Consider the following 288,358-nt stretch of genomic DNA (forward strand, 5'->3'; position numbering starts at 1 on the left):
CAATTCGTAGAAGTTACGAGTTTAAAAAGTCAGTTCTATGAAAGGCAGCATTCTCCTGATCCCACCCCCATTTTTCCTTCTCTAAAGGCAACCACTTTCAATTGAGTTTTTCTTTTGTTAATCAAAAAATTTTGTTTTTAGAGACAGAGTCTTGCTATGCTGGTCTTAAACTCCTGGGCTCAAGTGATCCTCCTGCCTCAGCCTCCCAGGTAGCTGGGACTACAGGCATGGGCCACCTCAACCAGCTTCAATTGAGTTTTTATGTTTTTTTCAGATAGAGTCTTGCTTTGTCACCCAGGTGGGAGTGCAATGGCACGATCTTGGCTCACTGCACCTCCACCTCCCAGGTTCAAGCCATTCTCCTGCCTCAGCCTCCCAAGTAGCTGGGATTGCAGGCGTGTGCCACCACACCTGGCTAATTTTTGTATTTTTAGTAGAGGTGGGGTTTCATCATGTTGGCCAGGCTGGTCTCAAACTCCTGACCTCAGGTGATCTGCCCACCTTGGCCTCCCAAAGTGCTGGAATTACAGGTGCGAGTCACCATGCCCGGCCAGGTTTCTCTCTCTCTCTGTCTCTGTCTCTCTCTCTCTCTCTATATATATATATATATTTTTTTTGGAGACAGGGTCTTACTCTGTCACCCAGGATGGAGTGCAATGGCACACTCTCAGCTCACTACTGCCTGAAATTCCTGGGCCCAAGGGATCCTCCTGCCTCAGCCTCCCCAGTAGCTGGGAGGCATGCATTACCACACCTGGCTAATTTTGTAATTTTTTGTAGAGATGGAGTCTTGCCATGTTACCCACGCTGGTCTCAAATGCCTGGCTGGGCTCAAGTGATCCTCCCTCCTTGGCCTCCCAAGCTACCACACCTGGCCTCAATATTCTTATTTGGTAGTTTCATTGTACATTATCCTGACTATGTAAATGCTAAGCAGAGTTTAGCTATATAGTAACCTGATTTCCTTTCCTAACAACTTGTTTTCCCTGGAATTAATCATCTGTCATATTTGTTTTGTTTGCTTATCTCCCTTCTCTCAGTTGTCTAAGTCTCTCAAGATGCTCAGACAAGGCCAGGCATGGTGGCTCATGCCTGTATGCCCAGCACTTTGGGAGGCCAAGGCGGGAGGATTGCTTGAGCCCAGGAGTTCAAGACCAACCTGGGCAACATAGTGAGACCTCGTCTCTATTTTTTAAAACAATTAAAAATTAAGATAAATAAAAAATGATTAAAAATTATTAATATTGGCAGGGCACGGTGGCTCACGCCTGTCATCCTAGCACTTTGAGAGGCTGAGGTGGGTAGATCACTTGAGGTCAGGAGATCACCCTGGCCATTAATATATATAATATATATTAATTTAAAATATTATATTTATATATAATATATAATATATTGATTTAAATATATATTTATATATATTTTAAATGTTTAAATATATATATTTTTATATATATATAAAAAATAAATATTTTATCAATTTCAAACTTCTGAAGAAGTCTATCCTGAACTCTTCTGACTGGAAAACTAGTATGTTCCTGGCATAGTACATAGGGTCATCCTGGGAATTCTTTTTGTCTCTTCTTTTGGTTTTCTGTTTTTCATATCCTATGTCTTTCTCTTTTTGTTTATTCCCTCATTTTGGTGGAGCATATTCTCCAGGTGCTTCCTGGAAAAGGGTGCATGGGAAATAATTTATTTTGATCTTGTGTATTTGAAAATGTCTGTTCCACCTAGCCAATGGATTGATAGTTTGGCTAGGTATAGAATTTTAGGAAATGATTATCTTAAGGATTTTAAAGGCATTGTTACATTGTCTTGTAGATTCCAGAATTGCTGTTTAGAAGCATATGCCATTCTGATTCCAGATCCTTTGTATAAAACCTGATATTTTTATCTAGAAGCTTATAGAATTTTGAGGGGGAGCCCATCTGTTCTGAAATTTCCTAAGAGTATCTTTGTTGTAGGGCCATTTTTATCCATTTTGCTGGAGCCATTTCATTCTGGAAACTCATACCATTAAGTCCTATGAAATTTTTTGATTTTTTGTTTGTTTGTTAATTTCCCTCTTTCCTCCATCCCAGTCTTCTCTGATATGTACTTTCTAGAATTACTACTGTTTTGACTGTAGGCCTCAGACTGGTTCTTTAATTTTATGTTTTCTGTTTTTTGTTTTTTAAACGTTTTGCCTTTTTGTGGTACTTTGTAGATTTATACAACTTTATCTTCTTTTATTTTTATTTTTTGTGTGACAGGGTCTCATTCTGTCATCCAGGCTGGAGTTCAGGGGCACAATCTCTGCTCACTGCAACCTCTGCCTTCCTGGTTCAATTGATCATCCTGCCTCAGCCTCCTGAGTAACTGGGATACAGGTGCACACCGTCAAAACTGACTACTTCTTTTTGTATTTTTTTGTAGAGACAGGGTTTTACCAAATTGCCCAGGCTGGTTTTGAACTCCCTGGGCTCAAGCGATACACCCACCTTGGCTTCCCAAAGTGCTAAGATTACAGGCATGAGCTACCATGCCTGGCAAGCTTTTTCTTCTAACTTCTAAAACATTGTGTTTTACATTTCTTCCATCTTTTTTTCCTTCTTCTTTCTTTCTTTTTTTTTGAGAAAGACTCTCACTCTGTCACCCTGGCTGGAGTGCAGTTGTATGATCTCAGCTCACTGCAACCTCCACCTGCCAGGTTCAAGAATTTCTCCTGCCTTGGACTCCTGAGTAGCTGGGACTATGGGGACCCACCACCACACCAGCTAATTTTTTGTATTTTTAGTAGAGATGTGGTTTCACCATGTTGGCCAGGCTGATCTTGAACTCCTGACCTCAAGTGATCCACCTCCCGAAGTGCTGGGATTATAGGCATGAGCCACCATGCCCCGCCTCTTCTATCATTTAAAAAAAAAAAAAAACAACTTGGCTGGGTGCAATGGCTCACGCCTGTAATCCCAGCACTTTGGGAGGCCAAGATGGGCGGATCACAAGGTCAGGAGATTGAGACCATCCTGGCTAACATGGTGAAACTCCATCTCTACTAAAAATACAAAAAATTAGCCAGGTGTGGTGGTGGACTCCTGTAGTCCCAGCTACTTGGGAGGCTGAGGCAGCAGAATGGTGTGAACCCTAGAGGTGGAGCTTGCAGTGAGCTGAGATCGCACCACTGCACTCCAGCCTGGGTGACAGACCGAGACTCCGTCTCAAAACAAACAAAGAAAAAAACCAAACTTTTGGCCGGTTGCAGTGGCTCACACCTGTAATCCCAGCACTTTGGGAGGCTGAGGTGGGCAGATCATGAGGTCAGGGTTCAAGACCAGCCTGGCCAACATGATGAAACCCTGTCTCTACTAAAAATACAAAAATTAGCTGGGTGTGGTGCTACATGACTGTAATCCCAGCTACTCAGGCTGAGACACGAGAATCCCTTGAACCCAGGAGGCGGAGGCTGCAGTGAGCTGAGATCGCACCACTGTACTCCAGCCTGGTGACAGAGCGAGAGTCCGTCTCAAAACACACACCCACACCTTTTTTTAGAGACAGGATCTGACTATGTTGCCCAGGTTAATCCTGAATCCCTGGCCTCAAGTGATCCTCCAGCCTGGCGACACAGCAAGACTCCGTCTATTTCATTTCTTATGAAATGAAATAATGCCTAGGAGTGCAATTCTGGGTCTTAGTTTAGTTGCACGTATAATTTTTAAAGAAACTGCCGTATTTTTCTGGAGTGGCTATACCATTTTATATTCTCACAGGCAATGTATGAGTTTCTCTGTATCCTTGCCAGTATTTGGTATTATCACTATTTTTTATTTTGGCCATAATGATAGGTGTGTTTTGATATGTCATTGTTGTTTAACTTGCATTTCTCTAATTGTTAATGATGTTGAACATCTTTTCATGTGCTAATTTGTGATCTGTATATTCTTTTCTGTGAAATATATTGCAAGTATTCTGCCTATTTTCTAAATAGGTTTATTTTAATGAACTTTTACTTTTAGGATACTTTAGTCTTACAGAAAAACTGTGATGATACTTGATACTACAGAGAATTCCCATATGCCCCTCACCCAGTTTCCCCTATTAACACCTTAACTCAGTGTTGTGCATCGGTCATAATGGATCAATACTGATTCTTACTATCAAAAGGCCATACTTTATTTAGTTTTCTCAGTTTTTACCTAATATCCCTTTTCTCTTCTGAGATTCCATCCAGGATACCTACCTTACATTTGGTCATCATGTCTCATTAGGGGCCTCTTGGCTGTGACACTTGCTTAGGCTTTCCTTGTTTTTGATGACCTTGACAGTTTAGACGAGTACTGGCAAAGTACTTTTTAGGACATCTCTCTATTGGGATTTGTCTGTTTTTCTCATCATTAGATGGGGGCTATGGGTTTTAGGGAGGAAGACCACAGAGGCGACTTACCCTTCTCATCAATCATATCAAGGGCATATGCTATCAACATGACTTGTACTGTTAACATTAACCTTAATCACCTGGCTGAGGTAGTGTTGGTCAGACTTCTTCACTATACTCTTTTTTGTCCATTTTTCACACTATACTCTGGAAGAAAGTCAGTAGACACAGCTGTACACTTAAGGAGTGTGGAACTTATTCTTCATCTTCTTGGGAGTGGAATATCTATGTAAATTATTTGGAATTTCCCTACAAGGAAGATTGGCCTAATCTCTTATTTATTGAGTATGGACTCATGGATATTTATTTTATACTTTGGGTTATGCTCTAATGCTGCCTTATTCATTTTATTGCTCTAATTGTTCCACTTAGGCCACTGGAAGCTCTTTCCATTGATTCCATTATCCTTCTGACACACACCCATTGTTTTGTGTGTGTGGTTTTTTTTTTTTTTTAAGCCCTTCTAAACTTTCTGCTACTATGAGATGCTCCAGGTTCATCCTGTATTTTTCCTGTTCCAGTCCAAGAATCAGTTATTTCTCCAATGAGTCCTGCGTCCTCTAATTGAAGAATGATAGTAGAAACCAAGATTTAGCTCAATTTTTTTTTTTGCCTTTTCATTAATGAGTTTTGAGAGTTCTTTGTTTTCTAGATACTAGACTTTCATCAGATACATAGTTTGCAAAAATTTTATCCCAGTCTGTAGCTTGTCTTTCCATCCTCTTAAGAGGGTCTTTCACAGAGTAAAGTTTTTAAATCCGATGATGTCCAGTTTATCATTTTTTCCTTTAAAGCATGGAGCTTTTGGTGTCAAGTCTCTAAGAACTCATTGCTTACCCCTAGTTGCTAGAGATTTTCTCCTGTGTTTTCCTAAACATTTTACATTTTATATTTCCATTTGCTACATTTACATTTGCTCAGTCTGGCAACCCTAGCTGAGAGGAAACTTTGGCTTGTTGGAAACCTCCCAGGGCTAGAGGAGAGCCACCTTGCTGCACAGCTTAAACTGAAGCTATTACTTGCTCTCAAAATGTGGCCCTCATTTAAGTAAGAGAAATCATAAATATAAATCACTCCTCAAAGCGAAATATCTAAGAGAAATTATTCACGTTGAGGGCAGGAACTTTTCAGTTGTGGCTGTAAAGTAATAAAATGCATTTTCATGACTGGTTTTTGAGCTTCTAAAAACCATTGAGTTTGGGCTGGAAGATAACATCACCCTGGATGTCTCTAATTGGTTTCTTCTAATTCTAACATTCTTACTTCATCAGTAAGTGGTACAGCTGAAAGCTCAAGTCTTCTTGTTTCCTGATTCAAAGCATCTTGCCTCACAGCTGTAGCCTGCATATTCTTGATTAAAGTATAGATTAATTTTCTTAGAGTTCTCCAGAGAGACAGGACTAACAGTGTAGACAGATAGATGACAGGGGATTTATTAGGGAATTAGCTCATATGATTATGGAGGCTGAGAAGTCCCAGGACATGCCATCTGCAAGCTGGAGACCCTGGGATGCCAGTAGCATGGCTCTGTCCAAGTGTGAAAGTCTTGGAACCAGGGAAGCCAATGGTGTAATTCTATCTGAGAACATGTGAGACTGCTGGTGCAAGTCCTGGAGTTCTAATGTCCAAGGTCAGAAGAGTGTCTCAGGCTCCAGGAGAAACAGAGAGGGAGAGAAGAAATTCCCTTTTCTCTTTCTTTTCTCTCTCCTTCCTTCCTTCCTTTTCTTTTCTTTTCTCTTTTTTTTTTTTTTGATGGAGTCTCGCTCTGTCACCCAGGCTGGAGTGCAGTGACTGATCTCGGCTCACTGCAACCTCTGCCTCCTGGGTTCAAGTGATTCTCCTCAGCTTCCTGAGTAGCTAGCATTACAGGCACGTGCCCCCACGCCTGGCTAATTTTTGTATTTTTAGTAGAGACCGGGTTTCATCATGTTGGTCAGGCTGGTCTCGAACTCCTGACCTGGTGATCCATCCACCTCGCCTCCCAAAGTGCTGGGATTACAGGCATGAGTCACCGCGCCTGGCCCTTTTCTCTGTCTTCTTTGTTCTGAGACCCCAGCTGATTGGATGTTGCCTTCCTACATTGATCTTCCCCCACTCAATCCACAGACTCGCATTCCAATCTCCTCCAGAAACACCCTCATGGACACACCTAGAAGTGATGCTTCACCATTTCTATAGGTATTCCTTAATCCAGTCAAGTTGACACCTAAAATTAAGCATCACAAGTCCACCTCTTATCAACTTGGCACCCATATGCATCTCCTTAAGCAATATTTAATCTCAAAGATAATAGCAAGGTATTATTTCTGCCTACCATGACACAACTATCCTATGTACAATCAGAAATGCATTAATCCCATCCCGAGAAGAGAAGGTGAAGTTCTTGGGTGATGTTTACTCTTTTCCTGATATCCCATAACTTAAATACTATGATGTAAAATTAACAATACTTAAATATTGATGTAAAGTCAGTATGTCTTATGTTGTATTATAAAGAAATAAGGAATGAAAACAGATATTGCTCAATATATGCATATGGCTGGGTACAGTGGCTCACACCTGTACTCCCAGCACTTTGGGAGTCTGAGGTGGGAAGATCACTTGAGCCTGGGAGGTCAAGGCTGCAGTGAGCTGTGATCATGCCACTACACTGCAGCCTGGGTGACAGGGAGCTCCTGTCTCAAAAAAAAGTATGTGTGTGTGTGTGTATAAATAAATATACACATGTGACTTTTTTTTGATACAGAGTGATATGGTTTGGCTGTGTACTCACCCAAATCTCATCTTCAATTGTAGTTCCCATAATCCTCATGTGTCATGAGAGGGACCCAGTGGGAGGTAATTGAATCATGGGGGCAGTTACCCCCATGCTGCTGTTCTCGTGATAGTGAGGTCTCATGAGATCTGATGGTTTTGTAAGGGGCTTTTACTCCTTTTGCTTGGCACCTCTTGCTGATGACATGTGAAGAAGGACGTATTTGCTTCCCCTTCTGCCACGATGGGAAGTTTTCTGAGGCCGCAGCCGCTATGCTGAACTGTGAGTCAATTAAACTGCTTTCCTTTATAAATTACCATCTCGGGTATGTCTTTACTAGCAGTATGAGAACAGGCTAGTACACAGGGTCTCACTCTGTCGTCCAGGCTGGAGTGCAGTGGCATGATCTTGGCTCACTACAACCTCCACCTCCCAGGTTCCAGCGATTCTCTTGCCTCAGCCTCCCGAGTAGCTGGGATTACAGGTGTGTACCACCACACCTGGCTAATTTTTGTTCTTATTTTATTATTGTTATTATTATTATTTTTTTTGTAGAGACAGGGTTTCACCATGTTGGCTGGGCTGGTCTCAAATTCCTGGCCTCAAGTGATCCGCTCAGTTTGGCCTCCCAAAGTGTTGGGATTACAGGCATGAGCCACCGCACCTAGCCTGTATGTGACTGTTTCTTAATGAAACAGTCTTTGTTTCTGTAACATGGTTTTAGTTGGTATTTATAACTACTACTGCCCATTTGTAGAATAAGTTAGCTATAAGTACCAGCTAAAACCCTTATTCTGTATTCCCTTTGCCTTCAGCAAGCACCTTAGATGGTTGTTGTGGTTCTTTACCTGGCAGGGCGACCCAAACCTTCATTCCTGAAGAGTCTGGGCCATTTGTAGTCCTGCCTAGATTGGGGTGTTGTAGTTTCCTACGGACCTTAATCTCGGAGCATGGTAATACTGAGAGATGCCCTAAGGCATCTCCCGTATTCCCCACTTACTCTTCCTTACTTTCACTAGGGAGTAATAGGACAATTTCCCCTTGGTAGTCTGGATCAGTCACCCCAGCAACATAGTAATTCCCTTCTTGGCGTTTTGACTCAGATACATGAGGAGCCCAAAGTAGCTGGGTGTCGGTCTGAATTTCCAGGTCAGTGGAATCGTGGCTCCTGGTGGCAGCATTCCTCCCTGCGGAACTAAGACCTGCCAGCAGAGCATAAAGTCTTGGGAATAGGCAGCAAAAATTTTGCTAGTGGGTCACTAGGGATAATGGTAAGTGGTGCCACTCCCATTTCTGCCCCTTGATTCTTGGATGTATGAATCCTGGCTATGGGAGAAACAGTTCCGTATACTGGATGCCGATTCAGAGCACCTATAGGTTGTCCCAGTCCTGCCAAGTATTACCACCTAGCTGGTGCTGTAACTGTGATTTCAAAAGGCCATTTCACCACTCTGTCAAGCCAGCTGCTTCAGGATGGTGGGGAACATGGTAAGACCAGTGAATTCCATGAGCATGAGCCCATTTTCACACTTTCTTGGCTGTGAAGTGAGTCAGAGCACTGCTGGGTCAGAGCACTGCTGTATGGAATACTATGACAGTGGATAAGGCATTCTGTAAATCTAGGGATGATGGTTTTGGCAGAAGCATTATGGGCAGGGAATGCAAATCCTATCCAGTGTCTATTCCAGTAAGAGCAAAACATTGCCCCTTCCCTGATGGAAGCCTTCCAGTGTAATCAGCCTGCCACCAGGTGGCTGTCTGATCACCCCAGGTAATGGTGCCATAATCAGGGGCTCAGTGCTGGTCTCTGTTGCTGTCAGATTGAGCACTCAGAGGTAGCCATAGCCAGGTCAGCCTTGGTGAGTGGGAGTCCATGTTGCTGAGCCATGTAAAACATTTATGCCTGCTACCATGGCCAGTTTCTTCATGAGCAATGACAGGGGTGGCTGGGCAATGACAGGGGTGGCAGGGGCCAGAGGCTGACTAGTATACACAGAATAGGTCATCCTTTCTACTTGGTTATTAAAGTTCTCTTCTGCAGAGGTCACCCTTTGGTGAGCATTCACATGGGACACAAAGTTATCTTCACATCTTCTGTGCCTTCAGAGAGGTCTGTTCACCACTTCACATGCCAATCTCTTCTGGAAACACCCTCAAAGACACATCACAGACACACCCAGAAGTAATGTTTTACCATTTCTCTAGGTATTCCTTAATCTAGTCAAGCTGACACCTAAAATTACATCACAATAGGGACCCCTCTGATTAAATGTTCTAGTCAAATCAGAATCTTGTTGGATTCTGAAAATCTACGTTTTAATCTGTGTTTCTGAATCTATGTTTCACATCATGTTGGATCTGAAAATCTACATTTTAAGAACCTCCTTAGGGCTGGGCGTGGTGGCTCATGCCTGTAATCCCAGCACTTTGGGAGGCCAAAGTGGGAGGATCGCTTGAGCCCAGGAGTTTGAGACCAGTCTGGGCAACATAGTAAGACCGTGTCTCTACAAATAACAAAAAAATTCTCTGGATGTGGTGGTGCACACCTGTGGGTCTCAGCTACTTGGAAGGCTGAGGTGGGAGGATCATCTGAGCCTGGGAGGTCGAAGCTGCAGTGAGCGGTGAAAGTTTGAAAATCGCTGTCAGAGCCCAAAGCCCTGGTCTTGTTATTTTATAGTCAGCATCAGAGACAACTGTGAAGTTTTCTTCACTCTGGATGCCTAGGTGTCAATCTCGGATTGAGGACTTCTGCCTCTAAAAACAATGATTCCAGCTTTAGATATAAGATTCAGTTGTTTATGACCCCTACATTCTTGGTTTTGCTCTTCAGACAACTTACTGGCCATTAGCATTATCTTCTGCACTAGGGAGCATGGGGTCAGCAAGCTACTACCTGAGATCAAATTAAACCCCTGCCTGCACTTTACTGGGACACAGCCACATGTATCAGTTTACATCTCCTCTCTGGTTGCTTTAGTGATGCAACAGGTGAAGTGATTAGTTGTGACAGAGCCTTATGGCCTACAAAACCTAAAGAATTTATCTGGCCCTTTACAGAAAAAAATTTGCTGCCTCTTGCACTAGAACATTGAAAGGGAAAAAGTAGAAATTGTTTTACATTTTACCTGTTAAGGCTTATCTGGTAAAAGGCTGATACACAACCACAGACAATAGCCAGTAACATTAAGTGTGTTTTTATTATTTATTATTATTTTTAAGACAGAGTCTCACTCTGTCACCCAGGCTGGAGTGCAGTGGCGTGATCTCGGCTCACTGCAAGCTCAGCCTCCCAGGTTCATACCATTCTCCTGCCTCAGCCTCTCAAGTAGCTGGGACTACAGGAGCCCACCACCACGCCTAGCTAATTTTTTGTATTTTTATTAGAAACAGGGTTTCACTGTGTTAGCCAGGATGGTTTCGATCTCCTGACCTCGTGATCCACCCACCTCCGCCTCCCAAAGTTTTTACAGGAGTGAGCCACCAAGCCCGGCCGTGGGTTTTTATTTTTAAGGGGCACAGTAAGATATCTTATTTGCCTGAAACTACCTATGTACACAGATTTTTGGGGAACCTAAAATTTATACTATGTGGATCCCAAATACTTGCATCCAGATCATGTGTGGTAACTATTTAAAATGCAGATTCCTGCTGGGCACAGTGGCTCATGCCTGTAATCCCAGCACTCTAGGAGGCCACAGTGTGAGGATCATTTGAGCGTAGAGTTCAAGACCAGACTGGGCAATGTAGTGAGACCCTGTCTGTTAAGAAAAATTTTAAGATTTACCAGGTATGGCTGGGTGTGGTGGATCAGGCCTGTAATCCCAGCATTTTGGGAGGCCAAGGCGGGTGTATCATGAGGTTAGGAGTTTGAGATCAGCCTGGCCAACACAGTGAAACCCCATCTCTACTAAAAATACAAAAATTAGCCAGGCGTTGTGGTGGACACCTGTAGTCCCAACTATTTGGAGGCTGAGGTGGGAGAATCGCTTGAACCTGGGAGGCAGAGGTTGCAGTGAGCCGAGATTGTACCAACTGCACTCTAGCCTGGGCGACAGAGCGAGACTCCATCTCAAAAAATAAAAAAAATTAACCAGGTATGGTGGCACATGCCTGTAGTCCTAGCTACTTAGAGGGCTGAGGTGGGAGGATCACTTGAACCCAGGATCGCTTTGAGCCTAGGAATTCAGTCTATGATTGTACCACTGCATTCCAGCCTGGGCAACAGAATAAGATCCTACCTCAAAAAAAAAAAAAAAAAAAAAAAAGCTGATTTTTGGATTCTACCAAGAATGAGAATTTCTGTTATGTCAGGATATATGATTACTCCCTTTTTTGTAACTACTAATTTATCTAGTACCTGCCTCTGTTATAGCACTGAAGATACAGTTATTTGTTTAATGGTTTGTCTCTACTATTAAGACTGAACTCCTTCAGGGGTAGGTATTGTATTGTTACTTTTGTATTCCAAGCTCCAGGGCAGTTCTCAAAGGGTGGTCTATGGATGCTGGGAGTCTTAGAGACTCTTGCAGGTGTAACAAGTTTGAAACTATTTTTTTTTTTTTTTTGAGGCGGAGTTTTGCTCCTGTTGCCCAGGCTGGAGTGCAATGGTGCGATCTTCGCTCACTGCAACCTCTGCCTCCCGGGTTCAAGCGATTCTCCTGCCTCAGCCTCCCTAGTAGCTGGGATTACAGGCATGCGTGACCACGCCCGGCTAATTTTGTATTTTTAGTAGAGACAGGGTTTCTCCATGTTGTTCAGGCTGGTCTCGAACTCCCGACCTCAGGTGATCCGTGCCTCCCAAAGTGCTGGGATTACAGGCGTGAGCCACCGCGCATGGCCAAAAGTTTTTTTTTTTTTTTTTTTTTTTGAGACAGTGTCTTATTCTGTCACCAGGCTGGAGTGCAGTGGCGATCTTGGCTCACTGCAACCTCCAACTCCCGGGTTCAAGTGATTCTCCTGCCTCAGCCTCCCAAGTAACTGGGATTACAGATGCGTGCTACCATGCCTGGCTAATTTTTGTATTTTTAGTAGAGACAGGGTTTCATCATGTTGGCCAGGATGGTCTCGATCTCCTGACCTCATGATCCACCCGCCTCGGTCTCCCAAAGTGGAAAGTATGTTTTTTTTAGACGGAGTCTTGCTCTGTTGCCCAGGCTGGAGTGGCACAATTTTGGCTCACTGCAACCTCTGCCTCCAAGCAACTCTCCTGCCACAGCCTCCCGAGTTGCTGGGATTATAGGTGCCCCCCACCATGCTCAGCTGATTTTTGTATTTTTAGTAGAGATGGGGTTTCACTATGTTGGCCAGGCTGGTCTTAAACTCCTGTCCTCAAGTATCTGCCTGCCTCGGCCTGCCAGAGTGCTGGGATTACAGGTGTGAGCCACTGCGCATGGCCTGAAACTATTTTCATAGTGATACTAAGATACGATTTGCCCTTTTTGCTGGGTTGACGTTTGTACTATTGATGCAAAAGCAATGCTAAGAGTGTGGACACTGTAGCATAAATTAAGGCAGTAGAAATAAATTTCACTGTCAGTCATTGTATTCTTGACTGCCATGCATTAATAATAATAGTGCCAGTTTCGCTTAAGAATACCCTTCATGAATCAGTAAAAATGATTACTTTTGTTAACTCTTAACTCATTAGTTCACATCTTTTTCACATTCTATATGACAAAATTATGAACAAAACCTGTTGTTTTTGAGACAGAGTCTGGCTCTGTTTCCCAGCCTGGAGTGCAGTGACGTGATTATGGCTCACTGCAACCTCCCCTTCCTGGGCTCAAGCCATTCTCCCATGTCAGCCTTCTGAGTAGTTGGGACTGCAGGTCTGTGCCACCATGCTCAGCTAATTTTTTTTTTTTTTTGAGATGGAGTCTCGCTCTGTCGCCCAGGCTGGAGTGCAGTGGCCGGATCTCAGCTCACTGCAAACTCCGCCTCCCGGGTTTTATGCCATTCTCCTGCCTCAGCCTCCCGAGTAGCTGGGACTACAGGCGCCCGCCACCTGGCCCGGCTAGTTTTTGTATTTTTTAGTAGAGATGGGGTTTCACCGTGTTAGCCAGGATGGTTTCGATCTCCTGACCTCGTGATCCGCCCGTCTCGGCCTCCCAAAGTGCTGGGATTACAGGCTTGAGCCACCGCGCCCGGCCAATTTTTTTTTTTTTTTAAGAGATGGGTTTCGTCATGTTGCTCAGGATGGTCTCAAACTTCTGGACTCATGCAATCCGCCAGCCTCAGCCTCCCAAAGTGCTTGATTACAGGCATGAGCCACTGTGGCCCATACAACCATTTTGTTGCATACCAAAAGTAAGATGGTGGTGTCTTGAAGAAAAAGAACTTGAGTGACTATTTGAATTGGAAGCTGAACTAGATGCTCTTTTTTCATGCAACATCATTTTTATTTGAAAGTACAAGGGACAAACTATGGCTATTTGTATGTAAGTATTTAGCAGAACTTTACTTGAAAACAAAGGAGACTTGCCATTTCAAGGAAGACAATTTATCATTTGTTGCCAATGATAAAATTTGAGCTGTCAAGAAAAAGCAGAATATTGGAAAACTTGTACCTGCTACTCCGAGCTTGACAGCTTCCCAATATTAAAGACTTTTCTGATGAGATCAGTAATTTAAAAAAAAAATGTATAATAAAATATATTAACATTTGGAAGATCTGCATAGCTCAGTGAACTGATATTTCCCAAATGACCAATACATGATGGCTTAAGTCACACATGGGTAAAAAGATCCATTCAACGTGCAGGATAGGCTGTTCTGCCTATGGAGTGGCCATTCTTTTATTCCTTTACTTTCTTAATAAACTTGCTTTCACTTTACTCAAAACAACAAAAATAAACTGCAAGACAGACCAATGGATTTTAATAGTATCAGAATATGAAAAGTTTACTGATATATTTTCAAACTACACATTGCAATCCACTTTTTTTTTTTTTTTGAGACAGCCCTCCAAATTTGAGAACAGCTGGTATAGAGGCTACAACAGGATTTGAAGATAGAGAACCTAAATTAAAGTTCCAGTTCTGTCACTTACCTGACTGATTTTAGGCAAGTTACTTAGGCGCAGGCTCTGAAGTCACACTGTGCGGGTTCGTGATTTTAGCTCCAACCCTTGCTAAATCGTACTGCCTGGGCCTCCCAAAGTGCTGAGATTACAGGCGTGAGCCACCGTGCCCGGCCTTGCAGAAACTATTCTAAGTGTAATAAATTTGAAGGGAAGGTGTTGGGGATATTTGTGTGTGGCTGTTAATTTGTAGAGAGAAAAAAATGTGTTATAAAAATTTGTTTTCTTTTTCTGTTTCTGAAGAAAGAACAAAGCTGAAATAGGCCGGGCAAGGTGGCTCATGCCTGTAATCCCAGCACTTTGGGAGGCCGAGGCGGGCGGATCACGAGGTCAAGAGATCGAGACCATCCTGGCCAACAGGGTGAAACCCCATCGCTACCAAAAATACAAAAATTAGCTAGGCGTGGTGGCGCATGCCTATAATCCCAGCTACTAGGGAGGCTGAGGCAGGAGAATCGCTTGAACGCGGGAGGCGGAGGTTGCGGTGAGCCGAGAGTGAGCCGAGATTGCGCCACTGCACTCCATCCGGGCGACATAGTGAGACTCCGTCAAAAAAAAAAAAAAAAAAAACAACTGAAAAAAAAAATTCCCGAAATCGTTGCCCTATAATCTAGTTAGAAAATAGGAAAACATATATATTTTTAATACCAAAAGGTATTAAAATGAAATACTAAGGAGAGTCGGGCAGGGCCTGTACTCGACCTCATGACTGTGGGAAATTTCTCTTTTTCTTTTTTTGAGATGGAGTCTCCCTCTGTTGCCCAGGCTGGAGTGCAGTGGCTGTGATCTTGGCTCACTGCAACCTCTGCCTCCCGGGTTCAAGAGATCCTCCCACCTCAGCCTCCCAAGCAGCTGGAATTACAGGCGTGAGCCACCACCCCTGGCTAACTGTTATATTTTTAGTAGAGATGGCAGTTCACCATGTTGGCCAGGCTGGTCTTTAACTCCTGGCCTCCCAAAGTGTTGGGATTACAGGCGTGAGCCACTGCGCCCAGCCCCTTTCAACTTTTCACCTCAGTTATGTCTGCCTGTTTGGACAGCAGTATCTCATCTCCAACCTCCCTGGCATCTTTTAAATCCTGTTAAGGTTGCCTCTAAATATACATACATACATACATACATACATACATCCATATATATATTTTTTTTACTGTTTGTTTAGAGACTAGTGGCGCAGTGTTACCCAGGCTGGAGTGCAGTGGCGCCATCTGGGCTCATGCAACCTGCACCAGTGGGCTCCGGCGATCCTCCAGCCTCAGCCTCTTGAGTAGCTCTGACCCAGGCGCCAACACCACATTTTTTAGGGATACCTTTTTGGTAACCTCTAAATCATAATAAATGCACGGAGGAGGGGCCAAAGCCTTTTTTCCTGGCAAAAGCCAGTGACACCCGTTCTCAGCACCCAGAAACAGAGGCAAGGAGCGGGGCGACTGCGCCCTCCGCCCTACTCCGCTGATCCCAGGACCGCGGCGTCCCTGTGTCCGGTGGTCCCCTACACGACCCTGGCGCACTAGTAGGGTCTGCAGCGTATCACGAGGATCAGGTCAACTTTCCCGCCCCATACGTGAGGGGCCGCCTCGAAGCCCTTTCCGCCACGGACACTCGAAACTCTTCCTGGCAGTTAGACCTCAGCCGCCAGCCGCCCGCCGCCCGCCGCCCGGCGCTGCACCTCCCTGCCCGCAGGAGGAGCCACGTCTCGCGCGAATCCCTCCACCTCTCGCGACACTTGCCACCCGTGCCCTGCGGCCCTGCGCGCCCCACCCGCGGTCGCGCGCCGCGCTCCCCGCCGCCTCACCTTTTCGCCCGGCATCCGGGCCCGCTACTCGCCTACTGGGAGCGCCGTGGCGCCTGGTGTTCGGCGCGAGCCCGGCTGGGCCGCAGGTTCCGCCCTGCTCCGCCGCGCCCCGCCCGGGCTGGGGTAAAGGCCGCGGCCGGGCCATGCCGTGTCCCCCTCAGGGAGGGCAGGAGAGCCTGAGGAGTGGCGGGGCCGCCAGGTGAGTCCGCGTCGGGCGGCTGGACCGAGGGAGGCCGGGCTGGGTGCCGGTGGGCGGTGCAGCGCTGCGGGGCCGGGATGCGGAAGCCCCTAGCCTGGGGGAACCCTGGGCACCCTGTGAACCCTGTTTACCCTGTGGTCTGCACTGGCTGTCCTGCTGCTGTCGCGGGACTGCGGGCGGACAACCTGAGCCCGAGCTCCGAGGGCCCGGAGCGGGGCGCCAGGGCCTAGGGTCGCGGGGGCTAGGGGCGCGCCAAGGTGGCTGAGGTAAGTCTGTGCGGGGAAAAGGACAATGGAGCCGAAAGCCGGCGTCTACCGTCCCGCTGGGCCCGCGTGAGATGCGCTCCTGCCCCCTGCCCTACGGGGCAACTTAGAAGTGTCCCTCTGGTGCCTGCGGCGCTGGTCATTGCCGAATGGAAGGAGTGTTGGAGAGGTAGAAACAGCTGGTCAGAGCAGCCTCTGCGGGAGGAGGCTTTTGAGGTCGCTCGTTACCTTTCCTCTGAGATTCTGGCTGTGCGAGTGGGCGTGCGCGTGCGCACCGTGGCCCCGGGCTAGATTTCTTTTCCGAATTTGTGCCACCGCCCATTAATCGACTTCAAGGATCCATCAAAAATGATTGGTTCCTAAGCGAGTAGTTTTATTTTTTTTGTATTTTAAGATTCTGTTAGTTGTGTAATGGTAGGGGCCTGGAGCCCAAAACCTTGGCGTTACTAGCACAGGGCATGACCCAGCTGACTTGGAGTAAATTTTCTGCCTTTAACTACATTTAGATTGGAAATTAGGGTAAAATGTTTTTGTTGCAATCAAGTTTCGAGCATGTGGTCCTGTAATTCTGGGTTTGTTTTATAACTTATGGACTGAGTAAAATTACCCAGTTTTCCGAGAGAATTGGGAACTCCGCGCAATGGTTGATCTAATAGAATTATTTTATTTAAAGCTTCCACCCATCCAGCTGCTAATTTATGTTATTTTTCTTTTAAATTATGTAGATGATGTTGTTGTTGTTGTTGCAGAAATGGCTCCGTAAAATGATTAGTTTTGTGCTTGTGTATGTGTGCGAACAGTTACACAGTTAAAATCATTTTCCTGATAGTTTTCTTTTGTCTTTAGGGAGCGAAATGTCATCAGTGCAGTCACAACAGGAGCAGTTGTCCCAGTCAGATCCATCCCCATCACCAAACTCATGTAGTTCCTTTGAGCTAATAGACATGGATGCTGGCAGCTTGTATGAACCAGTTTCTCCCCATTGGTTTTATTGTAAGATAATAGATTCTAAGGAGACATGGATTCCTTTCAACTCTGAGGATTCACAGCAGCTGGAGGAGGCATATAACTCTGGTAGGTGAAAATTATGACTTGGAATAGACAAAGACTTCCCCCTCTTCAAACTATAGTATAATGGTCCTTATAGTGAGTGCTATGAAAACTAAATTTTAGATTTTTCCAGTTAAATAATTTCTTACAGCATTTTATATAGAACTTCTGCACTAATACCTAGCCAATCAATAATATTCCAGAATTTGGTCTGTATTTTGAAAACAGTATCTATTATTATTTCTGCATAGTTACCCAATAATTTTTTTTTTCCTTAGAGTTGGGGACCTAATTATATTGTCTAGGCTGATCTTGAACTCCTAGGTTCAAGCAATCTTTCTGCCTGGCCTCCCAAAGTGCTGGAATTACAGGCGTGTTACACCCTGTGCCCAGAGCCCCAGTAATATCTTTAATGTTCTAGCTTATGTTTTGTTTTATAAAGAATGTGTAAGGCTGGGTGCAGTGGCTCATACCTGTAATCCCAGCACTTTGCGAGGCCAAGACGGGCAGATCACTTGAGGTCAGGAGTTCGAGATTAGCCTGGCCAGCATGGTGAAACCCCTTCTCTACTAAAAATACAAAAGTTAGCCAGATGGGTGGTCTGTGCCTGTAGTCTCAGCTACCTGGGAGGCTGAGGCAGGAGAATTGCTCAAACCCGGGAGACGGAGGTTGCAGTGAGCCAAGATTGTGCTACTGGACTCCAGCCTGGGTGACAGAGTGAGACTTGTCTCAAAAAAAAGAGAAAAAAGTATGTATAGAGTGGGGTGTCACAGTGCAGAAGAATGAACTCTCTAACTTGTCACTTGACTTTTCTTTTATAAAACAAGAATGATTCTATTTATACTGAATCATCATGATAGTTATTAATTTACCTTATGGTTCCCAAGCAAACTCAGAAAAATCACATTATATACTTTTTTTTTAAGGGGCACTGCTGTCTTTCCTCAGAAAAAGAACAAAACTGTTTGGGTAATATTTTTTTCATGTTTCATTAAAATCAGGAATGGTTTTGACGGTTTGTAAAGTAGGTAGTGAAAAAGATATGAATTAAATTCCATTTTGTTTGGTGTTTAGCCAAGTAGGAACTGTTCATTCATGTGTTTTATAACATTATTTAGAGTATAACTCAGAATTGTATGTTGGGAGATATATTTTGAAATATGTACTTCTTTTCCCCTTTTCAATCCTTGAAAGGAAAAGATTGTAATGGGAGAGTTGTTCCTACTGATGGGGGCAGATATGATGTTCATTTGGGGGAAAGGATGCGGTATGCTGTATACTGGGATGAACTAGCATCGGAAGTGAGACGATGTACATGGTTTTACAAGGGGGACAAAGACAATAAGTATGTTCCCTACTCGGAGAGCTTCAGCCAAGTTTTAGAGGTATTCTTTTGACTCTTTTTTTACTTATTCTTTCCTTCTCTTATTTAATAATCTTTCTTTTGTAATTTATTTTGTGAAATTTCCAGAAAGAGTTTGGTTCTGTCTGTATCACATTATAAAACATGATAAAGCATTTCTATTTGCAAGCAAGTTTCAGGATGAAGTAGTCTTATTTTCAGATTTTTTTTTTTTTTTTTTTTTTGAGATGGAGTCTCACTCTGTTGCCCAGGCTGAAGTGCAATGGTGCGATCTTGGCTCACTGCAACCTCCACCTCCTGGGTTCAAGTGATTCTCCTGCCTCAGCCTCCCAAGTAGCTGGGATTACAGGTGGCCGCCACCATGCCTGGCTAATTTTTTTGTATTTTTATTAAAGATGGGGTTTCACCATGTTGGCTAGGCTGGTCTCAAACTCCTGACCTCAAATGATCTGCTGGCCTAGGCCTCCCAAAGTGCTGGGATTACAGGTGTGAGCCACCGTGCCCGGCCTTTTTCAGATTTTAGAATACAATGGAAATGGCTGTGTTGTTTTAAGGTGTAAAAAAAGAAAACAGTACTCTGGGCCTGGTGGCTCACGCCTGTAATCCCAGCAGTTTGGGAGGCCGAGGCAGGCGGATCACCTGAGGTTGGGAGTTTGAGACCAGCCTGACCAACATGGAGAAACCTAGTCTCTACTAAAAATACAAAATTAGTCGGGCATGGTGGTGCATGCCTGTAATCCCAGCTACTCGGGAGGCTGAGGCAAGAGAATCGCTTGAACCCGGGAGGAGGAGGTTGTGGTGAGCTGAGATCGCACCATTGAACTACAGCCTGGGCAACAAGAGAAAAACTCCATCTCAAAAAAAAAAAAAAAAAAAAAAAAAACTGTTGTGCACCATGGCTCTTGTCTGTAATCCCAGCACTTTGTGAGGCCAAGGCAGGAGGATGACTTGAGCCCAGGAATTTGAGAACAGCCTGGGCAACAAACCGAGACCCCATCACTACAAAAAAAAAATACACACACACACACACACGCAAAGTCTATTATGCTATGGTCACAGGATTGATCTTTTTTAGCTTTTATTTTTCTTGCTCTGAAAACTGAAATTTTTCTTTAAATTGGAGTAGAGCATTAGTATTTGTTTTGTTTTTTTTTTTTTTTTGAGACGGAGTCTCACTGTCGCCTAGGCTGGAGTGCGATGGCGCGATCTTGACTCACTACAACCTCTGCCTCCCAGGTTCAAGCGATTCTCTTGTCTCAGCCTCCTCCTGAGTAGCTGGGACTACAGGCGCCCGCCACCACGCCTGGCTAATTTTTTGTATTTTTAGTAGAGACGGGGGTTTCACTGTGTTAGCCAGGATGGTCTTGACCTCCTGACCTCGTGATCCGCCTGCCTCAGCCTCCCAAAGTGCTGGGATTACAGGCGTGAGCCACCACGCCCGGCCTTTTTCTTGTTTTGTTTGTTAGTTTTCGTTTTTGAGACAGTCTCACTCCGTTGCCCAGGCTGGAGTCCAGTAGCACGATCTTGGCTCACTGAAACTTCTGCCTCCTGGGTTCAAGCACTTTTCCTGCCTCACCCTCCTAAGTAGCTGGGATTACAGGCGCGCCCCACCACACTGGCTAATTTTTTTTTTTTGAGAGGGAGTTCCACTCTTGTGGCCCAGGCTGGAGTGCAGTGGCGCGGTCTCAGCTCACCACAACCTCCGCCTCCTGTGTTTAAGTGATTCTCCTGCCTCAGCCTCCTGAGTAGCTGGGATTACAGGCATGCACCACAATGCCCGGCTAATTTTGTATTTTTAGTAGAGACAGGATTTCTCCATGTTGGTCAGGCTGGTTTCGAACTCCCGACCTGGGATTACAGGTGTGAGCCACTGTGCCTGACTTACACCGGCTAATTTTTGTATTTTTAGTAAAAATGGAGTTTTGCCATGTTAGCCAGGCTGGTCTTGAATACTAGACCTCAGGTGATCCTCCTGCCTTGGCCTCCCAAAGTGTTGGGATTACAGGCATGAGCCACCACGCGTGGTCTAGAACATTAATATTAACAAATATACTAGGCCAGGCGCGGTGGCTTAAGCCTGTAATCCCAGCACTTTGGGAGGCCGAGACGGGAGGATCACGAGGTCAGGAGATCGAGACCATCCTGGCTAACCCGGTGAAACCCCGTCTCTACTAAAAAATACAAAAAATTAGCCGGGCGAGGCGGCGGGCGTCTGTAGTCCCAGCTACTCGGGAGGCTGAGGCGGGAGAATGGCGTGAACCCAGGAGGCGGAGCTTGCAGTGAGCTGAGATCCGGCCACTGCACTCCAGCCTGGGCGACAGAGTGAGACTCCGTCTCAAAAAAAAAAAAACAAATATACTAAAATGTGAACAGTAATTATCTAGTGTAGATGATGGAATTAGGAGTGCGAGGGTGTGTGTGTGTGTGTGTGTGTGTGTGTGTGTGTGTGTGTGTGTGTTTTTTCCCCTTTGTCCTGGTGCTACTATCTGTTGTAATTTCAAAATAGGCTGGGTGCTGTGGCTCATGCTTGTAATCCCAGCACTTTGGGAGGCCAAGGTGGGCAGATCACCTGAGGTCAGGAGTTTGAGACCAGCCTAGCCATTATGGCCAAATCCCATATCTACTAAAAATACAAAAGTTAGCTGGGTGAGGTGGCGGGTGCCTGTAATCCCAGCTACTTGGGAGGCTGAGGCAGGAGAATCGCTTGAACCCAGGAGGCAGAGGTTGCAGTGAGCTGAGATTGCGCCACTGCACCCCAGCCTGGGCAACAGAGTAAGACTCTGTCTCAAACAAAACAAAACAACAACAACAACAAAAAAAGGATTTAAAAATAAATTTGATAAATTGGAGTAGGATATTCTTATTGAAACTCATTAATACAGTAGTATTCTTGTGAATAAGTTCAGTTTTAATAGGAAAGCTACTAGAGAACTCTAATGAAATGTGTTTTCTTTTAAGGAAACTTACATGCTTGCTGTAACTTTGGATGAATGGAAAAAGAAACTGGAATCTCCCAACAGAGAAATTATTATTTTACACAATCCAAAGGTAAAACAAAGCATTTATCTTGTTGGGATAAAAAGTTAATTGCACTGTTAGGGAGAGCTCAATTGGTTTCTTTTGCTAAGCGTTCTGTGTAGGATAACCTTTGTCACATTTTATATTGAATTCACAACTATGAAACTTAAAAACTTATAGCTACTACTGTTACTTACCCAACTCAGCTTATACAAAATAATTTTCTTAGGGAAAAGTATGCCACTGTAGAACAAGAAAATCACTGACATATTATGTGAGCATGTCTTCCATGTAGAAGGGCACTATTGACAGATCCATTAGCCTAATATATTTTCAGGGTTCTCATTTTAAGCTGTACGAGTTGCATATCAAAACTCCAGTTCACATTTGACTGCGTGGTTTGAAAGACATCATTCTACACTTAAAACTGCATTGTATAGAGATGATTGTGTTGTAGAATATTTTTATTTCTCTGATCTGTTCTGTTTAAGCTTATGGTGCATTACCAGCCAGTTGCAGGATCTGATGATTGGGGTTCAGCACCCACGGAGCAGGGTCGACCAAGAACTGTGAAGAGAGGAGTTGAGAACATCTCTGTTGACATTCATTGTGGTAATGTTAACCATTTATTTTTTCTTACCTTATGATGTATTTGTTTACTCCTTAAATTTTGACCTTTTTCTGTGGATTTAGATTACCTCAAGGTTTAAAAATCATCTTTAATCATATGGGTTTATTCCAAGTTGAGATTAGCATCACTTTGTCTAAGAATCTTAATAGATGTAAAAATATCTTTTAAAACTGCTTAGCACATATGGTAGGATGGGTAAAATTTGGCAATACTATTCATGATGTATGTAGCCTGCTCTCTAATGATTCAGAAAAATAAATGTGTGTGTGTGTGTACACACACAAAGAATCATAAAGCAAATGTAATTGTTAAAAAGCTGAATGTCTGTAAAAAGTACGTGGGAGTGTCTGTACTATGCTTTCTAGTTTTCTGTACATTTCTAGTTACTTAAAAATAAAAAGTTTTAAAAACCAGGCTGGGCATGGTAGCTCACACATGTAATCCCAGCACTTGGGGAGGCCAAGGCAGAAGGATCACTTGAGCCCAGGAGTTCGAGACCAGCCTGGGCAATATGGTGAAACCCCATTTCTACAAAAAATACAAAAATTAACTGGGCATGGTAGCACAGGTCTGTAGTCTCAGCTAATTTGGAGGCTGAGACAGGAGGATCACTCGAGCCCAGAAGGTTGAGGCTGGAATGAGTGTTTATCATGCCACTGCACTCCAGCCTAGGTGACAGAGTGAGACTCTGTCTCAAAAAAAAAAAAAAGTTTTTAAAAACTGAAAAAAGGCCAGGTGTGTTGGCTCAGGGCTGTAATCCCAGCACTTTGGGAGGCCGAGGCAGGCGGGTCAGGAGATCGAGATCATCCTGGCTAACCCAGTGAAACCCTGTCTCTACTAAAAATACAAAAAATTAGCCGGGCGTGGTGGTGTACGCCTGTAGTCCCAGCTACTCGGGAGGCTGAGGCAGGAGAATCACTTAAACCCGGGAGGCGGAGGTTGCAGCTAGCTGAGATCACACCACTGCACTTCAGCCTGGGTGACAGAGCGAGACTCGGTCTCAAACAAACAAAAAAAAAACCTGAAAAAAAAAAAAGAACTTTTTTTTTTTTTTTGGCATGAGCCACCGCACCAGCCAAGTTTTCTTTTTCGGAGCTCAGAAACAAAGAAAAAAATCCTGAAAAAAATTTTGCAGATTTATTTCAAGATAAATTAGAAACCAAGTAAAATCAGTGTATTTTTGCTATGTACTTAAAGGACTATTTTATATCTTTTAAATTATCTGTTCATCTTTTAACTTGCTCATATTTATAACCTTTTCATGATGAGTGGTATTAGAATACATGACTAATTATACAGAATAATTTTCTTTTTAATTTCATTTACAGGAGAACCTTTACAAATAGATCACTTGGTTTTTGTAGTCCATGGGATTGGACCAGCTTGTGATCTCCGCTTTCGAAGCATTGTACAGTGTGGTAGGTTTGCAAAGCATGTGAGAAAATATTAATCAGTGCTCTTGTGAGCTGAGATAAAGCCTTGTCTTTGGTCTGTTGTCTTAGCTGCATAAGAGGATTTAGAGAGTTAAAGACAGGTGGCAAGGTAGTAAAGCTTCTCAGCTTAGACCTGAAGTGCTAGGAAATTCCTGGGGCTAATAGTTTATACTCTTAACTATTGTAATAATCTTGAATGAACAAGCAGTTAATCCCTATAAAATTGTTTTATGATGTGACAGTCCTATTTCTAACCATTTCAAATTTACAGGGAACCATAAAGATGATAGAGTTTAATGAATAACAGAAGCATCAATCATTTTTGTAATTCATACTGTGATAAACCTTTGATATTGTAATTGGAGGATTTAAGTCATTAGTATAACTAGATTTTGAAAGGTGTCCTCTAGGCTGGGCGTAGTGGCTCACACCTGTAATCCCAGCACTTTGGGAGGCCGAGGCGGGTCGATCACGAGGTCAGGAGTTCAAGACCAGCCTGGCCAAGATGGCAAAACCCCATCTCTACTAAAAATACAAAAATTAGCCAGGCACGGTGGCAGGCGCCTGTAATCCCAGCTACTCGGGAGGCTGAGGCAACAGAATCGCTTGAACTGGGAGGGTGGAGGTTTCAGTGAGCCAAGATCAGGCCACTGCACTCCAGCTTGGGCAACAGAGTGACACTGTGTCTCAAAAAAAAAAAAAAAAAAAAAAACAGAAAGTGTCTTCTAAAACCTGATAGTATTCAAAGTTTAATTATTCCAATTAGGGTGTCTTATTCTACTGGCTAATGGTTCTAAACATAAACTAGAATTGCATTGTGGAAGGTTGAGATTGATGTGATATGAATTTCAAACAACAGTGTATTTTTTTTTCTTTAAAGTATTGGGTGGTGCTATTTATAAGAACCAGAAAGTTAGGATAGGAATTCAACTGCAAGACTGTTGTTGTATTGTCATGTGATTAAAAAACAAAAAATTGTAACAGTTCCCATGATGCTGACGTTTTGAAGTTAGCCTTCTTTTTTTTCATGTTCCTTTTTTTTTGTTTTTAAATATACTATTTTTTTTCCTGAGACAGAGTTTTGCTCTCTTGCCCAGGCTGGAGTGTAGTGGCGTAATCTCAGCTCACTGCAACCTCTGCCTCCTGGGTTCAAGTGATTATCCTGCCTTAGCCTCCTGAGTAGCTGGGATTACAGGTGCACATCACCATGCCTGGCTAATTTTTGTCTTGTTAGTAGATGGGGTTTCACCATGTTGGCCAGGCTGGTCTCAAACTCCCAGCCTCATACGATCCACCCACCTTGGCCCCCCAAAGTGCTGGGATTACAGGCATGAGCCACTGCTCTTGGCCTGAAGTTAGCCTTCTTTTGATGAAATATTTTGTACGGTAAAAGCAAGTTGTTAGGCCAGGTGTGGTGGCTCACACCTGTAATCCCAGCACTTTGGGAGGCCAAGGCAGGCAGATCACCTAAGGTCAGGAGTTCAAGACCAGCCTGGCCAACAGGGCAAAACCCATCTCTACTAAAAATACAAAAATTAGCTGGGTGTGGTGGTATGCGCCTGTAATCCCAGATCCTCGAGAGGCTGAGGCAGGAGAATTGCTCAAACCGGGTAGGTGGAGGCTGCAGTGAGGTGAGATCTCGGCATTGCACTCTAGCTTGGATTATAGAGCAGTACTCCATCTCAAAAAAAAAAAAAGTTATTAAAGAAACATCTTTTCCTATATGCATTCATAATTTTTCCTGAATACCACTTTATTTTTGACAGAAGTCAGTATGTGTTCTGTGCAAATGTAGTTAGAGTATAATTACATGATTTGTTGCATCCAGATTCTACAGATTTGTTACTTCATTGTTGATGCATAAGTTAATTTTCTTTTCCAGTTAATGATTTTCGCAGTGTTTCCTTGAACTTGCTACAGACACATTTTAAGAAAGCCCAAGAAAATCAGCAGATTGGGAGGGTAGAATTTCTTCCAGTCAATTGGCACAGTCCTTTGCATTCTACTGGTGTGGATGTGTGAGTAATACTTAATACCTTTGAGTTGTTAGCTGTGATAATAATATATTTTCTGATCATTGCTATGCTTGGGGACATTTTTATGCTATAGCTGGCTGAATATTTAAAATTTCTTAGAGATATGCTGTTAAATACTGATCAGTCCTTTGGTTTAATAACCCTGGTTAGGAGTAGAGAGCTGTGTGTATCTTCAGTATGTTTTACTGGCTCACTAGTATTTACTATTACAGCTTCATTGTATCTTTAGCATTAAAGCCAAATGTTGCTATCTTCCCATAGTGTATAACCATTTCCATTTTCAGATGTCAAAAGCCATGCATACCCCAAGATGTACAAAGTATTTTGTTATTCCTTTTGTTATTATATTTAAATAATATTTGTCCAAATTTAGAAAAAAGGGAGGATTTCTCAAACATTGAACTATTAGCATTTATAACTTAGGGAATAATTGGTACAGTGACTTTGAAGTGACGGCTTTCTTAAGGTACAAGCCCATTAGTTTTGTTTGTAAATTTTATGGTAATGACAGAGAAGGTTGCTTAAATTGAGGATATGGGGCTCTTCAGCAAGTAGTGTGTTTCTAATATAGTTCTAGAATAGAACCAGGAGATGCAGGAAGTAGTCAGCATTGTTTCATGAGCTGACCATGCTGGTCTCAGAAATGGCTTTTCTGATTCTGTCTCAGTTCTCAGTACACTATGATTTGGGTATATTCATTTGCCAAACACTTCATTGTGGTGGGGTTCGGATTCTTTAATATTTGAGCAAATGCTAACAGGTTACTAAGGGCATAGCCCTTATAAATTGCAGAAGTAGTTGTATACTTGAATCTTTCTGGGAATTTTAAGAAACCTTTAACTGGTTATTAGATTTTGTCAATGTGGTCTTCCTCTGCCAGATACAAATTCTGTTTGCTTTTGGCACCTGGCACTCACACCTTTTTCTGCTTTTAGAAATTGTGCATTGAGAGAGGGAGCTCTTTATCGTTTGACATGTAATCAAGAAACCTTACTGCTGAGAATTCCAGGAAAAGCCTTTTACATTTTTTGTTTTGTCTTTTTAGAAAACTTTTTTTATTAGAGATAATTTTGTTCACAGAAATTGTATATATGATGAATCCTTGTGTACTGATTACCCAGCCCCAACAAGCCTCAACACATGGCTGGTTCTGCCTCATCTGTATCTTCATACCCTATCTACTGCCCTTTCATGCCATATGGTTTTTATCTTAGACATCCTGTAATTTCATCTGTAAATGTTTCAGTTTGTATCTTTTTTTTTTTTTGGAGTGCAGTGGTGTGATCACAGCTCACTGCAGCCTGGACCTCCTCGGGCTCAGGTTATCCTCACACCCCAGCCTCCCAAGTACTGCTGGGACTACAGGCATTAGGCACCACTCGCAGCTGATTTTTTTCCTTTTTTTTTTTTTTTTTTTGAGATGGATCTTCGCTCTTGTCTAGGCTGGAGTGCAGTGTTGTGATCTCAGCTCACCGCAACCTCTGCCTCCCAGGTTCAAGCAATTCCCAGCCTCAGACTCCCGAGTAGCTGGGATTACAAGCATGCGCCACTACGCCCGGCTAATTTTCTATTTTTGGTAGAGACGAGGTTTCTCCACGTTGGTCAGGCTGGTCTCAAACTCCTGACCTCAGGTGATCTGCCCGTCTTGGCCTCCCAAAGTGCTGGAATTATAGGCGTGAGCCACTGTGCCTAGCCTGATCCAGCTGATTTTTCTATTTTTTGTGGAGTTGGGCTTTTAACATGTTGGCCAAGCTGGTTTTGAACTCCTGGGCTCAAGCAATCTGTCTGCCTTGGCCTCTTAAAGTGCTGGGATTGCAGGTGTGAGCCACAGTGCCTGGCCTGAACAGTATATTTTATTTTTTATTTTATTTTATTTTTGAGATGGAGTGTCGCTCTATCACCCAGGTTGGAGTGCAGTGGCATGATCTCAGCTCACTGCAACCTCTGCCTCCTGGGTTCTAGCAATTCTCCTGCCTCAGCCTCCCAGGTAGCTGGAATTACAGGCATGTGCCACAACGCCCAGCTAATTTTTGTATTTCTTAGTAGAGACAGGGTTTCACTATATTGGCCAGGCCGGTCTCAAACTTCTGACCTCGTGATCTACCCGCCTCAGCCTTCCAAAGTGCTGGGATTACAGGTGTGAGCTACTGCGCCAGCCTGAACAGTATTTTTTTTTTTTTTTTTGAGACGGAGTCTTGCACTGTTGCCTGGACTGGAGTGCAGTGGTGCGATTTCAGCTCACCTCATCTTCCACCTCCTGGGTTCATGTGATTCTCCAACCTCAGCCTTCCAAATAGCTGGGATTACAGGTACACATCACCACACCCCGCTAATTTTTTGTATTTTTAGTAGAGACGGGGTTTCACTCTGTTGGACAGACTGGTCTCAAACTTTGGACCTCGTGATCTGCCCGCCTCAGCCTCCCAAAGTGCTGGGATTACAGGCGTGAGCCACCACACCCGGCCCTGAACAGTGTATTTTAAAGGACTTAAAAAATGTATAACCATAACACTATTATCACACTTAAAAATTTCTTAATGTCATCAAATACCTAGTCAGTGTTCAAATTTCCAGTTGTCTATTATATTTTATATACATATTTTTATATACATTAATTATATATACACATTAATTTTTATGTACATATTTATATAATTACAAACACATTTTAAACTGGGATCCAAATAAGTCCATACATTGCAATTAGTTGATATATCTTTTATTATAAGTCTCTCTTGGGCTGGGCATAGTGGCTTATGCCTGTAATCCCAGCACTTTGGGAGGCCAAAGCAGGTGGATCATCTGAGGTCAGGAGTTTGAGACCAGCCTGGCCAACATGACAAAACCCCGTCACTACTAAAACTACAAAAATTAGCTGGGCATGGTGGCACATGCCTGCAATTGCTATGAGTTCGAGACCAGCTTGGTCAACATGGTGAAACCTTGTCTCTAGTAAAAATACCAAGAAATTAGCCGGGCCTGGTGGCAGGCGCCTGTAATCCCAGCTACTTGGGAGACTGAGGCAGGAGAATCGCTTGAACCTGGGAGGTGGAGGTTACAGTGAGCTGAGATTGTGCCACTGCCCTCCGGCCTGGGCAACAGAACAAGACTCCATCTCAAAAAAAAAAAAAAGTCTCTTAATTTCTTGATTACCACTTACCTCTCTGTCTACATCTATTGTTTTCTTGTAGTTTATGTATGGAAGAAATGGGTTTGACTTGTAGGGTTTCATATTTTCTGAATTTTGCTGATCACATCCCTCTGGCTTCATTACACATGTTCCTTTGTCCTCTTTTTGTTTTTTCGTATAAATCGACAATTGTTTCTTATAAAATGTTTAAGTCTAAGCTTGAAGGCTTAAAATTGGAAGTGGCTATTAAATGTATTTAGGTTTCCTGCTTAAATTATTTTTCCTTTTTTCAGAGATCTGCAGCGAATAACCCTGCCCAGCATTAACCGCCTCAGGCACTTCACCAATGACACAATTCTGGATGTCTTCTTCTACAATAGCCCCACCTACTGTCAGACTATTGTGGACACAGTTGCTTCTGAAATGAACCGAATATACACACTTTTTCTGCAGAGGAACCCTGATTTCAAAGGGGGTGTATCCATTGCTGGTCATAGTTTAGGTAACAAAATGAATTCTGTGTGACCAGAGAAGACTATCACATTTTAAAGACACCTGTTTTTGAAGCACAGTGTCTTTTATCAGTAGGAAATTCAGAGGTCTGGAAGTGGTCTCTCTGATCAAGAAATTTGGAAGGGGTTGGAAGGGTGGTGGTAAATTGGAAAGAAAGACTCCTTGCTGTGTAGATTTGCTTACATATGTAATTGGCTTATGACTTTTTTGTATAACAGACAGCCATTTAGTGCTAATGCTTAGAAATTGTCCCTTCTTCTATTTTACTTATAGGTTCGCTTATATTGTTTGATATCCTAACAAATCAGAAAGATTCTTTGGGGGATATTGACAGTGAAAAGGTAATTTAGATGTTCAGCTAGGTTTTCTTGTAGTTTTCTTTAGTAAGGATTTATAGATTTTAGACTTATTTTTTGTTTTTAGCTGAGTTTAGTTTCATGTCATGACATTACATTTACACTTATTTCCATTTTAACAGACTTTTAATTATCTCTGTCATTCTTGGATTATAGAAGCAAGATAATAATATGCTTCTACAAATAATAATTGTTTAGTCTATCTTATTTTCTTTTGTGAACATGCACTGCTGGTCAAGTGTGGTGGCTCATGCCTGTAATCCCAGCACTTTGGGAGGCTGAGGCTGGTGGATCACCTTAGGTCAGGAGTTCAAGACCAACTTGGCCAACATGGTGAAACCCCATCTGTACTAAAAATACAAAAATTAGCTGGGCATGGTGGTGTGTGCCTGTAATCCCAGCTACTTGGGAGGCTGAGGCAGGAAAATTGCTTGAACCTGGGAGGTGGAGGTTGCAGTGAGCAGAGATCGTGCCACTGCCCTGCAGCCTGGGTGACAGAGTGAGACTCCGTCTCAAAAATATGCACTGCTGAGTTACGGAATCATTGAGCTAAATGAAGTTTGCATATGAACAAATGAATGAATTGGCTACAAATTGATATGATTTATAGAAACTGTTCGAAAGTATTGGGGAACTTGATGTTTAAACATTTTTAGTAAAAATTCCTATAACCATGTATCATCTATAGGATTGATTTGGTACCTATTTCTCCTGTTGGACCATGAGTTCCTCCAGAGCAGAGCTTTTGTCTTAGACTGTTTTATTTCTATTTCTTTTTCTTTTTTTTTTTTTTTTGGAGATAGTCTCGTTCTGTCGCTCAGGCTGGAATGCAATGCAGTGGCACGATCTTGGCTCACTGCAACCTCCGCCTCCAGGGTTCAAATGATTCTCCTGCCTCAGCCTCCCCAGTAGCTGGGATTACAGGCACACGCTACCACACCCTGCTAATTTTTGTATCTTTAGTAGGGTTGGGGTTTCACCATGTTGGTCAGGCTGGTCTTGAACTCCTGACCTTGTGATCTGCCCACCTCGGCCTCCCAAAGTGCTGGGATTACAGGCGTGAGCCACCATGCCCAGTCTAGACTGTTTTATTTCTTAAGCACCATTTTCCTAATTTCTTAAGCACTGAGCTCCCTTAAAATTCAGCAAATGTTTGTTAATGATGATGAATATTTTACTCATTTCTTTAAAAACATGTTTTCAATTGAAGTCGCAAAACCTTGGAACCTCTTAATTTATATCTTGCATAAATGACAGTTTGTTAAAGTTAAGATACATTGCTGTGGAAATCTATGTATTTCTTTACTGCAAAATAGTATAAAGGAAACTAAATGAATTTTGAAAATATGAGCTTTATAATTTAATTTTTAGGATTCGCTAAATATTGTAATGGATCAAGGAGATACACCTACACTAGAGGAAGATTTGAAGAAACTTCAGCTCTCTGAATTCTTTGATATCTTTGAGAAGGAGAAAGTAGATAAGGAAGCTCTGGTAAAAATAATCTTTTAAAACTTTATGCTAAGCCATTTTCAGTATTTTTATTGTTCATCATGTTTACTAAGTGCATACCCTTTAGACACTTTTTAGTCATAAATACTTTATCATTAATGTTCCTTAGCATTATTTATTTGCTTTTTATCATATCAAGTGACCTTTGCCTTGTTCGAAGTTCAAAGTTCAGATGGCCATATTGATATTCATAGAGCAGTGGAGCAGACTAACCAGTACGGCTCATAGAAAACATGAGTGCAAGAACAAACAAATAAATAACCATTAGCTATTCCAACTCTAATTTTCTATTGTACTTTCAAGAACTCTACTGTTATTTGCTTGTTTATTTTTTATTTATTTATTTTTTGAGTTGGAGTCTCACTCTTGCCCAGGCTGGAGTTCAATGGTGTGATCTTCAGCTCACCGCAGCCTCTGTCTCTGGGGTTCAAGCAGTTCTTCTGCCTCAGCCTCCCGAGTAGCTGGGATTACAGGTGCTCGCCACCATGTCTGGCTAATTTTTGTATTTTTAGTAGAGACGGGGTTTCACCATGTTGGCCAAGCTGGTCTGGAATTCCTGACCCCATGATCCACCCACCTTTGCCTCCCAAAGTGCTGGAATTACATGTGTGAGCCACGGTGCCCAGCCAGCTTGTTTATTTGTTTTTTGTTTTTTCCACTTTTGTTTGGCCTTTTTCTGGTTTGTGATACATTCACTCATGTAACAGATATTTAGAAAATGCTTACTATACCAAGTACCGGATAGACTGGTAAATAAGACATATGATCCCTGACCTCATAGTGTTTATAGTTTACTGGGGAAGACACATACTAAATAATCACACACATCATTGCAATTACAATAAGAACTAAGTAGGGAAAGTACACCGTATTGTAAGAATTAACCTGGTCTCAGAAGGTGCAGGAAGGCTTCCCTAATGAGTGACAGTTGGCCAGGTATGGTGGCTCACACCTGTAATCCCAGCACTTTGGGAGGCCGAGGTGGGCGGATCACGAGGTCAGGAGTTCGAGACCAGCCTGGTCAACATGGTGAAACCCTGCGTCTACTAAAAATACCAAGAAATTAGCTGGGCCTGGTGGCAGGCACCTGTAATCCCAGCTACTTGGGAGGCTGAGGCAGGAAAATCGCTTGAACCTAGGAGGTGGAGGTTGCAGTGAGCTGAGATTGTGCCACTGCACTCCAGCCTGAGCGACAGAGCAAGACTCCGTCTCAAAAACAAAAAAAAAAAAGATGAGTGACACTTGAGATCTTGATTGTTAACCTGTTGCGTACTTGTGTGTTTGCTGTATGTTCTCAATGCTTGCATTCATGAGCAGGAGTATAATCCTTCTCAGGCATGTGACATCTAAGTCAGTATAGAAATCAAGGAAGATTTTTATGTCCTGAAGTCCTTACATACCCAACTTCTCTGGGTTTTTTGTTTTTGTTTTTTTTTTTTTTTTACAATAACACAATGTTGTCTGTATTATTGTAACGTTGATATTATAAGTATTGATATTTTCTATTCTTTTTTAGGGTGTTTCATGAATAAAACAGGTCCTTTTTTCTGGAAGTTATTATATGATGTTTTACTACTAGAGAGACAGGCAGCAACAGAGTGCCTAGGTCTTAATCCTCTTAGGGGACAGGATTGATTTTATTTTGTCTAGAAATAAGAAAGACTTGGTTTTCTGTGCATAGGCTTTATGTACAGACCGAGATCTTCAGGAAATGGGAATTCCTTTAGGACCAAGAAAGAAGATATTAAACTATTTCAGTACCAGAAAAAACGCAACGGTATGTGCCTAATACAGCTTGTTGGACCAAGCAATTCTTTGATGTCCATAGTGTATCCTTGTATTTGGCGGGATGTTTATTCTGGGAAGTCAAGCAGTTTTTTGGTAATGGATCTTTGGCTCTTTTTTTTTTTTTTTTTTTGAGACGGAGTCTTGCTCTGTCACTGAGGCTGGAGTGCAGTGGTGTGATGCCAGCTCATTGCAACCTCTGCCTCCCAGGTTCAAGCGATTCTTTTGCCTCAGCCTCCTGAGTAGCTGGGACTACAGGTGCCCGCCACCTGCGCCTGGCCAATCTTTGGCTCTCTTTCTAGAAATTAAACACATTTTCTTTTTTACATCCTTTTTTTTTTCTTTTTCTTTTTTTTCTTTTTTTCTCTTGAAATGAAATCTCGCTCTGTTGCCTGGGGTGGAATACAGTGGGTGATCTCAGCTCACTGCAACCTCCACCTCCTGGGTTCAAGCGATTCTCCTGCTTCATCCTCTTGAGTAGCTGGGATTCCAGGTGCGCACCACCATGCCCAGCTAACTTTTTGTATTTTTAGTAGAGATGGGGTTTAACTATGTTGGCCAGGCTGGTCTTGAACTCCTGACCTCAGGTGACCCACCTGCCTCAGCCTCTCAAAGTGCTGGGATTACAGACATGAATAACCGCTCCTGGCCCGTCTTTTTTTTACGTCCTTAAAAGTGTCATTAGCTTCAGAAGTCTTCTTTCCTCTGGAATTCTCCTTCCATTTATTTATTTATTTTTTTGCTTTTTTTCTTTTCATGAGAGCTTTACCAATATATAATTCACATCACATACCATAAAATTCCCCCTTTTAAAGTTTACAATTTAATGGTTTTTAGTATATTCATAGAGTTTTATAACCATTACCACTATCCAATTTCAGCACATTTCCATTCTCCTTTAGGGAAACCCCATACCTATTTGCTGTCGCTCCTCATTGCTCCCTGCCCCCAGGGAGTCAACCACTAATTAGAGTCAACCACTAGTCTACTTTCTGTTTCTACAGATTTGCTTATTTTGGACATTCCATATAAATGGAATCATACAATATGTGACCTTTTGAGCCATGTGACTGGTTTCTTTCACTTAGCATGATGTTCTCAAGGTTTACCTATGTTGTAACAGTACTTCCACATTCAGTTCTTCTGGTCACTGAATTTCTCTTCCATGTCTTATTAGTTAGTTCTTTTCTTTTCTTTTTTTTTTTTTTTGAGACGGAGTCTCGCTCGTTGCACAATCTTGGCTCACTTGCAACGTCCGCCTCCTGAGTTCAAGTGATTCTCCTGCTTCAGCCTCCCAAGTAGCTGGGATTACAGGTGTGCGACACCACACCCAGCTAATTTTTGTATTTTTAGTATGGGGTTTCACCATGTTGGCCAGGCTGGTCTTAAGCTCCTGACCTCAAGTGATCCGCCCACCTCAGCCTGCCAAAGTGGTGGGGATACAGGCATGAGCCACCATGCCCGGCCAGTAGGTAGTTCTTTTCCAACTTTTTAGCAGGTAGCTCAGTTCTTTTTTTTTTTTTTTTTTTTTTTGAGACAGAGTCTGGCTCTGTCGCCCAAGCTGGGGTGCAGTGGCCAGATCTCAGCTCACTGCAAGCTCTGCCTCCCGGGTTTACGCCATTCTCCTGCCTCAGCCTCCCGAGTAGCTGGAACTACAGGCGCCCACCACCTCGCCCAGCTAGTTTTTTGTATTTTTTAGTAGAGACGGGGTTTCACCGTGTTAGCCAGGATGGTCTCGATCTCCTGGCCTCATGATCCGCCCGTCTCGGCCTCCCAAAGTGCTGGGATTACAGACTTGAGCCACCGCGCCCGGCCTGGCTCAGTTCTTTTTAAAGACTCAGTTCTTGGCCCAGCCCATTGACATCCTACTTGATTACAGAGGCACAGCACTTCATAGAACTCTAGCAGTCCTCAGCATTATCCTCCCACAGTACCCTGCTATTGTTTTCTCTTATGATTGTTGCCTAAAGTTTCAACTGCTGCCGAAATGGCTATGTATGACTTTCATCATTTTAGAGCGTGTAAGAATGTCAGTTAACAATTTAAGGCAATAATTTAATCTTGTTTTCTGAGGAAATCTTCCTAGAATTTTTGGCTGCCATTTCAGAACTTTCCTAAGGGTCCTTTCAAACCAGTAGAAAACTATATAATCCTTTGTCTGTACTTTTACTATATAGTAGCTCCTCATAATTTTTTTTTTTTTTTAATAGAGACTATGTTGCCCAGGTTGGACTTGCACTCATGGGCTTAAACAATCCTCCTACCTACCTCAGGGTCCTGAGTAGCTGGGACTGCAGGTGCGTGCTGCCATGCCCAGCTTCTCCACATAACTATTTTTTATTCTTTAGGGTATTAATAGACCAACCCTGCAGCCTGCTTCAGGGGCAAACATCCCCAAAGAATCTGAGTTCTGCAGTAGCAGTAATACTAGAAATAGTGATTATCTGGATGTTGGCATTGGGCAGGTAACTAATTCTTTTTGATCATTTTACCGCCTGCTATTGGTATGGTAGAAACAGATGTAACTTTTGTTATTAATGAGAGATGCTTTTATTTTCCTCCTTTGAGGTGTCTGTGAAATATCCCCGGCTCATCTATAAACCAGAAATATTCTTTGCCTTTGGATCTCCCATTGGAATGTTCCTTACTGTCCGAGGACTAAAAAGAATTGATCCCAACTACAGATTTCCGACGTGCAAAGGTTTCTTCAATATTTATCACCCTGTAAGCATTGTATAGCTATTGTGGTTTTACCTAAATAACAGGGCTTATTGTTAAAGAACATAGGATTTTCTGTTGTGTTGATTTTTTTTTCCTATTCCATTCTCTAGCAATGGGACAACTTATAATAGTATTGATTTAGAAGTGATGGAACAGAGCTGTACATTTTTTTAAATGAACTTATGATTATTCTTGCTTAAGATATATAGTTCTGGTTGTGCATGGTGGCTCATGCCTGTAATCCCAGCACTTTGGGAGTTCGAGGCAGGAGGATTGCTTGAGCCCAGGAGTTGATTGCTACCTCAGGTATTGATTTTTTTTTTTTTTTTTTTTGAAACAGGGTCTTGCTCTGTCACCCAGGCTGGAGTGCACCTCAGCCATGATTGCACCACTGCACTCCAGCTTGGGTGACAGAGAGACCTCATCTCAAAAAAAAAAAAAAAAGTTACATAGTTTCCAGACTGTACTCAGCAGAGGTAAATGTAGCTCTTGTTTTTTCTATGTAGTTTGATCCTGTGGCCTATAGGATTGAACCAATGGTGGTCCCAGGAGTGGAATTTGAGCCAATGCTGATCCCACATCATAAAGGCAGGAAGCGGATGCACTTAGGTAAGTCTGAGCATAGAACTTGATAATTCTAGACCTTTTGGCCAGTGCAAAGGGCATCATTCACTCTGTTCAGCTGTGTTGGACCCTAAACTCTTTGTAAGTTATTTAATGTTCTTTATTTATATATTTCAGAACTGAGAGAGGGCTTGACCAGAATGAGTATGGACCTTAAGAACAACTTGCTAGGTTCGCTGCGGATGGCCTGGAAGTCTTTTACCAGAGCTCCATACCCTGCCTTACAAGTTTCAGAAGCGGCAGAAGAAACTGAAGCAGAACCTGAATCAACTTCAGAGAAACCTAGTGGTCAGTGACACTGTACACGTTGACCAGCTGCCAGATAAGAGGGATGCCATGGTGTGGTGTTTTTCATAGTTAATTTAATTTAACATTTAATGTCATAGTTAATACTGCATTATTTTGCTTTAGTTTTCAACTTCTAAAGAGCTCTATTCCTGCTTGCATTTAGTATAAACCCAAGGCAAATGACCTAGCTGTCAATGGTATAGGTAATGAGATGTGTTGCGCAAAAGCAGAAAAGGGGATTGGACAAAATTACTGTGACCTGAGAAGGAGCTTGAAGGAGATTGAGAGGAGGAAGATGGGAGAGAGCTCTCTGAACAGAGAGAGAGAACAGTTTACTCTCTGCGGTAAACTTGGAGTATGAGGAGAAGTTAACAGGATAACCCTGAAGGCCAAAGGTTTTAGATTCTTATTATGGTTCTTCCATATCCAGATGTTAACCCAGAAGAGACCTCTGTGGCAGTTAAAGAAGAAGTCCTGCCTATCAATGTGGGGATGCTGAATGGAGGCCAACGCATTGACTATGTGCTACAGGAGAAGCCTATTGAAAGTTTTAATGAGTATTTATTTGCTTTACAAAGCCATCTGTGCTACTGGTAAATGTTGTTTATTTTTGTTTGTTTTGTTTATTTACCTGTTTCATAGATATTTGATAGATGTAGAAAAAGGAGGATAGGCCAGGTGCATTGGCTCAGGCTTATAATCTCAGCACTTCGGGAGGCCAAGGTGGACGATTGCTTGAGTTCAGGAGTTTGAGATGGCCTGGGCAACATAGCAAGACCTCATCTCTACAAAAACTAAATTAGCTGGGCATGGTGGTATGCACTTACAGTCCCAGTTACTTGGGAGGCTGAGGCAAGAGGCTCGCTTGAGCCTAGGAGTTTGAGGCCACAGTGAGCCATGATCACACCACTGCACTCTAGCCTGGGTGACAGAGCAAGACCCTGTTTCAAAAAAGACGACCTGTGTACCTTTGGGATTAAAATGACTTCTCATTTAGACAGCACAAGCACAATCATGTCATTTCATGTCATTTCAAGAATCTGGTTTAAACACACTGTTACTTTATTTTGCAGCTGGGTAGAACATGGATGAGGCTAATGATGCCAACAACCATAAATTCAATTAGCTTCGTGTTAAAAATGTGTCTTCTGGCCATTTAGGTGCACATGAATGAAGTGGAACAAATATTACTGTCATTATAATATGACAGAATTAATTATTATTTTATTTTATTATTTGAGACAGGGTCTTGCTGTGTCACTCAGGCTGGAGTACAGTGGCATGCTCATAGTTCACTGCAGCCTTGACCTCCTGGGCTCAAGTGATCCTCCCACCTCAGTCTCCCTAATAAGTAGGATGACCGTTGTGCACCACCATGCCCAGCTAATTTTTGTAGAGACAGGGTTTCGCCGTGTTGCCCAGGCTGGTCTCAAACTTCAAGCAATCAATCCGTCTCCGCCTCCCAAAGTGCTGGAATTACAGGCATCAGCTACCACGTCTGGGAAGAATTATTATTAAATATAATTGGTTACCTGATGGATTGTAGAATGGATTAATGTGCTTATTGAAATTCAGGCCGGATATGGTGGCTCATGCCTACAATCCCAGCACTTTGGGAGGCTGAGGAAGGAGGATTGCTTGAGGCCAGGAGTTGAAGGCTGCAGTGAGCCATGATGGTGCCACTGCACCCTAGCCTGGGTGACAGAGCGAGACCATGTCTGAAAAAAAGAATAGTATAAAAGAATACAAATTAATCCCTGAAGAAGTTTTTATAAAAATAAAGCAAGGAAAATAAGGTGGGTCAGAGATAAGTGTTTTAAAAATGAAAGCTCAGACCATTTAAAAATGAAAGTGGCCAACATGGTGAAATCCCGTCTCTACCAAAGATACAATTAGCCAGGTGTGGTGGTGCATGCCTGTAGTTCCAGCTACTAGGGAGGCTGAGACAGGAAAATTGCTTGAACCTGGGAGGCAGAGGTTGCAGTGAGGCGAGATCGTGCCACTGCACTCCAGCCTGGGTGACAGAGTGAGACTGCATCTCAAAAAAAAAAAAAAAAAAAGCAAGCTCAAAGGTCCTAAGAAGAATTTTTCTCTTGAATTCTGATAAGGAATTATCTGATGCAATCACTATCATTTGTATGTAATAAATACAGTAGAGGCCATGACATAAAATCAAAGTGCAGTTCATTAAAAGCAATCTTGTAAGGGACTAAAATAATGCTAAGAATGATCTCTGGTGATCTGGCTTGATAGAAAAGAAAGAAGCGTTCTTTTAATATTTTTGTGTGGGCAGCACGTTCATATGGTTTGAAATTCAAAGAAAGAAAAATAATGAAAAGCTTCTTTTTAATTTTGTTCCTTGCAACTAGTTTCTTCCCCATATACAGCTACTGTAAAATATCTTCTAGCCACCATTTTATGCCTCCATAATAAATATATGTATGTGAATATATTCTTTCCCTTCTTTTAAAAATATAAATAGTGTCATATTAAAGACAATGTTCTGTGCCTTGTTTTTTCTACTAGTATATCTTGGCATTTTTTAACCTATTATATGTAGTTTCTTCATTTTTTTTAGCTACATAGTCTTCCATTGTCTAAATACACCATAATTTATTTAAGCTGTCCTCCACTCATGGACTTTCAGCTTTCCTTTTCTTTTGCACACACCTTGTTCGTGTCATTTCACCTACTCATGAGTATATCTGTAATGTAAAATACTTCAAATCGGAATCAATGGCATAAAGGGTATGCACATTTGTAAAATTTGATAAATATTGCCAAATAAGAGGTTGTACCTTTTTATACTTCCAGCAATAATGTATGAAAGTGTGTGTTTCTCCACAGCTTTTCCAACAGTTTTAATAATTTTAAATCTTTGCCAATTTGTTGGGTGAAAAATGTACAATATACTGCACATATTAAAAGAATACACATTTGATGAGTTTTGACATGTATACGCCTGTGAAGCCGTCACTATAATCAACTTAACATATTCATCACTCTCAAAAGTTTCCTTGTGCCTTTTGTAATCCCTTCCTTCTTTTCCTCTCTCCTGATTTCCAGGGAGCCACTGATCTGTCACTGTAGTTTGCTTATGACTTGTATTTGGAATCCTACAGTATATACTTTTGCTCTTTGGCATTTAGCTCTTTTTTTTTTTTTTTGAGACAGAGTCTTGTTCTGTCATCCAGGCTGGAGTGCAGTGACACAATCATGGCTTACTGTTGCCTAGATCTCTGGGCTCAAGGGATCCTCTTAGGCTCAAGGGATCCTCCCATCTCAGCTTCCTGAGAAGTTGGGACTGCAGGCATGTGCCACTGGGCCTAATTTTTTTTTTTTAATTTATTTTCATAGAGATGGGGTCTCACTATGTTACTCCTGCTGGTGTCAAACTCCTGGCCTCAAGCAGTCCTCTTGCTTTGGCCCCCCAAGCTGTTGGGATTATAGACGTAATCCATGTTGTGTGTATCAATAGGTTGTTTCTTTTTATTGCTAAGTAGTATTCCATTATATTGATACATCACAGTTTATCCATTCACCTGTTGATGAATATTTGGATAGTTTCCAGTTTTGGGCTATTAACAAATAAAGCTGCTAGGAACGTTCTATAAGACTTGACCAGCACATATTCTTGGGAAATAGGAATGGAATGGGTGGATGCTACATGGAGGTGTATCTTTGAAAGAAACTGCCGAACTGTTTTGTCACCAGCAGTTTACATCTCCATCAGCAGTGTTTGAGAGTTTTCATTTGCTCTGCATCAGAATTTTTTTTTTTTTTTGTGAGAGAGTCTCCCTCTATTTATCACCCAGGCTGGAGTGCAGTGGTGTGATTATAGCTCACTGCAGCCTCGACCTTGGACTCATGCCATCCTCCCATCTCAGCCTCCCGAGCAGCTGGGAATAGCTAGGACCACAGGTGTGTACCACCATGCCTAGCTCATTTTTAAAATTTTTTTGTGGAAATGGGGTTTTGCCATGCTGCCCAGGCTGGTCTTGAACTCCTGGGCTCCAGTGATCCTCCCACTTGGCTTCCCAAAGTGTTGGGATTACAGGTGTAAGCCACCATATCTGGCCAACAACTTTTTTTTTTTTTTTTTTTTTGAGAAGGAGTCTCACTCTGTTGCCCAGGCTGGACTGCTGTGGTATGATCTTGGCTCACTGCAACCTCTGCCTCCCAGGTTCAAGCGATTCTTGTACCTCAGCTTCCTGAGTAGCTGGGATTACAGGCATGCGCCACCATGCCTAGCTAAAATTTTTGTATTGTTAGTAGAGATGGGGTTTCACCATGTTGGCCAGGCTGGTCTTGAACTCCTGACCTCAGGTGATCCACCTGCACCTGCCTCCCAAAGTGTGGGGATTATAGGCGTGAGCCACTGTGTCTGGTCAAAATTTTTATTTTTATGTAATATAATGTGTTGACATTTGCTTTTTAGTTTCTGGAATTTGTGTCATACTCAGAAAGATCTTCCTTACTTTCTAAAAAAATTCTTACCACAGTTTTTGTTTGTTTGTTTGTTTTTGTTTTTTGAGATGGAGTCTCACCCTGTCGCCCAGGCTGGAGTGCAGTGGTGTGATCTTGGCTCATTGCAACCTCTGCCTCCCAGGTTCAAGTGATTCTCCTGCCTCAGCCTCCCAAGTAGCCAGGATTACAGGTGTGTACCACCACACCTGGCTAATTTTGTCTTTTTAGTAGAGACAGGGTTTCACCATGTTGGTCAGGCTGGTCTCAAACTCAAGCGATCCACCCACCTCGGCCTCCCGAAGTGCTGGGATTATAGGCATGAGCCACCGTACCCAGCCAACACAGTATATTCATATATATATATATATATATGTATTTATTTATTTTTTCTTTTTTTAAGAAACAGGATCTTGCTATATTGCCCAGGCTGGAATGCAGTGGCTTTTCACAGGCATGATCTTAGTGCACTAGGCCCTTGAATTCCTGGGCTCAAGCAATCCTCTTTCCTTGGCCTCCTGAGTAGTTGGGACTGCAGGTGTGCAACACCATGCCTGGCTATTCTAATATTTTATCATCTCATTTTTACATATAAATCTGATTCAGATTCAGGTCCTTTTTTCCCCACATGTCTCAACACTATTAATAGATTTGAGATTCTAACTTAATTAAATTCTTTGTTTTTTTTTCTGAGACAGAGTCTTGCTATGTCGCCCAGGCTGAAGTGCAGTAGTATGATCTTGGCTCACTGCAACCTCTGCCTTCTGGGTTCAAATGATGTTCCTGCCTCAGCTTCTTGAGTAGCTGGGACTATAGGCATGCGCCACCATGCCCAGCTAGTTTTTGTAGTTTTGGTAGAGATGGGGTTTCACTATGTTGGCCAGGCTGGTCTCGAACTCCTGACCTCAGGTGATCCACCTGCCTCAACCTCCCAGAATGTTAGGATTATAGGTGTGAGCCACCGTGCATGGCCACTTAATTAAATTCCTATACATAAATGGGACTATTTCTCAACTTCTTATTTATTGATTTGCTTATTTATGTACCATTTTAATATCTGATAGAGCTAATTCCCACTTGTTGATACAGGAATTTCTTAAGCTGGGGTCTGTGTCTATGAGTTTGTGGGAGATGAGGGAAGTCTATGAATCCAGTGAAATACACATTTATAATTGTGGTTGCAATGTGATCCTTTCTGGGGAGAAATCCATAATTTCATTAGATTCTCAAAAGGATGCATAACTCCATAAATGTTGAACCACAGATCTAGAAGAATTAGAGCCTTATATCCTTAAGGCAGTCCCTCATGAATGTTAATCTTTTTAAATCAAATTTCGTTATGAACTGTGGATGTAAGTAATTGCTTGTGCATACATAGAATAATATCTGGAAAATGCATGAGAAATTGATAACACTGGTTGTCAGAAGATGGGAACTGGTGGTGGTTGAGGAACAAAGGTGGGAGGGAGACTTCATTACTTTATTATATTTTTGGAATTTGGAACCTTATGATTGTATTACCTTTTCCAAAAAGTGCATAATATTTTAAAAATTAAGGTGACCAACTGGATAACTCTTCAGTAGTGTCTCTAGAATGATCTCTGTGGAAAAGGAACAATTCTTGGTTATTTCTTACTGGCCTCTTTGTTTTTTTTTTTTTTTTTTGAGACAGAGTCTCACTCTGTGGCCCAGGCTGAAGTGCAGTGGCTCTCTGCAACCTTTGGCTCACTGCAACCTTCGGCTCACTGCAACCTTCGCCTCCTGGGTTCAAGCAATTCTCCTGCCTCAGCCTCATGAATAGCTGGGACTATAGGCACATGCTGCCATGCCTGGCTAGTTTTTTTTTTTTTTTAGAGGGAATCTCACCTATCGCCCAGGCTAGAGTGCAGTGGCGTGATCTCGGCTCACTGCAACCTCCGCCTCCCACGTTCAAGCGATTTTTCTACCTCAGTCTCCCCAGTAGCTGGGACTACAGGTGCGTACCACCACACCCTGCTAATTTTTGTATTTTTAGTAGAGACGGGGTTTCACCATATTGGCCAGGTTGGTCTCGAACTCCTGGCCTCGTGATCCAACCACCTCGGCCTCCCAAAGTGCTGGGATTACAGGCGTGAGCCACCGTGCCTGGCCCTAGTTTTTGTATTTTTAGTGGAGACAGGGTTTCACCATGTTGGCCAGGCTAGCTCAAACTCCAGACCTGTAGTGACTTGTTCACCTCAGCCTCCCAGAGTGTTAGGATTACAGGCGTGAGCCACCGCACCTGGCCTCTCTTACTAGCTTTTTTATATTACTAGATTTAATGCCAGAGTTCTTTGCTAGGTCACCTTCTAAACCACTGCCAATTACATTACCTCTGAATCTCATTTCTTTGCAAAAGTGAAAAATAAACTTGCAAAATGGTTGTATGGATTAAATGAGATAATATATGTAAAACATTTGGCACAAATGTTAGTTCCTTTTCTCAATATAATTTTTTTCTTTATAGGGAGTCTGAAGACACAGTATTGCTGGTCCTCAAAGAGATCTACCAAACCCAGGGTATCTTCCTTGATCAGCCTTTACAGTAAAAATAACCCATCTATGCCTGCTTAATGTAAGTTTTAAAATGTCATGTATGTAGTGTAATTCTTACATATTAACATGTTATAATGAGCGATGGAGCCTCAAGCTCTTCGTAAATATACTTGCTATTGTCTATCACCAGGATCTAGGCTGCTATTCATTTTTAGAGGGACTGGTAGAAATTTATGGGGAAAAAAACACAGTAGCCCATTTAGAGGAAGATTAGTGTATGTCTGTTTTGCTAGAGATTTTGTCCAATGACACCTGTCATTTTTTAGGATCTAAACTCAGAGTCTTAATGGTTCTGTTACTAAGAATTGCTGTGGCAACAGTTATGATTTTAATTACCAACCACCCATCCTGAGATTTAAATTACTCAGCCTTTTAGATGTGAAATTACAAAGTCTGTATATTCGACTCTGGCATTCTCTGTGGTTGCCTTCCAGTTGTGACTGCAGCTCTTCTCCCACTTTCTTCCCTAGACGGACATTGAGGGATCCTTCCCCAGAAAATCCACCTGTTTGTTGCTGCAATTTTCCTCTCCTCAGCTGCGTCATTTCCTGCATGTTGGCTGCCACTTACTCACCACTGTGGTCTTTGGAAGATAATCTTCCTCTTTGGAAATGAATGGAAAAGCAAAAGGCCTTATTACTTTTAACCACTGGCTTCATATAAACACTTACCATTTTTTCTTCATAGCTGGGGGTGGTTTGTATCTTTAATTCTTTGATGATAGTTTGTAGGCGCCACACTTTATTGATTAGTACTTGACATGGTGTATAGCCTGTTTTGGGTTTGATTTGTTTTGGGTGGCGTAGACATGTTTTTAAGGAACTTACTGCTTATCTTTAGAAAATGTTCTAGTTTGGAAACAGATTCTTGAGATTTAGAAGGCATTTTGGAGTACACTTATCTCTTGTTTGTATTGAACTGAAGGCTAAGTCTCAGTGGATATGAAAAAGACTTTTGGGTGATTTATTTTTTAACCTGCATTTCTTTCTTATGTGTAGTATATGAAGAAAGACTAAAATGTAGCTTTAAAAAGTGTTGTTTACTCTCTTAGAACTGACTGACAGACTTATTGCCAGAAATCACTGATGTTCATTGTTTTTGCAACTGTTTGAGCTGCTGTAATAGTCTAAAGTTGACAAGTTAGTTCATGTTAGATGCATCTTTATAAAGCAAAGATGTTGTATATCCTAGGCCTCCCTTTTATATTTGATATAAGTTATTTGCTAATAGCTTCTATTCTTATGTTGAAAGTAGTTGTAAAAGCTGATGAACCTGAAATTACGTAGCCTGTACAGGCTGCTGAGGTTCTAAATAAAATCTTTTAGTGGTGCCTTTATGGTGAAACAGAATTTGTCACCTGCCATTTCTACTTGGGCTAAGGTAGTATTGTGTATCCTCTTTCCTTCTTAGGCATCCATAATCTGCAAAGCATATTTAAAAGGCTCTTGGCATAGGCAGCATTGGTTGGCAGGTAGGTTTGGCTAGGGGGAAATGTTTAACTTATTCTGAAAGAAAAACTTATTTCTGTAGGGTCCAAGAAACAGCTATTGCAGTCAGTGTCAGCCGAATCTGCAACATATGAAGTGAGGTTTACTTCTAAGAACATAAGTGACTGCACACTAATTTTGTCAAGGCATCTTTTCACTACTTTGCTGTAGATTTTTCTTCTTCATTGGTCAGAGTTTGTCACTGTCTTTGTAGTTCTCTTTATGATAATCCTTTATACTTGCTCTCAGATTCCACAGGCCTCTGTTTATAGAGTGGCAAAGGCAGGCGAGCTGTGGTTTACTGTTTATAAATTTTTTTATAAATGTTATGGTTTCCGAAGCCACTGGCATTTAATATTTACTAAGCCATTCCTTAGACAGCAGTGATCTTTATCCCTTTCTGGAGAGAAAAGGAAAATGAAGGGTAATTACTGTCACCATGGAGACTGTAGAGGTAAGGTTGGGGTATAGGTCAGGCCTGGCCTTTCTTTGTCATCTCCTTATAGCCTAATGCTAAGTATGCCACTAAGTTTCAGATATATGGAATACTTTATTTTTTAAAAAGTATATAAACTCTGAGTTATTGAGAATTAAGTATTCACTGTATATTAAGGGGAAGCTTTTGCCAAGTTGTGGTCTTCAAATTTATGTTTACTCTTCCTATTGGCAGAACAGGCGCTGTTTAAGAGTAAACCAAAGGATAAGCAGAGGGAGTCCCTGTAACCAAAGATGGACAGCATAGCCCTGGATAGCCAGATAAACTACTCTTTGTATTAAGGAATGTTTCTTTCCTAGTGGTGAAGGGTGGGTAACTGTGAAAGAACTTTATATCTTGTCTATTCATGGTATTATAGCTGTATATTCCCAGGATAATAAGCTTGATTGAAATCCTGTATTTAGTCATATATTATTTGCACTGCTTCATTTGTATTATGTGCAATCTCTAGACCAAGCCTATTTTTAAAGTCTGGTATAGCATCATTTTGTACATATTCCCAGCTGCAGAACTAGTATCACTTATCTCAGCAAAAGAGATTGTTTGCATGGAAAGATTAATAGCACTGATTAGATTTCTAATATTTTGCACTTTTGAAATGTTTGTTTTTTACGTGATTATATTTAAAAATTTAGTAAATACTAAAATGGAACCATACTGACTAGTGGCCTACTTTTACCTGGACTCACCCGTCACAAAGTCAAGAAAATCAATACAGTCACGATTTTATCTGCCTTTATGTATTACTAAAACAAAAAAATAAGTTTTGGGCAAAGAACTAATATGTAAATTCTTTCCCGTTGACTGGTATTTTCATTGTCATAGGCAGAATTTAAGTTCAGAATTTAAAGCATGGCAATTATAAGAGACTTTCCTTTGGTATTTGTAAATATTAGCCAGTACTATAGATAACAGCAGTTGAATCACTTATGGCGGATGGGGAATTCAGTGTTTTGCTTTACTAAAGTTCCAGCCCCTTAATGTAATTTAAATATTTTAAAAAGCACACATTTACCATTTTATTTGAATATCAGGTTTACTGAAGGAAAAAGATAGATATATTGAAAATATAGGAAGATACACATAAAAGACAAGGTCATATTTAAAGTACAATCACAATAAAGAGAAAGGGAGCTGTAGGTCCTACAGCATCAGTTCTGATGACATCCTGTAATTGTTCCTTATATCCCATTGTGAAGAAGAGGCAGAAAAAGATTCATCTGTCCTTCAGATGATGATACCTGTCATTTTTCTTTTCTGCCTTAGTCACTTGGCAGTGTTGGTGCATTTGAGCAGATCTTCAGTCATGAATGGAAGGAAGGAAGCTCACGAGCACAGTTATGGTCAAATGAGGTAGAAACAGTCATCTGTTAGTAGTGCTGAAACCACACTCCTGACCATTTTCTTCTTTATTATTGTGTTCACTTAGTAATTCAACAAATTGTTTATACCCACGGTGTTCAAAATGTACAGCAGTACCAGATGGCTGGACTCAGATAAGATGTGCACAAAAGTGATAAATTACCCCAGATTCAACATTTTCCTATTTAAGGCTTGATGGAATTGTCATCAGAGAAGGTAAACAGAATCAAAGTAATTTAGTTGGCCATGTCCTAGATTTTAAGATCTTGAGCTATACAAAATGGAAATTAAGTTTTGATAATTAGCTTCTGAGATAAGATGGGGCTATGTAAAGGCTTCTTTGTGACAAGATCTTTCTAAGAATGGCATTTAAATTAAATGTAAAAACACTGTAGATCTTCGGATATCAATCTGATAGACCAGATTTATAAGGTGTTGGACACCTTTGAAAGATCCTTTTACTAGAATGTATGGCATACAGTAGTAGAAAAGAACCGTAACTCCTCAAGATAGATCTGTGTGAGCAGGGACAAAAGTGTGTAATCATTTGGAGGCAGAATACAGTGTAGCTTATGTCCTCACTTGCACCTTGGAAGAGGAAAAAAAGGCCAGAATTTCTTGTCTTGTGCATGGTCCAGTTAGGAGGGCTAGTTCACCTGTTTTCCATTAAGGTAGATTCAATTTTTTTTTTTTTTTTTTTGAGGAGGGTCTCGCTCTGTTGCCTAGGCTGGAGTGCAGTGGCACGATCTTGGCTCACTGGAACCTCCACCTCCAGGTTCAAGCAATTCTTCTACCTCAGCCTCCCAAGTAGCTGGAATTACAGGCACATTGCCACTCCCGGCTAATTTTTGTATTTTTAGTAGAGACGGGGTTTCATCACGTTGGCCATGCTGGTCTCGAACTCCTGACCTCAGGTGATCCACCCTCCTCGGCCTCCCAAAGTGTTGTGATTACAGGCATGAGCCACCATGCCCAGCCAGATTCAATTTTTAAATATCAAAACAATAAGAATCCCCAGGCTTCTTCTGTGCAGTTGGAAGTGCAAGTTTGTCTTGAAATGGTTTATGGCATTCTGCATCAGTCAAAGGAGGATAATACTGCCGATAGCAGACATAGGCAAATGTCATTCCAATCATGGATCCAACTAGTACATCTGAAGAGAGTGGAAACAATGTCTTCTCTTAATATTAGGCTCCTAAATCCTACTACAAACACATGTAGCGTAGAGGACCTGGCCCTCCAGGATACTCTACGGTGGTGCTTAAAATAACCTCAATTCCAGATTTATGGTTTCTAAATAAAATATTTTTATTCTCAACTTTATCATAGTTACAGGATTATCATTGTCAGGTTGCTCTCTGAACACCAAATCAAAACACATCTTAAGTAAGTATAATAAGCTTTGTTCTGAGTGTACTAAATTAGAATTTTTCTAACTCAGAAGAGTAACAAAGGTCCACTTACTGCTATTTATCTACCCATTTTCACCATTTAAAGGGTCCTAGAGGAAGGAATGAAGTATTTTAAGGGTTGCTTCTTGCCGGGCGCAGTGGCTCACGCCTGTAATCCCAGCACTTTGAGATGACGAGGCAGGCGGATCACGAGGTCAGGAGATCGAGACCAGCCTGGCCAAGTGAAACCCCATCTCTACTAAAAATACAAAAATTAGCCGGGCATGGTGGCACATGCCTGTAATCCCAGCTATTCAGGAGGCTGAGGCAGGAGAATCGCTCAAAAAAAAAAAAAAAAAAAAAAGTTGCTTCTCTTTGCAGAAAACTAGTTTATTTAAAATAGGGTTCCTGAGGACCTGTGGGCAGTACTTCCAACGTTTTTTTGGAATTGTGGTTTTGAAGGTATTCTATAATTTTTTATTTTTTTTAGACAGAGTCTCACTCTGTCACCCAGACTGGAGAGCAGTGGCGTGATCTCAGCTCACTGCAACCTCCACCTCCTGGGTTTAAGCGATTCTCCTGCCACAGCCTTCTGAGTAGCTGGGACTACAAGCATGTGCCACCATGCCTGGCTAATTTTTGTATTTTTATTTATTTATTTTTGAGACAGAGTTTTGCTCTCATTGCCCAGGCTGGAGTGCAGTGGTGCGATGTCAGCTCACTGCAACCTCTACCTCCCAGGTTCAAGCCATTCTCCTGCCTCAGCCTCCCAAGCAGCTGGGATGAAAGGCATGTGCCACCACGCCCAGCTAATTTTGTATTTTTAGTAGAGATAGCATTTCACTCTGTTGGTCAGGCTGGTCTTGAACTCCTGATCTCAGGTAATCCACCCACCTCACCCTCCCAAAGTGCTGGGATTACAGGCGTGAGCCACTGCGCCTGGCCTCAGTTTTTGTATTTTTAGTAGAGACGGGGTTTCAATATGTTGGCCAGGATGGTCTTGAACTCCTGACTTCAGGCGATCCGCCTGCCTCAGCCTCCCAAAGTGCTGGAATTATAGGCGTAGGCCACCACGCCCAGCCAGGTGTTCTACAATTTGGATATTTTACTTACTATAGCATTCAGCTTAAACTTGTTTGGTTTGATTATAATTTTACGTTTTCTTGAATTTTACTTATGTTTTTGAACAAAAGTCCTATGACAATGAACCTAATTTTTAAGAGAGTAAATTGAACTCTGAGGTTTTAAATTTCCTGTAGATGCAGTTTAACTTGAACTTACAATGCTTCAAATAATGGAAAAATTAGGATATCTTTGGTAAACTCTTTTTATCTTATCTTTCCTATAATTTTAAATGTATATTCTTAGTATAGAACCCAGACCATCCATATTCATTATTTTGTTCATTCAGCAGATATTTAGTAACCGTCTCCTCTACGCTAGGTGCTAGGAATAAAATGAGTGAAATATGCAAGCTTCCATGGCTTGAGTACTTTGCTTACCTTGCCAGTGATGCTTGTAGTCACATGTGCGGGACAGTGCAATCACAGCTGCAAAAAGTAGAGGTGACAGAAAGGCACAGAACCTCCAAGATTTCCCACGGCCTTGTGGTGTGAAGCAGTGTAACTTCCCTGCCAGGTAGAAGGAAGCAAAGGCCAGACCAGCAAATGCAACTGGAACAAGAAAAACTTTTAAGTGGTGTGTCTTTTAAAGGAAGCTACCTCATTCATCCCCACATAGGAGGCTAGGAAGCATGAGTATGTTTTTATTTATTTATTTATTTTTGAGACAGAGTCTTGCTCTGTCATCCAGGCTGGAGTGCAGTGGCACCATCTCGGTTCACTGCAACCTCCACCACCCGGGTTCAAGCGATTCTCCTGCCTCAGCCTCCTGAGTAACTGGGACTATTTGCATGTGCCACCACGCACGGCTAATTTTTTTATTTTTAGTAGAGACGGGATTTCACCATGTTGGTTAGCCTGGTTTCGAACTCCTGGCCTCAAGTGACCTGCATGTCTTGGCCTCCCAATTGCTGGGATTACAGGTATGAGCCACCACACGCGGCCATGAGGATGTTTTAATCCTTTTTTGTGTATACTTCTAGTGTAAATCATTGTGAAGGAAAGGGAAACAAAAAGAAAAATGAAGGACTTAGTGCCCCAAAGTTCATGTTTTTTTTGTTTTTTTTTTTTTTTTTTGAGACGGAGTCTGGCTCTGTCGCCCAGGCTGGAGTGCAGTGGCCGGATCTCAGCTCACTGCAAGCTCCGCCTCCCGGGTTTAGGCCATTCTCCTGCCTCAGCCTCCCGAGTAGCTGGGACTACAGGCGCCCGTCACGGCGCCCGGCTAGTTTTTTGTATTTTTTTTAGTAGAGACGGGGTTTCACCGGGTTAGACAGGATGGTCTCGATCTCCTGACCTCATGATCCGCCCGTCTCGGCCTCCCAAAGTGCTGGGATTACAGGCTTGAGCCACCGCGCCCGGCCCAAAGTTCATGTTTTATCAGAGTATAGTTTTCAGAATACTAGCTATATGAATTAACTTGTTGATGCTTTAGTTTCCTCATCTATAAATGGGACTCATAAAAATAATAGTCCCCACCTCACTGGATTATTGTGAGCTATAATTAGGTAAATGAAAATGCTTCCAAGCACCTGACACACATAAACTCTTCGTTAAAGGTATTTTTACTGCTAGTACAAGATTGCAGGATCTAGGCAAATAATATAATAATAATTAACTGTGCAAATCTTATAAAGGTAAATTCTTTCTGTTCTGTAATATTTACCCAGATAGTCAAGGCTCAGACTTGCTAAACTGTGGAGTTACTAAAGAAGGGGCGGGGGGGGGGGGGGGGGGCGGGGTTTCCAAATTCTAGAAACAAGAGTAGTCAGATTTTCCCATCCCTACTAGCCTACTAGCTTTCTAGGTTAAATTCAATGACATGAAAACAAGCATAGGGGTAGAGTCCATATGATAGTCATACAGGAAGAATGTCCGCTGGGGAAGCTCTTTCGGCCCTCATTCACCACGTCCTTATCCCCTGTACACATCAAGTCAGAATGGGCTAGCCCATCAGGGAAGCAGCGGTAGAAGAAATCTGGGCGTGGCCTGGAAGCAAGAAGCATGGTTGGAACGTAAATCATTAACTCCAGAAATTATTTTTCAGTTGTAGCAGACATTAATAATCCTGTTAACTATTGGTCAAACAGTGCCCCAGGCAAAATAAAGTAACTGGATTAGTATAGTCACCACACTAACAGAAAAGTCTTACTTCCAAGGTCAGCATTTAAATTAGGGGAAAACCCCACTCCAGTACATGATTAGTTTCTAGGGCAAACAGCAAATGACACTGCAGCTTCAGGAGGTGCTCGAGAGGACACTGACCGGCTCTGCTGTGGCCGTTGGTGGGAAATGCTGTTCAGGGCAGAAAAGAGCCCAGGTGTCACCTGGAGGACTGAGGTATGGGGAAGGGAGTAAGCGTTGAATGAGAAAAGAAAAATCAGAGTGAAGATAAAGGGAAAAGAATGAGAAAGACGTGTGGTGGACACCACCACTGTCCTGGTGGGTAAGGGCTGAAGCAGACGCTGAGGTGGTTAGCTGTCGTCACTTACCTCCCTACGATCAGCTTTATTGTGTTGGTAAAGACGCCATTCAGAGCCAGGGCAAGGCTGGCAGCTGCAAAGCAAAGCCCTAAGTTAGAAGGATCTGTCTAGGAGGAAAGGCATGGTCATAGCCTCATTAAGAGAGCAGCCGTACTGTTTCTGAGATGGATAGAATCCAACAAGACCTGGGCCCAAAAATAATTAAGGTCTTCAGTGATCACTTTTGTAGTCGAGAACTTTTGTACTAGGCCAAAGACATTTCTGAAGTACAAATAACCCAGCGCATTTAGGCACAGGGCTGCCTGCGGTGTAGCCTGCATAACCAAGTCCCTGCAGTGCTATTTTCCTCTCCCGCGGGGATGGAGTTCCTTTAGGAATGCAGAACTCAGTGGCCTCCACACAGGCTCACCGTGGCTGAACCCCACAACGACTTCCTAGGTTCCCAGCACGAAGACACCGGCCAGAAAGGACTAGTGCTCACCCAGGCAGGCTTGTCTGCTGTCTCTTGTGTCTGCCTTCTTGAGAAATTTGGCCAGGAAGATCAGAGACAGTGGAGAGAGAAATGCAATAACCTGAATTAGAATGTCAGAGGTTAAAAACAATTAAAAAAAAAAAAAAAAGCCACACTCATGGTTAAAGTAGCTCCTACAGGAAAGAGGGACGTGAAACAGCAGGACTCACTAGCGCTAACATAAGGTGTCTGAAAGCGCATAACCGGGAGCCAGGCGGCGCCACCAGCGAACAGCAGCAACTGTGCGGCTCGGGCCCCGGTACCTCAGGCTGAGGCACAGAGCACCCGGGAAAACGTTGTATCAGCCGAAAGAGGCTCGGACAGCCTCCTCTCTCAATCAGGATCTTAAACACTAGAGCCCTAGGAGGCGGAACCCAGCGCATAGCAGCGGAGTGGGTAGTAGGTCCCTACAGAGGCCGTCTCCACGGAGGAAAAAGGACAGGTGCCCGCGGGAAGCCCGGTTTCGGGGAGGGAAGAGGGACGATCTTTCTCCACGCACAAACATCGGCTTGGTGGGGAAATACTCCGCCTCCACGTAGGGGTTCCGGTAGAGCCACATCTCCTCCGGCTGGATGAGTCTCTGGAACGGGGGGAGCAGCTCCGTCACCCTAGAGGGGAACAAAGAAGCGCAGAGCAGGTCGCCTGGCTTCCTCCCTGCTTCCCCACTGCCCGGCCCACCGCCCCCTGCCGCCTGCCTGCCTGGGAAGCGGGGCCGCCCGGACCCGGCCGTGGATCTTACAGGAAGGCAGCGAACAGCGCGAGCCGCACGCCCACTTCGGCCCCAAAGGCCGCCGCCGCCGCCGCCGCTTTCCCCATCCGGCCGCGAGCGCCGAGCGACGCCGCGCTGACGTGGCCGCCTCCGCCGGGAGGGCCGGGCCGGGAACTGCTCACCGCCCCCTCTCCCAGCCGCCCGCGCTCCGGCCGCTGCCCAGGAAGCCGGCCTGGCAGCTGTGCCGAGGGCAAAGGGGACGCAAAGTCAGCGGAGCTGCCCTCCGGTGCGTTCAGCAGGGAGCCAACGCCCCAGTTTCAGCCGAGTAGGTCGGCGTGCGGTCCATGAGCAGCTCCTCTCCACACCCCAACCACACAACCGCGGGGAGCAGCCTTCTCCCGGGACCTCGCCTCTAAACAGAAAACCAAACAGCTCGCTCTCAGATCCTGGTTCCCTAGCAACACAGCCGCATTCTGCAGGAAACTACACTGGCTGAGGTTGGCTAGATTGTGTCATTTAGTCCTCCCACCCAGGATGGCCTCCTGCTCAGAGTGTTGTAGCAAAAAATTACTGGCAAAGAACAAGCCCATATATTTAATTTGGAACATACAGGACAATTTATTGAAGTCAATCTCAAGCAAAATCTGAAATCAGTGGAATGTCATTAAAAACCTTTCCAAATTAATCCTCACGGAAGCAAAAAACACATTGGAATTCCAAAGTATTTGTAAAATAAAAAAGGCAACATCAGTAAATATAATGTACAAAAATTATATGTTCCTACCAGCACACACATCAGTAAAGAAGCTTAAATATTACAGGCAATCCTAAATACACTGTAACTAGTCAACAATAAGCTATCTATATACAGGTTAACCAAGCTTTACACATTTCACACTATGCAATAAAACATGGGCCAATCAACAAAATCCTCAAAATATTATATATCTTGAAGTCTATGTGGCAACATCAAGTCATTATACAGTAATGCCCTAATGGAACACCCCCAGGGAAAATGAACACTAATCCCTTAGTGTCAAGAGCTTCTAGCCAAGTCACAGAAACTCAAAAGAGATTGACTTTAGTGAATATTGATGCTTTGTTATTAAAGACTCAAGTCTCAAGTGATTTAGGCAAAATAACAGTTCACAGGATCTACAAAGTTTATTACAGATAAAGTACAGAAATAACCAATCTACAAAGATCATCATCATAAAGAACACGAGAAAATGAAAACAGAGTCTGTAGGTATCTGTGTTTTGTTGTGCAATATCACTCAAATGGGTACAAATGAATTTCTTGTATCAATTCCAAATATACACATACCCTTGTATATAAAAAATGATATTAGCCAGTTGTAATACTCATTTAGCATCTTGGTTATTAGTGGCAATATGATTTTCTTAACATAGGGCATGTAACAGGACAAATGAGATAAAATGACAACAAAGTAAGTTTTATCCAGTCCATTTCTAAACTGACAAGAATACCTTATCAATACCTTCTATAGGTAATCTGACAGATACTTGAGGGCTGTTTGCACACATTAAGTGTGTTGGCAGGCAGGGAGGGGAGCAGTAAAAGCTTAGGGTGCTTTCTCACTAACTAGCAGATGCAGTAATGCCACATAAGAAAACTTAAAGACTGAATAAATGACTTCCGCATCTATTCTATTTTCCCTTTTTACTTACATGTAAATTACTTTTACAGCCTACTGAAGGACAGGCAATTCTCATCCCCCTCCCACTTCATACATACTTGCCACAAGCATCCAAACTTGCCACTTACGCAATGGACTGACCAAAACAAAACAAAAAACAGAAATGTTTTTTGAAAGACACAGATTACCCACATTTTGCGAGTGTAACGTAAGTGCAATTTTTTTGTTTTTTTCCCTACATAGACATAGTAAAAGGAAAGAAGATGTGCTTGGGGACAGGGTTGACAAAATGACAAAATAAAGAACGTACATAAGAAGTATTTGTAAAAATGCTGGTATCTCATGCAGGAGTCTCTTCCTCAAATGTGTTCAGTCAATCCGAGCTATCTACTGTGAACACTCTCCCATTTGCAAAACTTCACCTTTAATCCACGCTAAAGAGGATAAGAGACTAGGCTACTTATTTTCAAAACGGTTTACAAAACAATGCTTTCTACTTCATAAATGTAAAAAGAAACTGTAAAATAAGGAGAATCTGAAGAGTTTCAAGTACTTAAAAAACCTGAATTCAATGAGGCAGAGGTCTCAATGTTAAAGTGACTACTTCGTACCTGTGGTAAACATTATCCCCCCCCCCTTACCCTATTATAACCCCCTTTCTCCTGGTACCCCACCCCAGGTAAAAGTTGGTGAGATTTCAGTATATACACATTTCCAACTTTTCAGTATTTGTTAATTCATTGCAAAGCTGTCAAATTATAGTATTCCCTAGTCCTTCTGAAAATGGAACCAAGTTCTACTTTTTGTTTTACAAATAACCAGAGACCAATTCTAGGTGGCCCTAGGCCAAAGGAAAGTGTTTCAGTTCATCAATTCATGTCTGCACCAACTTGGACAACTGGGGGTGGCTGGATGCATCAGCCTTGTGAAAAGTAACTTTAGTCTACGCTGCCCAGAAATAAAGCAACTTTCCAATGTCCTTTTTCTCATGTGGAAGTACATAGAATGTCAGCTTCCCAGCCGTGAGGGCTCCATAGCCACTGTTTTCTTATCTTCTAAGAGGACATGGCAGGTGGCAGCCAGCACCTTGACTTTAAGGTGAATGCTAAAGGAAGAGCTTTGTATTTAAAATGAAATGAAAGACAAGCAACAAGTCCTGGGCAGTCCAGAGATTATATTGTCTACAGATGGCCTGGTTGCAAACTGTAGGTCTGGGTTTGAACTATTGGAATACACCATGCAAGAAACTACTCAAAAAGGAAATTCCACTTCATGATCTAGGAAAGTTGTTCAACAGCCTGTCCCATCTGAGGGTCCTTTACATGATACTCAGTATCTCAGTTCTACAACATTATTTACAGACATGTTTTCAAATATTTTGTGTAAATGGCAGAAGGGAGCTGGGGGCAGCCCCCCTGCCTCCATTAAATGTTTTAGCTTTCAGGTATGTTCCTGACTTGTATAGATAATTCCAAATTTTAAATGATTCTCAAACTCAGCCAGTTCTATAGATTAGGCCAGATCATTTTTGAGAATTAACATACAGTGGGAACTTGTTAAAACAAAAATGAAAATAAAACTCACGTCACTCCTGTATCTCTCCCTGATTAAACATTAAAGAGATGAATCACTGCCTCTGGCTGCTTCAGCCTTCCAGGAATGAAGGGCCATCCACTCTGCCCTTCTCACCCAGCCAGGGGCTGCTCTTCCCATTCCTCCCTCACAGCAGTGGCGGTCCAGCCCCTGCCTCCCCTGCACAGTGCCTGGGAAGGTTTCCCAGGATTTCATCTTTAGCTCTTAATGATCCAATTTCTGAAGCTTTAGGCTGATTATCAAAAATCTTATGTTCACTTCTTCCTTCAACAAATTAACATGTGGTTAAAAAAAAATACCACCATTAGCCCATGCTGCTTTAAGTTATTTCATTGTTTGACAAGAATAAAAACCAACCACTTACACTGACCACATATAGATTTAAAAGTTAACAAATATCAACTTCAGACTATGAGTGAACAATGTGTCTTTTGGAATATTTCATTGGTGTAGCACAGGCACAGTGCATGTATACTCATGCACACATAAAGGACAATTTTCTCTTTCTGTATCTATAATCTGCAACTTAAAAATATATAAAATAGGTCAACATTGACGCTATGGAGATGTGAGGAGAGCTCCTTGGCACCGGCATGACTAAAACCGCTTTTTAGACCATTAAAGAACACTCATGGCCAAAGACTTCAGAACTATGGTTAGCACTTTTTTTTTTTTTTTTGAGACCAGGAGTTTCGCTCTGTGGCCCAGGCTGGAGTGCAGTGATACGATTTTGGCTCACTGCAACCTCCACCTCCTGGGTTCAAGTGATTCTTCTGCCTCAGCCTCCTGAGAAACTGGGACTACAGGCATGTGCCACCATGCCCAGCTACTTTTTGTATTTTTAGTAGAGACAGGGTTTCACCATGTTGGTCAGGCTTGTCTCAAACTCCTCACCTCGTGTTCTGCCCACCTCGGCCTCCCAGAGTGCTGGGATTACAGGTGTGAGCCACTGCACCCGGCAGCTATTTTGTTTTCTACTCTGATTTCTGAAATGGTGAAACAATCCTATTAATCATATATTTTTTAATTTCATCAGAGCTCTGTTACAGATATGACACAATGAAGAAGCTGCATAAAAGTACTGAAACCTAAGGTATCTGTAGTATATAGGATGTACCCTGGCTTACCATATAAAAGTCATTAGATAGTAAATAGCACTAAGTCTAAAAGCAAGGAGATAAGATTTCATGTTGGATACTGTTTCAACAAGAACTGTATTTGGAATATTAAAGGAAATCCTTATGTTAGTAAGTTTAAAAAACCAAACATCATATACAAAATAAAATTTTAGTATGATAAAACCTAGGTTTTCTTATTTTTTAAAAGGACATCAAACTCTATAATTGCTCAAGAGCAAAGTTTAGTGTTTTGGTGAGCTGTATTTCATCTTACTTGTAGCAATTATATTTGGTGACATGGATTGCATTTTCCATTTTGCTCTTTTGGGACCATATCTAATCAACAGAAGTATTGGAAGCCCAATGAGTCACCGCAGAATTAATTGCTGGAGTCAGGCAAATGGCAGTTTAGGAGCTTCAGTAAAAGAACTGTAGTGTTGTTTTTTACAAGAGAAAATCCAGTATAATTGCACATTTACATACAAAAAAAAGAGGCACAAAACAGCTTTTCACCCTCTTTCCATAGAAGAGCTCTAAATTGATAAGCAAATGGAACACTCAGTACAGCTGAAGGAATGTGGTAGAGCATCTACCCTCCCTACCTTCATAAGGTTACTAGGTACTTGAGGGAAAATAAATGCTAACCAGGTACCAGCAATTGTAAGCAGTCAAAATTCACAGAGAAAGTTAACGTTCATTCAAGCTAACCCTAGACTTCTACTTAGTACAGTGTTACAACAATGTCTGACATTACTAATTATTTCATACAAGGAATACTGGAATATAGATATTCCTAAGCATTAAAAGCCAAGTGAGTTTGGTGAGCAGACATCTTGGTATACTCGCGTCTATAAGAGTCAAGCGTCACCGTCAACCATTTTTGCTAACACTGACTTTCTTGAGAGTTTTCTCCAAGTGCTTCCTAAGATGAAGTGTGTTTGTGTGGCTCTTATGTACCCTGTAAAAGTAGAAGTTCTTCCCCTTACTCAATGGGAGCAATCTTAAGTACTGGATAATAATAGAAATTCTTTACATGTAACCTGGGGATGCCCCTATAACTTTCACCCCCTAAATTAGGAACTCAACCAAAAAGATCTATTCAAATACAATTCAAACTCACTTGTGTGGTTTTACCAGGAAACATGACTGAATGGTCAGGTGACAAAAAAAATGTTTGAGTAGGAGAGGAAAACAGAGACAAAAAATAAAATGCCTGTAATTCTTTCCAATTTAGACCAGGGTCTACAATAAAATTGGACAGGAAATGGTGCTTATATGATACAACTTTTGGTTTGTGCCTTCATCCCCCTTTAGCTGCCTTTATCAGTGTCAGGAAAATAGGTGTGACCATTCCAACTATGCTTCATATCCACAGAAACGCACTTCATCCAAAATCCAAACCATCCCTGTCAATGGAGAACGTTTCAAAAATCAGTGAGCACATCCATTCCTCTTTTCCCTTCCACCAAGGAAACACACCATATACCTTTCTAGGTAAAGTTACCATAGTACAAAGCCCACCTGGTTTAAGAACACAGAGGTAAAATCCACCGAGGCATTGTTTTTAAGAGGCCAGATTTAATACTTCCATAGAGCCCTTCTCTAAGTCTATGAAAAGCATTCTGAAGGGAAAGAGAAGTGAGCCTACCTACTGCTCAGTAAAGAGGTATATAAAGCTTATCACACCCTTTCCTAGAGGGCTTTCTCAGATTCCTACTTAAAACACACACACACTTCATTAGACTATTGAACTACACTTCTTGAAATTCCTAAAAATGAAAATAAATAAAGGAATGATGGCTACTTTTGCTTTATACAACCAAGGAACACATCTTAGACTTTAAATTTATCTCATTAACACAACTTTCTTTTCTCTTTGTTCTTATTTTAAAAGCAAAAACATTTCTTTTTCAAGCTGCAATGGCATTGAAGCACAATAAAAGGCAAGAAAAGACCAAGGGAATTTAACCCTCCACAAAAGAATCCCCAAACCAACCAAACAAAACAGAAAAACCAGACACCACCAACTGCTTCTGCCTGCATGAACTGGTTTCCCATTTTGGCTTTAATAAGGCAGTTCCGATGGCAAAGGCTGTATGCACTGTAGCAGTCTCTTCTTTTTAAATGCATGATCTATTTGCTTTTTTTCACGTAAATAGAAAGGAGGGGACACCACACATTTATTCTTTTACTTCTTCTCCATGATCCTGTGATTCCCATTTACATTTGATCTTGCTCCAGTATTCTGGTGACACAGGAGCCATGGGGTCATGTTCCGAGCAGCAGAGGCGGCCTTCCAGGGCGGAGGGAACCAGGGCCCCCTTTTCATGATCTTTACAAAATGAATGTGGACAGAACTCACAGAAGGAAACAGCTGCACTGCTGCACTCATCGCACTGATGCCACGGACACTCCCACTTTCCTAATTCGGGGAGAAGGGGAGGAAGAAGAAGTGCCCAAGTTAGTGCCTGTCTTGATTACCCATGAAAAACCCAGGTTCCTTTTTCTCTAATTGGAGATGGAATTCAATTGAATACAACTCCAAATTTCAACCAAACACAGATCTGGGTGTATTATTTAGGACGGATGTGAGCTACTGGCCAAAACCCAACGCCATAGGTACCAACTACCCACCTATGGGAACAGTATACAAGAAGAAACCAATCCTTGATGAACCACAGGGTATCCCAAATGTGTAAGGGAAAAGATTTTTTTGCCAGCATAATTTTTTGCTATTGTTTGCTCTATTCAACATTTCCTATCCCATGGCATGGAATATATTCTGAGTTACACATAGTTGGCAAAGACACAAGTTAGGGAAAGGGTCCTGAAGGTCCAGCTTACCATATGGTGGCTGAGTCAGGTTAAGGCATAGGAGGTGGTATGCTTTGGGACAGTCTTTTTTGTCACACATGACCAGCTCTCCACCATCTCCACATTGAAAACAGTAATCTTCATGCATCTGCTTTGGTTCTGTTTTGATCTTTCGTCTCTTCTGTTTTAACTTAGCATTTTTTGCCTTCTCTTCAGTTGTTGACGCACATGCCGACTGGCAGGAAAGAAAGGATCATCGTTTCAAACATCACAGACAGTGCATGAAGCTGGACACAGATAGGAAAACCCTACAACCTCACATTCATTTAAATTCACCTGTTGTACAATTACCTAAAAACATCAGAAGGCCTTATGCTGCAACAAATACTATAACACAAATAAAGTTTTGTTTTCACTGACTTAAAAATTATTATTATTATTATTTTTTGAGATAGGGTTCTCGCTGTGTTGTCCAGGCCGGAGTGCAGTGGTGCAATCTTGGCTCACTGCAGCCTTGACCTCCTGGGCTCAAGCAATCCTCTTGTCTCAGCCTCCCAAGTAGCTGGGACTACATGCGCATGCCATCATGCCTGGCTAATTTTTGTAATTTTTTTTGTTGAGACAGGGTCTTGCTATACTGCCCAGGCTGGTCTCAAACTTCTGGGCTCAAGTGATCCTCCTGCCTCAGCCTTTCATTGACTTTTTTTGGAGACTGAGTCTCACTCTGTCACCAGGCTGGAGTGCAGTGGGGCGATCTCATCTCACTGCAACCTCTGCCTCCTGGGTTCAAGCAATTCTCCTGCCTCAGTCTCCTGAGTAGCTGGGACGACAGGCGCGTGCTGCCACACATGGCTGATTTTTTGTATTTTAGTAGAGATGGGGTTTCACTGTGTTGCCCAGGCTGGTCTTGAACTCCTGAGCTCAGGCAATCCGCCTGCCTCAGCCTCCCAAAGAGCTAGGATTACAGACATGAGCCATTGCGCCTGGCCTTCATTGACTTTTGAATAGGGTGCTTTTTATTATTTTTATTTAGTTAGTTTTTTGAGACGGAGTCTCACTCTGTCACCCATGCTGGAGTGCAATGGCGTGATCTTGGCTCACTGCAACCTCTGCCTCCTGGTTTCAAGCGATTCTTCTGCCTTAGCCTCCTGAGTAGCTGAGATTACAGGTGTGTGCTACCACACCTGGCTAATTTTTGTATTTTCAGTAGAGATGGGGTTTCACCATGTTGGTCAGGCTGGTCTCGAACTCCTGACCTTATGATCCACCAGCCTCGGCCTCCCAAAGTGCTGGGATTACAGGCGTGAGCCACCGCGCCCAGCCAGGTGCTTTTTATTTTTAATTGCAAGGGTAGTGGTAAATCCAAACTTTAGGCAACCTGTTAATTTTTTTCATTGTGGTATAATTCACATACCACAGAATTCACCATTTTAAAGTGTATAATTCAATGGCCCTTAGTATTTTGTGGATTTTTTAAAAGTTTTAAATTAGCTTTTTGCTAATTTCATATTCAACCTGAAATAAAATACATTCTCAGAACCTAACAGACGTTACCAAAACAAGCTTCCTTGGAAAGTCACAGTCTAAATGTTTGATAAGCCCAGCTGATGACCCACAAACTAATCCAGGTGCCCAACTGCCAGCAGGTTCCTGAGATGGTCACAAACACACAAACAGACTTCTTTTTTTTTTTTTTTTTGAGACGGAGTCTCACTCTGTCACCCAGGCTGGAGTGCAGTGGCGCGATCTCAGCTCACTGCAAGCTCCGCCTTCCGGGTTCATGCCGTTATCCTGCCTCAGCCTCCCAAGTAGCTGGGACTACAGGCGTCCACCACCATACCTAGCTAATTTTTTGTATTTTTAGTAGAGATGGGGTTTCACCATGTTAGCCAGGATGGTCTTGATCTCCTGACCTCGTGATCCACCCACTTCGGCCTCCCAAAGTGCTGGGATTACAGGCGTGAGCCACGGCGCCCGGCCAGACAGACTCCTTAACAGCCCTACTCCTTATCTCCTGTTGGCTGGGGGCGCTCCCCTGCAAGACTGACCTTTGGCCGCACTCCTAGAAAACCACTGCAGTTATCTGCCCCACAGTGGCACTCCGTTCTGCCGTTGCCCAGACAATCTAGGTTATAATTAAATGTTAACTCCATCCCTGAAACACAGGAGAAATAATTATTCAAACTCGAGTCATGGGGAAGAGAAATGCTCTCACAGGCACATTCCCCTGATGAAAAAAGAGACATCATTCTGGCATGAAGGCGTTTCCCTTGCCAGTGTTCTACCTCATTGATAACAGTGATGGTAAAAAAAGAAAAGGAGAAAAACATCCCCACCCATGAACAAGGACAGCAAAACTACACATCCTCAAAAGAAGTCATGTCCTTTTCAAAGCAGTGGTTGAAACCAATGTGACAGCATCTAAGAATCTGCAGGAGAATAGGTTCTAGTTCAGCCTTCTTTTCTATAGCTAAGTCACACTAGTTTCTAAATGAACAATATGACCATGGAATTGTGACAATACTATTTCCAGTAATTACTGCCTTATATTATGATCAAATAAAGATCCAAAATGAAGGTTCACTGCATACACCAAAGATCCAGGGACTCAAACTAGGGACTCCTAAGCTTTCTTCTGGCTGGGCTTAAACAATCCACAATGAGTTCTAGAAACACAGTTTAAATCTGTTTTAGCTACAGCATTTCTCTTCTCACCTATTTTTCTACAAACTAAACAAAGGAGAAACCAAGTTTTGTTCAGATGCTGGATGGGTAAGGAAAAATGAAAACAACAGCTCTGGCTTCAGAGGCTTTTATGTCTAATTTGAAACAGAATGATCTTTCAAAGTGAAAACAACAACAAAAAATACCAGCAACTAAGGAACCAGTTGCTGCTGACACAAGCTAATTACTGTTAATATGTTTTAAAAAGAAAACAACAGCTAAAACATCTGGTTACATTGTACGGACAGCAGCTTACTTGGAGAATTCATTCAGCAGGACTGTGGACACAGAATCCTATCATACCCACTCTTACATAAAAGTTCTCACTAAATTCCTTTCTGAGGTTATAGATTTTTGCCTCTCACTGGCAGCTAACACTCAATTCTAAATATAACCTGCCTTTTATTTGAATACGTTTTCTAAATATAACCTTCCTCTTATTTGAATAAGTTCTTAGGCATCAAGGCTTGAAGAACCATGTCCTGGCTCTATAGGATATTCTTTCTTCCTAGGGAGGAAAGCATGGGGAACGAGTCACTTTTTTACCTGCAGGAATATCACAGAGAGCAAACAGTCCCACTCGAACATCTCCATTCACTGTCCACTTTTGTGTTTCACAGTTGGGATTACAACTGTGGTTCATGAAGCGAGAATAATTTCCTTTGGGGCCGGCATCAATTATACGATCCTTCAGAAAGAAAAGAAAGGTACCTTTTTCATAAATCAAGTCTCTCCCAGAAACATCCAACTCAGTCAAGGATCACAGGCAGCAGCATTTTGCTACCAGCTGGTGTCTGACAACTGACAAATCAGGAAATGTGAGACTGCCTGGGCAATTTACTAAGTTCTTTCCTTTATTTGATGACCTTCAAGTCAAAGTAAAGTAATTAGGATAAAGTGGGATTTAGTTGCTTTTTAAGTTTGCTTCTAGAAACAAACAGACCACGGAATAATGCTATTTAGAAGATTAGTGGGTCAGAGGTTTAGGAATGATATTTTCTGATTAGAGAGCTCAAAGTTCTGATAACTACTCTGGTGTTTTGCTGTCAGCCCCCCTTTTCTGCTCCAAGCAGGAAGCAAAACTGGTATAGGAGGGGATACATGAGAGCTTAGGCCAGAAAGAAGAAAGAAAAATGAGAAACAAAACTTGGAGATCTGTCTGATGGAAGGACTACTGTGTAGGATATATTCTCCAGTGCTTATCTATTTGCTCTGTTTTTAAAGTTCACAATACATTAAAAAGCTGAATATTCAGGTTTCCTGAATTTGAACTCTAATAATCTGGATAAGCTCCACAGAACTGAGCCTCTCAAGTGCTGTCACGATGGCTGGAGGGGCCACTGGCAGGGAGGATAGGGTTGAAGGAGCCAGATCCCAGCAATCATAAAGAATGGCATTTTAACTGATGTTTATGAAACATGTTTATGAAAGTTGTAAAACTTTCAAACAATGACATATCAGTTAAAATACTTTTAAGCTCCATTTCTTACTTTAATGACACTCTGAATCTCAGTTTTAGAGATATGATAGCCTAGAACACAGGAAACATGGGTACTAGTCTTCGTTCTTAAAACTGTAACAAAATAGTCAACAAATCACTTATCATGGCTGGACATCAGCTTCTTGTCCTCTGTAAATGAGAGAACTGACAAAAAAGTTAACTGAGATAATGGATGTAATGTGTATCAAATAGGTCTTACAACTGCAGGGATTAAACTAGCAGTTTTACTGTCATTTTTCTTATGACAGAACTCATTATTTTCCTCTTTTTTTTTTTTTGAGACAGGGTCTTGCTCTGTTGCCCAAGCAGGAATGCAGTGGTGTGATCACAGTTCACTAAAGCCTTGACCTCCTGGGCTCAAGTAATCCTCCCGCCTCAGCCTCCTGAGGAGCTAGGACCACAGGCACGTGCCACCACACCTGGGTAACTTTATTTTTATTTTTTGTAGAGACAGGGGGGTAGAGTCTTCCTGTGTTGCACAAGCCAGTCTCAAACTCCTGAGCTCATGTGATCTGCCCTCCTCAGCCTCCCAAAGTATTGGGATTACAGGCGTGAGCCACTGTGCCCTGCCAAAAAGTTTTAATATACAAAACAATTTGGAGTTTTGGCTACAGTAGAACTTTAGTAACGGTGGCTTATAACTTAGAATCACAGAGTTGATTCTCTCCTTCAGTAATAAAGAAACTGAGGCCCAGGACTTTTTTGACAAAGAACTCAGACTAAAATCCAGATATGCTAACCCTGCTCTTGGTTTTATTTTCACTCACAGTGCTGTCTCACATGACATGTGCAAAGCTTCAGTATCATTCATTTTTGTACTCTGGTATAACTGGCACATTATAGTAGGCAGCACACTAGCTACTGCAAATCATTATGCTCTACCTGAAGAAAAATCAAATTAAAAGAAACTGAGTTCAAATTAAGACTACGAAACAAAAACAAAAACAAATCCCTTTTTCTTACAAAAAAAAAAAGCAATTTTACCTTGGTAACAGTTAACATATAAAAATTAGTTACACTGTTCTCGTGGGCTCGCTTGATTCGCAATCTGCATTCTTCTTCATCAATTAATTCACCGACGTATTCATTTACAAATTCACCCTGGAGATAAATGTGCAATACGTAACTTAAAATCAGTGTATTATATAAAGCATTGCTTAATGACGCATGTATAACCCAAAATAATTAAAGAGAACCCTGAAAATATAACTTCAACCCTAGAAAGAAATGGTTATTTATTCATAGGCATACAGGTGGCATTATTTTTCTGGTATAAGTGCCTCAGAAGGTGACAATCTGCTTGCCTTTTCTTGCTGACAATACTATTTTTATAGTCCAACTGACAACATGTGGTACATCGCTGGGATCTGGGGATAAAGCTAACTTTAGCCTTTGAAGCTATATTATAACAGACTTTTACTAGTTTGTGGCTATGCAGGTTTCGGGGTAAGACCTGGAAGAGATCTGAATCTGAAACAAGTGAGCTCTGTTTTTGTTTTTAAGCTTCTTTTGAAGTAATTACTGACACTCAGAGGAAGTGGCAAAAATAGTACATGGGAAATCTTGAGAACATTCACTCCGTTTCCCCCAATGGTAACAACTGACATAACTACACTATAATATCAAAACCAGAAAACTGACATTGGTATAATCCAGACTTTATTCAGATTTTACCAATTTTACATGCATGCATTTGTGTTTATATATATTTCTATGCAGTTTTAGCAGGCATAGGATCACGTGGTCACCATTGCAATCAAGATACAGAGCTGGTGCCTCACCACAGAGATTCCTTGTGATACTCCTTTATAATCACACCCTTCCTCCATCCTTCCTCCACTCATCCCATCCTAACCCCTGGCAATCACTCATCTGTTCTCTATCTCTAGAATTTTGTCATTTCAAGAATGTTTTGGCTGGGCGCCGTGGTTCATGCCTGTAATCCCAGCACTTTGGGAGGCTGAGGCGGGCGGATCACCTGAGGTCAAGGAGTTCGAGACCAGCCTGGCCAACATGGTGAAAACCCCACCTCTACTAAGAACACAAAAATTGGCCAGGCGTGGTGGCACATGCCTGTAATCCCAGCTACCCAGGAAGCTGAGGCTGGAGAATCGCTGAAACCCAGGAGGCAGAGGCTGCAGTGAGCTGAGATTGCGCCACTGCACTCCAGCCTGGGTGACAGAGTAAGACTCTGTCTCAAACAAAACAAAAACAGAAAAAACAAAAAAAAGGAATGTTTTATAATTGAATGATACAGTACAGAACCTTTTGAGGTTGGCTTTAAAGAAAAAAACTCAGGCAGATTCCCCTGAGATCTACCCAAGGTGCTGAGTATATCAACAGGTTGTTCTTTTTAAATCTCTGAGTAGTGTTTCTGCCATTTGTTTAGCCATTCACCCATAGAGGAACATCTGAATTGTTTCCAGATATTGGCTTTACAAATAAAGCTGCTATGAACATTCTGGTGAAAGTTTTTGTGTGGACATAGATTTTCATCTTCCTGGATAAATGGCCAGGAGTGCGTCTGCTGCACCATATGGTGAGTGTATGTTTCCTTATTAAGGAAACTGCCAAACTATTGTCCAGAGTTGTCTACCGTCATATGCTCCCACCAGCAGTTCATGAGATCCACCTTCTCCACGTCCTGCCTGCATCTGGTATTGCCACTATTTATCATTTTAGCTGTTCTAACAGGCATACAGTGATAAGCTCCTTTTAAAATAAGAGCAAATATTATACATTCAACATTTTGTGTTTATAATTACATAATCATTAACCTTTTCACCTCAAAAGCATTGCTGATTCAGTCTAGGTCAACATTCTCTATAAGGACTTACCAGTCTTACAAATATATTTTAGAGGAAAATAAATATCTTGAAAAACAAAAATGTATTGGCTTATTTTATCAGATTTCTGTCCTATTCTCCCTCCCTCCCTCCACCCCACAAATTTCCACTAGCCCTTCTTATAGCTCTTGGTGTCACAGAACTGTTGGTAGTCACTATCTGAAGAGAAGTATTGCATCACGTTTTCTGATTGTGGAAAATCATTAAGAACATAAGCCAATGGTCTTTAAAATATTTAATCTTTGTCTATTGATAAAAATAGATTATAGTAAGAGAAAAGAAATGAATGGTTAAACTAGAAGGGCCCTAACCTCCCTGACTCTTCCTTTGGTGGCATGTGAGAAGCACCGCTCTGCTTCACGGAGCTGCATGTTTCAGCTGCAGAGCAGTCACTACCAAAGGTGACCGCTGGCTTTTTCCCTCTCCTGTTTTTATCTACTGTATAAGCTATGACACGGAATTCAGTTAGAAAAAGAAAAACAAGCCAGGTGTGGTGGCTCCTGCCTGTAATCCTAGCACTTTGGGAGGCTGAGGCAGGAGGACTGCTTGAGCCAGGAGTTTGAGATCAGCCTGGGCAACACAGTGAGACCCCATTTCTACAAAAAATAAAAAATATCAGCGAGGTGTGGTGGTGCATGGCTGTGGTCCCAACTACTTGGGAGGCTGAGGCAGGAGGATCACTTGAGCCCGAGAGTTCAAGGCTGCAGCGAGATGTGACTGCACCACTGCACTCCAGCCTGGGTGACAGGGCAAGACTCCGTTTCAAGGAAATAAAAACAAAATTGATCTGTAAATGCAGCACCATAAACAGTTAATTTCCTTCACTTTTTCCTTCCAGTCCTTTCTCACAAAGGACATGGGACTGTTCTGCACATTCATCTATTACATACACTGTCAGCCTCAAATGGCTTTTCCTGTATCCAGTTTGGACTTTGTTATCAGCCGATGAACAACATTTTGCACTATGATATGATATCAAAGGGTAGCAGAAGATTGTACTGCCATCTTGGCTGCATTGCAACCTACTGTTACTATACCTAATGATGTTAGGGCAAATTTTCTTTTTGGAGATGGGGTTTCATTCTTGTTGCCCAGGCTGGAGTGCAATGGTGTGATCTCAGGTCACTGCAACCTCCACCTCCTGGGTTCAAGCGATTCTCCTGCCTCAGCCTCCCAAGTAGCTGGGATTACAGGCGTGCATCACCATGCCCAGCGAATTTTATATTTTTAGTAGAGATGGGGTTTCACTATGTTGGTCAGACTGGTCTCGAACTCCTAACCTCAAATGATCCACCTGCCTTGACCTCCCAAAGTGCTGGGATTACAGGTGTGAGGCACTCTGCCCAGCCTACGGCAAATTTTCTTTAGTGGAAACCTACAGAGGAGAATTTCAACCAAATCAGCTCTACTACTTCTTTTTTCACACATTGGGATTCAAGGTAAGATTTCATTTGAAGAAATAGTTTTGTGAATTTAAAAGCTTGATCATGATTTATTATGGTTTACACTTTAATCAGTCTATGAAAATGAGTAAACATAGAAAAATTAAGTGCTGATATCAAATATGACAGCAAGTCTCATAAACTTGATACCACTGTAAAGATGGAAATATTTCAGATGTTCTAAGAGACAGATCTTTAGCCTGAAAGAGTTGCTTACTAGACTTAAAAACCATTAACTGTGAATTCAATTGTGAACAAAAATTGTTAACAAATTCATTAACTTAAAAAATGCTACAGATCTGTCCTTAAAGACTGCAGCAAAAAGGCTGTAATTCAGTATTTAATACCTTAACATTTTTTCTGAGAAAGAAACTACTTCATAACAAGAAGTCCCTAGTTTGGCACACATTTTCAGGAATCTGTTCTGTGGAGAAAGAAGGGGACCTGACTGTGTACATTCCATTTCATATTGGACTTCTTTCCTGTAAATACACCGACTATCTTATTCATGTTGCTATAATGTCTTTCTGATTACACTTTTCAATGATTGTATATTTCTAGCTATTTTGTAAAAGACCAATTGTCTTATATCAGCAAACCCTCAAGTGCTAAAGAGCAGGAAAATCAAGATTGTTCAATAAGTTATCTTACAACACATTTCAGAATAAGTGCAACTACTATTAAAAGGTGTTAACACAATATTAAAGTGGATGGATTTCAGGATGGCCCCATAAACTCCCATGAAATCATAGGCAAAAATGTGGATATATGATATACATGGCACTAAAGTAATATAAAACATTTTGCATTATATGATGACATTTTAGATGTGGTTGGCCTTGGACCAAGCAGCCCAGTCCACATATCCAATACATCAGCAAATCCTGTTGGCTCTACCTTTAAAATGTCAGAAATCCAACCACTTCTCTCCTGGCTCGACTATAACCCCAGTGGTTCCACATCACCATGGTCTTTCTCCTGGGCGACTCTAATGGTCTCCCTTGATCGCTCTTTCCTTCTTATCATATGTTCTCCATACCACAGCCACAATCATCCTTTCGAAACCCAAGTGTGGCAGACAGACTCTCAAGGTGGCCCCTGTGATGCCTGCCTGCTGGTGTTCATGCCATTGTGTCGCCTCCTCCCCTTGTTGCGTGTGAGCAGGACCTGTGATTAGCTTCTAACCAACAGAATATGGCATGGGCGACAGGTGATTCTGTGAGTTTATGACATAAGACTTTAGTGTCCATCTTCGTGTAGTGTCTCTCACCCCCGCTGGCTGTAAGGAAGCAAGTGGCCATGCTGGGAATCCCATGTGGCAAGGAACTGTGGGCAGCCTCTAGAAGCTGAAAGCAGCTCCTGGCCAACGGCAAAACAAACAAACAAACACACACACCCCCCACAAAAACAAAAACAACCGGAGTCTCTCACCCCTACAGCTAGAGAACGGAGTTCTGCCAAACGGAGTTCTGCCAACAACCATGCAAACAGGGAAGCAGATCCTTCCCTAGTCAAGCCACAGAGGAGAACCCAGCCCCAGTTGGCACCTTGACTGCTGCCTGGTGAGGCCCTCAGTAGAGGACCCAGCTAAGGATTGCCTGGACTCCTGACCCATATTAACTGTGAGATAATAAAATGTGTGTTATGTCTTAATTTGCTAACTTTGTGGTAACATTTGTATGTGGCAATAGAAAACTAATACATCAAATCAGATCAAGTCACTCCCTAGTAAAATCCTCCAGATGTTCCCCATCCCATGGCCAATATGGCCAGTAAAGCCCCATCCTATCTAGCTGGTGGCGGCCCTTCTCACTGCAGCTCCTCTCCCTCCTCTCCTGTGGCTCCTCCCCAGGCCCAGAACTTCCTTGCTGTTCCTGGAGCACACTGCAGCCTTTACAGCTGCCTGCCTCCAGTCTGATGTGCTCTTCTCCTGCACACACCTGCATGGCTTTCTACTACACACAGGGCAAACGGCGCCTCCTCAGGCCTTCCTGAGCCAGTCAATTGAAAAGGGCAATCCCTGTCACCAGCTAGCCCCTTTTCCAGCTTTATTTTTATTCACAGCAGTTAGTGGCACTCGACATGTTTATTATCTGTCTCCTCAAGCAGATCCACTAAGGTAAGGGTTTCATGTGTCTTGTTCACTATTGTTTTCCAAGTGCCGAGAATAGTACCTACCACATAGGAAGCAGCTTAATACACTTGTCCCGAATAACTGAATTTCACTTCAAGCAATCTGACCTACAGAAATAGGTGCAGAAAGGTGGATGACCAAGAACATTCATTATGGAATTTAAAAATATTTATCTATTTATTTATTGGGCATAAGTTAAATTAATTATTTACTTACTGGGAAATAGGTTAAATAAATATGGTACATTTTACTATGACTAAAAGGAGACTGTTAAAAAGAATGAAGTAAAATCTATATGTACTGCCACAAATGTATTTATAATATAGTGTGTGAATGGGAAGAAAATGTCAGATATTTATGTTTAGAAAATCCTAAAAAAACCCATATATTTTTATGTTTGTTTATAACTATATAGAAAAAGTTATAAAAGGCTACCTATCAAACTATTAACAACGGTTATCTCTGATGAGATGAAGAATTGAAGGGATGAAGGAAGAATTTCACTCTGCTATCTTTTTTGTATTGTATTGATCGTATTGTATGACTTTTCTTTACTATATTAGATGGTATTTTTAAATTACAAACCTGATTTTTTTTTGTTTGTTTTTTGAGATGGAGTCTCACTCTGTTGCCCAGGCTGGAGTGCAGTGGCCGGATCTCAACTCACTGCAAGCTCTACCTCCCAGGTTCACGCCATTCTCCTGCCTCAGCCTCCTGAGTAGCTGGGACTACAGGCACCCGCCACCACGCCCGGCCAATGTTTTGTATTTTTAGTAGAGATGGGGTTTCACCGTGTTAGCCAGGATGGTCTCAATATCCTGACCTCGTGATCCGCCCTCCTTGGCCTCCCAAGGTGCTGGGATTACAGGCGTGAGCCACTGCGCCTAGCCAATTTTTTTTAAAAGGTAGAAAAATGTCAAGAGTAATTTTAGGTTGGACACAATGGCTCATGCTTACAATCCCAGCACTTTGGGGGGCCAAGACAGGAGAATCACTTGAGTCCAGGAGTTTGAGACCAGCCTGAGCAATGTAGTGAGACCCTACCCAGCTACTTGGAAGACTGAAGTGGGAGGATCTCTTGAGCCCAGGAGTTCAAGGCTTGAGTGAACTATGAACATGCCACTGTACTCCAGCATGGGTAACAGAATGGGGACCCTGTCTTTAAAAGAAAATAAAAGTAAAATAATAAAAAAACAAGTAAAAACTATTTCACATAGAAATTACCAGTGTCCCCTCTCTCCTTTTTATGACTAGCCACTGGACACTCAAAGTTTAAGTACATTTTATCACCACCTTCTTCCTACTACTCTTCTTTGCTCAAGAAGTACCAAACTCTCAACATAGGAAGTTTTAAAATTTTACCATAAATCCCTGTTTATTTTATCCCTAGAACTATTCCCTATTGAAGCATTCCTAAAAAGCCCAGGTTCTGATCTCTTCCACCCCCCACCACCATCCCATGCTACCTTCTTAATGCTCCTTTTGGTCCTGAGGCCCCAGCCTCTCCGCTCTGTTTTGATGATCTCTGCATCAGGGTACAGTCTCTTTGTAAAGCACTGGTTCTGACAACGATCTCCAGCTGGGCACACCTGTGGGTGGCATTCGTACTGCAACATTCTGTTCAGGCACTCTGATTCCAAGCCACAAGGGTTTTCATCAGCTGGCTTGCAGTTACAGCGGGGAATCTCTGACAGGTCAGCAACCTGGATCTGCACCTTTCCTATTACTTTGTTAGCCTAGAAAACAAAATAACAAGCAAGAGGGAGGCAGCAGGTAAGTCATCTGGCAATGTGAACAGGAACATCTAAAATATCCATGCTACTGCCTCGTGGTGCTACTCCAAGAAAGGTTCTTTATCTTTCCTGATGAGTAAGCTGAAATTAATAACCATCTCTTTTAGTTGACAAAAATATCAAAGCCTCATGTGAATTTTCACTTATTTATCCTTGGTATTTCTACTTTCACTAGATGGAAATTTCATAACTGAAAACAAGAGAAAATATGCTTGTTTGGGGGTTCTCTAAAATAAAGGGAGTAAACACCTATATTCTCATTTGGTGGCAGGATAACCTGGTAGAACGAGAACAGCATTTCACATAAGACATGTTGCTACTAGGTATGAGAGGACTTATCAAAGGCCTAATTTTCACAGCACAATAGCTACGTCTCCCATTTGATGCTTCCAACAGGAGCTCTGTTTTACAGAAGACTGTGATAATTAGCAAAAGTTTGCACAAGTCAAAAAGGGTCTTTAACTACTAGAGAGTAATGCATTTCATCTCATCTATTAAATACCAATGCTTTCATAGTAAAGACTTACTTTGCTTCTTATTTTATTTGGCAATCCCAGGCCAGAGATAAAGACTTACTTTGATGTGTTTGTAGGGAGGGGGTTTTCTTGAGTTTTTTTCAATCTCTAGGGCTTCTTTACTCTCTCTTTGTGCTTTCAATTCCTGGAAACGTTTTGCAGCTTCTTCCAGTGCTGCCAATAAGACGATACAAAGTATGTAAATACCAAAACCAAAGGAAAATTGATGGGATAGTAGTTTTACACTGCCTTCCCAATGCTTTGCATCTGGCCTGAGATTTTTCTTTTTAAAATTATTTTCTGGAAGTTACTGTTTACCACCAGGATGGGGTAACAATGAAATAGGATATAACTCATTGAACACTATGCTCTGTGCATGCTGTTGCCTCAGGGAAGAGGCTCTACTTCAATGATCAGAGGTCTCCAAGTGACCCTAACAGCAGCTTTTTGCCTTATACTAGATTTAAATTCATTTTACCCTTACCAGAAAGCCAAACACTGCAAAAGCAACTGTAAGGCTTTTCATGGGAAGTCTTTACTATTTTTCTGTTGCAAAAGAACTTCACTTGATTAAAAAGACTATTCTCAGGCTGGGGTTGGTGGCTTAGAGCTATAATCCCAGCACTTTGGAAGGCTGAGGCGGGCAGATTGCTTGAACCCAGGAATTCAAGACCAGCCTGGACAACATGGTGAAACCCCATCTCTATAAAAAATGCAAAAATTAGCTGGGCATGATGGCAGGCACCTGTAGCCCCAGCTACTCGGGAGGCTGAGGCAAAAGGATAGCTTGAGCCCTGGAGTTGAGGGCTGCAGTGAGCTGTGATCATGCCACTGCATTCCAGCCTGGGCAACAGAGTGAGACCCTGTCTAAAAAAAAAACAAACAAAAAAACAAAGACTATTCCTAGAATAATCTGTGTTTATAGAAAGATCACTGAAGAAATTCCTTTCAAATACACAGCACAGTCTACAATATTGAAATGTATTTCAAACCTGGTTCTAATGTGACTGGAAGCTTATGGACACAGGATCATAATGCCTAGTGAAAATTCTCTAATATCAGAAATATTAGGGAGGTGAGGAGATGTTGAGAAACCGACACCGGAGTTGTAGTTTTGAGTCATTGTAAACATCATCCAGCTTACCTTTTTTGAAGGTCTTGTTAATACTAGTCTGCCCCTCAGCAAAGCTTTTGTCTCCTTCAACATAAGGGAACACTCTGCCCTGGTGTACCCAGTAGTAGTCATGAGAACCAAAGAAGAACACAGGGAAGTCCCCCAAGTCATGTTTAAGGCCCTGGATGTTCAGTGGCACAGACCTGGGGTTGCAGATCTCTGCTGGCCACCATCTGAAAACGAAAGCAATTTTAGATCAAGAAGGCAAAAACAAAACAAAACAAAAAACCACTATTTACAAGGTTGGCAGAAGGGAAAAAAAGTTTTGTATTTTGCAATTTTCATTCAGATTCTAAGAACATAAAATACCGTACATCATTAAAAAAATTAAGTAATTAATGAAATAGTGAACACAGACTAAACAAATTAGGCCCTAATCACCTGATGTACTTTCTTTGAAAAAATATTTCATATTTATAAAATACATATCATGAAAATATGTTCTAAAATATCATAATACTGAACCTACTACCCAATGACATTCTAAACCTAATTTCAATCCTACAAGTCATGTTTCTCCCCAAACTTAATACTGAGATTATCTTTCAAGGTATAACAGTTTATTTCTAGTAGTCAATGGAATCATTTTGAGAATAAACTGATGCTGTAATAAAGAATGACCACTCCCATTCAAATCAGCATTTAGTCTGTAGTCAACCTGGGCAAACACCTCTTGGTCAAATGTACTAGGTTTTATATCACTTTGTATTTCAGAATCTAATTCATCTTAGATCATAATAAACATGGAATAGAGGACAGAATGAAAATATAACTGTTTCAGGCTATGATAATTGAATACTACAGCAGTCACTAAATGAAACCATCTGTGAGAAAATCTGACAGTTTCTAGCAAGCAGACAAATTAAGAATTAAATGATGAAGCTAACAGTCAGAAAATGAGACCAACCTCACAGGCTTTTGTAGTAAATATACATAGACGTAAATTTTTTCAATCTCTTATTTTACATATGCCTAATAAAACAATTTTTTAACACATAACTGTATTACTGAGAAGATAAATGATGACATGATTGCACTCCCCGATTTTATATTGTAGAACTTGATGATAAAGTGTCACCTGAAATGTACTTTGCTGTTCATCTAAGAATTAAAAACATGGTTAAGAATCCATGCTCATATTGTAAACAAAACAAAAACCACTATTTTCTGTGATAGATATTTGGTTCGTTCTCAAAGCAGGCTCTGTTTATTTCTAAACAACTTTAAGGTAAATATGTATACAGTTACTGCCTTCACTAATGTCAGTTAGGAAGAGGCACACGTTCTGCCTGGGTTTGTTCCAGGTCCTCATATTTTCCCCCAAGAAGCAATACATTGGAGTAACTAGTTATTGAAAATAAACAGCTTCATGCAGCCCCACTGGGCCTGATTGGAAAGAAATACATTAAGAATTAATTCATGGATGGAAGTCTTTCCAAAACATACAAGAAGAATCTGACCTAGATACAAAATCTCATTGGACTGTGAACTTAATTGGAGCACTGTTTTGGGTTCTTTAAAATGTAATGTAATTAAAACTTAAGTATTAAAATAAGTCAAAGACATTTTCATATTCATAACTTTTAAAAAACTGAAGTTTATTTGAAGATCTGAAGGCTTCTTACATTGTTTTAGGTATTTCTTATCTAGAAATGTCTTAAATATATTAATTTTTAAACTGTGCACCCTTCTCCACACCAGAAAGATACATATTTTTCAATTATGAAAGCAGTATGCATTTCTTTTAAAAATTAAAACAATGCAGAAATGTATAACAGAAAAGTGAAAATGCCTCTTCTTGTAATCTCATCCTTGACACTATTAACATTAGATGTGTTTCTTTCCAGGTATTAAAAACACATTGTATCGGCCGGGTTGGGTGGCTCAAGCCTGTAATCCCAGCACTTGGGGAGGTTGTGGCAGGCAGATCACTTGAAGTCAGGAGTTCAAGACCAGCCTGCCCAACATGGTGAAACCTCATCTCTAATAAAAACACAAAGATTAGCCAGGCATCATGGCATGCATCTGTAATCCTAGCTACTCGGGAGGCTGAGGCAGGAGAACCGCTTGAACCCGGGAGGCAGAGGCTGCAGTGAGCCAAGATTGTACCACTGCGTTCCAGCCTGGGACAGAGCAAGACTTCGTCTCAAAAAAAAAAAAAAAAAAAAAGAAAGAAAGAAAAAGAAGCAGGGGGAGGTTTGATCTCAATACCCCAGATCTCAGCTAAAAATGAAGTTCTAAAATTTAAATGGTTAAACATGTAACATATGTAATAGAGAGAGAACAGACTGGGCGCAGTGGCTCACACCCATAATCCCAGCACCTTGGGAGGCTGAGGCGGGCAGATCACGAGGTCAAGAGATTGAGACCATCCTGGCCAACATGGTGAAACCCCATCTCTACTAAAAATACAAAAATTAGCTGGGTGTGGTGGTGCGCGCCTATAGTCCCAGCTACTCAGGAGGCTGAGGCAGGACAATCGCTTGAATCCAGGAGGCGGAGGCTGCAGTGAGCCAAGATCACACCACTGCACTCCAGCCTGGCGACAGAGCAAGACTGTCTCAAAAAAATTAATAAAAAAAAAAAAGAGAGAGAGAGAGAACAAACATAGCTCTTGCTAAAAAAATTACAGTATGTTTGAAATTTTCTAGAAATATATTTTACAGCCGGACATGGTGGCTCACACCTGTAATCCCAGCACTTTGGGAGGTTGAGGCGGGCAGATCAGCTGAGGTCAGGAGTTCAAGACCAGCCTGGCCAACATAGTGAAATCCCGTCTGTACTAAAATTACAAAAATTAGCCAGGCGTGGTGTCAGGCGCCTGTAATCCCAGCTACTTGGGAGGCTGAAGCAGGAGAATCGCTTGAACCCAGGAAGTGGGGGTTACAGTGAGCAGAGATCACATCACTACATTCCAGCCTGGGTGACAGAGTGAGACTCCATCTCAAAAAAAAAAAAAAAAAAAAAAAATATATATATATATATATATATATATAAAAAAAAAATATCTAGGATTCTAACTGAAAAGCAGAACTCTATTGTGCTATCTTGAATAGTATCTATTTTCTTAGTAAAATGATAAATTGCCTCAAAATGTAGAGTTTTTTAGTTTTGTTTTTTTTTTTTTTTGAGACAGGGTCTTGCTCTGTTGCCCAGTCTGGAGTGCAGTAGCACAATCATGGCTCACTGCAGCCTCCACCTCCTGGGCTCCAGCAATCCTCCAGAATCAGTCGCCCGAGTAGCTATGATGCTACCACACCTGGCACGCCACTATGCCCAGCTAATTTGTATATATATTTTGTAGAGAGAGGGTTTTGTCACATTGCCCATGCTGGTCTTGAACTCCTCAGCTCAAGCAATCCACCTGCCCCAACCTCCTACAGTGCTAGGATTACAGGCATGAATCACTGTACCTGGCCAAGCTTTAAAACTGTATCACTATATCTGTTCAGCGAAGGCTCGTTGAAAGCCTTAAAGGAGAAAGTGTTATTAAAATAATGGTACTCACATACTTCCTGCTTCATTCCCTTAAGACTAAAGCCTCTTAATGGAATAATCTCTCCTTAAATTCTATAAAGTTTTCTCTTTTCACATGGTTTAGGGCTAAAATGGACAAGATTCAGGGGCAAAGAGCTATTTTGACCAGAATATAAACTTGATTTTATTAGAAATCAGAAATCAACATGTATCTAATTAAGACACAAAGAAAATATCAAATCTGGCTAAGTGTGGTGGCTCATTCCTATAATCCTAGCACTTTGGGAGGCTGAGACAGGAAGATTGCTTGAGCCCAGGAGTTTGAGACCAGCCTAGGCAATATAGTGAGACTCCATATCTCACTATATTTATTCAATTTAAATTAAAAAAATATTTTAAGGCTGAGCATGGTGGCTCACACCTGTAATCCCAGCACTTTGGGAGGCCGAGGCGGGTGGATCACGAGGTCGGGAGATTGAGACCATCCTGACTAACACGGTGAAACCCCGTCTCTACTAAAAATACAAAAAATTAGCCAGGCATGGTGGCGGGTGCCTGTAGTCCCAGCTACTCAGGAGGCTGAGGCAGGAGAATGGTGTGAACCCGGGAGGCGGAGCTTGCAGTGAGCCGAGATCACGCCACTGTACTCCAGCCTGGGCAACAGAGTGAGACTCCGTCTCAAAAAATAATAATAATAATAATAATAATAATTTAAAAGTTTTAAAAAAAATCATCTCCACTGTCCACATAAGACCTTTTATTCCAAAATCTAGTAGTTACATAGCCCATTAGTATAAAACAACTTTCAGGACTTAAAAATTGGTGGGCATGGTGGCTCATGCCTGTAATCCCAGCACTTTGGGAGGCTGAGGTGGGCAGACTGCTTGACTCATGAGTTCGAGACCAGCCTGGGCAACATGGCAAAACATCATCTCTACTAAAAATACAAAAAACTAGCCAGGGTGGTGGTGTGCACCTATAATCCCAGCTACTTGGGGGCTGAGGTGGGAGGATGACTTGAGCCGGCAGGTGCAGTGAGCCGAGATCACACCACTGCACTCCAGCCTTGGTGATAAGCTAAACCTTGTCTCACAAACAATCAACCAACCAATCCCAAAGAAAAAGAAAAAGAAAAAGAAATTCAATAATGAATTAGGAACATAACCTTCCCAACCCCTTAAGAATCCAGCCTCAAAACATGGTTCTTTTCTTTTTTTTTTTTAAGGAAGTAGGTCCATGCTGTCTACCTATCTATCTCCAAGTCCCTCTGCATCCAGAGTATGAAACTGGTCTGCACAATGACTGAATACTTCCTCTTTGTTCTTGGAAAAACTTGCCTGTAATTTCCCAATTTGACCCAAACAATCTGCTTGTAATGTAGTTTCTTGCCAGCTTTACAGTCATTACAATTCCAGCAGCCTTCTGGCATTTCTATGCTCAGGCATTCCGGGTGGAAGGAAGCTGGGCACGATTCACAGCAGAGCAATCTTCCACCTTGAAACAAATAAACAGTCTTAATAACTGAGAAAAGAGGAGAGAGAAAAAGAAAGAAAAAGGAGAAAGTTATCTTTTCAGCACATTAAATCTGATTCAAATTGGGGGAAAATAAAAAAGGGACTGAGTCATATCTACAGTGATGGATTAAAATAGCAAATGAATGTATTTAGCTACTTTTCAGGGTTTCAGTGGCCAGAAACTCAGAGCTTCTGAGTAGTACCAAAAGCATCCATGTACTCTTTACTCCTTTAAACTATGGGCTACTGAGGTATCAGTTTAGAAGCTAAACTCTTAACATATGACCAAATTGAAGCATAAAATCTTTTGACTAAGTAGATTTGAGAGGTTTTTCAAACATGTAAGTAGCAACTTTCTTTTCTCCTTCAGAGGTAAAAAAGAAAGCAAGTCATTGTATTTTAATCCAGTGCCATGGTTAACTAAATTCCTTTACAATATAATTAGCAAGAAAAAAATAGCCAATAGGTTGATCAGTACTTTTTTCTTTCCATAAAAAATACAAAAAGCAAAAGGAACACAGAATCTCAAATTGGTGATTATGTTATCATTACCTTTTGGTGAAGATATACAGGCTATACAGCAGTGGTTTGCAACTTTTTCATCACCAAGGATTCCCTTTTCCCTCCTCATGAACCCACATAATTTCAAGTATTTTATCAACAACCAAAAAACCTCTGTGTGTGTGTGTGTGTGTGTGTGTATTCTCTCTCTATATATACAGAGAATATATTTTGAGACGGGCTCTCACTATCTTGCCCAGGCTGGTCTTGAACTCCTGGCCTCAAGCAATCCTCCTGCCTCAGCCTCCCAAAGCACTGGGATTACAGGCGTGAGCCACCATGCCTGGCCAAAATCTGCATTTTAAAAGTAACAATTTCTCCAATTTTTATTAACCAAAGAAATATATAACTGCTAATCAGAGATTCTGATCCCAATAACAAAACTAGTATTATCACATTAAATTGTTAAATCATAGCCAAATTTAAAAAACTCATGCAGCCTGATTCTGTACAAATGTGTAATTCTGTTAGATTTTCTGAAATATTAAACATAGTTCAAAAATTTTGTTTACATCTCTTCTGACTTCATATTGAGAACCACTGCTTTATAGCATAAAATTAAGTAGTTATCAGTATAGAATGAAGTACCATATGCAAGGGGCTCACTCCAAGTTCCCTGTCAAAACTCTTTCCTTTTAGATACACAAAATACTCTCTGGATTGAGACCAAAATAGGTGTGGCAAACAAAATAGTTGTAAATGCTAAGAAATATGAAATTCTGGGAGGAAATTAGGTATTTCTAATATGTATTTCAATACGTGACAGAGAATGTTGTTAACCACTGAAGATGAAATATAATAAAGACAAATATTTATTGAAAAAAACTGATCTTTTCATTGGAAAATCAGGTCTATAACCCATGAGTGTACCGAGATTTAAAGTCTCATAAGCAAAAGGGTAAGAGCCCTCTATGCAACTTTATCAAATCACATGCTCCAACCTTCTGAGGGCTTGCTACCAATTTTCCAGAAAATCTTGTCTTCCTATAGATTTTCAAACTTCTGATTAACATAAAAACAAAAAGAAAATCCATATACAACCCATGATGAATTAAATTACTATATTTCCTCTGCTTAAAAGCTTTTACTTCAACCATCAAGATTTTTTTTTCTGGGACTACATCTCAATATGGATTAACTGGTTCAGTTTATCAACCTAGAGATCAGATGCCCAAGTGCTCTAAACTTAGGTAGGGAATTCATCTATAAATTTAAAGTAAAATGAGATTATTCATTTTTTTTTCCATCAGAAAGGAATGACCAGTAGGGAGAAAAGTCTGCAAACAGCTTTAGAGGACATGTGATTATTAGCACTGACGTAGAAAAGTCAGGCTGGTCATTTTTAACATTATGGAATAGTTCTTAATTTTAAGTCTTATTTCAGAGGAAATACAGAGCCAGAATCATCGGAGAAAATTGTCATGATAAAGATGATTAAAATACACAAGGGAAATTAAAAAAATATGAATGGTCCACTTTGGTGCTATGCAAGAAAACGGGGATACAAGAGAAGTGAGATATGGTTCAAGTTAAGCAAACAGAGGGCTCAAAATAATTTCAATTCATGTCAAAGTTAATACTGAGTACTGAAAACAAAGTAAGCAACAATTGAATTAATCTAATTTTATATAGGTACCAGCAGGAATATAAAGCATTTCCTAAAATGTCTCAGGCAGAATAATTATGGAGTAAGTCAAACCTATGTTCATTTTTTGTTTTGAAAGCAGCCAGTATTATCAATAAAGTGATATAATCTGACTGGGGAAAACAGACAAAAAAGCCAGTACTCTCTCCAATACTTCTAATATGTTCCAATCGACTTGCTGAGTCGCACTTTCTTTTAGTCATGAGTTGCCACTTCAGATGTCTGACAAAGAGCAAAGATATATCAAACAGGCAACACAAAGAAATTTTTTAAAGCCCATTTCAAATACACCTAGTGTGTGTGTGTGTGTGTGTGTGTGTATATATGGTATATTAGTTATGAATGAAGTTTTCTTTAAAGATTCTGAACTTGGCCCCAGATCATAATGGGAATGTACACAGGAAAAGGCTCTCATCTTTCAAGCTCATTTATTTTTCCCTATGGGATAATTCCCCAAATAATACATCATTGTTAAATCATTTTTATAACAGGTAGGATTATGGAAACTAAACACAATATAAAGTTTTCTTCCATAGGTTAAATTAACTGGGAGAATACAAATATCCATTTAGCTCTTGGTACTGTGTGGATAATTATCCATCAGCAATTCAGCTGGGCTGCCTTCCAGCATCCAGCATTAGGGGTATTCTCCCCCACCAGCTTCCTACCAATGTCTCCTAAGGGAAGGGCAACTACTTTTCATAGCATCTTAACCGAACATTTAAGAGCACAATGACAGAACATATTCTAAAAGCAAACTTTTAAGTATCAGTATCTTAGTTTCCCTCTTTTAACAACCTACCTTATTAGTTGAAAGTTAGTAACAAATTATACCCTATCTTTTCTATTCCAACTTGAATGATAGTTTCACACCAGGAAAAAGAGAAAGAACATTTAGAATATTATTCTATATTTATACTGACCAAAATCCTAGTCTTTCTATTTTAATAACTTGTAAATATGGAATGTGTGAAAATTTATTCAAGGGAAGAATAAGTAAAAATTTGCAATAATGGAATTATTTTAAGCCCTTTTTAATAATTGTGCAGCCATATGAAGACACAATCACAACCACCAAGGCAGAATTTACCAAAAGCAACAGATGGTGCTTGACAGGCATACATTTCCCCCCTACATTGAAAGAGAAAAAAATAGGAAATGCAAAAATAAAAGCAAGAGAAACTATTTTGATTATTACCTTTCTCACATTTCTTTTTGGAAGCTGACGAAGAAGGAATCATAGGTAATTTCATCAACTCAGCACGATTTGATTCATTCAGTAGATAGTGGGACTTATAGGCATATGAACTGAACATGGGGTCTGAATGGTCCTGAACTATCAGCCCTATACGAAACAAACAGAAAGAGATGAGCTGCAATGAAACTACCCATGATTCCATGAGGAAAAAATAAACCAACACCTATTATGTATGCTTCAAAGTTGGGGTGGGGAGGGCGAAAATGAGAATATGAAGAAAAAAGAAAGATCTGACAGAAAGGTTTTCTATAGTTTTCAAAGGGAGTCTGAACTACTCAATTCCTTATCCCTATATATTATAGAAACCTATATTCTGCAGAAGAAAACTTCAAATAATTTGAAGATATAAACACTTGACATCATACAGAAAACCCCTTAGGGAAAACAAAGCTACACTGCTTCATATTTGGATGTACAATGACGACAACCCAAAGAACAAAAGGATATTATATATCATGTAATGAGATTGAAACAAGAATCATTTACATAAGTAGACCCTGATCTACCTTCAATATAACAAGTAGCACTTTAAGGTAGAATGGAAGTCTCTCCTTTTTTCTATTCATATCTTCAGAAACACTCAAAGAAATCCTAACTTTCTCTGCCAGATAGTGAAACTCTTCTCTATCAATATGGTACATGTTTTATTTCACTTTATATTATATTTTATCTTTTTTTGAGACAGAGTCTTGCTCTGTCACCCAGGCTGGAGGGTAGTGGTGTGATCATGGCTCATTGCACCTTTGAATTTCTGGGCTCTAGCAATCCTCTGGCCTCAGCCTCCCGAGTAGCTGGGACTACAGATAAGTACATGCCACCACACCAGGATAATTTTTAAATTTTTTATAGAGATGGGGTCTATAATAGCTTCTGTGCCCAGGCTGGTCTCTAACTTCTGGCCTTAAGTAATCCTCCCATCTTGGCCTTCCAAAATGTTGGGATTACAGGCATGAGCCACTGTGCCAGGTCTGGTACATGATTTTAAAGGAGCCATAATTTCCTGAACTTTACTGAGGTAATGCAAACATTTTCATATTTTCCCTGAGACGATATAAAGGGTTAATAAAATCAATCCTTTTGATCTACCAATTATTGCTATGCTACTTGGAGGAAAACACTAAAGCTACCTGTGGTTCCCTCTTCTTTCCCTTCCCCCTCCCCCAGTTAATTCATGATGTAGCTACAAGCCACTCCTAAACCTAGGCAACTGTGAGACCAGGGGACATTTCTCTATCCTCTATCTTGGCTACTGCATGAATGTATAACGATGTAGGATTTTACAATACAAATTATGGCAGCAGTTTTATTTAGAGATCATTTTGAAGGGGAGGGAAATTACCATTTACTTTTCTCTGTGGGCATTATCTTAATACTCTACACTGAGACAAATTCAAGAAATATCTCTGGCCTAAATAACAGAATGGAACTTGAAATTACTAACAATATGAGAGTCTTCTTTTTGTTTTTTTTTTTGAGACAGGGTCTCACGCTGTTACCCAGGCTGGAGTCCAGTGGCGCGATCACAGCTCACTGCAGCCTCGACCTCCTGGGCTCAAGTGATCCTACCACCTCAACCTCCCAAGTAGCTAGGACTACAGGCGTTTGTCACCATGCCTGGCTACGTTTTTTATTTTTTTGTAGAGACGAGGTCTTGCTATGTTGCCCAGGCTGATCTTGAATTCCTGGGCTCAAGCAATCCTCCCACCTCTGCCTCTCAAAATGTTGGAATTACAGGCATGAGCCATGGTGCTCAGCCAGAATCTTCTAATAAAAGTTATATAGGCTGGGCACAGTGGCTCACACCTGTAATCCCAGCACTTTGGGAGGCCAAGACAGGCGGATCACCTGAGGTCGGGAGTTTAAGACCAGCCTGACCAACATGGAAAAATCCAGTCTCTACTACAAATACAAAAGAATTAGCCAGGTGTGGTGGTGCATGCCTGTAATCCCAGCTACTTGGGAGGCTGAGGCAGGAGAATCGCTTGAACCCAGAAGGCAGAGGTTGCAGTGAGCTGAGATCTTTTTGCCTGGGCAAAAAGAGCAAAACTCCGTCTCAAAAAAAAAAGTTATATAATGTTGAAATGAACTTCATACATTTCATACATTTAATAGGAGATGGTGTAGTGTAAAAGAATATGGGCTTTGAAATAAGAAGGATCAAGTACAAATGCTGGTCCCTCCATTTAACTTGTGTGACATTAGGTAAATTATTTAATCTGGGTTTCAGTGTTCTCACCTGTATACCATGGAGAGATAACTTCTTAGGGAAACTGTGGCAATTCATTCAGATAGTGTTTAGTAAAGTTTGACTTACATATGCAAAATAAATTGCTATTATTTACTGTTAAAATGAAAAGAAAACTCCAGCCTACATTACCCATTTAAAAGTACCATTACAAAGAAAGGCATAGAATGCTAAGTAACTCAATTTACCCAGCCTCTAAGATGAAAGGAGATGCTAAAGAATAAGCACTATACTGAAAAATGTCTGCATGCTTCTTGTGAATCCACAATTAGGTGGCATGTGGAAGAGGAGTGATGTTCCTCAAACCCTGAAACATTTTGAAAAATACTGCCAGACATTGTAGTCCTTAAGAAATAGTTTAATGATTCTAAACACCCAATAACCAAGAACTAAGAGAAAATCTATGTGAAGGGAAAAATTCTGTATGAGGCAAGAAACAGGCAAAACAAGCTAAGTTTTCTAATACCCAAACATAAATGACTAAAGTGCTCCTTTCTGTGTGTGGATTTATTACAGTTATGTCTCCTTTAAAAAGGTGACCTTTATAAATATTTATAAAAGAACACATATTATTTACTTGTGAAAGACTTTTGATTTAAGCCTTCCCAACATCTGATCTATTTAGAGTAAGTCTTTGTCAAATGCTAAAAAATAAAATGAAGGTTATGTTTACCATACAAAGTCTCACAGTTAAATATGTGGGAATTAAATAATTTTGCTTAAATAGGCATTTAAATTCAGTAAATATTCCAGAATAACTGTCAAATTATTAAGATGTAAATACTGATTCTGTTGTTAAACATGGGTTTTCCCTCCACTGACATTATTCTCAGAATTTTAATCAAGTTATGTAAGTTAAATTTAACAAAATGGCTAGAGTTTCTATAAGCGTACAATTTTCTAGGTGTCCTAAATTGAAAATACTGTATTTTGTTTCACAATTCACTGCAGTCTTGAACTCCTGGGTTCAAGTGATCCTCCCTCCTCAGCCTCTGAGTAGCTGGGACTACAGGCACACACCACCATGCTTGGCTAATTCCTTTATTTTTTGTAGAGATGGGGTCTTGTTATGTTGCCCAGACCGGTCCTGAACTCCTGGCCTTAAGCAATCCTCCTGCCTCAGCCTCCCAAGTGTTGGGATTACAGGCGTGAACTACTGTGCCCAGCCTGAAAATACCTATTTTAAAGGTATCCCAATTATTGAATGAAGTAGAGCAAAAGAGAATATTGATTAATCTACTGATGGCATTTAATTCAGAATGTGCCCCAACATAAGCCAACATAATAGTTATAAACTTGATATTAAAATGCAGGCTAAATCATACATGCTTATACACTGACAGGAAATGTCAGTGCCCAGCAATGGTAGCACAGAGTTTGCAAAGCAATAAGAATGACTTTATGTTATCACTGCCACTCATCTGTTTAAAAGACTCTAAAGCTAAATATTCAACTGATAATACAATGATTTTTTCTAATCATCACTTTCTTAGGAATGCAGAGATAGGAAAGGCAATGAGTAACACCTTTTTATTTATTATTTGCCCACCTGTTACCATATGGCAGGAAACATTTCAGACCTACTCCTCCATGATACCAGCCAGGTTTCAGAGCAGGATACATTTGACACTGCTGTAGTTAAGAAAGACACAGTACTTCCTGCTCCAAAGGCAGACAGTCACATGTGCTTATAAAGCAGGCAAACAGAAAGTAGTGTCTACTACAGACCCCGCTAGCTACTCCACAAAGGACTACGATTTATTTAATCTTTTACTGCCTACCTCCAAGTAATGTTTTCATAATGAGATACAAAAGCAAAACCACCTAAGATCTATCATACTACCTAAATTCTATTTTAAAAAGTTGTTATAGTACTTTCACCAAATTAAAATAACTGTCCCCTAAAGCAAAACCAACCAACCAAACAAAAACTACTTTCATCTTCGGTATGGTCTAAATAGAATCTAACAAGCATCATGGGCCTTAGAGGCCTTGAGAATAGTTCAGACAGAGGGAAGGTCAGAAAACTTTGCACTTAGAAAAACAAAATGAAAGCAATATTTAGGGATATTAGTTGGTTTTTATAACACTTACTAAGTACCAAAAAAGTTTTATTATAATATGGCTGAGATAAAGCCAGATATTCTGTATAACATTCAACTAAAGAAGTTTCATATTATATTTATCACGAACCCAGGTTCACTGACCCCTGTAGGGCTACAGTATTGTTTTTAGTTGATCAATCTCTTGGCATACTTAAACATCAACAGCTGGCTTTAAGAAAGCCCACATGGCTGGCTCTGAACTAACACCACCACATATGCTGCCTTGGCTGTGTCCCATCAGGCCCTCCTCAATGCCAGATCAAAACATTATGATAAAATACAACATAAACAACTGAAAAATAGATGTGCTGGTCTTGCCTTCCAAGTGAAATCTCAATCAGTTGAAAGTTCTGGTTTAAGATTATAACATGGGAAGGATCTGCTTTGAATAGAAGAGTTGTTTGCAGAAGGGAAAAGATTAATCTTTTAACGCTCCAAACAGAAAAACTAAGAACTTAACTATAATTCTGTTATTTTTAGAAATGCAGATTTTAGCTTAACTTATGGAAGAATTACTATTCTAACACTTTGGACATCTAGCATTATAAAAGTTACTGGAATGTTCATCTCTCTCAGGGATATATTACAGTGGAATTCTGCACTGGGTAGAAGATTCTACTAGATGGCCTGAGTTCTTTCCCAATGCTGAGACTCTATGTTAATGAAGAAATATGCCAATGATCTCAAAAATAAATGAAGAGAAAAGTTAGACACTCACCTCTGGCACAAACGAAACAAAAGCCTACATTTACAGCAGAAGAAGAATTACTGCTCCGTTTGGAATGATTACTACAGATGAGAATGTAGGAGGATACTAACATGCTTCCAGCCGCAATGCAAGCATCTCCAGAGTGATAGGCAACTGGACATCTCAAACATCTCATCATGCGGCCTGTTTAAAGACAAGTCAAAAAGGAATCTAATAAGGCATCCGTGGGACATAAAAAGAAGTTTTTGGAGTTGGACTTTTTTGGGTCCCAATGAGATGCTAGTTACAGTAGATATAAAGCATTTTTTCTTCCCTAGTCTGGCTCTGTCATCCTATGCCATATGGCCCCTAAATTAGTAAGCCTAATAGTCACTTAGAGATCGTCCAAAGAAAAAATTATTTGTTCCAATGCTGCAGAGACGGTGGTATCCAATATGGTACCTACCTGAAGGACTTTCAAGGGTATCTTGAACACATGGAATTTTCTTCTCATGGTCTGAATTTAGAATGTAATCTCTACTTAACATGTACTGTGTATGTACTGTGGCTGAACTGTTAAAGCGAGAGATACACAGAAGGAGAATGCCCTATGTTGTTTGTAATATATACTTGATAATGTTATTTGCCACTGCACTTAAAACAAAAATCTTTGTCTCTTCTTCAGCTGTTTTACCTTTACTTGCTTTGTGGATATCTTTCTCCATAGAGCAGGCAGAGCAGCAGTGCTGAGGACAGCGGAATCCTTTTGATTCAAAGATGGCAGTGGGGAATTTGCGGACACAGGCTTCATGATAAAATTTCCCACAAGCACCAACAGAACAACGCTTCACATCTTTACCAGACACTTTACACGAGAAACATGGGTGCTGCCCTGTAAAATTGGTGAGGAATATAAATCAAATAAAATTGACTAAAGCATATTCAAGTAGAAGCAGCTATAGACATCAAACAGCTACTCCTAAAACAGACTCTAATACTATATTTAAGAATTTAATGCACAAAAAAGCACTTAAAATAAATGCTAAATTCAAATTATGTTTTAAATTTTGCTAGAATATTTGATTATCAATTTGGAGACAGAATACTAGAAACAATTTAGATCTCCAAAACTGATTCCACAGAAAAGCCAGAACAGAGTTTAACATCTCGTAGCAGACAGCAGCAAAGTCTTCCCCACATAGAATAAATAAATTACCAAAGGAAAGACAGATTCCATTAGATAATCACTGATTATTTCTATGTACAAAATATACATAAAATGAAAACTCACAATCCTAATAAAAAAGAAAATTACAGCTAGACATATCTTATTCGAACTACAGAAAATCAAGGACAAAGAAAATATTCAAATTATCCACAAAAAAAGACAATTACTTTCAAACAGAGCTGACTGAAAGAGAAAAAGGGAAGCCAAAAAGCAATAGAATGCTATCTTCAAAGGGCTGAAAGAAAATAATTACCAAACCAGAATTCTATACCCAGTAAAAATATTCGTCAAGAATGAAGTGAAATCAACATTCGCTAGGGAGAATTAACAAAACCTAGTTCTTTGAAAAAGAATAATAAAATTGGCCGGGCGCGGTGGCTCAAGCCTGTAATCCCAGCACTTTGGGAGGCCGAGACGGGCGGATCACGAGGTCAGGAGATCAAGACCATCCTGGCTAACACGGTGAAACCCACCCGCCGGGCGAGGTGGCGGGCACCTGTAGTCCCAGCTACTTGGGAAGCTGAGGCAGGAGAATGGTGTAAACCCGGGAGGCGGAGCTTGCAGTGAGCTGAGATCCGGCCACTGCACTCCAGCCTGGGCAACAGAGCGAGACTCCGTCTCAAAAAAAAAAAAAAAAAAAGAATAATAAAATTGATTACCTCTGGTAAGAATAATAAAAAAAGGAGAAAGGTCCTAATATTAATATCAGAAATGAAAAATGGAACATCACTACAAATCCTACAAACATTAAAAAGATAGTAAAAGGATATCACTATATTTTTGCTAATAAAATTGAAAATTTAGATGAATGGACAGATTCCTAGAAAAAAAGAACTTACCAACACTGGCACAAAAACAAACAGGACATATGAATAGTTCTGTAAACTATTAAAAGAAATTGAAACTATAATTGGAAATCTTTCAACAAAAAAAATTTTAGGCCCAGATAGCTCCACCGGTGAATACGTCAGACATTCAAGGAAGAAAATAATGCCAAATATGAAAAAACTAAACAGGAAAAAAAGAAGAAACAAGTAAAAGACAAAAAGATATAGGGAAACATGCAACAAAAATGACAAAAGATTATGTTTTGTCGTATAAACAGTTTACATATGGAGAAAATGCACACAACATATATAAGCAAAGATAATGGAATAAGACTTACAAACTACAAATCAATATAGAAAAAAACCACAGCAGCCTAATGTAAAAGTGGGCAGAGGATGTAAACAGGCAATTCACAGAAAGACAAATAGCCAAAAGAAAATTAAAATATGTTCATCTTCACTAGTAATCAGATAAATGATAACTGAAACCGGTTATAAAATAGAAAAAAACCAGCCAGGCGCGGTGGCTCACGCCTGTAATCCCAACACTTTGGGAGACCAAGGCGGGTGGATTACGAGGTCAGGAGATCAAGACCATCTTGGGTAACATGGTGAAACCCCGTCTCTACTAAAAATACAAAAAAATTAGCCGGGCGTGGCGGCAGCCACCTGTAGTCCCAGCTACTCGGGAGGCCGAGGCAGGAGAATAGCATGAACCCGGGAGGCAGAACTTGCAGTGAGCCAAGATCATGCCACTGCACTCCAGTCTGGGCAACAGAGTGAGACTCCATCTCAAAATAAACAAAACAAACAAACAAACAGAAAAAAACTTAAAAGAGTTTAATAATACCTATTATTTTATTTGAGACAGAGTCTTGCTCTGTCGCCCAGGCTGGAGTACAGTCATGTGATCTTGGCTCATTGCAACCTTCGCCGCCTAGGTTCAAGTGATTCTCATGCCCCAGAATCCAGAGAAATTGGGACTACAGTGATAATACCAATTATTGATAAGGGTGTAGGGGGCTGGTAGAAGTTTAAGTTGGAATGAGCTACCTTAGAAGGCAACTGGGCAATAGTCATTAAAATGAAAGTACATTCACTTTCTGCCTAGAAATTCAATTTCTCAATAACTACATTGGGGAAGACTGAGAGTAAATGTTAAAGGATGTTGCCTGAAACATTGTTTGTAATTGCAAACAACTGAAAGTAACTCAAGTGTCCTTCGACAGGGGAAGAGTTAAACAAACTATGAATATATGTGTACTAGGGCACTATGCAGCAATTAAATAGAATGCATCTGTATTGACATAAAAAGAGCTCCGGCAGAACAATGGTATGATACATTTATATTACAACACACACACAGACACACACAAAGGTTTATAGGGCTACACATCAAACTGACAATGGTTGTCGGGACTGGAATTAAGTAAGGGCCTAGGATTAAGACTGATGATCAAGGGTGACATCAGCAAGCACAGTAATTATAATATTTTCAAAACAATGTGGTTATGTTTTACTTGTGTAATTAGAAATAAATTTAAAATATTAACGAATGATAAGAACACTTTTAACACAACAAAACATAAATGGATAAGACACATAAACAGATAATTCACAAGAGTCAATAAATATACAGAAAGAAATGTTTAAGCAAAGAACTGCAAATTATAACAACAAACTTGTCAAATGTTTATTGGTCATCTGGATATCATCTTTTGAAAATGTTCAAGTCTTTTGTCCACTTTTCTTATAATGCCTATTCAAAATCTGAAGGAAAAAATATAAGGAATAGTTTTGTTTTTTTACAGAAAGTTAGGTGAACTGCATTATTGTTCTTTGATTCTGGAAGTACCTAATCTTTACAAATTGGCTGAATTATAAAAGTTCTTTAAAATGAGTAGTTAAAACTGTGATGTTCACTTTTTAAATTGTCTTGCAGAAATAAAGTACAGTAAGGTGGGGTTTTGTTTTGGTCCCATTGTATATACGTAATTCTTTTTTTTTTTTTTTTTTTTGAGATCGAGTCTCATTTGTCAGCCCAGGCTGAGGCAAGTGTACGGATCTCAGCTCACCGTAAAAGTTCAGCCCGGTTCACGCCATTCGCCCAGCCTCCGAGTAGCTGGGACTATTAGCATACCGCCAATCTCACCTCCTCGGGCTAGTTTTTTTTTGTATTTCTTAATAGAGACGGGTTTCACCGTGTTAGCCAGGATGGTCTCATCTCCTGACCTCAAGTGGATCCCACCTGCCCTCGGCCTCCCAGTGCTGGGATTACAGGCTTGAGCCAATTGGGCTACCGCCTATAATGCATCAAAGTACATTTTTTCACCACATGGTTAAGGCTAATAAAAGTACATTTTTACCATGTATATAGATATGAAGGTAATTATATTTTTAAATAACTTCTTTAAAAGTTTTAAAAATTAAAAATATATTTTGAAAGGTAGGGTTTGACTTCACACATTTGCTTAATGCATAAACTACCTCTGTAAGAATAAAATAGGACTTCAGATGGTCACGTGGCTCATGCCTGTAATCCCAGTGCTTTGGGAGGCCAAGGTGGAGATTTGAGCCCAGGAGTTCAAGACCAGCCTGGCAACACAGTAAGACCCCATCTCTAAAAAAAAAAAAATTTTAAAAATAAGCCAGGTGTGGTGGTATGTGCCTGTGGTTCTACCTACTCAGGAGGCTGAGGTGGGAGGATTGAGCCTGGTAGGTCGAGGCTGCAGTGAGCTATGATCACGCCCCTGCACTCCAGCCTTCACCACATGGTTAAGGCCAATAAAGTACATTTTACCATGTATATAGATATGAAGGTAATTATATTTTTAAAATAACTTTTAAAAGTTTTAAAAATTAAAAAAATATATTTGAAAGGTAGGAAGTTTGACTTCACACATTTGCTTAATGCATAAACTACTCTCTGTAAGAATAAAATAGGACTTCAGATGGTCACGGTGGCTCATGCCTGTAATCCCAGTGCTTTGGGAGGCCAAGGTGGGAGGATCACTTGAGCCCAGGAGTTCAAGACCAGCCTGGGCAACACAGTAAGACCCCATCTCTAAAAAAAAAATTTTAAAAATAAGCCAGGTGTGGTGGTATGTGCCTGTGGTTCTACCTACTCAGGAGGCTGAGGTGGGAGGATTGAGCCCGGTAGGTCGAGGCTGCAGTGAGCTATGATCACGCCCCTGCACTCCAGCCTGGGCGACAGAACAAGAACTGTCTCAAGAAAATATAAAATAAGACTTCATTTATGTAATGATCAAAATAAGCCTAATATAAATGAAAATAGTTAAAACTAGTGCAAGTGTTATGCTAACAGAGAGCTGAACTATCAAACTCTTTTAAGACCTAGGTTAGAGCTCTAACATGTGAGTGCTTTCCATACTCTTTCTTTTCACTAGGAAATGGCCTTCATTAAGAATAAGTCAGTGAGGAGTGAGGCACAGTGACTCACGCCTGTAATCCCAGCACTTTGGGAGGCCAAGTGGGTGCATTGCTTGAGTCTGGGAGTTCAAGACCAGCCTGGTAAAGATGGTAAAAACTCTCTACCTAAAAAACAAAAAACAAACAAACAAAATCGTACAAAAAAATAGCTGGAGGCTGGGCACAGTGGCTAACACCTGTAATCCTAGCACTTTAGGAGGCCAAGGCAGGTGTATCACTTGAGGTCAGGAGTTCGAGGCTAGCCTGGCCAACATGGGAAAACCCTGGCTGTACTAAAAATACAAAAATTAGTCGGATGTGGTGGTGTGTGCCTGTAAGCCCAGCTACTCGGGAGGCTGAGGCACAAGAATCACTTGAACCTGGGAGGTGGAGGTTGCAGTGAGCTGAGATTTAGCCACTGCACTCCAGCCAGGGCGACACAGCGAAAATTTGTCTCAAAAATAATTAATTAATTAATTAATTAAAAAGCTAGCTGGGCATGGTGGTGCGTGCCTGTAGTCCCCATAGCTAATCGGGAGGCTGGGGTGGGAAGATCACCTGAGCCTGGGAGGTCAAGGCTGCAGGGAGCTGAGATTGCACCACTGCACTTCAGCCTGGGCAATGGGACCAAAAAAAAGAAGTCAGTCCATCAGTCCAGAGTCAAAGACCACAGGGGAAGTGGGGAAAAAAAGAATAAGTAAAACTACCTATTACAGAACTCTTTTTGGAGCCTTATTCTATTGTACATTTTATTCAAAAGGGCAAATAAAAATGCTTTCTTTCTAGAAATCACATTTGTCTTAAATAATAGAAAGTGGTAGTATAAGAACATATTAGGTAGGTATCTGCAATACTTCTTACATGTGAAGTGTTTATCTTTTGTAAACAAAGGAAAACTGCCTAAATGACCTAAAACAATGGTTTGAAGAATCAGAGTTCTCACTTCTAATATGTTAGAAGTGTACCAAATAGGTACCAAACTAATTTTCATGTCATAAGTAAATTAAAAGCACTTAATTTTTTAAAAATAATTGTGGTAAAATATATATAACATAAAATGTAACACTTTAACCATTTTTAAGTGTATGGTTCAGTAGCATTAAGTACATTCACATTGTTAGCACTGTCTCCAGAACATTTTCATCATCCCATACTGAAACTCCGTACCCATTAAAAGAACTCCTCATCTCACCCTCCCCCACAACCCTGGTGACTACTATTCTAAGAATCTGACTATTCCAAGTAATTTATATAAATGGAATCATACAATATTTGTTGGCCTTTTATACCTGGCTTATTTCACTCGGCATAAAGTCTTTAAGGTTCATCCATGCTATGGCATGTATCAGAATTTCTTTTTAAGGCTGAATAATATTCCATGGTAGGTACATACTACATTTTGTTTATTCATCCATCAATGGACATTTGGATTGTTTCTACCTTTTGACTATTGTGAATAATGTTGCTAAGAATATGAAAGTACAATTATCTGTTGGAGTCCTTTTTTTTTTTTTTTTTTGAGAGAGAGAGTCTCACTCTGGTTGCCCAGGCTGGAGTGGAGTGATGTAATTACAGTTCACTGCAGTCTTGACTTCCTGGGCTCAGGTGATTCTCTCACCTCAGCCTCCTGAGTATTTGGGACTATGGACACATGCTAGGCTAATTTTTTTTTAATTTTTTTTTTTAATTTTTGGTAGAGATGAGGTTTTACCATGTTGCCCAGGCTGGTCTAGAACTCCTGGACTCAAACAATCCGCTCATCTTGGCCTCCCAAAATCCTTGGATTACAGGCGTGAGACACTATGCCTGGCCCCTTCTTTCAGTTCTTTTGGGTATATACCCCGAGTGAAATTGCTTGATCATTTGTTACTCTGTTTAATTTTTTAAGAAACCGTCATCGGGTTTTCAACAGCCACTATACCATTTTATATTCCCACCAACAATGCACAAGGGTTCCAATTTCTCCATAGTTAAGCCAACATGTTGTTTTCTTTTTTTTGATACTAGTCATTCTAATGGGTATCAAGTGGCATCTCATTGTGGCTTTGATTTGCATTTCCCTGATTACTCTTTTTTTTTTTTTTTTAAATAGAGACAGAGTTTCACCATGTTGCCCAGGCTGGTCTCAAACTCCTGAGCTCAAAGAGATCCACCTGCTTTGGCTTCCCAATGTGCTAGGATTACAGGCACGAGCCATTGCGCCTGGCCCCCTGATTACTCATTATATTGAGCATACTTTCATGTGTATATTGGCCATCTGCATATCTTCTTTGGAGAACTACCTGCTCAAGATCTTTGCCCAATTTTGAATTGAGTTGTTTAGTTTAGTTTTTTTTTTTTTTTTTTGAGATGGAGTTTTGCTCTTGTTGCCCAGGCTGGAGTTCAAGGGAATGATCTCAGCTCACTGCAACCTCTGCATCCCAGGTTCAAGCGATTCTCCTGCCTCAGCCTCCCGAGTAGCTGGGATTGTAGGCATGCACCACCATGCCAGGCTAATTTTGTATTTTTAGTAGAGATGGGGTTTCTCCATGTTGGTCAGGTTGGTCTTGAACTCTTGACCTCAGGTGATCTGCCCGACTTAGCCTCCCAAAGTGCTGAGATTACAGGCATGGGCCACCATGCCTGACTCGAGTTGTTTAGTTTTTTATTGCTGAGTTGAAGGCGTTCTCTATATATTCTGGGTATTAATGCTTTATCAGATATGGAATTTGCAAATATTTTCTCCCATTCTATGGGTTGCCTTTACATTATGTTGATAAGACCCTTTGGTGTACAAAAGTTTTAATTTTGATGAAGTACAATTTGTCTGTTTTTCCTTTTGCTGCCTGTGCCTTTGGTGTCATATATACGAAATCACTGCCAAATCCATTGTCATGAAGCTTTTCCTCTATGCTATGTTTTCTTCCAAGAGTTTTATAGTTTTAGCTCTTACATCTTGGTCTTTGATTCATCTTGAATTAATTTTGTTTATGCTGTTGGGTAAGGGTCCAACTTCGTTCTTTTACAGGCATATATCCAACTCTTTCAGCATCATTTGTTGGAAAGACTGTCTTTTTTTCCACTGACTAGTCTTCATACCCTTATCAAAAATCTTTTGACCATATATGCAAGTGCTTATTTCTGGGCTTTCTATGCCATTGGTCTATATGTCTGTCTTTATGCCAGTATCACACTGTTTTGACTTCTGTCGCTTTGTAGTATACTTTCAAATGAGGAAATGTAAGTCCTCTGACTTTGTTCTACCCAATTTTTTTTTTTAATAAAAAAGTTTTTTTCATTCTCACTGACAACATCCCATACTTAACTGTTTCTAAAGCAAATTTCCCTCGTAAATTTTCTAACAGATGTGTACCAAATTAAATAAACCTAGCCTCTGTTGGTAGAATTCTCCTGGATTCTAGAGTTAGGAGAGAAGCCCTAAGAGTGTTTTAATACTGAGATACATGGTCCTTCCTATCAATATCTTAAATCAGGGATTGCATACTTGATATAGTTTGGATATTTGTCCTCACGCAAACCTCCTGTTGAAATCTAATTCCTAATGCTGAAGGTGAGGTCTGGTGGGAGGTGTTTGGATCATGGAGGTGGATCCCACACGGTTTGGTGCTGTCTTTGCGACAGTGAGTGAGTGCTTGTGAAATCTGGTCATTTAAAAATGTGTGGCCCTCTCCCTCAACTCTCTCTCTTGCTCCCGCTTTTGCCATTTGAAGTGCCTACTCCCACTTTGCCTTCTGCCATGATTGTAAGTTTCCTGAGGCCTTCCCAGAAGCCGAGCAGATACTGGCACTATCCTTCCTATACAGCCTGCAGAACTGTGAGCCATTTAAACCTCTTTTCTTTATAAATTACCCAATCTCGGGTATTTCTTTATAGCAATGCAGGAGCTCCCTAATACAATATGTGAATGCTTAGAGGGGCCAGGCAGGATATATAAGTGACTTGAATGACTGAGTTTTAGAAAAAGGAATAATGGGGAATGTGAGGAGCCAGGATTACATGCTTCATCCATGTTCAAAAATGAAAATGCATTCTGAAGGCCAAATAAAACGATGTGCAGATAATATGACCCAGGGGCTGCCAGTTGGCAAACTGTTCACAAGTTTTACTGCAGAGTCTAAATGTCATGAATAAAATATTTTATAAGGGAGACATTTTAAGTTATATGTTCTTTTTTTTTTTTTTTTTTAAGACGAGTCTCGCCTGTCACCAGGCTGGAGTGCAGGGTCGGATTCTCAGTCACTGTAAGCTCCGCCTCCCAGGTTTACCCATTCTCCCGCCCAGCCTCCCGAAAGTAGCTGGGGACTACAGGCTTCCACCATCACCTCGCTAGTTTTTGTATTTTTTAGTAGAGACGGGTTTCACCGCAGCTAGCTGTGATGGTCTCTGACCTCCGACCTCGTGATCCACCCGTCTCGGCCTCCCAAAGTGCTGGGATTACAGGCTTGAGCCACCGCGCCCGGCCGCTTAAGTTATATGTTCTAAGCAGCTTCCAAAGCTTACTTTATGTGTGTGTGTGTGTATTTGTATGTGTGTGTATGTATGTGAATGACTGTGTATTGGGATATATGACATATGACTTGTGATGTCCATTCTATTCACCAGGGCAATAGAAGACCATGAGAAAGAAAATATAAATCTGGAGTCCAGCTGCCTGGGTTTAAATCCCAGAGTCATCATGGGCTATCTTTGTGACTTTGGGGAAGCTACTAAACTCTCTAATCCTCAGTTTCTTCTTCTGTATAATGGAAATCATAATAGTACCTATCTCATCATGGATCAAATGAAATAGCAGGAGAAAATGCTTAGTACTTGTAGCACCTAACACTTAGTAAGTCAGTGTTCAGTTTAAAAAAAAAATTACTAACTTTTTGTCTGAAAGATTTTAGGAGGCATACAATCAAATAAGAAAAGATAAGTATCTGTAAGAATCAAAATAAAAGGAAAAGGAGTGGAAAAATAACAAAGAGTCAGCATATCATGTATACTTGCTATCCAATTGGCTTTAGTTCCTCATAGCTAAAACAAAGCAAAACAAAACAAAAAACACGTCAACATGGTTCCTAGAAGCATGTCCCTCTCATCTCCAGTTATTTTTTATTTGCCATGTTGTTATAGATTAAACAACTATGACTTGCTTTCCACGATATTAACCAGAATTATAGCTACAGAGAGAAGAAATATAAACTAGCATATTTATTTCTCTACAAATTATTTTGGTAGGTAGTAGTCTATGTATAGTGAGATAAGAAATAAATGGTGAATCCCAAGTTTAAAAAATGATTTCCAGTAGCTCCAAATTTCCACTAAAAATATAATCACTGTGGTTATGCACTGATACTTATTCCAGTCTCTTAAAGAACTTTAAACCAATTTATTGAGCCCCCAAAATCTCAAACCCATCTGAAAAATAACTCAATTAAATACTTTGTATAACTCTTTAGATAAAACACAAATTCATCCTGGTACTTTGATAGATTTTATGGTAGAAGGCACCAGTAGGAGGAAATTTAACTACTTTTTAAATCTTGAAGCCAAATCTTAATTTGTTGAAATACCTTTGGGAAGAGAGGAGGACTAATAAAAGTGATGGGAACAAGATGTCCTAGGAGAGGTTGCCAGTGCACATTCCTGGCACAATCCCATTCATCTTTTCATGACTATCAAAATAAGTCATCTTACCGGTTTTACATTCCATGCAGACGAACTTGCTATCAGGGAGTGATGTCAATCCCAGGCACTCCAGGTGAAAGTGTTTGCAGCACTCTCCCTCACAAGGAATCAGAGAGTCACCAGAGCTTTCACAAATCTGTAATATGGCAAAAAGCAGTGGTTCTCAAACTTTGGCAAACATCAGGACCACATGGGCGGCTTGTTAAACACAAATTACTGGGTCCCTCACCCACAGATTGTGGTTCAGTAGGTCTGGTGGGGGCCCCAAGAATGTGCATTTCTAATACATATCCAGAAGATGCTGATGTTGTTTGTCCTTGGCCTTCACTTTGAAAACCAGAGAACTAGACAATTACAGTATTTCCAGATCCAATATGGTATAAAGTTTAAGGTCATACTTAATCTTTTAGGATTCCTTCTTTGGGATCTGCATATTTAACTTTTCTTCACAGGGCAAAGCAGTATTTTTCAAGAACAGTAATAATACACTGAGAAAGTTATTACTTTAAAATTTTGAATTTAAGAAAGTTTTTTCAGTCAGTCATCTGCCATTTACTTCCAATGAATAATAGTATATCACACTAAAGATTGGCATGTGGGTAAGTATTCCAACTCAGAAAGGGAAAAAAAGAACCAGAAAGAGGTTTTAGATCTGTAGCTTTAAAGTAATATCATAATAATTTAGAAACATATTACCCTCTTCAACAGGAGTTAAGTCTATTACTGGCAGAATATAATAGCAATTATTTCAAGCCATAACACCAGTTACCTGCCTACCTGACATACAGTGTCCTTCTTACTCATTCCAGTGCCTCTTCTCGACAAACTTGAATCCATGGACTGCACATCAGAAACGTCTGCATCTGCAGTAGCTGAAGGGCTATCTACTTGCTTTCCAAAGCCTACCTACATAGAAAACATAGCATTTTTAAGAAAAACAAAACAAAAATTCCCTCAAAGATAAGATGCTATGAAAATCCTAGTAAGACTTGCTCAAACATTAGATCTTGACACAACAACCTCTTTCTTCCTTCCTTTCTTTCCAAAATCCACAGATACCATAGGTCTGCTGTTTTGGGAAAAACTGCAGTTAAAATTACAAACAAACTATAGTTTTGTTATATAACATGAGAGCAAAAGAATTAAGAAGCTCAAAATAACCAAAGTGATTTTTTTTCTATGAGTATTTAAAAAATGTCCCAATTTCCCCAAATAAATAAGGCAAAAGCATTATGTTCAAGAAAGAGCACTTTGTCTAGACCTTTGCACATATTTACCTGCAGGTCACTCAGTCCTCTAGAATCGGAGTCAGATGTGTCTCTGTATGCTGAACTAGTCATTTCTACATCAGTTGAGGCGCGACTCCTTTTCTTTAGAGGTTTACAGGAATCTGAAATCTCGCTGGCACCTTAATACAACATACTGAAATTAATCCTAAAATAGTACTTAAGGTTTGTTTTAATTTTTTTGTGTGTGGGAGAATATTTTCTTTTCCCAAACTCATCTTTAGTGTAGAAAAAGCACAGCTCTCTTTGTAACACTGAAGTAATGAGTCAAAACTTCAGAACTTCTGACCTTCCTGGTAGTGATTGATTAATTTACAACCGCTCTATCAAAACATTTAATTCAGTTCTCCTCTCTAAAGCTATTTTCAGTCAACAGAGCCCACGTTCCAACCTAAAAATCAATTCTATCAAAATTGCAGGATAGCTGATGGATTTGGAGCAATTCAAAGAACCATTCAATTTGGAGGGGGAAGACATAAAACCCAACACACTGTGTAGCTTACAAATATGGTTGCAGAGACATCTCCATCTTGTTTTTATTAGGGATGTGACAAATCTTTGATTTGTATTCGATTCGTACACGGATAGTGCCATTTTCCCCTGAATTTTGCAATTCAGTTGATTATTGCCCCCCAATAAAATTTGGATGTTCGTAATTGTTCATCTGAGACTTCCTTGGTGAAGTGGCATTTATTGTGACCATTAACAAGCGCTGCAGCACATCTACATATGTCATGCCATTTAGGAGGCACATTGCTGAGGGTTGTAAATGGACAGTGTTCAAGTGCAGCCAAATCACGTAGAGCTGGATGGGAAGGCCTCTATGTGGAATTTGTGCGGGAAGAAATAAATAGGAAAAAAAAGGCAGAGAATAGTGTGGAATTTTTTTTTTAAAACTGTGTGTAATACAAATCCAGCCAAAACAATAGTGCAAAAAGTTACAAAGCAACAATCTCTTGGGCTAATGCAGTATAGGCTATACAGAAACAGCCACGATGAAATGTGCAGATCAGGCACGGTGAATACCAAGGAACCAAGGAGACGGTTAATATTTCAACCCACAGTTTGTGTTTTGGATTTTTTTCCCCCAAAATTTCCATACAACAAACAGACATCTAGATCAGCCCAGCAAGCTATGGTGGAAGTGTGCAGTCCAGAAGAGCCCATGGAGAAACAAGTCTCCTGAGGCCATGAAGATCCGCAACAGGCTGAGTGAGAGTAGCACTTGGAACATAGCCACGTTCTGTGGTGGAGGAGGTGGGCCTCGTTAGACTGCTCAGATTACTGGAACCTCGTTATCACATCCCATTCTACAAGTTTTTCACTGAATGTTTCCTGACATCTATAAATGAGGGTGCCTGCCCATGTTAATGCTGATTAAAAAACACAAGTACACAAATCTATCTCCTTCATTGCTGGTGTATGGACCCAGAACACCACCACAAAATATTTCCTTGGCCTAAAAGATCACTGGATTAACAAGGAGTTTTAACAGAGGAACAGGAGTGCTGTACTGAGAGGCTTTCGAAGGGAAACACAGGTACCGCCATTTCCGATGAGTTTCTGAAAATGCTAGAAAAATGACAGACTGCCAAAGACAGCTGTCATGCTGTTCTCCATGATAACGGCACTAATATTAAAAAAAAATAAGAACTTTTAATGATTGTAATGTATACAGTTTGGGCTGTTTGGCAAAACCCTGCAGATGTGCATTAATGATGCTTTATTTAAAAACAAAAAACCAAAAACAGTCCATGTTGAAATTGATCAGTGTAAGTTAAATGGTGGTTTTTAGGCTGGACCCATGATTTAAGCTGTACCCATCCAGCTCCAACCGAAAAAAAAAATCATTTGACTGTAAAAGCAATTGTTCAGAGTCTTGAAGAAGAAACCAGGCAGGAAAATGCCAATAATGATGATTGGCGAAATCAAAATCGAAAACAAAGAAACTGTTTATCGAGCCGCCGACAAAGAAATCTTGCATGGAGACTACAAGTCTGGAGTTTCTGGGATGAAATTGTACAGGAATCTCAGTCCACAGTTTCCTCAATCGCTGCGGAGACGGAGCTGTCACTGAATCTGACAGAGCCCTGCACTCCCCGGTCCGCCGACCCTGTGGAATGGTGGAAACACAACGCAATCAGGCCTCCTAATCTCGCAGCGATCGCGATGTCTTTTCTTGGAGCTCCGCCAAGCAGTGTTCCCTCCGAGAGGCTGTTCAGTTCTGCTGAGGATCTCCACGGAGACCATCGCTGCAGACTTCTCCCCGAGAATGCAGAGAGGCTGTTGTTTTATTTTATTTTTAAATAATGCAATTTGCCCAGAGTAAACTACAGGTATTAAATACAGTTTGATCTCACCAAAAACGCACGAATCATGCTATGGAGTTTGTACTGTAGTCAAATTGCACACAGAAAATACAGATATAAGTTTAAGCTTTCTTAAACTTTGTGCATATCTCAAATAGATTCGCATAAGGTCATCTAATAGTGGCCATAAATATGCTATGAATCATTTTAATTTACAAAAAGATTTTACAGCACTGTAAAAATAAATGTGGCAAGATTTTTTTCAATAAGCTTGTCTTGTCTGATTTGTCATAGTCCATGTTTGACAAACATGAATAGCTACTATTCGGTATTCAGTCGAATACCAAAAAAAGTGGATTCGTCACATCCCTAGTTTATAAGCCAGTGAAACCCCAGAATCTTATGGAGAAAGGCTGGAAACAGTATCAAGTCTACGTGGTGTTCTCCAATTTACCAAAACAAGTAAGACTTTTCACGTGGAGGTACAGAATAAGATCAACTCTAAAAGTCACACACACACACAAACACCGGGGAATACTGCAATTTCACACTGAAGAGCAACAACAATGATTTACAGAGACAGACAAAAATACATGGAGTACAAATAAGTAATTCTTAAAAATTGGTTTTAATCAAGGAAATGCAAAGCAACATTATAATACTAACTCACCTTTCTGTAATCCAGTCTTCACTGCAGCCTGAGGAACTGTTTCAACCTGTTTGGACAGAAAAATACAGCATTAACAAAGAATTTTTTTCCCTTTTAATTATTAACAGAGGGAAAAGATACTTTTCATCAATCTAAGTAATGATGAGTGATTAATGTATCTGAAATCTGAACTCAGTCCCATCTTCTGGGTAAAGTTCTCTGTCTCAAGATCAGGGAGGGTTTAAATCCTAGCTGCCTGTGCTGAATATCAAGTGACAACACACAGCCACATGCTCTCTAGCAAAGACTTTTCCCACCATTCCCTTGGTATATGAAGAGAACAAGAATACTTTCCTCAGTGTCTGGAAGGCAGGAGAGGGGTTGTTTCTGCAACCGGCCCCAATGTTGCTAAAAACCCCTCCCGCCCCAAAGACGTTAGGATAAATTTTTACTTACTATGATACTCAGGTTAATGTAACTCACGCCACTTTAAGACCCTTCCGCGCCTGCACTCACAGCTAAGTTGCTGGGAATCAGGACCCTCTCTGTAGAGAGTGCTACAGGGCTCCATACAGCTGGAAGCTCAATACTTTTGCTGCTAGTACAAACTTAAGAAAATAAGTTTGTGATATTGCAAAAGCACTTTCTTGAGTGTCTTATGAACAGTGTCTTGATCCTACATTAGGAGAGCGAGATCAGAAGTTATTCTGCCAATGTATATGTAAAACACGTGGTAATTTGAGGATTGAACCATTGGAATTAGAGAAAGGAGGCTGTTTGGAGGAGTTCCTGTTTAAGCTATAAATTGAATTTCATGTTTCTTTAAGATGTGGTGAAATATGAATGTTGAAACACATTTTGTAAATATTTAAGGATTGTTCTAAGCTTTTTAAAAAAAATTTTATTTTTTTTACAACAGGTAAAAAAACATACAACAGAAACGCTTTTATAAGATACAATTAGTAATACAAATATAAAATCTTCTAAACAATCACTGGTATTGTTCTACTACTAACTATAACACAGTGGCATTAACAATTTGTCCCACTCTTTGTACTCATTCTGCTTATTAGTTTTAAACTGACTGGTCACAGACTGAATTTGGGAACCAGCTGGCAAAATCACAACTTCATTCTGGAAATGAATACTATAGATTTTCAAGAGCTTAGAAAGATTTTTTGGAATATAGTTTCCTAAGTATGCAATATGAAAGTTAATATGATAAATGAATGACAAATTAGTATTCTATTTAAATTTTAGTTAAATATTCTGGAAAAACAGTTTCACTTGCTTGGTGATACCACAGAGCACCCACAAAGTTAGATTTAAATTTGGAAGTTTAAAATGATGAAGGAAATATTTTAAATAGAAAAGCTCACATTCTTCCATATTAAATGGTTTAAAAAATATAAAACTTATTGGAACTAATTCTATTCAGAATTTGTTTTGTTCACTAGCAGGTGTTTAGGCTGTAAGAATGGATATCCTTTCACTAAAAAAATTAAGAAAAAATCTGATTGTGAGTTTAAAGAAGAATGGCTTCTAAAATTTTCTTTGAAAACGTCATTTAAATGAATCTTACTACATTGATTACACTGGTTTAATACGCTTCAGTCAAAATGCAACCCCCCATACACACCTTTTTTAACCTAAATATTATTTATCTGACAACCTGATACCAGGCGAATATTCCACTGGGAAAATAACATTCCAAAAAATCTGCGATATTAACAGAAAAACCAGATCATCTATGATTATCTGTTTCTTAAATATAAGAATATAAATTAAATTGATTTGTTTAAAAATTAAAAAAATACATACCAGCAGCTTAAACCAAAAATCAAAATTTGAAAAAAAAAAAAAGGAACTCAATGATGGTTCCAAATAAAAATCATAAAAACATGAAATCATTTTGCTGATAACAGAAACTTCTAAATAAATGTAAAGGAGTTTTTTAAGAGTCTTGCACCACTGGCTTCCCATCTCCTGAAGCTTGTTTTCTGTGAAAATGCTTGAAGCAGAATCACAGGAATGGCTGTATTAAAATTGAGCACTGGAACCCACCGGGACAGAAGTGTAAGATAGTCCAGAAAGGAAACTCAGTGTGGGGGAAAGTTTCTCTTTCTTTTAAGACAGGAATGTAAGCCACAACATTTACAAATACAATGTTTTAACTCTCTACATGTAGGAAGCCAACCTGCTCCTTTTTGATCTTCTTCTTTGGCACAACCTCAGTGGATTTCTCTGATTCAGAACGAGTTCTAATTGATCTTCTCTGTTGCTTCTTTTCTACTGAGCCTAAGAAATGATTTAAACACACAAACAAAAACTCATTTAAGGATACCTTGACATCTATGTAATTAAGATATGACCAAATTATTTGCTTTTCTTACCCATTACTTTTGGCATTTTAATTAAAGTCATTAAAATCTGCTAAATACTCAGGAGCATATAAATTATTTAACAGATCAAATTGTGAAGGCTGATGAGCTGAGACTGGGATTCACAAAGGGTCCTAAATTATACAAATAAAGGGGGATTGGTTTTTTAAAAATTAAAAAGTCAAACTAAAACAGCAGAGACATTGTTTAGTTTTAAAAGCACATAAACATCTTTAGGTAAATATAATTAGGGAATGAAGGGACTGAAGGATGCATAAAAATAACTTTATTACCCACTTGGCATTAGAAATTATTGGCTCAAAATTCAATCAGTGCTACACATTCTGCATTTTAACAAAGGAGTTTAATTAATTCTATATGTAAAATGGTTAACGGTGCTTGTTGCACTTATATAAGTTTTGCTATTGTTATTAATAACAAAAGCAGGAAAAGCAGGAAAGGCACAAAAATGTGACCAAAACCTAATCATTAATTTGACTATCAAGGGATCTGTTTTATTTTGGAAATAATTAGTCATGGAAAACTAGTTGAAACAAATTATCAAGCTTTTCATGTTAAATGGTAAAACAAACTATTAAGATTTTTAGGCTGGGCGCGGTGGCTCACGCCTGTAATCCCAGCACTTTCGGAGGCTGAGGCGGGTGGATCATGAGGTCAGGAGATAGAGACCATCCTGGCTAACACGGTGAAACCCCGTCTCTACTAAAAATACAAAAAAAAAATGAGCCGGGCGTGGTGGCGGGCGCCTGTAGTCCCAGCTACTCGGGAGGCTGGGGCAGGAGAATGGCATGAACCCGGGAAGCGGAGCTTGCAGTGAGCCGAGATCGCACCACTGCACTCCAGCCTGGGTGACAAAGTGAGACACCGTCTCAAAAAAAAAAAAAAAAGATTTTCAAAGAGTACAATTCTTTAAAAGCAAATTGAAGAAAACTCACATGGACCCCATTTTTGGAAAGGATAAAACGGAAATTGAAGAATACAACTTGAAATAACACTAAGTCAGGAATGATTTCATTCTATGAGCCTGAGGAGGAATGATACCTGCAATGCAGCTGTTCTCCATGTTTTCAGTGCCTGGACCACCTACATATTCCTTCCTAAATCATAGTCACCTCTGGCTTGCCATAGGAAGAAGCCACTAAGACCTATAAAATCAGATAGAAGCTCTATCTATAAAGCCTTTCATATAACCTTTATATTTTCTGCTTTCATTACTCTTGGCTATGTATAAATGACTTCCCTCACTTTAGTTCAAAGCCAAAATGAGGGATGCCACTACTTTGTTTTGTTTTTGGGAAAGAGTGGGTAGTTTGATAATAATATATTGTTTTGGAGCTGTGGTTAATTGATTTACAGTAATCACAAATAAAGGTGTTGGCTCCTTTCTTTACTCTCACTCTTCTCCTTACACTGACAAAAATGTTTACTAAGACAACAGATATGCTATCCTCCCAGACCAACCTGAGGATCCCAGAGAGCCATACTTTAGTGTAAGTGTCAATATTCAAATACTACTAGGGAGGGCAAAAATGAAAATGGAATTGCTTAAAAACAGAAAAGGCTGGGTGCGGTGGCTCACGCCTGTAATCCCAGCACTTTGGGAGGCCGAGGCGGGCAGATCATGAGGTCAGGAGATCGAGACCATCCTGACTAACACGGTGAAACCCTGTCTCTACTAAAAATACAAAAAATTAGCCAGGCGTGGTGGCGGTTGCCTATAATCCCAGCTACTTGGAAGGCTGAGGCAGAATAGCGTGAACCCAGGGGCGGAGCTTGCGGTGAGATGAGATCGCACCACTGCATTCCAGCCTGGGCGACAGAGTGAGACTCCGTCTCAAAAAAAAAAAAAAAAAAAAAATCTTTACTTGTGTTGAGGGTAATATAATCACATCATGAAGAGCAGAAGATATTTGATTTACTGTCTTAGAGAGGATAAAGCAACACGATTTCTTAAAATGATTCTGAAAGTTACCCAAAGAACATATAAATTTAAAACCACTGAAGAGTATTATATTCATGTTCTAAGAAAGAGGTGAGCATTTCTGGGTTTGGAAAATAGCTTTGAAATCTGTGAATACAAGTACAATTCTTCAAACGACAAAAATGTGACAGTGCCAAACATTTTATATATCCCTGAAATTTACTAAGAAAAGGCTCAATAATTTCCTTAAGCAGTTAACACCAGCTGAGATGATGCAATTGGTTTATGAAGGGTGAACAAGTCTCTATTCTGACTTTTCAACTACTGAAGTTATTTTCACAAAAAGCAAAATGGTCACTTAAAAAGACAAAGTATGCTTATCAACCATGACTGCTAACCAAATTTCAGCCAAGCTCAAAGCTTTAGAGCACCAGTCCCTAAATTCAGTTTTCTTTTCTTTTTCTTTTTTTTGAGACGGAGTCTCTCCCTGTCACCTAGGCTGGAGTACAATGATGCAATCTCAGCTCACTGCAACCTCCGCCTCCAGGGTTCAAGCGCTTCTCCTGCCTCAGCCTCCTGAATAGCTGGGATTACAGGCACGTACCACCATGCCCAGCTATTTTTTTTTTTTTGTACCTTTGTAGAGATGAGGTTTCACCATGTTGGCCAGGCTGGTCTCGAACTCCTGACCTCGTGATCCGCCTGCCTCAGCCTCCCAAAGTGCTGGGATTACAGGTGTGAGCCACCATGCCCGGCCCTAAATTAAGTTTTCAATCTTAATTTACAACCTAAATTCTATGTGCCTGCTTAAGCAAAAAGCAATACTGCCTTTTTCCAGATACAAAGAAGTATAACCTTCCACTTAGAAAAAAAGGAAATATTCATAGCAGAAATTACATCTTACAATGAAAAGACTACATAAAAAGAAAATGTTCAGGCTGGGCACAGCGACTCATGCCTGTAATCCCAACACTTCAGGAGGGCAAGACAGGAGGATCGTTTAAGCCCAGGAGTTTGAGACCAGCCTGGGGAACAAGGTGAGACCCCTACCTCTACAAAAAACAAAAATAAAATAAATTAGCCAAGCATGGTGGCAGGCACCAGTAGTCTTAGCTACTTCAGGAGGCTGAGGTAGGAGGATCACTGGAACCCAGGAGTTTAAGGTTACAGTGAGCTATGATCACACCACTATACTCCAACTTGGGTGCAAGATCCGGTCTCAAAAAAAAAAAAAAAAAGTTCAGTAACTGAGAGGAAGAAGAAAAACAAGCTCCATCTAAAATAAAACCATAATATTTGAGTTAAGATCAATCTAATATAGGAGGAATTTACTTTCTCCTTAGGAAACTGATTTCAAATAAAGATCCTCCTATTCCAGATATCCCATTTAAATTCAGACAAATTACTAATCATTTAGTGTAAAGAGGTAAAAAAACTGACGTACCTAATTATGGAAAGTGGAGGCCAAAAGATTCTTTTAATATTCAAAGAAGGGAATATTCTCAATTATGGCTAATGTGAAATCTTCTAAGTCCATCTACCCATTCCTTTGACATTGTAAGTTCATCTTTTTATAAAGTATTTTGAAATGACACAATTTGCAAATGTAGTACTGGACTTTGCTATTCACTCCCTCCTTTCTTTAACTCAACTTTCCTTCCCAATTCCATTTTAAAAAAGGCTGTTTAAAATGCCCCATCCAACATGTGCCCCATCTCCACTGGCATTACCTCTCCCTGTCCTGCAGCTTCCATTATTTTATTTTTATCAAAAGCTATCCCAAGTACTTTTGTGAACAATGATTGTTTTTACTTTGCTATTTTAATAATTAGAATTTTATTTAAATTTCCCTTACAAAAATATTTACACTTTATGCCACTCAATCACAGGTTTGCTGAGTTACTATTGATTCAAGATTACCACTTCAGGTCTTAAGACTTTGATCCATCCAGAAAATTACTTCGTCACTGTGATACTGTGATATGATAAGAAATATATATTTGATCACTACCCCTGGTTCCTGGCACAGAGCTCCTAATCCTTGGAATTTCCTGCATAATACAAATGTTTTTTGTTCTAAAGAGGCAACTCTTGGTGGGTTCCTAGTTGGGGTCTGGTCACTAGAAAAACCAAGCTATGATTAGATGCTTTCTTTAAGTTCCACTCGCCATCTTCTGCGAAGGGGAGTGGGGCCGAAGACTGAGTTAATTGATCATGCCTACATGATAAAGCCTCCATAAAAATCCCTGAGCTACAGGGTTTGGAGAAATTCCAGGTTGTTGAACACACAAAGGTGCCTGTAGGGTGGTATGGCCAGAGAGGGCATGAAGCTCTACAGCCCTTTCCATATACCTTGCCCTGTGCATCTCTTCCATCTGGCTGTTCATCTGTACCCTTTGCCATATTGTTTAACATGAACCAGTAAATGTAAGGAAAGGGCTTGTCTGAATTCTGTGAGCTGCTCTAGCAAATGACTAAACTCAAGGAGGGGGTCATGAGAACCTCCAATTTATAGCTGGTCAGTCAGAAGTTCTGAAGCCCCAGACTTGCAACTGACATCTGAAGTCAGGGCAGTCTTAGAGAGTTGAGCCCTTACCCTGAGGGACTGGACTCTAACACCAGGGAAACAGTGTGAGAATCAAATTGAATCATAGGACACCCAGCTGGTCAGTGTGGGGAAACAAACAAACAAACTCATATATGGGTCTATAAGTATGTTCAGAAAATAGTTTATCTTTTTTTTTTTTCTACTGTAGTCGCTTCTTAGACTCAAAACAAATTTTTAAAGAACAAAATGAAACGAATTCCTTTCTCCTAAACTAAGATTCCAAATGAACAAGCTAGTTAATACTTAACTCTTTTCTTGATGGCTATATGAAGCAAGCAGTATTACATAAATACTACTGATGTAATACTGTTACATAAACCAAACCCACCAGACATTCAATTAAAATTCTAAAATCCTTAGTAAATTAGTCTAAAAAAAAATTATGTTGGCTGGGTGCAATGGCTCAGGCCTATAATCCCAGCACACTGGGAGGCCGAGTCAGGTAGATTGCTTGAGTCCAGGAGTTCAAGACCAGCCTGGGCAACATGGCAACAAATACAAAAACTTAGCCAGGTATGGTGATGCACGCCTGTGGTCCCAGCTACCTGGGAGGCTGCGGTGAAAGGATCACCTGAGCCTGGGAGGTTGAGGCTGCAGTGAGCCATGATCGTACCATTGTACTCCACTCTGTATGACAGAGTGAGACCCTGTCTCACACACATGCACACACAAAAAAAAGGCCAGACGCGGTGGCTCATGCCTATAATCCCAGCACTTTGGGAGGCCGAGGCAGGCGGATCAGAAGGTCAGGAGTTGGAGACTAGCCTGGCCAACATGGTGAAACCCTGTCTCTACTAAAAATACAAAAAGTAGCTAGGTGTGTTGGCGTTCCCCTGTAATCCCAGCTACTCAGGAGGCTGAGGCAGGAGAATCGCTTGAACCTAGGAGGCGGAGGTTGCAGTGAACCAAGATCGAGCCACTGCACTCCAGCCTGGGTGGCAGAGTGAGACTCTCTCTCAAAAAAAAAAAAAAAAAAGTTAAACATTCCAAAGGCACAATCTTACTGAATACAGCTTCTCCTTTAAGCAAGAATAACATGGCTTGATTTTCAATTCATGGTATCTCCTAATCAGAAAATAGGTTACATTAGGACAATTAGGCTCTAGGCCCCTCAGCTACTAGTATCTAGCACACCTAGGAATAATGACAAGAGCTTTGGCATCTGCCAGTTTGTTTCCAACAGGGTTTAAAGGAGGAAATGGTATGTGTGTGCTAATGGAACAGGAAAAGTAAGCTGTTATTATGCAAAGAGAGATAATCAATGGTGTATTTACTCTGATATAGATTTTTATAGCTATACACTTTTAATTATAGAATCATATTATTTTAATTCTTGTACAAAAAATAACTTGCTATGAATAAAGTTCTCTAGCCTCTAACCCATTCTTTCCTATTAAAGTAACTGCTTTTATAATTTGATTTTTAAATATAATTTACTTTTGATAACTAAGAGTTTCTTAGGAACACAGCTACCATATTATAGCAGAACAGAACAAGGATTTCTCAAAATGGACCTCTATATATACTCTTCACTCATACCAACCTGTAGAACCAGATGTTGCTTCAGGAGATGATATACTCTGCGTTGGCTTTTCACTTCTCTGGTTTGGTGTAGAAATTATAAGCCTGTCTTGCCCCCTGACACTTATTTCTGTTTTGTTACCAATTCCCTTTAAAATAAGGCAAAAGAAAAAACAACAAAACAGGTGATTACCAGGCAAGTGGCATCATGGGCTTGTAAAGATGACTTTAAATGATCATAATTTACTTAAATTTTATATGGTCTTTGATTGCAATTAAGCTATCTTAGCCTTTATCAGAACAATTTGCTTAAGTGATCAAGACACTTTTTTTTAATTAAAAAAAAAATTTTTTTTTTTTAAATGAAGTCTCCCTCTGTCGCCTAGACTAGAGTGCAGTGGTGTGATCTTGGCTCACTGCAACCTCCACCACCTGGGTTCAAGTGATTCTCCTGCCTCAGTCTCCCCGAGTAGCTGGGACTACAGGTGCGTGCCACCATGCCCTGCTAATTTTTTTTGTATTTTTAGTAGAGATGAGGTTTCACCATGTTGGCCAGGCTGGTCTCGAACTCTTGACCTCAGGTGATCTGCCTGCCTCGGCCTCCCAAAGTGCTGGGATTACAGGCGTGAGCCACCGCAACTGGCCAAAAAAGAATTTTTTTAAGATGGAGTCTGGCTCCGTCACCTGGGCTGGAGTGCAGTGGCGAGATCTTGGCTCACTGCAACCTCTGCCTCCCAGGTTCAAGTAATTCTCCTGCCTCAGCCTCTCGAGTAGCTGGGACTACAGGCGCATGCTACCATGCCCAGCTAATTCCAACATACATTTTTAAATGCACAATAAGATCACATGAGGTAGAATATTTGTCTAAGTCCAGGTGATAAATGTCACCAAAAAATATACCTGTATCACTCAATTTTCTATCAAAACAAAGTATTTTCTGGTCTTTATACATATCACAGTAAGAGAACTCTAGTCATTTTCATTTGGTAAAGTGCTCTATTACACAGAAAACAATGCCAATATGTCTTAAGAGACAAGAATATCCCTAAATACAGAAATATGTCATTCATGGTGACCAAAATGTGACCCAATAAGTAATCTGAAGCAGAAAGAAGGCAGGTATAATTAACTTAGGTGTCAGTTTAGGTATTTTTAATGCAATGGAATAGAAGTAAAGAAGTGATTTATAAATATATATGTATTTTTTTGGCCAGGCACCGTGACTCCTGCCTGTAATCTCAACACTCTGGGAGATTGAGGCAGGAGAACAGCTTGAGGCCAGGAGTTCAAGACCAGCCTAGGCACCATAGTGAGACCCTATCTCTACAAAAAATCATTAAAAGGTCCGGCACAGTGGCTCATGGCTGTAATCTCAGTGCTTTGGGAGGCCAAGGCAGAAGATCCCTTGGGGCTGCAGTGAGCTATGATCGACCACTGCACTCCAGCCTGGGCCACAGAGCGAGACCTCATCTTTTAAAAAGGAAAAAAAACCCACAAATATATACATGCATGTACTTTTAGAGCCTTCATTTTGAAAAGATCAGTTTCATCTTGAATTTCCTTTAAATAGCATTCTTTGGGGTGGTGGTGACAAAGTTTGACTTGTACATTCAGAAGCAGTAAAACTAGCTCCAAGAATAAAGCCAATTTGTACTCAAAAAAGATGCAACATACTCATTTGCCATTTGAAAGATGAAAAATATACATTTGCTATCAAGAGAACCAAGTAGGGACTGCAATTCAAGTTCTTCCAGGTGGCTTGGCCTTAACTGAAGTCAGTTGAACCTATGGGCAGACCAGGTTAAAAGAGCACCCTTAACATTTCTCTAGGAAGATGCATTACTAATTAAGCATACCTGTGTTTAACTAATTAATCTGCATATGACTATATCAGGAAAAAATAAGCATAGAATTCTTTAATACACATGAATGAAATGCAACTAAATCAAAATCACAAACTCAACACAGTGGTATGGGATGGGATGGTAGTGAAGAGGTATATGGAATAAATACCACCAATATTATGGAAGAGTTTTAAAGTCTTCAAGCTAAAGTATAAGTGCCCTAAATGGAGGCCCAGGACAAACTGATGAAGGCACACAGTTTGCAGAGGCTGTTTTCACCCCATTACCCAAGTTACTGCCACAGCTAATTGTTACAGAACGAACACAGTTCTGGGATTTCTCTGAAAGGCAGTTAGATATCCCAAGCCAATAAGAATCTAACAAAATTGCTGGTGGAACCAAACAGGTCAGCAGGTACAATTATTACAGTGGCTTTTATAACAATGGTTAATTCATATAATTGACAAAAATGATTTTAATAAGCAGCACATTTTGCAACTAAGAAAAGCTAACTACACAAACTAGAAACAGGCAAAGTGCCCAGTTTTTTCCATGACTTTAGGGAACTAAGCTCAATTTTGGCTGCACAGCTCAAGACTAATCTACTACAGATGGGAATATCACAAAAGAAGGGGGAAAAAAGAAGAAAAACATAGACTTTTTGCCTGTCTTTTTTGCCCACAGAGTACAATGACTGTATGTTTCAAATTCAGTGGGTAGAAAGGGTATTTAAATTATGCCAAGGTCATTGTTTTAAATGCCAAGGTTGACCACTTTAAAAATACCATCCCCCAAAAAACTCCACGAAAAAAGGAGGTACCTTTGTTGAATAAACAAATTGATCGATAAATTTCCCATCCCCTGTAGCATTCTGAAGAGCAAACACTTGTTCAATTTTCACAACTGGAGACATGTTACACTTCTGCAAATCCAGGCTCCCTTTGTGCATCGTAATGGAAGCTGGTAAGGATTTCCTTGCTGCCGCAGTTTTCCAGGCTATTTTAACAGGAGGTGGCTCTTCCTCTTCCGCACTTGTGTGCCGCCTCTGGCTGTGTCTCCGAATTTCAGTACTTGAGAGTGAGGAGGCCACCTCCCCTGCACTGGTCTGTTCTGGCTGAGTATTCAGCACAGATCTTGGTCGTCGGGTTTTTTTAACTTCGGTTTTGGAGGCAACATTCTTTTTTGCTTGGGATAAAGCCTCTTCAGGCTGTTTATCAATATAGATAAAAGTATACTGTTCTATCCTTTCTTCTCGAGTCATTTTCAACGCTTTCTCTGCATGGGCAATACCAATATCCCACTGAGCACGTTCTCTCTGAGGTCGGGGTTTCCGAATCTTTAAAAAAGATAGAGATTATCAGACACGCTTTACTCTAATAGGTACATTAAAATCGACATGTATTTCCCATGTGATCCTATTATCTTTTCAGGTCTACATAAATATCTTCAGGTTCTTTGGTCAAACAAGTAGAATATTCTATCTCCATAATTCTGATAAATAGATATTAGATAACATGAGGATCGCCTCTCTTTTATATCCTTCCTTTGCTGATCACTCTGCTGGACAAGGCCCCCAAGAGGGAGACATCCTTCTCCTTTCATATACAAAAAAAGCTAGTGATAATGAGGGAAAAGAGAACAATGATGACAGAAATGATTATTATCATTAAAAATGATACCCTGAAACTCCCAATTCTCTCCCATATCTAGGGCAGAGGGCAAGTCAGGGGTGCTACAGAGATCACAACAAATGATGGCAGAGTTTGAACCACAATGCATGCAGGGACAGAATGAAGTGAAAGGACAGAGCCCCAAGGAACAAATGAAAGTTAATAAGACAAAGGAGAATAGGCATGGATGAGAAAAAAGGTAGACCTGGAATTATAGTTTCCATAGGTCTCTAGATCCAGGGTTGATTAGAAGACTTCGGATTGGCAAGAGGGGTAAAAATACTTTGAATAAAGATGTGTGAGATGGCCAAAGCAATTAGGAATTATCCAGGTGGCTAGACTGATGTAGCCAGAAATTAGTTAATAAAACTATGAGATAGTGTATGTCAAATACTGATCTATAAATCTGTAAAATGTAAGTCTCATAAAATTAATCAAAATTCTGTGATAAAATTTAGTTTTTCAAGTGTAAAAAATGACAAATTTCTGAATCATAAGAGACCCACACTAAAATTAGTTGAGTTTAAAATCTTAACCAGATTACCAAGAGTTCATGTCAAAATTCTAAAATCTCCACCACCACATCAAATATATTTCCTGATTCCATCACTTGTGTGATCTCGGTTGAACCAGTTACATAAGCTTTCTGTGCCTCAATTTCTTCATCTGTAAAAAGGGGAATAATAGTATCTACCTCATATAGGTTGTTATGAATAATAAGTGAGTTAATATATGTAAAATGCTTAAAACCATACCTATTTCACAATAGGCACTCACTAAATATTTTTAAAACTTTACTTTCATAAAACAATTTTGTTAAATAAGAATGAAAAGAAATTATGGAAACATGCTGAAATAGAAAAAAGAGTAAAAATCCCTGGCAAAATCCACATTTCACTAGTATCTGGTATATCCTATGCACATTAATGAAACTCACAATAGAATCCAGTATTGTATTAAGCAAGTAGCTAAAGGTTTTAATAGTACTATACGTTGTTTATATGACATATAAAACTCATTGGTGTACTTACAAACTTACTAGTAATTTACCATTATGATTAAAACTGAGCTGAAAGGGGTTTAAAAAAAGGATTCTAATAATTGTCTGAATTCAAGTATGAAAAATTCTTCTAAGTTATTAAGCTCTTTAAAAACCATACTAGGTAAATAATATTAACATGTTAGTTACCTTTTGTTTCTCAGAGTGATTGCTGGCTTGTTTGGTTGCCTCAGCCAGTAATTCTTCATACTGTTTATGACCTTTATACTCCCGTACCCGTTTTTCATGAACCCATGCCCTCTCTGGCTGGTTGCTAAAAAACTGGACATGATATTCTCGGGCACCTGTAAGTAAAAATTCTTATTAACCATTTCAGAACATAAGCATTCACATCTACTTTGCCAAAAATGGGAATCTAACCCAGGTTCTTCAGTATTACTCCCATTGTCCAAAGATACGTTCTAATACCCACCAGTTACAGAACTAATAGCTACTGTAAAAATCACCACAAATAATTGATCGCACCACTGCACTCCAGCCTAGGTGACAGAGCAAGACTCTGTCTCAAAAAAAAAAAAAAAAAAAAAAAAATTCTTCTCATTAACAAAATAGTCATTTTTCATAAAAATATAATTAATGATAGTAAGTAAGGGGTTCTTGTTTTTAGAGACATGGTCTCACTCTGTGGCCCAGGCTGGACTGCAGTGTTATGATCCTAGCTCACTGCAGCCTCAAACTCCTGGGCTCAGGCAATACTGTGCCTTAGCCTCTTGAGCTGGTAAGACTACAAGCATATGTCACCATGCTCAGTTAATTAATAAAATTTTTTGTTGCTTTTTTTTTTTTGCAGAGATGGGAGTCTTACTATGTGGCTCAGGCTGGTTTCAATTGCTTGGCCTGAAGTGATCCTCCTGCCTTAGCCTCCCAAAGTGCTGAGATTACAGGCATGAGCCACTGGCCCCAGCCTATGATAGGTTCTTATTTTTAAATAAATTAATAAATATTTTGAAATTTTCTCAGCTTTAATTTTTTTCTTTTTTTTTTTTTTAAACTGAGATGGAGTCCTGCTATGTTGCCCAGGCTGGTCTTGAACTCCTGGGCTCAAGCAATCCTCTCGCCTCAGCCTCCCAAAGTGTTAGAATTACAGGCGTGAGCCACTTGTGCCTGCATCTCAGCTTTAATTTCCAAATTTAAATAACATTAGATATAACCCACATAAACAAAAGTCTTTTTGACTCCTCAAATTTTAGGAGTAAAAGGGGTCCTGGGACTACAACACCTGAGAACTGCTGATTAGGGGCAATGCTACTCTGAAATTGGTTTGACAAGCCAGTCTGTGACAAAGTAAGTAAAGAAGTTGAGTAAGCATTGAGAAGCTCTGACAGCAATTTGACGTTGTCATGATATGTAGACACATGATCAAGAATCTTGCACTAGATGTTTTTTTCAGGGGAAGGGCATTCTTTTTTTTTTTTTTTTAAATAATTAAGTTTGGTTGTATTTTACAGAGCTATTAGTTCATAGTAGACTAGACATTTGAAAAAAGTAAATAAAAACTCATCTTTTGCCAAAAATGTCTGAAAAATACTGTTCTAGAGAAAAAGTATTACATCAATGGAGAAATGCAGGAACTGATCTTTTCAGAGAACCCAAAGTAATTAGGAAGAGAAAGGCAACAGTGGACTCAGATTTCCGCATCATCTCATCTGAGAATAAAGACCCAAGCACAAATCTAACGATAATTAATCAAAGAAGATTTATCTAAAATCCAAAGGATTTTTGGGGGGAATAATAGAAATATAACCTAAACTAATTAGTGAATTTCAAGGACAGGGTGGTGGGTAGAGCTATTCAGATTTAAAAAACATAGTACATAAAGTTTCCAAACATCAGTTATTTCATCAGATATAAACAGATAATCCCAAAGGACTTAACATAAAAACTGAAATTTATAGATAACACAATTTCATTTTAATCTATATTTTCAACTTCTTCCCCCATTAAATCATTTACTAGAGAGGAAACAAGACAAACATTTTGCCTATTTGTTAGCACTTTGTTTCCTGATACCTGGCAAACTATGAAATAAGACTGAAATAAGAAGCTACAGACCTGAAAAGTCAAGAAACAAGCACATCTGTCTCTGACTGAAGAGTTAAATTTTTAATGAGACCTAAGTAATAAAATACAACTTAAAATAGAATTGTGATCTGAACATCTTTCAGCATGCTCTCACAAATAATTATTACATCTTTATATGTGAAAAACTGTTACGTACATTTTCCAATGCTAAGAATCTAATAAAAATACTGACTAATAACAATATGGAAACCAGTGATTACTATATATGATTAAGATAAATTTTACAAAGTTGCTTAGATAGAAAGTAACACAGGAGATTCACTCATTTCTCTGAATATCTCCCATGTATACATGCAGTATATGTGCTATTAAAAAAAATAATGAGCAGCATAAAATGCTTAATAGGCATCATGAGTGGAACATAATTAACAAAATTTTTAGGCTGTATTTTTTGGTTTTCAGAAAACCTGTCAGAAAACTACTGCATTTAAAACTATACTATATACTGCATTTAAAACTATAGCCATAAATGGAATATTATTTGGCAATAAAAAGGAATAAAGCACTGATACCAAGCTGAAACATAGATGAACCTCAAAAACATTATGGTAAATGAATGAAGCCAGAAGAACAGGTAAGTCTACAGAGACAGAAAGTAGTTACTGGCTTCTTAGCGGGTGGAAATGAGGGTGATTGCTAATGGACACAGGATTTTTTGGGGTTAATGAACATGTTCTAAAATAGATTGTGGTGACAGTTGCACAACTCTGTGAAAGTACAGATTTTTAAATCAATGAATTACACATTTTAAAAGGGTGAATTCGCCAGGCACAGTGGCTCACGCCTTTAATCCCAGCACTTTGGGAGACCTAGGCGAGCAGATCACAAGGTCAGGAGTTTGAGACCAGCCTGGCCAACACAGTGAAACCCCGTCTCTACTAAAAATACCAAAAAAAAAAAAAAAAAAAAAAAAATTAGCTGGGTGTCGTGGTGGGTGCCTGTAATCCCAGCTACTGGGGAGGCTGAGGCAGAAGAATCACTTGAACCCGGGAGGCGGAGGTTGCAGTGAGCTGAGATTGTGCCACTGCACTACAGCTTGGGCAACAATAGCCTGGGCAACAATTCATCTCAAAAAAAAAAAAGAAAAAAAAAGGTGAATTTTATGATATGAGAATTACATTTCAATAAAGCTTTTTTAAACTACTATAGAAAAATTGAACAATTTAAATTTCTGTTAAAATATATGCATTTTTTTTTTTTTTTTTTTTTTGAGAGGGAGTCTCGCTCTGTTGCCCAGGCTGGAGTGCTGTGGCCGGATCTCAGCTCACTGCAAGCTCCGCCTCCCGGGTTCCCGCCATTCTCCTGTCTCAGCCTCCCGAGTAGCTGGGACTACAGGCGCCCGCCACCTCGCCCGGCTAGTTTTTTGTATTTTTTAGTAGAGACGGGGTTTCACCGTGTTAGCCAGGGTGGTCTCGATCTCCTGACCTCGTGATCCGCCCATCTCGGCCTCCCAAAGTGCTGGGATTACAGGCTTGAGCCACCGCGCCCGGCCTAATATATGCATTTTTTAACCTAAAATTTCAGACTTCTGGTAATAATATAAACGAAATCTGTTTTTCCAGCACTAAAGTAGGAAACTGCCTAGGGGGTACCAGGCTAGATTTTTTTTTTTTTTTTTTTTTGAGACCAAGTCTCACTCTGTTACCCAGACTGGAGTGCAGTGGTGGATCTCAGCTCACTGCAAACACAACCTCCGCCTCCTGGGTTCAAGTGATTCTCTTGTCTCAGTCACCTGAGTAGCTGGGATTAGAGGCGTCACAACGCCCGGCTAATTTTTGTATTTTCAGTAGAGATGGGGTTTCACCATATTGGCCAAGCTGGTATTGAACTCCTAACCTCAGGTGATCCACCCACCTCGGCCTCCCAAAGTGCTAGGATTATAGGCATGAGGCACCTTGCCTGGCCAAGATTAGGTTAATTAATAAAACTAAATGTAAACACTTCCTTTGAAATACAGATGACACATAAATTGTGCTTTCGTTTGTATCTTGAAAAAAGCTGAAATCTGCAGGTTTTCATAAAGTAATTGAATATGAAACTCTTTATATAATCTTAACAGTATGCTTTCCTCAAGGGAGAGAAGTGAAGATCCACAGTTCTGACATGATGTAACTTCTTAGAGAGTTCTGGAGGCCCAGATGTGGACATGAATTGTTTTCTTTAAGAAAACATGGTCTTCTTGGAAAATCCTTGTCTTTTCTTTTCCCACTCACATAACCCTAGATCATTAGAGGGGTAGGGTACTTCAGAGACGACTAGTCCAATACCCTTCTTATATAAATTGAAGGAACTATAATAAGACTGCCTCCCCAACCTCTGTAAATGATGACTGGGTGAATTTAACTGCTTTCCCTGTAATATAAGGCAGTGTTTAGGAGGAGAGGTTGTGAAATCAAGATTTCTTTGAGATTCTGTTTACCTACTTAAAACATGGGATAATAATAGTACCTACTTCATTGTATTGCTGTGAGGATTGTATTAAGAAAATATGTAAGAACTACTGAACACAGGATCTTGCACTAAAGCTCAACAATGTTGGTTTTTCATTTCTGCCTCACTGACACAACCCCTCTCCTAACCTTTAATCAGTGGGTCACATTGACAAGACGAAAAATGATCCAGCCAGATGGCCTTCTATACTGGGAGAGATTCTTGTTTATGCAGCTCAAGAATCACAGATATGGCTGATCCTATCACAAATGTGCCTTGCCAGACATAAACAGATACTTTTTCCCCTCAGAAGAGTGAACAAGGACCAAGACAGATGGTTTAAAGTAAAAGAAAAAGAAACAGGTACAAACTTGTCACAGACAATGAGGAGCTCTACACATGACAAGAGTCAATTCACAAAGTTAACACCCAGAAGTAAGTTCCAAGCTCAAACCTTTCTTTGGCTACTAAGCGAGTTCATTTCAAATGCTAGAATCTCTGCAATCTAATCCACATCATTCTTTGGTCAAATCCCAGCAAAGGAGTACAGAAAAGTTAGAATTGTCTTTCTTAATTTTTATTAACATTCCTCAGGTAGGATCCTATATTATATAGCCACCTTCAGGCTACATGTCATATCAAATTTACAAGGATGCCCCAGTAAATTTACAGATTCAAGAATGGAGTGTAGAGGAAAAAAAAGCATCCTGCAAAATTTGCCAGGATGAAAAGTACTTGTCTGGATAAAAAATTACTATCCATAGCAGTCAATAATGAAATAAAAATGTTCAAAGAAGGCTTGGCCCAAATGCTTATTAAGCTCATATAAAACATCTGATCAGTTGTCCATATGCTTTCTTTAGGAAATAAGAGGTCATATTTTCAGTCAGATTAAGGTCTTTAAAAAAAGCAAGTGTAAGAAAATTATAAGCAAATGTAGGGTGTCATAAGGCAAATAATGACTGCATCAGCCATAGAAGCACTCTGCCATTTAAGATGACCATCAGTATTTCACTGGTTTTAAAAACTGATAAAGAGGCCGGGCGCAGTGGCTCATGTCTGTAATCCTACCATTTGGGGAGGCCGAGGCAGGTGGACCCCCTGAGGTCAAGAGTTCAAGACCATCCTGGTCAATATGGTGAAACCTCATCTGTATTAAAAATACAAAAATTAACCAGGAATGGTGGTGGGTGCCTGTAATCCCAGCTACTTCCAGAGGCTGAGGCAGGAGAATCACTTGAACCCAGGAAGCGGAGGTTGCAATAAGCCAAGATTGCCCCATTGCACTCCAGCCTGGGCAACAGAGCAAAAACTCCGTCTCAAAAAAAAAAAAAACAAACCCACAAAACTGATACAGATAGGCACATTTTTGTATCAGATTATGTATTATGTGTGTATTTTATATTCACATACAACATTTAAAAGTCACTTTCATTTCCAACCTTTTACTCAGCATCTGTTTATGCCTTTTCTTACCTCTTGTGTTAATTTTGGTATGAACCTCAAGCTGGGGATCACTTGAAACCATACAAGGCCACCAAGGATAGGTTCCCACCTTGGACCACACAAGATCGCCAACCTGAAACTTAACACCAGTGGACACTTCTGTTGTTGGAACAGAAGATAGTATTGGCTGAACCTACAGGAAAGGGTCAAAAAACTTCATCAGAAATTCAAAAAAAGAAACTATGTATATAATACATTAAAAATGCTAACAATGTAATTTTATCTTCAATTATACTTTGATACAGGAAAGGGTTAAAAACAACAGAAATTCAAAAAAAGAAACTATGTATAAAGTACATTAAAAGTGCTAACAATGTAAATTTATCTTCAATTATACTTTTCTCTGATGTCTCCTATCTAAAACTAGCAAAAGGGAACGAGGAAAAATATTAATAAGCCCCACCCCAAATACTGAAGATAGGATTGATGGTTTCTGTTGCCAAGTTATTAAAAAGGCATGTTAAGAATACACCTGATCAATTTAAAAAAAAAAACAGATCATAGTTCTGAAAAGGAAAATAATTCACTGAAAATATCCACCTCTCAAGCCAGCTCCAAGATTTATTTCAATATAATTTCTGAAATTAAAAAGCGTAGTACCAATATGTGTTGCAACTCAGTCACTGTGTTTCACCTTCTTCCACCATATTTGGTTAGACAGTATTCAGTAAAACAACTTACTGGGGCTTCTTCTTTTAGTACTGGATCTTCCCTTGGTTTTTCTGATACAGTGTCAACCCTCTCATTTGGTCTCTAGGTGAAAAGGTATAGGTAAGTTGAATAAAATGGCATTAAATAAACAAACAAAAAAACAGTGACGTACATAAAAAGAATCAAAGAAAACTAAATAAAGAGAATAAAGGGCATTTATTAACTGAACAATGTAAGGAGTAAGAATACAACTTATTCAGTACCTAATTCTGTCTCAACATTCATTTTCCATCCCATACCATAGCTTTATCTCCTTTTCCTTATTTTGTTACTTTTAAAACTTAATTTCTAGGCCAGGTGCGGTGGCTCACACCTGTAATCCCAGCACTTTGGGAGGCTAAAGCGGGCAGATCACAAGGTCGGGACTTTGAGACCAGCCTAGCCAGCATGGTGAAACCCCATCTCTACTAAAAATAAAAAAAATTAGCTGGGCATGGTGGTGCACGCCTGTAGTCCCAGCTACTTCGGAGACTGAGGCAGGTGAATCTGGGAGGAGGAGCTTGCAGTGAGCCAAGATTGCACCACTGCACTCCAGCCTGGGTGACAGAGTGAGACTCCATCTCAAAAAACAAAACAAAACAAAACAAAAAACTTAATTTCTAAATAAACTGGTACCTTTCTTTTTAATGCTCAGATTCTAGAAAAAAAAGGGCACTCTAAGATTACTAGTAAGACATAACTTGAAACTTTTCTGGAGAGCAATTTGGCTGTATATATGAAAAGCATTAAATTTTCAGACTCTGACCTTGCAAATCTACTTCTAAGAATGTATATTTGAAAAGCACTGAGAGATGTAAAAAATATGGATAAGTTTGAAGATATGCATACTATTGCTACTTATAAGAGCTAAGTATTACGCATAATCTAGATGGGCTGGGCCTGGTGGCTCACGCCTATAATCCTAGCACTTTGGGAGGCCAAGGTGGGCGGGTCATGAGGTCAAGAAATGAAGACCATCCTGGACAAGATGGTGAAACCTTGTCTCTACTAAAAATACAAAAAATTAGCTGGGCATGGTGGTGTGTGCCTATAGTCCCAGCTATTTGGGAGGCTGAGACAGGAGAATCGCTTGAACCCGGGAGGCAGAGGCTGCAGTGAGCCAAGATCACGCCACTGCACTCTAGCCTGGTGACACAGTGAGACTCCGTCTCAAAAAAAAAAAAAAAAAAGAAATAATCAAGATGTCCAAACATCTAGAATAAATTATAGTATAGCTAAGTAGAACATATTTTAAGATAACACTAATTACAATGCTATTTTAAAACAGCACATCACAAAGTAGTTTGAATAGTATGGTTCAAGTCTTAATTTTTTTATGTGCACAGAAGAATAAAAGGATATAAAAGGTTACCACCAGGTAATAAAATAAGTGATTTTTTTGGAGTGCTTATCTTTTTCTTTTTCTTTTTTTTTTTTTTTTTTGAAACAGGGTCTTGCTTTGTCACCCAAGCTGGAGTGCAGTGACGTGATCATGGCTCATTGCAGTCTCAACCTCCTGGGCTCAAGAAGTCCTCCTACCTCAGCCTCCTGAGTAGCTGGGACTACAGACATGTGTCACCACGCCCAGCTAATTTTTGTTGTTGTTGTTGCTGAAATGAGGTCTTGCTATTCCCCAGGCTGGTTTCAAACCCCCGGGCTCAAGTGATCCTCCTGCTTTGGCCTCCCAAAGTTCTGAGATTATAGGTGTGAGCCACTGTGTCTGGCCAGTACTTTTCTGTATTTGTCAAATTGTCTATACTAAACATCGTTACTTTTCTAATCATAAACCTCACAAGTATGTTATTTTAAAGTTTATGGCCGGGCACAGTGGCTCATGCCTGTAATCCCAGCACTTTGGGAGGCCGAGGCAGGTGGATCACGAGGTCAGGAGGTCAAGACCATCCTGGCTAACACAGTGAAACCCCATCTCTACTAAAAAAAAAAAAAAAAAATTAGCCAGGCATGGTGGCAGGCACCGACAGTCCCAGCTACCTGGGAGGCTGAGGCAGAAAAATGGCATGAACCCGAAAGGTGGAGCTTGCAGTGAGCCAGATTGCGCCACTGCACTCCACCCTGGGGGATAGAGTGAAATTCCATCTCAAAAAAAAAAAAGAAGAAAGAAAGAAGTTTCTAAAACCCTTTGGGGAGGCAATTTGGAAGTAGCTATCAAAATTTAAGATATGTACACTCTTCAATCTAGCAATCACATTTTAGAAATTTATTCTACAGAAATATGCAAAACAAGAAAATCTAAGCAGAGGAATTCTGCTAAGAGAAATCTAAGCAAAGCAGTATTATTTCATGTCAGTAATCTGCATGTCTACCAATATCTTCCAACTTTTTATTTAAAAATATGTAATCTATACATGCCTTGAAAATATTTGGTACAATGTAAACAAAATTGATACCAGTAATTATCTTTTGGAAATGACTTGAGGGAAATGGTGAAGGAAGATCTTCTATACCTTTTTACTATTTGTCTTTTCTGTAAAAACAAAAAACCAAATTACCTCTACAATGTAAAAGATTTTTAAAATATGTTACTTGTTAGAGAACAGAATTTAATTTAGATGGCTTAAAAAGAGGGTATATCCATTAAAGTAGGTCTTAATTCTACTAAAAGAATATGATTAATTTAGCCGGGCGCGGTGGCTCAAGCCTGTAATCCCAGCACTTTGGGAGGCCGAGACGGGCGGATCACGAGGTCAGGAGATCGAGACCATCCTGGCAAACACGGTGAAACCCCGTCTCTATTAAATACAAAAAACTAGCCGGGCGAGGTGGCGGGCGCCTGTAGTCCCAGCTACTTGGGAGGCTGAGGCCGGAGAATGGCGTGAACCCGGGAGGCGGAGCTTGCAGTGAGCTGAGATCCGGCCACTGCACTCCAGCCTGGGTGACAGAGTGAGACTCCGTCTCAAAAAAAAAAAAAAAAAAAAAAAAGAATATGATTAATTCTAAAAGTTACTTAAAATTCTCATTCTATTATTTCAAAGCATTTAAAGACACTGTTGTGAAAACAAAGTTTTATTAAATTTAAAAAAGTATAAAAAGGTTTTTTTTTTGAGACAGAGTCTTGCTCTGCTGTTGCCTAGGATGGAGTGTGGTGGTGAGATCTCGGCTCATTGCAACCTCTGCCTCCCAGGTTCAAGTGGTTTTCCTCCCTCAGCCTCCTGAGAAGCTGGGAATACAGGCCCACGCCACCACACCCAGCTAATTTTTATATTTTTAGTAGAGATGGTGTTTTGCCATGTTGGCCAGGCTGGTCTTGAACTCTTAACCTCAGGGGATCCACCTGCCTTGGCCTCCCAAAGTGCTGGGATTACAGGTGTGAGCCACCGCACCTGGCCTAAAAAGGTTTTTCAGTTTTAGGAAAATAATATGTTCTATAAGACAGACTAATGTCCCCAAACCCAAGTATCAATCATTCACTTCACAGTGCCTACCATGTTTCAGGCTCAGTTCTAGAAGTTACATAGGCTATATATAATAGTGAAACAAACAGATGTGATTCTTGACCCCAAGGAGTTTACAGTTGGGCAGGAGAGACTGATATTAAAAAACAGAAACACAAACATCCAGTTAAAAAGTAAGTGCTATGGCTGGGCATGGTGTGGCTCACACCTGTCAGCACTTTGGGAGGCCAAGGTGGAAGGATCTCTTGAGGCCAAGAGTTCAAGACCAGCTTGGGCAACACAGTGAGACCCAGTACCTAAAAACAACAAATGCCTGTAGTCCCAGCTACTCTGGGGGGCTGAGGCAGGAGAATCGTTTATGCCCCAGAGTTCAAGGCTTCAATGGGCTATGACTGCACTTCAGCCTGGGTGATGCAGCGAAACCCTGTCTCTTAAAACAACAACAACAAACAAAAAAAGTAAGTGCTAGGAAGAAAAAGAGAAATAATAGTGTGTAAGTATATATGTATGTATTTTCAGATATGAAGGTCAGGAAAAGCCTCTCTAAGAAAATAAATTACAATCTGCCAGGCGTGGTGGCTCACACCTGTAATCCCAGCACTTTGGGAGGCCGAGGCAGGTAAATCACTAGGTCAGGAGTTCCAGACCAGCCTCGCCAAGATGGTGAAACCCCGTCTCTACTAAAAATACAAAAATTAGCCAGGCACGGTGGCAGGCGCCTGTAGTCTCAGCTAGTCAGGAGGCTGAGGCAGAAGAATCGCTTGAACCTGGGAGGCAGAGATTGCAGTGAGCTGAGATCGTGCCACTGGACTCTAGCGTGGGCGACAGAGCGAGACTCCATCTCAAAAAAACAAAAAAACCAAAAACAAGAAAAGAAAAGAAATTACAATCTAAGAATCAAAGGACGAAGAATTAGCTTAGTAAAACATGGAGGAAAGAACATTCCAGGAGGAAGGAGTAGCATGTGTGAGATAGCTGAGGTTAAAAACGGTACCAGCTGTGCACAATGGCTCACACCTATAATCCCAGCACTTTGAGAGGTTGAGGCAGGTGGATCACTTGAGCCCAGGAATTCAAGAACAGCTTGGGTAACATGGCGAGATCCCATCTCTACAAAAAAAGAGCCAGGCATAGTGATGTGTACCTATATAATCTCAGCCACTCAGTAGGCTAAGGTGGGAGGATTGCTTGAGCCCAGGAGTTTGAGGCTATGTGAGCTATGCTCACCTCACTGTACTCCAGTAAGTGAGTACAGTGGGTGTACTGGGTGACAGAGTGAGACCCTGTCTCCAGAGGAAAAAAAAAAAAAAAAAAAAAAAAGGACTTCCTTTCAAACCTTCTAATTCAAATGTCTTATCTTTTTAAATCTTTTTAAAATTTTTTTGATTTGTTCCAGATTATTGGTGTTTCCTTCACGCTGGTTTGAAATGCCATCAAAATCACTTTCAAAGAATTAAAGTTTTTTACACAGTCATTTTAAAAGAAAGAAGTGGCTAGGGAGTAAAGGATGCCCAAAAGGATTTATTCTAAGCTTTCAAGACTATATAAATAAGAGAAGAAAAAGAAGTCAAGTAAGGATGCTGCAATAATAGAGAGGAAGTATCTATTATAAAATGTGCTAATGCATGAGCCAAACAGATATACCTGGTAGGCATTTAGAGACAGAGACAACTTTAAGACATTAAAATTAAGTCGGGACAGAAATACTCTCTTTGGGTACTAATTCCATTACTTTGTCAGGAAGAGAAAGCATCAGAAAAAGATGACAGTGAGTTAGCTCTCCTTAATGTTCAATTCATCTTAATTTTAAAAATTAGGATTTTGTGGGTATATATCACTTTTTTACATTTTTAATAGACTCCACATAAGAATACCTAAAAATTATGTTGAGTGGCTAAAATAAATTACATTATCCTAAATATTCCTGTAAAATTTTTAGCCTAGCACTTTTTTTTTTTTTTTTTCTGAGACAGAGTCTTGCTCTGTTGCCAGGTTGGAGTGCAGTGGCACGATCTCAGCTCACTACAATCTCTGCCTCCCAGGTTCAAGCGATTCTCCTGCCTCAGTCTCCTGAGTATCTGGGATTACAAGCACGCGCCACTGTGCCCGGTTGTATTTTTAGTAGAGACGGGGTTTCACCATGTTGGCCAGGATGGTCTTGATCTCTTGACCTCATGATCCACCCACCTAGGCCTCCCAAAGTGCTGGGATTATAGGTGTGAACCACCACGCCCGGCCTTTAGCCTAGTACTTTTATTAAAACCAAGGGATTCATTAAGATGAATATATTACAGCCCAGGTGCTGTGGCTCACGCCTGTAATCCCAAAACTTTGGGAGGCCAAGGTGGGCGGATCACTTGAGGTCAGGAGTTCAAGACCAGCCTGGCCAACATGGCGAAACCTCATCTCTACTAAAAATACAAAAATTAGCCAGGCGTGGTGGCACACACCTGTATTCCCAGCTACTAAGGAGGCTAGGGCAGGAGAATCGCTTGAATCCTGGAGGCAGAGGTTGCAGTGAGCCGAGATTGTGCCACTGCACTCCACCCTGGGTGACAGAGTGAGATTCCGTCTCAAAAATAAATAAATAAAACTAAATAAAAAATGTGTACCAAAAGAACATTTTGCATATAAAGAGTTTCTAAGAATTTTAAGGCCTAATACTCTGAGGCTAGAGAGCCAAACCTGCTACCTTACTGTTCATGGGACTGATCCAGCCACTCTGCTTTTTATAAGTGGATATGGCAAACTAAGGGTTAATGAGACTCTGCCTTAGTGGATTAGCCCACTGAAGTGCTGATAGGAGACCAGCGACTGTTTGAATAACAGGGCCTATGCTCACATGCCTAAGGCATTCCACCTGCCAAGGAGGAAGACATGCAGAAACACAGCCACATGTTTCTGATTTAGTGGGAGGAAAAACAGCTCATGCAGATTTTTAAAATATACAATTTCAGAAGTGATCTCAGGTCTCCTGCTGCCTAGATGTTTGGACACATTTTCATTGTTGAGAAGATATACTTAGGTTGTTCCAAATAACAGCCACTCTTCAGAAGGCCAAATAGCTTAGAATTAGGGGGAAATACTTACACATCAAGTACTAAGAAAAAAGTAGCAGGTGAAATCTTAAGGTGTTGTGTTTTTTGTTTGTTTTTGAGACAGAGTCTTATTCTGTCACCCAGGCTGGAGTGCAGTGGCACGATCTTGGCTCACTGCAACCTCCACCTCCCAGGTTCAAGCAATTCCTGTGCCTCGGCCTCCAGAGTAGCTGGGATTACAGGTACCCTTTGCCACGCCCGGATAATTTTTAAATATTTTTAGTAGAGATGGGGTTTCACCATGTTGGCCAGACTGGTCTCAAACTTCTGACCTTAAGCGATCCACCCACCTCGGCCTCCCAAAGTGCTGCTATTACAGAGTGAGCCACCACGCCCGGAGTTAAACATGGAACTCAACTATACGAGATTTTGTTTGCTCAAAAAAGAACCTATGAACCTATGAGTGGGCTTTTAAGGAACAACAACAACAAAGTAAAGTAAAAGAAAAAATCTATATAAATGCAAATCCAGCTCCAGGAGATTTATATCAGACTTTTTCTCCAGGAATACAGTTTTCATTATGTCTCCCTGGGGCATCTGGGGGAGGGAAGCTGTCCAGTGAAGTCAGTGGATGCTTCTTTGGGCTTCCCTTCCACTTCTCAGTCCTCTACAATGCTAAACACCAAGGGCTGGGACCCCTATGGAAAACCAGTAGGCATACGGTATTGACCATTAAAATAACTGTCCTGAAGGAAGCACTGTAGATGTTGTTCAAGTTAAGGAAATCTAATTTAAAAACATATGCAGTTGTGAAACATTAATTTATACACATCTCTAGCTTAGCAAAAGCATGACATTAATGATAGGCAAGAGCCGTGGGAGCTCTGGCTGTGAAAGTCTGTGGTCAGAATGGAGTACAACTTCTACAACTGCCCCATGTGTGATACAATTCTAATTAATCAAAATTAAATTAACAAGAACTTACCTCTTTACTTCTTTGAAGGAAAGGAAGAGAGAAGGGGGGAGAAGGAGAGGGAGAGAGAGAGAGGAGAGAGGGAGAGAAGAAGGGAGAGAAGGGAGGGATGGAAGAGGGAAGGCATGAGGGGTAGGACGGAAAGAGGGAGGAATGGGGCAGAGAGGGGAGCAGGGAGAGGGAGGGAGAGGAAGAGGGAGAGAAGGAGACAGGGAGAGACGGAGAGAGAGAGAGAGAGAACGAACAAGAAAAAAACCTGGATTTCCCCCTAAGACTCAACTTTCAGGCAATGCTCCTAGTAATATTCCAGGCAGTTAATGCCACTTTCTCCAGGTATACTTTTGGTCAAAATTGATATTCCTTTATCCCAAGCTATTGTAAGATCCTAAACATCAAATAGTAAATTTTGCTCATCATGATTCAATAAAAAGGAAAATGAACTAAAACCCTTAAATTAAAATCTAAACATCTGGGCCAGGTACGGTGGCTCATGCCTGTAATCCCAGCACTTTGGGAGGCTGAGGCAGGCAGAACACCTGAGGTTGGGAGTTCGAGACCAGCCTGACCAACATGGAGAAACCCCGTCTCTACTAAAAAAAAAAAAATACAAAATTAGCTGGGCGTGGTGACATGCCTGTAATCCCAGCTACTTGGCAGGCTGAGGCAGGAGAATTGCTTGAATCTGGGAGGCGGAGGTTGCGGTGAGCAGAAATTGAGCCACTGCACTCCAGCATAGGTAACGAGAGTGAAACTCCGTCTCAAAATAAAATAAAACAAAATAAAATCTAAGCACTGTAATCCTGAGCTCTAATAGTTACCTGAAGGTTTAGGTGATATAAAGAACTAGGTATAGCAGATATCTAACAAAGACAGAACTGGTTTTAGAATCTAATTGCAAAATGACTACTAGAAACATCACTGATGACTCTTTATCTCATTACCCAGTTTTATTGTCTTCACAGCATCTAAAGCTATCTGAATTTATGTACATACATATGCATTTTCTGGCTCCCCTCACTAGAATATAAGCATCCTGAGAGCAGGCTTTTCATTTCTACTTTTCATTTCTACTTTTCATTCATTGCAATACCTTTGATTCTTAGAGCATTGCCTAGCACACAGTAGGAGGAGTATTTCACCAACATTTGTTAATGAATAAATAAGAAAACTACAGAAAAATGAGAAAACATGTTGAAATGTCACATTGGGACTTGTGAGAGTCTAGAACCATTGTGACCTTTACTCCAGAAAAACATCACTTGTGAGTTGCATGAAGTAATAGAAGCCAGCTACCAAGGAAAAGATGAGTTGGTAAGAAGTAAACATTTCTTTGAACAGAAAATAACTTATTCAGGCATAACACATATAAAAGCAGATAGCTGTCAGAAAAATAAATATAGTTTTCCTAAGTCAAAGTTTAGAAAACATTTGCAATTCATATTATGAACTCTTCATTTAAGCTAGAATTATTTTTTACATACTTATTATATTATTGCTAAGCAAATTCACGCTGAAACCTCCGATATTAAAAAATTCAGCAGCACATATCTTAAGTTACCTATAAAGGATGATAAAAACTCACCTGAAGTTTTAATCAATATATATTAATACTAACTCTGATTTTAATAAACAGATTTCTATTATTTCAGGTTATTTTGTAGCAAACATTAGCAATGAGTGTTAAATCTAAGCTCTACTGGCAAAAGTTGGTCTAAAATAATGAAAACTCAATATAATTAACTATTTTATCTTTGGCTTTCCTCTTCATTTTCAAAAACCAACAGTCTATTTAAGCAAATGAAAATAACCGAAGCCATTAGGACAAAGAAACATAAGCAGCAAGATTTGTTTTACATGTTTTTAAAATATTTCTTAACTAATATCCATTCATATATTCAACAAATACTCAGCATCTATTATAATATTCCAAGCACTTTCCTAGTGATTAGAAAAAAGAAATTATCAGAAGGATTCATATTTAAAGAGATAAAAACCAAAAAGATCTCTTGAACTTCCAGTAAATGTGAAATAGAACAAAATTTTTCAAAAAGACTTTTCAACTCACATTTTGTTCCTCTGGTTCTAATTTGGGGATTTTGTGTGACTTGCGCTCTTCAGATCTCGATGAGTCATGCTTGTTGCTTTTTTTCCTCTTTTCTTTTCTACTTTCATGCTTTGACTTCATGTGCTCACTTGCCTGTACTTCATTTAAAAGGTCTCCACAAAGGGAAGACTCAAACAATTCCCTGCCATTCTGGATAGTTTTGGTTATTTTTAGTTTAATTTCAGGTGAGCCAGTCTTCTTTGGAATCACAGTTTGTGGTACCGAAGGAGGAGGTGGTGGCTGTGGAGGGGAAGGTTTTTCCAGAATTTCATGTGGTCTTGTGTTTGGAATTTCTGAATGGTAATAGTCAGTGGGGCTAAAGTTTCTAGCTGCACCAAAGCCATTGGCTGACCCATTAGGATACTGACTATATGACTGGTATTTGGTTTGAGTTTCATACACGCTGATTGATGATGGATACCCATTTGTGAGTGGAGGAAGATCTTCTGTTGTAGCTGGGTACTGAAAGCCTTGCTGCAAGGTAGCTTCATATGGTGTTTGGCCACCATCTTCAGCAATGTCACTGTTGTTATCAAAGGCATCCTCCTGACGGATGTTGGCGGAGTCAATGAGTTGAGGTGGTTGCTGAATTGTGTTTCCCATGATCCCTTGCATGAAAGAGAAAGAGAAATCCATTGTTCTGCTCCAGCATCCTTAACTTTCCCTTTCTCTCATCGGGCCTAAAATTATAAAAGAGGGGATTAGAAGGTGTTAATATTATCATTGACTAGAGGCTAATCAACTGAAAAAGGATTAAATTAAAATGTTTTGAACTCAATTTTCGTATCCAGATATGCATAGACATTAAACATTTCTAAAACAGATAACCAATATTCTGACACAGGGTAAATACCTTTTATCTTCAATGCTTATCTGTTTGAAACTCCTGATTACTTTCACAACAACTGTGGCAACAAGATTTTATCATCACTGCCAACACATGAAATAGTTTTGACATTCCTTTTTATCTCCCAAGTTAGAGATCATAAGTCTCAAGTTAAAACTAGTGTTTGCAAAATAAGCAGTGTCCTGACACATATCAATCTGCTTCCATAAGAGCTTCCTTTAACATCATTCATATTTTGTTCAGTGGTTGTTTTAATTACAAAAATAATAAAATGTTATTGCATTTTTTTTTTGAGACACAGTATCACTCTGTCACCCAGGGTTGAATGCAGTGGTGCAGTCATGGCTCACTACAGCCTCAACATCCCAGGCTCAGGTGATCCTCCCATCTCAGCCTCCCCAGTAGCTGGAACTCAGGCATGCATCACCACGCCCAGCTAATTTTTGCATTTTTTGTAGACAGGGTTTCACTATGTTGCCCAAGTTGGTCTTGAACTCTGGAGTCAAGCAATCCGTCTGCCTGAGCCTCCCAAAGTGCTAGGATTATAGGCGTCAGCCACCATGCCTGGCCTGCAAATATTTTAAACACCAAAGTGAAAAGGTCTGTTCCTTTCCCCACTTCATTATTCCCACTCTTCTATGCCAAGACAACCACTATAAACACTTTGATGGGTATTCTTTCACATCTTTCTCTACGTTTTTACATATAAAAATTTTAAAATAGGGCTTATTCTGTGACTTGCTTATTTAACTTAACAATATATCCTAGATATGCTTCTACATCAGCATGTATAGACAATTTTCATACTTATTCTTTAAATGGTTGCATAGCAAATAAACGTTGTTTTTACCATAATGTATTTAACCATTTGTGTACTGATAGTTTCTCGCAATTGTTTGATATAATAAATATGTCTGCAGAAAACCTTGTTTATTTTTATTTATTTTTCTTTTCTTTATTCTTTTTTTCAAATAGAGACAGGATCTTGCAGTGTTGCCCAGGCAGGTCTCAAACTCCTGGACTCAAGTAATCCTCCTGCTTCAGCCTCCCAAAGTGCTGAGATTATAGGCATGAGTCACCATGCCTGGCCTGAAACATTCTTGAAACTCGATTTTTGTGCACATATATATTTCTACAGGACAGATTTGAAATTTTGATAGATACTGTAAAATTGTTCTATAGGTTATACTATGTCAATGAACTCTCATACCAATAGTGTGTGATTCTCTACACTGTTGCCAGTATCTACTTATTTTTAACAACTGTTATATATAGCAGAAGCATCTGGGGTACTTTTACAAAATGTATGTGTCAGAGTCTATCTCCTAAAGATTCTAATTGAATAAATCTGGGGTGGGGTCCTGGGCATAAGTTTTTAAAGACTATATCTCCAGTAATTTTGATGCATATTCTTGGTTGGATCATTGCATTATAACTTTTCAATTATTGCATCTCCTCTAGTAGGTGTCTGAAGATGCCTACATTATGTAATAATGTTACAATATACATAAGCATCTGTTAGAAAATGCTACAAGACCACCCTGCCTTGTCATAAGGTATGACAAGTGCACATCACAGGATAGAAGATTAATGGACAATCCATATATTATTTTGATAATCCCATAAGCATTTCTTCTAGAAAGTTCTTTTGAGACGGAGTCTTGCTTTGTTGTCCAGGCTGGAGTGCAGTGGCACAATCTCAGCCCACTGCAAGCTCCGCCTCGCAGGTTCATGCCATTCTCCTGCCTCAGCCTCCCGAGTAGCTGGGACTAGAGGCGCCCACCACCATGTCTGGCTATTTTTGTTGTTGTTGTTGTATTTTTTTTTTTTGGTAGGGATGGGGTTTCACCATGTTAGCCAGGATGGTCTCGATCTCCTGACCTCATGATCCGCCCGCCTCGGCCTCCCAAAGTGCTGGGATTACAGGCGTGAGCCACCACACCCAGCCTCTTCTAGAAAGTTCTAAGGCAGGAAGAACAAACCAGTTTTCACAACTATATCAACTCTGATGAACTGATTGTAGCTGCCTGGAATACTGTGAAGAAGGATCCTGAGGCTGGGCGCTGTGGCTCACATCTGTAATCCCAGCACTTTGGGAGGCCGAGGTGGGTGGATCACGAGGTCAGGAGTTTGAGACCAGCCTGGCCAATATGGTGAAACCCCGTCTCTACTAAAAATACAAAAATTAGCTGGACATGCTGGCAGGTGCCTGTAATCCCAGCTACTCAGGGGGCTGAGGCAGGAGAATCGTTTGAACCCAGGAGGCAGAGGTTGCAGTGAGCAAAGATCGCACCATTGCAATCCAGCCTGGCCAACAGGGTGAGACTCTGTCTCAAAAAAAAGAGGATCCGGAGGCTACATTCCAGTTCGACTCTGTTAATAACAGAATCATTAACAACACCTATTATTAATAGATTAATAACAGACTGATTAACAGTGTCTACCATCTTGGTTCCAGTAGATTTGCTGTAATAATAAAACAACCCCAAAAAGCAAATGGAAGAGGGAAACAAAGCTGACAATACACTTTTCAAGGTGTATCCAATTATACAGCTACTGTTTGTTCTGCTAGTAACAAACGGAAATCATTTTGGAAGTCCTAAAATTACAAACAAATGAATAAGACCGCACACAAGAAATTGAACTGTGTGTACTGCTTTGCACTGGCTGGGGGTGGGAGGGATCCAGAGCACTCTCATTTTCTTAGTGTCACCTCAGGGTCAGGCACTTTACACATCAGCTCATTTAATCATCACAACTCTGCAAGATAGGGATTGTGATTTCTGGTTCACAGGTAAAAGAAAGTGAGCTTCAGAGGGGTTAGGTGGCCTGCTTAAACCACAAGGGGGGAGAACTCGAATTTGGATCCAGGCATGTCTGACTCTGAAGTCCATGTTGTTTTTGTTTGTTTGTTTGTTTCGAGACAGGGCCTCACTCTGTTGCCCAGGCTGGAGTGCAGAAACATGCAATCACAGCTCACTGCAGCCTTGACTTCCTGGGTTCAGATGATTCTCTCACCTCAGGCTCCCAAGTAGCTGGGACTACAGGCACGTGCCACACCTGGCTTATTTTTTGTATTTTTTGTAGAGATGGAGTTTCACTATGTTGCCCAGGCTGATCTCGAGCTCCTGATGTCCATGATTTTTACAACTGTATCAGTTCTGTTTCCCTCAGCTATCAGTTCTGGGAAAAGAATTCTTTTGTTCAGGTACTTTATTCCTTGGTCACTATCAAAATCACAAATATTCTAATAACCACCATTAACACTTACATAGTACTCTGTAAGTGCCAGGCACCATTCTAAGTGCTTGACATAAGTAATAAATTTAATCCTTCCAGCAACCTTCATGTAGATATTATCTCCTATTATACATAGGGATATAGAGGCACAGAGAAGTTAAATGACTTGCTCAAGTGCACATGGCTAGTAATTAATTGACAGAGCTAAGATTCAACCCAAGCAGTCTGGTTTCAGGGTCTGTGCTCCTGATTAGCATACCATATTTACTGACAATGTTTAAGAACTGAAACATTACCTTAATTTAACTTTTGGCAAAAATGTATAGCTCACAGCAACAGACATAAGAAGGAAATGTTCAAAAATTCTGTTAACAAGCATGGAGCAACTACAAAGGCAGAATTCAAAAGTTCTCATTTATACTTCCAACTTGAAGGCAAGTCAAATAATGACATCTAACAAGATGCAACCTGTGTTTTTGGTTCTTATAACTGTCATATACAAGCTCAGCTTCCAGATTCGTCTCCCAAATTACAGTCTTCAGGGTTTTTCAGGCATATGTATTCAGAGACTGAGATTTCTGATGCTTTTGATTGAGTTTCAAACACAAGAAGTTTTATATTTTCCCCTTTTCCTGTCTTCTCTAGCCCTAACTTCAAATATCTCATATTAGTCTGAACTAAGAAAATAACATTACCTTCTTATAATTGCACAGGAGTCCACGGAGTGAACTCATATGCATTCATATCACAGAGTGTTTTCATATACATTTGTATTTGATCCTCAAAACAACTCTGTCAGACTGGCAGGGCAAGGTGTGCATTAACTTCATTTTTTAGCTATCTACATACAACACTTGAAATACTGACTTTCCACAAAGCTAATTAGTAATAAAGCTTGAAAAATAATCACTCTCCTGATTTCTAATCCTGTGCTCTTTTTCACTATATCTCATCGCCAGAGAATAACCAACTACTTAAGGACAACTACACTAAATCCTTAAAAGTCATTAGTTCAAAACTAAATGCACTGTCCTTTTCCTAGCACAATGTCCCTTTCAGACTATCCCAGTCTGTCATTGCTTCCATCACTTTTCTAGCTTCCCAGACTAGAAATCTCAGACTCATGGGTGATTGATTCTTCCCTCTTTGTTAAGCCATAAAACTAGTCATTTAGCAAATCTTGCATTTTCTTCCTTTGAAGTATTCTTCCCAGTGCTTCGACTGAATCTGAAGTGAAGAAATAATCAGACAAATCCAAAATGGGTAATATTCTCCCAGACAACTGGCCTGGGCTCTTCAAAAAAGCTAATGTCTAAAACAAACAAAAGGTGGAAAGACTATTCTAGATTTAAAAGAGATAAGATTTATCAACCCAATACAATGCATGAACTTTGATTAAATCCTGGATTTAAATACACACAAACACCAGATTAAACAGATATTGTGGAGACAACTAGAGAATTTTAAAATATGAACTGGCTTTAAACAATGGAGCTATTAATTTCAAGGGCCTGATAATGCTATTCTGTTTATATAAGAGAATGTTCTCATTCTTAGGAGAGCTATGCTGAAATACGCGGTACAGAGATAAAGTGTCATGGTATCTACAACTTTGAAATGGTTCAGAATTTTAAAAAAGGTATATATACCTAGAGTAAAGCAAAGGAGACAAAATTTTAACAACTGGTGAATCTAGGTGTTCAATGTAAATTCTTTTAACTTTTCTAAAGGTTTGAAAATTTTAAAACTGAAAAGCTTGGGGAAAAAAACCCCAAATGATTTGGCTAGTGTTTGGAAGAAGTACTAAAAATAAAAAGCTACAGGTACCTAAGGTGTATGAGCCTCCATTAAATTCTGGTGCCATGTTCTGAGCAAACAAGCTAAAGCGGCCACATTGTTATATTTTCTAGAAACCCTAAGCATGAAGAAAGCCATACTTCTTCATATTATGCCTCCAAATAATACAACAATGCAATCAAGAAAGCAGTTTCGGTGGTTTATAAAAACAGATATTTTGGGACTACATCTACATTTCTTTACATAGTGATTTTTATGGGCAGTGGGGTCTGGCGGCCAGCCTTCACACAGCAGACACACCAACTGACACAATGGTTAAGACCTTACTAAATTAGGAGGCTCTACTGAGCACCATGCTTGAGAGCACAGGTTCAGAATCCAACTAAGTTCAAAAGCATACTTCAAGTCTTGCTGGCTGTGTGACTTTAGGCGACTTATTCAGTACCTCTAATCCTCAGTTTCCTTAGCCAGAAATGTTGGATACCTGTAATTGTGTACCTTGTACAGGGTTACTGTAAGAATTAAGAGTTAATCTATGAACAGCACTTAAGACAGAGCCTGGCATACAGTTAGAGCCTGGCCACTTGTTGGCTATTATTATCATTCATTGCAATGCTGGGCACACAAAACTGGTAAAAAGTTAAAAAAAAAAAAAATCACTGACCTACAGGTACTTTCAATCTCTTTAGCAAGATAATGTAAGATTTTGAGAGTAAGACACATAAAATAGTAGCAAACAGTGTGAAACAGAAGGTGGCTAAGAATTGAATTGTGTTACTACTACAATTGTGACAGACATCTGAGAAGAACAATGCTGGGCAAGGAGGCTTTTAGGCCACAAGAAACAAGTAGGATGTGGAAGTAAGGTGTTCTTCACGCACTGCTTTTCAAACTACTTGGTACAGGCCAGCAAAAATTCTTATACCTTTGTCCTTAATAAATCCCTGATAAAGATGGTGTGTTCAATTCATTTTTAAAGCAATAATATTAATGGCTAACATTTGAGAGCTTAGTGTCAATACTATTCTACACGTTTTACATTTGTTATATTATTTTATTTCACAGAACACCCCTTTGAGGAAATACTATTACTATCCCATTTTACAAATGAAAAATCAAGGCCAATATGATCAAATAACTTGCCCACAGTCTGAGATCAAGTAAATGGAGGGTTCAAACACACACTGTGTTCCACAGCATTGGCTCTTAACAAGAAAGCTTACTTCCCACAATCCCTAAACATGTAAAGTAAACAACAGAACCTCACTTCACACTTCTGCACTCCCACTCCCCAGAGTTAACTAACAATTTGGTGGGAGACTAAATAATTGTACTAATCTATCCATTCTAATATGTACTTTCAAGTCAATGAAATCACCACATAAAACCATTTCTGATAAATTCATCATCTGAACAATGTTTCTACGCTAATTTTTTAAAAAAGATAAATCAATGAATACTTATAATTTTGCTGAAACTATACAGTTTTAAATAAGCAAAAAAAGTTGAAAATTATCAATTAAAGCTTTAGTGCTCTTATTATTTACCAACTTATTCATGGTGGTGGGGGGTGGTGGGGTGATAACAGAAAAATTTATAAAATCCTTAAGCCAAATCACAGATACAGAGTTTAAAAAAACAAAAGCAGGAAAAGAAATCAAGCCAGGCATAGTGGCTCATGCCTGCAATCCCAGCTCCTTAGGAGGCTGAAGTAGAGGGACTATTTGAAGCCAGGCATTTAAGACCACCCTGGGTGACACAGTAAAACTCTTTCTCTAAAATAAAAAAAGAGAGCAAGAGAGAGAAAGAAAGAAATCATGTCACGTGTTCAGATGAACAACCTGAGCCTATAAATATCAATTAAGTATTCATAATGTGCTAAATTTATAGTTTAAATCACTATAACAAATTCATAAACAATTATTTCTGTGGAATGTATTGCTGGAGTCTATAGAATTACATGTTGTGCTGTATATATTCATTTTTTTCTATGTTTAAAATGCCAGTCTCTTCTCAATAAAAGAAAGTTTATATTTAATTATACTTAAAAATTCCTTAGGCTGGGAGCAGTGGCTTACGCTTGTAATCCTAGCACTTTGGGAGAGTGAGGTGGGTAGATCACCCGAGGTCAGGAGTTTGAGACCAGCCTGGCTAACATGGCGAAACCCTGTTTCTACTAAAAATACAAAAAGTAGTCAGGCGTGGTGGTGTGCACCTGTAATCCCAGGTACTTGGGAAGCTGAGGCAGGAAAACTGCTTGAATCCGAGCGGCAGAGGTTGCAGTGAGCTGAGATTGTGCCACTGCACTCCAGCCTGGATGATAGAGTGAGACATCATCTCAAAAAAAAAAAAGAAAGAAAAAAAAATTCCTCACATTGATATCATTATTTAAGCCCTTTGGAATTTGAAGTGGTTTTAAGATGTCATATAAATTGCCTATTTCTGTTTTCAGACCCAGCTACTCTACAAATATATTCCTAGGTTAATCTGTAAATCTAACCACATCACTCTCCTGATTAAAATCCTTCAATGGTTTCCTATTGCCCAGAAAAAAGCCATGCACCTAGACTGACAGACCATGTAAGACCCTCCAAACAAAGTCACTAACCTACCTCTTCAACCCCAAGTCATTTTTGTACTCTAGTAATATAAAATAACTGGAAATTTCTGTGCACACCATAATTTCACTCCTCTGTACCTTTACTAATGTTATATCCTATCCATAATACACTCTTTTCCTTTTTTATTTTTTTTGCTTGACTCTTAACCATTTTTTGAGCTCAGAATGTCATTTCCAAGAAGTAGTCACTTAAGCTCTAAGTTAGTCTAAGTAACTTTCCTCTGTGTTCTAAGATATTCTATGCATGCCTCTTAGAATTATTCATAAAACAATCTGTTTATGTGAGTTTTCTAAAGAGCAGGAAGTAATGTTATTCCCATATATGCTCTTGAAACCTAACTCAAAGGCTCAGAGGAGGGGCTCCAATGAATCTTTCAAACTAAACTGCATAAACTTAAAGAAGTTATTTTATATAAATGAAATGCTTCACAGAGCTGCTGTGGGTCTTTGCATGGAGGTAGTAAAAGAATATAAAAGCAGTTACAATCTCCTCAGGTAATATCCTTGGTAAAATGAGACTAACAACTTAGCTCACTTAGATGCCACTGAGATTCTCTTTAGTTCTCGACTGAACTTTCATGAAGGTTTAAAGTTCCAAGAGACTGGAATGAAGTCAAATAAACTTCCAGAGGGAGTGTTAACCCAATCAAAGACCAAGATATATTTAAAAAAAGAAACCCATATGAATATATCTATTTAAAACCTTATTAATGTAGATCCGAAATTCAGAATGTAGAAGCTCTCAAAATGCAATCATCATAGTTGTAGTTAATTGAATCAGTATGGAAATCAATCTATTTACCAAAGCTGTTCTAGTAAACATAATCAATCATATACTATAAAACAAAGTATACTTGATAGATGTACATTAGAATTTTTACAGCTAGAAAAAAATAGTGGAATACACTATGATTTTCACAACACAGAGGAAGAGGGTGGTCTTCCTTTACCCCAGGATAAACAAGGGATCCAGATGTTTCTTTATGTGAACTGTTGCAAGGAATATTTCTCAAGGTTTATGATAAATCCACACTCAATGTGTTTCCATAGTAACAGGAATGGAGTGCATGCAGACAGTCTACAATAACGAACCAAATATGCTGGTTCTTGAAAACCTGGCATGTTTGGCAATTTATGCAGCAAAAATATTATTTAAAAAAAATTTTAAGATACATAATGTTAAAAAACTAGAGTGTTATTTTGTTTTAAAATCAAAAGATTGAAATGCAGTACATAAAGACAAGCTTAAGCATAGATTCTGTGAAGTATAAAGAGAAAGCTATCAAATAATATTCATATACTAATTTCTAACTGAATGATCACTTAATGTTTCAGTGATCCTGTATTTGGATCTTGTCTTTGAAATCAATTTAATATGTACATACACACAAAGTCCCCCTAAAAACATCTTCTGAATGTGACTCACATTTGATCACAGAATATAAAGATCTCTGAGTAACAGGGACAGCATCAAGGGAGATTCTTGTTTTACATTTTTTTCCCCAAATTGACACCAAGAAGAAAATGGCGGGAAAGGAACAGTTAATTTTTTTTTTAACATGCTCCATTATTTTCAGTACATGGGTTTGGTAGGGTGAAACCAGAAACTCTATGAAGAAAAAATGCATAACTATAGGAAGATGCTAAAATCCTCTAACGTCAGTTTTTTAAAAAGACTCCATTCTTTCTGGTTCTGTGTTCTACTAATATTTTAATCTAAGTATAGGATCAGAGTGACCCTTTGACTACAACTTATAAATTCTGGTATTGCCCATTTGGGCTTTCATAATTTAAAAATTTTTAGTAATATAGTAACAAATGTGTATTGTTTTAAAATAATGGAGGTATGTTTTAATGCTATTTATTGTGAAACTGCAGCCCCTCATCCCTTTTTGAAGTAATAATACATATTTTTAAAGGACCCAAACACATACCTTTAAAAATCAGCAAAACCAAACTGCTATGAAGTCTGAACAGAAGCAAAAGTCAATTTCTACTGTCTGGACCGGACACAAATTACATTAAAAATCAATATTCTTCCTTTTCAAGCCATGAGTCCTTTCTAATCACATTTTAACTTCACCCTCACCCTACACGTACACAAGAAAAAGCAGAGATGGGGGTGTGGACTTCTGGAGGAAACAAAAAGTAAAACCCAACCACCTGGTTCTAAGAACTTGACCACACCTCTATGGTACTAAAAAGGAAATGAACAAAAATGTTTATCTTTTATTCACTAAAAGCAGCTACAATCGATAGAATCTAATCTAGCCCTCACTACAGACAAAAGCAATAACCAAATTTGGTACAGTGACTATACAACTCAACATTAACTTTCAAACAAAATGGATCCTGCTTGAAAATGTTTTGTCAAGGAAATAAAAATGAAATTACGAATGCAAGTGATTGTTCCATTTGTCTTTAGATTATTTTATCCTTTGAGGGTAAAATAGATCTATTTCACCCACAAACAAAATACAGTGCTTTTAGTGGCATCCAAGTGTTATACAGTTGGCAGTTACAGTTATCCAAAAAGTTTGAACCACAATAGTAAAATGCAAATTATTTCTGACTAAAATGTGGGCATTTCCTCTCAAACGATTTTTTTTTTTTTTTTTTTTTTGGAGGCAGGGTCTCACTCTGTTACTGAGGCTGGAATGCAGTGGCACAATCACAGCTCATGGCAGCCTCAATTTCCTAGGCTCAGGTGATTCGCCCACCTCAGCCTCCCAAGTAGCTGGGACTATAGGCGTGCGCCACCATGCTGGGCTAATTTTTAAAATTTGTTGTAGAGACAGGGTTTTACCATGTTGCCCAGGTTGGTCTTGAACTCCTGAACTCAAGTAATCCTCCCACTTTGGCTGGGATTACAGCCATGAGCCAGTGTGCCAGTCCAAACAATTTCTTAAATTCCCATGGTAATGCATATACTTGGACTTCTCAGATTCAAAGGCCATTATATATTAATTCTATAAGCACTTAACACATTTTTAGTTCTCCTACAGCTTTTTTAACGAAAACTTGAGGATGTCAAAATTATGAAGTTTGAAAAGACTGCTGGTCAAACTCTGAATCATTTAAAGAAGTTTACTACCATTCTGGTTGAGGCTGACTCTTTCAAAGCTTAAGGCTATGATTTAGGGGAAAACATTTTCCTGTACTACTTTTCAGCAGTTATACTAATGAAACATCAATTCTCCAAATGACACAAAGGGCTTACAGCATTTTAGTATGTAAAACAAATGTTCTATATTAGTAAACCTTATCTGTATATCTTGACTTAAAGGTACTTTCCGTGGTAGCCTTAGAAAGAACTCTAAGCTGCTGACTAATTTCTTGGTTAAACTGGAAAATCTGCTTGCTTAAAAAATAAACAATTTGGGAAAAATACATTCCCTTTATATTTTCACGTAATTTTACTCACTTTCCTCCAATACATGAAGCAAATCATGTCATTTTTGTATAATTACTAACAACATGCATCCAAAACAAAGTAGTCTAGCTCCATCTATATATAATAAACTCAAGATGTATCAACCAAAGTTACCCTTCCAGAACAGGATTTGCTATATGACATTTAGTCATTAAACAACTAAGCAAAAGCATAAGAAGGACCACTCTTTTCAATAAATGAAGGAGAAATAATTTTTTTTTTTTTTTGAGACAGAGTCTCACTCTGTCACCCAGGCTACAGTGCAGCAGTGCGATTTTAGCTCACTGCAAACTCCGCCTCCCAAGTTTGAGTAATTCTCCTGCCTCAGCCTCCTGAGTAGCTGGAATTACAGGCACGCACCACCAAGCCCGGCTAATTTTTGTATTATTAGTAGTGACGGGGTTTCACCACGTTGGCCAGGCTGGTTTCAAACTCCTGACTTCAAGTGATCCACCCGCCTCAGACTCCCAAAGTGCTAGGATTACAGGTGTGAGCCACCACGCCCAGCCTAATTTTGGTATTTTTAACACGGACAGGGTTTCACCGTGTTGGCCAGACTGGTCTCCAACTCCTGGCCTCAAGCAATCTGCCTGCCTTGACCTCCCAAAGTGCTGGGCTTGTAGGCACTGCTCCCAGCCAGAAATAAATTACATTTGACACTTGAACAATAAAAACAAAACAAATAAATATTGGTGATTTTCTCTTCTTCCTCCTCACTGAGATACAGTATTTTTGTCTTTCTTTTTTGGGGTCTCACTATATTGCCCAGGCTGGAGTGCAGTGGCTGTTCATATATGGGATCATAGTGCCCTGAGGCCTTGAACTCCTGGGCTCAAGTGATCCTCATGCCTCAGCCTTCTGAGCAGCTGGGACTAAAGGTGCACACTAATGCACCTGAATTGTCCTATTTTCTTAAATACACAGTAATATTCCTATATAATACCCTGCTAATCTATCAAATTTACTCAATTTAAATAAGAATTAAGCTACATGCCATATAATTCCATTTACATGAAATGTCCAGAAGAGGCAAATCCATATAGACAGAAAGATGATTGGTGATTGCTAGGATTCGGGAGGAGGGAAGGAATGGAGGGTGACTGCTAATGCATACAGGGTCTCTTTTTGGGGTGATGGAATGTTCTGGAATTAGACAGTGGTGATGACTGCACAACCTTGTGAACATACTAAAGATCACTGAATTGTATACTTTAAAAGGGTGAATTTTATGCAACATAAATTACATCTCAACAAAAAAGTGCTCTAAAAAAATCAACAAGGCATTTATGTATGTTTCTCAACAATCAAGTCTCCAATACCTAAAGAATTACTGATTTGTACACATGTTAAATGTGCTTAAAATAAAAACCTTTATTCTTATCATTAAGCTACAGTAATTAAAAGGTGAGGTACTAGAAAAAGATGGACAATGAAACAGAATAAGATCCTAGGCACAGAACCATTCTATGGGAACGTGACATACAACAGAAGCAGCACTGCAGAGTAGCCAGAAAAGGATAGAAGATTCAAAGAATGGTCCTGGGACAACTGCTTATCCATAGAGAAAAAAATTTAGATATTCACCACGTAATGTATCAACCCCAGGTGGATTAAAGAGCTCGTATACACAGTAAAACTTTAAAACTTTTAAGAAAAAACAAAAATATGAACAGGACATCTTTCTGAACTCAGCTTGGGAAATGATTTCTTAAATATATAACAAGTATACAACATAAAGGAAATGATTAATGAAATCAAGGATGTTAATTTTAAAAGCTGTATCACAAAAGACAACACAAGTGGAAAGATAAATTCCCAGACTGGGAGAAGATAGCCGCAACGCATAAATTCAAGCTCAGTTCTACCTTCCAACTTTCTTCTGGATCTGCCCGATTCTTGCTGTGTTCACTGGCTGTGTCTTACCATTTCTCATCTGCATTAGAACAACATCTTCTTAGCTATTCTTCTTACTTCCAACCCTGTCTACCTCCAATCCACCCTCTACAACATTGACAATGCTTAAAAACAAAACCCCAAACCATTTAAATTTAGTAACATTCCATGGCTCCTCATGCCTCAGCATAAAATCCAAAGGCCCTTCATAATGTGGCCCCTGCTTCTTTGTCCGGCCACCTCTCCTGCTGCTTTGGCCTACCCATCTTGCCCTCCACCATCCTAGCTTTTCCTCTCTTATCTCCCACTCAACCTTAAAGATTCTATTCAGAGGTGTGAAAATACTCCAAGAAGCTTTTCCAGAATATCCCCACATACCACACACCCTCTGAAGCCAGAATGCATATTCCCTTCTGCTGGCATGGCATCCTACTATACTCGATCAGAACACTAAACACATTCTACAGGCCATCCTGACATACAGGAAGGGTGTGTGCATAAGTGAATGTGACCTCAAAACATTTGTGTAAGAAAGAATAGTAAAATACTTTATTACAGAAATTCTAGACACCAGCTGCTGTTTAATTGTCCTCTGAATGCTGAGACAAGGTTGTGCTGGGGTTCAAGTGAATACTTCCTTCCCTTCCACTCTGCTGCTGCAGCAATGGGAAGGTGACCAAAAGTTACAGCCAGTTGTCCCCATCCCAACCTACACAGGCTTCTCTAATAAAACAAATATTTATTGAGCACCTATTGACCAGACACTGAGCTAAGCACTAAAGTTATAAGGATGAAAATTCAGACAAGGTCCCTGCAGCCATACAGCTTACATCACCATGTGGAAGAGACGGAGACAGAAAGGCAATAAAAGGAAAGTGCTGGAGATGAGGCTTGGAAATCGCCCTTCATGAGATGCATTTATTCATTTCACACTGAGTGCCTGCATGATGTCAAGTCCTGGGTATCAGAGAACAAATCCTTGTTTTCTGATCCCTACTGACAGAAAGGGACAAGTGTCCTGGATGACAAAGGAAAATATCCAGGGTTGAGAAGCTGGGGGTGTGACGACGGGGCGAGAGGATGCAGGGGACCTCTGGCATTTTTGGCCTAGGAAACAAGTTCTAACCTGCAGTGGAAGAGACAGGGCCCTTCCAAGACCTATAATTATAAAACTACAGTACCTAAAGACTGTCAGCCGTGGCTCAAGCCTGTAATCCCAGCACTTGGGAGGCCGAGGCGGGTGGATCACGGCGGTCAGGAGAGACCATCCTGGCTGCTAACATGGTGAAACCTGCCCTCTACTAAAAATTACAAAAAACTAGCTGGGCAGTGGCGGGTGCCTCAGTCCCAGCTACCGAGGCTGGGAGGCAGGAGGAATGGCGTGAACCTGGGAGGCGGAGCTTGCAGTGAGCCGATCAAGGCCATCACTGCACTCCAGCCTGGGTGTGACACAGTGCAAGACCCCCTGGCCCCAAAAAAAAAAAAAAGACTTCCATTGAGAACCTTCTTGGCTTCTTAGTATCACAGGTTTCAAATGATCTAGATTTTTAGAAGGGCTTTTCTTGATATGTTGCAAAACCAAATTATAAGTATTTAATGAAAGCACACTATAAAATTCCAGGAAATAAAAACAACTTAGATGCCAGAGAATACGGACAGACTGAAAGTTTGAGAACATGAAACTAGTTCATCCTTGAACTCCCAGAGCCAACTATAGTGCCTGGCACATTATCAATAAACAAATCAATCCAAAACAGAGTATTACAGTAAGGCGAGGGGAGGCAGGGGGGGCACAAGATTGGATTAACAATTTAAATAGCTTAATATGTGCTAATACCATTAAGTAACTAGTATTATTGAAATATCACAGGCTGTTTTTTAATGGCATGGATTTTGAACTGAGTGTACAGATTTGTTTTTCCCTTCCTAAGAAAGGCCTCATAAACATAACGTCACTCAGAGGAAAACACAAAAAAATTTTGCCCCAATTATTTTTAAACTTTTAAAAAAGTTTAGTATATATATATTTTTAATTTTAGCAAGTAATCTTTTCATTAGAAAATTTAAATTAGATGCTATTTTATTAAGTGCTCAAAATACAGTGTAAATACATCATCCAAGAGTCACAACTTGATGAGAATTTTTTTCAATAAACTTTAAACATTTACATAACCACATTAAATATGATGTGCTGTACCATGAATCTAATAATAATTCTACAGGCAGATATAAACAATTGACAACATATTGTGATTCATATTTTCCTAAACAGTGGGGATATTATGACATGAAGCTTTGTCTTTTGTATCAGTACACAAAACCTACATTCACTATGAACAGCATAAGATAAACTGTCACAACATCATCACTGTAGAACATAACACATGATGAGAATCTGAAACTCTAATAAAACGACTTCCTTTTTTGTATCATTTATAGACTAATGCAAAACCTGTGCTCAATATAAAATCAATTTATTTTGGAATGTCATGAGATATTTAGGTGTCTTTGAGTAACTTCAGTGCTTAGAGAATTGTCAAATGTGTACTGATAACTGAAGTTCAGATTAATCTTTAGTTTCCAAAGCAAAGTGTAGTAGTGCCTTCAGTCATGGAAAGAAAAACAAAATAAAACTACTTCCGTGCTAACAAAGGTACTGCGTACTTCTACATCTTGCTCACTGCTGTATCCCCGTCCCCTAGTATGTGAGGGAAGAAAGCTGCTAAATGAACATAGGAATGGCAGCAAACACAATGCTGCAATGGAGAGATTATCCTACACTATTCAGGTGGACCCAACATAATCACAAGGATCCTCATCATCCTTTTGGTGGGAAGGATCAGACTCAGAGATTTCAAGACTGCTGACTTTGAAAATGGAGGAAGAGGGCCGGGCATGGTGGCTCATGCTTGTAATCTCAGCACTTTGGGAGGCATAGGCGAGTGGCTCACTTGAGGTCAGGACTTTGAGAGCAGCCTGGCCAACATAGTGAGACTCTACCTCTACTAAAAATACAAAAATTAGCTGGGCATGGTGGCCCGTGCCTGTAGTCCCAGCTACTCTGGAGGCTGAGGCAGGAGAATCACTTGAACCCAGGAGGCAGAGGTTGCCATGAGCTGAGATCACACCTGCACTCTAGCCTGGTTAACAGAGTGAGACTCCGTCGCAAAAAAAAAAAAAGGAAGGAAGCAGCTAGATAAATCAAGGTAACAGTTACTCTCCTACAGCCTCCAGAAGGAACGCAGCTTTGCCGACATCTTGATTTTAGTCCCATGTCAGACACCACGAAATTTAGAAGAATAAATCTGTGTCATTTAAAGCCATTAAGTTTGTTGTAATTTGTTACAGCAGCAACAAGGGATTTTCTGAAAGCCTTTCCACTCACTTGGTTGTCTTCAGTTTCAGGAGCATCCCTATAAACAGAAGGAGGGGAATTCCTAGATTCATTAACCTCAGATTTGGGGTACCTAAAATAGAAATATCACTTAAAAAAGAAGTCTTAGGCTAGGCGCAGTGGCTCACGCCTAAATCCCAGCACTTTGGGAGGCCAAGGTGGGCGAATCACTTAAGGTCAGGAGTTCAAGACCAGCCTGGCCAACCTGGTGAAAGCTCATGTCTACTAAAAATACAAAAAAAAAAAAAAAATTAGCTGGGCGTGGTGGTGCTCATCTGTAGTCCCAGCTACTCGGGAGGCTCAAGTGGGAGGATCGCTTGAACCTGGGAGGTGGAGGCTGCAGTGAGCCAAGATTGTGCCACTGCACTACAGCCTGGGTGACAGAGCAAGACTCTGTCTCAAACAACGACGACGATGACAAAAGAAGTCTTGCCCCATCACAACATAAATAGTTCTATCTATAGATACAGGCATGATGATGTGACCTACAATTTGTCCCAGGACAACCAGGAAAAGCCGTTCAGATTTTAATTGCTGGTAGGGTGTTACTGTCATCTCTCACATAAGCAGAAGAAACAGAAATGATTTCTCCCATTTCACTGGCACAGCTGCCGCAGTTTTCTATGCTCTGGAGTTTACTGTCATTCCAGGGGTAGACCTGATACAAATAACAAAATGGCAGTCAAGCCATTACTATGCATGACATAACAAGATGCTATGGGTCCTTTTACTACTAAAACACCTATTTAAGATTTTCAATTTCTGACAACCAAAATATCTGGGCTACATTGAATTTTGTGGCTGATTTTCATAAAAATATATAGGGAGAAAGAAAACTTGTAGTAATAAAGACAGCACTATAGTAAGAATCATTTTTTAAAGTCTTGTTAATTTAAACACGTAATAGTCACAGTTTTAAGAAAAGTCCCTCATAGCCATCACGAAGAATTATATTAATCCAACATTTTTTTCTAAAGAATAACCACTAAGTGGAAATATATTTTGTAAAGATAAAAAATGTGCAAGTTTCCTAAATAAACAGAGTTTCGGCCGGGTACAGTGGCTCACGCCTGTAATCCCAGCACTTTGGGAGGCCGAGACTGGCGGATCACGAGGTCAGGAGATCGAGACCATCCTGGCTAACACGGTGAAACTCCGTCTCTACTAAAAATACAAAAAAATTAGCCGGGCGTAGTGGTGCGCGCCTGTAGTCCCAGCTACTCGGGAGGCTGAGGCAGGAGAATGGTGTGAACCCAGAGGCGGAGCTTGCAGTGAGCCGAGATCGCCCCATCGCATTCCAGCCTGGGTGACAGAGCAAGACTTCGTCTCAAAAAAAAAATTAATTAATTAAAAATAAACAGACTTTCATTCACATTTTAAAACACTACTCAAGAACAAGCATAGGAATAGCTGAGTAAAAACAAAACCCATCACACATTTATCATGTTGGCTTTCAAAAATTAGGAATTAAATCACCTTATTTACTATAAGAGAATGTTTGATCTCTACTCACAGATAACACAAACCAGCGTCAGCCAAGTGCTGCTTATATCAAAGTGCCTATGTCTGCTACAAAGTGATGTTCATTCATGGATCATAAGTCAAAAAACACACTGGAATATTAGGAGTTGGCAGACCTCCTCTCCATTCCACCAATGGCATACAAATGACTTTTAGTAAATCCCATAACCTCTGTTTTCCCAAATACATGAGACTGACTAGTCAAAAACTGACCACGGAAATATTTTCTCACGTTTGTTTCCATTTTCTAGCTCTATAAGGCGGATAGAATTTATTTAGTATATATCATATGTCTGGACAAAAGTTTTATTTTTAATTGAGTTCCTAGAGAAAAATTTCTATACAAAATTAATCAGCTTGAATCACCCACACCAACACTGCCAAGATAAGCAAAAGCTGAGTCTCACCTTGCCTATTCCTAGATTCCAAGTGCTATGTTATGCACCTTTCTCCTTGTAGAGTCCTACTTTTGTTCTGTCTGTTATGTGGTCCATTACTGAACACCAACTATGTACCAGACCCTGTTCTAGGTCTTGGGAAATCCAAAGAAATAAGATTCTAGTCTCATGGAGCTAAAATAAACAAGGAAATTTCAGACAGTGATATGCTACTATAAAACAGGGTAATACAATAAAGGGACGGGGGGCTGGATTCTTTTCTTTAGAGACGGAGTCTTGCTCCGTCACCCAAGCTGGAGTACACTGGCACGATCTCAGTTCACTGTAACCTCTGCCTCCCAGGTTCAAGCGATTCTCCTGCCTCAGCCTCCAGAGTAGCTGCAATTACAGGTGCCCGCCATCATACCCAGCTAATTTTTGTATTTTTAGTAGATACGGGGTTTCCCCATGTTGGCCAGGCTAGTCTCGAACTCCTGACCTCAAGTGATCCACCTGCCTTGGTCTCCCAAAGTGCTGGGATTACAGGCGTGAGCCACCACACCCGTTTATATTTTTATTTAAAAAAAACTAATGAAGGCCGGGCGCGGTGGCTCACGCTTGTAATCCCAGCACTTTGGGAGGCCGAGGCAGGTGGATCATCTGAGGTCGGGAGTTCAAGACCAGCCTGACCAACATGGAGAAACCCCGTCTCTACTAAAAATACAAAATTAGCCAGGGTGGTGCCACATGCCTGTAATCCCAGCTACTCGGGAGGCTGAGGCAGGAGAATCGCTTGAACCCGGGAGGTGGAGGTTGCGGTGAGCCGAGATCACGCCATTGCACTCCAGCCTGGGCAAAAAGAGTGAAACTCTGTCTCAAAAAAAAAAAAACCAAAAAACCAAAAAAACAAAAAAACTAATTAAACCAAAACCAGGAATCAGTCATAATAGAGAGGCTTGAAAAAGACAAGGAAAAAGATGATCATCAGGTAATATCTTTTATTTCCTTTGAAGTTCACTCTGTTTCAGAGGCTTCTGAGTTATGGCTATAGCAAAAAGATTTAAATTATGGTTTACTCAAGTATTCCATGTAGTATAAAGTTTAAATCTTAAATGTTACGTAAACATAACTGGTCCAAAATATACTGAAATGGAACTCTCAGGAGGCTGAGGCATGAGAATCATTTGAACCTGGGAGGTGAAGGTTGCAGTGGGCCAAGATCACACCTCTGCACTCCAGTCTGGGTGATAGTGTGAGACTCTATCTCAAAAAAAAAAAAAAAAAAAAAAAATACTGAAATGAAAGCACTGCATTATGTATTTAAATCATTTGGTTGGTTGGCAATCTGTAGTCTGCTAATAATTGCATTGATTAAAAGACTTTTAAAATATTCCAGCTTTCAACTTCCAAACAATATTATTGATAAATTATAGTTATCTTTCTTTCCCATGAAGAATGTATTTACCATCTAACATAGCAGGCACACTAGAAAAATGAGATTTTAATGTGTCTAGCCCACAAAAACACACAAATATAGTAATCACAAGGCAAAAAATGTACAATCACGTCCACATCTACCTAATTTTTTTTTTTTTTTTTTTTTGAGAAGGAGTCTCGTTCTGTCGCCAGGTTGGAGTGCAATGGCGCAATCTCGCTCACTGCAACCTCTGCTATCCAGGTTCAAGCGATTCTCTGCCTCAGCCTCGCAAGTAGCTGGGATTACAGACGCCCGCCACCACACCGGCTAATTTTTGTATTTTTAGTAAAGATGGGGTTTCACCATGTTAGCCAGGATGGTCTTGATCTCTTCACTTCATGATCCACCCACCTCAGCCTCCCAAAGTGCTGGGATTACAGGTGTGAGCCACCGCGCCCGGGCTATATCTACTTAATTCTTTCCCTTCACTAAGAATAGCTAATTCTGGGCTAACCACGTGTAGCTATTTAAATTTAAACAGGTTAAAATTAAATTACATTAACAATTTAGTTCCTCAGTTACACTGGCCATATTTCAAGCATTCAACATCAACATGTGGCTAAGGTTACCATATTGGTCAGTGCAGATAAAGAGTATTTCCATCATCACAGAAAATTCTATTAGACAGTGCTGATCTACATTATTTTTCAAATTTTACCTTAACAAAAATATCCTTTAAAAGCGTATAAAAAATAAGATTAATTATAAATTTTTAAAGAAATCTGTTAATATTACTGTGATGATAGAAGTCACATAAGAGGAAGTTCAGCAAATAGATCTCTATGGCAGAGTAAGACAAACTCAGATATCTAGGGACAAGCAAAATGTCCACAAAGTAGAAGGATGTACTCTAACATTGGTCTTAGAGTCACGAGACTTGAATTTTAGTTCTGCTTCTACCTCTAACTTAGCTGCATAAATTCTGAGGACAGACAATATCTTTGGGTTTTCATTTAACATCATAAGAAAGGTTGGATCAGGTGATCCACATATATAAAATGACCACAAAAAATGGGAAAATGAGCTGTGATTCCTCCTAGTTATCAATAAATAAGGGTAGCACTTGAGTTTTCATTCTAACAAGAATATATATGTGGTTAAAATACTAACTTTTGGCCAGGTGTGGTGGCTCATGCCTGTAATCCCAGCACTTTGGGCGGCCAAGGCAGGCGGACCTGAGGTCAGAAGTTCAAGACCAGCCTGGCCAACATGGTGAAACCCCGTCTCTGCTAAAAATACAAAAATTAGCTGGGTGTGGTAGTGGGTGCCTGTGGTCCCAGCTACTAGGGAGGCTGAGGCAGGAGAATCACTTGAACCCAGGAGGTGGTGGTTGTGGTGAGCCGAGATTGTGCCACTGCACTCCAGCCTGGGTTGGACTAAGTTATTAAGTTTATCTTTTTTATTTTGGGACTCTGTCTCAAAATAAATAAGTAAATAAATAAATAAACAACTTTAAATCTTATCTACCACCTTAACAATATTTAAGATGACCATTATTTGCAATATCAAACAATTATATGAAATTCACAGCCAATACACTTAGCTACATAAATAGGATTTTAGGGAGTAAAATCAGCATGGCCACCATAATTCTCTTTACAAAATCCTAGTATGGAATTAAGGCGTGTTAGAGAAGTATGTTTTCTTTTAACTTTTCTGAGTTTAAACTACTAATAGAGCAAAACATCTTCTTTTTTTTTTTTTTTTTTGAGACAGAGTTTTACTCTTGTTGCCCAGGCTGGAGTGCAGTGGCATGATCTTGGCTCACTGCAACCTCCGCCTCCAGGGTTCAAGTGATTCTCCTGCCTCAGCCTCCCAAGTAGCTGGGATTATAGGCATGTACCACCACACCCATCTAAAAGGGGTTACACCATGTTAGTCAGGCTGGTCTCGAACTCCTGACCTCAGGTGATCCACTCGCCTCAGCCTCCCAAAGTGTTGGGATTACAGGTGTGAGTCACTGCGCCAGGCAGCAAATTATCTGTAAAGAATAACTGTGCTACTCCACAATCTGTTTAACTCTAGGGTGGTCACCTCAAATATTTTCTGAAATGTGTTCACTTTAAATTTTCCACTAAAAATTTAGAGAAGGATGTTTACAGAAGGATGATGGTTAAAGACATTAAAATATCCTGAATTAGGAAGTGACCTGAATGAAGTAGAACTTAGTTAATAAAATATAAAAAAGAAAACAACAAAAAAGTATTTCACTTAACCATAAACTCTGTCACTAAATTCAATCATACGGTTTTCACTTGACTATGATTCCATTAAGTTATACAACATTTTAGGTTGCTTTGTAGTTCATATTTTTTTCCTGACTAAACCACATTACTATTGAACTGCCTTTCACCAATACAAAGCCTACTAGTAAAACACCCTGTTTCCCTTATCTATCTAGTTTAACCTCAACTATCTTCACTTTGTTGTTGACCACACCCGGCAACAACAGACGTGGTATTACCACTTGAAGGAAATTACATTATTTTCCAATCCTTTACAGCAAGGGTAGTTGCTCACAATGAAAATTACTACAAACAACTTTCATCAGTCATCTTGTTCCATTCACTATGAACTCTAGTAAACTAACAAATTCATCCACATATTTTCCTACCTACTTCCTGGACAAACTTTTAAATTATGGTAAAATGGTTTGAGATTGGTTCTTAAAATTTTGCAAGCATTCAAATTTACTTTCTTTTACCTTGTATTTTCCATTCCCCACAAAAAGGCAAAATAGAATGTATGCCAAAGATGATATGTAGTTTTTAGAGCACTAAGCAATTTATTGTATCTAAAATAATAATTTACTAAGTATATCTTTTCTATAAAGACCAGTGTGGGTTTTGTTTGTTTATCACTTTAGTATTTTAGGTTCAACTGTACTCAACATGCAGTTTTCAAAATAAGCAATAAAAGTTAGAAAATTCAGAATTTCATACTATATATCCAAATTTCACGTCACCTATTTGTTTAATCAGAACACCAAGCTTTAGTGAAGCTTTAGCCATCATGAAGTTGTAATAACAACAATGGAAGTAAAATTGGACTGGAAAGTTAACTTCATGTTCAAATTTGAACCAGCACGAATTCTCTTACCAATATAACCTAGGCAAAGATTCTCTTCAGGTATTAGTTGAGGTTCAACTTTTAACTTCTATGAAAGTGAGTTTAGGCCAATTGAGTTCATTTCTTCTTCCATTAAACATGTGACTAAAGACTAGTTCATTTTGTGTACATTATTATTCTTCTACTTAAAAAGTTATTCATTATCAACTATATATCTGGTACAGTTCTACACGCAGTCTAGTACTTCTAATTTGAATCCCTGTAACTCCAAGAATAATTTTCATTTGCACTTTTAGAGATAAGAACAGTGATCTTCAGTGGTAAAGTGAAGTGGGGATAGGAACTCAGACCTCCTTGACTCTTGCCCTATACTTCACTGCCCTCCCAGTTTTTTGTTTTTTGTTTTTTTTTTTTTTTTGAGATGGAATCTCACTCTGTCACCCAGGCTGGAGTGCAGTGGTACAATCTCAGCTCACTGCAACCTCTGCCTTCTGGGTTCAAGTGATTCTCTTGCCTCAGCCTCCCGAGTAGCTGGGACTACAGGCGAGCGCCATAACACTGGCTAATTTTTGTATTTTTAGTTTCACCATGTTGACCAGGGTGGTCTCAAACTCCTGACCTCAAGTGATACACCCACCCGGCCTCCCAAGGTGCTGGGATTACAGGTGTGAGCCACCACGCCTAGCTAACCCACCCAGTTTTTAAGAAATGTTTTGTTAAATAGCTTAAGCAAATAAAACAAAAGAACAACTTTCAGGGGTGAAGGTCAGTTAGAACAAAGCAAACGTCTCTTAATAAAAAGAAAGCCATATTTTCTATAAGGTGATAAGTTTGCTACAGCTAACTGTATAGGTAACACTTTCCACAGATGTTTTCTAAAATAAAGTGTTTCTAAATCAAATCTGAATTTTTAAAAAAACATTTTAAACCATACACAATACTCTCTCAATAAAGACATTCTCACTGTCCAGGAGAATAATTTTATAATTCAAAAAATATACCTCATATTTTGTTTCATCAGCTTAAACTTCATATGTCAGGCTTTCTTAAAATGGGACGTAGGAGCATCATCTTTTCATGGAGGACTTTCTAAAATGTCACTCAAATGCATATAAAGTATATGTCACACAAGCTGTTGTGTTCCTGTATACTGTACTACACTTTAGATGTTACGAATAAATGCTATTTTTAAAACAAAACTTTATAATATTGCTGGGTTTAAACTGGTTCAAACCTTTCTGGAAATGTTCTAAAACTGATTGTGGTGACGGTTATACAACCCTGTGAACATACTAAAAGCCACTGCATTCTATACTTTAAATGGATGAATTTTATGGTATGTGAATTATATCTCAATAAAACTGTTATTTTAAAAAATCTTTCAAGAGAACAGTTTGGAAATATGTATCAAAAGCTTTCAAAATGTTTATATCTTTTAAGTAATTTTACTTCTAGGAATTTATTGTAATGAAATAATCAGCCATATAATTTTTTTAATGTATAAGGATGTCCATCAACTTACAATGTCCCCAAATTGCAAACTGCCTAAAAGACCCTCAACACAGAATGGTAAACAGGTAATAGCACACCTGTACATTGAAATTCTATATCAATTTTTAAAATCACAAACATATTTATTTCATAATGTATTAAATAACAAAACATGTTACAAAATAATATGGATGCACAATTCCAATTATGTAAAAAAATACATACGAAAAAGTATTGGAGGGATATACAACAAAATATTAATAGTAGTTACTGCTAGCTAATAGAATTTTAAATAATTTTAATTTTCTTTATACCTTCTGGTTTTCAATTTCTCAGCAATAAACAATCCTTACATAAATGTTATTTTAAAACTAGTCACTTTGGAGAAGTTCAAGTTTTTCATTAAAAAATAAAAACTAACAGGTGGTAATGACACAGAAACTATGAGGTGAATAAAAGCATATTAACTCTACTGCATACACAAAGCCAAACTACCTAATTTATCTTTTTAAAAATATCAAATTATATTTACTTTCACATCTAGGAAAACTCAACATACATGTTCCTTTCAAGATTTAAAATCGCTATCACCCATGCAAGGGAAAAATTAGCAAGAAATATATTTAATCTTCAGTGGGAGTAAAAAAGAAAAACATGCTATTGCACTACAGAAAAGAATTCAAGGATACAATAAAGCAAAGCAAGAAGTTTCTCACCACAATCTAATATGAAATACTGTATTCTGATGCATTTGAATCTTGCAGAGATCATACAAAAGGAGACCGCTTGGAGTGACAAAATTATAATAACCAAATAAAGGCTTTAATTTATAAAAATGCCTTTCTCAAAGTTCACACTGCAGAGTTGTACGCAAATAGACCGTATTCAGCAGGTACTCAGAGGGAAAAAAGCATTCAAATTTTTCTGCTATCCTAATCCTCAAAAATCAACACTCAACCTTTCCAAATACCTAAGAAAATATTCTTGAAGGCCAGGAAAGCATAATGCAGTTTCTCCAGCTTCGAAAGAAATTTGGTTCTCTTGGCCAAATTACAGAAAAGTTAAAACTCAAGAAGTACCAAGGATGAAGGGTCAAACATAGATTGTCATCACTGATTACTTCTCAGGTTAATACTTTTTGAATGGTTCCAATACTGCGAAAGCAAGAGTGTCAAACTCGATTTTGTTAAATAAGATAGTTAATCTAAGAAATTAACAATATAGACAAATCGACATTTTCTAAGTAAGTAATTTTAGAGTTTGCATGTTAATTTAAAACCTAATCATTGAATCTTACCAAAAAGTGCAACAGAGATGAACTCTAAATAAACACTTTGTATAAAACAGCACTTTCTTAGAGGATTCAGTATTATTTTTTGTTATTCATCGGTAAGGAACTAAGATTTCAAATCACTAAACACTGATAATAAATGTTAGAAAGCTACCTTAAAAACATTGTTCAGATACCCCTTCTGGCAATAACAATTAAAAACTAGCTATTCAGTTTTTATATTCGTTGAACTTGCATTGTTATGAATTCTTCAGGTTCTTTTTTATTTTATTTTATTTTATTTTTGAGACAGTTTCGCTCTTTCGTCCAGGCTGGAGTGAAGTGGCGCAATCTCGGCTCACGGCAACCTCCGCCTCCCGGGTTCAAGCGATTCTCCTGGATCAGTCTCCCAAGCAGCTGGGATTATAGATGCCCACCACGCCCGGCTAATTTTTGTAGTTTTAGTAGAGATGCGGTTTCGCCATGTTGGCCAGGCTGGTCTCCAACACCTCACCTTAGGTGATCCGCCCGCCTCGGCCTCCCAGACTGCTGGGATTACAGGCGTAAGCCACCGCGCCTGGTTCACGCCCGGCCAATATGGCAAAACCGCGTCTCTACTACTACAAAAATTAGCTGGGTGTGGTGGCGGGCGCCTGTAGTCCCTGCTACTCAGAAGGCTGACGCAGGAGAATCGCTTGAACCCGGGAGGCGGAGGTTGCAGTGAGCCCAGACTGCGCCACTGGACTCCAGCCTGGGCAACAGAGCAAGACTCTGTCTCAAAAAAAAAGAAAGAAAGAAAAAAAGAAAAAAGAAAAACCCAAGGACATCAATACATTTTTGTCCCTAATGTCCAACTACCACCAAAGCAATACCAGCTAAACCAATGAGGTTGTCTCTGCAGCTTTTCTTAAAGGACTTATTACCTGGGTGATAGTTACCGGATGTTCACTTCCTTTTTTTCCCTAAGACGGAGAGTCTTGCTTTGTCGCTCAGGCTGGAGTGCAGTGGCGCAATCTCAGCTCACTACAACCTCCGCCTCCCTGGTTCAAGTGATTCTCCTGCCTCAGCCTTCCGAGTAGCTGGGATTACAGGCGTGTGCCACCACGCCTAGCTAATTTTTGTATTTTCACTTTCTAATTATTTGTTTATACTGTACATTCAAGTTTTATATGCTTTTTTATATTTCACATTTCATAATGTAAAAGGCTTTAAAATGCCTATTTCTTAAAGTTTTTGTTTGTTTTTTACATACAGCTTTCTTAAGCCTCCACAGCTAAGAGAAATTAGATAACATAAGATTAAATAGACACAATATTGTCTTGGCTATGGTCCAAATGCTACTAGGCGTATCTCCATATGATCTTCTTAATCTCAAATCAATTTGATAAACTAATTTTTTTAACCTATGAAATCCCAATAAGCTACCCATTCTTAAATTTAAAATGCCTCCCCATAAGGATCACTTGAGGCCAAGTGTTCAAGGTCAGTCAGGCAACAAAGGGAGACTCCATCTCTACAAAAAAATTTTTTAAAAATAGCTAGGGAGACCAGCACAGTGGCTCATGCCTGTAATCCCAACACTTTGGGAGGACAAGGTGGGAAGATTGGTTGAGCCCAGGAGCTCAAGACCAGCCTGGGCAACTTGGTGAAACCCTGTCTCTACAAAAAAAGAAAAACAAAATTAGCTGGGAGTGGTAGCACATGCCTGTAGTCCCAGCTACTCAGGAGGCTGAGGTGGGAGGATCACCTGAGCCTGCGAAGTTGAGTCTGCAGTGAGCCATGATAGTACCACTGCACTCCAGCCTAGGTGGTAGAGTTAAGACCCTGTCAAAAAAAAAAAAAAAAAAAAAATTAGCTGCGCAGGGTGGCACATGTGTGTAGTCATAGCTATTCCAGAGGCTGAGGCCAGGAGAACTGCTTGATCCAAGGAGTTCAAGACTGCAGTGAGCTAGGATCATGTCACTACACTCCAGCCTGGACAAGAGAGCAAGACCCTGTCTCTAAAAATAAAAAAAATAAAAATAAACCTCCTATATATCTTAGGATAACTTATACCAAAATAAGAAAAAGCGCATCTGTAGTAGAAAAATACTTGTTACTTAATATTTAATTATCTATTGGAATGTGGATAATATAAGCTATGAAGAAAAATCAGGACACACACACTCTTAATTTTTTTTTTTAAGTAATCATACAGAGCCAGGTGCAGTGGCACCTGCCTGTAGTCCTAGCTACTAGAGAAGCTGAGACATGAAGACTGCTTGAGCCCAAGAAGGAACCCAGGAGGCGGAGCTTGCAGTGGGCCGAGATCACGCCCCTGCACTCCAGCCTGGGCAACAGAGGGAGGCTCCATCTCGGAAAAAAATAAAAATAATAAATAAATAACAATTATTGTGCTTTCTAACTTTACATTTTAAAAAAGTCAAGTTATTCTGTGGGAATTCTACCAAACACCTCAGAAGATGCCAAATAAATGTAAGGTATTATTCATGTTTTATCTTTCCATGCTACACATGGCTAAAACTGAAACAGTACGAATATTAACAATTTTCATTTTCCTAGTTACTCTCTTTAAGTAGCCCTAAACATAGATGGAAAAAAGAACCTAGTAATAAAATATTAGAAGGGGGAAAAAGTTATCACTGTGTATCAGTTAATGACAATAAAGATCCACATCTAAAAAAACAAGCTAAGAATACTTTTTCAAAGAACTTTTATAATTCAAAATCTTATCAAAAAAGTTGTGCTTTAGGAGTAACAACACATCCATGTAGTAAAAACTGAACATTCTCTAAGTCCACAAAATTTTAAATATACCTTTGCCTTCTTTTCATGTTACACAGTGCAGGTACAACATACTACAGAAGTGTTTAAAGTCTTTACTACATATTTACTAAGAACAACAGTAAAAATGAAAACGAAACTGTAAGCTTTTTAAAAAAGGTTAGGTAATGTTAGTATAAGCAATTTCTTAAATTTGTCTGTTAATATTTATAAAAATATAAATCTTATTTATAACTTATAAATATAATTTATAAAAAGATTGGCCTGCAGAAATAAAGTTCACCATTCATTTAAAAACTCAAATGCTGGACGTGTTAATTAACAAATAAATGAATTATCTTAGTTGCTTTTTCAAAAAATAATAGACTGCTTTTTTAAAAAAAAAAAAGTAAAACTAAAAACAGAACTGCATTGAAAAACAGATTTTATGGACAGATGCCAAGTTCTAAGCATTTTTAAAGCTTTAACTATTTTAATTTCTTAAGTGTCTACAACAGACAAGATTATCTTTTTGTTTTAAAAGATCCCAACGAATAAGTAACCATTTTCTTCTTGATAGAAAAAAAAAAAAAAATTTAAATAAAGTAATCAACAGTGCCTGCTAAGATTTTTAACTTGTTTTCAAATAGGGATTTTTAGCTCACTTTAAAATTTTTACCAATGTCTGTATTTTTTTTCCAGGTCCTTTTCTAAGATCATGATGGACCTCTAATTTTTTTCATTTCATAGCTCTTATTTTATTGATAATTTTATTCAAACAGGAAAAAGTCCACTAAAATCCACTTCATACAAAAACACACACTTCAAGATAACTTGGACACAATTCATTTTTGCATGTAAAAATATTTTGTGCATATATGTTCACAACATGGTGAATAAAATATGAAAAAATACAAGATCTTTCCTCACTGCAGCTTACTCCCCTTTAACTCATTATACTAAATATACTTAACCTTAAGTTTGCCCCGTCACCTTGAGCTTTCATAGGTAGCTCTAATTCTTTCTTTTCTTTCTTTCTTTTTTTTTGAGAAGTTTTGCTGTTATTGCCCAGGCTGCAGTGAAATGGCGTGACCTCAGCTCACTGCAACCTCTGCCTCCCGGTTCAAGCGATTCTCCTGCTTCAGCCTCCAGAGTAGCTGGGATTACAGGCGCACACCACCGGGCCCAGCTAATTTTTTGTATTTTTTAGTAGAGATAGGGTTTCACCATGTTGGCCTGGCTGGTCTTGAACTCCTGACCTCAGGTGATCCACCCGCCTTGGCCCCCCAAAGTGCTGGGGTTACAGGGTGAGCCACTGCCCCCCGCCAGGCAGCTCCAACACTTTTATAGTAAGGAAGTAATAGGTTGTGCTATAAAGAACCAAGTAATGGGTTTGTCACAAAAGCCCCAGACTTCACTTCCATAGGCCTCAGTTTTCTCTCTTGTAAAATAAAGTAATTGTACTAGCTTCCATTTAACAGGCTATTAGGAACTTAATTCACGACCAACTATTATTTACTTATAATAGCAAAACCTGCTAACAAACTAAATGTTAATGTTTTAAACAATGGAATACTTATAAGACCCTTTAAAAAAAAAAAAAAAAAAAAGCTGTGGATCCATATGTACTAATTTTTATGGTTCTTGTTTTTTGTTTTGTTTTGTTTTTGAGACGGAGTCTCGCTTTGTCTACCAGGCTGGAATGCAGTGGTACAATCTCAGCTCAGTGCAACCTCCGCCTCCTGGGTTCAAGTGATTGGCCCGTCTCAGCCTCCCAAGTAGCCAGGATTACAGGCAAGCACCACCATGCCCGGCTAATTTTTGTATTTTTAGTAGAGACGGGGGTTTCACCATGCTGGCCAGACTGGTCTCAAACTCCTGACCTCAAGTGATCCTCCCGCCTCAGCCTCCCAAAGTGCAGGGATTACAGACGTGAGCCACCACCATGCCCGGCCTTGTTTTGTTTTTGAGACAGAATCTCGCTCTGTCATTCAGGCTAGAGTGCAGTGGCGCAATCTCAGCTTACTGCAGCTTCCCCCTCGGGGTTCAGGCAATTCTCCCATCTCAGCCTCCCGAGTAGCTGGGATTACAGGTGCCGCCACCACACCTGGCTAATTTTTGTATTTTTAGTAGAGATGGGTGTTTCACCATGTTGGCCAGGCTGGTCTCAAACTCCTGACCTCAAGCGATCCGCCCGCCTCAGCCTCCCTCCCAAAGTGCTGGGATTACAGGCGTGAGCCACTGCGCCCGAGGCACTAATTTAAAAAGATGTCCCAGATAGGCTGCTAAAACGAAAAAGTGGGCGGGTGCGGTGGCTCACGCTTGTAACCCCAGCACTTTGGGAGGCCGAGGCAGGCAGATTAACTGAGGTCAGGAGTTTGAGGCCAGCCTGGCCAAAATGGTGAAACCTCGTCTCTACTAAAAATACAGAAATTAGCGGGCATGGTGGTGCATGCCTGTAATCCCAGCTACTCAGGAGACTGAGGCAGGAGAACCGCTTGAACCGGGAGGCGGAGGTTGCAGTGAGCCACGATTGCGCCACTGCCCTCCAACCTGGGCAACAACAGCGAAACTCTGTCTCGAAAAACAAACAAATAAAAAAACAAAAAAGCAAAATGCAGATAGTATGACCCATTTGTAAATATTTTAAGAGAAATATACACATACATGCATAGAAGTTTTCTAGAAGGACATACAAGAAAATTCAAGTGGTTATCAGTGGAGAATGAAGAATGCTAACTTTATTTTTTTTAATTCTCAGCCTTCTATGATATGTGAATACGTGAATAACTTTTTTTTTTTTTTTTTGAGACACTGCAACCTGGGCAACAAGAGCGAAACTCTGTCTCAAAAAAAATAAATAAGTAAAATAAAAAATAAAAAACTCCATCTTGGCCAGGCGTGGTGGCTCATGCCTGTAATTCCAGCACTTTGGGAGGCCGAGGCCGGCAGATGACAAGGTCAGGACTTTGAGACCAGCCTGGCCAACATGGTGAAACCCTGTCTCTACTAAAAAATATATAAAAATTGGCCAGGCGCGGTGGCTCACGCCTGTAATCCCAGGACTTTAGGAGGCCAAGGCGGGCGGATCACAAGGTCAGGAGATTGACACCATCCTGGTTAACACGGTGAACTCCGTCTCTACTAAAAAATACAAAAAATTAGCGGGGCGTGGTGGCAGGAGCCTGCAGTCCCAGCTACCTGGGAGGCTGAGGCAGGAGAATGGCGTGAACCCGGGAGGCGGAGCTTGCAGTGGGCCAAGATTATGGCACTGCACTCCAGCCTGGGCTACAGAGCAAGACTCCGTCTCAAAAAAAAAAAAAAAAAAAAAAAAAAATTAGGCGGGCATGGTGATGTGCGCCTGTAATCCCAGCTACTTGGGAGGTTAAGGCAGGATAATCACTTGAACCTGGGAGGCGGAGGTTGCAGTGAACCAAGATCGCACCATTGCACTCCAGCCTGGACAACAAGAGTGAGACTCCCTCGCTCAAAAAAAAAAAGTACTGACTTCATAAAACTGTTAGGAGGAGAAAAGGAAATCATGCATGTCAGACACTCAGCATAGCACAGTGTGAGAACAACTGTGAGCAGCTATTAGTGGATTATGAATATTATTATAAATTCCAGAAACTGCTGTCATTGGAATCAGATTTGACAGTTCACTCAACAATCATCAATCTCCAAGACAATCAGTTTCCTTTATCCAAAACTCATTCAATCTGATCAGTATAAGAGAGGGCATTTGTTAATTTAAGGGTTAGAAAAATAAAAAAGCTATCATAGGTAACAGGTGGGCTGATGGACATATTAATTGGTTTTAAGTGTTATTTAACAAGAGTAGGCTTCTTCGTATATGAATACCTGTGCAAGGAACCAGGATACTTACCACAGCTGGGCAGGAACCCTGATCTTTAAAGGATGCTGAATACATAAAAATAAACTTTTTCTTTTTTTTTTTTTTTTGAAGAATGAAAGCTTCCAACACAAATTTTTCTATTTCATGATTGCTTACTTTCCTAAAAATTTACAGTACTGATAGCTCATGCACACATTTTACCAGCTAATTACAAATAACATGTCAATCAAGTAGGGGACATAAAACTGAAATCACCATAAAAATAAATTCCAGAAAAAGCATGCTGAATTTTCTTTTTAAATGCAATTGTTCCTCACAGAATTTCAAACAAATTCAGCTGAATATTATCAACTTAAAATACTCCAAGCTGTAAATCTGGCTTTTACACTAAAAGCACCCTCTTAAAGTACCACTTTAACAACATTCAATTTAATTTTTCTAACAAACCAAGAATATATCCTAAGTTTCTATATAACAACTGAGAGGATGTTGCCATTTAGGTAGGTTAAATGTAGTTCAACTGGTTTGAGTCCACCATATTACAATGTTAACAGGCCTTCTTGGTATTAGAGAACAGTTTCAGTATCAATGTGATAGGTTAAAGTTTGGATTACTCCAACTGCTATAATAAAAACAAAAGGTCACGCACACACATTTAATCCTTTTCGATATGAAATAAAATAGGCTCTACTTAACACCAATGTATGTACTGTAAATTTGTCAGAATTTAAACCTTAGAATAGTAATTATTTCAAATTGTACAAGTAGTTACAGTTGAATACATTAGTTACTGTAGTTTCCTCAGAGTCACCTGAAGTTCCAATCAAAATACGAATGAACAAACAAACAAAACAACAACAACAAAAAAAACCCTGGCATCTTAATGAGACTCTAAGAACTGCATGCCTACTTCATAGATCATTGCACTGTGCTGAATTGGCATCTGGAGATTGTATTGAGCTAGCTACATGAAGGCACAGAGAAGAGATGGGGGAAAGAGAGTTTATTTAAAAAAGAAAATACTATTCTTAACACACTCAACACTCTTAACATGCTCATCACCTGTAAGCAAGAGCTATCAGAAATACTATTTAAAAATACATACATTTCTAATTTTTCAACATTCAAAATACAGCAAGCAGATAATCTACCACAAGCAGAGCTTCCTACCCCTTTCACCCGGACACAGCGCTTTGCCAAGAGCACAGGCCCAAGTAAAATAACCGATGCAATTTCCTTGTTTACTTAAAGAATTGCAGAAAACATGTTGACTGCTTCTGAGGCTTCTGAAACAAACGAATTTTCAATACGTAAAAGACTTCATGATCATGTTTGATATGTAAGCGTAGTAATGATTCCTTCAGCTGGTAAAAATCTAGTTTTAAATTGATTAAAAGGGTTAAATTTACACTGCAGCTCATTAGCATACCTTGTTTGCAACCAGAAGGAAGAGGGTAAAGAGAGGGAGAAAAGGAGCAAAAATACACAAGATGGAAAACATCACTTTGGCGGTTATGAATAATTTAAAATGACCCAAGATGTAAGGGGAAAAGAGTTCATGAATAGAAAGAAAGGGGGCTAACAATCTGAACTGGCCCCTTCCAGATTCATACTGATGTCGGAGAGGAAAAGGAATTTATTTACACTGCAGTGCCTGGCAGCAAACATGGCTGCCCCTGCCCCCTTTAAATCGGAATAATCTTCACTCCTCCCCAAAACCATCAAATTATGGCCATGTCTCTCCCAGCCTCTCTTCCATAACACAAACACATCGTTTCCTCCCTCAAAACAGTAAAACCCACACCTCCCCATTTCACAACAATCACAATCCCATAACCACTAGCTTCTCTATTCTCTAGTCTTGAAAGAAAGGCACAGAATACACACAAATATAGGAACAAAAGGCCTCCCTTCCTAACACTTTAACGACCTCCATCCCCTTCTTTTCCTCCCACTCTGACGCTAAGTCGATCGTTCTCATCCCTGTCATCATTCAGTTAATTTCCTTCCCTAGCCCAATCCTGTCTTCCAGTTTCCTGCGTCTATTTCCCATCCTCCTATTGCAGCCTGCCTCATCCCTTTCCCTAATCCACCTTTTCCTTCACTTCCATTCCTCATTTCTCCCTTCATTCTCATAAAATGCCCCATTTCTCCAGCAAATGTATCCCCTTCTCCCAGACTCTTTTGGTTCCCACACTCCATCCCCAAACCTCCCTATTTATCAGTCCACCCAGGTCTCTAATCTCCATGCAACTCTTCTCCCCTTTCCCTGCCCCTCCCCAATCCCATCCTTATCCCCGCCCCCATCCCACTTCTCCCAATTCCCAGCTCAGCGCCACTCCGACTCCGATCCCACTCCCACCTCCCCTGCCCCACCCCCCAATTCCCTCCACACCCCCCACCTTGCCATCTGCTCCTCCGTCAGGACCCCCTTCGAGCCCTTTCAGGCCACCCGCTTCCCCTTCCATTCCTCCTGGGGTCTGGCGCCCCATCCCTAGGTCGCCCCCTCCCCGTCGTTTCCTCCTCAGCCCTTCCTAGCATTACACGCGCGCGCGCGCACACACACACACATACACACACGCACACGCACTTTACCTTCAGTTTGTTCCATTCTAACCCCCCGGCCGTGTCAGTGCGATCACAGGAGAGACACGGAGGCCCGGAGTGGGGCTGGGCTGCGGGCAGCCGCCGGGGCCGCGCGGGGAGGAGGCGGAACCGAGCTAGGCCGCATGAAATCCCCGGGCTAGATTTTCCCCGCGCCGGACGCCTCTGCCATGGCGGCCGGCACCGAGGAGGGCCACGGCCGGGCCGGGCCGGGCGTGCTGCGGGAAGAGGAAGGCTCGGGAGGTGGGGAGGGAAGGGGAGGCCGAGGGACGGGGTCGCCGCGCCGCCGCTGCTGCCAGAGAGGAGCCTACGGCTGGCGGCCCGGCCAGGACAGCAGGGTCCTCGGAGCTCGGCTCGGAATTCGCACGCCTCTCCGCGGCGACCTGTGCACAGTCCCCTCGGCCTCCGCCTCGGTGCTGGCCGCCGCCGCCGCCGCCGCCGCTGCCGCCGCTCCCGCCGCCGCCGCGCACAAAGCCCCCCCACCCCGACTCTCGGGGCGCCGCCGCCGCCAAATCCTCAGCCCCTCATTGGCCGCGGGCCGCGGCGCCTGCCGGGAAATGCAGTCCCGGGTTCGGGACGCTGGGGCTCCGGAGGAAGCGGCGAGTCAGCGGGGCGGAGGGGGCGGGAGCGCGAACCAGGAACGCCCGCGGCCGCTAGCTTCTGGAAGACTAGGGAGACTGGGCAAGAGGGCCGAGGGACGGGGAGGGACGGTACGTGGGAGAATGACACACAAAACACCCCGGGAAGCCAGAGGAGGCGTGGAAAGGTGGGGCCCGGGAGGTAAAACTGGGCTCGGCGCGTTCAGTGTGGCTGATTAAAGAACAGCGCGCAACTAGCGCCATATGGCGCTCCTCAGGGTGACTCGGCTCTGTAGCTCCTGGGGTTAGGAGCGACCGTCGCACGGTCCCCGGTGGGTGACCGCGCGAGGGCGGGGCAGTCCAGGCGTCCCCTCGGCAGTCTCCCGTCCTACAGCTGTCAGGGAAGGGCTCCCATTCCAGGAGGGTCTGCATCTGGAAAGCCGGGGGCGATGCAAGACCGCCTTGGCGTCGGTCTCCCTCTCAGCCCCGGCTGAATTGTCAGAGGGTCCGCCTTCCCCGGTTGCAAGCAGTAGGAGGCCGGGCCGGCGGCGCCGGCTCGCTGAGGGAGCGCCCCGATCTCCCCGGCAGGCGCCGGCCCCGCGCGCCTCTTCCTGCTCGGCTGCGGCCCGGAGGCTTGTGGGTAACCGGGAGGACGACGTCAGTGCCGGCCGCATCCCCGGGTGCCCCCCAGCCGCGGGAGACCGCGAAGGCTCCGTGACCGTCACGTGCCGGGGGCCGTGGCTGCTCGCGGCCAGACCTTCGCATCGAGGGACATGAGGTACATTTGTCCTACACGGCCCAGATAAGAACGAGAGGAGGAACCGGGAGGCAACTCTCCGTCATCCTTTAGCCCCCCGCATCCTAGGAAACGTATGGAAAACAATGGAAGGTTAAGTGTGTGCACAGTGATCTAGCCCTGCAGGAGTGTGCCGACCAGGTGATATTTCCTGGGGCCTGGTGATAAGGATTTAGAAGGTTACGGCACAGAGATCTGAACGTAAAAAGGAAACACAGGCAGCAAGCAAATGAGGAAACTGATACTCTCTGTTCTGAGAATAAAGCCGTTTTACCGCTAGACGTCATACTCTCTGTAGACGTTATAGTGCTGGATGTCTTTGGTGCTATTACAAGAAATTAGATATCTGTTCTCTTTATCACTTAAGGAGATTAAAAGATTCCTACAGATCAGTTATTTAAAAGGGCACTAATTACGAACTAGTTTTTTTGTTTTTTTGTTTTGTTTTGTTTTTTGTTTTTTTTAAAAAACGTAACCCGGTTAATAATACTAAGGGTGATACTGAGAATTATCAGCATTGGCCGGGCGCGGTGGCTCACGCCTGTAATCCCAGCACTTTGGGAGGCCGAGACAGGCGGATCACGAGGTCAGGAAATCGAGACCATCCTGGCTAAGACGGTGAAACCCCATCTCTACTAAAAATACAAAAAATTAGCCGGGCGTGGTGGCGGGCGCCTGTAGTCCCAGCTACTCGGGAGGCTGAGGCAGGAGAATGGCGTGAACCCGGAGACGGAGCTTGCGGTGAGCCGAGATCGCGCCACTTCACTCCAGCCTGGGCCACAGAGCCAGACTACGTCTCAAAAAAAAAAAAAAAAAAGAAAAGAAAAGAAAAATTCTCATTACTATTAATAATTAAATATTTTTAAACATATGCTTTAAGTAGTAACACAGGTTAAAGCTATCAGTAAAAGCATACTTTTTATTTGTGATATGCCATTTTAAAACACAGATGGCCAAAGCGGGCCACCAAGTCTAGCTTAATTCCATCTCCAGGAAAGAGGGATTAAATTAGTCTTTTTTTTTTCTATGAGCCTTTCTACTTCCATTCTTCGTTTTCTTCCTCCTGTGTCTTCCTTGCTTTGTTGATAAACTGTTGCCTTCACCCGGCACCTGGGTTTCTCCCTTGAGGAGAATCTAGTAAATTGTCCCCAGGGATCTTATATTAGCCTGTTTCTAATAGCTATGCTGACAGCAAGAGTTTAAAATTGGAGTTATGTGAAGTAGATGCATAGTCTTTTCCTGCAAAGCATTACAAAATACAGTTAGTAATACTTGATCTGGTGGCGTATGTAGGAAAATGGCCATTAAAAATAATAGTTTACATTTTCAGTATCTAACATCTTCTGAAGTTTAGACGATGATTACTCTTCGCCATAGAAAATGAGCAAGGAACTCATTAAGACAGCAACCTAACACAGTTCTCAGGGCCAGAGTCATGGAGAAAAAATATTTTTTAAAAAATTTCTCTTCTGAAGATTATATACAGAAACTCCTTACATGATAAATCTCTTATCCTGAAAGTCAAAGAAACTGCCAAGTCTCATAACTAGGGAAGATGGACATTACTTTGAACAAACGGATTTCAATAAGAAAGGTTCTTAGCCCTTCCCTTTTTAGGATAGGATTGCTGACATATGGCCATGGTAGAAAACCTAGCTCATCTTTCAAATACTGGGCATGGAATCGTTCATCTGGTTTATGAATACTTAATGATATTCACTGTGCCTGGTTGTAAGTGAATACAATGCATGAATAAGAATATTTCCCCGTATAAAATGTCTCCCAGGGAACTGAAAATATATTTGCATCCTTTATGATCTTTTCCAGAAAAGTACCAATACATGGTAGTGCAATGATTAATTGATGAAATTAGTATGAAAACTACATCTACCTTCTAGAACTCAAAATTTGACCACCAAGAATTTTCAGTGAGGGAAAAGTAGAGTCCAAAGCTTTGTAGATTTTAATTCTGGTAAACAGAACGTGAAGTGAAACCTTTATGTGCAAAGTTGAACATCAGACATGCACAAAGAGACCTCTAGTGGCCAAACTGAAAAGTTTTGCCTGTTTAACAGTTGATCTATTTGGTTATTAGCTGAAAAATCCTTTGTGGATTAAAAGCAGTCTGCATTTTTTACTGACGTTTAATACCGCCATCTTCCATTCTTAAAAATGTGTAGCCCAGATGAGTAAAGTCAGTGGTCAGCTCACATGTTAGGAGAGGTATTCTCCGTGAGAAGGCGATTCCTTGCTGTATGGTGGTCGAGTAGAGCCCCTAAGAAAAAAAAAATTTTTTTTTTTTTGAGACGGAGTCTCGCTCTTGTCGCCCAGGCTGGAGTGCAGTGGCGCGATCTCGATTCACTGCAACCCCGACTCCCGGGTTCAAGCGATTCTCCTGCCTCAGCCTCCAGAGTAATCAGAACTTCAGGGGCACGCCACCACGCCCGGCTAATTTTTGTATTTTTTTAGTAGAGACAGGGTTTCACCATGTTGGCCAAGATGTTTTCTATCTCCCGACCTTGTGATCCGCCCGCCTCGGCCTCCCAAACTGCTGGGATTACAGGCGTGAGCCACCGCACCCGGCCTAAAAAAATTTTTTTTTTTGAATCTTTCTTCTGGAGCCAGATAAAATGGATGGGAAAAGATAACTGGGGAACGAGAATATTTCTAGATCTTTCATTTTCCCAAGATGGCTCAGTTGGCCATCCTAGGAACTGAAGTGCCCTCAAACCTATAGTGTCTGTCATTTCACAGCTACTATCACATACATTTTATATGTTGAGATTTCTGCACAAACTATTAATCACAAACAACACTTGTTAAGGGAACATTGAGGAAGCAAATATTTTTAGTAGAATACAGATTTCCATATGAAGATTTCACAGTATTCAGGCCTCTGGAAAGGAATGCTCTCCTTCCGATTCCCGCCCTTTCTGCGACACCATGAAGTCCTCTCCGCGCCCCTTAGGCAGTTCCGGAGTTGCAGGGGCCGAGGGAGAATACATCAAAGTGATGTCATTCATGACTCCGAGATGGTTACCATGGCAACTATCAGACATATTACGATGTCAGTAGGGTAAGAGCCTGTTTAGTCTTCAATCAAGGGTTTCCTCGGGCGTTAACCACTGCCTGCAGAGTGTGGACTGGCAGAAAACCCCTCGGGCCCCCCAGCACCAACGCTCCTTAAACCACGCCCCACAAAGAAGTCACTTCGGCGATGGGAACGCGGCTTTGCGGCTTCCTGGGCTGCTAAGGTGAAGGACGCCCGCCCTCCCCAGAACTTGAGAGCTTATTGGTTGGTGATGTCGTCACTCAGAGTGACATCAGGGGCAAGGAAAGAGGCGGAGCCGTAGAGACTTGGCTTCTGGCCCTTCTAGCTTGGGGGTCCGGGGAAGGAACTGGGAGGACCTAGGCTGCCGTTCCGCGGAGCCCGGCCGAGGAGGTAGGGGTGGGCAGGCCCAGCCCTCAGGCCGCGACCTGGTGGGCCTCGCTGCCTTTTTTTCCCTCCGGAGCCCGCTCCGTCCGCATCCTGCTCCTCTCATCCTGCTCCTTTCATCAGCGCCCGATCCAGGCTTCCTGACCGCTTCCAGTTCCCACCACGCTCTCCTCCGCCCACGACCTCATCCCCGCCAGTCCCCAGCACAGTGCGAACTCTGAAGCTCGGCCTCTCCTCCCCCGCACAGCGCGCTCAGTCCTTTCAGTCCCAGGCCCTGCTTCTCCTCGGCTTCATTTCCAACAACCCCGATCATCCACGAGGGTCGTGGTTCCAGTGCCTGTCCCATCCCAGCACCAAAAAACCAAAGCATAACCCCCAGACCCTGCCGCATGCAGGCCGCGCACACATCACGGGCGCCGAAACCGCCAGGCGAGGAAGCCCAGGGCGCGTTTTGCTCCGGTGGGGTGATGAGCAAAGCCGAGGAAGCCCGGGAGCAGCGGGCGTGGGGCGGCGCCAATGCGAGTGCGAGTGGTGTCCGCCGACCGGGAGCGCCGGGGCTCGAGCGGATTAACCGCCACCTCAGGTGTCGTCTCCCGCCCGCGAAACGCCACCCACCGTTAGTGTGGGTCCAGAGGTTTCGAGGCCCTGTTCAAAATGTCAGCTCTGTGGCTGAGATTTCTATTCAGGAGAGGCCCTGGAACTCCTTTTCCAGCCGCAAGAGAGCAAAGCTGCCATTGGGAGATGCCAGCTCTTCTGCCGCTCCTCGCGACCCTTAGCAGAAAAGCGCCCCTGGATGGAGAAGGGTTTTGGTGAAGGTTATCTACAGGTTCAAAGCTCAGTTTGCGCTCTGGAGAATCACTAGCAAGGGAAACAGTTTTACCTCCACCTGAGCGATTAGTAGGTTCCATGTCTACCTTCATCCACTGCTATATAAATTAGATTAGTGGGTACTTCCAATCTTCAGGATTTGGTACAGCTTGCCTAAATATAGAACAATGCTAACTGAAAAGAAATTCAGGATATCCACTTTCTACCTATATTTTAAGGCTACAAATAGATATATATTGCTCTACTTTTTAAGTACTTGGCAATCATTGAAGTTGCACTACTAGATACTATTGATCAGAAATCAAAATGTCTCTGAAGACCGTACCATCTTCATGAGCGACATCATCTTAGAGATCATTACCATTTGTTGGAATCTCAAGGTACCATTCTCAAGTCCAGAGCTAAGAAAATATCTGATTGTTGGACATGAGCTTGAAGGAGATTTTGTATCTTAACTATGCAAATGTTCTACCTTTGCAATAGTTAAAAATACTAAAATCCTGATGTCTTTTAATTGATGTGTTTTTGAAGTACTAAATTGTTTACTTACTCCTTTTGCCTAGGTCCCTATGTTAACTACTTGAGACAAAAATAAATATGGCCTTCTACAGTTATAATTCAGTCTTAGCTATTGCTCGAACAAGGTAAGCATTGGAGTTACCCCCCAATATGAACTTAATTCTTCTTTTTTTTTGTAAATGTATTTATTTATTTTTATTTTTATTTTTATTTTTTTGAGATGGAGTCGCACTCTGTCGCCCAGGCTGGAGTTCAATGGCGCAATCTTGGCTCACTGCAACTTCTGCCTCCCGGGTTCAAGCTACTCTCCTGCCTCAGCCTCCCAAGTAGCTGGGATTACAGGTGTTTGCCACCACCTCCGGCTGATCTTTGTATTTTTAATAGAGACAAGGTTTCACCATGTTGACCAGGCTGGTCTGGAACTCCTGACCTCAGGTGATTCGCCTGCCTCAGCCTCCCAAAGTGCTGGGATTACAGGCGTGAGTCACCTCGCCTGGCCTGAACTTCATCCTTCTAGATGGAAAGGATATGTGTAAAAGGATTGGTTTAGTACACAATTAAAAGTTTCTTGGAGGCTGGGTGCAGTGGCTCACACCTGTAATCCCAGCACTTTGGGAGGCCAAGGCGAGGGCACTGCCTGAGGTCAGGAGTTCGAGACCAGCCTGACCAATATGGTGAAACCCCGTCTCTACTAAAACTACAAAAATTAGCCGGCGTGGTGGCAGGAGCCTATAATCCCAGTTACTTGGGAGGCTGAGACAGGAGAATCGCTTGAACTCGGGAGGTGGAGGTTGCAGTGAGCCAAGACTGGACCACTGCACTCCAGTTTGGGCAACAAGAGTGAAAATCCATCTCAAAAAAAAAAAAAAAAAAAGATAGAAGATGTAGTTTTTTTTTCTTCTTTTTTCTTTTTTTGGGATGGAGTATCACTCTGTTGCCCAGGCTGGAGTGCAGTGGCATGATATCTTGGCTCACTGCAGCCTCCACCTCCCAGGTTCAAGAGATTTTCCTGCCTCAGTCTTACAAGTAGCTGGGATTACAGACATGCACCACCACACCCCACTAATTTTTGTATATTTAGTACAGATGGGGTTTCGCCATGTTGGCCAGGCTGGTCTTGAACTCCTGACCTCAGGTAATCCGCCAGCCTGGGTTTCCCAAAGTGCTGGGATTATAGGCGTGAGCCACCATGCTCAGCCAGAAGATGTAATGGTTTTAGAGTGACATCTCTGTAATTGATGAACATCATGTGAGGTCCTTAGATGTAAAGCCAGTAAAATGGCTGATGAACAGCCAGTCTTAGGGCATATTTGTGTCCCATTACGGTCTGTTACCTTTTTTTTTTTTTTTTTTTGAGATGAAGTCTCGCTCTATTGCCCAGGCTGGAGTGCAATGGCACGATCGTGGCTCATTGCAACCTCTGCCTCCTGGGTTCAAGTGGTTCTCCTGTCTCAGACTCCCGAGTAGCTGGGATCACAGGCGTGCACCACCATGCCCAGCTAATTTTTTTGTAATTTTGTAGAGACAGGGTTTCTCCATGTTGGCCAGGCTGGTCTTGATTTTTTTGTATTTTTGTAGAGACAGGGGTTTCTCCATGTTGGCCAGGTTGGTCTTGAACTCCTGACCTCAAGTGATCCACCTGCCTTAGCCTCCCAAACTGCTGGGATTACAGGCATGAGCCACCGTGCCCGGCCACCATTTATTTATTCACTGAGAATAAATAAAGACTATTCACTGAGCACTTACTTTTCCCCTTTTGGCCATTCAAAGAGTGTTTTATCTTGGCATCCTTCAAAAATAGTCTGAGGCTGGCTGCAGTGGCTCACATCTATAATCTCAGCACTTTTGGAAGCCTAGGCAGGAAGATAGCCTGAGCCCAAGAGTTCAAGAATAGCCTGGGGCCAGGCGTGGTGGCTCATACCTGTAATCCCAACACTTTGGGAGGCCGAGGTGGGCGGATCACAAGGTCAAGAGATCGAGACCATCCTGGCCAACATGGTGAAACCCCATCTCTACTAAAAATACAAAAATTAGCTGGACGTGGTGGCACGCACCTGTAGTCCCAGCTACTCAGGAGGGTAAAGCAGGAGAATCGCTTGAACCTGGGAGGCGGAGGTTGCAGTGAGCCAAGATCGCACCACTGCACTCCAGTCTGGGCAACAGAGCGAGACTCCATGTCAAAAAAAAAAAAAAAAAAAAAAAAACAGCCTGGATAACATAGTGAGACCCCATCTCTACAAAAATTTTTAAAACTAGCTGGGCGTGGTGGTGTGGGCCTGTAGTCCTAGCTACTCAGGATGCTGAGCCTGGGAGGTCGAGGCTGCAGTGAGCTGTGATCACACCACTCTACTCCGGCCTGGGTTTTTAACACCTTAAGAACTAAACCAGGCATGGTGCATGTGCCTGTAATCTCAGCTCCTTAGGAGGCTGAGGTGGGAGGATTGCTTGAGCCCAGGGGTTTGAGGCCAGCCTGGGCAACACAGCAAGAGTCTGTCTCTTAAACAAAAAGAAAAAAAAAAAGAGCCAGGTGTGGTGGCTCACGCCTGTAATCCCAGCACTTTGGGAGGCCAAGGCAGGCAGATCACTTTAGGTCAGGAGTTCGAAACCAGCCTTGCCAACATGGTGAAGCCCCATCTCTACTAAAAATGTAAAGATTAGCCAGCTGTGGTGGTGGGCGCCTGTATTCCCAGATACTCGGGAGGCTGAGGCAGGAGAATTGTTTGAACCCAGGAGGCAGAGGTTACAGTGAGTCAAGATCGCGCCACTGCACTCCAGCCTGGGCAACAGCGTGAGACTCCGTCTCAAAAGAAAAAAAAAAAAAAAAAAAAAAAGAACCAAGACAAATTTTTTGTTTGTTTATTTTTGTTTTATTGTTTTTTTTTGTAAGACAGAGTCTCGGTCTGTCACCCAGGCTGGAGTACAGTGGCGCAATCTCGGCTCACTGCAGCCTCCGCTTCCTGGGTTCAAGAAATTCTCCTGCCTTAGCCTCCCAATTAGCTGGGACTACAGGTGCACACCACCATGCCCAGCTAATTTTTGTATTTTTAGTAGAGACGGGTTTCACCATGTTGGCCAGGATGGTCTCGATCTCTTGATCTCGTGATCCACCCCCCTCAGCCTCCCAAAGTGCTGGGATTACAGGCGTGAGCCACCACGCATGGCCCATATTTTTATTTTCAAACAATCTGATATGGTAGTTTAACTGCAAACCCTGGGCTGTTGCAATACCAGAAGGTAGAGACCCTTAATTGGGGTGCCCAATTCTAATTGTGTGGTTTTTTGGTTTTCGTTTTTTGTTTTTTTTTGAGACAGAGTCTCGCTTTGTTGCCCAGGCTGGAGTGCAGTGGCATAGTCTTGTCTCACTGCAACCTTCACCTCCTGGGTTCAAGCGATTCTCCTGCCTCAGCCTCCCTAGTAGCTGGGATTACAGGTGCATGACACCATACCCGGCTAATTTTTGTATTTTTAGTAGGGACTGGGTTCCACCATGTTGGCCAGGCTGGTCTCGAACTCCTGACCTCAGGTGATCCACCCGCCTCGGCCTCCCAAAGTGCTGGGATTATAAGCATGAGCCACCGTGGCCAGCCCTAATGTTCTTGAAGAATTTAGGTGAAGGGTATTTCAGCTGTAAGTTGAGGAGTTCAAAGACACTGAATAGGTAAGGCAGTATTATGTGACTAGTTAATTCCTACAGTGACCATCAAATGTGTCTTTGAAACAATATTCCTTGGCCAGGCATGCTGGCTCATGCCTGTAATTCCAGCACTTAAGGAGGCCAAGGCAGGCGGATCACCTGAGGTCAGGAGTTTGAGACTAGCCTGGCCAATGTGGTGAAACCCCATCTCTACTAAAAATACAAAAATTAGCTGGGCATGGTGGTCTGTGCCTGTAATCCTAGCTACTAAGAAGGCTGAGGCAGGAGAATCGCTTGAGCCCAGGTGTCATAGGTTGTAGTGAGCTGAGATCGTGCAACTGCACTCCAGCCTGGGCAATGGGAGTGAAGAAAAAAAAAAAAAGCTGTTGTATTTTGACCGGATGTACTATCTATTTCTTTAATAGTATGTGCTTTATGATAGTGTGTGCTTTGTAATAGTATGTACTTAACTCAGAGGATGTTCTTTTTATTCCAGATTCCCTAGCCATTTTGTCCATCCTACCTGCTCTTCTTATTCCCCATCATGTGCATTTCTTCACTTGCCAGATTCCCATTTAAATAAGACATGTATGAAGAACTATGAGAGCAAGAAGTACTCGGATCCCAGTCAGCCAGGCAATACAGTACTTCACCCAGGAACTAGACTAATACAAAAGCTACACACATCCACTTGCTGGCTGCGAGAGGTTCCTGGCAAACCTCAGCTGGAGCAAGCCCCAAAACATCCACAGGTGACGAGCCCTCAGGCCACAAAAGAAACTGGCACGAAGATTAAAGAAGGCGAACAATCTTATAGACAAAAAATCATGGATGAACTTAAATATTTTTACAATGGATTCTACTTACTTTGGATTGATGCCAAAGTTGCTGCCAGAATGGTTTGGAGGCTGTTGCATGGACAGGTCCTAACCAGACGAGAGAGACGAAGGGTAGGCAAGAATCATATTTGAGAAAGAAAATGTGAAATTAAAATGAACTATTTGGGAACTCAACTATTTAAATTCAATGTAAACTTCATCTTAAAAATCTCGGAGTAGGAATAATAACTGCTGGTGAGAACCAGTTTCTTGTCTGCAACTGACTTACTGTACAACTTTAGTCAGTATTCTGGAATTTGTTATATATTTTCCTGTAGAACGGTTTTAAAAAAAACTTTTATTTTAGGTTCAGGGGTACATGTGCACATTTGTAGAATGGTTATGATTATGTTTTTTTAATTTTTCCAAGAAGTTGAGAGGCTTCGTGTTTCAACTGTTGTTAATATATTAAGCAGATGCATTTTAAAACCCAATTTTGGCTGGGCACGATGGCTCACACCTGTAATTCCAGCACTTTGGGAGGCCAAACACAGTGAAACACTGGCCAACACAGTGAAACCCTTGTCTACTAAAAAAATTACAAAAATTAGCCGGGCATGGTGGCACGTGCCTGTAGTCCCAGCTACCCAGGAGGCTGAGGCAGGAGAATGGCTTGAACTTGGGAGGCGGAGGTTGCAGTGAGCCAAGATCGTGCCACTGCCCTCCAGCCTGGAGTGAGATGCTGCTGCAAAAACACAAACAAAAAAAAAACAATTTTAAGTGATACAATGCTATTAAAGTGTGGACCCTCTAACATAGATGAAGTCTAGGAGATGCCAATAATATTTTTATTGTCGTAGACTTCCTTTAAGATATCCCATAAAAATTGCTTCAGAGCTATGGTAAACAGGAAAACCCTGCCTTTTCGTTTTTATAAACAGCTGCAGAAAACCTGTCTTGGGTTTTTAACACTTTAAGAACCAAGCTGAGCATGGCTCAAAGGCCTATAATCCCAGCTCCTTGGGAGGCTGAGGTGGGAGGATTGCTTGAACCCAGGAGTTTGAGGCCAGACAGGGCAACATAGCAAGACACTATCTCTTGAAAGAAAGAAAATGAACCAAGACAGGGTTTTTTTGGTTTTGTTTTTGATTTTTGTTTTTGGCATGCCCTAAAATAATGAATATTGCATATGCATTTAATTCTATAGCTGTTGAGAACTTGTGTTGATTTCTTCCGCCTGGTTCCATTTATGGTGTTCATAATTGTACCCTTCATGGAATTCTTATTACCAGTGTTTCTGAAACTCTTCCCAGAGATGTTGCCATCAACTTTTGAAAGTGAATCCAAAAAGGTATGTAGGATTTTTTAACTTTAATAAAATTTAATAAACTTTATTAGAGGAGTTTTTAGGTTTACAGAAAAATTGGGTAGAAAGTACTACTTCTCCCCACCCCACCCCATCACAATTTCTCCTGTAATTAATATCTTGCGTTAGTGTGCTATATTTGTAATGATTAAAAAACCAATATTGATATGTTATTATTAAAGCTCATACTTTAGGGTTCACTCTTTATGTTGAAGCAGTTCTGTGGGCTTTGCAAATGCATAACTTCATGTATCCACCATCACAGTATCATACAGAATAGTTTCACTGCTCTAAAAATCCACGGTGGCTTACGTCTGTAATTCCAGCACTTTGGGAGGTTGAGGCAGATGGATCATCTGAGCCCAGGAATTTGAGACCAACCTGGGCATCATAGTGAGACCCCATTTCTACAAAAAATGCAAAAATTAGTCGGGCATGGTAGCTCATGCTGTGGTCCCAGCTCCTTGGGAAGCTGAAGCAAGAGGATTGCTTGAGCCCAGGAGGTCGAGGCTGCAATGACCTATGATAGTGCCACTGCACTCCAGCCTGAGTGACAGAGGGAGACCCTTTCTCAAAAAAAAAAAAAAAAATCTCCGTGCTCCACCTATTTGTCCCTCTCCCTTCTTCCCCCAACCCATGGCAGCCACTGATCTTTTTATTGTCTCTGTAGTTTTGCCTTTTCCAAAATGTCATGTACTTGGGATCATACAGTGTGTAGCCATTTTAGATTGGCTTCTTTCACCTAGCAATATGCATTTCAAGTTCTTTTCATGGCTCAATTCTTTTTATCACTGAATGATAATCCATTGTATGGCTGTACCACAGTTTGTTTATCCATTCTCCTATGAAAGGATACCTCGATTGCTTCCAGGTTTTGGCAATTATGAATAAAACTGCTATAAACACTTAGGTACAGGTTTTTGTGTGGATGTAAGCTTTCAACTCATTGGGGTAAATACCTAGGAGAATAATTGGTGGATCATATGGTAAGACTATGTTTAGCTTTTAAGAAATTGCTAAAGTGTCTTCTGAAGTGGCCGTATTGTTCTATATTCTTACCAGCAAAGAATGAGAGTACCAGCATTTGATGTTGTCAGTGCTCTAGACATTAGCCACGAAATAGGTGTGTAGTGTGGTATCTCACTGTTTTGATTTGCAATCTCCTGATGTCATATGATGTTGAGTATCTTTCCTGTGCTTATTTACCATTTGTGTATCTTCTTTGGGGAGGTGTCTGTTTAGATCTTTGGTCGACTTTTTTTTCTTTTTTGAGAAGGAGTCTTGCTCTGTCACCCAGGCTGGAGCGCAGTGGTGCAATCTCAGCTCACTGCAACCTCTGCTTCCCGGGTTCAAGTGATTCTCCTGCCTCAGCCTCTCGAGTAGCTGGAATTAAAGGCATCCACACTGCGCTCAGCCAATTTTTATATTTTTAGTGGAGACAGGGTTTCACCATGTTGGCCAGGCTAGTCTTGATCTCCTGACCTCAGGTGATCCGCACACCTCAGCATCCCAAAGTGCTGGGGTTACAGGCGTCAGCCACTGCATCCGGCCCTTTGGTTGACTTTTTAATGGTTTTTTTTTTTTTTTTTTTTTTCTGATTGTTATTTTGAGTTCTTTGTATATTTTGGGTAAAAGTCCTTTATCAGATATAATACGCAGATGTTTTCTTCTACTCTGTGGCTTATCTTTTCATTCCCTTAACCATGTATTTCACAGAGCAAGTGCTTTTAACATTAATGACATCCAGCTTATCAGTTTTTTTCTTTCATGAATCATGCTTTTGGTGTTGTAGCTAAAAACTTATTGCCAAACTGAAGGTCACCTACATTTTTCTCCTATTTTATTCTAGAAGTTTTACAGTTTTCTGTCTTACATTTATGTCTGTGATCCATTTTATTTATTTATTTATTATTATTATTTTTTTTTGAGATGGAGCCTTGCTGTGTCGCCCAGGCTGGAATGCAATGGTGCGATCTCGGCTCCCTGCGACCTCCGCCTCCTGGGTTCAAGCAATTCTCCTTGCTCAGCCTCCTGAGTAGCTGGGATTACAGGCATGTGCCACTACACCCAGCTAATTTTTGTATTTTTAGTAGAGCCAGGATTTTCCCATGTTGGCCAGGCTGGTCTCGAACTTCTGACCTCAGGTGATCCGCCCACTTCGGCCTCCCAAAATGCTGGGATAACAGACGTGAGCCACTGCTCCAGGCCGAGTTAATTTTTATGAAAACTGTAATGTCAGTATATAGATTCATTTCTCTCTTTTTTGTATGTGGATATCTAGCTTTTCCAGGACCATTTGTTGAAAAGATTTTCTCTTCTCCACCAAATTCTAACTTGATTTTAACTGTCAAAAGAATAAAGAGAACAGACTGGATGCAGTGGCTCATCCCTGTAATCCTAGCATTTTGGGAGGCCGAGGTGGGAGGACTGTTTAAGCCCAGGAGTTCAAGACCAACCTGAGCAATATAGCGAGACCCCTGTCTCTAAAAAAACAATTTTTTAAAAATGTAAAACAAATTAGCCAGATGTGGTAGCATGCACCTGTATTCCCAGCTACTTGGGAGGCTGAGGCGGGAGGATTGCTTGAGCCCAGGAGGTTGAGACTGCAGTGAACTGAGATCATGCCACTGTACTGCGCTCCAGCCTGGGCAAGAGTGAGATCCTGTTTAAAAATAAAAGAATAAAGAAAACAGAAATCCACTGTTACTGCGGTGACTAGTGGAACAGTAGGTATGATTTAGTCGGCACAACAGACCTGTTCAGCAGCCCCTGAGAAGAGGGAGCCTTCATTGAGTGTGGCAGTCACTGTGCAGGCGAGAAAACAGAGGCAGCTCCTTCCTTCTCCCCTTTCTGTGCCACTCTACTAGACAGCGTAGACAGCGTATGGTAAGAAGATGTGAACAAAACATTATGAGAAGACAAAAAGTGCAACTTTTTTTTTTTGAGACGAAGTCTCTCACTATCACCTGGGCTGGAGTGCAGTGGCACAATCTTGGCTCACCACAACCTCCGCCTCCCAGATTCAAGCAATTCTCCTGTCTCAGCCTCCTGAGTAGCTGAGATTACAGACGCCTGCCACCACACCCAGCTAATTTTAAAGGCAACTTTTAAATCAGTAAGATTAGGAAATTTTTCACAGAAAAGGTAACTTTGGAACTGAGACTTAAAGAGTAAGTGGGATTTTACCAAAGGTATTCTGGATAAAAGGAATAGCATTTAACATGGCTCAGTGGCATGAGAGAGTATGATGTAATCAGAGACCGCTGGTTGGTTATTTGTGGTTGAAGTAGGCAGTTCCAGGGCATCAATGACAGGAAACAGACAAAGTGATGTGTTGGGGTCAGGTTGGAAGGCATCCACCAGCTTAAGAATTTAGGCTTTCCCTTTGACCATGGTGAATAATGGAAACGGAACGTTTGAAGCAGGGTGGCTGGGTGGATGACATGATTAGATCTGTGTTTTGGAAGAATAATTTTGCTACAAGAGGGGCTGCAGAGGGTAGAGCCAAGGAAGGGAAACCAGCTGGAATGCTAGCCCAAGAGAGAGATGACAGAGAATACATTATGAAATTAACAATAAGAATAAAGACTTGAAGGCTGGGCGTGGTGGCTCATGCCTGTAATCCCAGCACTTTGGGAGGCTGAGGTGGGTGGGTCACTTGAGGTCAGGAACTCGGTACGAGCCTGGCCAACATGGTGAAACCCCATCTCTACTAAAAATACAAAACATAGCCTGGCGTGGTGGCATGTGCCTGTAGTCTCAGCTACTTCGGAGGCTGAGGCAGAACAATCACTTGAACCTGGGAAGCAGACGTTGCCAAGAGCCAAGATCGTGCCACTGCATTCCAACCTGGGTGACGGAGTGAGATTCTATCTTTAAAAAAAAAAAAAAAAAAAAAATCTTGAAGACAAATTCGGGATACCTTCACAGGATAAAATCAAATTACAATATTTGACTGCCTGGCAATGGTTTAATTTGCTTACATTTAAAATAATCAGCATCTAGAATTAATGCCATAACATTCCAAGGAAAGTATTAGTGAATTCAGGAAGATGGGGGGAGTAGAGGAAGTGATTTATCTAAATGTTACCTCTTTCCTGAACACCACTCATTCCCTGAAACATACAAATATGTCTACATCATGGCCACCGTCTCAGAAAATTCTTGTTTGCTTTGTTCCATGGAGAGAGGAGCTTTCTGTTTACATCAGATCACAGCACCATGTATTTCTCTTTCATAGCACTTACCCATTATGCTTCTACATTAATGTGAAGAATTACGGGATTATCATTAGTCACTAATGTTTGTCTCTCCCACTATACTAAAAGTTCCATGATGGCAGGAATTCTTACCTGTTATTGTTCATTTTATCTCCAGTACCTAATACATGGTAGATGTGCAATAAATAAATGGATGGATGGAAGGATATGGATGAATGAAATGGATGACTAAGTGGGTTTTGTTTGTTTGTTTGTTTTTGACAGAGTCTTTCACTGCTGCCCCGGCTGGAGTGCAGTAACGCAATCTTAGCTTACTGCATCCTCCCCCGAGGTTTAAGCGATTCTCCTGCCTCAGCCTCCTGAGTAGCTGGAATTACAGGCATGCGCCACCACACCTGGCTAATTTTTGTATTTTTAGTAGAGACAGGGTTTCATCATGACAGGCCAGGCTGATCCCAAACTCCTGACCTCAGGTGATCCACCCGCCTCAGCCTCCCAAAGTGCTGGGATTACAGGTGTGAGCCACCTCACCCGGCCACTAAGTGGGTTCTGATCATGCTATTGTGTGATTTTGTTGTTGTTGTTGTTATGTCTTTTAAGATCTATCTAAAAATCAGTGATTCTTATGATTGGCTGATCATTAGAGATTGATATAAGATTGATATACAGATTCCTTAGAAATCATTAGAGATTTGATATAATCATTAGAGATTTGATATAATCATTAGAGATTTGATATACAGATATACAGATTCCTGTTCTTCTTTACCACTGAGTCCTGACTGTGGTTATTTTGAAAATGCTACCATAGTACATTTGTGATGATGAACAAGGATTGAGAAACACCAGCCAACAGTGTCCTACGAGTATCCATTTACTTTTCTTCTGTGTAGTGCTGTGTTCATGTCTGTTAGAGCACTTAACTCATTGTATTGTAATTACTTATGTCTGTTTTCTATTAAACTGTAAGCTACATTAGTGTAGAGTCCATTTCCTAGTTTTCTTTGTTTGTAAAGCAAAACCCAGGGCCACTCAAACAGAGTTGGCTCAACTGGCAGACTGAATAGTTTGCACCAGGTTAAGAGATTCTTGTCTGGGTGCCGTAGCTCAAGCCTATAATCCCAGCACTTTGGGAGGCTGAGACGGGCGGATCACTTGAGGTCAGGAGTTCAAGACCAGCCTGGCCAACATGGCGAAAATCCCTACTCTACCGAAAATACAAAAATCAGCCCGGTGTGGTAGTGTGTCTGTAATCAGCTGGGAGGCTGAGGCAGGAGGGTGGAGGAACCAGGGGCAGGAGGTTGCAGTCAGGTGTGCCTCACTCCAGCCCTGGGTGACAGAGGCCGAAACTCCATCTCAAAAAAAAAAAAAAAAGGCCGAGGCTGGTGGCTCAAGCCTAATCCCAGCACTTTGGGAGGCTGAGGCAGGCGGATCACAGGTCAGGAGGTCCAGACCATTCTGGCTAACACAGTGAAACCCGTCTCTACTAAAAATACAAAAGCTTAGCCCGGGAGGCCGGTGTGAAGCCTGTAGTCCCAGCCTTCTCGGGGAGGCTGAGGCAGAATGGTAAACCCGGGGAGGGCACAGTGACTGAGATCCGGCCACTGCCTCAACCTGGGTGACAAATGGTCTCATTAGCCAGGTGTGGTGGCGCGTAATCCCAGCTATTAGGGAGGCTGAGACGGAGAATCACTTGAGCCAGGGGCATGGAGTTCGCGGTGAGCGAGATGGAGTACCACTGCACCCCAGCCTGGGCAACAGAGTGGGACTTCACATCTCAGAGAGAGAGAGAGAGATAGTAACTCATTCTAAATAATGATAAAGCCTCCCATTGGGGGAACATTTTGGATCTATCAAATGCTTATGATTATTGTATTAGTGAGAAACAAAAGTAAGGAGACAAGTTCCAAATAGAGGCTTCTTTTTACTTGCTTTGGTCTCACAAACCCATTCAGCTATGCCTGAGCATCATGTTATTACGTGATGTAGGGATGAGCAATAACAAGGAGACAGTTGTTTTTCTCCCATCTTTACCTACCAATTTGCAATCATGAAAGATTGAGTAAGTTTTATTCTTCTACCATTAAGGAAGGAAAACAGAAAAAGAAAATGGCTGTAAAGTTGGAACTAGCAAAATTTCTTCAAGAAACCATGACAGAAATGGCAAGGAGGAACAGAGCGAAGATGGGCGATGCCTCTACACAGCTGTCATCCTACGTGAAGCAGGTGTCCATCTTTTATGTAATGCTAAACAACTTCAGGATTGGGAGTTATATGGCTTGCATGTCATCATGGATTTCCCAAACTGTTCACCATCTTTGGAATTGCAAATATCTAAATTATGAACGTACAATATTGTAAACATTTAATATTATAAACATTGATAGTAGTTTGCAGAAAAGCCTGTCTTAAAGTAATCAGCATGTTGAAGACATTGATAACTTTTTGGAAAGAACGGTAGACTTAGAGTCAAACTTCTTTTTTTTTTTTTTTTTTTTGAGAGGTGAGTCACAAGCTCTATCGCCCAGGCTGGAGTGCAGTGGCGCGATCCTGCCCTCAGCCTCGGTAGCTGGGACTAGGCCCAGCCACCAGCCCGGCTAGTTTTTGTATTTTTAGTAGAGGCGGGGTTTCACCATGTTAGCCAGGATGGTCTCGATCTCCTGACCTCGTGATCCACCCGCCTCGGCCTCCCAAAGTGCTGGGATTACAGGCTTGAGCCACCGCGCCCGGCCTGAGTCAAACTTCTGAACTCCTGATTTTTCGGCTGATGTAGTTTTACTTCGGATGGATATCTTTTCTTTATACCACGAGACCCATTTCCAGATGTCAGAGAGAGTCCCATAAATGCTTTGGTGTCTCTTTCAAATAGCCTATTGGGAAAGTTAAATTAAGTAGGAAACACATTTTAATTGGCCTCTTTGTCCCACTGCATAGGTCCAGACAGGCCACAAGCCCAGCACAAAGGAGATAGTTCGCTTCTCCAAACTATTTGAGGACCAGCTGGCCCTGGAACACTTAGATCGCCCTCAGCTGGTTGCCCTTTGCAAACTGCTAGAAATGCAGACGTTTGGAACCAACAACCTGCTCCGCTTTCAGCTCCTGATGAAACTGAAGTCTATAAAAGCAGATGATGAAGTAAGAGCTTAACCATAGCTCTAGGGAATTAGCAAGGTTTTGGGAGATACCTTAGGGTGCCTGTGGGACGAACTGTGCAGTATTGTTTTTGTTTTTGAGACGAAGTCTTGCTCTGTCGCCCAGGCTGCAGGGGTGCAATCCTGGCTCATTGCAACCTCTGCCTTCCGGGTTCAAGTGATTCTCCCACCTCAGCCGCCCAAGTAGCTGGGATTACAGGCATGCGCCACCACACCCGGCTAATTTTTCTATTTTTAGTAGAGACGGGGCTTCACCATGTTGGCCAGGTTGGTCTCAAACTCCTGACCTCAAGTGATCTACTTGCCTCAGCCTCCCAAAGTGCTGGGATGACAGGTGTGAGCCACCATGCCTGGATAGAAGTGCAGTATTTTCCATTGGGTCTGGTCATGTTGGGTTCTGACAAAATGAGTGGTTTAAACAACCATTACCATGACAACTTGAACCTTGATTACTCATTTGAGGAGTTGTCATCCCCTTACCCATTTATTGAGAAGGCCATCATAAGCAGTTAGTAATTTGGATGTCTTAGCTGGGACTCACCTAAAGCAGTTAGGACCTGCTGGGAAGGAAATAGCAGCTCAGTAGATTCCTGACAAAGCTCTGCTCCCACACTTGTGCTCTCATACCGGGAAGCTGGTGCCAAAGTCAATATTCTGCTGGGCGCATTGGCCTGCCAAGAAGGGGTAGTTGGCTTGGTATGCAAAACATAATGCTGGGAGGAAAAGCAGAGCCTCAACACCTTGTAGAAGAAAGGCACCCTTGGACTATAACTACTAATTAGGCTTTTTGAAAAAATGGAAGGAATGTTTCTTGACTCAGAATCAGCTGCTTTATAAGCATTCCGCCTGGGGGAGCAGGTTTCCCAGAACTGAGAAAGCATGATCCCTTTGGCCCCATTTAGATTTCAGTTGTTGCTCTTAGAGCTTTGCAATAAACAACACTGGTCCCAGAAATACCATAGTTTTGGGTTACGCCAAGCAGAAACTGTGTTATTTACTGAGGGAGTTTTGTGGATCAGTGTGTCAGGGCCATTTCTGGGGGTGGTGGGGGGACAGCAGGGGAAAACACTACAGGGACATGCAACAAATGGTACATTGTGAGTTTTTCAAGTGAACTACTTTTTTCTAATGAACCATAAAGCTGCCACGGAAGAGAAAAGTAGGTATGTCACAACCAGACAAAATGCAGATCAAGAGGGGAAATAATTACTCTGATGACAGAATGTTGGGGAGGAGTTGTGTAAATATCCCTAATATTGCTAATACCTGTTGGCAGGATTCCCGTTATTTCAACTGCCACCTCCCTACATCGCCTTTGCTGCAGCAGCCAGTGCAAGGTACAAAGTGTCCAAGCCTCCGATTCTGTTTCCACTGACTTACTGGAATTTAGGGATTGCATAAAATTGGAATCAAAAGCTCCAGCTCCATCCCTTACATTTCTTTCAGATAATTGCCAAGGAAGGGGTAAGGGCATTGAGTGTATCAGAACTACAGTCTGCCTGTAGGGCCCGAGGGATGAGATCATTGGGTCTCACGGAGGAACAACTGCGACAACAGCTCACGGAGGCAAGTATCAGCACCCCTCCGGGGTCCTCTTCCCTAGAAGTCTCTTCTACAATATGCAGACCTCCTTATGTGATTTCTTCTTTGCAAGTGAACCGTCTTACCTAATTTGCCTTATTTCATTGAGCACTGGGATGTTGAAGAACTAGGTTGATTTTTCACTTTTGATTGGGATCTCTGTCAGTTTTCCATTGCTGCCTACGAAATGACCATGAACTTAGTGGCTTAAAACAACACCGGTATATTAGCTCACAGTTGGTAGGTCAGAAGTGCAGGCTGTCTTCCTTTGGAGGCTGTGGGAAACGACCTGCTTCCAAGTTCATTCAGTTTGTTGGCTGAACCTAGTTCCTTGCAGCTGTCGAACTGAGGGCTTTGTTTCCCGGCTGGCTGTGAGCCCAGGGCTACTCTCAGCATCTAGTGGCCACCTGTATTCCTTGCCTCTTGGCCTCCTTCATCTGCAAAGCCAACATCAGAGAACTTCTTATATGCCAGAGCTTCCTTGTGCTTGAAATCTCCAATTTCCCCCGCGTTTGACCTCTAGCCCCAGACTGAAGGTCTCATGTGATTGGTGAGGCCCATCCAAAGATTCTCCCTATCTTAAGGTCAACCGACTTGGGACCTCAGTTACACCTGTAGAATCCCTTCACACAGCACCTAGAATACTGTTGAATAACTAGGAAAGAGTGTGGGTGCTGTAGGGACAAGGTGTCTTGGAGCCACCTCAGAATTTTGACCTACTCCACGTAGTGTAAAGGGTCCTGGCAAAAATTTCAGTTCAAGGCCTGTTATCTGTGTGAATCTGTCTGGAGGTCCCCACTTTGCCTGGTGGCCCACCTGGGGCTGCTTTTCAGTTAGTGCCCCAAACCAACACACGCTGTGGTAACCCATGTTTAATATTTTTCCTCAGATAGCATATTTGTACTTTAAGAGCATCCATGCTTTAAAACAAAGGAGTAACTCCTATTACATTTCATTCCCATCATTGTAAAAAATGCCATGAAGAGTGCGCAGATAATCTTAGGATACCAGCCTTGGCTTGGAAACCGTGTTAGGTCACTTTTTCCTCTCATATGTGGGACCAGCTCTGGTTGGAAGACAGCACATTGTAGAGAAAGATCCTTAAAATCATGTATTTCTTGAACGTTGGCTATGACATGGTCACTGCACAAGCTTTGTGAATTTTTTTTATGGTACTTTTTGAATTTTATCTTTTGTGCATATATTACTGATCTTAAGAAGACAGGGTCTCACTCTGTCACCCAGGCTGGAGTGCAGTGGCATTAACACAGGCCACTGCAGCCTCAAACTCCTGGGCTCAAGCAATCCTCCCACCTCAGCCTCCCTAGCTGGGACCACGGGCATGTACCACTATACCCAAATAATTAGAAAATTTTTTTGTAGAGACAGAGTCGCCCTGTGTTGCTCAGCCTGTGATTTATTCTTTCACATTATCTACACTTTGTCCAGGAGAAGATACTTGACTGGGTTGACAGTTTAATTGAATTCTCCGAGAGTGATTCCACCATAGTGAAGGAGTCGGCAGGGTACCCCCTCAGTGCAGAAGCCAGGGCTGGGTTCCTGTCCGTGTTCTGCCGTTACTCATCACCTGAGCGGCTTGGCGGAAGGGGCGGGGGCGGTGGGAAGGTGTCGGCGAGCGAGGCGGTAGATCACCGCGGATCACTCCGGCTCTGGCGTTCTGTGATTCTCACGTGTTGTTCCCCTCCTGTTTTCCAGTGGCAGGACCTCCACCTGAAGGAGAACGTCCCTCCTTCCCTTTTGCTCCTGTCCCGCACCTTCTACCTGATAGATGTGAAGCCCAAGCCTATTGAGATACCACTCAGTGGGGAGGTGAGTACCTGGGCTCACACCCTCCTCGTCCGTGCAGCTGAGGCCTCTCCATAAACATTTGGTGTACTCCTGCAGTCAGAGCAGGCATTTCTTTTGGCCTTTTAGAATTTGGCCTAACTGGCTTTATGTTTTAAAAATTCCTGAAAAACCAACCAACCACAACAAAACAAAGGCCAGGCACCGTGGCTCACACCTGTAATCTCAGCACTTTGGGAGGCCGAGGTAGGTGGATCACCTGAGGTCAGGAGTTCAAAACCAGCCTGACCAACATGGTGAAACCCCGTCTCTACTAAACATACAAAAATTAGCGGGGCATGGTGGTGGGCGCCTGTAATCCCAGCTACTTGGGAGGCTGAGGCAGAATTGCTTGAACCTGGGAGGCGGAGGTTGCAGTGGGATGAGATCACGCCATTGCACTCCAGCCTGGGCAACAGAATGAGACTCCATCTCAAACAAAACAAAACAAAACAAACAGAAAACTGAAGCCACTCAGACTACCTGCAGCCTTAAGGCTGCTACTGCCTTTGAGCCCAGTTTGAGAATTTTACTAATAGGAGCAGTTTATTCCTTTTCCTTAACTATCTCATCTTCATTAGACGACTTGTGTGTGTGGGTGTTTCTGTTCCTTTCTCCTTTTAGACTGAATGTTTCCTGTTCATTTGTCCAGATACCTATTAGTTTTTAAGCACTGAATAGCTAATCTAGAATGCTCTTCAACTCATTTCCTTAGTCATTTTTCTTCCTGGTGTTGTAGGGAAGAGCATAGGATTGGCCCAGTCACTATAGCATCTTGCGCTAGGCCCATCAGAAAGGGCCTCCCGCTTCTATAGCTGGTGGCTTCCTGTCTGACTCAGAACTCCGCATGAGTAAGAAAGGAGACTCTTGTAGAAGATGCTACACTGTGGTTTAGGGGATTAGTCCAAGTACTAAGTGAGGGCCATTTTATATCTTAATTATGCTGTTGACTCCTTGGACAAGCCAAGGAAAATTATCTGAAGTCCAGTATGAAAACCCAACTTCAGGAAACACCATCTTGCTTTCCCTTTTCATATTTCTAGAGTAATCTGGTTTTGGGATTTGTCCAGGAAAAACTCTAGGGACACTAGGAGCAGTTTCAGAGTATAGACCATGTTCTAAAAGGCAGGCTAGTGGGTTCTTATTCTATCCAACTCAAGGAACCATTCATGTGAGACAGACCAAAGTCAATAGTCATTCTTAGATTGCTCTCAGGGGCTAGGAAATCTTGGAGGAGCTCACTGTCTCAGCTAAATTTGGGTTCTCAGAATTATTCTAGAGAGCCATCAGCTCTTTATCCAGACGTTGCTTTCTGGAGTGGGTGAGAAAGGAATTAAGGACAAAATGATAAGCTCCTAAGCAATTTATTGGCTTTTTCCCACCCATGTTTTTAAACTTCTATTCTCCATGTATATATACAAAATGAGAACAAGTAGCATGCTAGGTTCTGTGAAGAATAGAGACATCAAATATACTGTAATTTTGGATGTATGTAGCCTTACCCCTCCAAAGTACACAAATAACTTTCAAAGCACAGTGATATATTTGTTTTTCAAATCTAATTCCTAAAGATAGGTTAGCTAGCTGTTCTATCACCACCCCCATTCTGATCGTAATCTATAATACCACTCCTCTCCCCATCTTCCCTGCATTACAGGAGCTTACCATTTTAGTAAATCAGGCTATTTTATCATTTATTATTAGATACTAAAAATGAAAAAGATGCAACATAGACCAAGTTATATCAATGCTATTAGAAAATAACTGAGACCAGGTGCGGTGGCTCATGCCTGTAATCACAGCACTTTGGGAGGCTGAGGCGGGCAGATCACCTGAGGTCAGGAGTTCAAAACCAGCCTGGCCAACATGGCGAAACACCGTCTCTACTAAGAATACAAAAATTAGTAGCCAGGCATGGTAGTAGGCGTCTGTAATCCCAGCTACTCAGGAGGCTGAGGCAGGGAGAACTGATTGAACCCGCGAGGGGGAGGTTGCAGTGAGCCGAGATCGAGCCACTGTACTCCAGCCTTGGTAAAAAAAAAAACCTCCACCAAAAAAAAAAAAAAAAAAAAAAAAAAGGAAAAAAAAATTGAGAAATGGCTTTTTTTTTTTTTTGAGGCTGACAGCAGGACCAGTACCATCAGTGGTTTGCTAATGATTATTTTAAATGCTAGAATCTATCCGAGTGCAACTTTTGTATACAAAGGACTCAAAACTCAAAGAGAAATAATACTAAGTTGCTATGTCAGGGGCATATTTCATGGTACTCATAAAGGGTGGAGCTGGAGGAGGAAGCTAGGGATTTAGTGGAAAGCAAATTAAAAAAGGCATTGACTACTATAAAAGTTTCTGGGTTTTAGGAAGAGCAGAAAGCTTATTATACATAAAATGTTTCTCTCCCCAGGCTCCAAAGACTGATATTCTTATGGAACTACCTACTTTCACCGAATCTAAAGAGAACATAGTGGATCTTGCACCTCAACTGAAGGGAACTAAGGTTAGACAGTTACTTTCCATTTGGTTAGATTAAAAAATGAAAATAGCAATGGGTCAATTTCTCCTGTTTTAATCTCCTTAATGAAACTGAAATTCAATACAATAATGTTCCTTAATAAGGAATATTTATTGTACTGTTTGATCTGTTTCTAAGAGGAAGCTTATTATTTGGCTATATGCAATTAGGTTCCAGATTTTGCCTTTTGAATCTTGTGCCAGGATATGAGGTAGCTGTGACAAGTTCCTGGTAGTCAAGGTAGTGGACTGTAGATTAATACATTTTGTTTTAAATCAGTAACCCAACTCTTGGTTCTGATGTTTAAGGATGAAGACTTTATACAGCCGCCACCAGTTACATCATCACCCATAACACCATCAACACCAATTTCATTACCTAAAGGATCCATCACTTCTTCTAAAGAAGCTGTAAGTATCTTTAATAAATGAAAAAGAAAAACCCTCTCCCTCCAGTTATCTTTAAGGGTAGTGAGAATCTAGAATTAGTCCTGTTGCAAAACACTGCACAATTCTTCCTGTTGTCCAAACAGGAAATTGTAGGCTGAACTTTAGTCATCTTATAACCACGTTTTTTACTTCAACTATCCAAAAGCAAAAAACAACCAATACAATTGTGGGTCAGACTAAAACATGCTTACAAGCCAGTTACAATATAGGCAGACCCTTTTTTTCTTATGTGCCAGATGGAAATAGTTTCCATGTGTTGTGTATTTTACACAGGCTTCTGATGTCAGGAAATACTAGCTGGAAAGCAACTTGAATTTCAGGAGAAATGCACGTAAATAAGAAATTATCTTATCATCCAGTCTTCCCAATTGGGTGAAGGGATTTGGGGCAAGAGCACAGGGCATGAAGAGTAAACAGTGGGGAGGTTGTGGGAGAGTTGAAGTGGGAAGTGGCTCCTGTGGACCAAAGACACGCTGGCAAGACAGAGAATCTATTAAGACACATATGGGTTAAGCCCAGAAAAGCATCCCAAGCACACACAGACCTTGTTTTTTGTAAATCTCCTGTATCTTTTATTACCAAGGTAAATTATAATCTCAGATTTGACTTTGTGGTCTGTCACTATTTTGATTAAGAAAACAAAAATGGCATTCACTCCTTAAGAACTTACACGTCTGTGACTAATGCCTACAGTCCTTTTGTTTTTTACGCCTAGACACTCCAGGCCAAATCACAAATGACGGCCCAGAACAGCAAGGCTAGTTCAAAAGGAGCATAAGGACTACTTGAGGATGGAGCTCACTCTCTCCAGCTTCCGGCCCTCAACAGTGGCATCTGTAAAGGACCTCCCAGCTAAGACTCTCTGTCTGGCTTCAGAGAGTGGATCACTCGTTTAGCCCATGGGGCAGTCCTTTGAGGCCTGGTAACCATTCCAGGTGATGTGAGTAGTGAGACCAGGTTCAGACCCCTTATAAAAATATAATTGCAAAGTCCCATTTCCTCTGTGCCATTGTCACCCCCCACCATGTTGTTTTTTTAATTTCATGTGTACGTCCCTTAAGAGAGGAAATTTTTTTGCACAATGGAATCAGCTTGGCACCTTAGATACCTCTGTCTCCTATGGCTTGGAATTCTGAGTAAGAACTTGGAAGTTCCAAAAACCATTTTAGGAGCACCTGATTTAACTTTCTGAATGATCCACCGGTAGAATCAGCACCCTGGAAACAAAGTACCTTATGAGACGGGATGGATATACTCCCCAAAAGATCTTTCTGGATATAATGAAGCTTCTTGGAGAAAATGGGGAGTTAAACAGACTGGCAATCAGAAAGATTTGGCTGCTTCTGACATCCCCCTCTTGGGCCTGCAGAGGCTGCAGCAATCTGCTAGGCAGCCACTCTTCTAGCGCATATGGCTTTCATTAGCCACCATTTTGCTAGGAAGCATAATTAAGGGTTTAAACCTTAATCATTTGTTTGTGTTGGGTGTGTGTGTGTTTCTGGCCAGTTTGTCTTTCACAAGACTATTTATTAGTCATAGGGGTTGTGAAGGTCTGATATAATCCCTGTGCTACCCAGCAACAAGTATCACATTAGGATATTTATGTTTGATGTTTTCAGTATTAATAATACTGAAATAATAGACTGCCATGCAGCTGACCAAGGGCTTTCTTCCCTTGGGGAGTGGTTAGAAGGCCAAAGGTATTTCAGCCTGTAGGTGATAAAATTAGATTTACTTGCTATGGTTAGACAGCAGTCAGTTAAAATAAGTAAAACTCAACTGTCCTGTCTGGGATCACCTAAATGAGGAACGTCACCAGCACTTCACAACAAGAATATGTATTCTACAGTGCTTTCTAAACTTCTGCTCCATCACAGAAGCCCCACCATGTCCCACTAATGAAGCCCAGTTCTTTGGGAATGATGAATCCCTACTGTGCAAATACAGCAGTCATGGATCCTGCCTAGCGAGGTGATTCACAATACATTTTCCCGTTTCAAAAATGACGGGTGTTTTAATTAGTCCACATTTCAGGTGTTAAATGTGGGAAAAGGATTAGCTAGTTAAACTTGCTCAATCATGTTTTAGCTGAATGAGTCATAGGTACTGCTGGGCTGTCCTACAGTTCCTTCTGGCTTTCCCTCCGAGCAGGGTGGGAATGAGCAGTGACCCCGTCAAAGGACCCGGGCCACTTGATACACCTCTCCTCCCACTCTCCTGCTAGCAGCTCAGAGAAGTCAAGGATGTTTCGTTGTTCTCATCACTTAGGGTGCTTGGCTGTTGGGTTCAATGATCCTTACATCTAATCCCAGCTAGTGGTGTTCTGGTAAATCGTTAACCACCAACTCTTTGAGGGGGAAAAAGCCCTGATTTATAGCATCTGGTTATTCCAGTGATATAAATCCTCCCACCATGTTGATTTCAAGCCACTGCCAAGGTACCACTGGACAGTGCAGAGCTGGGAGGAGACATGCAGTGTCCCCTGAGAGCAAGCACCACACACCACACTGGTGCTAGCCTCCCGGGGTAATGAGACAGTTACACCTCTAGTTGGCATGTTTATGAAATAGATCCCTTCTGTGTGCGGAGACCTGCATGTGGGGCAGTTACGGTGGAAATGCTCCTGAATACTGGAGGGTCCACCTAGAGGGAACCCGCCCAGACCAAGTCTTAGCAGTTGGGTTCTTACTGACCACCCTCTTCTCTGGCTCTCCTCAGCAGAGGGAATGGAAGGCTGTTCCGGCTGCTTCAGAGCTTTCTCCTCTCTGCTCCCTTCTCTATAGATGCAGATGCCTTGGCTCTACCTGCTGCTAATGATCTCATTGGGTATGACTTTTGACTTTTTTTTTTTTTTTTTTTTTTGAGACAGTCTCGCTGTCACCCAGGCTGGAGTGCAGTGGAGCGATCTTAGCTCACAGCAACGTCCGCCTCCTGGGTTCAAGCAACTCTCCTGCCTCAGCCTCTGGAGTAGCTGGGATTAAAGGCATGCACCACCACACCTGGCTAATTTTTGTATTTTTGTAGAGATGGGATTTCACCATGTTGGCCAGGCTGGTCTGGAACTCCTGACCTCAGGTGATCCGCCTGCCTCAGCCTCCCAAAGTGCTGGGATTACAGGCGTGAGCCACCATGCCCAGCCACTTTAGGCATTCTCTAAAACCCAACTGCAGTGATGCTAGATGTGGCCTGTGTCTCACATAGAATTCTGCTACAATAGAGAGGTGGTGGCCACTAACACTTATGGCCTTGCACTTGTGTCATGTCTAATTCTATACTTAAATCATTCCAAAACAAGCCATATCAGTGCTGTCCAATCAATTTTTCCGTAATGCCAAATCTAGGCTAAAGAGTTCCCACTCACCACCAACACATACTAGCAGGTAGTAGTTGGACCAATGTGACCTGAGAGCTGACTGGTGGTTCACCTAATGCCAACTGAAACTTCAGCTCGCTGGCTCCACCCAGTGGTAGCTAGTAAGCACAGCAACCTCATTAACATTGAGACAGATTTCCTCCCTCATCTGATGTTCAATCTTACTTACCTGAGATCAATACATTACATTAGCAGGGCCAAGGGACCGATGATCTTCAGCCTATGGCAATTAGAAAAGACGGAAAGGCAGTATTGATTACTGCTGTGGTGATCCCAGCCCTAATCTTTTAACCCTCAGGAAACCAGACAGACTCAGTGCCTTGATGGCACAACATCTTCATTAGATAAACCGGATTCCTTTCCTCAGGAGACCCAATCTGGTCCTCTACGTAAAATGGCCATTTCATTTTCTCTCAGGTCAATTTCACTCTCTTTTATGTGACAGCTAGTGCAGTCTTTGGGGAAATTCGTGGGTGATTTCAGTAGTAACAGCAAGGACATCACTGTAATTATGATAGTGCCATATATTTTTCTAGCACCTCTCCCAAGGGCTTATGAAGCCTTTTAGAGTCTTCATCCCTTCACACAACATTGCTTCAAGGTAGGGCCAAAGCAGAATATCATCACTGTTTTACAAGGAAAGACACTCCTGCGTGGTCTCAAAGCAAATGCTTTTAAGAGCTAAAAATTCCTTTCCCAGCTCTTCACCAAATGCCTTCTTTAAACATAAATACACATTGTAATGTTAGCAGGTGCGTATTTACAGAGAGAAACAAAGATAATTTTACAATAGTGACCAATACTGTAGCTGCCAAAAAAAATCCTAGCTCAGAAATTTAAAGCAGCAATCCCATTTTCCCTACAGAAATGAAAACATACTGAACTTTCTTTTGTATTTAGCAGTAATCCAGCAAAATGTAAGCTTTAATATAGCGACTGAGGAGTGGTAGTTTGAGCCATGAGGTACCGGGGAGCCAGAATCCGCCTGGTGAGGACAGTGATGACCAGCAGGTGGCAGAAGTAAATTCCAAGCAGCCGAAAAAACAAAAGCATTCGGAGAATTTTCCCCCCTTCCTGAGGGGTAGGGTGGAGTTTGGACAGGAAGAACTGTAAGAAGCCAAGATCTGCGACAGTCCCAATAAATACAGTCTGGTCACAAGGATACAGGAAGGACGATCTGGGGAGGAATACCAACAAGAAACGAAGCCAGGGACCTGAATGCAGAACTAGCCTCAGGTGACATGTTCTCCTGCACTTACAAGCACCGGCAAAACCACGCCCACACAGATGGGGGCAGACACATGTCTGGGTTTCAGTTCCTGCAGACCTTCATCATTTGCTTTCCTTTCTGTTTTCTCTGTCGCCCAGGCTGGAGTGCAATGGCACAATCTCGGCTCACTGCAACCTCCGCCTCCCAGGTTCAAGGGATTCTCCTACCTCAGCCTCCTGTGGAGCTGGGATTACAGGCACGTGCCACCATGCCTGGATAATTTTTATATTTTTAGTAGAGATGGGGTTTCACTAAGTTGGCCGGGATGGTCTCGAACTCCTGACCTTAAGTGATCTGCCCACCTCGGCGTCCCAAAGTGCTGGGATTACAGGTGTGAGCAACTGTGCCCTTGGCTACCTCTTAATCACTTTAGCTCTACCTGGTGGCTATTCCTAGGTAGGTGGCCCCTCCCCAGCCCAACCCCACCGGTTTCCTTGGAGGAAACCATCCATGGTGGTTGGCTGCTGGGCCTTGACTCTCCGCCCAGCGCGTCTAGTGCATGGATGGGGTTCCTGCCCTCGACGCAGACATCTTCTTTTTCTGACTTTCCAAAAGTAGCGGAGAGGCAGGAGGTGCGTCGTGAGGTCTGGGTGCAGGACCTAGGAAGAAGAGGTTACAAGGAACCTGCGCCAGGAGCGTGCAGTGCCCTCGGGACAGACCTAGCCCCAGGGCCCGTGGGTGTCTCTTCTTTCCAGTGGACATTCCCACCCTTTTCACACAGCCCATAGAAAAATGAAGCAGCAGCAATTTTTATTGAGGGACCTAAACTGAAAATAGGTTTAGAACATAATTTAAAAAAATAAAACAGCAAAAGTAGCAAAAAATATATGACCTTTTTAAAAACATTTTCCTTTTTTTTCTTTTTTCTTTGTTTTTAATATATAGCAACTGATGCCTCCCAGCCACCAGGAGCATCTTACCCGATGGGTAAATCTCTGGTAACGACCCTTTTAAAAAGACATGTAAATATATACTCAGATTTATACACTTTGTGTTTTCTTCATAGCTATGTACAGAGCCCCCAGTTCGGGGCTGGGCCCCAGGGCCACAACACTGCCCCCAACCTGGCCTTCACTTCACCATCCTCTGGTACCAGGCATTTGGTGAGCAAAGCAAACTAGTATCGGAATTAGTAAGCCACTGGCACCACCCATCTGGAGCAGAGGTCACCTTCGATCGAGGCTCGAAGCACTGACCTCCCTACTGCTGTAGCCCTGAGGACAAGGCACCTGCCACCAGAGTGCAAGGGGCTTATGGGTGAAGGCGAAACAGACCAAACCGACACGAGAAAGCTCAGGAAGCTCTCACTTGCATGCCTGTTCATCGGCTCCCACTCCCCGCCCTCCAGGCAGTGCCTGGTGGCAGGGAGGGGTCTTGGTCCAACATCTGGGAGGGGATGAAGTGGCTGGCAGCAAGGATCTGCCTCTTTGCACCTCTCACCAACAAGTGGAGAGGAGGCGGAGGAAGAGGTGAGCTGAGCGGGGTGAAGGCAGGCCACACAGGAAGGCCCCCGGTAGGCAGTGGGCTCCTGCCAGCAGGAAAGGGGACAGGGACGGACAGGCAGTGGGCCTGGCAGGGGCTGTGGGTGAGGGTTACAGCTGACGGTAGAGTCTGGGGAGGGCGTGTGGGTGGCAGTCAGCGGCGTTTGAGTCCGCCATTGGCAAGCTGGGCTGGGTGTCGGGGCAGGCAGGGCTCCTCGGGCAGCGGCTCATGAGAGAAGACGGAATCCTCCCCTGAGGAGCATGTAGAGCTCCGGGTGTCGGGAAAGCTCGGGGAGTACTGGTCCAGGGGCATGGACAGGTCCAGGTACTCCTGTGATGGGCGAGAGGAAGCAGTGATGGGCCGGGCCCCTCCTCCCTACTCAGGGAGGTGCATGCACGCAGTGGGGACAGCCTGAGCTCTGGCTCTGGCATGGGCAGCCTTACCTGGTTGGAGGTCAAGGCCACGATGCGGTCCAGGTCTTCCACCAGCTGCTTGAAGGTGGGTCTCTGTGAGGGCACTGCATGCCAGCAGTCCCGCATCATCATGTACCTGCAGCAGGACCGTAAGGTCAGGGAGGAAGGGCCGCCTACTGGAGATGGACACCCTCTCATCTAGCCCCCTGCCCCTCAAGCCCACTCTTGCCCCAGGGCCTGGCTCACGGCCTCCGACATCTCCTCGGGCTTACAGCTCGTTGGTGCAGTTACTGGGCTTGTCCATGCGGTGACCCTCCTTCAGCAGCTTGAAAAGCTCCTCCACAGGCACACCAGGGTATGGGGAGCCGCCCAGAGTGAAGATCTCCCACAGGAGCACCCCGAAAGACCACCTGCAAATAAGCGGAGAGCCACGGGGTGTTACAGCTTCTCCGCCTCCCCTCCTCCAGCACAAATCCCCCACCCAGGGCAGTGCCAGGAGACAGAGTGGAGAACAGATCAGCCTTTCAACATCTGGAGCAGAGGAAATGACCACAGACAATGTTTTGTTTTCCTCTCTGGGGTGGAAGGAAGACTCCTCAGTCCAGGGAGAATGCAGGACTCTGCAGTGCTAGCAGCTCTCTATCCCACACCTCCCTGGCAATTGCTGTTACAAACTCACACATCACTCTGGTGGGTGTAGATCCGGTCAAACAATGCCTCGGGCGCCATCCACTTCACAGGCAGTCGACCCTGAAAGCAGCACAGGGGAGGTTGGGGTGGCCCCAGGCAGGGCTGTGAGAGCACAGGTGGGAAGGGATGGGGGCGGGGGTTGGTTCTGAGCCCACCCCACTCCTAGCTTCTCAGATGAAACCACCAGCATAGGGCAGCCCTGTTGGCACTCACATTGGTTGTCTTTTTATAGTAGTCGATGTGGTGAATGTCCCGTGCGAGGCCAAAGTCTGCTATCTTCATCACATTGTCCTCTGTCACCAGGACATTCCTGGCGGCCAGGTCTCGGTGTATGCACTGAGGACGGAGGAAGGGAGAGTGGGAAGCGGGGAGGTGAGGGAGCTGGAAGGCTCTGTGGGGGGGGCTGCCACCCATGCAAACTGGCCGACTTGTGTCATAGGACTTCTGCCACACTGCTCTGCCCCCGAACCTCTGCTTTCCCTCCTCTAATATTCTCTGCCAGCATCAGGCTTCTCATCACAGCAAGCGCTCCTCCCTTCCCTCCCCAAATGCTGGCCCCTTATGCCTCTGCTGGGTCTGCAGGGGTGCGTGCTCCCAGGTCCTGCCTCCCAGCACTGCAAGTCCACATGTGGCTGGGCTCAAACCAAGCCAGCCCTTACACACCAAACACTGCACTCTACACTCACAGACAGTTTCCTTTTATCCTCATAACAATTCTACAACAGGTATTGTTTACTTTATTTTCTTTTGAGACAGGGCCTTGCTCTGTCGCCCAGGCTGGGGTGCAGTGGTGTGATCATGGCTCAGTGCAGCCTCAAACTCCTGGGCTCACGCTAGCCTCCCATCTCAGCCTCCCGAGTAGCTTGGACTACTGGCACGCACTACCACACCCAGCTAATTTTTTTTTTTTTTAAAGACAGGGTCTCACTATGTTGCCTAACCTCGTCTCAAACTCCTGAGCTCAAGCAATCCTCCCACCTTGGCCACTGCACCCAGCTGATATTATTCTTATTTTGTATTCGAAGAATTTTAAGATGCTAAGTAGCTGCCTGAGGCTACGCAGAAAGTGGCAGTACACACATCTGACCTTCTATCAGTCTGACCCCAAGGCCACCTGGCTACATGGGTTCTCCTGACTCTGCGGTTCCCAGAGAGCCTAAGACAACACACAGGGTACACATGGCCAGTGCTCAGTGCATCTACAATGCTACCACAAGATGACAAGTCACAGGCTGGAGGACTGGGGGGGGCTCTGTTCCCACCCTGGCATTACCCAGGGGAGCCTTCAGGTTCCACACCTTCTTGGAGGCCAGATACTCCATGCCTCGGGCCACCTGATAGGCGCAGGACACCAGGTCCTTGGAGGAGAGCTGCTCCTCTGGGTTGTGGCTGGGGTTGTAGCAGTATTCCAGCCCCGGGGGCCTCCGGGCCTGCAGGTACTCCCGCAGGTTGCCCTTGGAGGCATACTCCACGATGACATACAAGGGACCTGCGGGCACAGGAGAAGAGGCCACGGGGCCAGCAGCAGATGAGCAGGTTTGGCTTCACCTCAAAGAAACCCCATCCCCAGCAGCACACCCTGGCCACCTCCCCTCTCCTGCCTCCTCTTAGGGGACCTGGGAAATCCATTCTACTACCCAAAGAAAATCAGAGAAATAATTATTCCCTGCATAGTCCAGAAAATTCTCAAGCAACATTGGGGTAAGAGCCCCAGTTTGTCTGTTTATTTATGTTGAGATGGAGTCTTGCTCTGTTGCCCAGGCTGGAGTGCAGTGGTGCAATTTTTGGCTCACTGCAACCTCCGCCTTCTGGATTCAAGCGATTCTCCTGCCTCAGCCTCCCAAGTAGCTGGGATTACAGGCATGCACCACAACGCCTGGCTTTTTTTTTGTTTTTTGTTTTAGGATGGAGTTTTGCTCTTGTTGCCCAGGCTGGAGTGCAATCGCGTGATCTCGGCTCAGTGATCTCGGCTCACAACAACCTCCGCTCACGGCAACCTCCGCCTCCCGGATTCAAACAATTCTCCTGCCTCAGCCTCCCGAGTAGCTGGAATTACAGGCATGTGCCACCACGCCCAGCTACTTTTTGTATTTTCAGTAGAGACAGGGTTTCACCTGTTGGCCAGACTGGTCTCGAACTCCAGACCTCCCTCAAGTGATCCACCTGCCTCGGCCTCCCAAAGTGCTAGGATTACAGGTGTGAGCCACTGTGCCTGGCCTATTTATTTTATTTTTGAGACAGAGGGAGTGTCTCCCAAGCTTGAGTGCAATGGCATGATCTCGGCTCACTGCAACCTCCACCTCCCGGGTTCCAGCAAGTTCTTGTGCCTCAGCCTCCCGAGTAGCTGGTATCATAGGCATGCACAACCAGGCCTGGCTAATTTTCATATTTTTAGGAGAGACGGGGTTTCACCATTTTGGCCAGACTGGTCTCGAACGCCTGATCTCAAGTGATCCACCTGCTTTGGCCTCCCAAAGTGCTGGGGTTACAGGTATGAGCCACTGCACCCAGCCTGAGCGCTCTTAGCCCATAATTACTCAGCTGCCTCTGTTAACACACCATGTGTGTGAATCTAGGTATCTGTATTCTTGAATGAACACCAATGAGCGGAGCCCAGACCCCGAAATAACACATTTTAACCTCTGCTAGTGTGGCCTCTCTTAACCCCCTTCCCTAACTGTGGCTGAGAGAGGCCTTGGGACTGATACCGCAGCTCAGATCTTCTGCCGGCTGGGCAGGGAAGGCCAGTCTGGCCGGTACCCACCGTCCTGCGTGCAGGCCCCCAGCAGGTTGATGATATTCTTATGCTTCCCGATCATCTTCATCATCTCCATTTCTGAGATCAGGTCTGACAAGTCTTTCTCTGTTGCGTCCGCTTTAAAGAACATGTTGAGACTCATTTACTTGGGAAGGGAGGGCAGGATAAAGGCTAAGGGAGTGGGGTATGTGTCGAGGGGCTGCTTTTCCCTGGGACTTGATTCTCTCCTCCCCACTTCCATCCAAACTTATTTTCTCTTCCGTCTAATGGGAGTCGTTGTTGCAATAGGTGGTAGTGAGTGGGCAGGGATGTGGTGAGGAAAGCCTGCAAGCGATGGATCCAGGATAAACACCTGACCACAGCCCAGGTTGATACCAAGGAACAGAGTGAGGTCACAGAACAATCTCAGGGTGCAGAACACCCCCTCCACTCCCAGGTAACCCCAAGCAGGCAGGGGAGCAGGTGTGGGCAGCAAAGGCACCAGAGAAGCTGTTCTGCTGGGTCCGAGGCCTGCTGCTTGCTTGGAACGGGACAAGATTTTCTTTGCAAGGACAGAAGCATCACTTACACTTCAACATCTTCACAGCCACTTTGGTCACACGGTTGGGTTTGTCCTTGTCCAACCCGATGGCCTCTGCCAACACCACCTGCCCAAAGCAGCCCTCTCCCAGGGGTTTGCCTAAGACCAGTCTTTCAGGGAAAACAGAGAGGGGCATAAGTTGGGGCTGGTGAAGTTCAAACCTTGAGAGGCACCCCATCTCCACCTCTCTGTCTTTCACCCAACTGCAAGCAGAAAGTGGCAATGTTTCTGCAGGCATTTCATGAACCTTCACTGCCCAGAAGGTGTTAGTATATGCACCTTCCACCACTAGAATAGCACGCAAGGAATACCTTCAAAAAGTTGGGAGTTAAAGTATTATTACCTGTCCCGAGGCAGCTCCCAGCGAGGGTCTTCAGGAAGCTCATACTCGGAGACCCCTGCTAGCATGGGAGTCCCACTGGAGGAGAGCCGTGATGGCCGAACCAGAAGAACCCCAGAGTTCATGGATGCACTGGAGTCAGCAGACACCTGCAAGGAAGAGTGGGGTCACCCTAGAGCAAGGAGCGGGGTCAGGGGTGACTCCTTTCAATTCCTAGTCAGGGCTTCCCAACAATGGCAGACACGTGTCTGTGTATCTGATGTTCCTTCCCCAACACAGAGTGTTTCAAAGACCATGGCAGGCCAGGAGGCCCAACTTCTAGGACTGACCTATTTCTGCCATGAGCTGGCCTTTCTAGACTTCACTCACCTTTAAATTAAGCAGACCAAATGCACCTCTTCCAGCTTGACATTTTATAACTGATCATCGCAGTAACAACTCTGTTCTCCTGACTCTTTGCAACTACTTTGCCTTAGTTTATGGATTCCTAACTCCCAAAGCACCTTCCAGAATGAGCACAGGCTTCTGAAGAAACGGCCACTCTTGCACACACCCTCCCATGCAGAAGGGTGGGCATACAGGGGACAAGGGTATGGTATGGCTGATAATGGTTTGGCTGTGTCCCCACCCAAATCTCATCTTGAATTCCCACGTGTTATGGGAGGGACCTGGTAGGAGGTCACTGACTCATGGGGGCAGGTCTTCCCCGTACTGTTCTTGTGATAGTGAGTAAATCTCACGAGATCTGTTTTTTTTTTTTTTTTTTTTTTTTTTAGACGGAGTCTCGCTCTGTCGCCCAGGCTGGAGTGCAGTGGTGCGATCTTGGCTCACTGCAAGCTCTGCTGCTGGGTTCATGCCATTCTCCTGCCTCAGCCTCTCGAGTACCTGGGACTACAGGCGCTAGCCACGACGCCCAGCTAATTTTTTTGCATTTTAAATAGAGATGGGGTTTCACTGTGTTAGCCAGGATGGTCTCGATCTCCTGACCTTGTGATCCACCCGCCTCAGTCTCCCAAAGTGTTGGGATTACAGGCGTGAGCCACCACACCCAGCTGATCTGATAGTTTTATAAAGGGGAGTTTCCCTATACAAGCTCTCTTCTCTTGTCTGCCCCCATGTGAGATGTGCCTTTTGCCTTCTGCGATTGTGAGGCCTCCAGGGCCACGTGGAACTGTGAGTCCATTAAACCTCTTTCTTTTGTAAATTGCCCAGTCTTGGGTATGTCTTTATCAGCAGCGTGAAAATGGATTAATACAGACAGTCCCCTTCTCTACCCTGCATCTCTGCACTTCTAAGCAGCCCTTGGGGACAGTTCAAATTCATGTTATCAGCTGCACATTCCGTCCAAATAGGACTTCCTCCCAATCCATGTCCCAGGGGTCCGGAGGACTTGCAGTGGGATATGGAGGGTGCAGGAAATTCACGGGCTACGCTAGCTTGAAACAGACTCTGGAACACTTAGTTCATGACATTCCACTGTGCCTTGCCCAGAAGCCAGAAAACAAGGCCCAAAGTTGTAGATTAGGGACAATGGGAGAGGGCAGGGCATTAGAGGCCCAGAGAGAGAGGTGGTGCTGAGTGTGCAAATCCCCCATCTACTTTCTGTTACCTGTCTGCGCAGAGGGATGCTCTTGGCCAGCTTGTGCACAGCCATCTGGCTGTGGAAGTCGCTCTTCTTGGTGCCACTCTTCATCTTGTAGACGATGACCGACCCTACCATGCAGGAGATGAGGAAGGCCCCTGTGCAATAGATGATGATCTCCAGGTACAGGGGCGAGGTCATCACCGCCGGCCTCTCTTCCAGAGCTGAGTCAGTGCGAAGAGGGTATTAGCAGGCTCGGAGGGCCCCGTCCATGCGAGGTCCCGCTCCATTAGAAAAACAACACCTATCTCCTGTGTCCTGGGAACTTTTAGGGAGGAGAAGAACTACGGCAGGTTCTAGCTAGGACCGGAATTGTGGCACGAGGAGGATCAGACAACCCCCTGATCTTGGAGGCTGCCTTCAATGGACTCGAGCCATGGAAGAGGGATGGCCTAGAACCATCGTGCTACATCCTCATTAACTCCTGAGCCTCCTCGCTCAACTGGACTGGAGAGGTACAGGCACCCAGGGACCCTGTAAGGGCCAACTGAGAAGTCACTTCTGTGTGCCTTTCTTGGTCTCCTCTGGGAGCCATGGCCCTTCTCTGCAAAGCCTCAGCACTGTGTGCGTGCACTTAACATGCAGGGACAGAGGTGTTTCTGAGTCCTCTGTCCCTAAGAAGCCACAGGGTCCCTGAAGGCAGGGTTGGTGCCTCGTTTATTTCTGCAGGCTACAGTACCTGGTGATGGTGGCACTCACAGAATGAGGACAGAGGACAGGAGGGGAACCAGCCTGTGCCCTGCTCAATGTCCCACTTTGGGTCTGTGTCATCTCTGTCGGGGCACACAGGTAAATATTTACTCCTAGCCAAACCACAGGCAAAGCTGACTTAATTTCCAAAAATAAACTTTTGTGGTAGTTCTTACGAATTCTACTTATAGGTCCCAACTCCTAAAACTTAAGGAAATGCGGCAGCAGGGGGCGGGGTTGCATTTTGTTATTCTCTTCTCCCACCTTCCGATTAGGATTCACCGCCCCTCCCCCCCATTGCCACAGCAGCTAAGCCAGTTCGGTCCACCTTTCCCCTCAGCACGGAAGGCTGGGAGGCTTTCATCCCAGCACGTGCAGCACTGGTTTCACGGAACACGCTTTGCCCCACGGGTGTGGACACCCTCCTCCTTCCACAGGCCTCCTCCCAACCTTCCCCTTTAAAACCCAGCAGCCAGCCATGGAGGCGGCACCCCTGGGAACCTCCCCAGAGAGGCATGAGGCACGACCCCAGACTGAGCCCAGAGGAGAACGTCGCAAGGTCTGACAAGGAGACAGCAGAGCTGATAACAGGGAGAAGTGTTGCTGTTTTTTCTTTCCCTGATGTTGAGGAACGAAGACAATTGATTGGGAGCACATGGGGAGCACGGACAGGACCAAGACAGGGACGACGATAAAAACAGAACGCTTTTCTGCCTCCAGTACGGGCATCCGTAGACCCTGACAGGCAAGTAGGGCAGAGTGGGAAAGGAGGGGAGAGAGGAGAGGGCAGTGCCAGCAGGAACAGCCAGACCCACATGCAGGACATTCCGAGAGACAGCAGCAAGCCCTGGCCCCGCGGTCACCAGCCACCACCCTGAGCAGGCTGCAGGCTCCTTCCTCCCTGGCTCAACACACAGACTTCCCCTCTTGGGAGAGGAGAGACGGCAGCAGCCAAAGAGGATACATGGGCGTCATGAAGCCTGCTGCGGCTGCCTGAGACAGGCCTTTCTGAAGGCAGCTCAGTTCACCTGTCCAGGCTGACCTCTTTCTCCAAAGGCAAGAGGATGGTAGTACAGAAGGGTGGACTGCCCCTTTGCAAGCAGCAAGCCCCACCCCTGGGCTGAGCACCTGAGAAAGGAGAAGAGGCGTAGGGCCCTATCTGAGACTTTTCAGACACTCAGTGCCCAGCGGACTGGGGAGACTGCTGGACCCAAGGACGGAAGGAGCCTGCCCTGGAGGAGTCCGGCTGCAGGGTAAACCCAGATTCCGGGCATGCATTGCAATGGCCAGGGGGAGAGCAGAGGCAGGTGTATGGGTGGGAGGCCTCCGTGCGCCTGCAAAACTAGGGAAGCTCTTCTCTGAGCCGAGAGGATTCAGCTCTGAAAGCTGGGGCAGGATGTGGCACCAGGCAGGCAGGAGCCCATTCTTCCAGCTCTCCTGCCTCTGTGTCTCCCCGAGCCCGGAAATGCATGCTCCCCCCGTGCCCGTGGCAAGGGCAGGACATCGAGAGGAGAAGTTACAGTGTGTACCTTCCAGAACGGTCAACCATGCAGAGTGATGGGAGAGTCCGATAGAGTTACCCGCCAAGCACGTATACTCCCCTGCGTCCTCAAAGGAGACATTTCTTAAGTGAAGCACCTCCATCTCTTTGTCGGTGGTATTAACTCCAGCAGTCTAGAAGAGACAATGGAAGCAAAATGGACAAGCATAGGACATGAGACCTCTAAGAGACGCAGAGCAAGGGAAGGAAACAGAGAGAAGGGGGACCAGAGGAAGAAATGCTCCCCCGCATCTTCTTTGCAACAAGGAACAAACGAAAACCACCAGGCAGCAAAACCTGTTAGAGGAAGAGGGTGAGACCCTTAGGGAGGAACTCCGGCAGACCTGAGAAGATGACGGCTGGTTACGACCCTTCACCAGACGCTGGCAGCCACTGGCCCATCCGAGCATGCGGGCGGTGAGCGGCATGGAGAAATGGGGCCGGCGGGCAGGGGCTGTTTGGTTTCAGGTAAAGATAGCCAGGTGAACACAGGAGGAATGGCGGGGGCTGCAGACACACACATGCGCACACACACACACTCGCGTGCATGTGTGCATACACAGCCAGCAGATGCGAGTATGCAAGGGAACGCCTAACCCCTTCTCTCTTTTTTAAGAGATGGGGTCACATTCTGTCAACCCAGGCTGGGGTGCAGCGGCATAAATGTAGCTCACTGCAGCCTCGACCTTCTGAGCTCAGGCAATCCTCCTGCCTCAGCCTTCAGACTAGCTGGGACTACAGGCACACACCACCATACTTGGCTAATTTATTTAATTTGTAGAGATGGGGTCTTGCTATGTTGCCCAGGCTGGTCTCAAACTCCTGGCTTCAAGCGATCCTCCCACCTCAGCCTCCCAAAGTGCTAGGATTACAGGCATGAGCCACCGTGCCTGGCCTATGGCCCCTTCTCTTAACCACCACTCACTCACACCTTCAGTCTGAAGTACTATTTGTAACACAGCAAGACCGTGTCCCCGTGAGTCCTCGCATGGATCCACACACAGCCAAGGAACACACAGAAGGCAGAGAGGGAGCCCGCAGACACCAACACAATACCAAACCAAACCAGCCTCCCAGGCCGGGTATTTTTCCATGGCTCTGGGCACTAGAAATATAGTAGGGTGGCAAGGACAGTCCGGTACTGGCTTCTCCGCCTGCCCCAGCAGCTTGGGGCCTACATCAAATCCCCAGCACAGGATCCCATCCATCTCCCCATTACCTTTTGCCACAGGTCTGGTGACAGTGAGCCACGCAGACTGGTTAGCTTCACCAATATAATTGGAAACCTTACACACATACTCCCCGCTCTGGGCCTCTGTCACATTGAACAGGGTCAGCACCTCCGCATCCGAGCTATTAATCCCCGAATGCTGGAACAAACCAACGACACACCAGTCAGTTGGGCAAACGCTGAGACGTGGCCACGCGTGTTGCTCCCGTGTAACTTTCAGGCAGGCCCAGGGAGCGAAGGGAGATGTTAAGTGAGATTAATTATCTTTCCCTTTTAGAATTTTTTTTTTTTTTTTTTTTTTTGAGACAGAGTCTCACTCACTCTGTCACGCAGGCTGGAGTACAGTGGCGTGATATCAGCTCACTGCAACCTCCGCCTCCTGGGTTCAAGCAGTTCTCTTGCCTCAGCCTCCTGAGTAGCTGGGACTACAGGTGCCAACCACTATACAAGGCTAATTTTTGTATTTTTAGTAGAGATGGGGTTTCACCATGTTGGCCAGGCTGGTCTCAAACTCCTGACCTCAAGTGATCTAAAGTGCTGGGATTACAGGCGTGAGCCACTGCGCCCGGCCTTCTTTCCCTTTTAGAAGGACAGAACAAGTGGACTTCAAAAGTCCAAAGCATTTGATTAAAAAAAAAAAAAAATCACTGCTTCAAATGGAATGTTCTATTTGTGTTTAACCCACTCCCTCCAGGACTAGAGCAGGGGTTGTGCGTGGGGACAGTGGCCAATGACCTACAGAGCAGTTTTAGCACCAGTAGCAAAGAGAAGAGAAGGAAGGGCCAGTATATCTCTGAGACAGCCAAGCCAGGGGAGGATGAGGTCTAACTCTGGGACAAAGAGGTAAACAACTTTCCCAGCTTCTGGTTCCTTCCTGTTGCGAGATCCACTGGAGATTTAGGCAATTACCTTCCCTGGATTAATGGAGCATTCAGGGACAATGAATGTCTGGGAGTGAGAGGAAAAAGGAAGAAAATGCCATTCATTACTCCTCATATGGCTTAGAATTTATAGGTGGCATCTGTTTTTCCAACTCTTCATAAAAGATGCTCTTATCATGCACCCCATTTGCCAGAAAGATTGTACGTAACTCAGGACGCAGGGCTAAGACTGGGAAATGCTTGTCGGAAAGGCTCTGGTTTCGGGCAATGAAAAGGCAGGGGTCCAAATGCCTTCCTCGCGTAGCTGACCCCAAAGCCCCAGTGACGTTGCTCTCAAAAATTATAACAGACCAGCATCACCCATCCCTGCAGCCCTCTGTTCCCAGCTCACCTCCACTTTGTGACCTCTGTCACTAGTCCTGGGGGATGTGGCTAGATCCCTACCGAGATGGAGTGTGTGTGCCTGAAGGGTGAGGAATGATCCCATTCGGGGGCACTGAGCCTGCCCACAGGAACTTGAGCCCCCGAGACACTGGTCTCCTTCTCAGCAGTCTGGCCCACGAAGACTGGTGCCGTGATTACCTTCAAGATCTGGACATAAGGCAGGTTGTCTGGACCAATCTTGCTCCCGTTCACCTCGATGTGCTTTAGCCACTGGATATGCGGCTGTGGGTCACTGTACACCTTACACATGAACTCCACGTTGCTACCCAGGGCCACTGTCTTGTTGGCGGGCAACCCTGCTTGCAGGATGGGCCGGTGAGGGGACCGCTCTGTGGAAGAGGGGAGAGGAGGCGCTTGTCATGGGGACCTTGCCAGGGCTAAAGAAGGGTGGGCTCACCTGCGTCCCACTTGGCTTTCCCAGTGATGGGATGTAAACCTCCCAGCACTTCTGCTGAGCCCAGGCCTCTCAAAACAGAGCAGGGGAAAGGGACACCATCTCTTCAGGCCCTAAGCCATCAGGATCCTCCTTCCCAAGGCAGTCATATTTATAGTCACAGTAAATCGCTCATGCTTTAATGGAGAACCTTCTAACTCAGTTGCACCCCCAGACCTCAGCATCACCTGCTCCTCCTTAAGTAAAACCAGAGTCACTTAGACTCCTGCTGTTCAAAGTGTGGTCCACCAGCAGTGCTACCAGCATCCTTTAGGAGCTTGTTAGAAATGCGGGATCTCAGATCTTACCCCAACCTCTTGGATCAGAATCTCCTTTTTACTTTTTTTAGAGGCAGGGTCTCACTTTGTCACCCATGCTGGAGCACAAGGGTGTCTTCATAGCTCACTGCAGCTTGGAACTCCTGGGCTCAAGTGATCATCCCACCTCAGTAGCCTCAGTTACTCAGTTGGGACTACAAGTACATGCCACTGCACTAGGCTAATTTTTAAATTTTTTTATAGAGACAGGATCTCACTGTGTTGCCCAGGCTGGTCTCAAACTCCTGGCCTCAAGCAATCCTCCTGCCTTGGCTTCCTAAAGTCATGGGATCACAGGCATGAATAATCCCATTACGCCACCTGGAGCTCATAAGCCACTGCGCCTGGCCACAATCTCCTTTTTAGACCATATTATCACAAGAAGAACACTGACTGAGAGACTCTGTACCCAATGATCTCTAGGGAGTGATTTTCAGAACTCCTAGAAGGCAAACGCTGTGGTAATCGCTCCAAGAGGCTCAACATTCTTCCTAGAGTCTCCTGTGATGCCCTGAAGTTGGCACAGGTGTACAGTTCTGCATCAGCAAGGTATCTCACCTCTCTGAGCCTCACTGCCTGTGCTCCTGTGCAGAGCTAGACTAATACCACCTACCTTGCAGGTGTGCCACAAGCATTACAGAGCAGGTATTTAAGGAGCCTGGCACATTGCTGGCATTAAGCGACAGCTCCTGTTGCGCTACATTTAACACCTCTCCAACAGCATCTCCTTCAGGACAGACTCTGAAACCACCTTCCATTTCACAGTGACAACCAGCTTTGACATGTGTTACTGTCTGATCTTAACTCTATTTTACAGATAAGAAAAGTGAGACTCAAAAGGGAGAAGTGACCTGCTCAAGGTGACAAAGCCAAGAAGTGCCAACCGCTATCCTGACTCTGCCCCTAAGAAACCTGGACACCCTGGCTGTGTTCTCCAAGCTCAGCTCTTCCCGCTAAATGCATTCCTCCTGCCGCCTCTGTCCTCTTACCCACGACATCCAGCTGGTAGGTGTGGTTGATGCTGCCATACTCATTCTCCACAATGCAGGTGTAGTTGCCCTTGTCAGAGGGCACCACGGAGTCCATTATGATGCTCCAGGTGGCATAACGGACCTGAGGGGAAATGCCGAAGGGGTACTTTCAGAGTCTGAAGGAAAATACAGGCAGAAGCCCCATGACAATGTTGGCACCCCGTGGCACCTGCCCTCCATATCAGAGTCTGGTGGCACAGGGCTCCAGGCTGCAGGGTTGGCTAGGACAAGGCGTGGATTGCCCCCACTACCAGCCCGTTCACACTCTGCAAGGTGGTAGATGGGGTGTAAAGACTCTGGAAGTCTCCACTGTGACGTTCAAGGTCATTCGTGATCTGGACAGATGTGCCTTCTGCAAACACTTCCAAATACACCAGGAATGTTCCCAACTGTGCACCTCTCCTATTATACGAAGAATCCAGCCCCTGCTGCCCTTGACAGCTCATTTCAAAAACCATCTCCTCCAGTCCAGTCTCTGGTCAGAACCGTGCTCACCCTTTCCTCTGCCTACCCAGGGCACCGATCACAGTCTGCTTTTTACGGTAGCCACTCATGGACATTTGACTCTGATGAGACTGGAAAATTTTTATGGGCAGGAACACTGTCTTGTAGCATTTAAAGCATGGTGTCTTGCCTGTAGTGAGTGCACGGTGAATTAATTTAAAATGTTTCTGGCTGGGTGCGGTGGCTCATGCCTGTAATCCTAGCACTTTGGGAGGCCCAAGAGGACAGATCACTTGAGGTCAGGAGTTCAAGACCAGCCTGACCAACATGGGGAAACCCCGTCTCTACTAAAAATACAAAAATCAGCCGGGCATGGTGGCCTGCACATATAATCCCAGATACTCGGGAGGCTAAGGCAGGAGAATGGCATGAACCCGGGAGGCGGAGCTTGCAATGAGCCAAGATGGCATCATTGCACTCCAGCCTGGGCGACAGAGCAAGACTCCGTCTATAAATAAATAAATAAATAATGCTTACACCCTTTAAGTTGGTAATTTCACTTGTAACAATCTGTCCTAAGGAAGCACACTTAAAAATGCTGACAGAGATTCACTGCAACATTATTTATTATGGTGAAAAGCCAGAAAATACCTAATATCACAAAATAGTTCATTAAATTATGGGACTTTTTTGTTGTTTTTTGGAGACAGAGTCTCGCTCTGTCACCCAGGCTGGAGTGAAGTGACATGATCTCAGCTTACTGCAACCTCTGCCTCCCGGGTTCAAGCAATTCTCCTGCCTCAGCCTCCCGAGTACCTGGAATTACAGGAGCCTACCACCACGCATGGCTAATTTTTTGTATTTTTAGTAGAGAGGTTTCACCATGTTGCCCAGGCTGGTCTCGAACTCCTGAGCTCAAGCAATCTGCCCGCCTTGGCCTCTCAGAGTGACAGGATTACAGGTGTGAGCCACTGTGCCCAGCCAAATTATGGGATTTAAAAATAATGGAATCTTATATGTTTCAAACATTCATGCTTGAAATATATCATGAAGGCCGGGCGCGGTGGCTCAAGCCTGTAATCCCAGCACTTTGGGAGGCCGAGACGGGCGGATCACGAGGTCAGGAGATTGAGACCATTCTGGCTAACACAGTGAAACCCCGTCTCTACTAAAAATACAAAAACTTAGCCGGGCGAGGTGGCAGGCACCTGTAGTCCCAGCTACTCGGGAGGCTGAGGCAGGAGAATAGCGTAAACCCAGGAGGCGGAGCTTGCAGTGAGCTGAGATCCAGCCACTGCACTCCAGCCTGGGTGACAGAGCGAGACTCCGTCTCAAAAAAAAAAAAAAAAAAAAAAAAAAGAAATATATCATGAAAACACTCATGTTAACAAATGACAAGGCAAGGAAATTATTATACATGACGTGATCAACTATGTAAAAACCATATTACACAGAAAGAAGACTGAAGAAATTTTTAAACTTTATTTGCATTTTTTTGCATTTAAAAATTTTAATACATAACCTGTATAGGTAGAAAGTATTACTTAAAACAATGAAAAGCGTGTAATCAGGACTTCCTAGCTCGGCCTCCCCTGTTCCCGTTACTCAACTTTCGCATGCACACACACGTACCTTGTAGCCTCCAATCCTGTGGTCAGGTTTAAATTCTTTGCCATTTTTCAACCAGCGCAGTGTGGGGTTTGGGGTCCCACTGGAAGGGCATTTGAACTTCACTGTCTTGGCAGCTGGCACCGCATGCAATTTCTTTTCCATCTTTTCTGGGGATGTCCAATATGGAGCTACGGCTGCCCGGGGAAAGCCAAGAGAGACAGGCAGGGTGGGGAGGAGCAGCTGGTCAGGCTCAGGAGCAGGGCCCAGGCCACGACCTGGGGGTGCCCTGCCCATCTGCCCAACACCTGTGAGCAGTGCCTGGCACTTAGCAGAACAGGCACCGTGACCCCATGTGCCCTCTCTTCCTCCCCTTTCAGCCTTCCCCTCCCCTCTTAAACCCAACGCCCAGACCCAAAGGGCAGTAAGATAGGAAACAGTGTCTCACGCATACGGTTTGGTTTGGTGTTATCTGTCTCTTTCTCCTCTGAAGAGGAGTCATCATCATCATCATCATCCTCTGAGGAGGGGAGAGCATCTATGGGAAGAAGAAGGGGCACTGAGGCTCCTCCTAGGGACCCCTAGATTTCGCCAAGGCTAGTGCAGCTCCAGATGAACACAAACACCCTCCCCATGGGGATACCAGTCCCACTTCTCCCTTAGTGACGATCTCTTGGTGGGATGGCAACTGTTTAAGAACAGTTCCTGTGCGTGTTTCCTTCCTTCCCCAAAGCACTGCTCCCACTGCCTGGAAGCCTTCACACTGGGTGGTTCCATCAGGGTCAGCTGTTCCTCTTTAACTTAATTCCGTCCTACATTCAAAGGCTCTCTCTCAACTTGTGGTACCACCTGGGTGTGCTGGTGCCAGGCAGCGTGTATTCTTCTTTGGACGGCTGACTACAGGGAAACCCAGGCAGGTCTAGACACATTGTAGCTAGATGCTATTTCCAAACGATGGGCTAAACACTCCACAGTCAGAATTTTTCTAGCATGTGTCCACTAAGATTTGGGGGCTGCCCTCCCTAACCAGAGCAGATAGGGCACCCGACACCCCGGCAGCTGCCAACACCTCTCCCCAGTAAGTATTTATTTCTTGTAAGAGCAGGCTTGATACACATGTTATCTCACCCATCAGGGTTCATGCCAGATCTTTCTCCAGTCCTTCCTATCACCTTTGGGGATCTGGTGCCAAGTCCGCACCCCGAGGTGCAAAAATGGCATAAAGAAAATTTCAGCAACACTTCCTCAACTCCTAGTTTTGTGAAAGTCACATTCTAATAGTGGCAGGTTCCCAAGTTCACAGAGCTCCAGGGCTCCCTGGCTGCCCTCGCACAGCTCCCTTGCAGTGCACCTGGGTTCCTCTCCAGCAGAGCAGGGATCCCACCACCTGTTCGGGGGCTCTAATCACTAAGCCGAGTACCAAGTCCAAATGGCAAGGGAGTGATGGGGTGGAAGCTGGCCGAGCACCACTTAGCCTCCTGGAGATCTGGGCAAGCTGTGGTGGAAAAAAATCACAGGGTCTTAACATCCCAATAGCCCTGGCAATCACCTCCGAGGTGTGTCCTGGAAGCCCCAGATCTCCGGCCCTGGGGCCCACCCCACCTGGTCACCCCTCTGAGAGCCAAGCCACGCGGCAGGCAGGGAGCAATGTTAGTGGGCAGCAGTTTCTGAAGCAGAGTGGGGGCAGACCACGGAGGGGGAGGAGGTTCACCTTCCCCTGATACTGGCAGAGAGGGGTGGAGGGGGTGGGTCTAGGGAGGGGCGAGGGCACGGCTTGGCTACCAACCTGAAACATTGACGGAGAAGTAGGTGGTGTCGCTGCCCGAGGGGCTGCTGGTTACGCAAGCATAGAGGCCGGAGTCCGCGGGCACGGAGTCCTGCACCTCCACCTCCTCCCCTGTGATGCGGGTGCGGTTGCTTTCTGCCAGCTGCACCCCGTCCCGCAGCCAGTTGATGCTCTGCACATCGTCCCGCAGCCGACAGCGAAGCTGCAGCAGGTCACCGGGGTGGACCAGGAAGGACTCCACTTCCACAGGGGCTCCCCAGGGCTGGGCTGCAGCCACCACGGGGCCGGGAAGGGAGGCCAAGGGGCGAGAGAGGAAGACAGGGAGAGGGGAGGAGGGGAGAGACAAAGGGAATTACACTGGCCACACGGAGCCGCACCGTCCCGGGCATCACTTACTGGAGGCTACTGAGCCGGGGCAGTGGGAGTTGGAGCATGGGTCAGTGGGGAAACAGCTGGCTGCCTGGGAACCCCCATCTCTTTTCCACCCCACTCCTCCAAAAGTCAAAGGAAGAAAGAGGCAAAGTTAGGAAGCAGCTGTAGCAGCATTAAGCGGATCACATTTCATTTCCCCCCATCCTAAGGGGAAAGGTCAGCCCTCCCCAGGACTTCTTTGTGTCCGGAGTTGCCCCCTCCCCGACACTCAGTTCTTTGCCAAGATCCCCACTTGCCAGAGGAACACCCCATTTCTTTTGGGATAGCTCAGCCTCACCCTTCCCTAGCAACAGCTGAACAAACCCCGCCCCTCAAAACCCCAGCAGCCCCTGCCCAAGTCGAGAGAAGGCAATTTGTCAACCAGGGGCTGACCAGGATGTGTGTGATTCGGCGAGGGTGGGGGTCTCGCCCCCGACATGTCAGATGCACATGCTGGGAGGGGGCAGCCCAAAGAGAGGTCAGCTCAGGGAACCTCTCGCTAACAGGTGTCAGGGCAGGGGATTTGGAGCTGCTGACTATATTAGAACCAGAGGCCACAGCTGCCATAAAACCCACACTTGCTCTGGCAGCAGGAGCTGTCGCACACAAAGGTCCTTTCTCCTCAGCCCTCTGCCTGGGCACACCCTCTCAGGCCCCCCACCATCCACTCTCCCTCTCCGTGCCCCGTCCTTCTCTGCCCCTGGGTGGGAGTGCTGGACCCACCGGGGTGTCTGCACCTCACACAAGATCTGATACCACCAAGAGCACCTGTCCCTCCCCTGACCAGTGCCTCTTCCCACACGCGTTCAAGAAGGCCCGTGGCCCAGACACACCGGAGTCCACCATGCTGGGCTGTTACCCATCTCCCGAACACACCCCTCTGCACTCACGAGGGGAAATGAAGTTTCTATTTCCTTTTAGGATGTTCAAACATACTCCTGGAACCTTCCACCTCTCACCTACCACCCACACCCCGCCCACAGCCTTGGAGAGGACTTTTCTCACCATCTGTTCACCCTAAGAGACTCTGGAGAGCAACTGTCGCTCCCCAATGCGATGCACAAGGCTCTGAAAGAGCATGCTCTCCCTCAGCCCCTGCTGTGGCTCACGCCTGCCCCAGCGGCCACAGAGCCCCCGACTGTTTCTGTCCAGCTCTCAATACTCACTCTTCTGTCTCAGCCTAGTTGTTGACTTCTCCTCGAGGGCGGTGCTGACTCCGAGTCTGGGTTAGGTGCCCTCCCCTTCCTGGCACCTGTCACACTGAAGGGCAGTCCTGTTTCTGAACCTGAGTGTGGGGATGTGTCATCGGTACCTTCAAATCCCCAGCGTCCACCATGATGCCTGGCGCCCAGGAAATACTTGCTCAATAAATACCACACGTGCAGTCACCCTGGCTCTTCACTGCCTTCCTTTCTAATCTCCCTTTTCTCTTTCACTCCCCCTTATTTGAAAAAGAGTCTTTCTGAAGTGCTCAGCAGGCTTCTGCTAGAAACCTTAAACATGAAAATAGGTGTCCCGCGCTTCAGAAGTGACCAGCAACTGACAGGGACTGACAGTGGTTTCTCTCACGGGGGCTGAGGTTGCAGGCCCAGTCCTGCATTGACCCATGGGCTTTATCTTAAATAAGAGTTGTCAGACACAAGGGTGCTGCTTTAGAAGGGCTCAGACACCACTAGGCTTGCACACGTTTATTTTTGTGAGTCCGGTCAAGGGGAACACCACAAAGGTGAGTAGACCACACAACTGATTAAAAATAAGCTTTTGTGGGCCTTAGAAGAAGTTCTTCTTTCCATTTTTAATGGTCTGTGGTTTTGCCCAATGAAGGTAGGGGAAAAGCAGTTTAGACTCGACTCTTAAGGAACAGAGCAGACACTCCTATTGATCAAATCTCATTTCCCTCAAATGACCTCAGTGATTAAATATTTTGCAGCTTGTGATCTGTGCAACCCGTTGGTCAAGAGTAAACTTGAATTCTTACCCTCTGGCAACCCAAGGCCTATTGCAGCCTGGTCCCAGAGAAAAAAGCAGCTCCCAAAGACAAAACCGTAGCAAAGAGAACCCCCAGGCTTTTATTTCCCTCCAAGAGAAAGTAGCAAAGGAACACTGGCCCTGGTGAGACCCGCTCTAGCTGATACCAGCTTGGATCCGTACCTTCCTGACGGTCCCAACCAGAACATGCAAACAAAACTCCACTATACGTGACCTCTAAAAGCCTCAAGAACCAGCTTGCTTTCCTCCTGATGCAAGCTTAGACCCCAGTTCCCTTCCAAACGTGGCTCAGGTATGCTCTATCCTCTCCCTTTCCCAGAATCATCTTGGGATAATTTTTTTTTTTTTTTTTGAGATGGAGTTTCACTCTTTTGCCCAGGCTGGGGTGAAGTGGTGTGATCTCAGCTCACTATAACCTCCGCCTCCCGGGTTCAAGCGATTCTCCTGCCTCAGCCTCCTGAGTTGCTGGGATTACAGGCGTGCGCCAACACACCCAGCTAATTTTTGTATTTTTAGTAGAGATGGGGTTTCACCACGTTGGTCAGGCTGGTCTAAAACTCCTGAACCCGTGATCTGCCTGCCTAGGCCTCTCCAAGTGCTGGCATGATCCACCACACCCGGCGGGGATGATCTTTTAAACGGCCTCCCTGGGGCTGCAGCTCAGACTCCCGCTTCCAAGCCGTCATGTGCTTGACATTATTTTTCTGATCAAAATCTACCCTGTGTACTGAATAAAATTCACATCCCTGCCTCACCTTCAAGACTCCCTGCAATCGGCTTCCACTCTCTCCAGCCAACCCCATTCTCTCTACCAGGGTCTGTCCCTCCCCACCGCCACCCTCCCCACCCCCCAGTCGGGATGCTTTCAGCCCCAGCTGCATCCTCCCTGGCATGGCAAAGCTTACTCCATCAGGAGGACTGTCAGCGCCACTCCAGAGTCCTCCTGCCTCAAACTACTCAAAGTCCACCATCCAAAATGTCCAGGGACTGGGCGCAGTGGCTTATGCCTGCAATCCCAGCACTTGGGGAGGCTGAGGCAGGCGGCTCACTTGAGCCCAGGAGTTCAAGACCAGCCTGGGCAACATAGTGAGACCTTGTCTCTACAAAAAAATTTAAAAACTAGCCAGACTTGGTGGCACATGCCTGTAGTCCCAGCTACTCGGTGGGCTGAGGTAGGACTGCTTAAGCCCAGGAGTTGGGCTATAGTGAGCTATGATCATGCCACTGGGCGACAAAGACCCTTTTTTTTTTCTTTTTTAAAGACAGAGTTGCTTTGTTGCCCAGGCTGGAGTGCAGTGGCACAATCTCGGCTTGCTGCAACCTCTGCTTTCCAGGTTCAAGCCATTTTCCCACTTCAGCCTCTGGAGTAGCTGGGACTACAGGCGTATGCCACAATGCCTGGCTTATTTTTGCATTTTAGTAGAGACGGGGTTTCGCCATGTTGACCAGGCTGGCCTCGAACTCCTGACCTCAAGTGATCCACCCGCCTTGGTCCTTGCATCTTCAGTTAGCAAGTGCTGGGATTACAAGTGTGAGCCACTGCACCCAGCCAGACCCTGTCTTAAAACAAAACAAGAAACTAGGAAGCCTTGTTTACACCAATGTCTCATCTCTAATTTTCTGTAAAACAGTTACTGTCTGAATCACACAAATTCACACTCAATTACATTCTATTTTGTATTGTTTCTATTGTTTTAAACAGCAGACAGGTAATTCACATGCTGTAATATTCATCCATTTAATGGTTTTTGTATATTCAGAGTTGTGCAATCATTCATCACAATCACACTTTAGAACATTTTTACCATCCCCCACCCCTCAAAAAATGCCTGACCCATAGTAGTCACTCCTCTATCCCCTATTCCCAGTCTAAGCAACCACTAATCTGCTTTCTGTCTATGGATTTGGCTATTCTAGATATTTCGTATCAATGGAATCATACAATATGTGATCTTTTGTGACTGGCTTCTTTCACTTAGCATGTGTTCAAGCTTCCTCCATGTTATAGCATAGAATCAGTACTTTGTTCCTTTTAATGACCTAATAATATTCCATTGTGTAGACATACCACATTGCAGTCCTCAATTGACAGACATTGGGTATAATATTTCTTTTTTAAAATAATAAGTTAAAGTTTCAACATGTTGTCCAGGCTGGTCTTGAACTCCTAGACTCAAGCAATCCACCCACCTCGACCTCCCAAAGTGTTGGGATTACAGGCGTGAGCCACTGCACTCAACCCATATTGCTGCTTTTTTTTTTTCTTTTTAAACAACTGCTAATCAATTTATTAGTAGTTGACTTTGAGCATCTGCATTGGTGACTTCCACCTCAATTCCTGGCTCAATACTGATGGACGTCAACCGCTTAACAATCTCAGAAGGACTGTGCAAGTCAGTGGGTAGATGGCGGATTCTCATCTAGAAACGATCCATGACTCTGAACCTTCACCACAAGGAGATTTTCTTATAGTGAGTCTCGAAGTCCTGGCACGCATTCAAACTGATCCCTTCACCTTGACATTCTTTTCCTTTCCTCCTCTGAATCAAGTCAGCACACACTTTCTCCAGGGATTTTACGCTGTGGCTCATTAGAGGGATTCAAATTTGGTGAATGGTCACCTCCAGCTTCACAGGTGATTTTAGTATCTTTAAAAGCCATGGCTGCGGTGCAACTTCCTGACTGACTTGTTTAGAACAGCGGTGAGTGAGGAGCAGGAGCGGGTGGACTGCAACGCCACACCACCTATGACTGCATCTTTCTCAAAGAGCTGTATTGCTTCTTTTTTTTTGAGACAGAATTTCACTCTTGTTGCTCAGGCTGGAGTGCAATGGCGTGATCTCGGCTTACTGCAACCTTTGCCTCCTGGGTTCAAGCAATTCTCTTGCCTCAGCCTCCCGAGTCGCTGGGGTTATTACAGGCACGTGCCACCACGCCCGGCTAATTTTGTATTTTTAGTAGAGATGGGGTTTCACCATGTTAGTCAGGCTGGTCTTGAACTCCTGACTTCAGGTGATCCACCCGCCTCAGCCTCCCAGAGTGCTGGGATTACAGACGTGAGCCTCCGTGCCTGGCCTGTATTGCTTCTTTTTATTTTTTGAGACAGAATCTCGCTCTATCGCCCAGGCTGGAGTGCAGTGGCAGGATCTCAGCTCACTGCAAGCTCTGCCTCCTGGGTTCACGCCATTCTCCTGCCTCAGCCTCCTGAGTAGCTGGGACTACAGGCGCCCACCACCACGCCTGGCTAATTTTTTGTATTTTTAGTAGAGACGGAGTTTCACCGTGTCAGCCAGGATGGTCTGGATCTCCTGACCTCGTGATCCGCCAGCCTCGGCCTCCTAAAGTGCTGGGATTACAGGCATGAGCCACCGCGCCCGGCCTGTATTGCTTCTTAATTGTCCAAAATGTCCAAGTCTCTCCTAGGAATTAGCAAGCAACTCAGCACAGACATACCTGTTATAATTTTCCCACAGTGCCTAACAAGGTCAAAAACCCAGAGACTACTCAATAGGTCCAGAACTGAATCTAGCATCTGGCAAAAGCTAATTTTCAGAGGAACCAAAAATCAGCCTAACCTCGGGTTCTAGCGGCTTTTTTCCATGGCTAGGAGTGCTCTTGGTGTGTGTCAGGTTCTCCGTTTACAAAGCAGGGATGATGCCACCTTCCTATAGGAGGAGATGGAACCAACTGCTTGTATGCTTTCCAGGCCCTGCTTGACCGCGTCACTACCCTGTCCAGTGGCCCGGACCTTGGGGAATTCTACATAAGGTGGCTGATTTGGGGGCATGACTGCTCACTAGTCAGTGAGCATGACTCACCCTGCAATTACCAGTCGGTACTTTCCATTCGCTTTTGGTCTTTCCAGTGTCCTTCACTTATGTCCTCATTAGAAAGGTTCTAGCCTCTTCAGCTCCAGTTGCCCTGAGTCAACTCAGGTTCTCTGGTCAAGACCAACAGGCCAGGGTGTTCATTAGCAAGAGGACTGGCCAAGAAGACTTTTATTGGACTGGCCAAGAAAGACGAAGAAAAGAAAGCCACTTTATTGTTCAGTCACTTGAAACCAGCATTCCAACTCTTGGAGAACCTGATTGATTGGAATCAGATACAAAGGTTGTCCTCAAAATGCACAATGGGGATGCTGACAGGAAAGCGGCACCTAAACACTTGCTTTATGCATCTGTTTCCTGAGAGATGAGGTGGGGAGTGGAGGTTGGAGGGCATCTGGTATCTGGATTCCCTGGTGACCAAGCCTGAGGCTGAAAAAGACTGGCTGTTCACTATTACAGGCTCGAGGTGCCATGTGTTAACAATGCATTGTGGATTGGGTGCGGTGGCTCATGCCTGTAATCCCAGCCCTTTGGGAGGCCAAGGTGGGAGGACTGCTTGAGGCTAGGAGTTCAAAACCAGCCCTGGCAACATAGTCAGACCCTGTCTCTGCAAAAAATAAAAAAATCAGCCAAGCATAGTGGTGCATGCCTGTAGTCCCCAGGTACTTGGGAGGCAGAGGAAGGAGGATCCCTTGAGTTCAGGAGCTCAAGGCTGCAGGAGCTATAATCTTGCCTGCACTCCAGCCTGGGCAACAGAGACCCTGTCTCAACAACAAAAAAAGTGCGTTGTGAAAAAAAAGGTGCCTTATGCTTTGATGCCAACAGAATGGAGTCACTCTTCTCACCAACAGGAGTGGGAAAGTCAGGGTTACGGTTTGACTTGAACATCATTAGAGGACTCAGGCTGCTGATCTCATTACCACACAGGTTCCTGGGTCAAAGCAGCTGGCAGGTGGACCTTGGGAATTTGTGCAGGCTGCAACCAGTGATCCTTTTAGTGCGAGTGACAGGGATTCATACATCAAACCCACCCTGCTTCTCTAAGGTGTCTCTATCCCCTAAGAAAGAATTAGGAGCCCACCAGAGACCCACACTTTTTGGTAATCCTCAAGGAAGCAGCTAGAAAGGACAGAGGCACGGGTGGAAGGAGACTTTCCCATGGTGCTTTCACGTTCAAGGAACACAATTAATGATAATGAGGCCCTACTGAGTCCCTCTTCCCTTCCTACTTTCCCCCCAAATACTGCAGGCTTGTAATCCCAACAAGCCAACAGGTACGGCATTTTGCTTCTGGCAGGACTGGACAAAAATCTCCTAGTCATTTAGAAGGCAGTTCTGGGATCTTGGCTCACTGCAACTTCCATCTCCCAGGTTCAAGTGATTCTCATGCCTCAGTCCTCTGAGTAGCTGGGACTACAGACGAGCGCCACCACACCGGCTAATTTTCTATTTTCAGTAGAGATGGGGTTTTGAACTGGCCAGGCTGGTCTTGAACTCCTGAACTTAAGTGATCCACCCACCTCGGCCTCCCAGTTCTTGATTCTAAATCTGTATCTTCCACCAGTCATGGGCTCTATAAAAGGTGAAGGAATGGAACCATGAGAGGCCCAAACCCATACAAACTTTGCTATTCTTATGAGAAGATGAGACTCCAGTTCTCAGAAATCCAAGACGACAGGGAACTTTCTTCAACATAGCTACCATTAGGTGACTCTGGGAGCCCTTGTCACTGTGCAAGGAGAAATGGGTGAAACAAAGGCCCAGAAGGCATATGTCTTGCCCTAACAGGGGGGCTAAGATTTGCATAGCACCTTAATATGGATGAAGATTTTATATTGCAACATGAGACAAATGGAGAACGTGAGGACCAAGTACAGGCAGGTCCAGCACTGGCTCTGACGTCATGAAACATAAAGAAAAGTATCAGCAGTGAGAGTAGAGGTTGGACAAAATGACAGGGAAGGGAGAGGGGAGGATTTAGATGAGAGGTGAAATGTCTGGGGGGAACACAAGAGAATGAAGTGCTTACAGGCATGGCTGTGCCCTGGTCTGAGGGGCAGTGGGAGATAAGGCCAGGCTGTACAGCCAGCCAGGAACGGAAGGTTCATGGGAGAATAACAAATAATGATTTCAATTTGTAAGCCGAGGGACAGAACAGAGCCACCAAAGATATCCCAGGGAACACAGCTCTCTGCAGAGACTATGAATGCAGGGCATTCATGCCACATGGACAAACACACCTGAAAATGTATTTTGAAATACCACTTCACCAGCCTGGTCCCATAGCAGCCACTCTGGTCTGGAAGTTATCCATCCCCAAACCCCACAACTTAACAGGAACCCAGTGAAGAATAACAACATATTTACATAGCACTTTGCAATTTACCATGTGCCTTCCCATATATTATCTAGGGATCCATAAACATCTGAGTAAACAGCAATACTACTACTGGCCAATATTTCCAGCACACTCACTATATCCCATAGGCTGCACAACGCTTTTAACACAGACCCTCCCATTTCATCCTCATAGGAACCTTATGAGGTTGATCCTACTATGATTTCTATCCTACGGATGCGGAGGCTTACTACATACCAGCATAGTTCTCAGCATGCGTTAACTTAGAATCTTGTGACATATTTAAGAGTTAGAATTATTAGTATTATTATTTTTTATCATACTTTAAGTTCTAGGGTACATGTGCACAACGTGCAGGTTTGTTACATATGTATACATGTGCCATGTTGGTGTGCTGCACCCATTAACTCCTCATTTACATTAGGTGTATCTCCTAACACTATCCCTTCTCCCTCCCCCTCGTTATCTTCAGGCCAGGTGCGGTGGGTCACGCCTGTAATCCTAGCCCTTTGGGAGGCCGAGGTGGGTGGATTACCTGAGGTCAGGAGTTTGAGACCAGCCTGGCCAACATGGTGAAACCCTATTTCTACTAAAAATACAAAAAATCAGCCAGGCGTGGTGGTGCATGCCTATAATCCCAGCTACTTGGGAGGCTGAGGCAGGAGAATCGCTTGAACCTGGGAGGCAGAGGTTGCAGTGAACCAAAATCACACCACTGCACTCCAGCCTGGGCGGCAGACCCAGACTCTGTCTCAAAAAAAAAAAGGAATTATTATCTTCAGAGGGGAAACTGGGGCACAGAAAGATTTGGGATTTGTCCAAGATGGCCCAGCTAGGTTGTTAAGTGGCAGAGCTGGGATTCAAACATAGGTAGCCTGGTTCTCCAGAATCCACACACACCCAGAGTCCAGCTTTACTGCTTTGCAAGGTAGCCTCAACCTTCACAGTGTCTTGACGTCCCCAGGTGAGGAAGCCCTTCTGGCTCAGCTCTTTGATTCTGTCTAATGGCACCCCCGCATCCTACCACCTCCCGTGAGATTCTGAAGTTGGTTGCTTTGGCCTTACCTCCCCTCCTTCCCTCATTTCCTCAAGCCCATAGCTCGTATCAATCATTACCTTACAGTTGAGTGCTTTTAATTATAAAATGCACTCTCCTGCCTCTGCGAGTCCAGCAGGCTGGGCTGTCCAAATGTGGCAGGTGAGAAAATGGGGGAGGTGTTCGTTGTGATTGCGGCAGACTCAAGACCAGTAACAATGCCCCATTTTGGCATTGCACTTCATATTTCATAGGGCCTGCTTCTTCACGTACAGGTGACTTGTGTTCCTTCCCATTTAAACAGGGAAAAACGGAGCTTAAGAGATGGCTCCCAAAGTCACAAAACAAGGACAAGCTCTAGAGGCTGCATCTGCTGGGTCCTGGCCCCTCCACTGTGTACAGCTTCTCTCCCAGGGCTCAGTCCAGCCAGCACTGTCACAGCACACGGGGTGATGAGGTGTGGCCCACTCCAGGTCTGTGCCACTCTACCTGGACCACAGGAGACAGCACCCTGCCTCCCCTGTCCTCAGCTCAATCCCCAGCAGTCACCTGACACCTTCTCTCTTCTTGAGCCCCTCACCCTTGATTACAGCTTACAGCTGATGACCCCTGATGACCCACTGAGAAGATTAAGAACACGAGGCAAAAGAGCTGGTCCGCCCTCCCTCTTGGGCCACATCCTCAGGACTGCACAGGGCTCACAGGGGTCCCGGCTTTCAAGCCCTGACTGCTCCAGACCTGGCTGCTGCCTCCTGTCCGCCCCCCACCTCAAACACTCCATGACAGCCCCAGCTGGTCTGGAGCCTCTCAACCACCTCCTCTCCCACTCTCCCCAGTTCCACCTCCCCAGTGGAGCCAACATCCTCACTGCTCCTTTGATTTTCCTTTTCCTCTCCTACAGGCCTTTCTCCTTCTCTCTCTCCAACAAGCAATCATCTCCATCACTTTCCTAGGCCTTAAAACTCACTCTTCTGAGACTGGCCAAACTGCATTCTCCACCTCTCCCCAACATGAATGTGCCTTCCCCTAGAGCTGAAAATGTTCATGGCTATGTCTTGCACTTAGTCATGTTGCTGGGGTGCTGGGCTCATGGTAGGTATTTGTCTTACCTACTCTGTGTACACTCCAAAGGGCTTAGGGCTTAGATAACTGACCCCCAACAAAATCCAGGTATCCTCCATTAGCATGATGTCTCAGGGTACCAATTTCTGTCATCCCTATTCCATCTTTTTGATTTCTGGATTTCTGGGTTAAAAAAATTAGAGACAAAGGCTAAACTCCCCAGCAACACAGGGGAAACTGGTGGTCCAGAAATGTTTACAGTCTTGGTATAAACTCCCCAGAGATAAATGAGGGGGCAATTGTGGGTGGGGGAGGAACTCGGGGTGGCTTTGAAAGCAACTTAAAAGGAGCACAGAACAGCGCAGCAGGACTCCAGCGGCCCTCTGCAGAGGTTTTTTTATTACATTATTTTGGCTTTGAAATGGAACTGAAAACTTACCTTCGGCTGGCAGGACCCGGCCAGAGCACAGAAGCGTCTCACCGGGTCACAGCTACCACCCTACAACGGTTTGGGTGGAGGAAGCCCAAAAAATACGTATTTCCCTCAACTCTCGGAGTCCCCAAATAGAAGGAGAGCTGCAAAAATGGGCTCCACAGGTATGTGTGGAAGGAGAGCCAGGAGCACCAAATCAATTAGCAGGGCCTGACGCCCAGGGCCAGCGGCGTCCACCAGCCCCCGACCCAGGGGATTTGGAGAAGCACTTTTTTTTTTTTTTTTAAATTGAAGAAAGTGAAAAGAGTAAGAAGGGACATTTTGCATGCAAATGGGCCACTGCCAGAAGAGCCCATTAAAATGTAAAAACTCTACATTCAGCCTGACAAAACGGTGCAAACTGCTGTGTTTGCCAGAGGGCCGGCAATAAAGCTCACAACAAAGGGGCCGGGGGACAATGGCGGACTGAATGGCCTCTGCCAGCAGGTCCCCCCGCGCGTTGCCATGGGGACCCCACCGGGGCTTACTAAAGGTATTTCCTGAGGAGAAAGGCAGAGCACACAGGCCCAGGCAGCCCGGCTAATCCTGACAGGAAGCCATGGCCATTCAGCAGCCCAGGGGCTTGGGGCCCGGAGTTTTGTTTTGTTTTTATTAAAAAAAGATTTCAGCCTTTTGTGTGTCCCACCTCGTCACTGTAATTTAGTGCTGAGCCGCCTGCACTGGCCAAAGCCACAGCCAGGACCCTGCACCCGCCCCAAGACCCCCCAAAAACAGATCCCCCTGAGCTGGGCAGCAAGACACGCGTAGAATCCCACTGGGGAATCCCAAGCGGAAAGTGCTCTTGGCCTGAGAGTTGTGTGTGGATCTTAAAAGACAGAGGGACTCTGGGTGTCGCAAGGGATAACGCAGCCTCAGAACTGAGTCTGGGGCTCAAGCTTCTATGCACGGGTTCATCTGATGCCTCCTTCAAATCTGTACTTTTTTCCCCTAGGAATTTTGCCACCTTTCTCCGATCAGCACCAGTGTCCCCCACCTTCTCCCTACCTCTCACAAGGGGGAGTTCACTCCCTTGTTGGCAGAAGGACTATAATTAAGTGATTAACAAAGGAATGCACCCAAGAGTTGTCTTAAAAGAAATTTCCCTCCCTCCTCCCTCCTTCCTCTCTCCCCAGCAAAAGTTCTCACCCCATTGTTTACTGATATTAAGGACACAGCTGTACAGAAAACTCTTACTACACCCATTCGCTCAACCTATTCCCAATACACTTTGCTTCTCTCCCTCCTATCTGAACAGGAAGAAAGCATTGCTCTGGAAAGAGGGAAGTTCACTCACTCATCCAAGAAGAGCAAAGGTAGATGCCCTGCGGCTACGGGGGAGGGCCGTCCAAGCTCACAGTTCCTAGAAGTTTGTGTCACCATTTCACATCTGGCACCAGAATCCAGCCTTGGCAGATTCAGGGAAGGGAGCCAAGGACACAGCTGGGGTGGAGACAGAAACTCTTGTGTGACAACTGCCCCCTAGGACACAGTTTAGGGTCAATTAACATTTCCTGAACAACTTGCAAATGGAAAGAGCCATCCCCAATGAAGACTGAAAAATGAGAGGCTCAACTCATCCATTATGACTTGAACTCAAGCCTATCAGTGTTTGCAAAGGCCATGCTGTTGCATCTAGACCTCCACCCGGAAACATGTTTTGGGCCTGGCATTTTAATAGAAACACAGAGAGGAAAACACACTATTTCGGAGGCATTAAGACTGTGACTGGCAACTGCCCTGGATACCTTGGGAAGCTTCTAAGGCCATATTGGGTGGGTCCTATCTTGGGAAAAGAAGTTGGGGCATCTGCACGATGATAGAAAGCTCCCAGGATCTGCTAAGGACCACTTAGGTGGACTGTAAGTTGGGGGGATCTAAACACTCAGGTTGGGGGAGGGGTTTTCTCCTGCCTTTATTATAATATAAAACACATCCTAAACTTCAAGCAAAATTTAAGTCGTCATCACCTGTGACAGTGCATAAGAACATCTTCCACCAAGTTGTTAGCTAAAGCAGGGTGTGTGTGTGTGTGTGTAGGGGTCCCACTGCTGGAGGGGAGCTCAGATCCTCCCACCACTGGCCCGGAGCCCAGGCCTCCCAGCCATGTGTCTGCAGCTGCGACCTGTCATGCACTTCCTGGTCTGGGTTCTGTAATGGAAAGATCATTAACAGTGGGGGAGGGTGGAGAGATGAATCAACCGCGAAGAGGTAACCCTGCAGCTCCCACTCTCCACTGAGCTCTGACCTTAAAGTTCGGTCAGGTTCCTTAAAGAAAAGAATGTATCGCCCTCCCCCCACCTCTCCCAGCTGGGGCCTCTTGAACAACCCCCCCCCCCCCAAACTCAGCAGAAATTGTATGGGGAAGGAAACGCCAGCAGCTGGGCAGGGAAAACTTGCCGCTCCCTAAACTTGCTGATGAATTAGTAGAGGTTTCAGCTGTTTCAGGATGTGTCTTCTGGTCCCCCCAAGGCTGCCATGGGTGCTTGAGCTCACAGTTCACCTGGAATCTCAGCTCCCCAAGTGCCTGCCATCTCCCCGCAATCCCGTCTCATCCCTGCAATGGTGGGGCTGGGTCACAGCCTCTCCAGGGTGGAGAAATGAATGGGCTTCATAAAGTTACTTTTTTTTCCCACCGTAAAGAAATTCCCTCGTGGTTTTACACGATGCAACTAAAGACAATAAAACATCCTTTGAAAATGAAAAGGTGTGGAACAGTGGTTACCAGGGGGCTGGAAGAGGGGAGAAGAGGGAGTTAGCGTTGAACAGGTAGGGTGTCGGGGAAGGTGAAATGGATGGTGGTGATGGCTACACAACGTGAATAAACTTAATGCCACAGAACTGTACACTTAAAAATGGTGAAAATGCACCACAAAGAAATGATAAATATTTAAAGTGATGGATACAATACAGCAATTACCATGATTTGGTCGTTACATAATGTGTGCGTGGATCAAAACATCATACTGCACCCACGATTATACATAACCATTACACGTCAATTACAAATTTAAAAATTGGTCGGCACGGTGGCTCACACCTCTAACTCCAATACTTTGGGAGGCTGAGGTGGGATGAGTCCAGGAGTTAGAGATCAGCCTGAGCAACAAAGTGAGACCTCATCTCTAGAAAAAAAAAAAAAAAATGAACAAAATTAGCCAGGCATGGTGGTGCGCACCTGTAGTCTCAGCTACTTGAGAGGCTGAGGTGGGAGGACCTTTTGAGCCTGGGAGGTTGAGGATGCAGTGAGCTGAGATAGCAACACTGCACTCTAGCCTGGGTGACAAAGTGAAACCCTGTCTCAAAAAAAATACATAATCAATTAACTTAAAAAAAATAAAAAGTTAAAATGGTTAATTTTATGTTATATATATTTTACCACAATAAAAGAATTAGACGGCGCTGGGCTCGGTGGCTCACGCCTGTAATCCCAGCACTTTGGGAGGCCAAGGCAGGTGAACACCTGAGGTCGGGAGTTCGAGACCAGCCTGACCAACACAGAGAAACCCCATGTCTACTAAAAACACAAAATGAGCCAGGCGTGGTGGTGAATGCCTGTAATCCCACCTACTTAGGAGGTTGAGGTAGGACAATGGCTTGAACTTAGGAGGTGGAGGTTGCAGTGAACTGAGGTCACGCCATTGCACTCCAGCCTGGGCAACAAGAACGAAACTCTGTCTCAAAACAGAAAAAAAAAGAATCAGATGGTAATGGTAGTAGGCAGCATTAGTTTATTAAAAATGTTCTTACTTGGCATAAAAGTTGGTGATCCTTTGTTGGCTCCAAAAATTTGGGGGGAAATTTTACTGGCCTATGAAATCTAAAAGTCTGGGACCACTGGTCTGTTCCACGCATTTCCAGGAGAGCATGGGCCCAGAGACTGCTTCATTCATATCCCACCCATCCATACACCACACATTCATCCTTCAGGCTCACTTTTATGCACACAACATGAACGTTGAGCATTCAGTACTCTCAGTTTTAAGAAATTAAAAACATGGTTTGGGTTTTTTTTTTGTTTGTTTGTTTTTGTTTTTTCCTTTGAGACAGGGTCTCACCCTGTAGCCCAGGCTAAAGAACAGTGGCATGATTTCAGCTCACTGCAGCCTTCACCTGCCTGAGTCAAGTGACCCTCCCACCTCAGCCCCCCAAGCAGCTGGGAGTATAGGTACATGCCACCATGCCTGGCTAATTTGTTTGTAGATACAGGGTTTTACCATGTTGGCCAGGCTGGTCTTGAACTCCTGACGTCAGCTGATCCACTCGCCTGGGCCTTCAAAAGTGCTGGGATTACTGGCATGAGCCACCGTGCCCAGTCAATTTAGGGATTTTTCTACCTGGAGTACATGGCTCTGTGGTAGCCAGGAAGCTAAAGCCCAGTATCTATCCTCAGGGCTCCAGTGATCTGGAGATCTAGAATAATCCTGGGAAAAGAGCCCTTACTCTCAGCAAAGTCAGTATGCCCCATGTCCTACTAGAAGAGAGAGAGCATACTTTGAGGTCCTTGTAAAACCATTTAGTCCCAAACTCAGTTTGAGTCACAGGTGGTTGACTTTTCACAGCACCTGAAGAAATCACTCAGATGACAGCTGATCACTTACGGTGTGACCTCAGGCAAGTCACCTCCCCTCTCCCTCTCAAGCCTCAGTTTCCTCCACTGGAAAATGAGAGGGCTGACTGACCCTGTCCCAGCCCTAACCAATGTCCCATTTTAGTTGGGTCTTGTGAGATGATAGAGGGGCATCGCTTACTGACATCCCTTCCCATGCCCACCGTGGGCACAAAGCTCCCTCCAATGTGAGGGAAGTGAAGAGCCCTCAACTGAACTGTCCTTCAGAAAAAACGATTCTTTGTTGGTCTCAGGGCTCCAGCCACCAGCACCTTCAATAAATGCTTCTGCTCTTCATCCCTGCTCCCTGGCCTGGAGTGCTTCTCGAGATTCTAAGGCTGACAGAAAGCCCAGCTATATACATGGAGGATTCACTTTAGCGTCATCTTTTGACGGTCATGATATATTATCCCATGAGAACGGTTAGGCAAAAAAATTTTTTAAATGCACTGGGAGTTTGGGGGTAGTGAAGGACTAAAATTATAAAATAAACATATGAAAAATATGTTTATAAAATTATGAAATAAACAAATGAAATTGACACTTCATTTTTGGGGGAACAGAGTCTCTGTTGCCCAGGCTGGAGTGCAGTGGCGCGATCTTGGCTCACTGCAACCTCTGCCTCCTGGGTTCAAGTGATTCTCCTGTCTCAGCATCCAGAGTAGCTGGGATTACAGGCACCCGCCACCACGCCCGGCTAATTTTTAAAAAACATTTTTAGTAGAAACACTCACTATGTTGGCCAGGCTGGGCTTGAACTCCTAACCTCAGGTGATCCACCCACCTCAACCTCCCAAAATGCTGGGATTAAAGGTGAGCCACTGTGCCAGGCCGCAACTGACACTTCAAATCATGACTACCCACGTTTTGAATGCCTAACTTCATTCAGTAGTTAGTAAAGGAACCTGAATCTTCTAAGGTTCAAAAGCTACTTCCTAAAACCTAAGGAAAATAAACCTTAATTCCAAAAGCAAACTCTGGAGTTTGACACCAGAGGAGCAGAGTTTTCTGAATGCAAAAGGACACTTCTGAAGGGCCGGGGCACTGATCAGCATTCTAAAGGCTGTGATAATTGACCGAAGGCTGTGGCAGAGCAGGGCAACATTCCAGGAAAAGGGTGTCCTTCCTTCCTAGGGAAGCTCTTAGATCACTTCCCTGTTCACATCCTTCTCCCCCATGCCTCCAAGGCAAATTGACTCAGACCTTTTTTTTTTTTTTTTTTTTTTTTTTGAGAGGGAGTCTTGCTATGTCGCCAGGCTGGAGTGCAACGGCACAATCTTGGCTCATTGCAACCTCTGACTCCGTGGTTCAAGCGATTCTCCGTGTTGCCCAGGCTGTTCTCGAACTCCTGAGCTCAGGCAATCAGTCCGCCTTGGCCTCCAAAAGTGCTAGGATTACAGGTGTGAGCCAACACGCCCGGCCTAGGTGATCCTCCTGCCTCAGCCTCCCGAGTAGCTGGGATTACAGGCACCCACTACCACGCCCAGGTAATTTTTTGTATTTTTTGTAGAGACGGGGTTTACACCATGTTGCCCAAGCGGCTGTTCTGAGCTCACTCTATCTGCCTACCTCGGCTTCCCAAAGTGCTGGGATTACAGGTGTGAGCCACTGCGCCTGGCCCTTCTTCATTACTTAAAAAATACACTAGGCCAGGCATGGTGGCTCACGCCTGTAATCCCAGCACTTTGGGAGGCCAGGGCGGGCAGATCACGAGGTCAGCAGATCAAGACCATCTTGGCTAACACGGTGAAACCCCGTCTCTACCAAAAATACAAAAAATTGGCTGGGCGTGGTGGTGGGCACTTGTAGTCCCAGCTACTCTGGAGGCTGAGACAGGAGAATGGCATGAACTCACTCGGAGCTTGCACTGAGCCGAGATCACGCCACTGCACTCCAGCCTGGGTGATGAGCGCACTCCGTCTCAAAAAAAAAAAAAAAAAAAAAAAAAATACACTAGTAGCCTCAAAAAAATGTTAATGCCCCAGCCTCTGAAGCTTTTGATATGTTTACTTCCATCCATCAGAAATTGTTGGATCACGGCCATATTAGAAGCAATCTAGTTTATGTGTCCAGGCAATACCCATACCATATACCACACAGTCTAGGCTGTGATCTATGAAGAAAACTCAGGTGTCGGATCTGATACCTTGGGAACCTTCTCCAAGTAGGAGGTCTCTGGCAACAGTGGAAATGGCAGCGTCCATGGGGATTTTGTAACACTGATTATTCTACGCTAGGGAACCTGTTCATTAAGGCAGCTCACAGACCTGTGACTGATGTGTAACCTCTCTACAGAATGCCACAGGAGACGTTACTGCAAGCAAGCAAGCAAAAGTGCGCGCGCGCGTGCACACACACACATACACACACACACACCCTGACAAAGGGAGGGGATGCGCAACTCCTGTGAGACAAAGGGGACTGAGCCAAGAATGTTTACATTCAGAAGTTGGTCCACCTGGATTTTGTGGGGAAACCCAATTTGACACAGAAACATAGTGAAATACAGTGGAAAAAAAATACTATAGTCAGAACCACCTGAGTTTAAATCCTAGTTCCACCCCTTACCCACTATGTAAACTTAGATAGGTTACTTAACCCCCCAAACCTGTTTACTCATCTGATTATGGTCATAAAACTGATGTCTGTGGAATCATTGTAAAAATGGGAAAATGTCAAGCATGCAGAGTGTGGAGATGATATTTATTATTATTATTATGACTTTTGAGACAGAGCCTTGCTGTCGCCCAGGATGGAATGCAGTGGTGCAATCTCAGCTCACTGCAACCTCCACCTCCCGGGTTCAAGCTATTCTCCTGCCTCAGACTCCTGAGTAGCTGGGAGACTACAGGTGGCCGCCACCATGACCGGCTAATTTTTGTATTTTTAATAGAGATGGGTTTCGCCATGTTATCAAGGCTGGTCTCAAACTCCTGACCTCAAGTGATCTGCCTGCCTCGGCCTCCCAAAGTGCTGGGATTACAGGTGTGAGCAACTCCACCTGGCTAGTATTTATTATTATTTTAAAAGACATTTACTGGTATAATATTTTGGGGGCAATTTGGTATAGTGATATAATAGTGATATAATCAAAACTTAAAACAAATGGAACTATCCTTGGATACATGGACAGATTTTATTTGTAAGAGTATGTTCTACTGAATGCAAACTATTGAAAATAACCTAAATGCCCAAATGTAGAGAACTGGATCAATTTTGTACACCCACACAGTGGAATATTATGTAGTTCTTAAGCATGATGAAAAATATTCTCTGTATGACTCTAAATGCTGATATCAGTTACAAAACATCATATACAGTATAAATCCTAATTCTGAAAAGTCAGGTTTATACAAATGCAAGAAAAAAGTCTAGCCGGGCGTGGTGGCTCAAGCCTGTAATCCCAGCACTTTGGGAGGCGAGACGGGCGGATCACTAGGTCAGGAGATTGAGACCATCCTGGCTAACCCGGTGAAACCCCGTCTCCACTAAAAAATACAAAAAACTAGCCGGGCGAGGCGGCGGGCGCCTGTAGTCCCAGCTACTCGGAAGGCTGAGGCAGGAGAATGGCGTGAACCCGGGAGGCGAAGCTTGCAGTGAGCTGAGATCCGGCCACTGCACTCCAGCCTGGGCGACAGAGTGAGACTCCGTCTCAAAAAAAAAAAAAAAAAAAGAAAAAAGTCTAAAACAATAAATTCAGTTAACAGTGATTGCTTTTGAATGATGGAAATATAGGAGTTTTCCTTTTCCTCTTTACAAGTCTGTATTTTCTGAATTTTGAAAGATGAACCCAGATTACCTATCAAAACACCATTTATTTATTTATTTATTTATTTATTTATTTATTTATTTATGAGATGGAGTTTCCCTCTTTCACCCAGGCTGGAGTGAAGTGGCGCGATCTTGGCTTACTGCAACTTCTGCCTCCTGGGTTCAAGTGATTCTCCTGCTTCAGCCTCCTGAGTAGATGGGATTATAGGTGCGTGCCACCACACCTGGCTAATTTTTGTATTTTTAGTAGAGACAGGGTTTTGCCATGTTGGCCAGTGCTGGGATTACAGGAGTGAGCCACCGCGCCCGGCCTAAACACAAATGTTTTTAAAACAGTGATAAAGACATACTTGCTGATTTTCTAGAACTTTGCTCTAGTGGAGTAAACAGACATATATTAAAAACTCCACATAATGTGAGGCAGAGTAAAGTATGTATTAGAATGAAAGTTAAAAAGAGGCCAGGCATGGTGGCTCACACCTGTAATCCCAGACCTTTGCAGGCTGAGGTGGGTCAGGAGTTTGAGACCAGCCTGGCCAACATGGCGAAAACCTGCCTCTACAAAACATACAAAAATTAGCTGGGCATGGTGGTGGGTGCCTGTAATCCCAGCTTCTCGGGAGGCTGAGGCAGAAGAATTGCTGGAACTTGGGAGGCAGAGGTTGCAGTGAGCCAAGATCACACCACTGCACTCCAGCCTGGATGACAGAGCGAGACTACATCTCAAAAGGGCATGGTGGTTCATGCCTGCAATCCCAACACTTTAGGAAGCTAAGGCCGGCAGATCGCTTGAGCCCAGGAGGTCCAGGCAGCAGTGAGCCATGATCACTCCACTGCATTCCAGCCTGTGCAACAGAGTGAGACTATGTCTCAGGGAAAAAAAAAGGGGGCGGGGGAGGTGGCCCTTAAATTAAGCCTTAATCTAAACCCAAACTAAACCTTAAACTAAGATTTGAGTAGGAATTATAAAAAGTGAAAAGGAAGAAAAGGACAGGAACAATTTCCAGCTAAGGGACGAAGATACACAATGTATAAAGTATACGTTGTATTTATGGAAAAAGGAAGAGATTTGCTTGATTAGATGAATGAATAAATGAGTGAGTGAGTGAAAAAAAATCAGTGAATGAATAGACCATTAGCCAGAGGCTAGTTTTTGATCCTAGAGAAATGTGAGGAAGGCCTAAGCTGTGAATTCAATGTTCACTGTTGGTTAACTCTTACAAACCTCAGTGTTGCTGTTTCTGACCTCTTTCCCTGCCCAACCTCGTAACCACTAAGTTCACTCTTTGCGGAACTCCTTGACCCTCTCACCCACTTCAGGCTCCATGTGTCTCCATGTCCAGGGCCTGGGAACATAAACGGCACAGCCCCCGCCCCACCATCCTCCTCCTTTTACACAACCCATCCCGGGAGGCTCAGCTACGCCACAGCATGTGAACGAGAAGAGGGCGTGGAGTTTCAAGCTCTGCCAGGGTGGATCTTTCTCAGTGCCTGAAACCAACTACACGGACCCCTCACCCCACAGCCCCTAGTTTGCAGGGCACAAATGCTTTACATGAAGGCAGTGGATACCTCGTTTGGCAAGTGGAAAGGCGAGAATTGTGTGAGCCAAGAAACAGGAGAAGGGAGGGAACTCTCAGGGTAGAAGTTCAATGTCTCTTGGTGCCACACTGGCAATGCTAAAAGGCAACGGGCCCACTACCCGGGAGGAGGGGTTCGGGCAATTGGCCCTGCTACTTGGCTGCCACCAGCTGGAAGTCAGAGCAAATCCCAAGGTAAGAAGTGGCCCAGACTCCAGCAGGCTTCTCCTAGGAGGAAACAGTTTGGGATTTGCCCAGGCCTTTCAGATCCACGTAGGGCAGTTAGCTTTCAGCTTAATTATTTAGGGTGCAGTGGGGCTGGGGAGTAGGGCAGGCAGGGAGAAGGGATTGCCTGCAATTTGGTGAAAGAGCCAGGCCCAGGAGAAAGGCCTGGGTTGCCCCATTCAGGAGCCCAGGAGAATGAGAGCAGCTGGACTTCCCCGGTCAACAAGGAAACAGTTGTCTCATTTCCAAGCCTCAGGGAAGGAAGAAAGAGGCAAAGGTGGTGTCTACAGGGTGAGCTGGAGCCCCCAGTGGCCCTGGAGGAACAGGCATTGTGAAAACAGGACCAGCTGCTGGTCAGGCTCTCTGACCCCAGACCTCGCCCTCCGGGATAATGACTCCCCAGGACTCACTTCTCCCAGGGCCATCCATCACCGCCCAGACACAAGCCATCACTCACTGCTTCTGCCTGGCCAGAGCAAACATCCCTCCGTGCTGGGGCCACAGGCTCCCAAAGAATCCCTGACACTGTCTCTCCAGTTCCTGCTGACCTGACTCCAGGTAGTCACAGAAACCAGGTGATGGAAACCCTGACAGAGTCTTTGTTTGGGATCCCTCCCTTCCCCCACTGGCAGCAAGATCTCTGGATAGCCATTTGTTCTTCCCTGAGAAATTCCTCCTCCCTGACTTCAGGGAGCGGGCCTGGCAGAGCCAGAGTGGAAAATCAGTGAAGCTAATGGTGTAGCAATGCAGAAGCTGGAGCCAAGAACACAGCCTCGGAGCGGCTCTGCTGCGCTCGCCCCAGCTTGGTCAAGAGGGCCACGTGAGCGTCCTCACATTCTCTCACAGGCCGAGGGCTGGGTCCTCCCTCTCCAGCTCTGAACACTTGCAAACACCCCTTCCAGGCACTGGAGCCACCTCTCCAGGGGAAGCAGGACAGAGCTGATACTCTGGGGAAACCTGTTACGAGCTTAGCACCTTGCAGATTTCTAGAGGCCTAAATCCTCCACCCTTGTTCTCAAGTGGGTCATCTGACATCACCTTTTGCTCCATGGAATTCCACTAGCCTCCTGGCAGGGGATGAAGAAACTCCTCTTACCATCCAGTGTGAGTGAGAAGCAAACAAGTTCTTCTCATCAGAAGAAATTATGCTGGAGATGGGGTGGGAGTAGGGGAGGGTCATGCCTGTGTCCCGAGGCAGCCTTAGGACACTGGACCACAGTCCAGTGTAGACGCTAGACTACAGGTCTGGTAGCAGAACAGAGGATGTCCCACTACCGAACCTGTAGTACCTATCTGAGACTCTCCCTGCAGCCACGCTGAAATGCACACCCCTTTTGGCCAAAGGCAGCTGGACACGCCCAGGGATGGAGAAGCTGCAAGGGTCCTATGATTTGAGGCTAGGCAACGGCTCTGGACAATGCACAGCCTCTCCCCCATAGGTGCAGGTTTCTGCAAAACACAGAGACAAAGCCCCGCTTTGTGGTGCACACAGGGTATCCAGGGGGCTTGAGGCCAGAATGGAAATGTGCGGTTTTTCCATTAAGCGCAACATCTCCCGCCTCTAACAGGCCACCAGACTCCTTCAAATCTGGGTGGGTGGGAGGAGCTGTAAAACTCAGCCCATTAAATCGCTTATGAGCTGCAGGTTTTCTGAGCAGGGAGGCAAAAGCAGGGGTCCTGGGGTGTTTAACCCACAGTACTGTTGAAAAGGGGGCAGGAACCCCACCCCAACTGCCAGCAGTGGCCTTGCAAGCAGTGTTGCAAACACTCACTGGCTTTCCCCACCAAGACTTGACTTACTGCAAAACACAGACAAATGCACCCTCCACAAGCTCAGAATGTTGGTGCTTATCATCTGAAACTGGCTTCAGTCTTTCCAAACAACTCCCTCGCCACTCTCAAAGCCTGATCTAAAACAAGCTGAGGCTCTGTAAGATCCCAAACCAAAGGAAGGGAAGGAGAGGGAGAGGGGAGGGAGGCTGGTTTTCCTGGAACCCTTATTAAATCAACTTTCCAAGGACAGCCAGAAACTCCAGGCCCTCCCCAATCCCTCAGGAGCACTTGCAGACTGAGGGGCGTTGGCACTGCGCTCAGTGGGGAAGGGCTCCCAACACACACACACACAATTAAAATCACAGCAAGGCCATTCAAATGGGGAAAACTCAGTGTGAACAGGGTTTTGGGTGGTTTGTTCTCACCTTTTGGATAGAGCCCTTAATACATAGATTATAACGTGCTTTTTCTTTTTTTAAAGACAGGGTCTCCTTCTGACACCCAGGCTGGAGTGCAGTGGCTTGATTATAGCTCACTGCAGCCTCAACTCCTGGGCTCAAACAACTCTCAAGCAATTCTCCCATCTCAGCCTCCTGAACAGCTAGGACTGCCAATGTGTGCCACGTTACCCAGCTAATTTTTAAAATTTTTAGAGATGGGGTCTTGCTATGTTGCCCAGGCTGGTCTGGAACTCCCCAGCTCATGCAATCCTTCTGCATCAGCCTCCCATAGTGCTGGGATTACAGGTGTGAGCCACTGTGCTCGGCCTATGATTTTTTTTTAAGACAACAGCAGCACTGGCCAGGCATGGTGGCTCACAGCTGTAATGCCAGCACTGTGGGAAGCTGAGGTGGGTGGATCATGAGGTCAGAAGATCGAGACCATCCTAGCCAACATGGTGAAACCCCGTCTCTACTAAATATACAAAAAAAACCTAGCTGGGCATGGTGGCACATGCCTGTAATCCCAGCTACTCAGGAGGCTGAGGCAGAAGAATCGCTTGAACACAGGAGGTGGAGGTTGCGGTGAGCTGAGAATGTGCCACTGCACTCCAGCCGGGCAACAGAGTGAGACTCCGTCTCAAATAAATAAATAAATAAATAAATAAATAAATTTTTAAATACAGCAGTATTATTATTTAATAATCAGCAGGCCCAAGACTATATAATACACTTCACACTTACGAAGTTCCTTACGGCTTACAAAGCATGAAGCCAGATCTCCCCTTAGAAGGTCCTGGCCACAGCAGTTCTCTATTCTGTCAGAAAGCTCATGAGAGACAGGCTATGTGAAAGCAACACACTCACACTGAGATGGGGTTTACTCCACCAAATGGAGACCTGGGGCTTGTTCTCCAAGTGCAGCGGCTTTCCGTTGCTGTGTCCCATGAAACAACATGCTCCTCGCCATGTGCTGCCTCCCCTGGAGGCCCAAGAAAAGGGACCCACAACTGCCATTGACTGCTCACGGCCTAGAAGCAGGCAGGATCCTATGAGCTCTGCAGACATATGGCATTTACAAAGACTTTATGAGCACACATTCATTATCAATATATTTTATAAAAGGGCACAAAGAGGAACTTTCCCAAGAGCCAACAGTCAGTAAGGTGTGGAGCCAAAATCAAAACCAGGGCAGTCCAAGGAAAATGTGTGCCCACACAGGCTTGCACATGAAAGTTCACAGCAGTTTTATTAATAGCCCAAACTGTTAACCCAAATACAGGTGACCCAACAAATACGGGACGGACTGCAAAAGGGCATGAGGAAAATGTTTCATCGCTTGATTGGGGTAATAGTTACACGGGGTGTAAACATTTATCAAAAGGCATCAAACTACGCACTTAAAACAGTTGTATTTTATAGTGGGTAAGTTATACCTAAATTAAGTTGGTTTGGCCAGGTACGGTGGCTCACACTTATAGTCCCAGCACTTTGGGAAGCCAAGGTGGGTGGATCATTTGAGGTCAGGAGTTCAAGGCCAGCCTGGCCAACAGGGCGAAACCCATCTCTACTACAAATATAAAAGTTAGCCAGGCATAGTGGCGAGAACCTGTAATTCCAGCTACTTAGGAGGCTGAGGCAGGAGAATCACTTGAACCCAGGAGGCAGAGGTTGCAGTGAGCCAAGAGCATGCCACTGCACTCCAGCCTGGGTAACAGAGCGAAACTCTGTCTCTTTAAGAAAACAAACAAACAAAACCCACTTTTTTTAAGGTCTTGCTCTGTCACTCAGGGTAGAATGCAGTGGGGTAATTACAGCTCGCTATAGCCTCAAACTCCTGGGCACAAGTGATCCTTTTGCCTCAGCCTCCCAAAGAGCTGGTACTACTGGCGTGTACCACCACATTCAGCTACCTTTTTTTATTTTTTATAAAGATGAGGTCTTGCTTGCTATGTTGCCCAGGCTGATCTTAAACTCCTGGGCTCAAGTGATCCTCCCGCCCCTGCCTCCCAAAGTACTGGGATTATAGGTGGGAGCCACTGTGCCTTTGCCAGTTAAGTTGATTTTTAAAAAATGGTCATTTAATGTCAGTCTTCCTGGGTACATGGCCTCCTAAGAGCCCCATCCACCTCTCTTCCTCCCTTTCTTCTGTTCACAAGGCCAGTACTTTGTGCTCATCAAGACCTTCAGCCCCCAGGTTCCAGCCTCCACCCTGCCCCAGCAGCTTCCGTGACACCCTCCTCCTCTACTAGCACCCTCACTCTGGTCCTAAAGTTCCTTGTACTCATCCCGTTGGGCTGGCCCACAAGCGGCCAGGCCCGAGACCCACATCTCCCTTCTGGGCTGCAAAAAAAAGAAAGTACTTTAGGATCCATCATAAATTCACATTCTCAAACCTCAACCAGGTCCTCGCTGCACTTCGACTCCTTTATCGTTGTCTACAATTGGCGGATTCAAATCTCAACTCCCCTCAAACCTCCCTTTACACTCTCATCTTAGTCTCCAGTTGCCCAGAGTTGACACCTAACCTACTTAAACCCACAGATGCTATTGCTATAGGGTCTTTACTACTTTTTCCTTCCTTTATCATCTCCCAGTCCCCATCCTGGTCAGTACCTGCACTTCCTCTAGCCAGACACTCAAAACAATCTTCAACTTCATCCTTCTGGCAGCAGCGGTGGCAGCAGTAACAACTACTAACACCTTACATGGAAGTGCTTCATCTGGATTATCCCACTTAACCCTTTATTATTTATCCCTGTTTTACAGATGAGCAAACTGCGGCGTACCATGTTTGAGTAGTTTGTTGAAGTAAATAATGCAGTTATCAAGTGGCAGAGCAGGGCGCAAACACAGGTGCACCTCACTCTTTCCCCCTAGCCATCCACACTGAGCTGCCAAATTAACTTTCTGAAAGCCGATTGTGACATTACTTGCTCAAAACTTTTCAAGTTTCCCAACATCTACCCATTTAAGTCTAGTTTTCTTTTCTTTTTCTATTTTTTTTTTTTTTTTTTGGTGAGACAGTCTCACTCTGTCACCCAGGCTGAAGTGAAGTGGCATGATCATGGCTCACTGCAACCCCCACCTCCCAGGTTCAAGTGATCTTCCCACCTCAGCCTCCCTAGTAGCTGGGACTACAGGCATGTGCCACCACATCTGGCTAATTTTCCTATTTTTTGTAGACACAGGGTCTCACTATGTTGCCCAGGTTGGTCTCAAACTTCTTGGCTCAAGCAATTCTCCTGCCTTGGCTTCCCAAAGTGTTGGGATTACCAGCAAAATCCACGCCTGGCCTAAGTATAGTTTTCTTCTCCTCCTTTTTTTTTTTCAGACAGAGTCTCGCTCTGCTGCCCAGGCTGGAGTGCAGTGGCACGATCTTGGCTCACTGCAAGCTCCGCCTCCCAGGTTCCTGCCATTCTCCTGCCTCAGCCTCCCGAATGGCTGGGACTACAGGTGCCCGCCACCACGCCCAGCTAATTTTTTTATATTTTTACTTGAGATGGTGTTTCACTGTGTTAGGCAGGATGGTCTGGAACTCCTGACCTTGTGATCCACCCGCCTCAGCCTCCCAAAGTGCTGGGATTACAGGCGTGAGCCGCTGCGCCCGGCCCTAAATATAGTTTTCTTGGCAGGGCATTAAGCTTTCCATATGCTAACTCAATCCAATTTTTCCAAGTGTTGCTTCCCAACTATCTACTCACCAGGCAAACCGTTCTCCACAAACCATATACATGCTGCCTCTGAACACTCATGCTGTTCAACATGGAGGGCCCTTCATTTTCCCCTTCTGAACTCAAGCCCATCTCAGGTGCTCTCTGTTCCCCTCTTCCTCTGCATTCCCATCACCTTTGGTTGTAATTTCACCGGGTGGTTTAAACACAGTCCGTCTTGTGTTACTTATCCCTGTACTTGCCCATCCCCTCCTGACCATAAACTCCCTGTGGGCAGACACAGTCTCTCCCACTTTGGGTCTCCACTGTGCTCCAGTTCAGACCTTGCCTTCAGTTCTGTTACTGACAGCAACATGAATATGCCTGCTCTAGACACTGTACCTTCTATAAAGTCTCACACAACTTTCCCTGTTCACCCCCATCTCCATCCAGGGGACACATATTCTCACCCATAACTCATCCTTCAAATAGGTCCCTGGCCAGCTGAGTGGTAGCCTTTTGAACACAGCCACACCATCACGTGCACCTCCAACCTTTCACCCACTGTGTCAACCTTCTCTGTGTGACCAGCCAATGAGTCACAAACCACACTATCCTCTGGCAGCGGAAATGCCCATATATTAGTTTTCAAAGTCCCTCGAAAGCCACCAGGTATGCTATACCTGTAATCTCCCAAGAGGCCTTTTCACAGCTCAAACAGATCCCAAGAATGGTCGGGTAAGTCCTTCCTGTTACCGATGATGGCTCTGAATTTCCAACACGCCATAGGTCTCCATGCTCCTTCATGCTTCCTGGGTCTCAATCACTTCAAAACCCCTCAAACACTACCTATCCAAGGCAAACCACTTGGCAGGCCCCCAGACAGGACCTGTGAGATACAATCAAGGATAGGAAAATGCAGGCATGGAGCCATGACTGCTGACCTTTATAGAAGATGTGCCTTTTTTTCACCCAGGCTGGAGCATGGTAGTGCAATCATAGCTCACTGCAGCCTCAACTCAGGATCACGCGATCTTCCTGTCTCAGCCTCCTAAGTAGCAAGTAGCTGGGACTAGCAGCGTGCACCACCACACCCAGTTAATTTCCTTTTTTTTTTGTAGAGATGGGGTCTCGCTATATTGCCTAGGCTGATCTTGAACTCCTGGCCTCAAGTGATCCTCTTGCCTTAGCCTCCCAAAGTGCTGGGGTTACATGTGTGACCCACCATGCCTGGCGAAGATGTGGCTCTGGAACAATTTTCTAGAAGCCAGAGGTCTTTAGCAAGCTCTCACCTCCTACAACATCCCCTGTACTCCAACCCAAGTTCTACCTCCAAATTCAAAGGTCATTCTCTCCCCACGGCACCACCAGCTGCATTTTATACATCACCTATGTTAAAGTGTGACACTAGGGTCCTAATCAGATATTCTTTCTTCAGAAAGAGAAAAGCACAAATTAACTCCCACAAACATGTCACCTCAGGTAAATGGATGTCACCAGCCTTCATGACCCCAACCTCTGATGAAGTCAGTTATGTTTATAACCAGACCAGAACCAACCCAGGTATCTTGAGAGTTTCTCCTGCAGGAAGGGAGTTCTTTGCTCCACCTGGGAAGGAGCCTTCCCTGTTGACCACATTACCTGCAACCATATCACCTCCCTCCCAGCCCATCCTGTTTCCCAGGCCCAGGAGTCCAGGCTGCCCCCAGCCAGTACCTTACCTTGTTCAGGCAAGGTCGGGGACGGCCTAGCGGTGCAGAGCGTGGCTGTGACCAGCACAGCCCAGAAGAGGAGGCACTTCCAGCTCCACATCCCAGTTCTGCACTTAGAGGTTAGTGACAAGGCTCCACACCTCCATGGATACTTCACCGTGAGCTCAATCCTCCTTTTCAAACTGATCCTGGGGAAAGAAAAAAAAACCCAAAAGTTAGGAGGGTCCAGGTAGGGGAGGGGCAAGGAGAAACAGAAGGTAAAGCATGCCACGTGGTGGCTGCTTAAAGCATGGACTTACTAAGGCGTCCAGAAGAAAACTGTGAATCTACCCCAACAATGAATTAGATTATCAGTCCTGGCTGGGTGCGGTGGTGCATCCTGTAATCCCAGCACTTTGGGAGGCCCAGACAGGAGCATCACTTGAGGCCAGGAGTTTGAGACCAGCCTGGCCATGGTGAAACCCTGTCTCTACTAAAAATACAAAAAATTAGCCAGGCATGGTGGCACACACCTGTAGTCCCAGTTACTTTAGAGGCTGAGGCCGGAGAATCACTTGAACCCGGGAGGTGAAGGTTGCAGTGAGCTGAGATTGCGCCACTGCACTCCAGCCTGGGTGACAGAGCGAGATTCTGTCTCAAAAAGAGGTTATATGTCTTAATTGGACAGAAGGATGCTTTAGTTCAATTCTACAGCTATGTTTTGAGTGTAGGTTATGTACAAGCCTGGGAATACCATCATGAGGTTTTCCAAGGTATAAACTTCCAGGTAGTATGTGCTACCAAGTGAATGGTCTCATGAAAGTCCCAAATAATTCTGCCCTTTTGTGGGAAACAGCTTTACAAAGTGTGTTACAATTGCAGGAGGTTTGAGCATGCCGATGGCTCCCCAGCATAAGACTTCACCCCGCCCAGGCCAGGTGCGGTGGCTCATACCTGTAATCTCAGCACTTTGGGAGGCTAAGGTGGGCAGATCATTTGAGGTCAGGAGTTCAAGACCAATCTGGTCAACATGGTGAAACCCCATCTCTACTAAAAATACAAAAATTAGCTGGGCGTGGTGGTGCGCACCTGTAAGAGGCTGAGACAGGAGAACTGCTTGAACTCAGGAGGCAGAGGTTGTAGTGAGCCGAGATAGCGACACTGCACTCCAGCCTAGGTGACAGAGTGAGACTGTCTCAAAAAATTAAAAAGAAGGCCAGGCGCGGTGGCTCATGCCTGTAATCCCAGCACTTTGGGAGGCCAAGACGGGCGGATCACGAGGTCAGGAGATCGAGACCATCCTGGCTAACACGGTGAAACCCCGTCTCTACTAAAATACATAAAAAAATTAGCCAGGCACGGTGGCAGGCGCCTGTAGTCCCAGCTACTCGGGAGGCTGAGGCAGGAGAATGGTGTGAACCCGGGAGGCGGAGCTTGCAGTGAGCCGAGATCGCGCCACTGCACTCCAGCCTGGGCAACAGAGCGAGACTTTGTCTCAAAAAACAAATTAAAAAGAAAATTTTAAAAAGACCACTCCATCTAGGGCCAACCAGTTCCTCTGGTGAGAAATAAGGGGCAATGAAGAATCATGGAACAAGCTAAGGACTAGTAAATGGAAGCCAAGTACAGAGATAACTAGTTAGTAGCTACTGGACTTGATGCTCAACTCCCCGACTTATGCAATGAAGCAGCTGAAATAAATGACCTCCTGGGTACTTTCTTTTTGTCTCTAAAATTGTATGAATCATATCCATAGTTCTACCAGCCTCCCTTGCAGAGGGAGCTACTTACAAAGAGCCTAAGACTGTGGAGCCAGGAGGGATCCAGTTCTCCCTGATGCTAGAAGGTGACAAGTGACATCTGACAGATATGAGTCCAGAAGCTGCAGGGGGCAAAGGGTCCTAGGAGGTCCCATTGCAGAATCAAGGGCTGTTGCAAGCACTGAGTCGAAGATGGCTCACGCTGGCCCCAGTTAAAAGAACAGAATCTGCAGCCCTTTACCCTTCTCAGGTCTGGAGGGGTAAAATTTAAAACTCCCCAGGGTCTTAAAGAACGGATCATAGCTGTTAACATTTACCAAGTGACAAGACTTTCTGGGCACTGTCAGGGCTACGTGGGGGTGACCATCTTTATCTTCCAGGTGGCTTCTGTCCTAAATGCTCCAGGGAGCCATCCAAGTTATTCAGAGAATCTACTTCCCCGGAACATGCCCTAATGTGGTACTTCAGCCCTGCCTCCCCCGAGCCAGGCAGGGCCCCTCGCAAGTGAGTCAGTGCTGGCTGGCAGAAAAGCCCCTGGATTCTTGGCTTCATTCACATGTGCTTGGCCAGCGGGATACACATGCCACACCACTAGCTCCCTCCCAAGGCTTACTAAAATGTTTTAATGATTTCAAATCAAAAGAGAAGTAAACATTTCTCAAAATTTCATTTTTCTAAATTTACCAAAGGAATTAGAAAAGACAAAATGAGGCCGGGCGTGGTGGCTCACGCCTGTAATCCCAGCACTTTGGGAGGCCAAGGCGGGCAGATCACGAGGTCAGGAGATCGAGACCATCCTGGCTAACACAGTGAAACCCCGTTTCTACTAAAAATACAAAAAATTAGCCGGGCATAGCGGCGGGCGCCTGTAGTCCCAGCTACTCGGGAGACTGAAGCAGGAGACTGGCGTGAAGCCGGGAGGCGGAGCTTGCAGTGAGCCGAGATCTCGCCACTGCACTGCAGCCTGGGCGACTGAGGGAGACTCCGTCTCAAAAAAAAAAAAAAAAAAGACGAAATGAATACTGAACACCCACTATGTACCACGGATGCCCTAAGTAGAACTAATTTAGAACTATAAACTTTTATTTATTCCTCACTATAAACTTATGGGGGATAAGTTTCATTATTCCTTTTAAGCAATGGAGAAACTGAGGCTCAAAGAGATTAAGTACTTTACCCAAGGAAATGTAGCTAGCATGTAATAGTGCCTCAAAGTTTTTGGATATTAGAGGACATGGTGGGAGGAAGTAAATAAGGGACTGATCAAGCCTGACTCCATCTGATGCAAACTCAGTTTCTCCAAACCAAGTAGATAAGGCAAATCCAAGGTAACTCTGGTAACAAAAGGGCCTTGATTTGCAGTTCCGTTGGTCAAAAGACCCTTGTGCCAGGGTGTGGTAGCTCACACCTATAATCCCAGGACTTTGGAAGGCTGAGGCGGGTTATCACCTGAGGTCGGGAGTTAAGACCAGACTGGCCAACATGGTGAAATTCCTCATCTACTAAATCTACAAAAATTAGCTGGGCGTGGTGGTGCACACCTGTAATCCCAGCTACTCAGGAGGCTAAGGCACGAGAATTGCTTGAATCTGAGAATTGCTTGAATCCGGGAGGTGGAGGTTGCAGTGAGTTGAGATTGTGTCACTGCACTCCCACCTGGGTGATGGAGTGAGATCCTGTCTCAAAACCAACTAACTAAAAGAAAGACCCTTGAAAGCAGACCACAGATGGGCCATCTAGGACACTGCATGGGGCACATTCCCAGATCCCGGATAGAAGCAGTGCTTGCCAGAGGATACCCCTAAACCCATATTCCACATCTCACTACATCCCAAAGATATATCTGATGCAGTCCTGTCACTCAGAAATGCATACCTGACCAAGAAAACCCAGGTCCCATGGTAAATGCCAGAGTATTGAACAAGTTCTCAGGTTCCAATGGGAAAAGTGATGTCATGTTGAGATGGTTAAGCTTGCTTGGACTTGGCCACTCTGTCCCCAGAAAAACCTGCCGCCTCCTCCCAGGTGTGGGCTGGCTGCAGACCGCCCTCTCTTAGCTCCCTGGTCAATGCACTGCAAATTCATCTGCCAGCTTCTCTCTCGTTCTTTCCCAAAAAAGGTGCAAAAAGTCTCTTCCTCTCCTACCCCTCTGGCCCTCAGGTTTGACATCTGTAAAACAAAGATGTTAAGAAAGCCCGGCCTCCTGGCACCAACTCCTGGAAAAAGAAGTGGGCATACACCCCATGCCACCCGCCTGCAAAAAACACAGTGACAGGCCACTAGTCCACATGCTGTCTGGACCCTGCCACCTCCTCCTTCACCTCAGTTTCTCATTCTACTAATTAATGAATTTTTCCAATCCCTTAGGAACAGTTTCCTTCCTTCACTGCTTGACAGATGTGACCTGCAGCCTTGCAGGTGTACACAGCAGCTTCCTCCAAGACCCTGCAGCTGGTTCCCCCCCGCCCTGCCTCTCCAATATCAGCCAGGCTCCTGGGATTCACGCCTGCATGCAGAGGTCCTCGGTGGGGAGGAGGCAGGGGGCAGATCTCAGTTTCCCACTCGTCGCAGGGGGCTGAATTACTTGCCCTGCCTCCATCACAGGTGGTTATGAAGACTGAATGGGCTGCATGGGTGAAAGTGCCTGCTGTCTTCTCACTGGAGTACTGATCCAACATAAAGGGTGGACAGTGTCTGGTGAGACAGCAGGGGCTGGCTGGACCACCGTGACCTTGCAGCTCTCCCACTTCTAAGAGAAAAGCCTTCTGTGAAGGTCACATCTCCTTGTCCAAAAATTACGTAAGGAAAACTATCTGACGAATTCATGGCCGAGTCTTTTTATTCTTTCTGAGACGGAGTGTTGCTCTATCACCCAAGCTAGAGTGCCGTGGCACGATCTCAACTCACTACAACCTCCATCCCCCAGACTCAAGTGATCCTCCCACCTCAGCCTCCCAAGCAGCTGGGCTAAGTTGCTGTATATTTTTTAAAAATGGGGTCTCACCATGTTGCCCATACTGGTCATGAACTCCTGAGCTCAAGATATCCACCCACCGTGGCCTCCCAAAGTGCGGGGATTACAGGCATGAGCCACCACACCCAGCCTGAGTCTTTTCATTCCTGTCCGCTGGAGACAGTATGAATTCATGCCCTTCCATTTGTGATCCTGCCACCCTGGGACAGTCACTTAACCGTTCTGAGCCTCAGTTTCCCACTTAGAGGAAGCTACATCACAGGTGATTACGAGGCTCAAATGGTTGGTGTGGGTGAATGTGCTCATTCTCTTCTCTTTAAAGTACCAATCGAATGTAAAGAATTATGTATTTATATTTCACATATAATATTAAGATATTTATAATTCTCATTGTGTAGTGCTTTGAGTCACTCCTTGACAGCACTCTCAGGAGATCTGGTAATTGGCAGCAGGAGGACAGGAACTTCCAACCTTTCCAAAGGCATTTCTCACTCTCCATCTTCATGTCTTATATTCTAGATCTGTGGCCCACACGGTGGCCACTGCACACTTGAAATGTGGCTGGTGCTAACAGATATGCTAGAAGTAAAAAGTATACACCGCATCTTAAAAACTTGTTATGAAAAAAATGTAAAGTATCTCATCAATAATTTCTATATTTGATTACATGTTCAAATGATAATATTCTGGAAATATAGTTATATTAAATAAATTATTAAAATCTAAACAAGTTAATTAAAAAACAAATTTTGGCCAGGTGTGGTGGCTCACGCCTGTAATCCCAGCACTTTGGAAGGCTGTGGTGGGCGAATCACGAGGTCAAGAGGTTGACCATCCCGGTCAACTGGTGAAACCCCATCTCTACACAAAAATTAGCTGGGTGTGGTGGCGGGCGCCTGTAGTCCCAGCTACTCGGGAGGCTGAGGCAGGAGAATCGCTGAACCCGGGAGGCAGAGGTTGCAGTGAGCAGAGATTGCGCCACTGTACTCCAGCCTGGCAACAGAGCAAGACTCTGTCTCAAAAAAAAACAAAACCAAACAAAAAAAACCTGTTTCTTTCTTTTAATTTCCAATGTGGCTTCTAGAAAATCTGAAAGTACACATAGCTCATGTTATGTTATATTTCTTTCTTCCTTTCTTTTTTTCTTTGAGATGCAGTCTTGCTCTGTCACTCAGGCTGGGGTTGCGTGGCGCAATCTCGGCTGAACCTCTGCCTCCCGGGTTCAAACAATTCTTCTTCCTCCCAAGTAGCTGGGATTACAGACATGAGCCACCAAGCCCGGCTAATTTTTTTTTTTTTGAGACAGAGTTTCACCATGTTGGCCACGCTGGTCTTGAACTCCTGACCTCAGGTGATCCACCCGCCTTGGCCTCCCAAAGGGCTGGGATTACAGGCATGAGCCACTGTGCCTGACTGTTTTTTTTTTTTAAACAGGGTCTTCCTCTGTCCCCGGGGTGGGAGTGCAGTGGTGCAATCACAGCTTATTGCAGCCTCTGCCTCCTAGGCTCGAGTGATCCTCCCACCTCAGCCTCCTGAACAGCTGGGACTACCAGAAAACATGAGCACACTCATCTAATTTGTGTATTTTTTGGTAGAGACAGGGTCTCACCATGTTGCCCAGGCTCATCTCCATCTCATGGGCTCAAGCAATCCGCCTGCCTTGGCCTCCCAAAGTACTGGGATTACAGGCGTGAGCCACCGTGCACGGCCTCATGTTCTATTTCTATAGGGCACCACAGCTCGAAGCAACCTCCATGCCTCTGTGGCAAGACTTTCTTCTTTGCCCTTCCTTGTTCTGCAACAGGCCAGGCCTTCCCTTTTCTCTGAACCCCACCTTAAGAAGCTGTCTCTTCCATAAGACTTTCTTGGGCCTTCTAGCTGGAGGATTTTATTCCTCCAAATTCGCAAACCACATTACTAGCCCCTCTCACATGGTGCTTAGGTCACATGATATGATTGTTATTTATGTTCTTCATTCTCTTCTCTCCCCATGAAACTGCAGGCTCCTTCAGAGCAGGGTCTGTGCCTCCCTAACCTTTGCTAACACCCTCTGCACCTAGTATGTACACAGGAGATGCCAACATGTTCGTTAACTGGATAAGTAAGTGAATGAAGGAAAATAAAGAGCTGATGAAAAGAAACTGATACAGATACTCCTCCAGAAAAAGAGGCTCAGAATATCAGAGAAAAGCAATTAGCTAGTATCCCTTGTTAACCAGCCAAACTCTAGTCCAAATGGTACCGAGAAAATTTCTGGACAACTTGGTTCTTCAGAATTAAGGAAGTAATACCAAAACATTATTCCCTTCAGATGGGAGTAAGACTTATTTCTTCCCCACAGTGAGCATTCTCTACTCACATGTTGAGAGGGCAGGGGGCAAGTACTTAATAAACATGGAGAAAGTTACTCAGCTCAGCTTGCAAAATTTTAGTTGGTCCAAGAGAAATGCTTATTTTTTGCGTCTCTGTTAAAAAAAAAAAAAAAAGTCTACATGTCCTTGGAAGTAAAAGACATATAAAAAATTAGCAATAAGTGGCCAGGCACGGTGGCTCACACCTGTAATCCCAGCATTTTGGGAGGCCGAAGCCAGCAGATCGCTTGAGGTCAGGAGTTCAAGACCAGCCTGGCGAACACAACTGCTGCACATAATCTAGAAAACCTTGCTCTTGAAGACAGGATGTACTATGAGTGGAACCCCACCAAATTCTTGGGATAGTTCACCCAGGTGAGTGCTATTAAATGGGAGAGAGGGCCCTAAACATGGTTTCTTTCATTGCAGGGGAGAGAGAAATGGTGGTGAGGAGGGAATTTCTGTTTAAAGTAGATGCAACCTTAGGGGGAAAAACAAATATCCTGGCCCAAGTCTGACATTTCATCCTCTCTGGAAACACCAGAATCTTCTCTAAAGCTCTGCATCTGGACTCCTACCAGTCCCTGGTGCTTTCAGGCCTTTTACAAAGCTCTGGGGAAGACAAATGCAAGACACAAATTTCCCAGGAGGAAATTAAATTCATCAAGTGATGTGAGGCCCTTTCAGAATAAGACATTTGAATCAATTCTAATGCCTTTTCCTCCAGCATCAACAGGCTCAAACTTTGCTAGGACGTTCTGTAACTAACAGCCATTTTGACAAAAGACACTTTAGAAACGGAGGCAAGAAAAAAACCTTTGGAGAAGCCCGCTGCTAAACCGCCAAGTTCACACCAGCAAATCTCCCATTTTAGGAGTCTTGTTTCAGGTCAATACTGAAAACAAAGAGCACACCACTAAAAGCAAAACCCATGGATTTTCCTTGGTCTCTAAGGCTTGAGTCTGCCTACCCAGTGTTCAATTCAATTTTCTTGCTCTCTGGAGTCCACCAGGAATAAAGCTAGCCCAGCCTGAGGGATGCACCCGACGTATCTAATCCTCTGCCCCTAGGGAGTGGGGGACACTTCGCCATTTCTTCCTGAGCCTTTGCTTCCCTGGCTATCAAAGGGCCACCTAATGGAACTTTCTAACATCCTCCATGGCCAGAGGTCAAGGAAAAGAAGCACCCTAAGATTGTTCAAGCGGTGCCCACTCTGGCCCGAATCTGTACTGGGAAAAATACCTGGAAAATGAGCATTTCTGCAGGCATGTTTGGAAAAGCAGGCAGTGAAGTCCAAGGGGCTCTCAATCTGGATGAACCTCATTAAAAAGCTGACACTCAGCTATGACTAAGAGTAAACGCAACAGATATTTCAAGGAGCTCGTCACTGATGCAGTTCATAACCCTCCCAGCTGGAGTCAGACCCCAGCAGCCTCCCGGTCCCCAAACACCCTGCACTCGGAGGGTCAGGGGCAGCCCCGGAGCTTCTCCTAATCCACTGGGGGTAGGATATGTAAACAAGTCATTAGGGAGGCAGGCCCTCGGCACAGACGGGACGGCAATAGCAGAGGCTGCTGAACCTCGGTCACTGAGAGGAAGGTGGATGACCCGGCCGTGGGGGTGATTAACCAGACCAAGGCGCGTCCCACGGGGCCCTGCTACTTCGCTTTTAAACAAGCCTCAGGGAGGAAACCGGGAGCCCGGGCCAAGGGAGGAAAATGGCCACTTTCTGCTAAACAGTCTCAAGGCTAGATAGTATTCCAAAAAAAGCCCTGGTCCGGAGGTGCAAAGGGTAGGGCACATCTGCGGAGGAAACAGTCACCTTAATTACCACGTCTAGAGAAAGTGCGATTTCATTACAGCCTCCAAAACTACCGCCCAAAGAAGGAAACCAGAGAAGTGTTTTCAATTTGAAAGAGGCTGGAAAGAAGAGGGTGAGAGAGACTGACTCTCTCCACCCTCCCGCAACTTTGGACCACAAGGCGCTTTCCTGCCTCAAAGACTATTACCAAACACAACTGGACAATCCAACCCCCCGCTTTCAAACCTGTAGCCGTTACTTAAATGGTAAAACGCCCCACTTTAGTTTCCGGGGGATGCGGCCCAAATCAGTCCTTAAAAACACACAGGGAGCGCCTCTGGCAGCAGTCGCCCACGCCCCCGGCCCCGCGCACTGGGCTCGCTCCGGGAGGGGCGCGTGACGCCACCGAGGGGCGGCCGAGAGGGGACCGCGGGCTCCGGGCAGGGCAGGCGCTCTCGCAGCTCCAGCTATAACACAAGGGAGAGAAAGCAACGCTTTGGTTCCAGAAACTTCCATCGTCAAGGCCAGTTCTGGCCAGACGCACAGCCAAAGAGCCTCCCCTAGTCTAGCGGATGAACCGTTCGCGAATGCCACCCCCTAAAACCTTGGACCCATCTCCCAAGATGCCTCTTTTCTGCGCAATCCAGAAAGCACCCCGACCGCCGCCACCCACCAGCGGCGGCGAATAACTAACTTAGTGAGATCTTAGATAACTCGGGATCCAAGGGAACTTTCTTTTCTCAACGCCGCATCTCCAAGTCTCCAGAAATGTTAAGGAGGGAGGTGGTCAAGACGAGTTGAAGAATCCGAGTTTCAATTTGGGGGAGGGGGAGGGGAGGAAGAGGGAAGTTAATAATGCGGCTGCGGTGTACCCGTGTGGGGTGAAACGGAACCAGATGCGGCTGTTACATCTGGAAAATGGGGGTGGGGGAGGGCTGGGGGAGAAAGACATCGTGGTAATGTTTTTCAAACGGGTTGATAGCTTCTGAGACCAGAACAAGAAACACGCTTCACACCCCCCGCCCCACCACCACCAAAAAAGTGTCTGGCTGCTTCATAGGGGGTGTGTGTTCTATATGAACCCCATCTACAAGGTCCACAAATTCCTCTGCAAACATGGGTCGTAGCCTCCCTTTTCTCCCAACCCTAAACATAACGGGAGGGGAAGCGGGGTGCAGAGGGGTCTGGGCCAGAGAAGCCTACGCATCGCTGCCGAGTGAACCGCACCGGACAAAAACCTCATCCCTTCCCCCACCTCCAGGAACGAGATTGGGACGGAACGGCCCTCCCGCCGCCGTCCCATACCTCGGCTTAACGACTGTGGGTCGTCCTCCCGTTCCCCAAACTTCCGACCCTCTCAGAGACCGTCCAAGTCATAAGATCACCCCTTCTGGAAAGCGGAGTCGTTTTTCGCTCTCAGCTCAAGCAGATTCAGCCATTTGGTGACGACACCTCCTTAAAGCCTATTCCAAGAGAAGCTAACCTAGCCCTCCACGTCCTCTGCAGTTCATCCCCTACTCCATTCGCCCACAACCCGGACCCCAGGTTTAGCGGGGGTGGAAAAGGACTGAGGAATGTCCTGGATTTTTAGCGTTGAGCCCAAAGCTACCTGCTGAATTGGGGGTGAATCCCCAAAAGGGGACCAAAAAGAGATGGAGTGGAATGCAACACACACGCAACACACACACAACACACACACAACGCACCCCACCTCGCCGCCCACTCCCGCCCTCCTCCCCAGTCCAAGAAACCGCGGGCCTCGCCGCCTTCGCCCCGGGCCTGTCCTTCCCAGGACTCACCGAGGAGCCGCCGCCGCCGCCTCGCCAGCTCCCGAGCGCGAGTTGGCGGAAAAGTTGGGCAGCGGGAAGAGCGGCGGGACGAGCGTAGGGAGGGGGCGCAGAAGGAGACGCGGGCGGAGGGAAGGGAGGAGAGACCCAAGGGGGGCGCGGATCGCCCGGGAGGGAGCCGGGAGGTGGAAGGGGCGGGCGGCGAGCGGAGGGAGGCGCCGGTCCCGGCTGGGCTGCGGCGGGCAAAGCGCGCAGCCGGGAGGCTCCGGCGCCGGGGGCCGCTCGGGACGCCAAGCCAGCCCCGGATCCGGGGGCGCCGCGACTCTTACCTCGCTCGGCGTGGAGGTTCCGCCTCGGGAGAGTCCGCCGTGGCTTGCGCGAGCGGGCGTGTGCCCGCGTCCCCGGCTCCGGCCCGCCGCCCCCGGGCTCTTTTCGGGTCCTGGCGGGGTCGCGAGAGCTCCGCGGCCGGCGCTCGACTCCCGGCGGCGCTCGGTGCTCGGCGCCTCCAGCCCGGGCGGGAACAATGGAGCCGGAGCTGGTGCCCCGGAGGCGGGGCGGGGGGAGGGCTCCCGTCCGCCGCCCGGGGTCTCCAGACCTTGTGCCCCTCTTTTCCAGACCGCGGCGGCGGCGTCTCACGCTCCTTGCAGACCGGGCTCCATCGCTCCGCGGAGGCCCCGGCGCCGCGGCGTGCCCGACTGCAGCACGGGTACCGTGCGCCCTGTGGGGCGCCCCGAGCTCGGACGGGAGAAAGTCCTCGGGTTCCGCGGCTTTTCGAGCAGCTGCGCGCTCGCGGCCGGGGAAGGCGAGGTCGCCGCAATGCGCTACGCGGAGTGTCGGTCCCGTCCGGACGTGGCCCTGCTGCCGGCACAGCCCGGGTTCCTCCGCGCGCTACGGCTGCACCAGCGTCCCGGCTCCCGCTCACTGCCGCCCGCCGCCGAGGACGCCGCGCCTGTGACCGAAGGAGCGCTCCGAGCGCTGTGCGCCGGCGAGGCGCGAGGGCTCGCCCTCTCACTCCCACCGGCGCTGGTCCCTCCTCCGCCTCCGCCCCCTGCCGCTGCCTGCTGGGCCTTGTAGTTCTCCAGCCGCGGCCCCAGAGGAGGGGGAGCCGGCCGAGCGGGCCGAGCTGTCCCGCGCTCTGCCCTTCTCTTCCTGCAGCCTGGTCTCCTTTGGCGCTTGCGCCCCTGCATCTGAGCGCGTCCCAGAGGGCGCCGGAATGTCAGGCCCTAGACATAGCAGCAGTTTGGGGGGATGTGGGGGACAGGTGAAGAGACGCCGCAGCCTTGAGATTGTACCTGGTAGCGTGGACTTTGGAGTCTGCGCACCTTGGGGAATGATTTTCGCGTTCTAAATCTCGGTTTTCCCATCTGTGAAAGGGGGATAATAGTGCTTTTTCGTATAGAGTCGAGAGGTCAACGAGGGCCTGGCGCATAGTTAACACTTAGTAAATACAAGCTGGTTTTATTATGAGAAGGTCAGCCCCTCCTCAAACCCTTCCATTGGATCTCCGCTTTCCCCAGCCACATAATTTAGGTTTTGTGCTCCACCGGGAACTGGGCCCTGTAAATTCTACAGCAATGTTGTTGGTCTTCAGAAGTCTCCAGCCTGAAGTGAACGTCTAGGAAGCAAAGAGTAAGTGGGAGTTGAGGGGAGAGGTGTGGTTGGTTTGGAAATTAATCACAGCCCACTCAGAACACCCTCCAGTACTGTGGAACCCAGGAAAGTGGCTAAATTCTTCCCCCTGAGTCTTGCCGCGGGGTGGTATAATGTAGTGGTTTCCTAATCCAGATGGACACGGGTCCTCCAGGGAACGTCTGAAAAATACAAATTCATGGGCCTGCTCAGACATGAGGAATCAGGCTGTCCCAAGAAGGAGCCAAGAGCCTGTATTTTTTCCAAGTCTCCGTGGGGCCTGCGATGTGAGAGCCCAGGCTGAGGCCACCGTTGGGGTGGGAAGTAGGCAGCACTAGGTCTGAAGGATTCCTCCATTCTGTCCATCATTTGTGAAGTTTGATGTAGGACAAATCATGTATCTGATAAAATCAAAACAGCGGTATCTGTTGATACTCCTTCACAAGATGATCGTAAGAATCAAATAAAATGATAGCTCTCAGTGGACCAAAAATACTACACAAATAGAAGTCACTATGTAAGTTAGTGGCAGGGCCTGTTCACCTCATCCCCAAAACTTGTAGAAGTTTGAATACTGAATGAGTTACCCCCACCCAACTCCTCACCCACCCCACCCACGCCTCCCTGGCTAATTTAAGAAAAGAGTTGGGGGAGGGGGGCGGTGGCTGACACCTGTAATCGCAGCACTTTGGGAAGCTGAGGCAGGTGGATCACGAGGTCAGGAGATCGAGACTATCCTTGCCAACAAGGTGAAACCCCGCCTCTACTAAAATACAAAAAAATTAGCCAGGCATGGTGGCGCTCGCCTGTAATCCCAGCTACTGGGGAGGCTGAGGCAGGGGAATCGCTTGAACCCGGGAGGCGGAGGTTGCAGTGAGCTGAGATCGTGCCACTGTACCCCAGCCTGGCAACAGAGCAAGACTCCGTCTCAAAAAAAAGTAAAAAGAAAAGGGTCCTCGCGTTATTTTTCTAATCCACCAGTAGGCGACAGACTAGTGGCCAACACAGTGTTATTCACATAGTAGACACTCATAAAATTCCTTGACTGGCCAAAGAGCAAATATTCAGTAAGTATTTGTTGAACAAATGAATAAATAAACAACTAAATTACAGCTCACGCCTGTAATCCCAGCACCTGGGGTGGCCAAAGCAGAAGGATCACTTGAAGCCAGAAGTTCAAGACCAGACTGGGAAACAAAGTGAGCCCTTGTCTCTACAAAATATTTTTAAAAATTAGCTGGAGGTGGAGGCTGAAGGAGGAGGATGGCTTGAGCCTAGGAGTTTGAGGCTGCAGTGAGCTATAATCAGCCACTACACTCCAGCCTGGGCGACAGAGTAAGACCCTGTCTCAAAACAAAATAATATAAAACAAAAAATGAGAAACAAGAACTCATATCTTTGTTGAATAAATGAACTTCAGCCACTGTTTATAGAGTTTTCCCCTACAAGCCACCATTTAACCCTTCAGCTCCTGGTCAGGTTTGGTTTATACTCCTAAATAAGCTGCCCACCCATTAGGCCTCCTGCATTTTAATTAATACTCATCACAGGCTTGTAAGGCCAAACTCACACCCTACCCCCAAGAGGCCTTCCCTGCCCATCCCAGCTTTGTCAGTCGCTGGATCCCCTGCTCACTTTCTGACTATCCACTGAGTTGATACTAACCATAGCTTTGTTAGTAGTTTTCCTTACTCTGCTTTCTAACTGGCTTCTAAACTGCTTTAGGGCAAGGATCTCATCTAAGACGTCTGACCAATTCCACTCAGGAGGTTTTCCATGTATATTTGTGGTTGATGGACTTGCTAAGCATAACCCACCTGGCTTACCAGAGGAGGAAATACAATTTGAGGAAATATGATTGGGAAAACAAGCCATGAAAAAAATCCAGCATTTAATGTTAACACCCAGCTACTATTTTTCTACTTCGTTCCTAAAGGAGTGTGTATCGCCCTTCCTCTCCGTAATTCTTCTCAAACAAGGTTTTTGTTTTTGTTTCTGAGATGGAGTCTTGCTCTTTTCATCCAGGCTGGAGTACAATGGCATGATCTCAGCTCACTCAGCTCACCTCCGCCTCCTGGGCTCAAGCGACTCTCCTGCCTCAGCCTCCTGAGTAGCTGGGACTACAGACGCCTGCCACCATGCCCAGCTGATTTTTGTATTTTTAGTAGAGACAGGGTTTCACCATGTTGGCCAGGCTGGTCTCAAACTCCTGACCTCAGGTAATCTGCCCACCTTGGCCTCCCAAAGTGCTTGGATTACAGGCATGAGCGTGGCCCAGAACAAGGGGTTTTAAATCAAGCCCCTTTTTCTTATGGTTTAGAACCATTGTAGGAGTATCTTGAACCTCAAAGAAAAGGCTAAAGAATGTGTTCTTGATTTAAACGGAAAGAGAATGATCTAAATGCTTGTTTGGTGTTGAGGGACATGGGTCTGCTGCTGAAAAATCCTCTATAGATTCATCAAGAAGCCAAAATGAAAGCAAGTGGCCAACTTGCCAGGGTTCCCTTCTCCACTTCTCAGGGAAAGAGCTGATGGCAGCTGAACAGAGAAGGTGAGAAACTCGGCGAAGGCATGGGCTGTCCACGCACTGCAGACATGCTTCTGAATAATTGAGAGTTGGCTGCTTTTATCCTTCCAGCCCACCTCCCCTTCTGTCCCACTCCTGTACCCCTCCCCCTTTCTGAAACGCAGCCCTCCCATTTCTGGAAGGGCCCCAGGCCAGTGGAGGGAGAGTGTCCCTAGGGCAGCCCTGAGCCCTGATCCAGGCAATGGGGGTCAGACGGCAGCTCTGCCTGTCTCTGTCCTGCCCGAGGCCTCCTGGCACCTTGCCTCCCCATACAGAAATGTAATCTTCCCTCTGAGATAACAAAGAGCTGGGAGGGTCAGGGAGGATTTGTCGGCCCTTCGCCCTGCCAGCTAGATGTCTAAGGGGAGACAAAGGCCCTCACGCTGGAGGGCCTGATAACCAGTTGGGGGCCCGTTGCCTCCCACATCTGTGGGAGGAGGAGACCACTGCTGAATGAAACGAAGGGAAACGGAGCTCTCCCCAAAGCCCCGCCAGCTCTCTTTGTTTGGGAACACTGTAGGAAATCCCTTCCCTGTTCCTCCAGCTACTTGTGTCCTCAGAGTTTTCCCTGGTAGAAGGGAGCTCCTCTTCCCCTCTCCCCACATTCCTTCTGCCCCAGGGCTCCCCTCTTCTGTCTGGGTTCAGTTATTTTAGGGCTCAGCTGTGCCTAGCAGGGGTGATCACCCCACTACCCTGGGTCAATACTGCAGAATTAACACCTCTCTGTTAAGGAAGAAGTCAGGTAAAGTAAGTGCCATTGACATGGGGCAAGGTTGCAGAACTTCCAGCCCAGGCTTCAGGAGTCCCCAGGATGTGGTGAGAGCTGGCAGAGTCTCCACTCTGAGAGCTGCTTGCAGAAGGGGATTTGGAAGGAGGGAACTGTCTGGGTTTTTCCCTACAAAGTGGATCATTCACAGGTCCTGGGAGCAGGTGGGCAGCCAAGCCTTTTGCCCCAGGCCCCTGGAGTTATGGAGCAGCAGTCACCATCTGGCCACCATTTGGTGACCCCTGTCTGTTCCCAGAGCAGCTTCAGTGTGTCAGGGAAGGGAGGGTCTTGTTTGGCTTGGTGGTTTTGTAAATAACATTCACTCTCTTCTGCCAATGTGGAGTGAGAAAGGGAACGAGCTGCGTGGCAGCTCACCTCTGTCTGGCCTGAATGCCACATCTATTCACGGAGCCTTGGGGTGCCAAGGAGCACTTCTTGTGTGTCAGGCGCTGTGCCGGGCACAGTGGATCCAAAGATGAGAGAGATGAGGGCACAGCCTGGGGAACCTCACTTGTCTTGTGGGGGAGACCAAACATGACATGTAGTGCCCCCCAGGGGCATCTGCAGGGGGCTGCAGGAGGAGAGATCAGGAAGGAAGATGACTCAGGGGAAGCGATGCCTGAATCTTGAAAGATGACAACATGAAAATCCGCAAACTCATCTGGGATAGCTGAGGAAAGCAAGCCTGGAGAGTATGTGTTGAGGTGTGGGGGTGGGAGGTAGACAGTTGGTAGTCATTGAAGCATTGAATTATTTTGCCCTGAAGGGATGAACTTAGTCTCTGGGGTCAAACAGTTTTGAGCATGGGTCCTGATTCTGCCACTTATTGCCAGCTGTATGATCTTAGGCAAGCTAGTTAGCTACACTGCATTTGCTCAATGGTGAAATGAAGATGACAATGGTAACTGTTCTTCCCAGGACTGTTGAAAGGATTAAATGAGAAAATGCATGTAATGCACTTGGCAAAGCGCCCAGCACATTGTAAATGCTCAATAAATGGTAGTCATTGTTGTCATTATTATTATTATTTTTTTAGCCCAGGAACTTCCCTTTGATGGAAGACACCTTCTGGAGCCTGCATATCTTTGTGGCTTTTTTTTTTTTTTTTTTTTTTGAGATAGGGTTCCTCACTCTGTTCCCCAGGCTGGAGAGCAGTGGCACGATCTTGATTTACTGCAGCCTCGACCTCCTGGGCTCAAGCAATTCTCCCACTTCAGCCTCCCAAGTAGCTGGGACTGCGGGCATGCACCACCATGCCTAGCTGGTTTTTGAATTTTTTTGTGGAGGTGGTAGTCTCCTTATGTTGCCCAGGCTGGTGTTGAACTCCTGGGCTCAAGCCATTTACTCGCCTCAGCCTCCCAAAGTGCAGGGATTGCAGGTGTGAGCCACTGCACCCAGCCTTCTTTGTGGCTTTACTATGTATTTACCATCTCTACCCCCACTTCTACCCCAGATTCTTTGTTCCCCAACACCAGCTGCAGAAAAGGATATATTTTTCACCCTCATCTCCCTCTTCCTTGATGTACCCCAAGATAAACAGCCCTTTTTGTTATAGGTTTTACTGTGAAATAAGAGAAAAATGACAAGAACACATATGAGGAAACTAAGGGGGCCTATAAAACCTCAGCGAATCCTTCCAGCTATGGTCGCTGGTCTAGAATTGTGACTCCCTTCAGAACACTAACTGCAAACAAGCTGGTCTTTTGTCCTCTGTGTTTCTTCAGGGTTCTCCAAAGGCTCTTCTCTTTCTGACACAGACTTGTAAACCCTCTCCCAGTTAAAGCCACTCATCCAAAGGCTGGGGTCTGGAGAGGTGACAGAGGAGACAGTGGCAGAACAGCGAACAATTTGCATTTCTGAGAACCACCCCCAGGAGTGAAGGACCCAGTTCCTTAGGCTTTGCCCTGCCTAGGGACAAAGATCAAAGTTTCAGGGTTAGACTGAGATACTTGAGGATTCAACTTTGAAGTGGATTCCATCCAAGGATATGCTAATCAAGTTGCAGCTGACTTCTCCTGGGTTGTTAAGAACCTTTGGTGATATTGGGCTGGGTAGGGTCAGAGAGGAAGAGAATTTAAAAATAGACGGTGTTCTCCCATTCAGGTTAAATTTCCCCGTAACTGAATTTTATTATTCTGTCAAAACAAAACAAAATAGTTAACCAAATTTTTAATAGTGGTTTTCTTTGGGAATGTGATTATAAGAGGCTTATACTTTGGTTTAGTTTGTTTTTTGAGCCAGGCTCTATTTTTTTGAGCCACCTCTCTCTGTTGCCTAGGTTGGAGTGAAGTGATGTGATCACAGCTCACTGAATCCTTGAACTCCTTGGCACAAGTGATCCTCCCGCCCCAGCCTCCCAAGTAGCTGGGACTACAGGTCCATGCTACTATGGCTGCCCAATTTTACAATTTTTAATTTTTTGTAGAGACAGAGTTTAGCTATGTTGCCCAGGCTGGTCTTGAACTCCTGGGCTCAAGTGATTTTCCCACCTTGGCCTCCCAAAGTTCTAGGATTACAGGTACGAGCCACTGTGCCTGGCTCATTTTTTATGTACCTTTAAATTGTTTGACTTTTTTGAGAGGAGTTTTTTTTTTATAGGCCTGTCCGTGTGGTTGAGGAGGTTGTGTCCTGGGCTGGAATCCTATGCGCTACTGCCCGGCTGCCTCTGCCTAGAGGAAGTGGCCTTCTTCCAGCGTGTTCCAAGGCACCCTGGCCCTGATCGTGTACTAGTTTTCTAATCAGCAAAACATAATAATAATAATAGTGACTTTTTTTTTTTTGAGGCAGATTTTCGCTCTTGTTGCCCAATCTGGGGTACAATGGCGCCGTCTCAGCTCACTGCAACCTCCGCCTCCTGGGTTTAAGCAATTCTCCTGCTTCAGCCTCCAGAGTAGCTGGGATTACAGGCTCGTGCCACCACGCCCAGCTAACTTTTGTATTTTTAGTAGAAACGGGGGTGGTGCGTGCCGATATCGCGCCATTGTACTCCGGCCTGGGTGACAAGAGTGAGACTCCATCTCAAAAAAAGAAAGAAGCCTTCTTAGTCATCAAAAGAGAAAGAGGGACAACATGAAAGCTGATCTCCTGATATCTCAGATGACTGAAGAATGGTTTGGGTCCTGGAAGGGCTGGAGATGCCTCTGACTGCCTGTCTTCACCAAAGCCTGGTTTTCTCCATGCCAGTGAGTGCAGAGAACTTGCAGGGCACCTTTATGAGGCCTGCCCAGCCAAGAAGAAGCCAGGCATACGGCGACAGTGCCCTGCAGCCAATATAGGGTTTTGATTAGCAGATGAGGGAGGTCTGTAGGTATCTCTTTGCTGAGTCAGCTGGGATGGATTTCTCAGGCCTATCTAGAAAGTAATCTGCATGGGTGTTAAATCCCCTTAGTTCTTCCAGGTGTTTCTTGCTAAGGCTAGATACAGGCCAAGTATTTGCGGCTGTGTTCCTAACACCGCTTGTCTGGTTCTGATAGGTTTCCAAGCATGTGAGCTTATTTTCTGAGAGATATACAGATGGACCTTGTTTGATGGTGCTTTGCTTTTTTTGAGACAGAGTCTTGCTCTGTTGCCCAGGCTGGAATACAGTGGCATGCTCTTGGCTCTGCAGCCTCCACCTCCTGGGTTCAAGCAATTCTTCCGCCTCAGCCTCCCGAGTAGCTGGGACTACAGGCACGTGCCACCACGCCTGGCTAATTTTTAGTAGAAATGGGGTTTCGCCATATTGGCCAGGCTGGTCTTGAACTCCTGACCTTGTGATCCACTCGCCTCAGCCTCCCAAAGTGCTGGGATTGCAGGTGTGAGCCATCGCGTCCGGCCAGTGCTTTGCTTAATTGTACTTCCCAAATAGTGCGATTTTTAAGCATGGAACGTTTGTGGCAACCCTGTGTCAAGCAAGGCCATCGGCACCATTTTTCCAGCAGAGTGTGCTCACTTCATGTCTTTGGGTCACATTTTGGTAATTTTTGCAAAATTTCACACTTTCTCATTATTATTATATCTGTCATGGTGATCTATGATCAGTGATCTTTTCATTATTGTCATTGTTTTGCGGCACCATGAATCATACCCATATAAAACAGTGAACCGAATCGATAAATATGTGTTGCAACTGCCCTACTGACTGGCTGACCCCCACCCCTCCCTTTCCTTGGACCTGCCTATTCCTTGAGATACCACAATATTGAAATTAGGTCATTAATAATCCTACAATGGCTCCTAAGTGTTCACAAGTGAAAGGAAGAATTCCATGTTTTTCACTTTAATTCCAAAGCCAGGAAATGATTGCTTCTAGTGGGAGGGAAGGTGCACGTTAAAACTGAGATAGGGCCGGCACGGTGGCTCAAGCCTGTAATCCCAGCACTTTGGGAGGCTCAGCCGGAGGACGGGCGGATCACGAGGTCAGAGATCGGTGACCTCATCCTACAACGCGGTGAAACCCCGCCTCTACTGCTAAAAATACAAAACTTAGCCGGGCGGTGGTCACGCCTGTAGTCCCAGCTACAATGGGGAGGCTGAGGCAGGAGAATGCATGTGAACCCTCGGGAGGCGGAGCTTGCAGTGAGCTGAGATCCCGCCACTGCACTCCAGCCTGGGCGACAGGAGCCGAGACCGGCCTCAAAAAAAAAAAAAAACAAAAAAATGCAAAAAAAAAAATAAAATTGGAGATAGGCCCAGACTCCAGGTCTCTTGTGCCAAATGGTTAGTTGAGTTGTGAATGCAGAGGAAAAGTGTTTTGTTTTTGTTTTTTTTTTTTTTGAGATGGAGTCTCAGTCTTCAACCTCAGTCTGAAGTATAGCTGTGACTTTGAGTCTCAGCTCACTGTAGTGTCCATCTCCCAGGTGTTCAGGATTTCACCAGTTTCCTGAGTAGCTGGGATTACAGGAGCAGCATCACACCTAACTACTTTTGTATTTTTATCAGAGATGGGTTTTGCCAGCTAGGTTGGTCTTGAACCCTGACCTCAGGTGATTCAGAGCCTGTCTTGGCCTCCAAAGCTGGGATTACAGGATGAGCCACCACACCCAGCCAAAGTTCTTTTAAAATTAAAAGTGAGGCTAAAAGACTCACGCCTGTAACTCTGCAGCACTTTGGGAGGCCGAGGCGGGTGGATCACGGGGTCATGAGTTCAAGTCCAGCCTGGCCAACATAGTGAAACCCCGTGTCTACTAAAAAAACCAAAATTGGCTGGGTGTGGTGGCACGCCCCTGTAGTCCCAGCTACTCTGGAGGCTGAGGTGGGAGAACTGCTTGAATCCGGGAGGCAGAGGTTGCAGTGAGCTGAGACCATGCCATTGCACTCCAGCCTGGGTGACAGAGGGAGACTCTGTCTCAAAAAAAAAAAAAAAAAAAAAAAAAAAAAAAAGTGCTGCTCCAGTGAACATATGAATGATACAAAAGCAAAACAGCATTATTACTAATATGGAGAAAGTTTGGGTGATCTGGATAGAAGATCAAACCAGCCATAACATTCCCTTAAGCCAAAGCCTAATCCAGAGCAATGCCCTAACTCTTCTCAATTCTATGAAGGCTGAGGGTGGTGAGGAAAGTGAAAGAACAGTTGGAAACTAGCAGAGGCTGCTTCAACTTAAGGAAACAAGCCATCTCCATATCATAAAGGTGCAAGGTGAAGCAGCAAGTGCTGATGTGGAAGCTGCAGCAAGTCATCCAGAAGATCTAGCTACGATCATAGATTTTTTAATGTAGATAAAACAGCCTTCTACTGGAAGAAGATGTAATCTAGGACTTTTCTAGCTATAGATAAGTCAATGTCTGGCTTCAGAACTTCAAAGGACAGGCTGACTCTTGTTAGGAGGTAATGCAGCTGGTGACTTTAAGTCAAAGCCAGTGTTCATTTACTGTTTCCAAAATCCTATTGCTGTTAGACATTATGCTAAATCTACTCTGGTTGTGTTCAGTAAATGGCATAACAAAGCCCGGATGACTGCACATCTGTTTACAGCATGGTTTACTGAATTTTTGTTTGTTTGTTTGTTTGTTTTTTGAGTAGGAGTCTCACCCTGTCACCAGGCTGGAGTGCAGTGGTGTGATCTCAGCTCATTGCAACCTCCGACTCCCAGGTTCAAGCCTCAGCCTCCTGAGTAGATGGGATTACAGGCACGCACCACCACACCCAGCTAATTTTTGTATTTTTAGTGGAGACGGGGTTTCACCACGTTGGCCAGGATGGTCTCGATCTCCTGACTTCATGATCCGCCCACCTCAGCCTCCCAAAGTGCTGGGATTACAGGCGTGAACAACCGCACCTGGTGGTTTACTGAATAAAGCCCACTGCTGAGACCTACTGCTCAGAAAAAAAAAAAGATTCCTTTAAAGGTATTACTGCTCATTGACAATGTACTTGGTTACTCAAGAGCTTTGATGGAGGCCGGGCGCGGTGGCTCAAGCTTGTAATCCCAGCACTTTGGGAGGCCGAGACGGGTGGATCACGAGGTCAGGAGATCGAGACCATCCTGGCTAACACGGTGAAACCCCGTCTCTACTAAAAAAAAAAAATACAAAAAACTAGCCGGGCGAGGTGGCGGGCGCCTGTAGTCCCAGCTACTCCGGAGGCTGAGGCAGGAGAATGGCGTAAACCCGGGAGGCGGAGCTTGCAGTGAGATGAGATCCGGCCACAGCACTCCAGCCTGGGCGACAGAGCCAGACTCCGTCTCAAAAAAAAAAAAAAAAAAAAAAAAAGAGCTTTGATGGAGATGTTCAAGGAGATAAATGTTTTCATGCCTGCTAATACAGAATCCATTCTGCAGTCATAGACCAAGGAGTAATTTTAACTTTCATGTCTTATTGTTTAAGAAACACATTTTATAAGGCTATAGCGGTCTTAGTGATTCCTCTAATGGATCTGGGCAAAGTCAACTGGAAAACCTTCTGGAAAGGATTCACCATTCTATATCCCATGAAGAACATTTGAGATTCATAAGAGAAGGTCAAAATATTCACATTAATCAGAGTTTAGAAGAAGTTTATGCCAACCCTCATGAATAACTTTGAGGGGTTCAAGACTACAGTGAAGGAAGTAACTGCAGATGTGGTGGAAATAGGAAGAGAACTAGAATTAGAAGTGGAACCTGAAGATGTAACTGAATTGCTACAAGCTCATGATAGAACGTGAATGGATGGGGAGCTGCTTTGTTGCTTCTTATGGATGAGCAACGAGAGTGGTTTCTTTTTTTTATTTTGAGATGGAGTCTCGTTCAGTTGCCCAGGCTGGAGTGCAGTTGTGCGATCTCGGCTCTCTGCAACCTCCGCCACCTCCCGGGTTCAAGCAATTCTCATACCTCAGCCTCCCGTGTAGCTGGGATCACAGGCGTGTACTACCACGCCCAGCTAATTTTTGTATTTTTAGTAGAGACAGGGTTGGAGTTTCCTTCTTTTGCCCAGGCTGGAGTGAAGTGGCACTATTTCGGCTCACTGCAACCCCCACCCCCTGGGTTCAAGCAATTCTCCTGTCTCAGTCTCCCGAGTAGCTGGGACAACAGGTGTGTGCCACCACACCTGGTTAATTTTTTTTTTTTTTTTTGAGATGGAGTCTCGCTCTGTCGCCCAGGCTGGAGTGCAGGTGCAGTCTCAGCTCACTGCAACCGCTACCTCCTCGGTTCAAGCGATTCTCCTGCCTCAGCCTCCCAAGTAGCTGGGACTACAGGCACGTGCTACCATGCCCAGCTAATTTTTGTATTTTTTAGTAGAGGCGGGGTTTCACCATGTCGGCCAGGCTAGTCTTGAACTCCTGACCTCAGGTGATTGACCCGCCTAGGTCTCCCAAAGTGCTGGGATTATAGGCGTGAACCACCGCACCCGGCCAAACGTAACTTTTATATGCACTGGGAAACCAAAACGCAACTCACCTTATTGCAATATTAGCTTTATTGTGGTAGACTGTAATCGAACTTACAATATCTCCAAGGTATGCCTGTATAGAAAATACAAATAGTGGACCAGACGTGGTGGCCTATAATCTCAGCACTTTGAGAGGCTGCGGATCCCTGGAGCCCAGGAGGTCAAGGCTGCAGTGAGCCGTGTTCATGCCACTGTACTCTAGCCTGGGTAACAGAGGAAGATCATGTCTCAATAAATAAATAAATAAATAAATAAATAAATGTCACAGTGTTAGATTTTATCTCTCTACATAAGCCTTTTTGGGGGTATGTTTTATTTTGAAGTCATGATAGCTACTATTTAATGAATACTTACTATGAGTTGGTACCATGGTAAATGATTTTATAGAAGTTATCCCATTTCAGCCTCACAGATGCAACTGTTAGCTCCCAATTCACGGGTGAGAAAACTGAGGCTACATAATTCCCCAAGTCATTATGTAAGGAAGCAAGCCTATCAATGCAGATAGGCTGACTCCAGAGCATTTGTGTCCAGCCAGTCCATGTGGGAAAAGAGGCTGTTCTTGATTAACAGTGTCTACAGAAGGGAATTTAAAACCCCTCTTTCTTTAAAAATTCAACTATTAGAAAAAAAGTTTAAACCACACCAAACAGAACTGTAACATTTTGAGTGTGCGTTTTTAGAGAAAACTTGTTAGTAATCTGCTTGAATCAACACCAGTACTATTTTTCTAAAACAGTTCCACTTCATAGGATCCTGTGAAGTGTGTGTGTGTATGTGTGTGTGTGTGTGTGTTGAGGGAGGTGGTGGGATGACAGAAAAAAAGCTGAAATCTGACACCTGTGTGCCCAAATCTCAGTGTCACTAAGGGTGTCCCTAGGTTTCAGAACCACCCTGCCTGCTCCAGTTCTGCCAGCCCACTTGGAGATGGTGTTCAGGAATTATGAGTTCATGCTAAAGCAGGGGCCAGTGAAAATACGGAAGGCATTTTTGAGGAGACTCAACCCACCAGTGCAGAAACTGTATTTTAGGAAACCATATTTCTGGCCGGGCGCGGTGGCTCAAGCCTGTAATCCCAGCACTTTGGGAGGCCGAGACGGGCGGATCACGAGGTCAGGAGATCGAGACCATCCTGGCTAACACGGTGAAATCTGTCTCTATTGTAACACAGGGGTTCAGGCTTCTGGCGAGGAGCGGGCGCTTGTCCTGAAGCACTGGGAGGCTGAGGGGAGAATGGCGGCGGAATCCGGGAGGCGGAGCTGTAGTGAGCTGAGATCCCGCCACTGCACCCAGCCTGGCGACGGAGCGAGACCTGGGTCCAAAAAAACCATATTTCTGTGTTATGAATAGGTCCACAGAAAACTGAGATAGAATCTTTCAAATCAAGTGTGCTTTCTGCTAGCATGTTTCTGAGTTTATTTTTCTTTTTTTTCTTTTTTTTTGAGACGGAGTCTCACTCTGTCTTCCAGGCTGGAGTGGCAGGGCCGGATCTCAGCTCACTGCAAGCTCCAGCCCTGGGTTTATTTCATTCCTCCTGCCTCAGCCTCCTGAGTAGCTGGCTGGACTACAGGCTTCCCGCCCCACACCTCGGGCTAGTTTTTTGTATTTTTAGTAGAGATTTGGGCTCACCTGTTAGCCAGGATATCTCTGATCTCCTGACCTCGCGGATCCGCCTGCCTGGCCTTCCAGCGTTGGGATTATGGCTTGGTTTCACCGCTACTCGCCTCGAAGTTTATTTTTCATTTGTATCTTTTTGCATGCCTTCAGCCTGCTCTATAGTTCCACCTCCTTCTGTCTTCTTTCAGAATTTTTTTTTTTTTTTTTTTTTTTTTTGAGATGGACTCACTCTGTCACCAGGCTGAGGCAGAAAGGACCTGGCCTCCACTCAGCAACCTCCGCCTCCCAGGTTCAAGTGCCTCTCATGCCTCAGCCTCCCCAGTAGCTGGGATTACAGGCACACGCCACCATACCAGCTAATTTTTGTATTTTTAGTAGAGATGGGGTTTCACTACATTGCCAGGATGGTCTCCATCTTTTGACTCAGATCTGCTTCCACCTTTGGCCTCCCAAAGTGCTGGGATTATAGGTGCGGAGTTTCAATTCCTGTCTGGCCTTTCAGAATTTTTAGTAGAGGAGCAAGGGGTGGTGGTGCAGTCTCTGATTAAAAGTTGAAACTATTTTGATTGGGCATGGTGGCTAATGCCTGTAATCCCAGCACTTTCAGAGGCCAGGTGGGGTGGATCACCTGGAGCCCAGCAGTGGGAGATCATTTTGGGCAAATATAGCAAGACCCTCATGTCAAAAAAAAAAAAGAAAGAAGAAAGAAAGAAGGAAAGAAGGAAAGAAGGAAGGAAGGAAGGAGAAAGAAAGAAAGAAAGAAAGAAAGAAAGAAAGAAAGAAAGAAAGAAAGAAAGAAAGAAAGAAAGAGAGAAAGAAAGAAAGAGAAAGAAAGAAAAAGTAAAAGAAAAAAAGATATGGTTTTGTTTCTGACTTCACTGTCAGGTTTCTCACCATAAACTTTCTGTTTGGCTATTGTGTTCCTCACTTCTATGAAAGATCTCCTGTCCCTGCCTCTCAGCTTCAGCTTCCTGAGTAGAACACAGGTCACTAGTTGCCCAAATTAGAGCTGTACTTCATACCATAATTCAAAACCAAGTTTTTAAGTGCAGTGAAGTTTTAAAACAATCAGGAAGAAAGTTTGGTTTTTTTTGGGGGGTGGGGGACAGAGTCTCGCTCGGTCGCCCAGGCTGGAGTGCAGTGGTGCGATCTTGACTCACTGCAACCTCCACCTCCCAGGTTCAAGTGATTCTCCTGCCTCAGCCTCCTGAATAGCTGGGATTACAGGTGCCTGCCACCATGCCCGGCTAATGTTTTGTATTTTTAGTAGAGACGAGGTTTCACCATGTTGGCCAGGCTGGTCTCAAACTCCTGATCTCAGGTGATCCACCTGCCTCGGCCTCCCAAAGTGCTGGGATTACAGGCGTGAGCCATCGTGCCTGGCCAGGAAGAAGTTTGTTATGTCAAAATGTTGAATATGGGGGCAAAGAAAAGAGAACAATCCAGGAATACAAATACTCAACACATGTCTGTCCCCTGTTCATCCTTAAGCCTGTTCCTCCACCAGGAGGGTCCCCTCTGCAACAGCACCTGGCAATCCACACTGAAGCTGCACAGTCCTCTCCTGAGTACTTAATGGAGACTCAGGAAGGACTTGCTGATGTGGACTCCGCTCTGTGGCTTCTTCCTTCCTGCATTTTTATTGAAGCCCTGGGAAGGGAGCCAGGACATTTCATGATGTTTGTTTCTACAGATATTCCACCGCTTTTTTTTTTTTTTTTTTTTTTTTTTTTTTTTTTTTTTTTTACTTCCAGATTAGATTATCATGTGTTGGTGGCGGCAGCAAAAACAGAGGATTGATGACAGATAGAGGATCGTTGGAGCACACATTGGGACAATAAATGCCCACATAACTTTGTCCAGACAAAGATGTGGTCCGTCCCCCTGGTCCTGGCTAAGGGGGCTTTGTCCTGGGACTGGGGAGCAGTTATGCACCCTTCCTACCTTCCTGTTCCTGTTCCTGTTTCTGCTTCAGGTGGCCTTTTATTTAAATTCTAAAGCCCTTCAGAGGATCTAAATGAGACTATCCTTAATCAAATATACAGAATAACTGCAACCTTCCTTAGTATTTTGCTTCACTGACTTTCCAGTATTCTCATTGGAACTGGGTAAGCATCCGTCTGTCCAAGGTACAAATTTTTTCTTTTGTCACTTTGGCAAATTTAGCAGCCTCTCTGCACCTCAATTTTCTCAACTGTAAAGTGGATTTGTAGGGTTAGGAGAATGTAAAGCTCAGGGCTTTTTAACTGGGTTGATGCTCATTAGATGTGGAGCACCTTTACCTGAGCTGCTGTGTGGGGTACCAGGAGTCACCGATGGGCAAGAAAGCCTGAACTACCCTCTGGTTTATTGCTTAGACATTTGGGGGTGGTACCAGGCTCACCCCTCCACAGAGCCATTCTGAAGCTGCCACCCAGATTGGTGCCAGTTTGGATCTAAAGAGATGGGGGCCAGGCACAGTGATTCACACTTGTGATCCCAGTGCTTTGGGAGGCTGAGGTGGGAGGATTGCTTGAGGCCAGGAGTTGGAGACCATGTCTCTATAAAAAATTTAAAAATTAGCTGGGCATGGTGGTATGTGTCTGTAATCCCAGCAACTTGGGAGGCTGAAGCAAGAGGATCCCTTAAGCCCAGCAGGTCAAAGTTGCAGCGACCTATGATCACACCACTATACTCCAGTCTGGGAGACACAGCAAGACCCTGTCTCTTAAAAAAATAAAAGGAGGTGTGGGGAGGTCCTGCCCCCTTTACCTTCCTTATTTTCATCAGTGGTCTTCCTTTGTTCCATCCTCACTCAACATTTCATCCTGCACCTGGGTTTCGTAACGACAGATATCAAAGAAAACGTGATTAAGGCAGAGAAGGAAGGGCGAGCAATCCAGGAGCCTGAAACACATTGGTGATTCTCAAATCCCTTTTCTCAATAACTTCCTTGGCAATCTCTTGTGCTCTCTGTCCTCTCACTCTCTGGCCTCGGATTTCCCTTCCCCTCAGCGTCACTGCCAGGGCTGAAGTGATGGAAAGCTGCAGATTGAGGGAGTGGCTGCAGTGCTCTGGCCCTGGCTTCTGTCCTCTGCCACATCTCCCCTCCTGGACAGAAACTGCTGCCTTTCTTCTGTCTCTTTGGAAAGCTCCTTTCAATTCCTCTTCAATTGTATTATCCTTCTCTAGGGAATCCACTAGTGAGCTCAGGAGGACCCTCAGCATTTCCTGACCACATTTTGTAACACACAGAGCCCTGTAATCTCCATTCATCAAGGCTGATTTTTCCACAGCTCTGGTTCTGAAGAGGTCAGGTGGGGGTGGAGAGTGCAGGCTGAGGGGTGGATGGTGAAGGAAAGCTGGCAGCGGCAGAGGAGACCCTCCCCAGCAGTGAGGCTTCTTACAGACAGATTCACAGCTGAAGCCAGCCAGCCAGGCTGTAGGGAAGGCACCCAGGAGATGCCCTAAAGTGTGGCCTGGGCTGGGAGGGGCCCCCGGTGCCCTATGATTGGCTCAGTCTCTGCTGCCCATGACCCCTGTCACTGCCAATCAAGGAAGGAAGAGCAGGAAGGCAAACATACCCAACTGCGTACTTTCTAGATCAGAACTTTCCAATTCTCCATAATGGCAGAGAAAAAGAAGCCATCCTGCTGGTGCTTAGAGAACTTTAATACAGGGGCACAGCATGGCAGCACACACAACTAACTCCTATCACAGGGGCTTTTCCTTTCAATCACAGAGATGCGCTGACTATTCCACATTCCCAGCAGCAGGGAAAGCAGGATTTAAAAACAGCCCCCAGGGCAGGCGCCATGGCTCACTCCTCTGTGTTCCAGCACTTTGGGAGGCCAAGGCGGGCGGATCACTTGAGGTCAGGAGTTTGAAACCAGCCTGGCCAGCATGGCAAAACCCCGTCTCTACTAAAAATACAAAAATTAGGGGCCAGGCACGGTGGCTCATGCCTGTAATCTCAACACTTTGGGAGGCCAAGGTGGGCAGATCACGAGGTCAGGAGATCAAAACCATCCTCACTAACACGTTGAAACCCTGTCTCTACTAAAAATACAAAAAATTAGTCAGACGTGGTGGCAGGCACCTGTAGTCCCAGCTACTTGGGAGGCTGAGGCAGGAGAATGGTGTGAACCCGGGAGGGAGAGCTTGCAGTGAGCCGAGATCGCCCCACTGCACTCCAACCTGGGCGACAGAGCAAGACTCAGAGCGAGACTCCATCTCAAATAATAAAATAAAATAAAATAAAAAAATAAAAGTACAAAAATTAGCCAGGCATGGTGGTGCACGCCTGTAATCCCAGCTACTCAGGAAGCTGAGGCAGGAGAATCACTTGAACCAGGGAGGTGGAGGTTGCAGTGAGCTGAGATCGCGCCATTGCATTCCAGCCTGGCAACAGAGTTAGACGCTGTCTCAGATAAATAAATAAATAAATAAATAAATAAATAAATAAATAAATAGATAGATAGATAGATAAATAAAAGCAGTCCCCAGGAAGGAGAGGGGATACATGCTGCAGCAATTGTTCAGCTCTGTGATCCAGGAATGGGGCAACCACAGGGCAGAAAGGAAGGGTGATTTTGTGTCTAAGAAACAACAGAAATCAGGAGGATGGAGGAGAAAGAAGAGATCAAAAGGGAACAGGAGAGTTAAAGTAGGTAAAGTACAAAGGTAAGAAAGAAAGGAAAAGAAGAGAGATTGCCGGAGGTAGAATAAGAGAGGAGATTGCCACAACACAGCCCCTGTCACTGCTGAAAAACAGCGACCTATTCAGGAAGCCTGTGCCACTTGGCCATTGTGGGATTCCAGAAGGGACTCATTAGGGCTTGTCACATGGGCTGCATTGTCTCCAGACAACAGTTCTGCCAGACAGTCCCACCACGGTCTGTGCAACCAGGGCAGACTCTCGGGGTCTGCTGGACCCGGATCCTGGGGCTGGGTTGGGAGCTGCTCCCTCAATTGTTTCTGTCACCACAATGACAGCTCTAGGGAAGAATACCTCCCTTCCCTCCTGGCTGATCTGTTGCAAAATTCTGGAGCCCGTAGCCTGGGGGGGGGGGGGCGTCTATTAAAACTATGCACATACAGCTTCTTTCTTTTGTGTAAAGCATAGAGTCTCTGGACCTCAGAGGATAGAAGTGAAATCTAACATATGTTCATTGAAAGACATTTTTTTGAGACTGAGTCTCACTCTGTTGTCCAGGCTGGAGTGCAGTGGCAAGATCTTCAGCTCACTGCAACCTCTGCCTCCTGGGTTCAAGTGATTCTCCTGCCTCAGCCTCCTGTGTAACTGGGACTACAGGCACACGCTATGCCTGGCTAATTTTTGTATTTTTAGTAGAGATAGGGTATCACCATGTTGGTCAGGCTGGTCTGGAACTCCTGATCTCAAGTGATCCATCCCTACCCTCAGCCTCCCAAAGTGCTAGGATTACAGGCATGAGCCACTGTGTCGGCCCATTGAAAGACTTTCACCTACAAATGCTGCAAGGGCGAGGTGCGGCTCCTCCCCTGTGTGATTTATTGCCTCCAGTGCAAGAAGTAGGGGGTATCTCCCAGCTTTCTGCCTGTAGCACCCTGCCCAGACCTTCACAGCTACAGGAAATCCCTAGAGGAAGCTTCTTGGGCACCCCAGGACACAGGAGAAATTGGAACGGCTAAACAAGAGGAATGATAACTTTCTTTCCAGGTGTCAGGGATCACCTGCAGAGAGTACATCAGTCACCATTCTGTGAGAGTTATTACTATGCTGCAGCCTTGGGGAAACACCCAGTACCTATCTATATTCTCTCATTGAGCCACCCTCATTGTATAGAAGTTCAAAGGTTAGGTGATTTGCTCAGGTGGGATTCAAATCTTGAAATCTTTGGAGCTAGGAAGCTCCTCTGGAGTCATCTATTCTTGAATCAGTTTCCCTCCATAATGAAGCTTTCAAGAGTCTTTGATGAAATGAGAAAAGTACGATCAGGTAGTGTTTTCCATATAGCCGAATTTCTTTAAAGGCCTCTCCTTACTATTCTAAGATGATGTCTCATCTACTTTTTTTTTTTTTTTTGAGACGGAGTCTCACTCTGTCACCCAGACTGGAGTGCAGTAGCACGATCTCTGCTCACTGCAACCTCTGCCTTCTGGGTTCAAGCAATTCTCCTGCCTCAGTCTCTTGAGTAGCTGAGATTATAGGCATGTGCCACCATGCCTGGCTAATTTTTGTATTTTTAGTATAGATGAGGTTTCACCATGTTGGTCAGGCTGATCTCATACTTCTGACCTTGTGATCTGCCTACCTCGGCCTCCCAAAGTGCTGGGATTACAGGCGTGAGCCACTGCGCCCAGCCTCATGTACTTTTTTAGTACTGAAATGTGCTTTCTTTTTAAAACTGATAGTGATGGTGATATTTTTAAAATATTCTTTTTTGGCAGCATGAAAAGTTAGTCCCCCAAACTTTAAGTTAACTAGACTGGTCTAAAATTCAGGAAATCACTGATCAAATCCAACCCCCTCCTCACCTTGGTGAGAAAACTGAGGCCCAACCAGCTTGAAGGGTTGTCCAAGGTCACTCGGCAGGTAAGCAGCCTCTGCCTGGCTGTGTCTATTTTCATTGTGTTCCCCATTCTGGGGCTTTTGTGCCACTGGACCCGTGGAATATGACAAACACTACCTGGTCCCTGACAGTGGGATGATCTCCCTCTGTGCAATCTCCTCTCCCTGTGTCTGGTATTACAGCATCAGTCCCTCCCTCCTACCCAGCTGCCACTGGCTCTCTGCATTTGCTCCTGTGCTTAGTGGGCACAGCGTCCCGTGCCGGTCACACCACAGCTTCCCCTGTAAACCTGATGGCAGCCTGGCACTCCTCTTCATGACAGCGGATTGCTGGCCTCCTCTGCGAGGTCATTCCTAAAACGCAGGCATGAAAGTCATCCCCAGCAGTGGTCCCCATGTCTGACCTGCAAGACATGTGCTTTGTGCAGGGCACTGGCTCATAAATTTTGTATTTAAGTGGTTTAGCCTTGTACTCACCTGATCTAAATTAAACTTCCTAAGGGAAACAACTGTTTCTTCTCTTTGTTCTGTAACTCTCTACCCCTTCGGTGGGTTATCTGTAACGATGGAGTGTGCTCTGTTCTGAGTTCTATGAAGGTTGGATGGCGGAAATAATATGGCAGATAAGTCAGGGGTGCAGGAGAGGGTGGAACTGGACTGTGGAGAAAGGAATTCTTGAGGCCAAGTTTGAGAGGAGAGAGGAAAGCTCAGCCCTATGGACCCAGAGCTTAAAGATGTGCCGTTCTTTAGTTCTGGGACAGGATTGCAGCGGAAAGGACCTGGATTCTGACCTCTGTAGGAGGAGGAAGGCCTTTGAAGCCCCCAGAAGTCAAAGAAAAGCTGATAGAGTGAAGAAGTTCCTTCCTGTTCTGGAACCTTCCCAGCTTCCTCTCTCTGGCAGAACCAGCTGAATTGGGGAGTGGATTCGTCTAGCTTTCCAGCTCCAAGGGAAAACAATGATCCTGATCCTCCCCCTCAGCCTCTTTACTGTCTGGGAGAACCGCTGCCCGCCCCATGTTTACGTGTCCTAACCAATGAGGGTGGGACTCAGACTAAAATAGGAGTTATATTTTGCCTTGGATCCACGCACACCCCTCCCCCACAACACACACACACGCACACACACACGAAGAAGAAGAGCACAGAGCACTCCCTGCTCCGATGCCACGTTCCTGGCTAGCTCAAAGGGCTCTCAGCCAGTTTGCAGATCAATGAAGGCTGAATAGATCATTCAGCTTGAAACGGGCCCATTCAGGCCTCTCTGCTGTAGCCAGTGCAGTCGCCCTTCTCCACTGAGATTCTGCTAGAAGGGAGCATTACTCTCTTCTGGAATAAAAGTGTTCAGTGAAGGAAGGAAGAGAGGACCACATTTGTAGGAGAAGGAAGCACTAGTTCTCTTCCTGGAGAATTTCATTAGGGAGAAGACCAAGGGCGGCCGTCTGGTTGGAATCCAGGGTTGGAAGCATCTACTTCACCTGTTAATTGCCTGAATCAGAGAATAAGAAGGAAGTGCCCCTGTCCTATCCCCTTCTGGCATATAAGTCCTCTCTGAGAAGACTTGCTTATCCTGGGCTTTTTACTGAAGGATAGCAGTCTGGATTTACAGAAATCAGAAAAGAAATCAAAACTGTTTGCATTCAGATAGCCTTTGGGCAACAAGATGTGAAAATGGAGGCCTGACACAGTGGCTCACGCCTATAATCCCAGCATTTTGAGAGGCTGAGGGAGGATCTCTTAAGGACAGGAGTATAAGACCAGCCTGGACAATATAGCAATACCCCATCTCTACAAAACTTTAAAAAATTAGGTGGGCATGGTGGCACATGCCTGTAGTCCTGGCTACTTGGGAGGCTGATGTCAGAGGATTACTTGAGCCCAGGAGTTGGAGGCTGCAGTGAGCTGTGATTGTGCCACCACACTCCAGCCTGGGTGACAGAACGAGGCCCTGTTTCTCTTTAAAAAAAAATCCTGAAGTTAGGTGATTTAGTGAAGGTCACTGCTGTGACTTAGCTTTGTAAGTCTGGACAGTTCCATAGCTTCTTTTTTTTTTGAGATAGAGTCTCATCTGTCGCCCAGGCTGGAGTGCAGTGGCACAATCTCCTCTCACTGCAACCTCTGCCTCCCGGGTTCAAGTGATTCTCCTGCCTCAGCCTCCCGAGTAGCTGGGATTACAGGTGCCTGCCACCATGTCTAGCTAATTTTTGTATTTTTAGTAGAAACAGGGTTTCACCATGTTGGCCAGGCTGGTCTCCATCTCCTGACCTCATGATCCACTGGCCTTGACCTCCCCAAGTGCTGGGATTACAGACGTCAGCCACCACGCCCTGGCCCCATAGCCTTTTTAAGTGTCAGTTTGCACAGCTGTAAAATGGAGGGGAAAAGTCATCTTACAGCTGGAACTAATGCAGAAGATTAATTAAGGAGGAGACATATGGGGGAGCTGGTGCTTGGCGGCTTCTTAACACGGCTCCTTCCCTACTACTTCTAGCTGCCTACCTGCTCCTGAAACTTCCAAAAAGGCATGCACCAGACTTCTGAAAAGGGAAAGGCAAGGAATTCATTCTCTCATTTCAAAAGCTGTATAGACTCCCTGTCACTGTGTCCTCTCCCCAGGCGGCTGAGTGAACCCTACCATCCTTGGAGCTCATTTGTCCAGCCACTCATCTGTTTAAAGGCAGCTCAGTGTGGTGGAGAGATTTGGGAATCAGGGTCCACTGCTTACCTGTCACCTGGTCTCAGACACACCATTGAGTCTTGGGACAGGAAGGGACCTTTGATGTCCTGTCATCCAACCTCACACCTGAAGCTTGAATCTCACCACACACACACACACACACACACACACACACACACACGCCAGCCCGAATTAAGTGGCTGTCCAGCTTCTATAGGGATGATTCATTATTCCCCAAATGCCTTGCCCTGTCTTTAGACCAGTCTGACTGTGACAATGGTTTTCTTCCTATTCAGGTGAAATTTGTGTGTCTAAGGTTTTTTCCTATTCACCATCGTTCTATCCCTTAAGGCTATAAAGAAGGGCTATAAAGGGCTGTCTCCCATGATAGCCTGTCTTCATGTAAACATGATGATTACCTCTGCCTGAGTTTTCTCTGGCCCCTCATATGGAGGTTTCAATTTCTTTGTCATTCTGGTTATCCTCCTTTGCACTCACTCAAATATAGTGAGCCTTGGTTTCCTCATTTTATTTTATTTATTTTTTTGATACAGGGTCTCCCTCTGTGGCCCAGGCTGGAGTGCAGTGGTGCGGTCTTGGTTCACTGCCACCTCTGCCTCCTGGGCTGAAGCAATTCTCCCACCTCAGCCTCCCAAGTAGCTGGGACTACAGGCATGTACCACCATGCCCAGCTAGTTTTTAAATTTTTTGTAGCGACAGGGTCTCACTGTGTTGCCGAGGCTGGTCTCGAACTCCTGGGCTCAAGGAAGCCTCCCACCTTGGCCTCCCAAAGTGCTGGGATTATAGACATGAGCCACCACACCCAGCCAGTTTCTTCATTTTAAAAACAGGAGTAGTTATTCCTGCCTTAAAAGACTGCAGTGAGGATTTAACAATGAAAAGTGCCCTTAGACCCAGGATGTGCTCTGCTGATATTTGATGATGAATGAGTAGCTGAAATGAGGATGTGGAGATGCTGTGTACACCGTAGTTTGCTCCCTGTACTGGATGCACAGACCGAGTGGCTGAAACAATAGACATTTATTGTCTCATGGGTCTGGAGGCTGAAAGTCCAAGATCGAGGTGCTGATGAGGTGAGTTTTTCTGGGGCCTCTCTCTGGGCTTACAGAGGGACCCTTCTCCCTGCGTCTTCACATGGTTGTCCTTTGGTCTGTATGTTTGTGTCCTAACATCCTCTTCATATGAGGACCCTAGTCCGATTGGATTAGGCCCACTCTAAAGACCTCATTTTAACTTCAATCACCTCTTAAAAGACCTTATCTCCACATATGGTTACATTCTGAGGTATTGGAGGATAAGGCTTACAAATAAACTTTTTTTGAGACAGAGCCTTGCTCTGTTGCCCAGCTGGAATGCGGTGGTGTGATCCCGGCTCACTGCAACCTCTGCCTCCTGGGTTCAAGGGATTCTCCTGCCTCAGCTTCCCGACTAGCTGAGACCACAGGCGCGTGCCTCCATGCTCAGCTAATTTTTGTATTTTTAGTAAGGACGGGGTTTCACCATGTTGGCCAGGATGGTCTCGATCTCTTGACTTTGTGATCTGCCTACCTCGGCCTCTCAAAGTGCTGGGATTACAGGCATGAGCCACCACGCCCAACCAGACAAATGAATGTTTGAGGAATGTGGTTCAGCTCATAACACTCACAAATGTATTATTAGCAATTTTATTTATTGTGACACTGTTCAGAGATGATATTTGTGTGTAAAGTGGTAGGCCCTTTGTATATGAGAAATGAGTTATTGCAGGCCCATTTTAATAAATAAATATTTTGGACAGGTAATATATTTACATGGTTCAGAATTCAAAGGGTCATAGAAAAGGAAACACAAATGGCCCAATAAACAGAAGAAAATGCTCTCAATGTTAGCAGTAACCAAAAAAATGTGAATGAAGCTTATAAGATCGCACCATTTTACACCCACTGGATTGGCAAAAAATTTAAAGACTGTTCATATCAAGCATGGATAAAATGGTAAACAAAAGAAAACCCCTTCATGCTGCTTGAGAGGATTGGTACAACCATGTTGGAAGCCATTTGGCAAAAGCTGGGAGTCTGTCTACCCACTGGCCCAGCAGTTCCACTGCCAGGAGCCAACCCTGGAGAACTCTTGCATGCATGCAGCAGGAGGCAGATATATGAATGTTCATAGCCACATAGATGGGAAAGAACTCATTGTGGATCACCAGGAAAATGGATGGAGAAAGTGGGTGTATGCACTCAATGGAATGTTAGTTAACAATGAAAATACATGAATAAAAGTTGCCAGGCCAGGTGCAGCAGCTCACACCTGTAATCCCACCACTTTGGGAGGCAGAGGTGTGCAGATCGCTTGAGCTCAGGAGTTGGAGACCAGTCTGAGCAACATGGTGAAACCCCGTCTCTACTAAAAATACAAAAATTAGCTGGCCGGCTAGGCGCGGTGGCTCACGCCTGTAATCCCAGCACATTGAGAGGCCGAGGTGAGAGGATCACCTGAGGTCAGGAGTTCGAGACCATCCTGGCCAACATGGTGAAACCCCGTTTCTAATAAAAATTTAAAAATTAGCCAGGCATGGTGGCACATGCCTGTAATCCCACCTATTCGGGAAGCTGAGGCAGGATAATTGCTTGAACCTGGGAGGTGGAGGTTGTAGTGAGCCGAGATCATGCCACTGCACTCCAGCCTGGGCAACAGGGCGAAACTCCGTCTCAAAAAAAAAAAAAAAAAAAAAAAAAAGCTGGGCATTATGGTGCATGCTTGTAGTCCCAGCTATTTGGGAGGCTGAGGCAGGAGGATTGCTTGAGCCTAGGAGGTGGAGGCTGCAGTGAGCCAATATCGTGCCATTGCACTCCAGCCTGGACAACAGAGTGAGACAGAGTTACCAGCATCAGCATGGATGATATTAGTGCTATAGTGAGAGCAACTAGTGAGTCACAGTAAGATACACACAGTGTGATACCATTTTTATAAAGTTGAAAGCAAGTAAAGTGAAATGATATATTACTTAGGAATATATACATTTGTGATAAACTCCAAGAAAGCATGAAAATAGGACTGAGGCCAGTGTTTCCCTCTGTGGAAGCAGGGAGGGGCTGCAGGAAGATTCAGCACCATTGGTGAGGTTCCATTTCTTAAGATGGGAGGCTGGTGGCTCCATGGGGAAGAAGTATTTCTTATTATACCTCAAGATAAACATTTATTTTAATTAAGCTTCATATACATCAAATAATTTATTATTTTTTAAGTTTTAAAAGCTCTAAAGGCATATAATGAAAATCTCCAAAGGCAACTGATATTTTCAGATGTTGGTGCATCATTCAGAGATAATGTATAGTTACGGAGATAATTTAGACATATCATTCCAAGATAAGTTAAACTCGACAGCAAAAACATACATACCTATGCATGTACATATTTATGTGTAGCTATCTTGTGTGTATGTGTATTGTGTGTTTTGTGTGTGTGTGTGTGTGTGTGTGTGTGTGTGTGTATTCTACCTCCCCTCCTTTTTAGACAAATGGTAGCATTTCTGCAGGCCCCTTTTAAACAACACTAACCTCAGATAACCAAAGATCAGGGTAAGTAGAAAGTCTGAGAAAGAAAAATGGGCCAGGTGTGGTGGCTCATGTCTATAATCCCAGCACTTTGGGAGGCTGACGTTGGGGAAGCTTGCATGAGCTGAGGAGTTCAAGACCAGCCTGGGCAACAGAGCGAGACCCCATCTCTACTAAAAATTAAAAAACTAGCCAGGCATGGTGGTGTGGGCCTGTAGTCCCAGCTCCTCAGAAGGCAGAGGTGGGAGGATCACTTGAGCCCAGGAGTTTGAGGCTGCAGTGAGCCATGATCACACCACTGCACTCTAGTCTGGGAGACAGAGTGAGACTCTGTCTCGAAAAATAAGTAAATAAATAAATTGACTTGTCTATCTCTTTCATAGCTTAAATAAAAAGAATCAAAGATAGAATTGTTGCTCATGGATAGAGAGACTTCTGGGAAGCAGGAATCCAGTCAGCTAGCTGAAGCTAGTGAGACATGGAATTTGGATTTGTTTAAAGCACTGGAAATGAGAGTCCAGCCATCTCCTCATCGGACCCAAGAAAAGGGCAGAGGCATGAGGTTCTCCTTTCTTGATAATGAAACCCCCTGAGTTACAAATGTCTCCGATGAACCACACAGATGTGAAGAAGCAAAGAGAGGGCACACTTGTCACCAAATGAAAGCAGGAGGCGAATACATGAGGAGATGAAAAAGTATTAACATCAAATGTATGTCAAGCTGCAGACCGGAATCAGGGCAGATTGGGGAGCTGTCGGGTGCAGGAAGGGAAGCGGGGAGCCAGGAGGGGCCTAGCCACTGGGAAGAGGGGACAAGGCCATGTGCCCGCAGGGGTGGAAGGTGGGTGCATGACACCCAGGGAAGTACGAGGTTCAGACCGGGCCAACCACAGAAGCTGCCAGTCGCTCAGTTGATCTGGGAAGACTTCCCAGAGGAGACGGGCTTTCAGGAGCAGCTTGGATGAGGGAAAGTAACAGGTTGGTGAACAGATTGAGGCTGGGAGTTCCAGGCATACTGCCGATCCACACTGGCAGAGCGCCCAAGGAACACTCGGTTATCATCTTTCTGTTGTGTCTTTCACTCTTTTGTATTTCCTTAAAGATCCCAGAATCTGGCATGGGTGTTTGGTTATATGATAAGCTGGCAGGGAGCGGGTGTGCACTAAAATGCAAATGATGGTTGTTGGGTTCTCTGTGAGGGAGGCGAGAGGAAGGTGTTTAGCGCCAGGAGAATGGGCCCTGCCAGACATGGAAGCCGTGTGGCATGAGCCACGGAGCCCTGTGTGGGAATTGGGGGCCCTGGGCTGTTGCCCCAGCTCAGATACCGACCTGTTCTGGGACAAGGGAGGTCACAACATCACATGCTGTAGCTTTTCTCAAGAACAACATGGGTGTGTTGGACTCAATGACCTGTAAGACTTCCCAATCTAAGCAACTCAGTCATTGACAGCCAAAAGAAACAGAGTCTCCCAGTTCAATGGAACTGAATATCTCAACAGCCTCAAAGCTTCACAGTGTAAACACCCTTTAGAGTCATGCCTGCCAAGCACTTCACACAGGTCTTTCCCACACAGCGTTTCATCTACATCTCATAATAACCCAAGAGGCAGGTAGGGCAGGGATAGGATTAGCCCCATTCTACAAACGGGGACCCAGAGAGACAGACTGACTGTTCAAGGTCCCAGTGCTGGATGCTGGGTAAGCTGAGCTAGACCCCTGAGGCCCTGCCCTCCCTGCCAACTCCCACTTGGATGTTAAGTGATGTTCAGAGCACACCCAATGCTAGCTCTGGGAGGAGGGCCTGAAGCACTGATGCCAGATCTACTCTCCCAGCCTCAACTTTAAGGCCATAGTGAGCCGCTTTCACCTGAGTGCCACCCACCCACAGTTCCCTGCCCCACCTTGCACAAGTCTGCTGCACAGGGGCTGGGTCAAAACATACTCTTTATTTCCGTAAAGACCTGCCCTGGGGCCGGTGAGGTGGTTCACACCTGTAATCCCAGCGCTTTGGAAGGCTGAGGCAGGAGAATTGCTTGGAAGGCCAGGAGTTTGAGACCAGCCTGGGCAATATAATAAGACACTGTGTCTACAAAGAAATTTAAAAATTAGCTGAGTGTGGTGGTACACGCCTGTGGTCCCGGTGCTGGGAAGGCTGAGGCAGGTGGATTGCTTGAGCCTGGGAGGTCAAGGCTGCAATGAGCTATGATTGTATCACTGCACTCCAGCCTGGGTGACACAGTGAGATCTTGGCTCTAAAAAGTGGAAAAAGAAAGACCTGCTGTGGGCTGGCACTCAGATCCCAGAGGTCTGATCCTCTGGGCTCCTGAAGCAGTGGGACAGCCTGCCTGGGCTCTAGTGTGAGGGGAGTGTCGTTGCTTTTGTCTCGGCCTGACTTCCTGTCTAGACATCTCGAATGGTCCCCTGAATTTAGCGTGCCGCGTTTGCTGCCAGCTCTGTCCAACCCACACAGGCCAGTGCCCAGCAGCTGCTGCCGCCCCCTCATCAGGCTGAGTCCTAAGAGGAGGGGCTGGCAAGGGAGGGTCGAGCCTAGAAAATTGTATAATGAAGGTACCCATCAAGATGACAACAGCCTTAGAGGCAGCTCAACATCCTAGAATTCTGTCCTTTTCAGAACTCACACAGGCGCTCAATCTCTCCCCCACACCTGGAAGGATGGGTTGTCAAGGCAACTTCTTGAAGACACCAGCATCCACAGTGCCATCGGTCCCCACGGACCCACTGAAGCCGGCTGTGAAGGAAGGAGGTCGTCCCTCAGACTGGCTCTGGAGAGACTAGTCCTCCGGAATATCCAATCCCAAGCCAAGACTCTCCCTCTTGGACCCATCTTAGCAGGAGGCCAAATCTTCCATAAGACGCGAAGCTGGAACATCATACCCAGCGCTGGTGCAGTGAGACCAGAGCCTTTTAAAATTTAATTAATTAATTAATTAATTTAGGAGATGGAGGTATCGCTTTGTCACCCAGGCTGGAGCGCAGTGGAACAATCACAACTCACTGCAGCCTTGACCTCCCAGGCTCAAGGGATCCCTCCACCTCAGCCTCCAGAGCATCTGGGACCACAATCATGAGCCACCACGCCTGGCTAATTTTTAAATTTGTTGTAGAGGTGGGTCACAGTGGCTCTCACCTGCAGTTCCAGCACTTTGGGAGGCTGAGGTGGGTGGATCACTTGAGCCTAGGAGTTCAAGACCAGCCTGGGCAACATGGTGAAACCTCATCTCCACCAAAAAATACAAAAACTAGGCAGGCATGGTGGCATGTACCTGTAGTCCCAGCTACTGAAGAGGCTGAGGCATGAGAATCATTTGAGCCCAGGAGGGTGAGCCAAGATCATGTCACTGCACTCCAGTGTGTGCAACAGAGTGAGCCCCTGTCACAAAAATAAAAATCAATCAATCAATCCATTTGTTGTAGAGACAGGGTCTTGCTATGTTGCCCAGGCTGGTCTTGAACTCCTGGCCTCACACCTGTAGTCCCACTTTGGGACTGTAGAAAGTGCCCGGCCTTCAGAGCCTGTTTTCTGAAAACCTCCCATGCTTCCCCAAAGCACAGCTTTACCCCTGAGCCCTGGCTCCTCGGTGTCCCTGGACTCATGGTGTAGGGAAGAGGGGTGCTTCTCCCTCCTACTTGCCTGGGGAAAAGCAGCAGTTTCAGCTCTGTGGGCCCTATCATGGTTCTGAGTGACTTGAAATCAAGTTGAGAAGAACAGACAAAGCCCAATTGAGGGTATTTTGTAAAATATCTGACTCCTCAAAATTGCCAAGGTCATCAAAAACAAGAAAAGTCAGAGAAACTATCACAGCCAAGAGGACCCTATGGGCACATAGAATATGCCCAGCAACCATGTGATGGGACAGGATGAGCACTGGATTGGGAGTCTATTATCAACATTAGCAATCTCAGCGTTTTTGAAGGCTGAGGTGGGAAGATCACTTGAAGTCAGGAGCTCAAGACCAGCCTAGGTGGACACAGCAAGACCCTATTTCTACAAAAACCATTTTTTTAATTAGCTGGGTGTGGTGCCACCCTCTTGTAGTCCTGACTACTCAGGAAGCTGAGGTGGGAGGATCCCTTGAGCCCAGGACTTTGAGGCTGTAGTGAACTATGATCACGCCACTGCACTTCAGCCTGGGCAACAGAGGGAGACCCTGTCTCAAAATCAAAAAACAAAACAAAACAAAAACACTTGTAATGACTAACACTGACA

General features: G+C 43.7%; 5 protein-coding genes across 54 annotated transcripts; 2 read left to right on the forward strand and 3 right to left on the reverse strand.

Annotated features, from left to right (window-relative positions):
• The first annotated feature begins 15,831 nt into the window (after positions 1–15,831).
• Positions 15,832–46,645, forward strand: DDHD2 (DDHD domain containing 2). Of its 5 annotated transcripts, none has more exons than XM_003902655.2 (18): positions 15,832–16,244; positions 17,354–17,581; positions 18,752–18,942; positions 21,879–21,968; positions 22,430–22,550; positions 23,898–23,987; positions 25,885–26,020; positions 29,462–29,670; positions 29,955–30,022; positions 31,409–31,531; positions 33,231–33,326; positions 35,683–35,799; positions 35,903–36,058; positions 36,562–36,664; positions 36,797–36,967; positions 37,398–37,560; positions 43,917–44,024; positions 44,476–46,645. In XM_003902655.2, exons 2-17 carry the CDS (start codon positions 17,362–17,364, stop codon positions 43,996–43,998), a joined length of 2,136 nt encoding a protein of 711 aa, XP_003902704.1. In that variant the 5' UTR covers positions 15,832–16,244; positions 17,354–17,361; the 3' UTR covers positions 43,999–44,024; positions 44,476–46,645. The 5 variants fall into 5 exon arrangements, 4 of the variants coding, with proteins under 4 accessions (XP_003902704.1, XP_009211163.1, XP_017817428.1 ...); XM_009212898.2 differs by having other exon boundaries at positions 15,970–16,244; positions 44,440–46,637; XM_009212899.1 differs by lacking the exon at positions 33,231–33,326.
• A 360-nt stretch (positions 46,646–47,005) lies between these two features.
• On the reverse strand, positions 47,006–57,546 carry PLPP5 (phospholipid phosphatase 5). 8 transcript variants are annotated; one of them, XM_009212896.3, is made up of 7 exons: positions 53,593–57,546; positions 53,353–53,461; positions 52,824–52,857; positions 52,352–52,415; positions 51,724–51,848; positions 50,244–50,414; positions 47,006–48,503 (listed from the first exon to the last, which is right to left on the reverse strand). In XM_009212896.3, exons 1-7 carry the CDS (start codon positions 53,667–53,669, stop codon positions 48,340–48,342), a joined length of 744 nt encoding a protein of 247 aa, XP_009211160.2. In that variant the 5' UTR covers positions 53,670–57,546; the 3' UTR covers positions 47,006–48,339. The 8 variants fall into 8 exon arrangements, with proteins under 8 accessions (XP_009211160.2, XP_009211159.2, XP_003902706.2 ...); XM_009212895.3 differs by having other exon boundaries at positions 52,824–52,860; XM_003902657.4 differs by having other exon boundaries at positions 52,824–52,914.
• A 713-nt stretch (positions 57,547–58,259) lies between these two features.
• Positions 58,260–169,160, reverse strand: NSD3 (nuclear receptor binding SET domain protein 3). Of its 10 annotated transcripts, none has more exons than XM_009212912.4 (24): positions 168,673–169,160; positions 132,991–133,709; positions 123,493–123,564; positions 122,782–122,944; positions 116,923–117,077; positions 114,884–115,399; positions 112,242–112,368; positions 105,965–106,065; positions 103,789–103,834; positions 100,801–100,931; positions 100,301–100,429; positions 99,533–99,659; positions 89,064–89,261; positions 88,400–88,573; positions 83,272–83,418; positions 79,691–79,847; positions 74,847–75,049; positions 73,764–73,876; positions 72,861–73,130; positions 65,957–66,073; positions 64,018–64,159; positions 62,796–62,902; positions 60,778–60,982; positions 58,260–60,355 (listed from the first exon to the last, which is right to left on the reverse strand). In XM_009212912.4, exons 2-24 carry the CDS (start codon positions 133,663–133,665, stop codon positions 60,114–60,116), a joined length of 4,317 nt encoding a protein of 1,438 aa, XP_009211176.1. In that variant the 5' UTR covers positions 133,666–133,709; positions 168,673–169,160; the 3' UTR covers positions 58,260–60,113. The 10 variants fall into 10 exon arrangements, with proteins under 10 accessions (XP_009211176.1, XP_009211177.1, XP_009211173.1 ...); XM_009212913.4 differs by having other exon boundaries at positions 65,990–66,073; positions 79,691–79,874; positions 168,673–168,821; XM_009212909.4 differs by having other exon boundaries at positions 79,691–79,874; positions 168,673–168,821.
• Positions 169,161–169,328: 168 nt separating this feature from the next.
• LETM2 (leucine zipper and EF-hand containing transmembrane protein 2) lies at positions 169,329–195,882 on the forward strand. Of its 14 annotated transcripts, XM_009212908.3 has the most exons (12): positions 173,139–173,497; positions 174,883–174,963; positions 178,969–179,422; positions 180,498–180,641; positions 186,965–187,102; positions 187,811–188,011; positions 189,475–189,594; positions 191,326–191,439; positions 193,859–193,951; positions 194,275–194,376; positions 194,689–194,746; positions 195,131–195,882. In XM_009212908.3, exons 2-11 carry the CDS (start codon positions 174,917–174,919, stop codon positions 194,710–194,712), a joined length of 1,437 nt encoding a protein of 478 aa, XP_009211172.2. In that variant the 5' UTR covers positions 173,139–173,497; positions 174,883–174,916; the 3' UTR covers positions 194,713–194,746; positions 195,131–195,882. The 14 variants fall into 14 exon arrangements, 13 of the variants coding, with proteins under 13 accessions (XP_021797916.2, XP_021797914.2, XP_021797911.2 ...); XM_021942224.2 differs by lacking the exons at positions 173,139–173,497; positions 194,689–194,746 and adding an exon at positions 169,329–169,447 and having other exon boundaries at positions 195,109–195,882; XM_021942222.2 differs by lacking the exons at positions 173,139–173,497; positions 194,689–194,746 and adding an exon at positions 169,925–170,037 and having other exon boundaries at positions 195,109–195,882.
• Positions 195,883–198,292: 2,410 nt separating this feature from the next.
• On the reverse strand, positions 198,293–257,911 carry FGFR1 (fibroblast growth factor receptor 1). Of its 17 annotated transcripts, none has more exons than XM_031669486.1 (18): positions 256,949–257,180; positions 246,294–246,472; positions 217,369–217,635; positions 216,037–216,120; positions 215,607–215,779; positions 213,489–213,612; positions 211,888–212,078; positions 209,183–209,327; positions 206,931–207,127; positions 205,325–205,470; positions 204,970–205,091; positions 204,408–204,518; positions 202,942–203,132; positions 201,857–201,979; positions 201,633–201,703; positions 201,226–201,363; positions 200,984–201,089; positions 198,293–199,657 (listed from the first exon to the last, which is right to left on the reverse strand). In XM_031669486.1, the coding sequence occupies exons 2-18, from the start codon at positions 246,382–246,384 to the stop codon at positions 199,451–199,453; spliced, it is 2,487 nt and encodes an 828-aa protein (XP_031525346.1). In that variant the 5' UTR covers positions 246,385–246,472; positions 256,949–257,180; the 3' UTR covers positions 198,293–199,450. The 17 variants fall into 17 exon arrangements, with proteins under 17 accessions (XP_031525346.1, XP_009211190.2, XP_009211188.2 ...); XM_009212926.4 differs by having other exon boundaries at positions 198,295–199,657; positions 206,925–207,127; XM_009212924.4 differs by having other exon boundaries at positions 198,295–199,657; positions 206,925–207,127; positions 216,031–216,120.
• Between the last annotated feature and the right edge of the window lie 30,447 nt (positions 257,912–288,358).

Source organism: Papio anubis, chromosome 8 (assembly GCF_008728515.1).
Source record: "Papio anubis isolate 15944 chromosome 8, Panubis1.0, whole genome shotgun sequence".
NCBI lineage: Eukaryota > Metazoa > Chordata > Mammalia > Primates > Cercopithecidae > Papio > Papio anubis.

Excerpts from the sequence above, each read along its gene's own strand:
- DDHD2 (XM_003902655.2), top strand. The coding sequence starts at position 17,362 with ATGTCATCAGTGCAGTCACAACAGGAGCAGTTGTCCCAGTCAGATCCA. Across the intron at positions 21,969-22,429 it reads TTATTTTACACAATCCAAAG|CTTATGGTGCATTACCAGCC; the intron begins GTAAAACAAAGC and ends GTTCTGTTTAAG. Across the intron at positions 33,327-35,682 it reads GTACCAGAAAAAACGCAACG|GGTATTAATAGACCAACCCT; the intron begins GTATGTGCCTAA and ends TTTATTCTTTAG.
- PLPP5 (XM_009212893.2), bottom strand. The coding sequence starts at position 53,236 with ATGCGCTGGGTTCCGCCTCCTAGGGCTCTAGTGTTTAAGATCCTGATT. Across the intron at positions 52,416-52,823 it reads CAGCAGACAAGCCTGCCTGG|CTGCCAGCCTTGCCCTGGCT; the intron begins GTGAGCACTAGT and ends TTTGCTTTGCAG. Across the intron at positions 48,504-50,243 it reads CTACAAGCATCACTGGCAAG|ATGTACTAGTTGGATCCATG; the intron begins GTAAGCAAAGTA and ends CACTCTCTTCAG.
- NSD3 (XM_009212909.4), bottom strand. The coding sequence starts at position 133,665 with ATGGATTTCTCTTTCTCTTTCATGCAAGGGATCATGGGAAACACAATT. Across the intron at positions 100,932-103,788 it reads GAAGACTGGATTACAGAAAG|GTGCCAGCGAGATTTCAGAT; the intron begins GTGAGTTAGTAT and ends TGTTGTATTAAG. Across the intron at positions 73,131-73,763 it reads CTCCCTACAAACACATCAAA|GCTAACAAAGTAATAGGAAA; the intron begins GTAAGTCTTTAT and ends TTTGTTTTCTAG.
- LETM2 (XM_021942224.2), top strand. The coding sequence starts at position 174,917 with ATGGCCTTCTACAGTTATAATTCAGTCTTAGCTATTGCTCGAACAAG. Across the intron at positions 174,964-178,968 it reads TTAGCTATTGCTCGAACAAG|ATTCCCTAGCCATTTTGTCC; the intron begins GTAAGCATTGGA and ends TTTTTATTCCAG. Across the intron at positions 180,642-186,964 it reads TTGAAAGTGAATCCAAAAAG|GAAGGAAAACAGAAAAAGAA; the intron begins GTATGTAGGATT and ends TCTACCATTAAG.
- FGFR1 (XM_009212924.4), bottom strand. The coding sequence starts at position 246,384 with ATGTGGAGCTGGAAGTGCCTCCTCTTCTGGGCTGTGCTGGTCACAGCC. Across the intron at positions 207,128-209,182 it reads ATGGTTGACCGTTCTGGAAG|CTCTGGAAGAGAGGCCGGCG; the intron begins GTACACACTGTA and ends GCACTGACTCAG. Across the intron at positions 205,471-206,924 it reads CTCTGCGCAGACAGGTAACA|GTGTCTGCTGACTCCAGTGC; the intron begins GAAAGTAGATGG and ends TCTTCCTTGCAG.